Below are 244,804 nucleotides of genomic sequence, written 5' to 3'. Positions count from 1 at the left end.
GACGCGATGGATGATGGAGAAGTAAGGGTGAAGAAATAACGAAAGAGATGTCGTTGTCGCGAGTCCTTAATGCCCGAGTAAACTCGATAAATTAATTGTGTGCGAGGGATAAAGAAAGAGAGAAAAAAACAGCCTGTTGACTACGTCCGTGCCGACTACGGAGCCTAGCTGGTTGATTGACGCGTTATGGCTCTCTGTTGATTTCCTTTCGAAGCAAATATTTGATCCATAACGTAAATACCTCGTTCACCTTGTAAACGCACAAAAAAAAGGGAGGGAAAAAATAAAAGTAGAGTTCTCGATCCGTCCGTCTGTCGCGATGAATGCAAATGAAATCTGGGCTCGAGGTAAAGGTTAAAAACACGAAAGGGAGTAAGAAGGGTGGTGGAATTTGGGTCGAGTGTCGCGTTGGAAGATGCACGATCTCAATTTGCACGAAAAGGGTAGTATCCATTTCCATGATGTAGGGAGGTCGAAATTCGTCCGGTAAAATTAAGAACAGCGGGGCCAAGAGCGAGGGAGAGGGAGAGAGAGAGAGAGAGAAAGGTCGGCTGACGGAGGGTTGGAACGATTAGTCGCGTTCAACCCCGTTCGCGTCCTCTTTACGCTAATACCCTCAAGTGGCAACGTCATATACATATACGGTGGGCGTTGACGAGCATTGAGATTAATCACTCTCGCTTATATTCTCATGGTCGTTGGAACCTCTTGAGAATTCGTGCGTGCGACTAGCAGGTACGTATCCGTTTGAATTTTTCCATTGATTTTATCACGGATAGGCACGAGATAGACAAGCCCATTGTTAATGAAAATGTGTTAGGTACGATACAATGGAGAACATTTTGTTTATCTTTTTCCTTTTTCATTGTTTTTTTTTTTTCCTTTTTTTCGACCTCGATCGATCGCAAAAAAGAGATGGCGATTCGAGACCAACGATAGGAACGAGGCGTTTGGAATCGATCGTTTATGCGCGAAACTTCGTTAGGATCTTCGCGTAAATTTTCTACGAACGTTGGAACCTCGCCAAAATCAGGATTTTCCTGCTTTCGAAGCTCGCGAAGAGGAAATAAGACGATCGGCGGTGCGTGCTACCAGATGGTAGTGATTTCGAAATTACTAAAATTATCTTCGCTCGAAGGATGCGTCGGTGATTGTGCTCGGATTGTTTTTATCTCTCCCTTTTCTCCTTTAAATTCGATATAGAAACCCGGGATGTCTCTAGTTTTCGAGGGTTGACGATGAATATTTATGAGACCGTTGTATCAGCCGATGAATAGCAAACGTTCGAAACGTTTAAGGAATTTACGGAAGAGGATTCATTTCGTCGTTTGGTACTCTTGCTTTTCAAAGAAACCTCTCAAAGGGTCCTACCGTTTCTTCGGCGTACAACGCCTCGCTTCTTTATTTATTTCTCCATTTCTATTATTCCGTTTGATTATTTAAAGGATCCGTTAAGTATTCGAGAGAGTTCTCAGATAGTAGCAGGCTGGAGGAGAAGGAGGAGAGCAGTCGGAAATGCTAAATATCCTCTCGGGTTCTCCTCTCTGCTTTAAACAAAACCAAGTAGAACGTTAGGGGAAAGGAAGGAAGGAAGGAAGGAAGGATAAGGAGGAAGAAGAAGGTTGGCCGCTTCTTCTTTGGGCTTGTCAACTTGAAGTCTCATTTCATGGCTAGCAAAAGAGACGAGGACGAGAGCAGGAGAACGACGGAGACAATGATGAGAAAAAAGCGAGATTCTCGTAGGCGAGGAGTTGCCAACTTATTAATCAACCTTCAGGAATCGTAAAATTATGGAAGTGGGAAAGGACAAGGAAGAGAAATGCATTGGCGTAGTCCCGTTTTATTTCTACAAAGGCGAACAAGTACGAAGAAGAAGAAGAAGAAGAGAATTTCTATCCTTACGTACAAGTATTTCCGGTTGGAAGGACAATTTCGGAAGACGTTTCCCACAAAAGTGTAGTCGCGGAATTCTCTTAACTTCTTAACTCGAAAAACCCTTCGACTCGCTTTCTCTCTCTCTCTCTCTCTCTCTTTCTTAGATCGTTACTTTCCATTCTACGTGGCGCTTCGCCCTGAGATTCGCGAGCAGAATGGGCAAAGTCGGCGATGCGCGAAGGGCACATAATGGCGAACGAGGATAGGGCCGTCTAGAGGGCAAATCCGTGCCACGCTGCATTTTCGTTGTTCAGCGATACGTTCGAGCTTTCCACTCTCCTTCTTCTCTTTCTTCTTCCCTTCTCTTGCATCGCTTCGCATGCAAGCTGAAACATTTTTTTCAACGAGCTTTTCTTGAGCATCGCTTGCTCCGACTCTTTTTCTTTTTTCTTTTTGCCCCGCGAACGCGTCCTCTTTATTCGCATTCGTATAAATCCTATTCGTAGCGCGATCCTCCTTTTCTTCATCCTTCCTTCTTCTTTAAGAGAGCTCGTTTCTTCCTGTTTTAAACGGTAGCCCGAATGCAAGAGAGCGTACTTCACTGTCTCTATCGTTAGCTAGTTTTTCTTTTATTTTACATAAATGTTTTTGCGTCCGACGGAAAAAGTTTTTTCATTTCCTCCTAATAAAAATACTTTCCAATTTGACGCGCCATTGTTCACGCGGGTGTCGTATCCCGCGCAATCCGTTCGAGTAGCTACTTTTTATGAAATTAATCAAGCAGTTTTGTTTGGTCAAAATCGGTCCTTCCTTGGGAATACGTATTTGCACCGAGATGAAATATTATGCTCTTGGCGGGATCTTTCATTCTTGTAGGTCGCCGGAGAATAGCGCCCCGGAATCGTCGTCGTCGTCGTCGTCGCCGTTCCTGTAATTTCGTTTAATCGTCTCGTTTGTTTGCCCAACGACATTTTCAATGGAACTCGCGGGAAACGTTACCATGATGCGAGTTGGATCTAACGACAGAGTTTAAACGAAAGTATTACGAGAAAGAATTGCCGAGATAAGAACTGTTCTTTATTTAAAAGAAATTTGCAAGTTAAGCGATCGAGAGTAAAGGGACACGACCTCCTCCTCCTCCTCCTAGCTGGACTAAGACGTGGGAGATATGGAAGAAGGAGGGACAAAAATTTCCCAAAATTTTCCACTCGGAGGTTATCGCGTCGGAAAGTATTGAAATCGGTGACAACGTAAAACGATTTATAATTCGTTTCTAACGTATATATCTACGCGTATACGGGTCTAGCCAGCATCGGGAGGTAAGCGAGCTAGGCCTCGACAGTACTCTGTAGCGATATAAGCGAGGAAGGTTTATTGCTTCCCGAAGAGTTCTTCAACTCGATAAATTTCTTCGGCCATCTTCTTGCCTTTTCGAAGTCGAGAGGATCTATCAAAGTCGTTAATTACTATTAGATTATCGATCGAGCTTTCGAATACAAGGACGAAAGGCAGCGACCTACCTCGCTTAGCTCGTTACGGACTAACCAAACCGCGCTATCTTCATCTTCCGTTACCGATTTTTACCCTTGGCCAACTTTACGGAGCATGAACTACATTTGTTTAGGCGATATAGGTACGGTGTCGAAGCTTCGACGAATCGAATCGTTCGTCTCGATCGTTCGTTTGTTTCTTGCGTTTTATTAGGAAATCGTAAAAGCTATTTCTCATTGTGCCGATGCGCCAAGAAATTTACGAGTACGTGCGTGCTTCGCGTGTTTCCGAGAGCGCGCAAACCCACCCACTTACCGTCTTGATTTAATTATTTTACTTGGAGAGAAGAAAGGTATACATTAAGCGAGTACGCGTATACCCGGTCTGGATAGTCCTCGAGCATGCATCGCTCCGCACGGAATAAGAATACACGCCTTAACGCATTAGGGATTTCCAGGCGTCGCGAAAAATAGACATATGTAGATATCCGTGTATTTTAACCGCACCCATCCCTTTTTCTATTTACGCTTTCTGTATTTCTCCATTTTTTCATTTATCGTCTCCTCGTTCACCTGTTATCTCTATGGAGTGGAGCGTACGATCGTTTCTCGTTAGTAAAACGAGAAACTCTACGTGTTTTTACAGAGTTTATGACTCAAACATCCAGGGAGTCTCTCATAAATCGATATTTTTACTCGTTACGAAAGATCTTTGAAACATATCATTTTACGTAACGTTTAGAGAATTTAATCAATGAACCGATGACATCAGAGCAGTTGTTCTCATTCGATCTCATTACTTTCGATCTTTTCCATCTTCTTTTATTCCGCTTGCTGATCGAGCAACGTTCGTGAAAATTCGATAGAATCGTGGAAATTCGAAAGAAGCTGGAGCTTCGATGTTTTCCAAAGTCCCATCGAGAGATCCGTACTGTCAAAGACGAATATAAAAGAAAGGAAGAACAAAAGGCCGGAGGATAATGACTCGTAAGAGAGCACGTGGAGATGAGAATGCTGGAAGAAATAAGGAAGGGAAAAAAAACGAAAGGAAGAAAATATTCCCCCTATGGGGAAGAAACGAGGTAGAGACGCGGGAGGAGATAAAGAAAAGGAGGTTAAGGGAGTAGAAAGAGATAGTTTGGAGATGAGGAAAGCTCGGAAGGAAGCGATCGAACTCGTCGTTGTTTCCTTTTCATTTTATTGGAGAATATCTCGATGCAACTAGGCGAAGAAAAAATAATAGGAAACGAAAGAGGTTTGCTCCTCGAATGTGGATAATGTGTGATCGATGATAAATGTGTAAAAAAGAGAGAGAGAGAGAGAGAGAGAGACAGAATACGTCGTTAAGGTAATTGGCTGAGCCATAAAGTCCAATTGGTCATGCAGATTTTCCTGCCTCAATGGACATAATTCCTGTTAATTGCATTAATGAGCGCGCGACAACAATTAATAGCAGTTGAATGTTGCGAACGCTCTTGCGTTCCTACCACCATCACAAACTTACCTCTGTATTTGCCCGATGCGTATGCGACGCAGAGAGAATGCGAAACGCTGATATAAACGTCGAGACGACGATTCGTACCGTCGAACTACCGGATACTGGTCTACTGATTACACGAAAATAACGATAACGCTTGTAATATGCACGATAGGACGGAAGAGTTCTCGCGACATTTCAATCGTACCTGCAGTGTTTCAAAGTATATATATATACAACGCGACGGAAAAATATTCAAAGGCTTTTTTTAATCTGGATAAAAAAAGTACTCCGAATTTTCGACTACGTATTGAGAATTTAAAAAAAAATAAAAAAAAGCAGGCAATAGATTTTTTTTATAAAAACTTGATGCAAACTTTTCAAAAAGTTCTTTATGCATTTTTTATCGCTGCCACAACGAAAATAGATTTTTTGTTATATTCTTCGCGTACTTTATATGCCATAAAATATGTCCGTATCGTAAAAAATGTCGGAATATTTTTACATCCTATTGGACATATGTAATCGCTGTACGATACCGATCAGCTGTGATATTTCCTCGATTACGCGATAACAGATAAGAGGAAAACGAAGAGGTAAACGAGTAGAAAGTAATAATCGATAAATGTCGAGACCGAAGTATTCTTCTTAATCGCTTTCCTCTATCTTGACATTTCTTTCCTTAAAATATAGTTGAAATATCAAACGTCCACCCGTATAACGAGCCTCGCCACAAAAAAAAAATCATGGCAAGTTGTTGAGCTAAAAACCGGCTTACCTCCTGCAAAGGCTATAAATACTAAAGGACTCGTGGAGAAAAAAGAGGGGAGGGATAAAGCAGGTAGGGTGGAAATGACCAAGCTTTATTGGAGAAAGGAAGAGACGCGTTCTCCCTATCCTATTTCGTTCGTTCGACAAGTTGAATTTCTGTACGTTCTTGCTAAGCGAGCGAACCAACGAGCGAACAGTCGCGTTCGTGCGTTCGCATTAACCGCATCGAGCGGTCGACTCTTCGTGTCGCTTTGGTCAAACGTGGAAAGAAAGAGATCGAGAGAGAGAGAGAGAGATATCACTACTTACGATTGATCGGACAATTGTCGATAGTTCGAAAACAGAGTCAAAAACTCGACGAAAAGACGATTTCAGATCGTCGAAGCAATATTTTTCGAGTTAAAGAGAGAGAGAGAGAGAAGAAGAAAAGCAAATGTCGGTTAGCTACTAGACGCCTCCTCGTTCTCGGTGAATATGAATGGAAACGAAGGAATAGCAATTTGAGGAACGAGCGAAGCTCGGTCTGATTTGGATCTAGCTTTTAGTGGGTGGAAAGAGAGAGACAGAGAGAGAGAGAGAGAAAGGGACAGAGAGAGAAGAAACGGAGTAATAACAAGGATAATACTAATAACGATTGGGACGGGCCTAGGAACTCGGCGAACGACGAAAATTGCAAGATTTGTCTGAAAGGCGAACACGATCGTGAGGGAATAATAAATCAGGAAAAGGAAGGGATAAACCGAGAGAGAAAGGGAAAGAAAGAAGTCTTGCTCGGTTCTCGGCAGAGTTATCGGCGAGAAATAGCAGAGAGAAGCAGCGGATGAATAATAATACGAGAAAAAAAGAGGAGAAAGAAATAGAGACTAGGAAATAGAACGACGTGAAAGAAAGAGAGGAGATTCCTCGTGATAGGATAATTCGAAAGGACGAAGCGTAACTCACGAGATCGTGCACGAAGATTAGAATTTAAGGCACGCTGAAGAATTCTTACAAAGAATTATCTCCGAAAAAAATAAAATAAAAAAAAAAGATACTTTGCTCTAAGCAAAAAGAACAGAGTTCCGAATTATTTCTCGAGAGTACCAGAGAAAAAAATAATGTTTTTTACGAGCGTCTAATTGATTTCGCGGGGAAAGAAGGGAAAGCGGAAGTAGAACTTAATACTCGTTAGCCGTTCGACCGTCGTTAGATCGTCGTTGGATCGTCGTTGGATCGTCGTTGGATCGTCGTTGGATCGTCGTTGATGCTTTAAGATTTTCAAAGGTACACCGGAGAGAGTTCAACGTCACGTTTTCAGCACGAGGATCGGTCTCGTGCCAGCCTTATCTACCGGCTAATTTATCGAACTTACCCTATTAAAGATAATTACGTGACTGCTCGATAGCAGTACTTCCAATCTAGCTTCGTAGGTATCGCGGAATAATTTATTTTATTTCCTTCCTTCTCGAGAACGCAGAGAGGAAGCTTACGAATGTAATTCGTTCGGAGTTTGTTGGTTCGTTTTATCGCGATTAACGGAAAAATCTTGGTTCCTCGTGGAACGGACCGGGATCGAATTTTTACTTGTAACGATAAAGCTCGTAAGTGTTGTTCCGATTCCCTAATGCTATCGATACTTAACGACTTTACTAATGACCCGAGGAAATGTCAGGTAGTAAAAAACAAATCGACCAACTTTGTCCTATCGGTTGTTCGCGGTTAATCTCCTCTTTTAGTTTCTCCTACCTTTAGTTTTCTCACTCGACCAGAGATTCGACTTTCGAAAGAGAGATCACTCACTGTTCTCATATACGTTGTCGTCGTCGGGTGCGCGTGTGTCTCTACCTGCGTGTGCGAGCGCAACACGCGCGTGAAAACGATGCTCAGGAGAAAAGAAAAAAAGATAATGAAGAAACGCAAAGAACAACGAAAGTGATTTTATCTAATTACTCGCGTCGGTCCAACGTCGTACGATCGTCAGGGAGAACTTTTCCTTGGAAGAATAATAAAAGAAGAAAAGAGAAGAAACAGATCGTTGAGAAATGAAGGGAAACTTGGAAGGACATCCGTTCGCTTTGTCGTCGTCGAGAGGTTATCTGGTTCTCCTTCTGATCTGTCTATCCGCGAAGGTATCGAGGAGCAACGAGTACCGAATGAGAAAATGTTGTCCACCACAGGAAGTTTTTTCCGGCCGATCGAAGGTGGACTGCGTTCCGGCGCCGAGCCAAACGATGGAGTTGCATCCTTTGTCGAAGGGCGCCAACTTACAAATTCACGGTATTCCTAAGTGCGAAAAACCGGATGACATCGCAACGATTTTTCTCAATGAGATCAAACCGGACGATTTCCTCAGAAGTCCAGCCTGTTTGGAGGTTCTCCGAAAGGAGTCCTCCGACGAGGAGCTCCCAATCGTCGTTCATTGTCGCTCGAACAAGGACGACACGAGGAAGGAAGCAACCGGATTGTCCTTTCCAAAAATCACAACGATTCGAAGGTGTTGCCCGAAGGATACCATCTTCGATCCTCGCTCGAGATTCTGCGTGCCATTGATATCCCATATCAACGATACCTCCTACTTTTCTTCGGAGGATCTCTTTTTCTCTTTCTTACCGATAATCGACTCGATCGATTTTCTAGCGGTGACGAGAGGTCCACCCGAATGTCTGCGAGCCATATTCGATTTTCCTATAAACTCGAGCGATTTGATCTTCGAGGATCGAACTTTCAAAGTGAGTATTCCCTCTTGTTTCTCTTCGAATTTCCTGAAATCAGGATCTTTCGGATTAATGCCGAATTCGCATCGTTCACGATGCTTCGCGTGCATACGTACGTTCTACCGCTACTAGTGTTTGTTTGCATCGTGTACACTCTGCCGTATTTGAACGATTTATTTACAAGTTTGCACGATATAAACAGATCTACACGTGCATCTCGGGTATTAACTTTCGTGTAATTAAAAAAACCCGATTTTAAGCTGCCACTGCTGATGATATCCATATACTGCGTCGAAAAAAGCGCGCACCGATGTTGCCTGTGAAAATTATTTCGTAATGGGTAATATCGAAAGGTACGATCTTCGATAAGCTTTTAAATCGCTAATTTATTCGGTGCGATCGTAAAGGTACGTGTCGGTCGTAAATCGAAGATAGGTACTTTTGATGATGCTGCAGAGAGCCGTAAAAAAAATGGAGAATCGCGCCTCGTTAAAATTTTCGATCGTCTCGATTTGAATATTTCCCTTGGTTCTCCCGATAGAGAAAAATCCAATCGATTAAAATTTCATGATCCGCGCGGGAGATATGATCCTTAGATTTTTTTCTTTCGAATATTGTAATCCATTGTGAAAATGAATAGAGAATGGTACATTGAAATACGATAACCCTATAGAATACAAAGTGTACCGATGTTACACGATGTAACACGACGGAAATATTCTTTGCTGTCACGTTGAATCTTTTCGAAGATACGCATCTCGTTTGGGATTGATTTACGTAGCGGGGAGAGGAACCATTTTTCACGATGATAGCGTTTCTTGTTCTCTCTCTCTCTCTCTCTCTCGGTGACGATTCCCTGTAGCGGTCGTTGATCCTTGGCAGGATGCCGCATCTCAAAGTGTCAAGGTGCGTCAACGTAGACGCGGCCGCTCGCATCGTTTCCACCTAGCTACCTTCCTACATAGGATTCGCTCGATCCTTTATATACTCTGTCACATTGCTACGTCATTTCTTGCGGTTGAGCTTATATAACGGCGCCACACGTGCGACGCGTGTCATGTGTGGATTTTGGATGACAGTTTTGCGGATATGTCAGCCGAACGAGCGCTCTCCGCTATTTACATACTCGTCTGTGCATGTACGTTTCTATGTACCATTTACCTACGTACATATTTTCTCCTCGCAACTTTTTCTCGAATAAACTCGCGTGCTACTTTGCATCATTAAAGTATCGAGTAAATAATTGAGACGATAGTTATGAATGTATTTCGAGTCGGATATTTTTTTTTCCTGATCTTTTTCTCTTTTTACTTTTTCTTTTTTCTCTTTTTAATCTTTTATCTACGTCGATGTAAAAATAAATGATACGTTCAATTTTTTTACTTTATGGACTCTGAGAATTATTGGCACATTGTCGAGAATATCATTAAGAGAATTGTTATAAATAAAACCATTCATGGAAGATAAAATCGCTCGAGTATTCGTTTGAGGCACTTTTCGAGCGAAAAGTCAAGGTAAACGATCGTATCGCGAAGGAAGTGGTAACGTGCACGCGTCGTGCTACGAAACGGTGCGAGCAATTTCTGACATATCGCCTATGTTTATTTTATACACATAAAATATTCTCTGCAAGCAGATAGAGAGTTACATCAAAGTAACGAGAAACGATTCCAACGTGGAATGAGATTTATCGTCGATACGATGCAAAACGGACAGAATAGCTCGATGGAATGGGAATAAATATTTACGTCCATCGTATGGACAACATAATGCACCGGTATATGCGTCGAATATATATATATATATATACACATGTATTGTTTCGTTATTCGTTCTGTCGAAAGTATTAAATATCGAGATCCTGATTCTTCGATCGAGCTCAAAAGAATTGAAATATCGTTCGGAAGTTCTCGATTACGTAGGCACATACATCTTGTTACTTTACGGAGAATACTCTCGTAACTTCGATGGCCGAGGATCACTCATGGAGTAATTCTGAGATTAAAAATAATCGGTGCGATCGGATACGTAGGCGTATTCTGAGAGGAGAAGAAAAACTGGTTTCGCGAACGTCGTTGTCGGAATGAGATACGTCGAGTAGATAATCTTTCAATCGTGTGCCATTCTTTAGTCGCGAGGAACGTAACACCTGTTAAAAGTTAAATCGCCGAATTATCCGATCTACACGGATTGGCACCGTATCAACACGGCATCCTTTTGAAATTCTTATCTACCTTACGGATAGGAAGACTAGACGCTGCTTCCGACCAACGTGTTCTCAATTTTAAACTACAAGATAGAGGAGAGAAGGATCTCCGATATCGGGAGTACGTGTTAAGCGATAGTTCGATGCTCGGGAAATTTAAGCGATAATTCGGCTTAGATTCTCGCTTAACTATCCTCGTAAATTCATTTCTTTTACTCTCTTTCGCAGGCTGAATAAATCGAGCACTAGTATTTTTTTTACCGAAGATATATACGTACGTGCGTATTCGTAGAGGATTTTCGCCTCTTCGATTTTCACGAAGACGACGTACGTCGTAGCGGAAGAAAAGCACTCGAGATGAGCAAAGATCGTATTGGAGGCGAGCTGATCCCTCGTTAACATGCAGGGCTCCCTATTCACCTTTCTTATTGACACGTCGTGAGATCCAGGAAAGCGAAACTTGACGACGACGACGACGACGACGACGACGACATCATCATCGTTTGCCGGAGAATTTGGTTAACCAATCGCGATGACGTCATCCTCGTATCGTCGTAGAGTTCCTCATACGGTTCCTTCATTACAAACAAAGTTGCGACAGGCACATTAATCTCTCTTGAAGCGAATCTCTCGCAACAGCCAGTCAACCAGTAAGCCGACTTGCTTCGCGACCTCACGCCTCACGAGTTTATCTTTGCCGGCTCTTTTTCTTCCAAAGATGATATTCGAGGAACGGCAGCTTCTTATCCCCCACTGGATGACGAAGGAAGATTCGTCTCTCGAAACTGACTCTGACTTTTACGCGAAGAGAATGTCATCCTCGCTTTCGTTATCATCGAGTCGGCCGAGGAGGAAAAAAAACTTTGAACGACTAATGATTCTATTGACATTTAAATCCACCAACTCTTGGATAAAGTAATGGACGCGCGACGATTACGAAACGAGATGCAAATAGTAAAAAAAGCAGGCTCGATGATACATCGAAGTCGCTACCACTTGAAACATTTTACGCGTTTCTTTGCATTTTCTTGCTAATCGAAAAGAGTCGGGCGCGTAGACGATTTCCTTCTCGTTGTCTCAATCGTTCCCATCGGAAATATCGATTCGAAAATACTTTACGCGTGGAAATAAGAAAAAAGATACTCTTAAAATAATCCGTTCTCTCGCGCGTGATTCTTATGCGAGAGATCCCAGGGAATTCCTTATTCCCCGCTGTCTTTCTTTCTCTTTTTCTTTCCGACGAGTCGGAGCTAATCGAACGTGCCTCGTAGCACGAGAGTAGAATCGACTCGATCGCTTGCTCCCTCACGAGGATCTTTTGTCGGAGCTTCGAGGAGTTCCAAAAACTTCCTACGTTCGGTGAAAAGAAAAAGGAAAAGAGACGAGGAAGAGAGGAAAGAAAGGACAGCCGCCGTTGTTACCGCTGCTGCGGAAACGAACGCTCACGGTAAATAAATCCGACTCGTCGTTGGAGAATCTGCGGGGCGTGGTGGATGCTTTGAACGGAGCCGTAGTAACGGCGCGGCTCTTCCGCAAGGATGAAGGACCACCGCATTGCGGAAAGTACCTTCGATGTAGGACCAGACAAAGGGGTTTCTGTTTCTTCTGTCCTATCGTTACAAAGCTCCGCACGATATTTCTCTTACCGATATTTCAACCTCCGCACAAACGTTTTCCTTTGAAAAATGGTTAGAAGCATTCGCGTGTCAACCGTGCGATAATAAAATAATTGTTTCAACCGAAGGTTCCAAAGGATTCGTTGGACGTTGAAACCTTGTCTGTCGTCACGTGTAACGCAAAGCCCTGTGTGTCGCGTGTCACCGAGTGATTAATTAATTCAAATATTATGAGCCATTATTAACGATATATTATGTAGCTATGTTAATCGGTAATCAATCGTATGCGCTGTGATAGCGTTTATTCGCGCGTTATTATGTCGCGCGTTGGAACTCGATCGCTATCGCCTTGGAATTCTCACGAAGGAGAGAAAACTCCGTCGTTAGTGGCTACGAATTTCAAGGCGAACGTTCGGTCGAGCGTTACGTAACGAGACGGTCAGCGTCTATACTTTCGAAATTTCTAGGTTCTTTGTGTTGTCGACGATTCTTTCCGTTCGCTTCTTACCTGTCTGCGATGAAGTCCCAAGAACCTTGTTTTTCCTCGAAACGATAATATCGAAGAAGAATCGCGATTAGACGAATGATAATCTCGAGGTATCGCGACAAGACGCTCTTGTTCTTTACATGTACGTAATCAAAGAACGATTTGGTCCGTCGATTTCGCGAGACTCGAAAGAATCCTTTGCTATTTTCTAGTTTAAATGATAAAAGAAGAGATCTCGGGACTTCCGTGTTCGACGTGGTTATATATCGTATGAGATTTCTTTTTTTTTTTTTTCTTGTAGAAAAATAGAAGAGTTATGATCGAGTCGTATCGTTGTTCGCATTCGTCTTCCTCGCGGCATAATTCTGATGCATGACTCACAAATTTCAAGGAAGTTTTATTAAATATTCATCCGATATATCGAGCATACGGGCTCCTCCCTCCTCCCTCTCTCTCTCTCTCGCTCTCGCTCTCGCTCTCGCTCTCTCTTCCTCTCTATACGCTCGGCAAACATACTTGGAGCACGATCGATCCTCCGATGTATTGGCAATATAATTTCTAGGTGACACCGTCGTTGAGCCAGAACGGACGTAGGAAAGAAGAGATCAAGTTGACGGAAGAGAACGCTTGCGTCGAGCTAACTCCGGAATCCACGATCTCGAACGCCAAGCTGATCCTACGGCTCTGCCGAGATGAACAAATTTGTTCGGAGAAGCCGTGCATCAGGAAGTGCTGTCCGGAGGACCGATTTTTGGTATCGGGAAGAAGAGAATGTCAAAAATTGTACGACGACTCGATCACACCGATCGAGTTTCACAAGGAAATTTTGAATTCGTCGATTCACGAAGATTTCTTCAGAGAAGGTTGGTCTTTTGGTTGTTACTAAAAGTCGATGACGCTTTCTTCTTATTTTTTTCTTTTTCCATAAAGATTATGGTCTGCTCATTGGTAAACTGTGCAAGGACAGAGGAATGTATCCCGTGGGTCCGGAAGAAAATTGGAGCATTACCCCTGAAGGACACATCGACGTGCCCGATTACAAGGTCTACGGTCACCACGAGTACTGCATGGACATCTTTTACAACAGCTCCCTCTACAAGGAAACCCTTTATCCTTTCGTGTGTTTCGACACGGCGGAGTCCGTGGAACCGTGCCGACTACGGTACGACTATCGACGTTCTCTCTCTCTTCTTATTTTCTCCCACTCGAGCACGACTTCTCAATTTGTCCTCCAAAGTTGGGGATGGGTCGACTCGACGATCGTCTCCGTTTATTTATTTCTTTTTTCTTCCAATCCTGTTTATATATACGTATGCGTACGATGCACGAAATATAATAGTACGCAAGAAGAACTTATTTATCAACGAGGTGAAAACTAACGAAACGTAGGAATTAACGAGGACGATTGCCGAATGTATTATCGCATAACGCGGAGAACGAGCTATTATTTATGATCGTCGTGGTAGGGATTATGGCCGCGCGTTCCAATCATCATTGTTGAGTAATTAATGCGAATATTTGATAACGATAGTACGCGCTTGCATTATCTCGTTTCCATCGGTATTTATTATTTTCAGATTCCTGCGTTGTGACGGTATCACGCTGCTTCGAACGCAACTGCACGCACGCACACGTATACATATATTTAATATTATTAATAATATTATTACCTCTCGCTTTACCACTCGCGTACCTATCATCTCGTTCCTTCCCCTTTATCTCCATATTATTCGTTGTTACGGGTTAATGAGTTTCGTCTTGCGATATCTTATAATCCTCGCGATCGATTTTACAAAGGCCGAGATCTTAAGCCGTTTCTGTATCAACAGGGATGTACTGTTCTCCTTTGAGAATAATTATTATCCCGTTTTAGCTTCTTCTCGATCTAAGCTCGTGAAAACGGTTTCTCCTCGCTTTACCATTTCTTCTATATATCTCTCTTTCTCTATCCGTCCCCTTCTTTCGCGCGAACGCGCGCTTCGAGACAATGGATGGGCGTCGTTTATTGCGTGGAAGGTTTGTTTAACTTTGCCGAGTTTAAACAACTAAAGCAGGCAGTTCAGTTTCGCGAAATCCAATAGAAGGAGAGGAGATGGAGGCGATCGTAGAACATCCCCCGTTCGTCGCTCTACGTTTCGTGCTTTATGCGGATCGTCTCTCTCTCTCTCTCTCTCTCTCTATCTATCTATTTCTCTTTCTTCGTCTGACGAGTGCATGCGCGTGGGCGTGTAACGTGGATGGACACGGTCGTAGAGAAGAGAATTCTCGCGGAAATTCCGCCATAGAATGGACGCTCGAGTTTTGATTCTCTACGCTGCTGACTCGTTTCGCGTCCCTTTTGCAACCCCTCGCACTTGCAACGATAGCAGACGTTTACGACGAACGAGTCGTATATCTTCCAAGAGAAGAATAAATAACGATAGACGTATGGCAGACGAAAAGAACATGTTGTAAGAGCAACTGGAAGTGAGAGAAAGAGAGCACGTTTACCTCGAAGTGTCTATGTCGAAAGTATCAAACTATAATTTTTCGAACGTTCTTGCGTTCGATGCGTGATCTTATTCTTGTTATTTTTATCTTTGTCCGAGTAGTAACGTCGTTATTCGATAAAAGCAAAAAAAAATGGAAGACCTTTTCGATCGCAAGTTGCTTTCCGTTTTGTCGTAGCACGTCGGGTGAGATTTAGTTAAAGATTTACATGTTCCGAGGAAAGGTTCGAATGGACCAAGTCCGATTCAAAGGGAGTCGTTTAAAGAAGATCGTTCCTTTTATACGGCACGTCGACTTTGATGCTTTCAGGTGCACCATTAATAGCGTACTTCAGTTGACCAGCTGCGCATTTTTGCTGACAACGTTGGTGGTCTACGCATGCCTACCCGTTCTCCAGAATCTCCATGGCAAGACTCTCATGTGCCATGTCGGCAGCCTCCTTTTGGCTTTGGTTTGTCTGGTTGTGATCTCCTGGGTGACTCCGGACACTACCATCGAGGAATCGATGGCCTCGGTATCATGCAAATTCTTAGGTGAGCGTGGTGTGCGCGCGTTAAACGCAAAGCCCGTTCGTGTATAGCGCTTTGAGAAAGCAAACAGTCTCGTTACTTTCTTTCGCTTAAAGCTAAAATTACAGCTGTAATTCGCGAACGTCCAAGATCGATCTTTTTATTCGATCAAACTTTTTCTTCCTATTCATCTCGAACACATAGAATTTAAAGATCTCTCCTTTCGTCGAGATAGGCGTTCAAACTAATACCCGTACTTCCGTTTTTGCAGGCTACGCGATGCTGTTCTCCTTCCTCTCGGCTTTCTCCTGGCTCAACGTCATGTGCTTCGACATATGGTGGACTTTCGGGTAAGAAATTGCTTTCGATAAGTCACTCTTCCTTCGTGATGTCTTCGATCGATAAGGATTATATTAGATGCCCGTGGCTCGTGAATCTTGTGTTCTTTTTCCTTCCTTTTATCTTCCTTTTTTTCTTCCTTCCTTGCTTTCTTCCTCCGTTCCTTGCTCATCCGCAGTTACTTTAGATGTTTTAATTAAATATTAAGTCGATATCGAGTTTCGTTTTGTAAGATGGTCTAGGAAATGTTTCAATTCTACGGAACGAGGGTATAGAATTACTCGCTATGAGGATTATCCTCCAACGTACATTTTCCTAGCAAAACTTTGCGAAACTTTCTCTTCGTGTTAATTGAAATAATGATCTCGACTTTATAATATTACCGCGATTAGACGACTAGCTGGGAGAATATTATATACGTATATATTTTTTTAATTTTTACATCTCAACGTCGTCTCGACATCTCGACGTATCGCGGTCGTACCACTCGCGTTAATTTTCTGATACGCGCCTAGGCTCTCCCTAATTTCTGCGCTAATGAACGCTACTCTGACAACGCGTTCGTTGCGAGTACATGGATCCTACGATGCGGTCCGGTTTCATTCCAAGGCATTTACTTTACGATTACACCTTTACGAAGGAATGCGAGACGACGTTTACATAAATATTTGTAATATTAAGGTACGTTATGATTTACCGTGCGACGCGTTCTAAACGTAGATTACGTCGCTACGAATACGTTTGTAATTTGGTATATTACGCGGTCAGTTCCTAGCGATTTCAACTAATTATCTCTTTCTATCTCTTTCTCTCTTCCTCCCTCCATCCTCTCGTTTAAAGTGCGTAACCAAATTACTCTACGAGTTTATGGAAATTCGTGAAATTAACGCATAATTATCGTGCACTGTGCGTTCATCGCGATCTATTATGAAAGTTCAATTACAAAAGAACACCATTAAAATGAAGCGCGGATGAATTTTAGTTCTTCGATCGTCGCATTCATGGAATTTACGATAAAAGTTATAAATATCGATACGAATCGAAACAATGTTATTGCCGGATTTGAATATTATCGATGACTCGAGGGATTAACCTTCGTTTCGCGAATTTGACAGGTTGACTCTTTTCTCTTATCGGCAAATATACTTTTGTTCTTCCAAGTGTCAGCGAACGAATTGTAAAAAAGCGCGTCGAAGGAAAGCTTTAAAACGGATCGCCACTCTCTGCGGCGTTCGACGCGTTAACGATCGTCGTAATATGCTGTTAAACTCGTTCGGAATAGGGCGATTCGAAAGACTCGTGAATCTCTTTTAGCGGCACTTTTGGAATCGACGAATCGAATGGCGGAGGACGTGCGTTGTCTCTCGTCGCTCCACGGCCGTAACTGTTTGTGTTTTCAAGAGGCTATTCTAGACGGAAGATTCGTAAATGCGCGAAGAAAATAGATCCACGCTGACGATCGTCCCACGTAGCTTTTCCATGTTCGAAGCCTAAGCTCGATCGAGCTATCGAAATTCTAGGAGAAATCTACGAGGAATCTACGAGATGTCGTGTTTCTTTACTTATCGTCGTCTGCCGAGAATCGAAAATAATCTTCTGTCTGACGATACGTCGAATTCCTTTATGTAACTTTTTCTCAAGGACGTCGTCCGACGGAGACGAAGTAAACTCAACTGACAAAAATATTTCTATTCTTCGTCGCGAGTAACGCGAAGATTCCCCTTCGAGGATAGAGAAAGAGAAGAGAGGCACGGCTCTTCGAAAGAGTCACACTCGCGTGTAACGTCGCTGTCGTCTCTTCGTACGTCATTATCCCTTTTCTTTTCTCTTTTTTTCCCTCCTTCAGTGGTTCACGTGGAAACACATCGACGAGAGGAAGAGGACATAGAAAAAGATTTCTCTTGTACTGCACGTACGCGTGGGGCCTCGCCTGCTTGATTACCGTCCTGGGAATCGTGGTCGATCACACCGACTTTTTTCCAAAGCATTTGCGGCCTACCATCGGACGAGCAAGCTGTTGGTTTACACGTAAGATTATTTTTGTTCTAACCGTACCGGGAGATTTATTCGAAACATCTTTCTCGACGTTGCTTCGTAGCGGGAAGTAATCTTCACGGCGAGCTCTTGTTCTTCATCGCACCGGTGACGCTTCAACTTTTGATCAACATCGTCTTCTTCGTTATCACGTCGATAAATTGCAACAAGGTGAAGGCTGAAATAAACAGAGTGATCAGAGATCCTTCGGACGCTAGAAACAAACGATTCCAGGCCGATCGAACCAAGTAAGTGCGATCCTGTCGTCGTAAACTTATCTTATCCTATCCGTAAGACTTTCTTCGTTTTCCCGATTTCAGATTGATCATGAACGTGAAGCTGTTCGTGGTTATGGGTATATCCTGGATATTAGAGATCATCTCTTACTTTCTTAACAATTACGCCAAGGATTTGCAATGGCGCGAAGAATTCTTTTACGCGTCGGACACCTTCAATTGCCTTCAGGGACTATTGATCTTCATTCTCTTCGTTCTAAAGAGCCGCGTGTACTATGCGCTACGAAGAAGATTGGGGTTTGAAGACAAGAAACGGATGTCGAGCAACGCGACGACCGCCATACACGACACTTCCAGGGTGAAAAACAGCGTTAGCAACAGCACGCTTATGTCTACGTTTCAAGTGAGCTTGACGCCGTGATAGGAACCGGACGAACGTTCCACATGGGATCGAAGCCGTTCCGCTTAATCAGGAATTTCTTAAAGGCGCGTGTTGTTCTAGCGCCTCGGTTGCGACACTCCGAGCTTTCAACGCTTCCGCTTTAATATCCCATTACTTTGTACGCGTTCCGCGAAGAGCAAAAGAGTAACGAATTCGACCACAAAGATCTTTGTATATAGTTAAGAAAATGACGCCATCGACCTTGCCTTTCTCTCTCTTTTCTTTTTCTTTTTTCATTTTTTTTTCTTGCTCTCCAAGCGAGACCATCTCGCACGAAGATTCGGCTGGGCCGGAACTGTCCGGTTAAAGTTTTTAAGATATTTACGACTTTCTTATGGCACAGATATTTACGCTCGAAAGTTCGAGTTTAACGAGCGATGTTTCTGCAATCTTTAAATCCGTACGTACAGGCAGTAACGTTCTAGCCGAGCTTCGAGCGATTATTTTTGTTACCTCGTAAATGAGTAACGATGTCGGATACGCGATTCTCTAGGAAGAAAAAAAGCTGTCTCTCGCGAGAAATAGCAAAGTTATGAGGAAACGCGATTCTCCAAGATGTTTCAAAGTCGAGAAACGACAAGTGAGAAGCTTCCTTGAAATATTAACCATCGTCTGGTTATTGAAAGCGAACGAAGTGACACGCCTATTTGTATATTCTTCCAATCGGACATTGTTATGAATCACTTTCGAGAAACTAGTCGTCTTCTGCGCCATAGCGACAAGGAAAAGCTTTTAACGCATTTGCAATTTGCTTCATACATTTTCCACGCTTGTAACTTAGTTCGAACACGTAGCTCGTAGACCATATAGAATCAAACGAAGACGAAATCGAGATCGAGTTCTCTCGTAAGATACCAAAGAGGCTTTCTCGTTCGCAACGTAAGCTGATGTTCCCAAGGAGTAATCCTATTACGTCATTAAATTTACCAAAGAGAGGGAGAGAACGAAGGGAAAGGACGGAGGAGGAGGAAGGGAACGAACCTTTGCAATTCGTTACGAAGCAACGCGCTCGGTCGGAGAGACACGCGTCCTAAACGACGGCGTATAGTTTTATGTGCGATTCGTATTTTCGCTTTTTCTTCCACCGTACGGCTAAGCGTAGTTGTTCGACCACCCTCTGTCGAACGTTGTCGCACGAGTGGTACAAGAGCGCGATGCGGATAAAGTATCGAAGGATTTTGATTAAAAAGTCATTTTTCTAGAAAAATATTTCTCTTTTCTCCGCTATCGTTTCACTTTCATTCGACTGCGAACTCACGTTCGTAGGTTTACGAGGACACTTGTAGTTTTTGGATTTCCGAAGAGAAAAAAGAGGAACCTTCGGCAGCACAATTTGATCAGCTTCGTTCCTTCGCTCATCTTCGAACTTCCGAAGTAGTTACCGGCCAAAGAATGGCGAGGTTTCGGAAAGTTGTGCCAGCCGCACTAATTTTCCTGTTTCTCCATGCATTTTCCTCCTTTTAGTTCTTTTCTTCGTCGACTATCGTTACTTCTTGGAACAGGACGAGTGATAAGGAGAAAGAAGATATCGCTCGAAGACTGATCCTTATCGCAGAAATACTTTTATTATACTTATATATATATATATTCGAAAATCTTATCTCGCGAAGAAACGTCTTATATCGCCTTAGTCGTATCGTTACTTGACTTCGAGAGCGTCGAATGGTTGCTTACGTTTATAAAATACCCTCCTCGATGGATCGCGGATCGATCATCGTTACGTTACGTTCAACTCTCATCTTCGTCATCGCGCTCTCGCATAATCGGTGATAAGGCACGTAAGCGACAAATATATACAGATATCTACGCGCGATCGCGAATCTATGTAATCGTAGCGCGTCGAAGAAGATCTATCCAATCGTACTGTACGAATCGAAAATGTACAGAATCTTTAAATATAGGCAAATACGTATGATCCTTGTTTCGTCCTCTTATTTCCTTAAGCTTATAAAATCTTCTTTTTCGCTAGCGTTCGACCAGCCAAAATAACTATTTTCTTTTCGTTCTTAATCCGATCGTCGTCGTAACCCTCGCCTTGTCCTTTTCCTCGAAGAGAAAATAACTTGTTTCGACCGGACAGGAAGTAAATGGAAAGAAACGTCGATGGTACAAGAGCTTGTATATCTTATATACGGTTTATCCTTTGACCACTCGAAAATTCGAGGAAAAATTGCAACTTTTTATCCGCGATATCGGACGACCGAGCGAGGAGAACGGTATCGGACGACTGTTGTCAAGGATTACGATCTCCTTCATCGAGGAGAAGGACGCACGTAAGAGACTAAGTTGTTTCTTTCTTCTTCCCTTCTTCCATCATCCTTCCGCGTTGACCTTGCGAAATGGAGTTGTTCCGGGAAGGTCGAACTCGCGTACATACGCGTAGAGATACTTGCGCTCGGTCTCTCGCACGCACGCACGCACGCACGATGTACACAAATATATATATGTGTGTATGTATGTCGTACGTGGTACGTACTTCCCTTTTACGCGGCGAGACGATAAACCTAACGGCTAAACAAAAAATGACGACGCGCGAATGAACGAAGGACGAGGCAAGGACACGTATTTCCCTCTCGAGGCATTCGTCCGACAAAGAGACCGAGTAAACGTAAGAAGAAGAATATACAGTAGAAGAAAAAAAAAGGCAAAGGTCGAAAGAAAATCAAGGTTTCCTTTCGCTCGCAGTTTCTTCGAGATCGGGATCCTCGTTGATGATCGAAATATCTCGTATCGAGGGTCTTCTCGTTTTCCAAGCGTCCGGCGGTGCACTAGGGGTCGTCGTCTTCGTCAATAATTTCGGGCCGGACAACGATATGATGATCGCGCCGGTCGGTGCCGTTAATAAGATGGAAAGAACGCAAAGAGTCAAGACCGTGTTCGCGTATTCGACCTGCTCGACGTTATCGCGGTTAACCTCGTCGAGAGTGACCGGTCCTAACGCCGCCTGCACCGTGGCTTTCGCCATCCACGAGAGAGAGATAAACACTTTTTCCTTCGTATTGAGCTTGCTACCGATTCCTACGAATATCGTGACGATTATCCGAATAACGATGCCGGCTATGAGACAACTTATCCCGAGGTACACGGTTTTTCCCTTCAACTCGGCGATCGTTATCTGCGTCCCGGTGATTCCGAAGAGAATCGGCTCGAATATCATCCAGAAGATCTCGAAGGACGTTGCCACGGGATTCTGAAACAGAAAGGAGAATTCTTGATGTTTTCTTAACACGCTTTATATGAAAAAATGTGAGTCATTGTTTTATGGACACCCTGTACGAGCCGATCGAGGAAGGCTCGACCAATCACGGAACAGGAGAGATACGGCGTTGTTGCTCGCGTAGGACTTTTCTCGTGCGACTTTTTATTCGTTGGATATCTTTTTTTCTCGAACGATCATTCGTCGAAGACTCGAAAGAGTTACGAATTAACGTTACGCTCGTGACACGTCGTCGAGTATACGCCGAAACGATCGAAGAGATACAACGAGAGAGTCCATTTTTTTCGTGGGTTTTTCCGTGGTAAGAGACGTCGACCAATCGCAAAGCGCGACGCGCAATCGCGCAGAACTTTCGACCAATCGCGTGCGTCCGTTCGCGCGACCGTTACGATTCTTCGTCAGTCGATCGTCTCGTTCGTTAAGATTCGCTTCTTCGATCGGGTTCCTCTATCGATCGCTCCAATTACGCAGAAAAAGTGAGCGATACCGGCGATAAACAAGAGCCACGGCTTCTTCTACGGCGGAGCGTCGTCGACGACGAGTCATTTTCGCATTTCGATGGAATCCTTTCGAAGGAGGAAGACCAACGCGTTCGTCGAAACTTCGAAAAGCTTTCCGAGACTGCTTACCGATATATTCGTCCGTAGAATCGGTACCGTAGCGATCGATCGTCATCCGCGTACTAAACGTATCTACGCATTTATCGCGGAAGAGAAAACAACAGCTACGTCTTCTTCCACGATCGATCAAAGGTAAGAACGTCCTCCGATGTTTACGTACGAACGGATCCGTTGTTGCGTTCGTACGGTTAACGTATACGCATAGAAAAGAAGAGAACAAAGAGACGGAACGAAGGTTATCGAGTCGAATAAAGTACGAATACGTTTCTTGCGTCGTATCAGTCAGCGGAGTGCGGCTCGATGGATCGCAAGGATTCCTCGTGAACGTATCGCTTTTGCTTCTTTAACGAGCGTGCGTCCACTCGGTAGGATGCTATTTTTTCCTCCCTTACGTATTCGCACTCACGTTGGAGTCTCGCGCGCGCTCATGCATAAGAGGGTAAAGTAAATTTGCGAGCTGAGGGATATTATCGTTCGTGGGGTGCTAATTTGAGAAGACGCACGATACGTCGCGTTGTTGCGACGCTACGCGTAGGTACGTATCTCGAAGCGAAGAGGAGGGATACGTTAGCGGAGTCTGACGAGCATCGTCGACGCTTCGAGAGCATCAAGGTCGTCTCTATTGTTCTCCCCTCGAGTCACCCGGACCGTGGCGAGTATCCTGCTAATTTTTTATTCGTTCCATTAGCGAATCCATGCCCGAAAATCTGCGACGAGGTTCCATCGAGGAGTTAACCTTGTAATACTCGACTGGACGCACGCACGTACGCGTGTACGGATGCAACTGATAAGACAACGTTTAGAACCGCCAGCGGCTGGATTTATCCGAGAGATTCGTTGTAGACCGTTGTTGCTCCAGGAACGCGCTATGGCGCTTATAATTACGTCGGCCGCTGCTCGTAACGCCGTCATTTATTCTCTTTCCAGCGCTTCCGACGAACGGACGCGCGCGTTCGAGAGGATCGCCGATATTATTAATATTTCACCTTGCGTATCGCGTTGCTTAACGAACGCTGCGCTAATCGTTCCTTACTCGTCGTATTTGTTAATAACTCGACCGCGTAACGTTATACATATTTCATCGAAATATCATCCCACGTATTCGGCGTATAAATTTTCGCAAGCGGGCTTAAATTTTAAAACGTTTCTGATCTTCCTTCCTATCACGGGTATAACTGTTTCCGTTAATTAATCCGTTAATATCGTGTAATTCGTTACAAATCGCAAAGGTTTAAGGTGTCGCTACCGAAAGATTTCCAAAGCGAAATTGATTCGGATTAATGCGTTCGAAAGTGGTCGGTAGCTTTGCTCGAATTAGGTATCTACGTATGCGTATCCACGGTTGGAAAAGTTTACAGGTGCTTTGATAGCTTTACGCTTTTGAGACGCGAAGAGACCGACCGTACGCGCTGCGATCTAGTCGAATTAGCGTAGAATCGAGTTAAGTTCAAAGTTACGATAATTGCCATTGTCTGTGTATCCGTGTAGCACGGTGGCGTAAAGTATTACAGCGAGCTATTGTTTAGAACGAAGCCCATTTTCCGACTTTGCTCGAACGAGTTGCGTGCTGCGAACGATTTTCGAGCAGGACGAATCGCCGAACCGAAAATAATTATTTTACGATCCGTCGACTCTCGTTTCGTTTCGTTTCGTCTCGTCTCGTCTCGTCCCCGTTAGTTAGTTTCCCGAGCGACACTTTGTCGACCGAGTGCGTTGACTTTTAGCAAAAATTCCCCTGGCAAAGCGCACGGAGCACGGTTTATATAGAAATGCAAATACACGAGCACTGCACCGTTATTCTTCCGACGCGTATTCTTTCACCGTCGAGCTTTCTTTCTTCTCTCTAGGAGAAAGACAAAAACAATAAGAAGAGGAGGAAGAAGAAGAAGAAAAAGAGGAGAAAGGATAACAAACGCGTTTCCGAGCAAAAAACGGCTAGCAGGGTACCATTCGCGGTTGCGATTATCATCCGAATTAGTCCGTCCGTAAGGGTACGTTTAAATTAATGGCGCATACTTATGGGAATAATTTGACGAGAGAGAAAGAGCTGGTCGAATTCTTCAAACGACGAGGTTCGACTCGGAGTTAATCGAGAAATAGGAGATCGCGGGCGAAGAGGAACGCAACGTCGATTCGGACGCTGCCCGATTTTACGTAATTGAATAGTACCGCTTACGCGAAAGGTATGCATTAATTAAGGCGGACCGAGGGAATAAGTTAATTAGAGGTTGCCACAGTTCTTTCATATTCCAAGTCTCGTTCGACTTTTTTCTTTCTTTCTTTTCCTTTTTCTCTCCTTTTATCTTCCCATTCGAGAATACCTTCGATGCAGCCATCGACGGCTATAATTCAGAGTCGGTCGGTCGATCCGTCACACGCTCGATATTTCGCATAATCGACGTAACCGATCTCCGTTCGGGAGTGGCAAATCCGATGGAAGCTTCGTACTGCACCTAATTGCGGTCGAATTTCCGTTTCTTTTTGATAGATCGATGGCTCCACTCATCCTTTCTTTCCTTCCTTCCTTTGTTTGCTTCGGTTCACTGCTCGACTATCCGAATCACCCATATTCGAGTCGAAAACCCTTTTCGTTACTCTCCTTGAAACGCGAATTTATCCTTTGATCTGGAGAAAGAGCGATTCGCCTTCGAAATCGATAGCACCGATTCGCGGATAGCATCGATCGTAAGTCCTCGTACCGATTTTGATTCGTGCGTTGAGGCGGCTCGTCGCGCGATCCCTCGATAGGGAATAATCGGGAAAATGCCAACCTCGGGATAACAATGGGAGTTTAAGGAAATGCCAATGACGTTGATCGTCAACGTTGAAGGGATAATTTACAACGCCGGGCCGAATCGATCCTACGGATGGATATTCCAATGACGATACGAGCGCACTCGTTCGCTCGTAATCCCATATTGCTATTAATCTGTCCGCATTATGCAAGAAACACGTTGTACCGAATTTCAACGGTACGGATAATCGAGATCGGCCCAATAACAGGGAATTCGAAGCTATGCACGATGATTCGCGCGCGATCTCTTAGAATCGAAGCGTACCTTCTTCCATCGACGCCGGATCGATCGAAGATCGTTCGACCTTTTTTCCATTCGATCATAAGTGCATAGACGTGTATCGCGTATAGGAATGTATACTAGTGGCTATTAAAATTTATGGAGATTTGTAACTTTGAAATGCACTCGCCATCCGGCATGGATTTATTACTTTTTATTATGTTACTACGCGCACCCGGCGCGCACGACGACCGAGTATAGACAGATTTTTCGCGCGTCGTACGTTAGCCCGTTGCGATAAATTATCCGCGAGTCTCCTCTGCGATCTTAAAAAACAAAATCATTTCATTTATATGCAAAACGAACTCTCACTGATATCCACGAAAATTCATTACTTTCTCGGATCGTTCACTCGTGATAATAATTTCCTTTCCCTCTTTAACTTTCATGGATTTATTACACCGACCAATCTACGAAGTAGAGTTATTAAACTCCTCACCTGGTTTTACTCCGTTACCAACGGCCCGGCAATAACGATTTTCAACGAGCGAATTTTTCAAATCAAGAAACATTGATATATATATATATATATGTGTGTGTATACACCCGTTTGTGTCTGCATGTATTTACACATATATTTTATATGTACATACATATATATATCTCGCGTCCCCGATGAATATAAATGATAGAATCGCTATTTTTTTCTTCCTAGATAGACGTAATCAAATTCTGAATGCGATATGAACTTTATACGGTTACGATTTCCGTAGCGCGAACACTATCTATAGTTTCGATGAAAATTGTACGAGCTTCCTCTTCCTCTCCCGCAGGAGAAACGTCCCGAAGAGACGTAAAAGAATTTCCGATATTTTTACGCGAGTCCGAAAGATGTCTGCTTCTAAATCTCATTAAAGATCGTGCGAAATAAATGGAAGAAAATTGCGCGCGAGGCGAGAGAGTGTACGTGTTGTACGTAGATTCGGTAGATACCTAATAAATTGAAGTAGGTACCGGTAGTATGCAGGGAGAGCGTGTTCGCGTCTTTTCGTTGGCAAGAAAATGTAATTAAAGTAGTTTGAATTAAGAATTATTTCCGTTCGATAGAAAGTACTAGCTCGTCTATGTAGTTGGGGTTGCCAGTGCCGCTGCTGTTGGTTGGAAGGGCCAAAACGAGTGGAAACTCCGTCGAAATGAGGGAAACGGACTAATACCGTCGCGTCCTCCATTCGCACGATATTACTCTCAATACGGAAACTAACGTCATAGGGAAGGGAGATCGTAGCAGAGCCCAGCGAAATCAGCTTGTACACGAATCGACGAGCAACGACCGAGCCCCCTTTCTAGCCGCTTTTGGCGAGCAAGTAAATGCTAGTAAACTTAGTTGGCCGTACTCGGTGGTACATCGTTGAGTTTAAGAGCCGTTGGAGGGGATAGAGATGGGACCGTGGAAACGGGGCTACTAGTCTCTACTCGGTGTGTGTCCCGGTTGTAAGTTGCAGCATATCGGTAACTGCTACGACTACCGTCCTTCCTTCTCTGTTTCCTGTCACTGCGATGGCTCCTCTCTCTCTCTCTCTCTCTCTCTCTCGCGCGCGCGCGCCCTATCTACGTATTCTCTTTCGTGCCCGCCTTTATCAAATCTCGCGGCTGAGACAACTTTCCCTCTACATTTCATCCTTATATTATTATTGTTATTAGTCTCATTATTATTACCATTCGTACCATCTCTTTTTATTAGTCCCTTTCTGCTGGATCAGAGAAAGTCGTTTGCACGAGTTTTCTCTCTTTTCTTTTTTTCTTCTTCCTCCAGCCTTCCGATAATTTTTTCTCTTTCTCTTGAAACTTTCGGACCTCCTTGTCGGATATTCTTTTACCGTCGGGAAACTGCTTCTTTCGAGAGTTTGCCGAGTCTTCTTATTACCTTTAAAGCTAACAAGGATAATATCGTAACTCGCGCAACAGTACTTATTACAAATTATCCTAGGCAAGTTGAATATAGCGGAACTTGGCGTTATTCGTTCGTGCGGTCGCATTACGTAAATTTTACTGGCACGTTACGTTATATAGCTATAACACGGGATATTTCAAAAGGACTATAATATTATTAATCGCGCGAGTAGGTAGAAGGAAGAATTACGTAGATCGAAACGGAAAATAAAAATCGAAGTCGTCTCTAGGAAAGAGTTTTGGAGTAAAATCAGCTCGCATATTTCGTGACGATTGAAAACTTACTTTTAACGCCGCGTTCCGCTATTATTCGAGGAAGAACGCGAAAGATTTTCCGTTCTCGCTTCTCTCTCGAGGAGGGTGAATCCTGCTCGAGAAAATTATCATAAAGTTTCCATCTCGCCTTCTTGGGGAAAGATTTAAGGTATTCTCTTTTATTCCTCTTATCGATTCGAGACAACTCCGATGTACCGGATTTCCGCACTTCTTTTCCGCGAGTAAGATACGTGCCGATAATTAGATACGTGTATGGCTCTCGTGAAAAGTCTGCAAGAATTTCATTCGTCGTTTATTCTTTATTACGTCGCGAAACCTATGGGCAATATACCCGTAACCTGAGCCAGTCTCATAATCGTCGACTATATATATTATCAGTCGTCGAGTCATTCATTATTCTCTCTCCATTGAACTAGAACTTGGATCGAGCATATTAACCTTACATTACCTAGATACATCAAAGTACGAAAAGGTGAATCGAGAATAGCTCGAAGCACGCAACAGTCAAATACTCGATGCTTATCGGACAAACCACGTTTTACTTAGCGTCGTTCATTACCGACCGTATTTCAAGAGAGCTATTCGTTCCGCTCTGCGTAGTGATTTAATATCGGGCCACTCGATTTTCTGTTAGTCGAAATACGTTTATCGATCGGTGTCGCGTTCGTTCGTACCCTCGAAAAAACACGAATATCCGAATAGAATTTGTATAGGAATTGTTAGAATCATCGATTACCAGAAGGACCACGTTTCGTCGCGTCCTGTCGTCTCACTCGCACGACGAAGCTAGTGAAACGTATACGATCGAACTTGTAGCGTGTGCTAAACTCTAATTAAATCCGTCGGTCGGTGTGACTAGAGGGTACATCATTGAGTTTTCCGGGAAATTTAGCCGGATTATGTCTGCCATTCCTGTTCGAGAAACCCTTCCTCGACCACTTCGATAACTGCTTTTTCATGTAAAAATGTTGAAAGGAGAAGCTCGAGAATCGATATCGCGTTCGGATAATTTTCGTTCGAACATTGTCTTCCGTTCGTGCTATGTTCTACTAGCGGGAGAGCGAGAGAGAGAGAGAGAGAGAGAGAGAGAGAGAGAGAGAGAGCAGGTAAGAACGTTCTCGGATTCGTTCGTACCTACGTAAGCAGGATAAAATTGAGTGCGTTGGAAACGAAGTCTACTCAAAGGAAGTAAAAAGGAAAATGTATCCTCTCTCTTTCTCTCTCTCTTTTCCTTTGCCCGTCTCTCTCGGTATCGATTCAATCGGAACGAATTTAACGAGAAGCTCGTTAAGAAAACGAGCACGTTTTTAGTTCAATGGAAAATTCGTTGGTCAGCTCGTGGGCAGCACGCGCTCTCGTCGTACCAGCGAAAAATCTTGGATGCGTTTGTGGATCTTTTTGCTGGTCGAGCTCGATGCGATTTTCTCATGAAATATTTGGATTCGCGGTTAATTCTTCGAGTAGCTCTCCCGTTTTATAGGATCGTGGTTGGTACAACGGCGCATACAACGGCATATACTCTAACGAAACTTATTTAAACGTATCTACATGCTCCTACGTATCTTAATCCATAGACACGCATGCATTCCAGTTTAATCGCGATTTCATCTCGGAGCAAAGACTCGGAGTATGCGAATGTAGCCGGTGGAAAGGGTACCGGCAAATACAGGCTACGTCCCGTACACGTGAACCGTATTCCGTATTTCCATATTTCCATATTCCAATATTGGGAAGCGTTGATAACGCATAACTGCTGTCGCGGTTACATCAAAATGCAGTAGCGCGACGAGATTTGTGTGTATAACCGGTGCTAAGTCAAGAACGAAATATTTACGAGCGATAAAACGGGACTCGATCGATTTTAATCCGTTGATTAGTCCGTCTTGTCTCGTTTTGCCTTGCGATCGATTACTTTGCGATAAGCGCGTCGCGTCTATTTAATCTTCCAACCAAGAGAAATTCCTCGAGAGAGGCTAAACTTCTTCTTCGAGAATATCAAGGCGTTCCCTTCAACGCGAACGAGTTTGCGCGAACTTTCGTAACTTCATTTTTCTTGGAAAATGCTTGCGTCCAAACTCGATCGCATAAGCTCGAAACATCGCTTCCGACGTTCGGACATTGAAACGCAGCGTGCGCGCCTAGAAACTAAAATCATATTCCAATATCGAAATACATTGATTGCACTCGCGTCACGCGATACGACGTGCTGCCTTCGAATTTCGAAGGATTTATAGACAAAGAACGATATAGATGGAAAACGATGGAACGATAGCTGGCCGACTGCAACTTTTCCTTCTTCGACGAGTTTAGCAAAATGTTCTTCTTTGACGCGGCGAACCAACGTCCAATCGTTTATCGATAAGCTCATTTAACGCTCAAAGTATCCGACCAACTAAAAGTTCCTCGTTAAAACGTGCTTTTCGCGTTGGAGAGGAAAGACGTTTCCACGAGGATAATTAATGAAGCAGGCACGAACTAGAAGCTAATATCTGGCCGTTGTAGCGATGGAATATATAACGTGGTCGAACGGGCTCGACTTGGATGTCGCACCTAAGTAGGCGAAGTTCTGCCGATCGTTCTTATTTCTTTTCGTCAGGGACGCGAATACGAAAGGAAGCACGATACGGCCTTTTACTCGGCTTCCTTGTCTTTGGAGTATTTATCGATACGGATTACGACTCGCGGCTCGCAAGAAGAAGGATATTTACACATTTATTAATAGGAAACACCGTGCGTGCTCGCAATCGCGTCGCCCGTACGTACGTACGAATACGTGCGAACATAACTAGAGTCGTAAGACACGCGATTCTTCGAATATCGAAAGAAATAAAACAATCGGAAAACTAATCTCCGCTTTCGAAAGACGTTTTCGTGGCGAATTAAAGGGGATAACCAGTCGGATCGTCTAATCAGCTTCGTTGCGGCCAAAGTCGAATTAGAATCGAACGCACAAAGCTAAATTTCGATTCGATAAAATTCGTATTCCGTACGGCGAATAAGCGACGGAACACCGATCGATGCGAAAGGACACGTAAATTAATTTTCCACGAACGCGGAGAAAAAATGTGAAACGCGCGTCGTTAAAGGAGGACCGGGGATAACGAACTATACCAGAATATACATACATGAATGCAGCGAATAGGGTCGTGCTCCCATCCTTCTTGATAATAGTGGAAAGAAGAGGAAAGAGAATAATTTATCGAGCATTTTATGTGGTAATGAACGGAAATGAAAAGCGCGCGTTTCGTTGCAGCGCGCGATATTTCATTTCGTAACGAAGCAGAAAAATGATCGTTTACCATTCCACTTGGCGTCGATTAGGAGAAAAAAAGGCATGGCAGTTACGGGTGCGCGGCTTCCGCTCGGTCCAGCGTTTTAGCTATTTTTTAGTTTTCATAGTTTTAGAGCCGTGCCATCCGTCGAACCTTTTTCCATTCGGTCAAATCGTTAGGCTCGTACGCGTTATGCGAACGGAATATGAGATGGACTGCGAGCCACGCAGTAGTCGATCTCTCTCGATTCGAGTGTTTCCTCTTCAACGGTGTTACCTCTCCCCTTCCGTTCCCAGAGAGGAACGTCGTTACAATCGTAAGACCTGCGATACTTACGTCGTCCACCTCCCAACCGTCCTTTTGCCAAAAGTAACAGCTGACGAAGGCTGCGGCAACTACGGCAAGAGGTCCAGCACCTCCGAGCTCGATCGCTTCGCTTCCAAAGACCGCGACCATTCCACCTCCTAATAGCATCAATACCCTTAGGGGCACCATGAAGGGCTGCAACGAGCGAAAACGAAGAATCGATTAGTATGAAAGGTCGGTTAATACGTTTAGACGGTAGGAAAGATTAATGAAAGATGGTCGGGCTATCCGAAAGTCAACGTTCTCCTGCTTGGCACGTAATAACGACAACCGTAGTAGAACAAACCGCATCGACGTATCGCGGCGGACGATGGACGCCGTTAATAGGTACTTACAGGGCGTCGCTTCTCACGAGCTCGTTGTCGCACAGGAGGAAATGGATAGCGAGCGGCGCACGTATACGATGTATAACGTCGAAAAGGGAAGGAAGGAGGAGGCGGTGGCCAGGGGATGAAGTTGACGAGAGGTAGCGAGGGCTGGGTACTGGCTTTGCATATACGGTCCGCACGTACGGGAAGCTGCGGATCGATGACGAGCTCGAGAAACTTTGAAGCACGTGTGTGCAGAGGGAGAGACGAGCAAACACTGTTCCACCGTCCTAGCCTACCGTGAAATATGAATGAAGAGAAATTTTCTTTCCTGTCTCTTTGTATAACCACCGCGTTTCTTAGCTATTTCATTCTTCCTTGCTCGATCTTGCTCGCTGTCTTTCTTCTTCCCTTTACCGTTACACTTTCATACGTTCCCCTCTATATATATATGTTCGACCGTAGTACTTCGTTCCGAAAGAGTACCGAAAGAATACGATCTCGGTAACTTTGAATTCTAGAGCTCGTTTTAACCGAGCTCTCTCGTTCGATCTCCTCTCTCTCGACAAGAAACAAAGGGAAGGATTTTAAAGGTTGCGCTTTCTCAAAGGAATCGGACCGATCTTTAGTTCCTTTTTATTACATCAAAGATTTCGTCTCGGTAAAACGATCGTCAAAGACGCGCGAGAACACGATCGAGACTCTCTCTCTCGAGGCTTCATCTTTCGATTTCGTCGACTCTTTAATTTCGTTCGATTACATATTTACCTTGACCTTTGACGAATCGATATCCTCTTTTCTCTCTCTCTCTCTCTCTCTCTATCTCGTTTCTTCGCCTCCCCAGCCGTTTGAAATCCTACCTCATTTCCGTGGGCGATCGTTCCGGCGACTCGGGCTCCCTTTACGCCAAGTCCAGTTTTCTTTAACGAGCGAGTCGTCGGAAACGTGTCGTGCTCCGTACGGGCAAAGTATCGAATCGATGTAATCCATCTTTTTCGAGAAACACGACCCGCGCGAGAAATCGGGTATATCCGTACGTACCGTTTTTACAGACAAAAGTATAAATTCCAGCGTACAGTTCTGTCCGTTTTATGTGAAACATTTTTCTTTAGGTATTTAAAAATAATTGTACGCTAAGCAGGCAGAGAACTTTTCGGTAGACTTAACATTTAAATGAACAAGATTACTCGAGAGGTACAGTGCGGAAATATTTGTAAAACTGCGTTTAGAATGGTCGTATACCATCGTAGTATAATGGAGTCGGATTTACGTGTACCCGCTGACACTTTTTTTCCCTCGAAGAATTCGAAAAAGAGAAGAGAAAATAAAAAAAGGTACGGAGAAAGAAATTCTCGTCGGAGTTATTTTTCGCCTCGTGCATTCAACTCGCGCTCGGTGTTATGAAATTTTGGCGGCGCGGAGAGCGAGCGAGCGCGAGAGAAACTAAAGATTCCATCGATGAAAGAAGTACGCGGTATCCCGCTAGACTCTCGTGAATGCGTCGGGATATTGCCGTAAGTCGAGGAATATTGCGTTTCCGCGACAACCGTCTTCTTCGCCGTTCGTTTCCCTCTCTCTCCCTCGCTTTATCGATCATTTCCAACACGAACGCGAACACCAACACGGGGTAGGCGTTCACGCAAATGCGTACGTGTGCGAGAGACCGATAGACTTCCGGGAAAGGAAAGGAGGAGAGAAAAAAAGAAACGTTTTCCCGTTTGTGCCATCGCACAAAGGGCCTGTAACCAGCTCGAGTTCCTTTTTAAGGAACGAGACCAAGTTCTCCGTTAAAAAGAGTGCTTCACTCGCGTTAAATATCCCGTGAACTTTTTCGATTCGGCGACGTCGCTTCGAATCGAGCCGTCGATCGAGCGTATCTTATTTACTCCTCGACTACGAAGATAACGACATTAATCCTCCAGTTTCGTAAAGGAAGGGCTTTGCTTCTCGAGAATGGATAATTTATGTCTCATGGCTATCGAAAATATTTGCGATATGCATGAAACATGAGCGGCCAAGGTACAAAGACGTCTCGTATACGTACGTACATTCGATACGTATCGTAGGAGACGCTGCCGAGAGGAATATGATTTAAGATATACTTTTTTATTAGCTAGGAGACGAGCTCTTTGCTTTATGATAAATAGAGGTGTCGGAGACGCGATCTTTCATCGGATAGGACGAAGAACGTTCGCTCGTTGTCATTCGAGAAAGCTCTCGGTTTTCAACGCGGGTCGTAACTTTCGCTTTGATTCGAAGAAACCTCGAAATCCCTCTGTAATACTCTTGAATGTTTGTTTTTCTTATCTCTCGAAACGGAAGTGTCTTCTTGCCGATTCCAGGAGGATTCAATTTCGCATGTATCACGGAATTCGCGAATACGATATTTCTTTGGTCTCGGAAGGGGGAAGAGAGAGAAAGAGATACATGTATTCCCACTAGGTATCCAATTTTCCATCGTACCAACGAACGTACCAATCGACGTTTTATTGTCGTCACAAAAAACTCGTGGCTGGAAAAACGCAAAGTGGAAACACGAAAGAAAATCGTTATAGGATGTGCGCTCTGGATGCGCCAAAGTGTTGTACCACCGTGCTACCGCGTATATCATCGTTCTCTTCCTTTTGTCTCTTTGTTATTCGTATTTTTTCATAAAAGGTTAACCACATTAGCTTTCCGCATGGAGGATTTATCTCGGACGGTCTTTTCCAGAAAACCAAACGAGCTACCATCTCGAATTCACCGCGTTAGCGAGTATTTAGCGTTATCTTGAAAATCGTAGACTTTGAAGCACTCGCGCAAATTTTAAATCTCGTTCGGCCAAGTTTCCGGGATAGGTCAGTTTCCCAAAGTCGCGTCCTCGGATAAAAATTAACGTTTTACTTTTCTCCAAGGGTTTCTCCTAAAAGCAATATTATCATAAAATAATACGACAGTAAATTTGCAAACAATTCCGCCCGCAAACTTTCAACATAAGCCACTTGTCCTCGTTCCCCGTCCAACGAAACTTTCTAAGAGCGTCCTTCAATAAACTCGAAACAGGTGGTATTAAAGGGTAGCGGAACACAAAGCCTGCGTATAATCCTCGTATTTTCGAGGGAAGTCAAACACGCGGTATTTCGACTATTTCTCCGAGTCGTCCTCGGCGAACGATTAAAAATCGTCGCGAGTTAAAGAGAGAAAGAATTCCAAACTCTTGGCTAGGATTTAGAGGATAGCAATATAGGGCGGAGCGTACGATAATTGGCATAATCGTGAGAAATTCCAGACGGTCTCTTGGTAGCCCCGTAACGAATGTAGGTAACAACGCTCGTTGCGCGGCTAAGTATCTTGCGTTGTAATTCGTAAAGTCGTAGAAAGGTAATTGAAACTGGCAAAGTCTAGTGTACGCGAGAGAACAGAGAGAGAGAGAGAGAGAGAGAGAGAGGAAAGGAAAAGGAGCAGGAGATTTGTTGTGTGCGGGGACGTTAGGGAGGCAATGCAGGTGCCAATGCGGCAACCAAGTTCCGACCGAATCCGTACACAAACATTTAATTCGCCCAAATCGATAAGCGTCGTCGGCGCCTTTGCCATCGCCGCGACGACGAAACTTTGCAACTTTCGAAGCAGGAATTGAATTTCAAATTCCTTGCAATCGATATTTCGAAAACGGATGAACGTCCTACGTTCGTCGTACGTGTCTTCGTGTACTTACTTTCGTCCATCCTTTTCTTCTCCGTCTACCGCGTCTACGTTTCGTCTATGTACGCGCGACGTGATCGCAATAAGAAATAAAAAAGAAAAGATTCGTCCTTTAAGCAGGTGTTGCCCCGACTTTCCAACTCGATTCGTAACTCTTGTTCCCTGGCTTTACTCGGGATTCGATCTCTTCTCGGAGCTTTTCAAAGACGAGGTCGCCCGCGAATCGCAATGATTTAGATTTTTCCTAAAGTCGACGCTCCTCGTCGAGGCTCCCCTCTCCTTCGACCCTGAACACGATCTTTTACGTTTTTTCAGCAGCGCGCGACTTCGAGCATCCCTCTTTGGAGATTTATCGGAGATTAAAATATAGTCGATAGTCGCTTTTTCTCGGATGACTTTATTCAACGTGTCGTCGTAACGATCGCGTTTCCGTAACGCGCCACGGATTATTACGGCCAGATGTCACGCGAAAAAGTAAATATGTAAATGTTTGCTTTTTCACGTAACATCCGAGCACAGAGCGAGAGAGAAGAGTTCGGTTCGAGCATCGTAGAGCAAATATATTCTTCGTTGGCTTCTTCATTATCGTAGCAGGCTGCAACTCTCGCAAAATGAACTGCTTCATAGACCGGCGTTGCTGCATTCGCAGTTAGCTCCGCTCTTATGAAAGCACGACGGATTGTTGGATGGCTATCGACGTAATTCGTCTCTCGCTTCTTTACGAGCCATCCTCTCTTTCTCCCTCCCTCCCTCTCCCTCTCTCGATCTCATTTTTGTAATTTGCAATTCATGAGAGTGGAACGACACTTTTCTTTACGCTATTTTTCGTCTCGTTTACCCGGGAAAGAAACCAAATTCGCATTCTCCGTCCTTTGCCTCTCGTTTGAAAAGATCTATGAGAAGAGAAACCTAATTTTCGGAGTTCTCCCTTTTATAACGTCCGATACTAGACGTTCCTTTGGAAGTATTTAAAAGTCGCGTGCGCGGAGCTCGGAGAAAACGAGTCGCAGAAATATTCGGACACTTAGCGAGTCCGTAAATACGCGGATACGCGCGTACGTATCGGCGCGATCGATATTCGTTCGTCCGGATGTCGAGAGATAATACCATTCGTGACGTATAGCGTATTTACATTAATATGGAAATTGGCTAAACATTATGCTATATCGTGCATTCTCCCGTACGTACCCAGGCGTGCACGTTTGACAGGACGTACGATGGATACAACTTATTTTTACATACGCCATTGATCGTTTCATCGAGCGTTTTAATGTACGGCAAATATTGAAAAGGTTCGTCGATTTGGAATGAATGGGACGCATCGAGAAGAAAAGAGAAAAAGAAGGAGATTGAAAATAAATAAACATATCTATGGTAAAAACGTTGCCGTCTAACTAACGGGCGGTCGACCGATCGAATTGCATGTAAACACTCGCATTGATAGCCATTCGTCACATTTTTTTCTTCCCACTATGCCACGTACATAAAATTTCGCCTGTTCTCTCTCTTTCTCTCTTCGTCTCCCTCCGTTTCCCCCCTTTACTCTTTCTCTCGCATTCGTGGTGTGCACACCTGCTCGACGCGAGACAGTGGATGGTTGATAAACGATCCGGGTCGCGTCCACCGCATTCGGAATTTACGGAAACACTGAATTCGATAGGCTCTCGAAAACCTTTTTGAGTTGAACGTAATAAAAATCGAGCATTTATTCCATATATACCAACTGGTAGCAGTCAAATTCGTACAAAGGCGACAGCGATACAAGATGACCCCTTCGATACTATTAAAAACAACGATTCGAATTTTTACGTAAAATTTTACGCAAATTAATTCGAACGAAATATCGAGCTTATCCAGTTTTTGTTTCGAAAAGAAAAAAAAGTCAACGTTATAAAATTCCTCTTACGGGCATATTCGTTTGTACACAACGACGAGTCACGTCCCGTTCTTGTTTTCTTTCGTTTCGTTTCGTTTTGTTTTCGTTTTTTTTCCCCCCTCTACGTTATGCTAGCTTACGCGTTCGAACACGCACACAAGTGCGTCATCGAAGGGAGGGCCGCTGATAAATAATAATATTCCTTTCTCGTAACGCGACTCGACTTTGTGCCGTCAGTATCTATTCGGCGGTGCTACGAGTTGGAATCGAAACTTTTCTCAGGTAAGCCGCTTTATTTGTTCTCGATTTTATTAGCGCATTATTTTATGGTAATTGCGATCTCTCAACGTCAAGCGTATCACATCGTACATAGGAGAGCGATATTTCGTTTTTATAGTATCGTTGTATTTAATATCGTTCTTTACCGCGTTAATGAAAGCTCTTTCAAAGAAATCAAGGAAAATTGATCTCAACTGCGAGTAGAATATTAAAATTGTATCTCGAACGGCGTCTTTCGTTAGCTCGCAATATAATTTCGAAGAATACCAAATACCCCTTGATGCCTGTGTCTCTCTGTGTATACGTCAGAGGAAGACCGATGGAGAAGAGAAGAAGAATTTGAACAATCGGTCTCTGGAAATTGCGTTTCTTCTCCTTTTTTTTTGCTATGGCAAACAAGCGCGTTAAAACGTTCGTTTTGGCGAGTGAAATCTTATATCGTAGAAGCCGAGATAGGCGTTCTTGTTCTCGTAGAAACGCGCATTTCGCGGGCCGATGCACTTTGCACATAGCGCGTCGCTATTGCATCTGGGATTCGTGCAAAGAAGAATCCTGGCTCGCGAGGATGCACTGGGACGAGTAACTGTGTAGGTACTGTATATCTACTCTATAGGAGCAACCTCTCTCTCTCTCTCCTCGATCGACCCACTATCCTGCTTTTCTCTTTTTTTCTATTTTTGTTCGCATCTTTTCGTTTCCTCGCTCATTCGTGCCCTTCCTCGCGTTTCGTTGTTATCCGAATGGGCCACGAATTAGCTATCGGTAAAAAATAAATCATACTCGGAATAAACGGATATTTCGTTAGCGAAACGATATAGCCGGGTAAACGTATCTATGGCTAACCTCCAACGCGAAATTCATATCGTAAATTCGATGGCGCGCGCATAGATTAAATCGTATGTTAAGCCGAATAAATCGTTATGCGATTTACGGTGAGCCCGCAGTATATTTAGATTTCAAGAATATAAACTCACCGGCACCGTCACCTTCCCTTCGCTCCTCCCGCTTCTGGGGAGCAACCGAAGTAGATTTATCCGACGAAAGTGGATTTATCCGATTCCGTGCAAGAGATCCAGATTTGTAAGCAGCTGCGAGGGTGCATATAGGAGGAGGACAGGCCAGAGGGGTGGACGACCCTATGTATCTCGTTCGACCCACTGCCCTGCTTTGCGTATTTTCTCTTTCGACTCGTACGTTTGCGTCCGTGCACGTGCACGGACGCAAACGTGTATGGTATATATTATAGACAGCGTACACGTATACCGGGTGGCTCGCTCAACGCTCATACCCGAATTACCCAAGGTGTTCCGGTCGTTAAAGATAAGGAGAACTCTCGAGAACCCGCCACGATGTACGATATAAGTTATAATTTATGTAATCGCTATGCATGCACGACTCTTTTTCAAAGTCCTTCTCTCTATATTTCGTAACAAGTGGGACGTTTTGGATAAAAACTATAGACACGATTCACCCTTTATATCGTACCACGCGACTGGATCCAGGCTCGCCCTCGAAAGCTTCTCGCGCGAGTAGAATTTGCGTACCGTTTTGCGAGATCGTTGAGAATCCGTACGAAATCGGCCATTCTCGTCGTTAGTTTATCGGTTTGGTTAAAGGCGAAATTTGTATAAACTTGAATCCACTGTGTGTGTGTGTGTGTGTGCGCGCGTGCACGTGTATGCGGGAAGCGTACTCGAGGAACGCAATTGGTTGAATATCCCTTGGCAACTCGACCTACAAGCCCTCTCTCTCCTCTCCTACAAAGTAAAAGCTCGTTCCGTTTTCAAAATCGCCCGGTTTATTCTCCGTGTTCTCCTTTTCGCTTTTTTAACCTTAAAGTTTTTAATCGCACGCCGTGCTACTTTAGTCGTCGTCTCGCGCGAACGCAACGACCTCGAAAATGTGCCTCGTCTTTCATCCTTTCTCGCATCTCGCGAGTATCGCTTATGTCAATGAAATCAAAGTAACTCGCTCTATAAGACCAATTCGACGCTTTATTTACCGAAAAAGCGACGTTTTCTCGATCGAGAGATTTTCTTTGTAAAACGAAAATATCGATTCTATCGGGACACGACGTCGAAGGCGATACTTTCGTACGAAGCAAATTCCAATCAGTTTCTCGGCAAATCGATTTCCATTTTCGCCATGACGACGATTTATTTCCCCCGCGTTCGACTACGGAAAACTACGAGGAGAAACTCAACGATTCGAAACTCTATAATTCGTTCGCTCGTACGTTTTCTTTCTTTCTCGAACGACCGAGAATTCGTTTCGCCAGAAACTACATTTTCGAATCGGTCGATGTTTGCAACTCGATCGATACAAAACCGAGTCGCCTATAGATCACGAAGAAAGAACGCGAATGATAAATTCTTCGCCGGAAGGAGGATGTCTCAAGGTGAAAAAAAAGCAACGATCGAATAATTAAAAGAACTTTAAAGTCGAGAAATCGACTTTGGGAAAAAAATTGTTCCGAATTGGAATTTGCTTCTTCGCGAGCATTGATCAACGGCCGCGTGCAATGTCGTCGCGCGAGCGACGATACTTTTTTTCCTACGTTTTTCCGTAACCTGATCGTAGAAACGGAGGAACAGCAAGAGTCGCACGAAAAGCATAACTCGGTAAATCGAAAGAAAGGACCCTCTCGGTCCGTCATTAATGCACTTTATCGTATCTCACGAGCAGAGTGCTCTTTGGCTTTTCTCGATCGATGGGAGGGAGACGAAAGTAGGGAAGAAGACTTCCAAGCGGGGGACGGAGAAAGAGAGAGATCTTCCTCTTACTTCCAACTCGATCGAGGACGATCGATCTTCCTAGCGGGATAATGCGCGTCTCCAAACTTGTCCGTTTTCTCTTTACTTTCGAGAAGGAAAAGAAGAAAAGAGAAGGAGACGGAAGCAACCGTTTGCTTCGGTAGTTTACACGAGATTGCGATACTCCCTTTGGAAGTGTATAACTCTTGCCGAAGATGTCTCGTACAACGTGACCGCGCGACGTGGGAAGAATTAATTTTTAAAATCGATATAAGAAGCTTGGAAAACGTAGACGACAGCAACAAGATTCTTTTGCTGTCGCACAACGACGCGTCGACCCTCATCTTCGTGTACTCGCGTATTCGTTGGATGGTCGAATCTCATTTTTTCGCCGTAGGAGTACGTAGTTAATACGACGTACGTACGTACGTACGTCTGACGTCGACCAACAGGTGGGATCGGTCGTTAGCGGGTGGTACAGCGTCTCGATCTCGATGATACTTTGTTCGAGGATTTTATAGTCGGTTCGTCTTTCGAGAAGAGGGCCCGAAAGCTGATATAAAGCCACGAACTCGTAAGCGCTAAGCTTATATCGACGTTTCGCTTATCGAAGGACGCGATTATTCCCTGCTAATGTCGGTAGAAGCTACGATTCGTTGCTCGGATCGATCGATCGATTTCTCGCGCGTTTCCTCGATCCTCTCCTCTTAACAAAGAGAAATGAGAGAGAGAGAGAGTAAGACAAAAGGGAATTCGAGTAGAGATACGCCTGAAGATATTAAGTAGGCAGACGCGCGAGAAACATATCCGTAACGATCGGAACGATAGTAGTAGCGACGGTAATAAGACGGAGAAGAAGAAAACGAATCGTCGTCTCGTAGATATTCCAGTTGGCAAGCCGCGCTAACGAGGCTGCGTCCTTAATCGCGCGCTCTCGCGCTCTCTCGTATTCGCCGCGAGACCGCTCGAGGGCGTCGATAAATCAGTAACGACGGGAATCACACGGTTCGTCGAACAAACGTCGCGCCGCGTCGAGGGCATTAAGACCTATTATTCGAGTGACGGACGACGCTCTCAAGAGAGAGAGAGAGAGAGAGAGAACGGCTGACCGTCCCCGTCCCCGTTCATGTCCTCGCGAACGAGCCTCTTTACGCGATCGACGAATTTTCGAATCGATGCGTTGCGTTCGCTTACGTCGAAGGACGATTCCCTCGAAACGAACGCTACTCCAATTCCTTATCTAGAAAAAACTCGTGAAATTTTTTTCACGATTTCACATTTTTTCCGTCAATTAGTTTCTAAGAAAATTACACGATCAACGCGTTAATAACAACGGCGTTATCTCGATAGCGTTGACTTCTTCATTTATCTAACGATCGTTGAAAAGATCTTCTTTTTTTCTGTTCGTTGAGGAGTTTTTAAACGTCGACGAGTACTCTTTGACATTTATCGCAAACATTTATTTCCTTTATCTCCGTACCTCTTAAATATTTCGCAAACATAATTTTTCCGTGATGCAATTGGACCAAATTCGATTTGCCTTCGTTGGTTCTTAGTTTACTTTAGACGGATATCGTTAAACTTTTCCATTAAATATGAGAATGCTATTGGGAGAAGGGAAAACCCGAAAGAAAGAGAATACTCACGTCACCCTTTTCCGGAACGTATTTCGCCAAACAGCCCCAGAGTATACCGAAGCCGAGACCACCGACTATAGCGATGGGTCCTTGAAGAATCTGATACCAAAGAGCGTCGTGAGAGAACATGACGCTCTTTACGATGCCGTATATTGCGACCGACGCAGCATCGTCGATTCCGGCTACAGCTATGATCAGCGTCGGAATACCCTGAAAAAAAAAAAAAAGAAACAGCAACTTTAGTCGTGAATATCGTCTACGAGTAGAGAATAGGTCGAACGATCTCGTTGGACGAATTTATCTTCGAGTTTCATCTTTTTAAAAATCGTCGGACGCGTTTAAAACTTTGTCGATGGATAAGAAGATATGTCATAAAGCACGCGCGCGCCTGAAAGACGCATTCTCTTCCACAGGGTAATTTAACCAACCCGATCGTATCAAGCATTCTTCGTTGCTTCTCGTCGATGACGTTGACCCGAATATCGAGGGAAGAAATTGTCCGATCCAAAGTTCCGAATATTATCTCGTTAGAACGAGATCTTTGGGATACGATTTTTTTTCCTTCTCTAACGAAAGCAACGCTCGACTTGGGGCGAAACGCTCTGTATATATATATATATATATATATATATATATATATATATATATATATGTTCATCTATATCTCTCTCGAAGAATAAACTTGGAAAATCGAGTAAACTTCATTATCGAGCGTAATTTCATTTCTTGTCCGCGTTGCGATCGTCGGTGTCTCGGAAGAACGGAGTCGAAAGTTGGAGAGGAGATCATCGCGGAAAGTTTTGTCAGCGTTCGGTGTCGCTACCGAAAAGAATCCGTCGGGTTTTCGTCGATGGGAGTTAAGAACGAAGGAAGGAAAAGGAGGAACGACGCTCGAGGATTCGCTTGTAATCTCCTCCGGGCTAGCACCGGCGACGGCAACGGCGACGTCGACGGCGACGACGACGACGACGACGATAGCTCGTTCGGGATTTGAGATCGTCGATTTTCCTGATGCGTTCTTCCGAGACGACGATTCGTGACTAGCGTTTGTCCGACCGCTCTTTCCAACTTTCCGTGCCGGTTTTATGGAACGCCATTCTCGACTATGCGCCTTTACTTAATATTTATTCTCTTTTAATTAGTTCTTCGAAACAAACTACGTCTTCCAACAGAATTTGATATTGTATTCGACGAATATAATCGGACGCGACCGTAAGACGTTTGTACTCGTTCGCGAATCTCTCTTTAAACGCGTTAAATATTGATCGCGATTCTTACGCGAGGACGCATAAATTTCGAGGAAAGAGATCGTTCTGAACGACTAGACGAAACGTCTCTCGCAGGAACGCATGAAATCTTTGAATTTCTTTTCTTCTTCTTTCTCTCTTTCTCTCTACCCCTCTCTCTCTCTCTCTCTCTCTTCGAACTCTCATCATTTTTATCGGTACGCTTATAGGGCGGTTTTATTCGCGGTTTCGCGATAAAAGCGGCTCTCCGTGCGGTTAGAGTTATAACGAAATATAGAGAAAATCGTATGAGTATTTTGATGAATGTTTAAGCAGCGACGCGGCAAACACGAGTAAATCTAAAATTTCACTCGCCTGGAATATCGTTATTATTTGTAGTGCTACGAGCTAGACCGTGCTTTCAAACGTTTTGTGGCTCGATGCGATGGGAGGATTGGCGGTTTCGTGGTGGTATTATTTATATCGGAAATATTTCTACTCCGAAAACATCAAAAGCGGCCCATCCGTAGCTACGCCTACGTACTTTCGTTCGTTGCTTGCTTTTCATCCAAATGAAAGGCGTACTACCGTTCTTTAGCGACGGCTAAAAAATTGAATTCCACCTCGTGGAATTCGTTTCGTTGAGAGATTAGGCTCGAAAATCGCGCTCTCTTTCTCCTGTTCCTCGTCTTACGTAGGTAAATACACGTGCGAGCGCTCAGAAGAAAGTACACGTTGGAACGCTACGCGAAACGTCGTACGGACGACGTCGTTCGTTTCCGTTCGATACGCGATCGAATTCTGATTCTCAAACGTAGATTTGCAAACGAGCAAAAACTCCTTGGATCGTTTCTTCTCATGAATATCCCATCCGGAAGGATAGTCGATCTACCTATCAATCTGCGAACAGCTTCCGCTCCATTTTCTAACTTGAATTATACAAAATGCCTTTCTTTTATTCCCTCTCTATATCGTATAAACTGCAAAACGTGTCGCGATGTCACCGAACCGACGACACTTCCGCGTCCGTCGTAGCTCGTCGACGTCGTGTAAGCGGAATCGTCGTCGATCTTGCTCGCGTTATTAATGGAATTCCATGGACGAAAAAGAAGCAAAAACGAGAGAGATTATCCCGTAGCATGTACCGTTTAGAGGACGCGTTCCGATCGCGCGTCGCGCTCGGTCCGATTAAACGCGTTCCGCGACTACTCTCGTGGTTCGTGCTTTGAAAATCAATGCCCATTGGCGCGTCGGGTTGTAAAGTAGACGACAGCGATCGCGCGGCACGAGCGAGTACCGGACTTTGTCATTGTAATTTTCTCTCCCTCTCTCCAATTTCTAACGACTCGTCATTTTCCGTAAGAATGTATCATCGAGACGGCTTAACGAGTAATTACGCTCCGTAATATCATACATCCTCGTTCTATCGAAGACGCATCAAAGAACCATTCGGCCTTCTCTTTCTCGATGGAAAAACGAACCCGACGAAGAGAAGAATCGAGAAATTTACCGCGCGCGTCGGCGTTATCACGGATGCAGCTCGTAAAATCTTTCGATCCGCTTCGTACCGCTTAACGCGAAACGTTTGTGCCTTTCGAGAGGATCGAGGAGGACCGTGCGGTACGGTAAATCGTAAAAAAAAGCTACGCGTTATTCCGTAAAAGGTTTTAAAGAAGGCAAAGTGGACGGGACGTTGATCTACGGGAACTTGGCGGGCCGAGTTAAGTCGATTTAACTTAGAAATTTATGTAGCGGCCCTTTTATTTCTTTCTCGTACCAACGCCCCATCTTGCAAAAGTAGATACAACGTAAGAGTTGGAGCGTAAAGCTTTTAAAATCGTTCGACCGAGGGTTGGGAGCGCTCGGGGGATTATTAACGACGAGTTACGGACACCTTGATCGCGGATTAGATTCGTATAAAATTATTACGAAAAATGTCTCGTGCGAGACGAGCCGTTGTGCGTGTTGTGCTTGACAGGGTATGTCCAGTCCGTTTTACTTGCCGCGTATTCGAGAAAACTCAAACTTCTCTCAACGTAATGGAGCAACTTTGCGGAAAACCTGTGGCACATGTGCACCGGAGGCAAATGAAAGTTCTAAGGGAGAAACTTACTCCCTAATTATCTATCTGCTCTATGCTCGCATATATACGTCTTCTCATATTTCTCACTATCGCTTACCATATTCTGTCTGGATATGAATAGAAAAAAGAAGAAAAGAAAGAGACAAAAAAGTTTCATTCTCCGTTCCATTCCACTCCATTCTATTCCATTCTATTCTATTCTATTTTACTCTATTGTGTTATAGCGGAAATATTCGAACACGGAGGGCGCGCATTTCATCGAGACGAAATAAAGCGTATCTCTGCTTGTACTCTTTCTTTTCTCCTCTTCTTTCCTTTCCTCGTTTCGCGCATCGAGTCGTAAACCCAGACACCGTTGCTTCAAAGCTACGCGAATTCGTGGATCGACCGTATTAAAATTCATTCGAATGCATTTTTCGCATTGACAATGGAAAATATAGGTACGCTGTACGTTCTTCTTTATCAAAGGCCGATTAAATCTCGGTACTTTATTCTTTGTTTGCGGTTTGAAAAACGTTTGAACGGTAAAGCGGATAGAGAGAAAGAACACAGGCGGGTAGCCGCAAAGCGCACACGTTACAAAAAAGGATTTAATTATGGCTGCTTTGCTTTCTCTCCCCTGAGCAACGGTATGTTCGCTTGAAAATTGTCTACCCGCTGCCAGCTAGCTGGCTAGCCAGCCACTTTATGGCGTTACGAGATACAACACCGGAGGTTACACGCGTCACGCGCGTGCGAATTTTCCTTCGACGCATTCCCGGCATTACTTTCGTTCCGAGGTACGGACTAATGCTTTAATTATTCGATTCGAAGTACCCTACGATGGCATCGATGACAGTAGTAGTAACGACAGTAAAAAGACGGGGATAGGGAGAAATTTACCTTCGCGACGCCGTAGCCCCTCTCGCGTAATCTGAAGAGACAAGGTACCACGACGGCTGGAGATACGGCCGCTATTATACTTCCGAGTAGTAAACCCCAGATCCATGGTAATCCTATGAGATATCTCGTCAAAACTGCGATCATTCCAGCCTCGACGAACCACGGTATCAGGCCCAACTTTGGAACGGTGATCTTCAGCCTCTTCAATGCTACTGGATCGAGATCCAATCCTGCCCTGGTTAGGATGATCACCAGTGCGATTTTTCTGCGATCAAAAACAACCAAAATCTTTTTTTTTTTTTTTCTCGTATTTCAACGACGAATCTTTAATCTCTCGAATACCCTCGAACCTTGTCGCAAATATTGATTTCGCGCGAAGTCTAGACGATAAAATACATAGAAATGTAGAAAAATAACGTCTCGTAGCTATCGTTCGGTTCGTCGTTCGATCGTTTGGTTCGAGATTAAGGATCGGCACGATTTTTAATATCGGAGTTACGTGGCTTAACGATAGTCGAAGCGCGAACATTTCCAGCGTTATCTCCTCGCGAAAGCTACTACCTATCGCCCATCGTTCGGATCAGTAGGTCAACAAATTCTTGTTTTCGTTGTTCGATTTTGATTTTTGCGAACATCTCCAGATAAGATATTCTCCTGTTGTACGTACGATGTATCGAGAGAGAGAACTCGTGTTTTCGTCAGTCGGTTCTCGTTATATGGCATTAGTATTTGATTTCGCTGTAAATTCGACTTTCAGCTTCTAAGATTGCCGGTGTCTAGAGTTGGTCGTCGGTCGGCACTCTCTCCTAGTCGCAGCGAGAACGTGTTCTTGCCCTTCCCTCCTCTTTGAAGGGGAAACTCCTAATAGGATAAGTTTTCGAAGGTGCACCTCCCCAAACCGGTTTTACAAAGTTCGACTCCTTCGATCGATTTTAACGAGCTTCGAGCTCGAATTTTCCAAAGTCCGAAGAGCGAGCGTCGAAGCAACGATTTCGGAGACCAGATCCTTACCTGCGACTTTTAACTTATTTTTCTTTTATTTCTTTCATTTCCTTTTATTCCCTTTTCCTCGCGAGCGCGAACGTCGAAAGGTCAGACAAATTTTCAAGTACCTTCCGATCGAATCTTAATCGTCGAATCTTTCCGACTCCTGTCTTTCGAACGATCCTCGGATAATCTTGTTAGCCAGGTGTCACGCGATCGATACCTTCTTATCGATATCGAGAAATTGAATTGGAATCGAGAACGTCTCGATATCTTATCGATAGTTGTTGCGTCGATAGAAAAAAGAATCGATCGTTGACTCTCTCGGAGAATTAATTTCCATTTCTACGCGATCGATGCGGTCGTATTTTTTGCGGCCAGACGCGAACCCACGCGACGTGGACGAAAGATGCGTTTTCATTAGCACCGAGCGTCATCCGTCGTTTCTCGTTTCTCATGGCTTAATCAAGTCGACGCGAGGCGCGATGTTTTTTTTAATTGGGATTAACGCCTCTCTCGGAAAAGAAAATATGGTGGAGCTTCTCTCGCGACTATTTCCAACTTTCTGTTGCGGTTTTTCCCTTTCCCTTCTTTTTTTCTCCTTCTTCGAATCGAGCACGACGTCTACGAACGCGCTCGAAAATCGCCCTTCGAAATCTCCCTCGAGAAACGAGGGATTCGCGAGCGAGCTTCATCGTTTTCGCTCTCGATCCGTCTGTCCTATCGTAAAATCTATCTATCGAGCGCGTCGATAACCGCACTCGACCAACTTACGTGTAACGCAGCCGCGTCCCGCTTAAAAAGGTCGTTTTCGACCGAAAACTCTAACGACCCTTATCGAAACGATCTCTCCCGCCACGAGATCCTTTGAATTTTCGACGAGGACCGACCGACCGACCGACCGATCGATCGATCGCTTCGGCCAACGTAGCGCGCGCGCCGAATCTCACGAACGTTTTTGTCCTCTCTTCTCTCTCATCGATCGAAACAACGTAAGCGAGTGCTTATTTACGCGCTCGTACGAATGAAAACAAAGCTACGTAACGTGATTTCTAAGAAAACTAACAACGAAGACTAACGACTAAAATCAGTCTCAAGGTGATCTCCGAGTCGAAACGTCGCGGAATCTCCATTAGCGAATTCGGTATCGCTCGTACCCTCTATCACGCGTCAGCAGTTTCGTTCGGAGATATAGGAGGGATACGTAGGGAGCGAAAATCGGAGCAACCGGGGAGAGAATTTTCGGCGAGTGCTATCCTTTCTCCGTCCGCAGGTGTACATTATCGAAACGCGAGTTAACGCGATGAAAAAACTTGAATTACGTAACCTCGTTTCAACTCGATCCAGCAGCGTTTCTCTCGACTCCTATCAAAGAGGATTGTCGAGGACGTGGCGGGTACGGTTGCCGATCTTGCGATTTTCATGCGGAATCGTTCTCAAACGTCGAGAGAGATGGAAAGAGGGAACAGCAGACGCTCGTCGTCGTCCTAAAAGCCTACTTGGCTGTACGCCCCTGCTTTCGAATCTTTTATTATACCCGCAGTTCTTTCCACGAATCGCAAGAGTACGCGACCCTGTCCGATCGGAAGCAGAAGAAGAGTAATTTAGCCTCTTACTCGTCGAAGAATATAAAGACGGATGAAGAATCGTCGAGAGAGATCGTCGAGCGCGGTCGAACGACTCTCTACCGGCGGTCGCTGCGAGAGCGTATTAGATTCGCCTCCGTAAGAATCGGCCTTAACGCTCCTAACCCAGAAACGACGAAATTCCTGGCATGCCTTTGCGTTCCCCGATAACGTCGATTCGCGCAAGATGCTCGACCGCCTCCGTCTCGATGCGACACGTCGCTCGCGTCGTCGATATAAAGCGCAACCTCCTCTCTCTCTCTCTCTCTTATTACCAAGATGCACACATACGTTCCCACTGTTCTCTCAAGAACACGCACTCGTAAAGTCGAGGTATAATTTGTTACGTAAGTCTTTTTCGCGAGAAAAGAGAGTGCGCGATATTTCCTGCAGAAGACAGCCGACTCTCTAACGCCATCGTTCTCCCTCGAAGAGAAATCGGGAGTTTTATCGAAGAAAAGCTCGATACCTGTGCGGCATCTCTGATTTACGATCGCCGTCCGCGAACGCTCACCTAGCTGTCGATCGACGAAACGAAAGAAAAAGTAGCGGGGAGACCCTTGACGAGCGTCTCGTCGTCGCGTTGGCGATCTCCGTTCTCGCTTTTCGAAGGGATTAATTTTTTTCTTTCTTCTTTTTTTTCTCACTTTTTCTCTTTCCAAGCAACATCGCGGAAAATGAATTTTCTATCGCGTTCGAAGTTTTGCTGAAATAACGACGTCTTTGTCCGAATCAAACAGAAATAGGAGTCACGAGGAACGTTTCGCAATCGTACACGCGTCCTTATTCTTCTCTTTCTCGACGTCTACGCGTATGCACGTAACTCTCCCAAGGATGTAAGAATTTATTGACCGCTTACGCTTTCATGAATTTTCAATGACTTTTCTTACCTCCTTTTGATTCTCCGCAAAGAAAAAAGAGAAGAGGGAGACGAATGAAAAAAAAAAAAAAAAACAGAAGAAAATAAAGAGTAATAAAATACCGTCTCACGTGGAAAATCTCTGCCATTATAGAGGACGGTAGGACTTAAAGAGGGAAAAGCTTCCCGGACAATTATACGAGTTATCTTACGACATTGTGGAAACTACGAGAAAAGGACAAAGAACGAAGGGGAAATATTGTTCTTTCGCAAAAGTAGCTGGTACTAATGGGACAGATTCGTTCGGCTAAACGAACGGAATTAAGAGTCAAAGGTCGTCTCTACCGGCAAAAGAAATTCTGCTCTCGAGAAACGATCGTTCTCTCCTCCTGCATCTTTTACGTTTACGCTTAACCGAACGTATCTATATTTTGTATAATTTATGACGAAAAATATAGGCACAGAAACGCGCGAGATTCGAGCGAAGCACGAAGAATGCGCGTGTGGCGCGTTAAATAGCAAGGTCTGTCTTGCTTCGAGCCCGGAGCAAACATTCTTCTTAATCGCCATCATCGGGAGGATCGTTCAGAGTACCGCTCGAGGTCTTTGCGAAGTGCGCGCGCACGCGTGTGTTTGCGAGAGAACGTCCGAGCATAGAAGAAAATATCGTACGTAGGTTAGGTATGTGTGTGCGTCCGTCCAGTAGGATGCCCTGGAATGCCACGCGGCCCACACTAATTTTCTCAAGTTCATCGTTGTCGTCTCTCTTCACGTTCGTTAGAGAAATTCGGTAAATCCTTGCTTTCATCGAGGAACGATTACTCCGAAGAACAACAATCGTCGTCGACGAGAAAAGCTTCGATTCGTTTCTCGCGCCGTCGGGCGCCCACTCGAAATCTCGAGTCTCGATTCGAATCTCGATCTCGAACAAAGTTGGACCGTTTGCGTAGACGCAATAGATTTCGCGATAGGCGGATCGAATAGAGAGAACGGTCGGGCCCTTTCACGAGAACGACCAGCTCGTCTCGCGCACAAAGCAGGCGCGCACCGTTCGTCGTGCCGCGAGACGTACGCCTGCTCTCATATCCGATTTCTCCGTGGAAACGCACCGAATTTCGGACGTTGATCTTCGATCGTAAATAGTCTATTTGCTTAACGCTTTCCCGTACAGATAGATGGGTAGCAGCCTTCTAGTAGTTAGCCAACGTCGAGGAAAACGTGACTGGTCGAGTTGTCGCCGAGTAAACGTTTACGGATAAATATTTTCCAATCGATTTACTCCGCTTCCCCCTAGCTTTCTATCGTACGAGTATAACTCGGAGATAATCGTATTTTCTCGATCGATTTAACGTACCTACTGTTATATCTACGATATTATCTTCTTATTAATAACAAGATAAAAGACGATGACGAGCATTCGACAGGTAGACACACAAGGGTGTTTAAATTGGAAGAGAGAGGGGGAGAGAGGAGAGAGCTTTGCTCGATGTTTACGTAGGGTAGAAAGCATCCACTCCGCGTTTCGACACGGTCATAGCTCGGCAAACGCAGAGAGACCGGAATAGGTGCGTTCCGCTGTTAAACGATCGAGATGCACGCTCGTTTAGGTAGGTCAAGCCGTCGCGCGCACCCATAGTACGAAGGGCCGACCGAATCGAGCGTTTCATCGCGATGCGATCTAACGGAGTGCTTCGTACCTCGACCTCGAAAAGCTTATCGAGGCATCGAGGGCTCCGTCTGCGTCCACCCGCCGAGAGCCCAACGATCGAATCGTTACTTTTCCCTTCGATATGCCCTCTTCGCGACTTTGCTTCGCGAGTCGACGTTTGCCAAACCGTAATCCCTTGGACAAGAACGAAGACTCGAAGAAAATGTCGATGCGAAAAGCTCGTTCGAAAGAAACATCGTGAATTCCTAGCTCTATAGATCGAGGGTAAATCGACGGATAGCGAGTTTGTTTGCGTTCGGAGTAGCCACTGCGATAGCCGGCGATTCGCGTATGTACACGCTTGCATGCAGATTCGCACGCGCGATGGCTAGATAAATACATATACCTATGGACAGTCCCTTAACATCGTGTTTCTACGATCTATGCAAATATCGCGCGACGTTTACTCCCTTTTAAAGGACGAAACGAGGAACGCCGAAACGTTTTCGCTCGATAAACTTTTTTTGCCCGACGACGTGCTCGTCTCTAGCGCCGTCAGTCCACCTAGGCAAAGAAATTTCTTTGTAACTCGCGATAAAACGATGTTCGAGGCAGGGCGAGTTTCGTGCAAAGGATTCTACTCGACCGACCGAGAAAAAGTGGCAGTGAGAGAGAGAGAGAAAGAGAGATGGTTGTTTCGTCTCCTATCGCCCGCGCATCACGAGCTCGTATTTTCCTATGAGATGTCCATGGTATCGCTTCGCCCTTTCAATAATGCACGCTTCACCGGGATCTCTCTTTCTCTTTCCTTCCGAAAGCGATGTAAACCTGCTACGAAAGAATAAAATCTAGAAGAAAGAGAAAATCTAGAGGAAGAGCGACAGCGTCTCTCCGTTACGTCTCCTCTTCTCGTGTAAAGTCACAGGATGGAATAGCGCGGATGGGCGTCTCCCGGGTACGCTCCTACAGGCATTTTATAGACTGCTCCCGAATGCCACATTTAGTCTCCGTCCTTTCCATCTTCTTTCTTTCCCTCTTTCTTTCTTTCTTCCTTCCTTCCATTCTTTTCGTCTCTCTTTAATTCTCTCTCATTTTCTTTTCTTCTCGACCAAGAGAAAAAGCAGCAAAACCACGGTTACGCGCGAAACTACGTCGCGCGAAAACTACCAGAATGCGAGATTCTCACGAGGGAATTTCTTTATAACTCGCGATAAAAATACGTTTGATGCGACGGGAATTTCAAATAGAGTATTCGCACCAGATTATACATCGGTAGCTGCTACAATTTCCTTCCTTCGGCCTCGAATTTTTTCCTTCGCAGAGATAGGATCCTCTTATTATTCTTCGAAAAGTCGCGTCGGCATCGAGAAACTATAGAAAACTTTACTTATCTCCTTCGCGATATTTTTCGATATTTTATACGCTCCTCGTAATCCTACAAGATAACGTTATATTTTTATTATAACGCTTAGATAAAGCTACCGAGCTAAGCGAGTGGTAGTCGATTAAAAATTTCTTTTCCTCTTCATCTTCTTCTTCTTCTTCTTCTTCTTCTTTTTTTGAATACCATTCGACGAGTCGAACGAATCGATGGTAAAAATGCGAATTTATTCATCGATTTCTGAATTCGTATTTGCGATTTCGAGTCGACGAGAAACGCCGCGAGCTCTTTCTCTCGAGTAAAAGGCGCATAATATGGAAATTTACGCGCCAAACTAAAAGGGTGTACACCAACGGAGTTTACCTTTTCGTAAACAAAACAACTTGACGAAGGCAAGAGGGCACTCTTGGAAAGTTCAGGCCACCGTGGAAAACAGATATATACCGTCTCTCCTCTCGGGGGAATTTTCTATAGCGTCGTTATTTTTAATTTAACCGTGTGCCCCCTAGGAGTCGACCAAAAAGGTTGCCTCTTCCTTCGTACTCGTTGTCAAAATTCCCCGATTTCTAATACCGTACGGTGTTGTCGAGACGTCTTTGAGGTAACAAAAAGAGAGAGAGAGAGAGAGAGAGAGAAAAGACGTATCGTCCTAATTACTTTAACGGCACGAGGAGCACGCGAACGTTTCTTCTCCATTGTCGATTCCGCTTGCGTATCGAAACGATCGCGAGTATTAGTAGGCGAGACGAGCCGCGTGAAAGAAATTTCAACGGTTGCAAATTAGGTGGGTATTAGTCGAGGAAAGTTTAGATTGCATTCTTATTTAGCATTCTATCTATGAAATTATCGAGATATTATGCAAATGTCTCTCGAAACGTTACTGCCCGTGTCGTCCGCGTCGAGTTCTCGTCCTTTACACGAGCGTTTTACTCTCGAACGTAATCGAGATCGAAGCTCGCATTATCGTTCGTTCGTTATCGATAGCCGAGGAAAAAGACATTTCCATTTTATACGAAAAGTATCGGGACGTTACTTGAAATCGAATAATTTTTTCGGCATTACCCACTCTATAAAGTATGTCAAAAAATGAAAAAAGATCGCGTAGCGAAACAAACTTTACGCGGCTTTTTCTTTTTTATCGAGTGCTTTTGTAAAACACAAACGCGCGTATAAATTTCGTTGTAAAATCGTAAAATCGATCGGTCCTAGTGCTGTACGTACATATAACATATTCGTTCTCGACGAACTCGACTTTACTACGAAACCGTGGCTTTTCTCTCCGAAGCGAATACTTTCGTACGTCCTTCGAATCCTTTTATTCGTTCGTATTCGCGCGATCTCCCTCGGTTAATCCATCGAAATCCGATGCAAGCCGTATCTTATCCCTGCATTTGCGTATCAGCCGTAACAGCGTCTTGTTCGATATTAGCTATTCTCGTTTTATCGAAAGACAATCGCATATTCTACATCTTGGCATGGCAAAACGTCGATCGATCTCATCGAAGGAGATTACGGAGGCAGAGATCGTTCTCGTTATCCAATCTCGTAAAAGAGAGAGAGAGAGAGAGAGAGAGAGAGATGACAGAAGCGTATTAACGCGAGACGGCTGCGGTCAGGACGCAAGCGTTTCGAACGGTAACCCGAGTTCCATCGTAATTATGCAGTTTGATGTAGCCGAGCACTCGAGTATAAGGTTCTAACCAGGCGAGTGTACGATAGAGAGAGAGGCCTCTGTGTCGCTAGTGCCGAGCTGCCTGCCTGCCTGCCTGCTGCTGCTGCTGCTGCTGCTGCTGCCTACTCTCTCCGAGTATCGTGCGTTATTAGACTAGCTTTAATGCCGGCGCATTACGACGCGGTGCTATTACGCGAAGGCTAATACGCGCGTATTTCGAGGGACCTCGCGAGCCTAGCCGAATAATCTCGTAGCTTCCTAAACACACGTCGGGATTATCGAGTCTCTCTCGCTCTCCGTCTCTCGTTCGCTCGCTCGCTCTTTCGATAAATATCCGCGATAAACATCTACGTCTTTAGATACTACTAAACGGCCGATCGATCGATACTAGAGCCGTATCGAGTATCGATCGATTATTTCGCAACACGTGGGATATCGGTCGCAAACTCGATTTATTCGAGAAAAATCGAAAGAGGAGCATAGTTTATCGATCGCGAACGTTGCGTCGATCGATGCATATCGAATACGCGATATATATCGCGATTCGCTCCGCGAGAATACCACTTGATATTCAACGCGAGCCACGAAGAAGAATCACCGTCTACGTCGACGTTGGACCTCCGAGTGAAAAAGGGGGGCACCTTAGGACTCTCGACTCGATTGAGGCCCGACGAGCGACGACGAGGTCTCTCTCTCTCTCTCTCTCTCTCTCTCGCAACGTCTACGCGTGAGCTGAAACGACAATCGAGACCCGCCTCGTTTCTTTTCCATTTCTTTTTCTTTTTCTTTAACGAAGCGAGCGACTCGACGAAACATCGCGATCCACGAAGTTTTGGCAAGGGAGTAAACTCACCGCAAGTTGGAGACGACGACGGCGTAACGGTCGTCGATGCTGATGAGGTCGGCGTTTTTCAGTATCATTCCCGTGATCAGCATCCCGATCAAAGCCGGAAGGGTCGTCAAGGAAAAGAGCCATCCTCCGAAGTGCGCGGCTATGCAGAGAGTGGCAAGGCCGAAGAGAGGACCTCCGGGCGCTGCGTCCTTCCCGGCTATCGAGTAGACGACGCCCCAAACTAGCAGACCGAGTAGAAAGAGGCAGAGGATTCTGGCAAACTTTCGATAGCTCGGACAGAACGGCTGGGGACAGGCTCTTTTCCATCCAGGTGGCTCCCACGACGGCGTGTCGTCGCGTCCATGACAACGGGCGCAAAATAGGTACAACCACGACCTGACACAAACAAATATCGTTCCTTTAGTTTTATCAAAGAAGCAAGTTTTTAGCAGATATCGACCTTCTCGCTCTCTTCGTATCTCGTACGAAAAGTTGAAACTTTTCTAGATTTTCTTCCCTCACCTCTCGAGTTCTTCCGAGTACTCGATCTTATCCCTGATGGAACTGGTCAGACTGAAAGCCGACTTTTTCCTATTACCGTTCGCCCTCCCATTCTCCGCGAGATCGAACTTGTTGTGCTGCGGTATATTCTCGACGCTGTCGTAATTACTGCCGGTATGATGAAGTATCGACTTCCTTCTACCTTGATCCGAATTGTGCTCGGAACTGGAGCTTATACGACGATGATGCTCGAACGCGGGATTATCCACGCCAAAGACTTGCTCGCTTATGGAGACGCGTCTTTTCGTTAATTCCTCGCACGGTCTCGTCGTCGTACCTTTACCCTCCATCTCCATTTTTTCGTTAAAACTCTCTCTCTCTCTCTCCCTCTTCCTTTTTCTCTCTTTCGATCCCTTTCGATCTCGGAGCTTCGTAAACGATCGTAAGTGGTAGGGAGCGACCGTCGCGATCGGTTCGACTCGACTCGAAGAAGAGGAAGAAATGTGAGAGACTCGAGGAAGGTGTCACGCTCTCGACCACGATCGCGTCGCTAATGTTTTCCGACGATACGCGCTCGTACTACGATTCGCGTCTTTCACACCTTGGCCCGCTTTTGCCATCGGTTTGTCCAACGCTCGGACGATACTCCGTAAACCTTGTTTACGACGAACGCGAGACTCGGACGACGACGTATTATCTCTCACTTTGTTCACCTGGTTAGCGTGCTTTTCGAACTTTTCTCGATTCTTGTTTGTTTTCTATTTTCTCGCTCTCTCGCTCTCTCTCTCTCTCTCGCGCGCGACTATTTCTAAGCTGTCGCACGAAATGGTCAAAGTTCGTTCGAGGCTTCGACGAAAGGATAACGCGCGCGTCTCATTTTTTGCGAATTGAGACGGGGCGAGGCGGGGCGAGGCGAGGCGAGTTATCGTCGAGCGCGGTTAACTAGCGACTAAACGTCGCGAAATGTCCGTCGCGGACACTGCCCGTCCGTACGTACGTACGTACGGACGTGCCTGCTTGTGCGCCTCCACGTATGTAATACGTACGAGAATGGTGGGGCTACGTAAAAAGTATCTACTTCACGTACGCGTATGGTGTGCGTCGTCGACGGTGCGCTAATCATTCTTACTACCACGTTGTTCGACGTAGCACAGGATGGGCGCAGCTGGAAGCTTCATTGACAGTCCGTTCGATGGATGGGCGAGAGCGTCTAACTCGTCACGGTTACGAGCTCTGACGAAACGTTTCGTGTTTTTTGACGGACAAATTTCGCGCGGTCTCCTTTCGATATCGTCAATGCCCTTCACCGATACTACAATTTTTCCTCGTCTTTATTTCGTCTTTATTTAGTCGTCGAATAGAAAACTTTGGCAGTCTACGGCGTTTCAACGACTTTGCGAAAAACGTACGCTCGATCGCACGCGCGTATTTACTTGTTATATCTTGGCCGGCATCGAGGAGAGAGAGAGAGAGAGAGAGAAATAGCATTTCGAACGTAGCACGCAAGCGAGAAAATTGGAGTTATCGTCGTATCGACGCAGCGATTGCTTTTTCGATTAAGTAATACTTTTCGTTTGATAACCTAGATCCCCCTCCACTTTATCTCTCCCTCTCTCTCTCTCTCTCTCGCTCCAAGGAACAAGTGTAATCTATCGATCGGACGATCGTCGTTGTCGTCCCTTCGATCTTTCGTTTAATTTTTGCCAATCACGCGTCAAGCTTTCTTCGGTGTAAACGTTTCTCGAGAGATCTTTCCTAATCGATTAAAAACGTTCGTCCTTCCACCGATCGAATTCTCCGTTTATTACGTCGTATTGTTTCTTTTTATCGCGAGCCAGCAATCAAGTGGAAGCACACGATTAACGTTAATCCGAATCTCGTGAGTGCGATCACGAGGTATTTTGTTCCGATACGAATAAGTACTAGAATTGCATCATTGATAATAATCGAATCACAAAGTTCGACGATAGGACGATACGTCGTCGGTTATCTACGACGATCGTACGACGGGCGGCGATCGAGCGGAAGAAAATAAACGCGTATCGCTTCGAGGAGACGACGACATCTTTTGGCATTGTTATCGCGATACCTACGTTTCGTGACTAATCATTTCTCGTTGACGATATTCGGATCGAGAAGGGACGATAGCGAGAGCGGGGAGAAGGCGACCGTTGAAAGCGGTCGAGAGCGGTCGTTGTCTCTAATCCGCTGACGCGATTCATCTTCCTGCCACGTTGGAACGCGATGCATGTTCGCGAGTCGATTGTACTCCTGTATTACGGTCAGTGTTGGGAATTAATTACGTGACGTGCCGCGCGTTTCGAAAGCGTTGATTGAAAATTTCAAGGGACGAGCTTTCTCAGGGTCGGTCTTCGGCGACCTTACCGACGGCTAATTCCTTCGCGAGCGAGTTCACGGCTTACTTCGGGCCCTTTCTCTCTCGGCGCCTTGCCAAATATCGCAATCTCGACGACGTCGAACGGACGCGCGTTATCGAAAAGAGTGTGCTCTTATCTAATCGATCTACGTATAAAAAATCGTGCGACGATACGCTTAGAACAATGAAAATTCTCTGTTTCGATCAATTCCCGTTCGAACTTTTAATCGATCGTATACGCTCGACGGTAGTCTCGGCCGAAAGAATAAATAACTCAAAAGAAAGAAAAAAAAAAAAGTAGAGAAGACACGATGGATCGTCGAGACTGTAAAGAATCACGCGCGAAACTTTTCCTTACTCCTCGAACAGAAATCAAATCGATCTCGAACGTCGAAAACTCGCGCTCTATTTCCGACGTGTATTGTGCGGATCTCGCGCGTTACGCGCACACGTGCACTCTGCGGCAATCGTGTTCGCCAAAAAGTCGTCCATTTTTCTTCCGTCGAACAACAAAGCGGGCCGCGTGCTAAAAGAAACAAAAGAAAACGCTGAAAATCCTCCGAGCGATTCCTCTTGGTTCGACTCGAATCGCATGTATACGTGTACACGCACGCGCACACACACACACACACATATATATATACATGTAGCTTACGACTCGCGATAGGTTGCGATTTTTCGTCCTTCATCGGACATTCCGCGGACGTTGCAGTCACGCGAGAATCGTCTGCTTCGTCCCTCGGAAACGAGCATTACAGAGAGAGAGGAGAGAGAGAGAGAGAGAGAGAGAGAGACGACGACGACGACTACGACGACGACGAGGTCGAAGATAGGATTGGAATTGCAAATATCCCTCTCCTTTGCTCTCTTTCCCCTTCTCATCTAGCGTTAACCCCTGTGCTCGTGCACACGCACGCGAATAGATGAACTCGTGCGCTGGTAGAAGCCTCCTACGTTCGAGACACTTGCTATAGTTATTACTACGGAGAGAGAGAGAGAGAGAGAGAGAGAGAGGAAGGGAGATGGATAAAATTTATTATACCCATGGCAATGATATTACGATAGTGGATATGTAAGAGAAAAGAAATATTTCAAATAGATTATACTTATTAAAAAGATTCTAAAGAGGATAAAAGATAATGATTCTAGATAAAAGTTTATTTCAAATACAATAAATCAGGACGTTGTTTTTTAATGGAACGAGACACGGTAACTCCGAAGAAGAAAAGACTAGATGAAATGAATAGATGGCTAGATATTTAGTTTCATTCTATCCAAAATCTCGAGACATTTATAAAAATTTTATAGAAAAGGAATAGCAGTAATAATGGAAATAAAAGAAAAATGGAGCGAGCGAACAAAGAGAAACACGATGACAGAATCCAAAACGTAAAAAAATAGTTTCGGATCGCTACATAGGAGGAGAGAAAGAAGAAGAAGAAGAAAGCATTCTTTCGGACTTTCTTTCCGAGGTTTAGAAATCCGAAGCTATCTCGGCAGTGTCTTCGATTCGAAGACGAGGAAGGGGGTGGAAAAGAGGAAGGGGAGGAGAGAGAGAGAGAGAGAGAGAGAGGATCTCGACGTGGACGAGAACGTGAACGAGAACGTGAACGAGGACGTGTAGTTTCGTGGAAAACGCCGCTGGCAAGAGCGATACTTCGAATTAGCTTAAAAGCCTCGGGGGCAAGTCCGCTAGCAACATGTCGGTGGTGCTCACCAGAGTGAAAGAGAGAGGGAGAGAGAGAGGCAGGTCGCGCATTCCCTCGTATATCACCCGGAGATAAAGGACTGCCAGAGCACGACGGAAAGTATAGTGGTTTCGGCGACAACCCCCGGATGGGTAGTCCAGCTGCCACATTTTCTCTCTCTTTCTCTCTCCCTCGTCCGCCCGCTTTCTTCTTCCCTCAACTGGTAATCATTCCGAAGGTGAGAAACAGACGGAGAGCACGGACAGAGAAAAATCGCGCCCTTCGAAGCTTCTTTTTGTCCTTCTTTCTTCTTTCCTCTCGATTCTCCTTGAGGCGAAAGCTTTCCAATTGTTTAGCTCTCGTCGCCAAGCTCTTCCTCTTTCTCCTATTCAAAAACATGCGCATATCAAAACGGAACGTCGATCGATGTTGTACCATCTTAGGATCGTACCTGTACCACGGTCCATTCGTTTTTACCTTTTCTTTCTAACAGGATTACCTTATGGAGATAAATCGATTTGATCGTCTTACGAACTAGATATCACCGATTGCACCGAGTATCGTCCTCTCTTTCTCTCGATACGAAAGGATAACGGAAAAGATGACCATTGATCGCGGACGAGACTTTCCTTCCTGACGCGTGCGGATAAGTGTTCCGCATTTGCATAATAGATGTAATAGGGTTCATGCGTCCTTCTGACCGAATCGTCGGACACGGAGAATAATAAAATTTCATAGAGATGGAAGGGAAGGACAGGCGTAGATAACTCGTTTTAATCTCGATGCATCGCTAAGAACGGAATAGATACGTTCGTTCGCTCGTCTACTCGTCCTTGAACTTGGAATTTTCCAAAGAGCATCGAAGCGAGTATTTTTCCCCTTTTCTTTCTCATATATTTTCGGAAACTCTTTGGCCCCTTCGCGAGTTTGCTCTAACGAAAGGAATTATTATCGTTATCTGTCGTTAACGGTACTTCGATAATCATCTCACGTGAAACTGTTTTTCGTCGGATACTCATGTGACCGGAGCGCAACGGGTATACGAGGCCACCAAAGGTGGAAGCTATATTCGAGTTTTAGAAGTTTCTACGCGAACTAGGTCGCCTTGGGAAACATGCGGGACTTTGATTTCGCGTCAACGCCGATGAGAGCGAAACAGAAGGATCTTTGTAAAAAAAATAACAGCGTAAAGGTAGAGACGGAAAGGGAGAGAGAGAGAGAGAGAGACAGGTGGGATAAAAATAAGAAAAAGGGAGAAAAGAAGAATGAGACGAGTGTGGGATAGGCATTCCTAGGATAGGCATTACGAGCGTAGTCGCGTCAACGAGAGAACGATAATTGTAAAACAATCGAAGAAACGATAGCGAAGCTACTCGTTGAGAAGGAAATAGAATTCACGGATGGATAGTTGGTACATACGTTGGCGAGCGAAGCGAGCCGAGCTAAAGGAGGAACGGCAGAAGCTCGGTCGATGCCAATTAGCCCTCATTATCGCGCGAGATGACGAGGAAGGGGGACAGAGAGAGAGAGAGAGAGAGAGACCCGACGGTGTCACGAGAACGCAGAGGGAAGAGGAAGGAAGAGGAAGAAGAGCTCGAGGAGGAGTAGAAGACGAGCGAACGAGCGTAGAGTAGAAGCGTGAACGAGATTCTCTTGGACGCGTGCATCGTTCGCTCTATATCTCCGTGAAACGATGTGTCGTCCGGAATAATTTATCGAGAGCTCCCCGTTATCCGCATTCGTGTTCACCCCATGGCGTTCGACATCGACGTATAGTCGACTGAACTCTGCCGAACACGACCCCGTCGGAGATCGTGTCGTCTTTGATACGAAAAGCATTGTCCCACGATCTACCTATCGAGAGGAGACTTGCCAAAATCGTACCACTTAACGTATCTTACGTTATATTTTTCTTTTCCGTCCTCGGCCACGAGCGGCAACGATTTAACGTTCCTTCGTGATTTCTTACGTGATCGGTCGATAGTGACGAAGTAATTAAGGCCGTTCGTCGACCCCCCCCCCCCCTTCGCCTTTCCAACGATTTGCAAAAACGACGAATCTAGATTTAATTCTTGACGAACGAGATCTCGCTTCAAAGACGATGACTCAACGACAGGCTTTTTCTAATTTTTTGGAAAAAGCTTGTATCATATTCGTCCTCGAAATCGATCGGTCGTCGCAAGTTTCTCCTTTCCGTTGGTTCGATTTTTGTTGTAGAACGTTCCTCGATAAGCGTGCCAAGCACATCGAAAATCTTTAGCCCGAGCGAAGAAGAAACGTCGAAGAACGAGAAGGGGGAAAATAATTCGTGTGCCATTTCGCACGTGCCACTACACTCTCGGAATTACTTTCCCTCTACCCGGAAGGCGAGGGCGATGACGAATCGTTAAATTATACCGTGAAACGCTGAGAAGAGAAAATCCCTACGACCGAATTGTCCGCGGGCCGATTTGTGCAGCGAGCGCATCGAGCTTGCGATTCGTTTTTTCTCTTTTTCGTCTTTTCGTTCGACCTACGTATACAGAGATGTAGTACTTTACCTAGGGGTTAAACGTGTACGTACGCGCGCGAACGTACACCTACCTGTTCGATACAGTTTTCCCAGAATGAAAAATAAAAAAGAGTAAAGGAAAACATTTAACCGAACGAATCGTCGATATATATTCCACAGGTGTCGAGGCGAATAATCTAACGAACGGATCGTTAGATTAATCGAAATAAATTTGTTCATATTTTTCGACATTTTCAGTGCTCGACGGGGCGCATTCGATAATTCGATTAATTAGAAAACTTTGAAACGATAACGAGAACGCATCGATTCGTTTAACAAACGATATTAATCTAATAGGCTTTTCATTCTTTTTCTCTTTATTCTCTTATTTCTTGCTTTTTAAACAACGCTCCCGATTCTACCTCTCAATAAGTATTTGTATGGTTCTCTGGAAAAAAAAAACAAAAAAAAAAAAAGCAAAAAAGATAAAAAAGAAACGTACGATACGTTTTTCAAAAGCGTACTTACGTATTCCATCCACGCGTCTTCGCGATCTTTGAGAATAGTATTCCGAGCAGGCACGGGCGAATTTCACCTGTGCAAATACGCCGCCCGTTAAGAGTTCCATCGAACAAAGGAGTTTTATTTTCGAGTCGATAGTGTTTCCCGTTGCGGAAGCAAATGATTATAAAAACACGAGTGGTTTAAACGAAGCTCTATTAAATCCAAATGCATTCCGTATACGATACGAATGTCGTATACGAGCGTCGTCACCGATACGGCGACGATACCCACCAAAGTTTTTTTCTTATTTGTACAACGAGACGCCGTTGTTTCATCTTATCGATTCGTCCATCGATATTTACGTAGTAGACTCGTTACAAACGTAGAGGAGAGTTGCCAAATACGCGAATCGTTCAGACGCGAATATCTAAAGACCGATATCGGGATTACCCGTCTCTCTCTCTCTCTCTCTCTCGATAACCCCGGCCCCGTTCTTTCGTCTTCCTCGTAGACGCAACGTGGGGCGTCGAGGGAGCGTTAAGAGGATGACGAACGACGAGCTAACCCTCGTGTCCGGCACCTTTCGCTCGTCTTTTTTCGCGATTTTCGATTTCGTCGCGACCCTTTTCCTCTTTCTCCCTCTCCTTCCTCGCCGCTCGCAAAATTAGCCTGGTTCGTGAAATCGATGAATCTTTCGTGCTCGTAAAATAAAAGAAAATAATCAAATATGACAAATATCTCTGTGTCGTTGTCTGTTTAATTGGTTCGTATCCCGTTCAATTTTCTCTTTGTTCTTTCTCATTTTCTCTGCATTAATATGTCCTCGATCATTCATAAAATTCCATTCCGCGATAAAGTTTGCTCCGTCGTCATCGTCGTCTCGAAATATAATAACGCATTCATAGGTTTGGTTTAGCGATACGTAATTTTCCGAGTGGATCGCTCAAAGGTAGCGAAAGACAAAGCTAATGAAACCCTTAGTAGCCCGCTCCTATACCATCGTCTCGTTCCTCGCGATACACTTTCGATCGATCGTTTGGTTAAACCGCTCTTCCGATTGGCTCTCAACGGACTTGGGAGCCTCTTGCAACGTTGTTCCGAGAGTCGATTCTCGGTTCTCGGTATTGTACGAGTACCGTTCCGCTTCGTCTACGAGAAAATTGCTTCTTGTGCTTGCGGAGAACGCCGCGAACGAATCTTGCTTTCTTCCTCTTTTTCTTACGGTAAGAGCTCTTATTATTTCTGCATCTTTCTCTCTCTCTCTCCGATACAGTAAACGAAAAGCACGACTCGGTTTTCCTTTTCTATTGTACCAACGTTGAGTCATAAATTACGATCGAAGGAGGTAGGAGCGAGCGAGAGAGAGAGAGAGAGAGACTGTCGACAAAGTTAATTAGCGAAACCGTCGAAATTCCGGCGAAAGGATACACTCTGAAATTTGCAGGCGCACTCATCGGCACTCGCGCGCATTTCCGTCGCTCCATCGAACGGCCTTCGAAAGCTCTTTTCATCTTTCCATGGGAACGTCCTATTCGAGGTCGATCGCTGAACTTGTTACGTGTGACTATACGAGGTGGAACGAGCGACGAGGAAAAACCGACGAAACGATTCCTCGTTTGAAAGCGTTTCGAAGAAACCGAACGAGCTCCGATTCCTCCGATTCCTTTGATTCTTACCTTATGACCATTGTCTTCGAAACGTGTCTATCCGTACCCGTCTATATTTCCGATATAAAATAGAGCATCGAGCAAGACGAGAGTAAAATCTTACTTACTTTTCGGACCAGACCGAGATGATCATACCAGGACGTGTGCTCCCCACTTTGATTTTTAACACTGCACGGTCATTCGAAGGTCAAAACTTTTCTTTTCTCCTTCGTTTCTCTTCACTCATCACGATGTCTCAAAGGGTCCGTCGAATCGGTTAGACCGATCTTTGTCGCATGCACCTCTAACGAAGTTTCCCATTGAACTGCCTTTCGAAAGCTCCGAGTAGTAGTAGACCGGACGTGTACGGCTGAATCGCTAAGCCCGACTAAACTTAGAACTTTGCATGCTTATACCTCGTATCGATTTGGTAAACTTGACAACTCGTCGATACGACGACAAACGTTGATCATCGTATCCACCGACGACGTTAAAAATTCACGACACGCGAGGTGTAATGTGTCTATTGTACTTTACCTTTTCACGTTCGATGTTTTCAACGTCCACCGACGCGAATGTCGTTTCTTTTTTCTTTTTTACTTCGAAACTGAAAGTTGTCCCTCGAAGGTATATAGGTGTACGTTACGTCGAGTCGATAGTTCTCCTTTAATACGCATATAAAAGACGTAGGAATTACCTGCCCTCGCTTTACGACTTTTTTCCCAACTTTTTTGCAACTTTCTTGCGACTCGTCTTGGAGATTCACTCGATAAATATCTATGCGTGTACAAATAAGAGAAACTTGGCTCGATTTTTTTTGTTTTCTTTTCGAAGAATCCGGTCGACGTAAAAAGAATTTATATAGGTCGGACACTGTCCGAGCAGTTTTTTCTTTTTCTTCTTCTTTTCTTTTCTTTCTTTCTTTTTTTTTCGAAACGACCGCGTCGTCGACGATCGACGATAGATCGGCGTACGTCCATGTGCCCATGCCACGTACAGAGAGGTTGTCCGAAAAGATTTTCTTTCCAACGCCGACGCGAGGCAGCGTATTCGCGCATAGATATTAACTGCTTATGAACTTAGAATATCGGATTAGTGGATCGTGTAAACGAAGAAAATCTTATCGACCGACCGATCGATCGATCGACCGATGAAAATTTCTCTGCATGAAAAGCTTCGGAGGCTGTGGAGCTACGATCGATGCCCCGATTACCGCTTTCGAACTAAATACACAAAGCGAGAGGCCGAGAGAGAGAGAGGGAGGGAGAGAAAACGTGCAATTTGCTTTTTCTAGAATCGTACGGTTCTCCTCCGTCGACGAGAGAAAGGAAGAGAAAAGAGATAAGCGAATCCACGAGACGAGACGATAGTCTGAGAACGTTCGTATCGATCGCGGTTGTTCGATACGAAGAGAAAGAGATACAAGATAGTAATGTGAATACGCGATGGTCGAAAAAGATACGATGGTTAGATACGCGTATAGGTACTCGCGGTAGAAGGAGAAACGGTCTTCGGATAAGTTGGAAGTTTTATCGGCACGATGAAATGACGGTATATCGTATGGTAGGCCGAAGAACCGAGAATCGAATCGTTCGAATACCGATGGGAATTGAAAAATCCAAGACCGGAAATAGCCCTTTTTTTCTCTCTTTGAGAAGAGATTTCGTAATCGAAAAGTTAACGAACGAGAACGTAATTTTTCACCAAGATTGAACATTTGTTTATGATTCGATTAGGAAGTCCCAGTTACGTCGATTATCTCGACAAATTCGATTTAAAGCTACGACGGGAGATTTACATATGTAGCACGTCGAACGTAATTAATGGAAACGTAACGAGCTCGAACTGACGTCGTTGTTTTTCGAGGTACAAATTACGCATAAGAGACAACCTGCACTATTTTCCCTCTCTCTCTCTCTCTCTGTCTCCGTCTCACCATTAAACTCGCTTTTTGCGAGCGTATAAAATTTCACGCGTTATACGACTAATCCGTCCAACGTAGGTATATTAAAAGCTACAATTCGTTTCAGATACGTATTTGACAAACGTTCGTAATTTCTCCAAAGCTTCTTCGTCCCGTTCCAACGTTGTCTTATTTTCCTTTTTTGTTTTTTACAGCAGGATTAACGATCAACGTTGTTCGTTGATATCTCAAAATAATTTAGATTCATATTTCGTGCAGCTCGTAATGTAGTTGGCAAAGGAAGTAGTCTATCCCTTTCTCTCCTTCCCTCCCTTCCTCCCTCCCTCTCTCTCTCTCTCTCTTTCTGTCTCTTTCTCGATGCGTCTCTCGGAGACGATGCGTGCGCAAGCTGGAAACTCCTTTGTCGTTTTCCTTCTTTTCTTTTCTTTTCCGAAAGTTATTGTTACGAGCATTGTTGTAAGGTAGGAAGGATTGTGGGGGAGCAAAGCAAGAGGTAGGTGAACCAAGCGGATCCTCTTTCGTTTTAAAGGAAGATAAAGCAGCTCGGGTAGGAGGTAACTCCGGTGAGAGGTAGCTCTCATTCCCAGCTTCATCCAGCCCATCTCACCCCTTACCACCAGCCACGCCACGGTATTCGCTAATCCACTTTGTTAGCTTTAACGACGACGCTCCGGCGGTTTATATGCGCCGCTTTTATCGAGTTCCACGAATGTAGGAGCAACGAGTCTCGTTGACGTTCGAAGAAAACCCGTCTCGTCAAACGAATCACCGTTATCTCATTATCCTCGCGATTCACCGTCTCCTTCTCCTCCTCTTTTCGTTCTCTACTTTGTCGTTCGTCGATGTCGGTTCAATCGACGAATCGATATGTATATATATATATTCATCTGAGCCGACGATTGCGAAAGTAGCTCCAGTTGTAGGCCAGTTAGCGACTTTACAGCGAAATAGTTGTTTTTTCTCGTGTTTTTTACTTTGCATGGACAGCAATTTCCAATATAGATCCTACTTGTATTTTTAATGACGCACACATACGTGATGTAAATTGGTTTTTTTTTTCAGATTCTTGGTCTATCTCGTCGAAATTTATTCCAACGATACTGCGAATATGCGAGGAAAGGTAAACTCACGCTTAGTCTTTGTTCGTGTTCTTCCAAAGAAGAAACGGTAGAGAAGGAGAGGAATGCGGAGCTGACCGAAGCGTTATAATTCAAAGGAAATGCGCTAGTTTCTTCGCACAGACGACGACGACGACGACGACGACGTTCTCCTCCTCCATTCTGTACACATCTACGAACAGACGAATGGTGAGTTCATTACGTACATACACACGTAGAAAGAGCACTTCATTTACATCCAAGTACAACGTGCTAGGTAGAAGGTATGGGTGCTCGTGTGTGCGCACGAGCGCACGTCCTCGGAAGGCTAGCCGCGAAGGAAACCTAACGTATAGCGGTTGGTACTCGGTCTATGCCACGAACCTGTATGGCATGACTAATTATACTTCAGCCCGCGGCAGATCTCGTTCGCTCCGACCCTCGAGAGGCGGAAAGCACCCCATTAAAGCACGAGCTTCGGCCACCGACGTCGTCGCTGCCATCTCTTCCGAAAGACGTCGATACGATCCTACGACTCTCGGTAGGGAGAAAAAGAAAGGGAGAGATAGAGAAAGAGAGAGAACTTTGAAAAAGCAAAATCATAAGGGAGGCTTTTGGTGATTCCTTTTCGTGACTTTTAACATCGCGTCTCTTACCTTTTTCTTATTTCTTTTCTTTTTTCGCGGCGAACCTTTGATCTCTCTGTCTCTCTTGCTCTTTCGACCACTTATCTATTTATCTTTGTCTTTCTATTTATTCTCATTCTCTCTCTCTCTCTCTCTCTGTCTCTCTCTCTCTCCGCGTTGCACGTGTCACTTTAGCGGTATACCTTGCCTAGAAACGATTCTTGAGATTGCTCTTCTCGCTCCTCCTCCTTCTCGCTTCCGCCCCCAGCAACGACGAGGGAAACTTTCCATTACCCTAAAACATTGAGCCTGTCGGTAGTCTCCCCTAAGGCCAGCGCCCCGCCACAGTCCTTGTCTCGAGGCTCGTTCGTTCTCCTCATCCTCCTACTTGGTCGCAAAGACCTTGGAGAAGGAAAGGAGGCCGAGGAAACCGGAATAAAGACGTTTTCGACGACGAAAAACTACTCTCCCTTTCTCCCTTCTTCCACTAGGTTTTCGGTACGGCAAAACCCTTCGACGAGAAGGAAGGAGAGCCCACTTACGTTTGTACCGACTTCCTTGACATTATTCGCCGATCTTTCGTATATTTCTTTTTCCGACTCTCCTTTTCTCTTCTATTCTCTTTTTATACGAATATTTTTCGCCGAGTTAGCGCGGCAGTCGTTTTAAAGTAAGAAGCAACGTCCGTACGAGCGTATGTACGTACATAGGCGTTACGATACGGGTTCCTCTTTTATAATGACCGTCTCGCAAAAAACGTCGCTGTACCTTCCATTAAGGTTCCTGTGCGCGCGAGTTTTAACGTATGTACGTACGTACGTACGTTATACGTTACTTACTTTTTATTACGACACTCTTCTATGCTTTACGATTTGCCGGCTTTTTCAAGAAAAATATAACGCTTGTAACCACCTCGTGTTCTTCGTGCGATAACATTTTACGTACCGTAGGTACGTATACGTACGTACGTGCGCCTCTTCCGCAATCGTCGAATTTTTTCCTTAAACAAATTCGCTTTCCTTTCCCGTCGTTCTTATATATATATCGTTGTTCGCATTGTTGCGTCGCCTTTCCTGCGAAATTCCAAGATTTATCGAAAAGAATGATTAAAGATGTCGGGTGATCGTGACGGGAATGATCCCGAAAGCGGCTCGAAGATCTGAAAAAAAATTGGATACTCGTCGGTACAATCGAGTGCGGTTTATACGCAAATCGGGATGAAAAAAATTGCAAGATCGATCACGTTTTAAATGCTTCAAGTATTTATTTAAACAAATCCCAACATTCCAAACATTGATAGATGTATATGAGAGTGTATGTGTGTGTTTGTGTGTGCGCGCGGTGTGTGTGTGTGTGTATGTGTGTGTACCTCCCGTTTCTTTTTATTTTTGAATCCTGTACGCGTACAAAATCGAATATTTGCACGTCCATTCTTCGTTAGTTTCTTTTCGATCGGATCGAAACGAATGCGCCGACTCGAATTTAATTCAAATTATTTATTATCCTTTACGCGAGGAAAAAATGAGCGCGCCGCTGTCGATCGATCGTCATTCCTTGCAACGTTTTAATTTAGTTTTAATTTAGGTTTCCCCTTACCTCGTTTCATTCGTTTTAGGCTTGCAAGGCGATCGACATTCGGATTACAAAGAACTTTTTCTTTTGTTATCTTTTTTTTCTTTTTCTTTTTTTTTCTTTTTTTCTTCTTTTTCCTTTCATCCTATCTCTTATTTACGACGGTCGAGTGTCCCTTGGACTATAAGCTAAGTTAATAATCGATTAGCTCACGTCGCTTAACGTATGGCCCCACGCACGGGTTTTCACGACTTCTCCAATTTTTATCAAGTTTCTCATAAACGTCCGAAGAAAGGGGTGCTTACAACGATCTTTCATTTGTATCGTTTTCTCGTTTTTCTCTTTTAAACTCTACTAAACTCTTATTATAGGCTTATATGTCATTGTTACGGCAGTCGCTCGAGAGACGAGAAGATTTCTCGTCCGATTTTTGGTACTTCTTGGTGCATTGTGCGTCCTTTCGCGTATTCGTTCTCTCGTTGTCGTATTTTGACTTTTCCATTCCTTTCGCTCGTCCAGTCCCACGTTCGTTTACGCATCGTCGCGGATCGTAAGCGACGCGTTGTAACTCGCGTTATGAAAACGTATCGATCGAAGAAAATTTGACAATATTTATTCGATGCACTCGATCGCTATATAAAATCATTCTCAAAGGATTCGTAAAACGCGAAGCATCCATTAAATATCGGAAACGGAGCGTGGAATAAATTCGGAGTAAGCACCCCTCCCTCTGCTCCCCCAGTAAAAAAGAAAAAAAAAGAAAGAGAAAAAAGTATACTAGGATGGACCCGGACACTCTCTTTGCTTTTTCAAGCGTCGTCGTCGTCGTCGTCGTCGTCGCCATCGAGATCGAGATCGACGTCGTATTTTTAATAGTGCGTACAATTTATACAATTTTATATCGTTAACTTTTTTTTCCTTACACGATTATTGTTTTGCCTTCCACCCTTCTCGTATCTTCTTACTTTCTATCGTTTTCTTCGTAGCTTCTCTCGCAATCACACTCGTAAACTACATCGCAATTCGCTGACACGATACATACGTCGAGAATTGGAGAATTGAGGAATTTAAAGGATTTTGCGATATCGCGATATCGGATTCGTACAAATTCACGTTCGCGCCCAGGTAAACGATCCCGTACGATTTCCTCTCGTTATCTTCGATACATGTATATATCGCGCGCGCGCGCGCGCGAGATTGCGTGTAAGTACGTGTATGCGTGTGTGTGCGCGTGTGTACGTGTGTGCGTGTACGCGCGCGCGCATGTGTGTGTATATATATATATATATCGTATCACCGTACAAACCTAAAGTCGAGGCTCGTAGCTTCCAATTCCTCGAATAATTCCACTTAGTGCTATGACAAATCCGGATGAGCGAACACCGAGGAGACGTGTCCGCGTAGTCTCTCTGTCTTCCTGAGACCGTATCAATCCCTAACGCGTCGCAGCATTGGCTGCCGCGATAACGCGACCCGAGAGAGAGAGAGAGAGAGAGAGAGAGAGAAAGGGGAGAAAAAACTCGTCGGGAGACGAGAAAGTTTCCGGGTGCTAATAGCTATCTTTAAAATCCTTGAGAACGATCGACGTCTACTTAATCTCTCTCGGCAAACGTTATCTTTGGCCAGACGATAAAATTCTTTCTCTTCGGCTAGAAGAAATTCGTCGAATTCTCTCGAGTCGATCGCGACGAGCATCTTCGAGGGCATGGCCCGCGATCACCCCTCCCTTTTCTCGTAAATACTTATCGTTGGCGCAAACTCTCTTTCGCTCTCGGAACGTCGTAATTAACTACTGAACACTTTCGTAGCGCACTATATCGAAGAAAGATATTCTTTAAAAAGCCCCGCGTCAAGTAGATCGAACTTTTCGATTGTTTCTGGTATCGCCCGAGCGGAGCGCGTCAAACCGATATCTCTTGAATCTGCACGCGTTTCTTAGCGCTACCGGGTGTTCCAGGTTGACGAAGAATCCCAGGACAGGCGAGACCGACGTTGGGAGCTGGAACCTTGGGCGGTGGCGGTGGTTCCGGGAGTTCCTCGTTGTCGTCCTCGTCCTCGTCCTCGTCGTCGTCGTCGTCGTCGCTGTCGAGGACACCGTCTATCATGTTGTCGTCGTCCTGCATCCTGGCGATGGTAGCGTCGATGCACGGCGAGGGCGTCCGCGTTCTCTGGACGCACGGATTTCTACTGTAGGACGGTGGCTCGAGGACTCTCTTCCCACCGCCCGGTGGCGGAGAACATTGAAACTCTTGAAGCTGAAGCTCCAACTCTTGTACGAGCTTAGCCTTGTGTCCTTGAGGACTCGTTCCCGGAGAATCTATCAGATTCATCGAGGACAATCTTTGTTTTCCAGCCGGACCGCCTATCTCGATACCGGAACAGCCAGCCTCCAATAGTTCCTCCTTCTTCTTGTCGCCGAAAGCCGAGAGACCGGAAGTACCGGACGCGTTCCTGTCGCGCTGATGATATATGCCCGCGAAGATGATGATGTTTAGGAGCAAGAGGAATATTCCAACGGCGATGGTCACGGTGAGGGCGGTCGTGTAGCTCTGATAATAACTCGACGTTAACTTTCGAAGGAGATTGTTCGGTCCCGGGCCAAGGTTCGACTGCTGCGACGTTTTCGAAGTGCTCGCTATCGTGGTGGCGGTCGCGTTTGGCGCGCATTCCGTCGTCGACGTCGTATGCGTGACCGAGGAAGGCTCGGTAGGCGAGGGCATAGGCAACGGTGGCGCTGGCAAAGGCAGGGCCGTACTCTGCGGACGTATCGCACCCTCGTACAAACTCGTACTTTCCGACAGATGATGGTGACGCATGCTGATCTCGTAACCCGGCCGATGCAGCTGCGGCAACAGATTCAACCAAAGTGACATCTTGTGACCTCTGTAGTGCGAGCGCAGCTTCGTCACGTGGCCTGCCTCCAAATAAAGTTGATTTATCGAATCGTACGATTCCCAAAAGGGTGGACTCGTCAGGCCGCTCTCCGTACCAGACGTCAAAGAACTCGCTCGGTTCGGATCTCTGAAAGCAAACGATTCGTCCGCCTTCTCCCTTACGACTAATTCTCGACGGTCCTCCATCCGCGATCGTTAACGAACCAACGTGCCAAGACCGACCAACTCGTAATCTCATCGAACGCCTCGTAACGCCAACAGACGACGGAGGAAGAAGAAAAGAAAAAGGTCCAAAGTAAAAGCACGCGTCGCAAAGCCACGAACCGCGTCTCCTTCTTCAGAGACAGGGAGAGAGAGAGAGAGAGACAGACTGAGGAAGGGAATCCAGCGGCTCCCCCTTTCGCTTCTATCGACGAATACGACGTCGAAGCCGAGATCTAATTTCGTGGGAAGCCTGGAGGTTGCTCGCCAATTACGGTGTGAAACCACGGCTAGAGGTAGGAGACGGTACGATCGCAACTTTGGAATTGCGAGCTCCGTATAGCAGCTGCTTCTCGGCGTCGTACCTCTTAGAGAAGGATCCAACCTCTTCCACGGAGTACCGCAGTACTTGGAGCAACTTTATATCCCAGCGACTACCCTTTCGCAGATTCTCTTCCTCTCTCTCTCTCTCTCTCTCCCCCTCTCCCCCCACTTGCTCGGCTAAGAGCGCATTAGCTATCGACTATCATCGGCTGCCTATGAAAGGCAATTCGGACGTGATACTCGAGTTCTTCAAATATACATAGGTTGGAACTAAGGGAATTAACTCTCGAGTCAGAGTAAATCGGTTTCCGGGGCGTGTGAGACTACTCGAAGCGACTACCGAACGCGAATCAAGTAAGCTGTGCAAAGTTGTTGGTTCCATATTGAATTCGAATACATACCTAACTAGCTCGGTAGCTACCGCGACTGCTAATTGAGACGACGAATTACAGGGCACGCGCGATATCGAACTAATTTCCTTTGATCGTTCTGCAAACGCCATTAATTGCAAATACTGCTTCTCGACGAAACTCGAAACAGCTGCTTTGCCACGAAACACCCTGTTATTCGTTGCAACGTCGAAGAAATTGGGCCAAGTAGCGAATCGAAGGAACAGGACGCGTCGAATTTTCGTCGTAAAAAAGTAAATTTTAGCTCGACCGAAACGAGCGCGACGCGACGTTTTGATCGAACGATAACAAGAGCGTTCGCACGAAAAACCGACCGACTCGATCGTTCTTTTTCGATTCCACGATTCGCGTAACGCGATACGTCTTCTCGTCGCAACGAGCTCGCAATCGTAAGACGAGATCTACCGTTTTCGTATTATATTTCGAAAACGAGCGACTATAGACGATAACCGTGCTCGTATCGCTTCCTAACAGCTTCCACGATTAAACGTATAGGTATACACTTTTAACTCCGCGGATAAATCGACCCTATGGACTCGAAATACTCGAGGACGCTAATATCGAAATATCATTAACTACGGCGGTAGGTATATCTCTCGAGGCATTTTAGCACGAGCGAGATCGCGATAAAGTCGAAGACAAATTATCTATGTATAGCCACGAGGCTGTAAAGTTTGAGAAAAATAAAAAGAAGAACAAGAAGGAAGAAAAAAGAAAGAAGAGGAGAAAGAGAGAGGGAGAGAGAGCGTGATGGAGAGAGAGAATATCATAAAATAATAATAGAGAAAACTTACCCGCGTCTTACAAAGTTGGCCAAGTAGTGTACGAGTAGTCTGGATAGGTTTTCGTCGGCGAGAGTATAGTTGGCGAAGGAGTACAAGCTGAAATCTCCTCGAAGGAGAGGTATACCCATGAGATAAGGGAGTTCCTCGCCTTTTTGACTAGGTCGATCGCCCGGTTGAAAGTGTAGAAAGTATCCGCGTCCACCGGAAGTAGAATGAAGAAGGGCCAATCTGAGGAGAGGCGCTGCGACTTGGCCGTCCCCGAGAAGCGACAGAAGGCCCTCGCAAATAGCCGAGGCGTTTTGCTCTCCTCTCTCCCAATCGGTGTACTCGTTACGTAGGGTCGAATAAATCTCGTGCAGGTGATAACGATAAGTGTTTCGCACGTAGGTGCGAAGAATGCGATCCCTCCTGGTCTCGTTTAGCCCGTTCTACGGCACGAAAAAAGGTCTCCTTTCTATTTCCGTGTCTTCTAGTCGCGTCTGCCGTCTCGCCGACTCCACCCGGTTCGCTTCGAAAAGTTTAATAACTTGGACGAGAATGAGAGAGGGAGCTCTCTTTCTGTCTCTCTCTCTCTCTCTCTCTCTCTCTCTCTCTCTCTCTCTCCTCGTCTCTCCTCTCCCGCTCTCGCTCTCTTTCGTTATATATCGAAGCTTCTATTCTCTCGTAAAAGTGCCCTTTGTTTTACGATCCCCAAGTGCGCTAGAAATCTCGATAAAAGTCGAAAGGCAAATCGCCGTTCGGCATTGTTACCAAATCCGAAAGCTTTTCCTCTCTTTCTATCGTTCCATCTCGCCCGAACGAAACCCCGTTGACGCTCGTTCGAATCACGGAAAATACTCTTTACCCCGCACCTAACGTCACGCCTATTCTCTTTCGTTCGAAAAATTTTGTACTACCGTTTATCAGCGCGCCGCTAATCAAGCCCTTCCGATTGAAAGTTACTTTTTCCTTTTTGCGAGTGGAAAATCCCAAAGTGTCGTACGGGCGTACGTGAGATTTCATATTCCCTCGAATTCGCGTACGATTAAGCGTAGTTCGATGAAAACTCGAGCGGAACGTTCTCGCGAATGTGACGCGTAGCAAGAATCGATTTCTGTCGGCGACTCCAATCGAAATTTATTTGTTCTATAATTAGTCGTAACCAATTACAATTAAATTCATAAACGTGAGCGCGCGTATAGGTAACGAAGTTCGCGTATCCTTTCAAATCTACGAACTCGATCGGATTACGGACTCGATTTCCATTCGCGTCCCGCTAACGTAAACGCGATGTATTTCGCACAATTAATTGAGTATTCCATGGAAACGAGATGTATATACACACAATTTATATATATATATATATATATATATATATATATATATATATGTACGTATATATGCATGCGCATCTACGATCGTAAGAGCGAAATTGCAGCGTAATCGAGACAAGGAAGGAAGGATTCTTTACCTGTAGATCCTCGTCGGTAAGATTAACCCAAGCTTCGTCGGACGTTAGACCGAGTAAGAGATCCCGATTGCCGAAATTGGCAAATTCCGCGCCGGGTCCTGGCACGAGGGGCATCAATCCCGCGGAAGAGGCAGTGGGCTGAAAATTCTAGGAAAATGTTCAATTTTTTTTTGCGTCTAAACCTTTGCTCGATCATCGTGACGCGGAAAGCGTTTGAAAATTATCGAAGAAGATGCGAACCTGGTTTATCGGTTGCGGCAGGACGGCTCCGTCGACGAAAGGCGCGAAACCGGAAGTAAATCTTGGCGGATCGAACTTGACGTTGAGAAGATCGTCGAGGCTCCGCAAACGAAGGCACGGTGCGATGTCGTCGGCTTCGTCGTCGGCGGGACAGCCGGTTTGCTCGGCGACTAGATGTTTCACCGTAAGCGGATCGCGTTGAATCGCCCACGGTGAAAGGGCCGAACCACCGAGCAGTATCACTCTCTCGACCAACTCTAACAATTCGTTTAGTTCTTCGTCTTAAGTCACGGCCAAATTTCGAAGAAATATTTCATTAAACGACGGTGGATATGAAACGATCGACTCTCTTTCGTCTTCCCAGAACAATCGCGCAAAACGCGCGCGCCTGCGACGAAGGGAAAGAAAGAAGAAGAAGAAGAAGAAGAAGAAGAAGAAAAGAGGAGGGAATATATTTAGAAGCTAGCACGCCTTGACATCGCTCGTTCATCGTGGCACCCTTTTAAAGGGTGACTCGACATTGCGGAACGAAGGAAGAGGATATTAGAGAAGGCACAGGGGTTGGTTCGTTAGTGGAATTGGGCTGCAATCTAGGAACGGTACGGACACGGTAGGGAACGGACACGACTCTCTTTCTCCCCACCTATTCATCCCTCTTTCGCCTCTTTCGCTACTATGTCACCCTTCCCCTTCTCTCTACTCCCGTCTTTTCGGCTTTCAGAGTCGCAGAGTCACGGAAGACTACACTCTAGGAAGCTTGTTAAGGTCTCTAGTATCCGACGACTACGACGACGACGACGAAGAAGAGGAGAAGAAGAGAAGATGACGACACCATCGTCCTCGACAGCTACTCGCCTCTCGTGGTATAGTCGTACCGACGTCTATATTCCTTATCTATACGTGTACTATACTTTTCTTCGTTCCTTTCTGTCTTTTCTTTTTTTTTTTCTTTTTTACTCACAAACACGCAAACACACGATAACTACGTGTATCGCGGAGAAAGCTTTTCTCCTCCTTCGCGACCTCTTTTCCGATACTCTATTGTAAATCGTACTCTTTTTACCTTTGCTTTTCTCGTTTGCTCGAATTCCCCTTCGACCAAATCTCGACTCTAGCTCGGTTAAGTAAGAGATAACTCTTGCGAGTCTCTCGAACACGTGGCCGCATCGACCAACTTTTCAGTAATCTCGATCGATCATTCCGACTCGAAGAGACTAATAATACCTCTATCTACAGCTAATCATGTTTCTCGTATCATCGAGAGTATCGTTTACCACTCGTTTCATTGTCTCGATCGGTTGGCACGAAATCATCGATGCGGAAGAAAGTCGGTGAAACGGAAGAGAGAGAAAGAGAGAAATAGGGAGAGGGGAAGAGTGAGCGAGAGAGAGAGAGAGAGAGAGACGAGGGAAGGCTAGGAACGTATTGATTTTTCGACACACTCGCCCACGTATCGTGGAATTTTCTTCGGATTATGCTGCGATCTCTTTCTCTCCCTCTCTGGAACGTCTTCCAGCTTCTTCTCTATCCTTTGGCAGATTGCGCGAAAAGCGACGACGTGTGAAGCGCGATAAGAGAAACTACCGCTATCGTTCTATATATCGTTCGTTCCATATACGATACGATGCGATAGGGAAGACGAAAGCGTTCCTTTTTCGTAGCGTAATGAACTTTCATATCGTATATTAAAGAAAGGCTCTTTCGTCACCGGCCATAAAGGCGGCTGTATTTCCACCTTCCAAGGGGTTAATTAAACTTTTTCTTTTATCCGCTCGAGTTTTCTTTCTTTTTTTTTTTTCTTTTTTCCTTTTTCCGTTCCTCGCGGCAGAGATTTCCAACGTGCCGTCACAATTAAGTGCTTCGTTAAAACTTGGAATCCACGTAATTAGTTTCCGTTTGGTGGATACGTCCTTTCGGGACTTTTTTCCTTTTCCACGTCATCCTAGCGCGTCGTACACGCAAATACGTGCGTGGATTTGATTTCGATCTATTCGAATAAAATGCAAATACCTAGTGGGATAATGCGCATTAGTTCGAGCTCGTTAAGTCATCGATTCGATTCGGTACGCACGACTGCAAGATAATCATTTATTTATTCGTTCGTTAAACGCACGATATAATAAGTTGTGAAAAAGGATTAACGAATCAAAGGATAAATCTTTGCCGCGAATCGGCTCGTACGATGCCGACGAACGAATCGAAAATAATACCTTTGGCCATCGGGGAGACGGCTAAAAAATTGGCCAGTGCTGCTCCGGTGCCGTGACCAAGTAGTGCCAGCCTTCTCGAATCGCCGCCGAAAGCTTCGATGTTCTCGCGCAACCAATGAAGTCCCGCCACTAAATCCATCAGTCCGTAATTTCCTTGAGCGTTTCCTTTCGATCCGGTCTTTAGGAATCCTGTCGACAATTCGTACCAATTAGAATGTATCGCCGGGAGCGAGCGCGAATTATGCGCTCGTGGCGGATCCCGAATTTCGTTCCGAAATTCGAATGAAATTCGATTCGGAACGATTGAGCGATCCCTCGAGCGACCGACGAAAACTTTATTATTTGGATTTTATCGTTCGTATCTCCACACCGTACAAATGTTTTTCTCCTAACGCGTTCGAAGTCGAAACGTTTGGACCGATATCGTCGCGGATTAATGATCGAAACTTCGAGTACGCCCGCGTACGTCTACGTACTACCCGAGGAAATGGGTCAAAAAAATAATGTGCTCTCGAGTACACGGAGCGTCTGAAATTTACATCGTCGATTTGAGAACCTATTCGACGGTAACCTACGGTACCTACGATAAAAAAAGAAAAAAGGGGGCAATAAAAATTACGTCGGCCGGAGCTCGTCGTACGAGGAAAGACACGTTCTCTCCGGCTTTAAAGCGCGGTACGAATTTAGATCACCAATATCGAAGAGTTGAACGCTCTAATTAAGAACTCGGGCAGAGGAGCGTGCATGCGCTTACGAACCGTACCCTCCCTTGCGTCTGCCTTGCGCGTCGCAACGACGAGAACAAGTAGATGGTCGTCCCTCGTAAGCTCGTCGAGCTCATTAGACCCTCTTGCTCGTGTTTTCTTTTTCTTTTTTTATTTTTTCTCTTTTTTTCTTTCCTTTTTTTTTCTTCCTCCGTCCACGAGGTCACGGCTTTAGAAGGTAGGAGGCTTCGGCTTAACTTCGTAAACTTTCCTAATCGACGTAATCGTTCCGTCGAGCCCTGGTCTTTGCCGACTTTTACAAAGAATCTATTCTAACCCGATTGCGTCTTCTTATCTACTTTGACACCGTCACCTTTCTCACCGTCCTCTTCCTTACCTTATCGTTCGTATTAGATCGTAGTAACGCACATCTTTCATGGAAATTGGAACGTATCGCCCGAGCGTGTCTCGCGTTTCGAATTCCATTTCCTACCTATCGTTCGCCCATCTTTCTTGTCTTTTCGTTTAAACGTTGCACTAATTGCGATTAAATCGCAACGGATCCTTCCTTTCCCCGAACTCTCGTCGAAAGATAAATTACGATCCGTCGGTTTCTAACGATTCTTCTATCATATCTGTAATACGTTCGACGACAACATTTTGTTCGAAAAGGTCGATCGAGACGAACGATTCGTAGAGTCTCGTTGCCTCGAGTATAAAGCAAAAAACGAGACGAGAGAGAGAGAGAGAGAGAGAGAGAGAGGGAAAGAAAGAACGTCTATAGAAGAAGGCAAAATGAAAAAAAAAAAAGCGAAATAAACGGATCAGATTCGCCGAGTAGAGTTTCGGGCTTGGCCGAGTCTCTCTCGAGAAAGGAACGAAGCCGGATGTAAGCCGCTGCGCGCAAAGTCGCCTATAGGGTCTAACGTAAGTACACGTCGTAATCGCGCAGTACGTATACGCAGGTCTACCTAGTTTCTAAGCGAAAGAAAGGAAATAGTACGCTCGCGTAGAGCGAGCCAAAGGCGCTGAAGAAGAAATCGGAGGAGGAGCTGGAAAAGAGGCGCTCGCGAAAAAGAGAAGAAAAAGAAATCGAATTAGACGAGGTTGGCGAGCATGCTCGCGCTCACGCGGCTATTACGTGCCATTGAATAAAGCCGCGGGCCGCGGGGTATGTTTCGTTCGTTGGCTGAACAAAACGCACGCGAGACAGTTCCATTATAACAAAGAAAGAACGAAGAAGGAAAAGGAGCTATCTCGTCTTTCGCCCTCTCTCACTCTCCCTCCCGGTTTCGCTGATTTGGCCGGAAATAGTCGTGCGTAGCCGCTTTCCGATCACGACCAAGAATTCTTTGCTTTCGGCTCGTTTCTTTGCCACGAAATATATACGCGAGCGAAGCAATGTTTAAAATTCATCGCCGATCGCCGCCGGCCAACTACCTACCGGCCGAAAGCTCTTTCGAAAAAAGAAACGAAGGCAAGCCGAGCGTAATCGACTTATAAAAAAGGTATAGCAGACTTGGCAACGGTTGATTTCGTAGGAAGAACCAACGTAGAGAGTACACGCATACGAGAAGTAGCAACGTGTTCTCGAGGCAATTAATTGATTCAGTGCAGCGTGCGCTTGGAACGCGACCGATCGAACGAAAGAACGAGCGAACGAACGAACGAACGAACGAACTCAACGACGGATGTACGAAAGTTGAAACAAACTAAATTTGCAGCTCACGAGCTTCGAATGAAATCGAGCGTGCTTGGGAAATGGCGCACGCGAGACGTTTTCGACGACAGCGAACGCCCTATCTTCGTTCGAGTTCCAAAACATTTTAGTTTCGTCTATCTGTAGTTTTCTCTCTCTCTCGCTCTCTCCCTCCCTCTCTCTCGTACTAATTTCAATATTCGAGTATCTATTCGCGCCAGTACGGATTCCCATAAAAACCTATACCTCTCGCTTTGTCTTTTATCGCTATCACTTTGAAATCGCGAAACACCAATTTTTCCCCTCCTCCTCTTTCTTTTTTCCACTTGCAGTTCCCCGAGATTCGTCCCTTCTTCCAACACTTTTCTCGTTCTTCTCGAAGCACATGGATAATAAAAAAGGAAAGTATCGGTATCTCGCACGGCGTACTTCTTTTTTTCGAAACTCGTGGTCGAGTTTGTCGTACGTAGTAGTAGGTACTTTCCTCTTTGCAAACATTGCTTCTTTCCTTCCTTCGTTCGGTTATTATGGAACGTGAAAAAGTCGAGGTCCGTCGGTACATTCAAGCTCAAAATGAGAAAGAGAAAGAGAGAGAGGAAGAGAGAGAGAGATTCAAAGACTTGAACATAAAAAAGAGAAAAAACAATCTCACGTTGAAAGTGCGCCGAAGCGGAGCTTGACCAAAGGCCATCTTTTTTGTTTTTCATTCAGCAGGAAAATTAGCTCGTGAAATATTCAAAAGACGATTAACCATCGTCGCCACCGACGTCGTTTAAGTCATCGCTCCCCTCCTCCTTCTCGTCTTTATTCACGGACTCGGAGAATCACGTTCCTCGGAGATCTCCTCGCGATTCGAGCAGAAGGAACGATTATTCTCTAAACGCCAGAGGGTTTATCGAGGTAAAAGCCGGAAGAGCTTTCCGATTTTATTTGCTCGGACTCGAAAGTGCCGGAGTCTTTCGACGAGTTTTTTTCTCTCTTTTCGCGGAGATTCGAGCAAAGAGATTCGAGCCAATGGCGATGAGAATTAGCGTGCGACTCGGCCAATCGTCGTTGCTTCGAAGGAGAAGAAGAAAAGAAAAGAGAAAAAAAGACGGAAGGAAATTCGAGAGGAATACTCACCGAGCACGCCGATGCGAAAATTGATGGAAACGACGATCAGACGTCCGTGAGCGGCCAGAGAGGTTCCATCGAACGAATTTCCGGCACCCCACGAATAGGAATCACCGTGAATGAGGAGAAGCGCTGGCAGCAAATCCGTAGTACTACCTGAAACGTTAAAAAATGCTGGCTCTCCGTCAAAATGTACCTTGTTCTCGTACGTGAAAGAGCAGGCATCTTTTCGCTCTACGTGTGCTTTTCGCTCGTACACACGCGCGCGCGCGCGCGCCCGCGGCCGTATGAAACCGTGGAAGAACCTAGAAAGCTACACGTATATAGACGTATCGAAACACGGCATTGACCATACGTCGGCCATAAAAACGGACCCGCTGGGTCGCCATTGTTTTCGCTATCTACTATCTAGAATATATATATATATATATATATATATATATATATATATATATATTGCAAGGGAATATCATGACGGAAAAACAAACAAAAAAAAGGAAGGAAGGAAGGAAGGAAGGAAGGAAGGAAGGAAAGGAAAGAGAAGGAAAAAGAACGAGATAGTATCGTCGAAACCACCAAGGACGGTGCTTTGTTCCCTCGAACGTGCTCGTTAATGTTTCCTCGTCGACGATGAGCTACGAGTTACTTTCCTCTCTTTCTTTCGCGATCTTGGCATCGTTTTCGACATATTTTCCTTTTTCACGGAATAAGCATTCGCGGAAAGCGACATTGATCGAAAGATTCGATGCCGGTCTCGAAACTATTCTCTCTGAATTCCGATAAACGTAGAATCTAATCGTACTACCTAGCTCCCTTCACCCTTTCAGTTTCTGCCTTTGGTATATAATCTTAATTAAAGATCTCTCGAGCACTCTCGGCTTCCTTCCTAAATATTTCAATGGAAGAGGTAGGTAGAGAGATCTAATCGAATAGAATAGAATCGAATCGAATCGAATCGCGAACCCGTTCTCGTGATCGACGGCGTGTCGCGGCTATGTTTATTGGACTTGTGACACGTCGCCCGTAAAATGAACAACGCTAGTAACGATGGCTCGATATCGTCGTCCGAGTCGGGGAAAGTGCCAAACCTGAGCTTTTCACGGACGAATAGAGATAGAGGACAATGACTTTTTTCTGGGGAATCATCGTCACGGAAAAAACTTTGTCAGACGTTTCGTATTTTTTCCATTTTTTTTTCTTTTTTTTTCAGCAATAAAAAGTATCTTGTTCGATTTGATATCTTTGTTCGATCTCTCTCACGCGCACTCTCGCAGGCTTGTCCAATTCTATTCGATGCGAGAGAAGGAGAGAGAGTTCGTAGCTCGAAGAGAAAAAATTGCTATTCGAAGTATCGAGATAGAGAGTGTCGAGCAGAGTGAACGCAGCGTTTTCCGTCGAAACAAATGGATTCACACGTATACGCCAGTCTTTTTAATATCACGCGGAACGAGAATGATCCGACGCTTTTTTATTTTCGTGTCACGCGTAACTAAAAAAATAGAAATAAAAAATGGAGAAAACGTTTGTCGATTGATTTCATTCTAATATATGTATCTATGGATACGCGTGCATAGGAATACATATGTACGTCGTGTTTGTATACATACACACACATATATGTATACACATACACCGGGGGATAACGGAGCGAAAAGTCCGATCGTCCGAGCATACACGGATCCGTTCTACTTTAGCCCAGGAAAAGCCCTCGCGATGAACCCACGATAAAAGCGGTTGCCTTCCGTCTTTTTTCTTTTCCTTCTCTCTCCCTTTCCGAACGATCAAAAGATTCCAATCGTATCGTCGACGATAGTCGCGTAAATCCAAGCGTAAAATTCCTTTCGGAAAGCGAGAGAAAAAAATGTCACTCGAACTCGCGAACGAGACGACGAAAAAAAAACGGGACAAAGCATTTTCTTGTTGTTGCGTGTATATCTGAACGTAGAAACCTCTCTCCCTCTCTCTTTCTCCCTCATAATTGTACTTTTGTTCGTAACTTTTCTCTCTCTATCTCTAACGATTATCAGTTTTAATTTTGAAAGTGCATCGTCGCAATTAAGTTGAGAGCTAACGCAGATTGGTCTCGGTGAGTTACGAACTATCTCATCGCTAAACGACGGAATTTCGTCGGTACGTTCTTGAACGACGTAACGAATGTGTGCATTTGCTAAATGCACGTGCGCAATCACGCCCGTAAACGAACGATGCTCTCTAACAATAACTTTAACAATTTTCGAGTCTCGCACGAGCACGGCTACATAAATTCTTTCCTCCAAATTTTCCGCTACGACGTTCCTTTCTTATTTCTTTTTTCTTCCACGATCTTTCGCCGACCGTTTCTCGACAGCTTTTTACGTACATGTACTTTTTACGCATACGCGCGTATCATATATACCAACGTGTAGGCATACATATCTATAGTTGATGTTTTATTTATAAACTCGGACGCGGTTCGAGAAATATATTTATATCTTCCGCGTTCCTCCATTATCGAGCAACAAAGGAGCCTCGCGCTTCCTGAAAAGGATCGACCTGTTTTCGTAGCACTTATAAAAGCACGGTGCGCAAGGTCGTCGGAATCCAGTTCACCGTAATGCTCGAGACAGTTCGGTCCGAGCGAACTATGCAAACAAAAAATCCTCGACAAAGACGGAGACGAGCTTTTTCTCTGGCCAATTGGATCAATTTTATTTTTGACGAACTTTCTCGAGCGATTTCCTCGGCGATCGATACTTTTGGTAGGCCTTTTCGCAAGGGTACCGTCGTGTGGACGCTGCCTGCCGCGTAATTCGCGGGAGACGTTATAATAATTCATGAAATCGCATAATCGTTTGCGAACGAGCCGCGATGTTGGAGATTGTAAGCGATGGTAGACGAGACGCGACGAGACGAGACGTCGTCCACCTGTTGCGGATTCTGATACCTCTCACACTAGTTTCTCTCTCTCTCTCTCTCTCTCTCTGTCTCGCGCGCGCACACACATACACTCGGAGGCGAAGCTCGAGGTGCACGGGATAGGTATAGGACGCCGAGCGAGGGGGCGACTGGAACGGTGGCGTCTCGATAGCTCTACCTTCGTTTCATGATTCTACCTCGTCCTCCCTTCTTTTCCACCCTTACGCTCGCTCGAAACAAGTTAGGGCACGGTACTCTCCTAGTCCTTTCTCTTCTATCGCGCGTTTACGAGTGACCTCAAACTTTTTATTGTCGACTATTTTGTCCCGACCACCTCCGATCTCGAAGGCATTTACCTACGGTCTCGTATCGACGATTAAAACGAGCGGAAAGCTTCTCGAAACGAGATCGAGGCTAATTTCATTTTTATTTTTTCAGAAACGTAGAAGGAAGCAGGAAAGGCAGACGCGTACATCCACGAGGCGTTCGCTCGAGTAATCGTCGAAGGCGCGATCGAACGAAGAGGAAAGATGGGTAATCATTTTTACGAGGAAACGCGTACGCGCAAATTTGAATACATTCGTAATAATTACGAAATGAATTTACTCAAACGTAATTAACGATAAGGTAGCACGCTTATTAGCTCTTGTTTGAAATTCTAAAACTATCGAGAGAACTCGTAGAACCAGCCGGCGAACTTTATTATCTCCAGCTACCGAACCTAAGATGCGAAAGTCATTATTGCGAGCGGGATGAGAGAGAGAGAGAGAGAAGGAGAGGGGGCAGGAAGGAAGGAGATAAACGGAGTGCGGCCTCAATTGAAAAATATTACTTTTCCGGACGCGAAACGACGGGGGAAAAATTAAATCGCATCGACCTTTCTTAATTACCTTTTGCGGCATTATGCGAAAAAAAGGAGGAGAGGGGAAAAGAAAGGGGAAAAAGAAGGAAAGGGAATTAATCTCACCTTCCCTTCTTTTTCTCTTTCTTGCAAACGCGGAAAGATATATCTCGGTCGTTTCATCGAACCGCCGCGGCGCATCGTTCCGCCGATCCTCCTCTCCTTCGTCTTTATTATAATAATAGTCCGAATGGTCCGAATAGTAGTAGCGAGTCGAACGTTTCTGTCTTTAGAATCGTTTCGCGTAAAACGTTTAACGTCTTCGCGTAATGTCTACCATTTATATCTCTGAATATCATTCCACCGTCGAGAACAATGGACGCAGCGGCCAACGCTGCGGCCATCTTATTTAAGCTCGAACGAGCGACCTTTTCAACGAATAGTAAATCGAGCCGCTGACGGGAAAAGTACTCGCTCGTTCCTACGTTCGGCCGTTCGACGCGCGGAACACGCGAAAACGCGAAACGGAGAGGACGTCGCAGAAAAAGATCCGAGGATGCGGGCGCGTCTTCTTCGGAAGGATCGAAGAGAGGGAGGGTGGATCGCATCCGAGCGCACTCTCCAGATCCAGAGCGCGATGCTCGAGGTTTCCGAGGTGACGACTCTTTACTTTTCTTTTTCTCCGTGCACAAGGAGCTACGTCCGCACGTATCCGTTTTCTCTTTTTCTCTTCGCAAGTTCAACGCGAAACTCGAGAAACGATCGAGAGCGAAAGGAACGTCGAGCTTGTGTTCGAGAAAAGCGATACTAGAAACGTTACTCCGTGAAATTTGTTAGCTCGGTACGATAAGAAAGTGCGAGTCGACGAAAGTTGGAATAACTTTTATCAGAAAAAGAAAAAGACCGACTATGCTCTCCCTCTCCCTACGAAAAGCTTTTAATAGTTGCCTTCCGACTTTTTCACTCGACTCGTTTCCCACCTACTACAAGCACGCTTTCGCAATTACTTTTTAATTCTAACGAACGTTAGTCGAACTCGTTTCTTCGTTGCCTCTTCTTTCATCGTTCGTAGGAAATCGTCGATTGGTCGCGAGGTCGCCTCACTCCCGCGGTGCTTGCAGATTCTCTCTCGTGAATCGAATAATCGACTGCAATGCACAACGGAATTGAGAAGACAACGCGTTCTTTAAAAGTCCATCTCGAGTCTCCGATGTCGATTTATTGATATTTTTTTCTTTTTCATCCTCTCTTTCTTCCTTTCATTTCCCGAAGGAGAGTCTTCTTGCGTCCTTCGCACGGTGTTTCTTCTTTTTTGCTCGTCTTCCTCTCTCTCTCTCTCTCTCTCTCTCTCCACGTCTTTCGTCACGCAAGAGGTAAACATCCGACTTTGCGACCGTCTCGTTAAAGGACGCTCTTCTCGTCATTGTTTTCTTACTACGTAGATGTGTACGTACGCTTGGAACTTCTTGGAATTTAAAGTACATTAGGTTACCTCAGTCCGTCGTCGTCCGCTGGATCGATCGCACGGAAATAAGATAAGAGCGAGCTAGTATAGATTTCGAAGGTTCCGAGGCTTCTTCCAGCGGATCGATGGTTGTTACTCGACGCGATCGGTGAGTACCTACGTACGTTTAAGCGCGCTGTTGAGAAAAAACTTGCTGTTAACTCTTCGATCGAATTAGTTATTAGTCTCTCTCGTTGAGTAGACGCGAGATCGAACGTTTTCGAAAGTCGCGTCGTTGCGCGAAATCGTCCGCGAAACCGATCGTCGTAGAAACGTTGCGTTTATTCGTGAAATCGACTATAAATCGCGTCGAATATTTCCGCCGAGCGAAACGCGATCTAACCGACGCATTGTTTTACGGTGAACCGGACCGACGTATCGCGGACAAATTACATCTGCCTCTGCCGTTGTCGTTTTGGCTGCGATGACAGCCTTCTACGAGCCTTTACATATCGATTTACGTTGAAAATTCTTCGATAAAATATATTCTTCGCTACGTACGTACGTCGCAAAGAAATCATTCTCGCGTACATGCGTTACTTAAATAACGCGATCGAGTCGATAGATAAGATATATCTTTTACAAAGATTATTTACGTCTCGATAAAATCGACATCGGACGGAACGAACTCCGAGACATAGATCATTTCGAAACGACCATTACACCGCGTTTACGTCGGACTTGCAGTCGGAGAAACGTTTAGCGTATCGATCGATCGACGAGTTACTCTCCGATTTATCTAGGAATGCACTCTAGTAATATCGTAACGATACGTACACTTACTCGAGAATAGTAATAAGAGCAGCCGAGCGTCGCGTAATCTTTGAAAAGAAGTTTAATAATCGCAATGAAAAAAACACCGAATGCTTTTACCTTGGCCATTTTGGTGCGAGAGGAGAGGAGAGAAGCATGAAAAAATCCTTATGAAAATTGTTTCTTTTTCCAAGAAATATCATCTTTCCCCCTTTCTCCCTCTCTCTCTCCCTCTAAAGCAAGAGAGCAGCGTGCTTTTGCTAATCTTTCGCGTGGAGAAACTTTGTTTTAATATCGTTCTCGGACTTGCTCCATTTCTCTCTCTCTCTCTCTCTCTCGCCATTTTTATGGGTTCGTGGAAAACACGAAGGAGAAGAAAAAAAGGAAAATTTCGTTAGACAGTACGTACACTATATATCGGAGGAATAAGGAACCGTGAAAAGGGACAAACTTGTTACGCATGGCCGAAACGAAGAGGTAAACGTCGTCGCCGAGTTTTGATGCTCGCCCAGTTGCATTCGCTAAAAACTCGAGCAGCCGACCATCGAGCGAAAGAAACACCCCGGAAAAAAGTGCTTCCTTTGGCTCGTTCGTCGCTCGTCGAAGAAAAACAGTTGGCGGATCAAGAGACGAACTAGGCGAGATGAAGTTACGCTCGACGATTCGTACGTTCTCTCTTTTTCTTTATATCTTATCTCCCTCTAGGATATAAAATAATACCTTCGGTCAGATTCTATGGAATTACGTTCTTCGTATCGCGTACGAAATTTATCGGCGTTGTTTCGATGCTGCTTCTTTCATTCGTTTTCTTATTAACGAATCCTCTTAAAAGCAAGCACGCAAAGGTTTTTTTCCATCTACCGAACAACGAAAGACATCGATCATTTGGAATATATTCGGTCGAGCGATTTCCTCCTTCGTAACGACGCCGCGCGTTCGTCATTAAAAATGTAGCCGTGTAAACGTGGAAAGTTCGAGATCAAGAATAGCGAGGGATGAAACGTAATCGATTTTAAATTCACGGAAAAATGATGGGTCCGTGCGAGAACGTAAGATGGAACCGACGACGAGGACGACAAGCGGAAGAAACGAATCGTTCTCTTTAATCGACCTATCATCGCCGTCCTCGTCATTGCTCTTTCTATTTGCGTTGGTGATATCGAGGGTGCAAAAAATGTGCTCGCGTGAAAAAGTCGTTATCCAAGGAGACTTTTGTTCCGGCATCGACGCTCGTCGTCGACCCTCGAAATTTGTCATATCCGCGAAACGTGTACAAACCCCAACGTCGTTTCTCTTCCACTCGTTCGTCCGTGGTTTCGAAGAATCTATCGCGAAATATCCTTGTCAAGAGGTATCTGGCGTCGAAACGTCCCCGTCGTTTTCGACGTTCGCGTAAAAACGCGAAAACTTTCTCCCGAGGCCGCTTTTCCCCCGAGATCTCGAGGGAGACGTTACTTTCCTCTTATTTTCAAGCACGGTCAACGTGCTTTTCGACGATTTCGAAAACTGACCAAAGCGGACAAAAAACGTGCTCTCTACTCTCGGCCAGCCATTATTTTATTCTCTCTTGACCTAGAGCCAGCAGCGCTGTTTCTCGCCGTTTACCTCCGCGAGCACGCTCTACTGGACGTTGGCCAATTTCTGTCGCTATCGGGGATGCGTCCCTTCCTCCCTTTTCGTTTTTTTAGCTATAAATTACCGATATCAATAAAGTACATACGCGCGAGTAAGCGACGAGTCGAAAATATCGCGAAATTTTTGATGAGAGAGAAAAGGCGAACGCGGAGGGGGCGAGGGACGTTGCGTCGTCGTCGTCTTCGTCGCCGTCGCCGTCGCTGCCGCCGTCGTCGTCGCGATGGTCGTTTAGAATCTCGCGTCTCGACGTCTCACTCGGTTCACAATCGGAGAAGCGTCGCAGCGCACGGCGACCGATCGATGCGTTCTTTTGTCGCAAGCACTCGTCTCTTTCTCTCACTCGCTCGTCCGCTGTCTCGGCGCTTCAAAAGCTACGTGTAGCGAGAGGAAACGTGTGCGCGCGAGCAAGCAAGCAAGCAAATAAACGAGGAAATATGAAAGAGAAGGAGATGAGAGAGAGAGAGAGGAGAAATTTCGTGCGAAGAAAAGCTGCAGCGTGCGAGAGTTCGGCAATTGCCAAGAGTCTGTCGTCGCAAAGCGTCGTTCCTTTCTCTCTCCCTCCCTCTTTCTCCCGGAGAGGCAGCCAAGAAGAGAGTTTCGTCGAGTATGCAAATTTTGCCTTCGCCGTCTTTCGATATGTGACGTCACAAAGGGAAGAGCCGGCCGTCGTCTTTTTTCACTCGTTTCCCTTTGAAGAAGCTGTAAGAAAAAGAAGAGAGGTTCGAAGGAGAAGAAGGGCGACTCGACTCACCGTGCTGGGGTTTGGGAACATAGAGGTTGAGATAGAGGCAGTCTTCGCTCCGATTGGCCAAGAGAGGCGCTATCCTACGAAGATAGGCACGCCTGGTTCTCGGTAGGCTCTCGTCCGGTACCGGGGGATTCTGAGGGCAAGCCGGTGGTAGGGTGTCGGCGAACTTGGTGCCACGCCAGGGCGTCGGAGTGACGGGTGGCATGTATCGTAGGGCACCGAGCGGCGGCGTCGCGTAAGGCACGCCGTAATAGGTCTCGACGTTCGGCGACGACCTCGCGACGACTCCTCGAAGGGTCCCGTATCTCGTCGTGACCGTACGAGTACTGTACTTTTGATTGGCCGCCAAAGCGTCCGCGAGACTTTCTCGGCATTGACCGGCAAGGAGGAACCAACCGACGACCGCCAACAGCAACGCCGTCGGCAACCTGCTACGACGACCAGCCGCCGCGACGTTCCTCTTCCCTCGGGAGATTTGCCGAAGAGCTTCCTTGTCCTCGAACTCGAGGAGTTCCTCCTCGACTCGCGGCTCGAGCGATTCGCGAAACGACGACTCTCTCGCGTTACCCAACTCGGGCTCCTCTCTCGTCTTCCTCTTCCTCGGAAACGAGGAGGAGGACGTCCGCATCGCGTCACGCCGCCGCGGACTCGCCGCCACGCCGGGCCCCGCATCTGTGGGGCCCTTCCCACCCTCTTCCTCCTCCTCCTCGCGCCTCGCTGACCTCCTCCTCCTCCTCCCCCTCCTCCTCCGCTTCCTCCAGTCTTTTCCTCTCCTCCACAATTCGAGCGCTCTCCTCGTACTCGCAAGATCCGCCGCTCGGTTCTGCTACCACGCTGATCCTATCCGCGCGAATCCTCACTTCCATTCTCAAGGGCGAACCTGCTCCTACGTCTAGGACGATCCTCCGAGCTCCCCGCCCGCTCGGAAGTCGTCCTCCTCCGCTTCCTCTCTTGCTACTCCTCCTCCGAACCTCTCCGTTCGCTTCTCTTCTTTTTCTTTTCCTCCGTCCTTCCGCGAACGGTGCCGAACGGGAGAATCATCGAGAGGCTAAGACAGACCTACGAATTCCTCCTCCTTCCATCTTCTTCCGTCGAAGACACCGCCGCGAATCAGGATCGTCTGCAACAAGGACGAACAGACTCGTCACGTTACGCCGATGCCTCGTCCCCGGAGTGATAACTTCGAATTAAGGTCGAGCGAGATGACAGGAACGAAATATCGGGCGGAATTAATGAGAGAAAGAGGCAAAAAAAATCAGAGAGTGCTTCGTCTCCGATGATACGAGAGACAGCGAGGAGATACGTAAAAAATAGGTCGGCTGCCGTTGACACGATACGTACGTGTGTGTGTGTGTGTGTGTGTGTGTGGGTGTCTTTACACGTACATACCTACGTACGTACATATATATGTATAAAGAAAGGGAGAGAGAGGGAGAGGCAAGTCTGTTTTTAATGCAAGGGCTTTCAATTTTTCTAATCGAAACGCGAGTCCTGAGAAAAAATATAACAACATACGTTCCAACGGATTTACCAAGAGCCCTCGATCCAAGCGAAATTTTTCACGAAATAGCGAACCTAATGACGAGATTATTCAAAATGAAACGAAAAGAGAGTATTATGCTCGAGTAGTTCGACAAACCTGCCATTCCATTGGAAAATCATTGCGAGATATCGGAAAGCAGCGGCACGGCGAATGCATTTAAATTTAGCCGAAGAGATTCGATAAACAGGTCGTACGATTTTATGCGCGGTTCTTCCGCACGCGGTAGTATACGCGATATTATTACGTCGTTATATCGTCCAAGAAGAAATCTCAAACTCGGTGATTCGAGTATTTCGAATCGACTTTATGGACCGACTCGCTCTCTCTCTCTCTCTCTCTCTCTCTCTCTCTCTCTCTCTCTCTCTCTGTGTCTCTCGCGTAATCAAATTTAATAAGGCGTCGAAGAAAAGAAAATCAACGCTTTTGCTTACGAGGAAAGTTTACCCCGTCGGGCTCGTACAGTAAATTAATAAAAATGGATAAACGCGTGGGCCAAACGATCTTAGAAAACTTATCGCCCGTCAGAGGCTTCCTTCCAAGTCGCTCGGTCTCTCTATTCGAGAGGCTTTGCAACTTGGAAAAGAGGATCGATCTGTCCTCGGATTATATTACGGGCTAGCGGCGAGACGTTCGTTCCAGGGAATTTAAGTAAATATCGAAGAAATATCGAGGAAGAGGAGATCTTGGAAAAATAAGATGAAAGAGAATTCGAAGAAAACGCAAAGATCCTTGGGAGGAAATTAAATAGGTCGAGAAAAATCGCTCGTAACGATTCATCCCTTCGCGTTCGATAATCGTTCGATGTCTCTTGATTATTCGATCGTCTCCTTCGGTTCCATCTCGTATTCGAGCTCACGGTACGCGTTAGCTCCAAAGTTCTTAACGGGTTTCTCTATCGATTCTGCGGCAACGTCGTCTTATTATTCGGAAATTCGTCGGATAGACGAATCTCCTTCGAGTTGATTTTATGTTCTCGTAGAACCTAATACGTAGATCGAATCGAACCAAGGTTGATAAAGCGGTTACAACGTTCCGTCGGCGAACGCCGATAAATCTTTTCCAAGAGATTCCACGTGATAAATTTCTCCTGATCTTTGCGCGAACTCCGGTGTCTCGGTAATTATTAACGCGACGGAAGAAAAATCTTTCGTAAAATCTTTTCGTTTCGTAAGCGGTTGACGTAAGAAACGAAAAAGAGTAATAAAGAGAACGGGGAGTAATCCTAGATTTACACGGCTCGTTTAACTTTAATCTAATCCAAAGTTAAACCGACGGCAGTGGCGGCGCTTCGACTCGGCGGAAACCAAACTCCGTGGCGCGCGGCGAATCCATTTTATTCGGTAACTCTCGCGCGTAACTCGGATAGTAAATAGGTAGCGAGTAATAGAAGAGCGAATAGAACGTGTTTACGTCGCTCGTCTTAAGACTTTAAACACCTTTCGGTATTGGAGGTTTTCCCGTTTTCCGATTACCGCGATCCTTCTTTCGGCGTCGAGCCGCGGGACGAGAGATCCTCGAGCGTTACGACATGATTTGGGATCTCGCTGTGCAATAGGGATGCCTATCCCTCTCGCGATCTTCGAGGACACGACGAAAAAGTCCTCGCGCTCGATCACGTTCTACTCCAGTTTCACATCTCACTCGTGCGCGTCGAAAAGCTTTTTTTTCTCTTCGAGACGAGTCTTTGCGGACACTCCACCATCGAGTACACCTGCCAGCACCATCGGCACCGCTACGATCATCCTATAATCGATGATCGATGCTAACGCGGCATCTCACTTTCGCGGGAGAAAGCTGCGATGGACGTGCGATAGAAAACAACCCCCTCGAGCAGGGAGACGAGCCGCAGCGAGGGTGCGCGCGATTGGCTGTCTGTCCCGGGCTCTACTGCCGCGCGAGGAGACGTCGTACGACCCCCGTGAAGGTGGCGGTGGTGGTGCTGCTGCCGCCGCCGCCGCCGCCGCCGCCGCCGCCGCCGCCGCCGTCGCCGCCGCCGTTGCTGCTGCTGCTGCTGCTGCTGATGCCGATGCTGATGCCGATGGTGATGCTGGTGGTGGAAGTGGCAGTGGTAGTGGTGGTGGCGATGGAGGAGGATGGTCCGGCACTCGAGGAAGCCGGGGCATCTACAGCGCCGACGCCTGCTTTCGTACCGACCACCAGTCCGGTCGATAACGCCACGGCAACCCCCGGCTGCTTCCGACTCTCCTCTTCCACCCCCACTTACGCCTACACTTACTCGTCTCTCTTCTCTTCTCTTCTCTTCGCTTCTCTTCTCTTCTCTTCTCGTTTCGTCTCGTCTCGTCTCGTCTCCTCCTCGCGTGCTCTACTTCGTCTTCTACCACCGATGCTGATGCTGCTGGCGCGCACCTCTCGCCTTCTGGGTCCTATCTGGAAGCAGCTCGAAAAGAGCGAGCGAGACGACACGAAGGCTTTCCTTTCGTTCCTCTTTGAGCTATTCGACGCGATCCAAAGACCATGACGAAAGTCAGCCTGGATGGATAACCACGACTACTACCACTTAGCTACCCTACTCTCCTCCGATCCATCCATACACCGTGTCGTTCGTTTCAACGTTCGAACCTTTCCCTTCGTCGAGGTTCGAGCGATCAAACCATTTGTCCGTCTATACTTGCTCTCTTTCAATCTTTCCTCTCTCTCTCTCTCTCGCGCGCTCTATCTCCTTAGGACGGCCTGATAACTTTTTCTTACCTTATATCGATCGAAAGAGTCAAAGAAGGAATTAATTAACGACTTCTCGCGGCATCGCTGGAATTTCACTGCCTCCGGCGAGCAGACCGTTCGGAACGGCCAAGTAATTCAGCTCACCGCTTGAAACGACCAGCAGTCGGTGGAACCGAAACGAAGCGGAAAATTTGATTAACTTCGGATAGAGTTCTTCCTTTGGATAGGACCGAGAATCGAAGGGATCGAATTAACGACGAAAGACTTCTCCGTCGGATTTTCTCGACGACTCTTTCTCTTTCTCTCTCTCTCTCTCTCTGATCCTTTGATTGACTTTAAAGAGAAAGCCTCGTCAAAGACTCGACAGACCGAAACCCCTGACAAGGCTCGACGTTTAACGAAGTATAACACGACGGTAGCAGTAATACGGGAATCGCTCCTATATGACTCGTTGAAAGTGTTTTATTTGATTTTTAAGAAAACAATACGTCTGTCTACGACGAACTCTTTAACGTCGGATGGGAATCGTGAACGCCGGAGGATAATAAAAAGAGTTCGGAGAGAGAGAGAGAAGGAGAATCGAAATAACAATTTCGTCCGGTGCGATGCCCGAAGCGCGAACGTGCGCGAGAACGTGGCTCGACGGAAATTGCCTCGTTATCGTCGACGTCTCCGTTATTTACGACCCTTAACGAGCGAAAGCTTACGCTCGCTTCTCTTCTACTCGTCAGAGAGCCAACGCCGAGACACGGCTACCCTCTTTTCTTTCGTCCGCCTCCTCCTCCTCCTCCTTCTTCTTCTTCCTCTTCTCCTTTTTTCTCTTCGACCCTTTCCTATTTTCTTTCCTTCCCCTTCCGCCAAAACTCCCTCCTCGACCGCTCCGCTCCTCGCGAGATTACCGCGAGATTAATTATGGTCAGTTTCGTTCTCGTCGCATACCATTCTCAACGACGAGATCCTACTTCCCTTTTTCGAGGAGTACGACGAGGCAACTTTTTCCTTGGTCCAACCTCAACCCCGTTTCTATCCTCGTCGATCAAACCGTGATTATAAATTGAAAAGGACCGAGGAAAAAAAAAGAAAAAAGAGGGTCGTTTAGTCCGCGTCGAGCACGCGATACGATCTCGCTTGTTTCAAGAGGTTTGTGGGAGAGAGAGAGAGAGAGAGAGAGACGGGGGGAGGGAGGGAGGAAGAAAGAAAAAGGACGAGTGGCGAAAGTAAACGATCGAGAAATCGGATACGAGCAATTTACGCTGTAAAGAAGCACCGTTAATTAACGTGTAACTCGAGAGTAGTTAATTTGTAAACATCCTACCGCCAAGGACCGAAGAGGAAAAGAGAGAGAACGATGAAACTAGGAAGGAAAATCCGCTCGATTTACGTTGCCGCGCGTCGTCCTGACGCTTTTATGGCGTTCGAGCATGAAAGTGCGTCGACGCTTCGAGGTGAGATTAATAAGAAGAAGGCGGAGCGTTTCGTAACGTTAAAACTCTTATACCGCTCGGCTTCGAGCCCTTTCATTATTTAATCCTCGTCCCTCTTTGGTTTTACTCGGCATGGCTCGTTTTAAACGTGCAATAGCTTTGAACTCGCAAATCGTTTTAACGGCAAAAGCTGCGACAAGGAGAGTAGCCGAGAAAAAGCTGATTTATGACTCGTCCTTTCCTTCTCCCTTCTCGCGTAGCGAAAAAATCATACTCTTGTTTCTTCGAACGGTTCACGCTCGGGTCTTGCCTCGGCGAAAAGCAATGGCTGAATGCGCTGCGCCAGAAATCTCTCTGACGGAAAGAAATTCGATAACCGGCCGCAGTCCGTTCGCCGATCGAGAGCCCGTACGTTTCTCTATCCGAAATAACTAGGCCGCAAACAAACGCGTGCGACGCGCTAACAACGCGATTTATGCGGGCGCGAATCAAACGCTATCGAGCGCGTACCGACGCGTACGAACGAGCGCGGATTCGTGTGGCTCGGCATCTCCTGGTCGGGAATTTTCCTTGCTTATTATCGAACGATCGCTCTCGTTCGATAATTCGGTTAGGCGTTCCATCGCTTTTATTTACTAGATTTTCGCGAGATGCTTTAACAAGGGCGACGCTCAAAGAAAATTCTTCGATAACGTAAAAATAACTGAATAACCGTCGAAAGTAAAAAGTGCGTTATCGAGGAAAAAAAAAGCGGAGCGGGAGAGGCGAGAGACGGAAAGGAAAAATAATAATCGTTTTCCTAGGGACGTGAAAGCTTCGCATCGATGGTTTCTTCGTGTCGGTCTACGTTAGAGCAACCAACGTAAAAGCTTTCCGGGGGTGCCGATATAAATCGGCCCGCGAAAAGAGTAAATCGCGCGCGCGAGTTGCCTCTCTCTCTCTCCTTCTCGGGGACAAAAGTTTTATAGCTCGATGGCCGCGGTGCGGCCACGGTTCAGTGATTCTTGCCCTCCGCGAGAAATCTCCGCTGCTATCAAAATAAACGCTTTACCATCGATTAGGACAAACTTTTACCGTTTTCGAGATATCGAGTCTGTTTTATTCGTAAGACAGAGAGAGAGAGAGAGAGAGAGAGAGAGAGAGAGAGTAAAGAGGAGAAATAAATTTTTGATTTATTAACGCGTCGTTGATCGCTCTTTGAACAACGAAGGGAAACAAAGACGTACGACCCTGTTAGAAATTGGAACTTTCAAAGTTGAGCGTAGATTTTAGACCGGCTACAAAAGGACAAAGGTCGTAAAGTATGAAATTTAAATAAGGCCAGACAACAATAGGTGCACTCAAGCAACCACCGAGCTCCCGGATTCTATCTCGTGAAGCCAGTTGGATGGCGACTGCGCGTTAGATAATTTATCTATACATAAGATATATTTCTATCCGTCAGAGCATTTCACGCACGAAACTATCCACCTATCGCTCCTCCAATTTGCAAAATCTCCTTCTTCCCGCGATCGAGGGAAGGAAGAGAGAGGGAGAGCGACGACGAACGGGAAATAAAATCAAACTCGCGTATATTTTACCCTCGTCGTTATTTCTACCGCAGAGAGATATAGGAGACTATAAAATTATTTCATTTCCTAGGAATCGGAAGTGGATACTTTCGGGACGAAAAGCAAAAGCGTAGGAACGAGTCGTAAAAATTCGCAGGACTCGAAATACGAGTATCTTTTTCTAAACATCCTTTCGAGCAATGGAGATAACGCGATAATGAATGGCCGTGTACGAAGGTACGTACGTACGTACGAAATAAAAGGGAACAAAAATGGATGACGGAAAAGAAGGTGAATAGAGGGAACGTTCGCGGAGCGGTCGGGAAATATAAATCGATGCCACGTCCGAGGGAAAGCATGGCCTCGCAGACACGATCGTCTTGACGACTCCGCTGCAATAATATACGAGCGTCGTAAATTTTACCAAGAGGTTACTTTACCGAATAGTAACTTTCTCCTTGCTACCAGCTCCTATCGGCGTTGCGTTCTTCGCCGTCCTTTCTACCTTTTTACCTCGATTCTCGCAAAATGTTCGCGAAGAGTCGTTGAAGATCTCGGGGGAAAAAAAAGGGAGAGCAAAATTAGGAAAAAAATCGCTCGACGATCGATCGCTCCGACAAAAGGTTTCTTTGCGATCTTCGATCCTTCGGTCCGTAGAGAAAATCGTATACGCTGTATGTAGGAGCGTGCATGGCATTACGACGGTTAATCCCTTAAATATAAATCGAGAGGAAAGGAGGAAACGCGTTCGTCGTTCGCTTCGAACGCGTCTACCGGGTAACTGCTTGGCCGTTCGATAAGATCGTTGCTAGGATCGAGCTCGTTACATAGACGATAAGGCAGACATCGTTACTCGGTTGGCAGTACTTCCGGAAATATATCAACGACAGGTGGTACGACAAGCGGAAACGTAAACTGATCGTGACATACGACACGTGGCTTAATCGCGTCGGACTATGACGTTCCACGAACGAACGTGCGCGATTCCGCCGTTTCTACCCGATAGTCACCGATTTAACTAAGATTTCCGATCTTAATTGCGACCTTACGCTCGTTTTCGAACCGAAAATAAATGTGTCCTGGATAAATCGCGTGGAAACGTGGACGAAGCATCGAACGAGTTTTACTCGAGTCGACGATTCGAGCAGCGAGCGTATCGTCCTCGCCTTAACGACCCGACGTTTCGATTACGACGATAATATCGATAACGAGCGTCGAAGGAAAGATACGAATGACGTCGAAAATATTCTCGATAGGTGGTAACCTCGACTCGACGTAGGTAAACATTCGTTCGAGTTTGCAAACTTATTTATGCGTTCGAATCGGTCGATGAAACTCCAAAGTGTTGTTCTTAAAATCGATAAAATATTTCTCCGAAGCAATTCCAATGGCACGGGAGAAAACGTACCGTTAAGCTACACCGTTGGATTTCCTTCTCTCTTTCGGAGTTTCTCGTAGACTCGAGCTGGGACGAGAAAGGAGAGATAAAGAGTAGGTAAAGGAAAAAGATAAAGGAATGGGAAAAGAAAAGGAAAAGGAGAAAGAAAAAGAAAAAAAGTCGATGAAAAAGGTGGCGGAAAAAGGGCGAATGGCAGCCTCGGAGATACAGTCCACGGTGTAGCAGGGAAGGGAAGATTTTCGGACCGGAGATTGGCCCTCGTAAAGTTCGCTTGGGAAGAACGCCAGACTTTGGCGAGAGCGAAGCACGTGGAACGACGAATCGCAGCCTCGAGTCCGGTTTCGAATTTAAGCCTTCCTTCCAATCGTCCGCACGTTCCTTTTCCTTCTATCGAAAATAGTCTCGGTCTCGTTCTTATTTCCACTTAATTATTTCCCCTTGTCTTCGTCCACGTAGTTGGGAATCGCGAAACGGAGTTGAAACCGTGCGAACGGAATCGCGTCCGTTTCGCTATCGAAATGAAATGGGATTCGGTTGCTATATATAGGTGTGCTGTGTACACTTACGTACGTATATATATATATATATATATATATATATATAATCTACGAACATACATAGCGCGCGGCTTTCCCGCAAATTACAAACGATTAATCCGCGCTAACGAAGCGGAACGTCGAGAGGTAAATAAGTAGCTCTCGCGTAAGATGTTTCTAATTCGAAACTTGCTAAAACTTGCCGTTAATGATGCGTGCTTAAATCATACCTTCGCGTAGCATCGATTCGGAAACGTTCTACCTCATAATATATTTCGAAATATTCGGCACGTAGGAACGCGAGAGCTACGATTCGAGGAAAGCGAAAGCTTTTTTCACCAATCGCCGAAGCAATTTTTCCCGTCGAGTCGACTACCTGCCATGTCCATTTAAAGTTTGAAAAGCGTATACCGTAAAAGCCGAAGGCGGGGAGTCCGTCGGGTAAGGATCCTATCGGACAGGATTATACACTTTGTACACTTTTGCCACGATGACTAATCGACGCAACGTACCTAGGTATACCGAGGAAATATATCGAGGATCCCTCGCAAAGGCCTAGTCAGTCTGTCGTGCGGTTCTACCACGAGAAAATCCATTTCGAACGCGTCGCTTTGCGGTCCTGGAAATCCAATTCCATCCATTCGACGTCTTTATATTCCTCTCTCTCTCTCCCTCCCACTCTCCCTCATCCCTGTCGACACGAATCGCGGTGCACCACCGTTCTCACGCTTGTTAATCGTTATCGTTGCGATCGATCGGACGAGAATTATCAAGAGTGAAAGTATTTAAACGAAATTTATCCTTAAAATATCGTACTTTGGAAGGAATCATCGGTTTGATTTTCTTTCTCTCGCGTGACGTAAACGAGTTTGATGGATCAAGGAAAAGATGACGCGAGGCGAGAAAAGAGGACAAAGCGAAAATGTGCTTATGCACCGTGCTTGAAAATACGAAACGCGAGGATGAGGAGCTTTGTACGGGAATTACCGTCGTCGTCGTCGGTCTTGCTGCGACTCCTCCTTATACTCCTCTTGATCGCGCACCACGGACGAGCCGAGACGGAAGAGAGTAACGACGATCCTATCGCTTCGTTGCACAAGACCTTGAAATACTGGCGTTGGATCTACGAGACTTACCGCGAGGAAATAAAGTTGGGTTATTGCTGGGCCGATTATCTTCTCGGATCGAGCGACATCGAGACTGATTTCATCTCGCGTATCATTGAGAACGAGTTAACGAACTTGAAGGAAACGTCGATTCGAAGAAAATGCGAAAACGATTCGAGATACTGCGAAGACGATTTTTCTTATGGAAATCCTTCCCAGTACGGTGTTAACGCTAAATCATCGTTTCGTCGGAATTACGTAGAAGAAGAAAGCTCGAAAAAGGATTTCGAGGAAATTTCTCGAGCGAATATCGAGGAAAGATATCCTTCCGAGCGAACGACGATCGATCAGAAAGATAATTCGGAAAATGGTTTAAACCATTGGCCGACGCTCCCGAATTATCCTTCTCAATTTACTTGGAGATCGAGCGATAAACGTTCGCGTCGTCGAAGCGACCACGAAGATGCTGCTGTTCCCGAATCCGTCAAAGTGGCTTATCAAGGATATTCCGTAAAACCGAAAGTTTTCTCCTCGTTAAGTAAAAAGTTAACCGTGGATCGTGAATCTTCCTCGAGCGAAACATCATCCTCGACGGATACGGACGCAGCCGGGCGTTTGAGATTTTTACCCTCTCGAAAAGTTTCCGATCGAGATAAAGGGATGGCTCGTGAATCCTCGTATATAAGCGATCGCGAAGGAACAACGGCAACGGAGACGACTAGGTCGTTATCCGTAGAGAAATATGGACGCAAACTGGACACTTTGAACGGTATCGTCGACCAAGGTCAAGATCGACGATCTTTGAGAGAGAATTCGAAAGCTCCAAGAGATCGATCGACGACGATCGAGCATCCAATTTTTATCGAGATTTTCAGGACTTTAACCGTATTAGTCCGCGTGGGTCAACTGATAATAGAGATCGTAGACTCGAGCGAGGTTCTCAGATGTACCAGAAACTATATCTTGAAGAAGACGATCGAGTGGATAGACGCATAGAGATGGACGCGATCGAGAGAAAGAGATCGTGTTTTTGTAAGTTCCAAAATAATACGTAGTAACAGTATTAAGGCGAAAAACGATTAAACGCGTTTCTATATCGATTTTCATAAAAACCTGTACCCGATGAAAGGATTCGAGCTTTTACGTTCTTATCGAGATAATTCGAACGAGTCGTATTAATCGGAAATTATATCGAATAGAGAAACCGGTACGTCTCCTTACTAATTTAACAACGATCTACGGTGTATTCGAGGCTGATCCGATTTACATAACGAATAATCCATATCCTCGTAGCCCGTTGTTAGCGGATGACGTATCACGGGGACTCGGCACGTTTACCATTGTATCTCGTGGGATACGAGAGGGTTAGCGATCGTTTAGACCGATATACTCGAATTCACGAGGAAGGGACGCGAGCGAGCTACCTCGACGGAATTGGTTCGCCTTCGAGATGCACAATTAAGAGGCACACGATCGTGCTCAAAGAGAACGGATCGAACCTTCGAGAGAGAGCGAGAGAGGGTGAGACGAGGAATGTAAGAGGGATGAACGGGGAAAGAGGCGTCGATGGGTCTACGCTAGTAGTCGATAGTCGGAACGCAAGGAATGAATTTTTGAAACCACCTGTTGCTATAACCGCTGCCTTTCCGCTTAGACTTCCTCTTTCTCTTTCTCTTTCTCTTTCTCTTCCTCTTCCTCTTCCTCTTCCCCTTCCTCTTCCCCTTCCTCTTCCCCTTCCTCTTCCTCCTCCTCGGCAGCATTCCCCGTCATCGGTGTCGTCCCCGCGAAACTCGCCCCTCGGACTCGGATCGATTTCGAATATGAAACAACGAGCTAGCTTGCGAATCGAACTTCTCCTAGAGAGTTTCGGAGTCACGAAACATCTCTTCGTTCTTCGTCGAGAAGAAGACGAGCACTGACCGTTCCAGCACCGGCTAGAGAATGGTTGAGTGAAACGAGCTCGTAGTCTTTGGGGTTTGCGCAAACATCGCTAGCTGCATAGAGGACAGCTTTCAAAGGGTCCGAGCGTTCTAAGAAAATGAAAAACGAGGCCTCGGTTATAGAGAGAAGAATAGAAGGACGGATCGCAAAGAGCCCTGCCGATGCTACTGCTTTTCTACGACCCAGGGTGCGCGGAGAGAGAGAAAAGGTTCGCGCGGAAGCGGTTGCGAAACGGAAAGAGAAAAGAACGAAACGGAGGGAAATAGAAGCGATCAATTATGTAGGTGGTCGGTATTCGCGCGAAACGGAGCCCTTTTCCCTCGCGGTTTGTTGACATTACGAAGCCGCTCTCGTACACGTTCTCTCGACGACGACGACGACGAAGAAGAGGAAGAAGAAGAAAGTAGCTGGAAAGAGGAGGATCGTTGGGAGGATCTCGTAGGTACTCGCACGCGACTTTCTAAAAACATCGCGCTCGGCTCCATTCAAAGAGATATTCATTATTAAGAATCTCTTAAGCAGAGAGAAAGGAAACTCGCGACGCTCGAAATAAGAACGGCGATAGGGAAAAGGGAAGGCGCATGAAAGCTCCCTCGTACGTTCTTTCGCGTCTTTCGCGAGAAAGGCAGTCCGCTTCCCCTATCTATTTCCTATTTTCCTGGCTTTTCATCGGGCCTTTCAATCTTGATATACCTACCGGCTACTCGTACGACGACCGCGTATCGAAGAAGCGACACGTATCGCGTATCTTTGGAGTACAAACATCCGCGCGGAGGACCTTACTCTTCGATATTTCATTCTTAATTAGAAGGAACGAGCGAAGAACGTCGAGAGGAAGATCCGGTCGGTTTTTTAATAGCTACTCTCCTCTCTGTCCTTCGTATCTCGAATCGTTTAAAAGATATTCCACTGCTTGAGACGTATGCATTTCCCTTGATATATTTGGGTACGTCCCTTTTCAACGCTCCTAGGTACCTTCTCTCGTTTCCTCCCTAATAGGTATAACGTTCTCCAGGTCGCGAGGATCGGATTAATCAACGAAATCTATTAGAAAAGACGTCAGCTACTTTTCTCGCGAGTCTCTTCCCATTCGATTTTCAAGGACGACGTCTCTCTCTCTCTCTCTCTCTCTCTCTCTCTCGAGGCAGTCTCTCGTATTCGAAAGACTTTGATATCGTCCCGGACAAATCTCCTTACGAGTTTTCCTCTATCTCGAGGCTCGTATAATACCTTCTTCCTCCTCTTCGCCTACCTCTCCGCGATAACATTAATGAAATTCTATCGCGCGTTAAGAGACTCATTGTCAGTCTCGTCTTCTCAGCTTTCCATCGATCGCTTGCGTCGGCGTTGCCCTAATAAGATTCTTGAAATTTTGTTTCCTTCCCTTTCTTTTTTTTTCGTTTCTCTCGTTCCACGTAGAAAACCGCTAAACCGAGCAAGGTGAACGTGCGTTTTCTCCATTTTCGAGCACCGCTTTTCCTTGATGGAAAAAGGGTCGTGCCAAGCGAAGGTATATCTCCGTTTAACGAGAAGAAGGAAAAGTTTCGAACGAGCTCTCCACGCGCGCGTCCTTTAGCGTAAATGAAAAATCCCAAAGAGCTTGTGAGGCTCGTTAGCGATCCTTCGCAAGTTCGATTCATAGACGCTCGGACGCGATAAACGTTTAATCGAATCCCTTTCGGCTTAAGAGAAAGAGAGAAGAAATCCTTTGTTCTCGTCGCGCGCGAGAAAAAGGAGGAGAGTTTAGCCTACGCTCGATATCCATTAATTAATGAAAGGGAACCGCGGAATTTAATTCCGTTGCGTCTCGTGGAAGAGGCTAAAGAAGGAGATCGAAGAAACAAAAGTCCAAGAAGAAAGACTAAATGGACGAGAAAGAAGATCGGGAAGAAGGAAATAACGAGGCTGGAAAAGATTCCGTGAAAAGGGAAATGTCGGCGGGGCTCGTCGATTCGTCCGCTCGAACGAAGAACGATCGGAGAAGGTAACGTGCGAAGCGAGCGAAGACGAGGAAGCTTAAGGCCGATTTTCTAACGGTTTACGCCAGCAACGAGTACAGCCGTGACTCTTGACCGATTTTCGCGAACAAGATCCCATTTCGAGGACGAATGGATCGAAGCGAGAAGGATCGGGACTCCGTTGAATTTTTCAGAGCTTCGTTTTCTTCGAAAAGAGGAACGAAAAAGGAAGGAGAAGAAAGAACAGATCGCGTCTATATGCAATAATGTTCGTTCGAAGACAACTCGAGCATCGGAACGAAGCTTTTTTTACAGGCGCTATCGGTTTTCGTATAAAACGCTTAACGCGAAACGATCGTTCGCACGCGTAAACCGATGCTCCTCCGATTCATTAAAAACGCGGTCGTACTTTGCCCATACACTCCTGTCGCCTAGAGTCACACGCTCTCTAAGAACGAGAGACACGACACGGTTAACGTCATCCTTCTCCGATGCGACGGACAGGAATGCGATTTTCCTCGGTTCGAGGAAGAGTCCTAGAAACAGCCATCTTCCTTAGCAGAGAAACTAAGGCGCTCGATAATTCGATATAAAGGACGCGAGAATGCCTGCGCGAGCCCTCTTTACGACTAACTCCACGACGATTAGATCCGATATTAGATTTTCAGCTTCGACGATTCGACGAAGACCGAAGAGAAAGAGAGACTCGAGAAGAGGAATGTCGGAAGGGCACGCAAAATATGTCTTCGTTCTCTCCAGCCTTTCCTTTTACCTTTTTCCATCAGTCCTATAATAAAGGAGGAATTTACTATATACGAGTATCTACGTACGTACCTTTAGGCTCTTCCCTCGAAAGGACAATGACTACCGAAGAAACGCTTTTTTCATCGACGTCCTTCTGAAAGAGTAAAAGAGGAGAAAAAGGAAGGAGAGAGAAAAGAAAAGAGAAAGAAGAAAAAAGAGAAAGGAGCAGAGAGACGGAAAGAAGCGAAGAGAAAAAAAAAGGGAGATAAAAATAAACGAACGGTCGAGGTCATTGTATCCACCACGGAGGAAGAGAATTTTCAGCTCGAATTTCTCCGCGTCGGCCGTCGCGGGCAAGAGCCCGAGATTAACGCGAAGCGCGTTCCATTTTACGCGCTTGACCATAAAAACGACTTTTTACAGCGAGACCCTTAATGAATTCGATCAAGTACCGCGGCCGACTGAATAAAAAGGAAAAGGAGAGCAACGTCTGTCACCCGGCCAATGTGGTTTCATAGTTTAACGCGTAATAATGCCACGGTGTACCATGCGACGAGCGATCTGTGAAATCGAACGAACACTCTTCTACTCTTTTTCCGTCGAATTCAATATTCGTCCATTCGATATTTTTCGAACGGACCTTGCCGCCGCTCTCGAAAAATATCGACCGTTGACCATCTGTCGTCCGATATCGTAGCAATTACGAAAACTTTTGATTTTTCGAAATTGCTTTCGGATATTTTCGACCCTCGTTTTCGATACTCGCTCGACGATCGATGTTAGTTATAGAAAATTGGAAACGATTCTATTTCCAGGCCACCTGTTGGCAGAGAAGACGTAAACTCGCCCGCAAACAATGACGGGGAGGACCGAGGAGGAACAGGACGAGAAGCGGAAAGAGAAGTAAGAAGAAGGAGGTGGAGGAGGAGCAGGAGGAGCAGGAGGAGCAGGAGGACAATTCCAAAGCTTCGACCGTCAAACAAATCGTTGGGCTCTCCGTTGATTAAACGTTTTATTAGTTAAACGAACTATTAGTCTCTCTCTCTCCCTCCCCTTATCTTCGATAATCCGTAAATTGTATCAACGTCGAAACAGCAGATCCTCTTTGCAAAGATTTTTCTGTAAAGCCCTCGAACGTCCGAACACAACGTCCCTTCTTTTTTCCTTTTCAGCTCGATCGGCTTGAAAGCACGATTTGCAATTCCGATGGCGAGACACACGGGACAGGTCGTTCGCTCTTCGAAAAATCACGAGTAAACGAGTTCATCGGAGAGACAGAGCGACGATGGGACCTTACGATGGAGCTTAGATTAAAGACGAGTACGATAAAAGGAATGTGAGAGACAGTAAAAAGTTAACTTGGACGTAACTTTTATTCGATACGTGGAACGGTAATTTTTATTGTTGGCTGTATCGAAAAGAGTCATTGGGAATTAAGACGCGAGAATCGATCATTCGTGTTTGACCGAAACGGCTCCTTTCTCCGACAGCCAGGAATTTTCGATGACGGACAAATCACGGAGGTAACACTTGCCGGTGGCAACGATTTCCGTGAACAATATCAGAGATGGTTTCGTACCGTGTAACGTCGAGGATGGATGTATGGCCACCGGCTGTTTCGAGCTCACCTACGCGCATGAACGGAACATTCGATTAGTGGTTCGCGATCTCTAGGTCGTTTCGGACCTCGATCGAACGATTCCTTCTCCATCTATTTACGTCGAATGGAAGAAAAGTTTTAGCAAAGTACCGTGACGTAGCTATGATCCCTTTGCAGTTCCGCGAGGTTCTCGTAGAGCCCTTCCAGAAGGGCCTTCCTAAGCTGCTCGGTATTCGTTCCGCAGCTGGCTTTCTCCAAATTCGCACGTTCCGCCAAAGTGGCGAGCTGTTGTCGTACCTCCGAGGCATATTCCAAATTCCGATGGTGTAGAAAATTCTCGTGGCACCAAACCTTTTTCTGGCTGCTGGTGCTCGTATAACCGCGAAAAACGTTGAGTAAGGTTACGTGGTCCCCCTCGGGAGAAGCGAATCTGAAACGTTACGACGATCTACGTAGTAGGCTGCTCGAACCGAGGAAAGTTTACTCGACGATTACCGAGACTTGGCGGCGTACGCTTGCTGCCTCTTGGCCGGTGGATCGGTAAATATCGATTCTCCGGACAGAAGGGCGACCACCGTGAGAGCTTCCTCGAGACACCGATGTTCCACCGAGGCTAAAATCACTTTGGTAAATCGAGGATCCAAGGGGAACAAAGACATCGTTCTTCCTAGAGTAGTCAACTGCGGCGGAGAACCTGAAAGGCGCGTCGTCGAATAGGAGGGTCTATCGATTTTACAACTCGAATCGAGATACCTTTAACGGCAGCGAGCTTTTCCAAACACGTCACCGCTACGTCGACGGCTTCCTTCGGTGGTCTGTCCATAAAATCGAAGCTAGTAATATCGACGCCAATGGCGAGAAGCTGAAGAGCGACTCCCGCCAGGGAACACCTTTGTATCTCCGGTACCGGCATCTCCCTCATCCTCTCGAACTCGTCCTTTGTGTAAGTCCTGTAACATTTTCCCGGTGCCTCGCGAGCGGCTCTTCCCGTCCTTTGCCAAGCTTGCGCCTTTGAGATCTGCTCCACCTTCAGGACGTCCAGACCGGTCGTTGGATGATGCGTTCTTGCTTTGACCACGCCGGTATCGATCACGTGTCGAATACCTGTAGGAAAGCCCGTCCTCGACAAAGCCGTTTATGCCACTCATCGTCCATCCATCCGTCTATCCATCCATCTACCTATCCCGCCTACCCATCCGTCTACACTCGATCGTCCGCTATCCAATAATATCGGAGGACTCACCACCTATCGTAACGGACGTCTCGGCAACGTTCGTCGAGAAAATAAGCTTTCGCATTCCCGCGGGAGCCGGCTTGAAGGCTTCCAATTGCTGATGAGTCGGTAGGGCCGAGTAGAGAGGAAATACCTTCAGCGGTGGATATCCTTTGCCGTCCAACTGTTTGGCAACCTGTTTCGCATTAGCCACGGCACTTTCTATCTCCTCCTGTCCGGTCAAGAACACGAGGATGTCCTCGCTGGAACATGACAAAACTTTTGGTGATCGAGCATGTACGTATAGGAGGACTCGTCGTCGAAAGAAACGGAGAAAGTCTTACTTGGCCGGTGTCTCCCGGTGGATTTGAAATGCCGTGACCATGCTAGAAAAAGCATAATCCTCTTGACTCTTCACGGCATGATAGATCTTCACTGGATGCTGCCGACCCTCGAGATATAGGACGGGCGCGTGGAAATACTTGGCGAACTTGTCGGCGTCCATCGTCGCCGACATGACCAGCAATTTCAGTGGCGGCAAGTTCTTCAGCTTCCTCAAATTCTGTGCTCGTTTGGTGACGCCGAGAAGGACGTCCGTCTGAACGGATCTCTCGTGAGCCTCGTCCAATATCACCACCGAGTAATCCGAGAGTATCTCGTCGGTCATCGCTTCCCGTACCATCATACCGTCGGTGAGGTACTTGATCCTGGTTTGAGGCGACGTCACGTCCTCGAATCGTACGCAGTAACCCACCAGCTTACCGGTTTCCACCCCCTGCTCCTGTGCTACTCTGCGAGCTATGCTCACTGCGGCGACCCTTCGTGGTTGCGTTACACCCACGCGACCGCTAACACCGGCTATTCCGGAGGAGAGCAACAGTTGTGGAATCTGCGTCGTCTTACCGCTACCGGTCTCTCCGATAACGATCAACGTACTGTATCTTCGTATCTCCTCCAAAAGCCTGTAAACATCGCATTTCTATCAACTTTGTATTCCTCCTATCAGGTGGAACGATTTTCGAAACCACCTGTTACCGACGTTCGAATGAACGCGCCTTTGGAGTAACGCTATCTACCGGCAAGGGTAAAAACCAACGATGGCCATGGTCCGTCGACTCGCCGCACGGAGGCGCTGTTCAAGTTCTTGGGAAAAAAAATACAATGAAGTTCCCTCCATAATTGATGGAGTCGACTCGAACGCCACGGGGAAAGAAACGCGGACGAGAGAGAGAGAGAGAGAGAGAGAATAGAAAGGTTAGGAAAGAACGATACGAACGAACGTCTCACCGTTTACGAAGTCGATAAACTGGCAGTGATTTTCTTTGTTGATGCACGCTAGCGTTTCCTGCTTCTGTATTCTCGACGTTCGAAAAACTCGAGCTACTCTCCTCGTGTTTCTGCACTTTGGCGGGACTCTCCCCAAAAACGACAGTGTTCGGTCGTTTCGGTGCTAATTTGGAGAAACTCGACGTACCCATAACATTGTACTTGGAATCCGCGTTGTCGTGGACACCCATCTCGAAAACGAGATAAAACGATATCGTTAAACGAAAAAGAGGAAATCGAGGAAAGTCACGCTGCTCCTACGTACCTCGAACCGGTGTACACGTGCGACACTCCACACCGACTGTGGAGGAGCCGAGTACGATCGTCTACTCGGCAACTCTTCCAACGCGAAAGGAGGGGGAGAGAGAATACAACACATCCTTTCTTTTTTCCGATTAGTCGATTATCGTGGTGTCGGGCAAATAAAGAGATTTTTCTTTTCCTTGCTCTTCTTTCTTATTGTTTTTTTTTTTTTTTCGTCATACATTTATTTTTCGCACATCAACATATATTACACGTTTACAGCATCTTACGTATATACGTATATATTCGTGTATATGCGTGTATATATATATACATATTTGTGGTTACGCGTAGGTGTGTATAATATATACGTACATATACACACATATATACGTATACGTATATATATATATATATATAATTTAACGAATAATCTCATATCTATTTGTAACAACGATTTGCGAACGAAACCAGAGGTAGAGATTAATCCACGTAGTAGCTGTCCCGCAAACGAGCGATCGTAAAAATTCATAATTAGTCATTGTCAAAACTTAATACAGTATTGCATGTCCCACGGTTCGCGGAGTCGATCGACTTTCCATATTTGGCAATATAAAATCTTGATTAGTCGACTTAGTCACAAATGAAATAACGTTCGACGTCGAACGTGAAAACACTCCAGTCCGTTCGACGCCGAAGAAAAAATATTGAAGAAATTATCACAGATTAGCGCTATTTAGAAGGAAGACAGCGAATGTTTTAGCGAGATTTCAAAGGAATACATCTATGTTCAACTAAACGCAGAGTATCATCGTAGCGGCCGATGAATGGGTGCTTTCGCGTGCGGCGGTACCTGCAACGAGAATCGGTCCTTGATTCGTCGAAAAGTCGAGGCGGAAAAATAGGTGGTGAGAGAAAAGAAAAACAGTTTCGTTACCATCGCACCAACGCGAGACAAATAGCGATTTCTGATACTGATGTCGGATTGCGGCTGCAAGAGATCGTCGACCGACAGATCCGAGGTAGACTCGGGCGACAACAACTTCTTCCTTTCCAAGCTTTCCGGGGTATGCCGAATTTCTTCGTACTTCTCTCGTTGTCCCGGTGTCATGTTGAGATAGCCACCGCTCGTTGCCATGTCGGACACCCAAATCGCAGCAGCGGTTATCAAAGAGACTGCAATCAAATTCGATCGAGCGATTACGAATCTCCGATCGACGCAAAACACGTTTGACAACGTAAACTCACTCCAAAGCCATCCAAGGAAGAATATCTCGAGCATCATGTAACCGCCTCTGTCGACGATGAGTCCAGCCAGTATGGAGACGACGGCCAGGCCCAAGTTTTGTACGGACTGGGCGCTGTAAAAAGGGTACAAAGGTTAAGGAGTGGTTAAGAACGACGACGACGACGACGACGACGGCGACTTTCGTCACTCACATGCCGTAAGCGGTCCCTAGTTGATACTCTGGCGTAACGAGTGCGATCAAAGGCCATAAGCTGCTAGCAAGCATCGAATACGCGAATCCCATGAGTATCATACACGCGTACGGATTGACGTATGTAAAGGCTAAAAGCACGTGAGCCACCATGGTCGCGCATATGCTGAGAAAGACCCAAAAAACGTTCTTCCCAATTCTGTCTACGAGATAGCCCAAGACGGGAGAAGCGATCGCCGATATGGAATAAATCAAGGAATTAACGGTATTGGCGCTCGAAGGATCGTACTGGTACTTCCTTTCGAAAAATACTCTGGAAACAAACGAAACCACAATCTCGTAAGATCCGTGTCGTCGTTCGAATCTCGCACGACGGGTACTTACTTTCCGAGGGCGATGAAGGGAAATATGGCTACGTAGTAAGCGATGCAGATGATCGCGATCAGCCAAAATATGGGCTTGAAGTCTTTAACGTCTTTCAGGCTAACTACTTCCGGTTCCTGCCCTTCTCCTCGCCTTAGCAATCTTTCGGCACGTTTGTCCATTAGACCCAAGATGCAAGCGCATATCATAGAGCCCACGCAAGTGACAGCGGCAAGAAATAGAACTACGCCGATACATTCCGGGCCCGCGTAGGACTTGGACACGTAATTGTAAATCGGTTCCATTACCAAGAAGTTGACGGTGGATCCTACACGAGCGAAGCTCAATTGCAATCCAAATACCATGTTCAATTCCTTTCCCTTGAACCAAAGTACGGCGTAGCTGTTTTGGGCGACCGCCAACGATTCTGCGCCTATTCTGTCGAACAAAAGACACGGCGTATCGTATACCTTCGGTCGTTACCTCTGGCGTTTCGGCAGTCGAATCCGTAAGGTCGTGAACGTACCCGAAAACGAATCTTCCGATCATCATCAACCAAAACGCGTTGACCATGGCTCCGGTGGCAAAGATGAGCTGTCCGATCAGAGTGAGTCCCATGTATATGATGGTACCCAAACGAACGCCAAAGACGCTGTCCAACAAGAATCCTCCGATGAAGCAAAGGATTACGTTGGGCCAGGAATAGATGCTGTACAGCAGAACGAATTTGCTGGTGGACATTTGCAGGTCGGTCTTGAAATTGTCCTGCAGAGCACCGGGATTGTCGAAACAGAAATACGAGCCTGAAACAGAAAGAAGCGGCGTAAGGAAACGGTCCTCGAGGAAGGGAAAGAGACGAGGGATAGAGAAGACTTCGCCAAGGGGGAGCGACGAGAGAAACCGCGTTTCTCGAGGTTCTCTGCGAGATTGGAACGTTCCTCCGAAGTAGGTCACACTGGAATTCCTTTCGTTCTAATCGTCCGCGAGTTCCCTCTTATCACATTTTTCTGAGAAACGCCTTCCTCGTGGAATCAAAGTTTCCGCGCGCGATCGCTCCGAGAGCTTTGTTCTCCGACGAAACGTATGGACACGCTCTCGCGTGGAAAGAGAAGAAAGAAGAAAGGGAAGAGAACCGACCAACGCGTGTCAGCGACCGAACGTCGACGTCGAAAAGTCGCGAAAGAGAAAGGAACGAGAACGAAGGGGAAACGAGAAGAGACGAGAAAGATATCGACGTTTTCGACGCCACGTTGTAAACGCGGAAACGTTTACCTCCTTCCTTCCTACTCCTTCTTTCATTCCTTTGTTCCGACAAAGCAAACGTAAACAATGGCTAGCAAGCGCTTCGCGCGTGAGAAAAACTCGGCGAATGCGTTCGAGAGGTCGTACCGAAACCGAGCAGGCACATCAATGCCAGTCCGAGAAATCTGTAGGGTAGTTTCTTCGGGCTACAAAATCCTTGCAGGGCGATCTCGTCTTCCGATCGGTCCAGAGACGGGTCCAGAGTCGGTTCCAGGCTCGTCTCCGCGATCTGGTTCAGAGCCGCCCGAGGGCTCCCTACGATTTCACCCTCCATCTCGAATTCCTCGATTTCCTCAATTTCGTTGATATCGTCGACGTCCGTCGAGTCGGTCCGACAACGAGACGATCCTTCGACGAGAGTTCCTAGCCTTCGTTCTATTTGGAAAAGGTCGAGGCTCCACAGGTGCTGCCGCTGGCTCGATCGCGAGTTTGCGCTCCGTATCGGCCTAACTCGTCATCGTCGCGGATCCACGGTACGAACTTTGAACGCGCTCGGCTCGACGACTCTACTTTCCCAGAAACACGAACTGCGCGAGGAAGGCGCTTCTCCTCGTTCAATCGGCCACTCGAACGAGAGAAACTGGTCACAAAAATTGCATCGTGCCGCGATCGTTATCTGTCAAACGCTCGTGCGTCACACACGAGTGACCCGTCCGTTTGCCCGACGACGGCGGCAGAGTATCGACGACGACGACGACGAGTCTCCCAACCGACGCCCGCGAAAGTCTCTAGATCGAACGGGAAGGGTTGCCAACTCGAGACGGAGCGATCCAGGCGAGAGGATTTCGATTGGTCGCCGTCTCCGTCCGTTTTTTCTTTTTTTTTTTTTTTCTTTGGTCAAGGATCGTTCAAAGAAACACGCGTTCTCAAATGTTTTTTTTTTTTTTTCGATAAAGTTTATTTGAAAAAGATCTTTTTATCGTATTCGCTTCGGACTCGGCCCAATCGAGCGTACAAGATCGATCGCAGCTTCGCTTCCGACTCGTAGGTTAAAATAATGAGCGTGGATAATACGTCGTGGAAAGTTAGGAAGCTACCTCTTCCGTGGCACCTTCGAATTCGAGCTTCACTTGACAATCCTCGGGCAGTCCTTCGACGTCCACCTCCGATTCGGGTGCATTTAACATATTCAATGTAACTTCCGCGGACTTTCCGATCAGACCTTGATTACCGCCGCTCTGCTGTTGTTTGGATCCCTGCTGTTGCACCACCGTAGACTGTTGAGTTTGCTGTCTTATCGGCACACCCGCTTCCTCGAACGCTTTCTTCTTCAACGTTGTCCGAATCTGCGAGCTGAAAAGATAGGTAGAACGAATTGGTCAACGTCTCGTCGAGGCTGACTTAGAAATTGAGAGACCGTTGCGACGTCTCGACGCGGTCTCGCTCGTCCCAACTTACACCGTTCGTCCCTTGATGTGTTCGCTTATTTTGTTCAAGTCTTCGCTGAAGGTCTTTACCGAGTGACGGAGCATCTCAATTTCCTCGTCAGTCCATTTACTATCGACAGGACGTACGCATATACATACATACATCGTACACACGTACATACGCTTACGTGCACGCGTACGTAACACGCGCGCACATACATACGTATATCCGCACACGGTTTACACGCACGCACGTAGTATATACGAGCAAACTGCAAAGAAAAGATCGCTCTCGGAGAAATATCCGTCAGTCGCGATTCGAAAAGCGCGCGTCTCGCTGCGACTTTGCGCGTTCCCGATTGGTCCGCTTCGCGTGACGCCATCCGTCATGGCGACCACGAAACGCCGAACGTATGCGCGCACGATCGAGAGACGCAAAGAGAAAAAGAAAAAAACTACGTGAGAACTACCGTCCTACGGATTAATGGGCGATATACGTATGTATGCACGTTTCGATTTGAAATTACCCTGCCGGTGAGTCCGTCGTTGGATGCAGTTGCATCGTCAGCTCGCCGAGCTTGTTGAAGGCAGCTCCGGCCGCGGTGAAAATCTCACCGACCTGCAAGTACAACGAAAAGAAGAGAGATGTCGATGAGACGGAAGGAACTCGATCTTTCGTTCTTATCTCGGACGAGACGCGAAAGTAAGAAAAGATCAAATATTCTCCTTTCTTCGCGATCAAGCAAAAGTAAACATAACCTTTTGTCCACTCGCAGGCTCCATTGCTGTTGTTAGACGGACGGGCAGAGAGGAAGAGAGAGAGAGAGAGAGAAAGAGCGAGAGCGAGCGTGCAGCGAGAGAGAGAGAGAGAGAGAGGGAAAGAGAAAAGGAGAGAGCGCGGAATGCACGTGACTCGAGAGCGGTAGAAAAAGGAAGACGGAGAACGGTGGGGAGAGAACGACCGTTAAGCACTATGTGGCGGGAAAGTGCCTAAAATCATCGACTATGAGCGCCTTTTTTTCGCTTACCTTGCTCGCAGAGTTCATCTCACGATCGGTTTGTTGTTGCGCGCATACGCGTCACGCTTGGTGGAAAGGAAAAAGCTCGTACGGTATTGCCATCTTGCGTCGCTCTCGCGATCCTTTCCGTTAAACAATTGTAACTTTAATGCTCTTTTTGCCGGCCTTAGACCGACCGGACCGTAACGCGCGCACGCTCGCGTGCAGCGTTCGCCTTCCTTCTCCACGGGCTCTCTCTCCCTCGAAACGCTCGTTTCACGCGCGATATCGATCGTTTCTTCCTCGATACGGATCGCGTCTTCCTTGGGACGATTAAAGAATAATTCGTTTCGTTTTATTTATAAATGGGTTTACATCGTCGTTACAGAGGATCGATCTCGGTTTCTCGCGAAAATCATGATCTTTCTTTCCCAATCGTTCCCGTTGGTCACGACGACCTTTCGAAAGTCGCACAGATCCGTCAAGATCCGTTCTATTTGGTCCGACGTGTCGCCCCTGCGTTCCAACTTCTTTGTCAGAGGGAAGTCTTCCAAGTTGGCCAATCGCAATCTCCTCGAAGCGTTTCTGTAACACTTCCAAGGTTGCGGCTCGACGACGATCGTGTCGCAGATGGAACAAGCCTTGCGAAAGAACTCGACCAAACCGTCGTCCCCGTGATTCAGGTGGATCCACATGGAGACGGAGAAACAAAAGACCGCGTCGAAACGGCACCTTCCCAGTTCCTCGAGATATCTCGAGATGGTCGGGTCGCGCTCGGACGAGAGAAACTCCAAGTGCTCGAAGGTGACTCGATCCGGACGAGGATTGCCCTCGCGCGATCTCTCGACGAGGATCGGATCGAGATCTATGCCGAGCACGTAGACGTCGGGTTTATCGCCGTCGGCGCTCCTCGAATTGACGCTGAGAAAATCGTACAGCTCGTACGTAAGTTCCTGCGTGTGACACGAGAAAGAATTGTTTTTTTTCTCTTAGCACTCCGACGGAGAGAATCGAGAAGGAGGAAGGAAAAGTGAGAGCGAGAAGAAGGGGATGGAACGAGCTCGCGTGCCGGCTTCCGACAGCTGCTGTGTCTGGCCTTACCCCCGCATTACAGCCGATGTCTAGTCCCACGTATTTCCGGTCGGAACGAACGGACCGCCAGACGTCGTCGCGCGGAAGTTGCCGCACGCGCTCTTCCGCGCTACGAAATTGGTAGTAATTCATGAAGTTCCCGTATCTGCTCGCGCCCGGATCCGCCTTCGTTCTCGTCCTCTCCTTCCCTTCCGGATCTTTCGACATCGTCGTCCGTCGAGCTGCCGCCACCTTCGAAGGCGTCTCCCCTTGCCGCGCGAGCCAACCGTCCACGAGGGAAATACTCTCTTTTCTAGGTTTCTTTCTTCGATCGTCGAAGTCGGAGGTTGCGGCGGATCGATCGATCGATCGATCGATCGATCGGTATGCGATCTCCAACGCAATTACGGAGGATCGCGAAAATTTATATGTCAACCCTCGACGATTCGTCACGACTCGTGACGCGCACGGACCACGTGCGACGGAGATGCAACGACTTGGACTTGCTGCCACGGCTGGCTCGATTCTTTCCTTGGAACGATGGAAGACGGTGCTGCCAAACGGAGGGAGCGCTGCGAGCATCGTTCCGTCCTCGGAATTACGCGTGGCCGAAAGAATCGATCCACGATATCTCCGATATCTCGCCGCGATCTCTCGACCTTGTACCGATCTTGGTCCAGGGAACGTCCGATTCTCTCGTCCGTTAAATTTCATTCGCCGGTGATCGAAGGTAAAACGTGTGCTCTCGCGTGCCAGTAAGAACCGAGAGAAACGGACGGTGCTGTCATCTGATGGAAACGACGACGAGTTCTCACGATCGTCGAAGCGAAACGTTCGATAACACCGGATACTCGTTATCGAACTCTGCCGTCGGGCTACGCGTGCATTCGTTCGAATCGATTTTTCGAACGTTTTTTTGTTTCTTCTTCCAGTATTCACGCACGCAACGCGTTACGTAACGCGTCGTTTGCTTCGACGAGGGAAGAGAGGGCTAATAAAAGAACGCTGATAGAACGACGCCGTTGTCGTCTCGGCCGAGACGACAGGTCGAAGGGTGGTAGCTCGAGCACGAGCGAGTCCGAGGAGATTTGCGAGATGCGTTTGCGTCGGAAACGCGACAAAAAGTTTTCTCTCTCTCTCTCTCTCTCTCTCTGGTCGCTTCTCCGCCTTGGATCCAACGATCGATCCGTCCCGAGTAGCACCGACCCCGACAGCTAGGAGAAAAAAAAGAGAAAAAAGGAAGGGAGAAGAAAGAAAAAATTGTCGAGAAAAGTGGACTCGCGAAGGTCTCTCGATGACACACCTACGATTATGTAAAGCCCCCCTACGCAGCGCGTGTCGCAATAATTCGCAAACAATACGACGATAGATTCGAGTACGTTCCTCCGGTTTGCGAAACTCGACGCGGTGTCGGTGGGATTCTCGCCGAGAGAAGATTGCACGAGCGCGATAAAACTCGATTCGAAAAGGATCGAGATTCTTCGAGACTCGTGCATATCTTTGCATCGATGTTATTCGTATCGATGACCGTAGAAACGAACGGAGGGAAGAAGAGACGTTTGTCCCTGAAAATAGCAGAAGAAAATAGAGAGCGTCCAGGTTTGGAAAGGTCGGGTAAAAGAGAGTAGAAGATAGGCATTGTTCCGGTAGGCAGGCCTTTCGGGTACGGTCCGTGCCACGAGGTAATCGGACGAAAAGCGGAACGGCTGAGGCAGGAGGCCAAGAAAGGTAGGCACAAGCGCAGGCGCAGGCACAGGCACAGGCACAGGCACAGGCACAGGGGCAGGTGCAGCGTTCGGGTATCTCGCGTCCGGAGAGCACAACGCGCGCATTCTCTTGGGCTGCTTCGCGCGGCAATTTCCTCTCCTTTTCGTTCTTGCCCGAGCAGATGCGTCCGTGAGCGTAGAAGGCATCTGCGCGAAGGCACGTACCTCGGAGATAACGAGAGAAGGATCGACGGTGAAAAAGATTCCTCGATCCTGCGGCGAGCCGGGACGAGCCCGAGCGAACCGCACGCGGACAAATATCGAATTTCGTTCGGCTTCTCTCCTTCTTTTTTTCAAGGAATCTCTTGCCAAATAGCTTTTAAAGCACGCGAGCTCGCGTATTGCCAAACGCGCGAACGAACCGGTTCCCCGTTGCTCTTTTGAAATATCTCGGAGGGAAAAAGGATAAAGCGATCGCGAGATTTCTTCCTGACGCATCGATCGGATTAACCGCGTCCGACCGTCCACGCGCAAAATGGATCCGTACCAAGGGTCGTTCGCTCGATCACTCTCGTTAAAACCGAGAGATATCGCCGATCGTCGACTCGCGATTAGCCGGGAAACGTGCGACAGAAGACGAGGAAAGTCTAACCCGTTGACCCCAATTTTCGCTGTACTCGATGTCGGATGAAAGAGACGATAATGCTACGCGCGCGCGAGTTTACGATAATTCTGCTAAAAAAGAAAAACGTCGAGCCCGTAATTGCGCCGTATGGAGCAACGCGTTGCAAAGTAGCGTTCTCGATCGACGTTGCCGCGACTCTCCGCGACTTTTCGCTCTAGACTCGTCGTTTCCTTCTCGTCCAACGTTAGGAACGACGAACGAACAAAGGGTAACGTACCACGAATCTCGAGGCCTCCATGATGCATAGGTTCGCGAGTGGACGATTAGTCAGCGCGGGTTGACATCATCCTCGACGCTTGCACGCGTATCTCCCTATATATGTAGAATCCGAATGTAGAAATCGGAAAAGGTAGCGGATGCCTTTACGCGTGACTCCGATCGTCGGATCGTTCTTAACGTTGCCGAATTCTCGAGTTGTCCGATTTCCCGAGAAACTTCTTGCCCGGAGGACGTTTAAATTCGAGAGCAAATTCACCGAACTTAATAACGAGATAAGATAACGCGGGGGATGTCAGAAGGCGGACGGGTAAATATTTGTACGGCGCCGAGTCGGTCAATGGCACGAGGACAGCTGGGAGGATGATCCTTTCTTCCCTTCTTTCCCTTCCCTTTCCTTTCCTTTCCTTTCCTTTCTTTTCCTTTCTTTTCCATTTTCCTCTTTCTTCGACGGCCAAGATCGAAGACGACGATGCGCTCCATGGTTACCATAATAGGTTAGCCTCGAACGCGGTCGATACACAACTCCGGAAGTTGGCCGTAAAGCCGATCGGTACATCCGGTGCATTGAATTCCCAACGTTTTCCAGAGCCATGGAAAATCCGCTTTTTCCGGGCTCGAGACGTCGTCGCGTCAACGTCGTCGCGTCGAGACGAGCATCTCCCTTCGCCGACAAACGGATATATCGAACACGATCTCACGAGCGAGGGATACACACAAAGGAAACTTGCGACGAGCAGAATGCGACAAAAGAACTCTCCGGCGTGTACCGCTCACGCTATCCGGACGCGCGAGCACGCGTCGTACTCGTCCAGCCTTCGGGGATCCGCGACCCTCTTCCTCGAACTTCAACCGTTAGCTCCCTTCGCGGGTACATCCGTTCGACGTACACGGACGTGGCGTACGGTGCTAATCGAAAGATTCGGACAATAACGAAGGAATCCTTTTTGGAAATAGCCGAGTATAGAGAGATACGTCGGTTGCGTCGTAAATCTTGCCACGGGGAAAAGGGAACGACGTTTTCGTCCTTTCGTTCTTCCGCCACCTTTTGGTACGCGTACGCTCCGCGTTTCTCTGCGGAGTCCCAAGAGAGACGAGAGAGCAGCGAACTCTAGAGACGGCTTAATCCTCGGGCAAATCCGCTTCTCCACGCTCAACCGCGTTTTCGGTCGTCCTCGTAAATGGACCGCCTTGTGTACACGGGATGTTCACTCTCCAAGGGTTCCTCCTTCTTACGAAATAAGCCGAGGATCAAAGTCAATTCGCTGTCGAATCGCCTCGACATGCTCGGGGAATCGGCCGAGAGTCGCGACGAATCCCTAAGAAACGGCGACGTTTATTTAAGATCGTCGTTTATTTATACATTCATTCTCGTTCTACAGGCTCGTAGGATTATTACGTTCGAATACGCGACATGACCGGAGACGGATAGAGAGGGAGGAGAAACCGATCGTTACGAGGCGTAACGAACGCTTAGAGATATTTCCGAAGGCACGCGAGCGACGTTTCATCTCGCTTCGTCTCTTCTCTTGTTTGACGAGGCATAAATTATCTTCTCCTTGTTTTTTCTTCTTTTTTCTTTTCTTCGTTTCACAAATCTTGCACAACGTCCGCCGACTTTTGACTACGTTCGAGAGAATTCGTCTTGCGAAAATACCAAAGAGTTGGTAAAGAGAGAGAAGAAAAAAGGCGATCGTCGACGAAGAGATCGAGTCGGTCGAGTCCTCGAGGAGAATTCGATTCCGAAAATCATCGGATCTTACGAATTCGTTGGACGAACCTCGTCGCGCCTAGTCGATCCTAACGGAAGCCGATCTTGTAGCGGACGACGCGACTTCCGGGACGTGACCTTAGGAATTCCAATTTGCTCGTCGCTAGGCCGCTGCTTCTCTCTCGTCCTCTCCTCTCATCTCATCTCCTTCCTCCTATCGTCGAAATCTCTGTTTGCTCAGCCGGCCGGCCATCCACTATTTTCGTGCTCGCGTCATTGCCGCTCACCGATTCGCGGCCTTCGTCGCGCGACGAACGTTCGAGAACGATCTTATCGTTCGCACGAATAGCTTGAGAAGAAGAAAAGGTCCTTCGTCTCGATTCGACGTTCGATCTCCTCGAAAAAGCGCAATATCGATAAGCGTAGATCGAACGCGATCGTTCCTTCGATTAAAAGTACCTCGCGATGCGCGACCGCCTCTCCTTGGGCGGGTTCGTCCCAATGGTAAAACCTACCTTACCGCGTCGTATTTCTCTGTTCGGACCCGATTGATTCTCTATCGTTATCGAGGTAACTTGGCCGTTAAACAAATAAAGAATAACAACGATGCGATAAGAAAACGTGAACGTTTTCGTAGACGCACGACGAGACCGTCCATACGCGATAGGAATATATACCTGAATAACTACTTTGCATTATAATCGAACGATCAAGACGTACTTGACGTACGACGGAGACTCGTCATTGCGACGACGTCGAGAATAAAAGGAAAGAGAATCGTCGTTTCTAAACCCGATTACGCTTAACCGAGGATATCCGTTCGAGAAGTCCTTCGTCGTTTTTCTTCCGGACGAACGAGTCGACGCGGATTCGAGTTCTTCGATATCTCGATGCGCGCACGATCGATCGTCAGAAACGACATAATCGACGCGACTGTTCGAAGAGGACGTAATCTCGTTTACGTCGGGTCATTTTCTAGCGAGCTTGCACGAACCGTACCGTGCAAGCGTATGTGAGCAAGCGTGCGGTAGATATACGGTACATCCGGCTGGTCGTCTCTAATTCGCCGCTAAAAAAGTCCCACGGTGGAGCAGGAAGAACCGCGCAAAACTGGATCGTCGGGAGACGACGGAGGAGGAAGACGTATTAACGCTCTCGACGAGGGGAAAGAATACGTTCTTGTCGGATGTCATTATCCTTTAAGAGTATTTGTCTCGTTTCGGACAGATCGCGGACGTTACGGTAGAAACGGACGGATGCCAGCGAGTCCGCGCGAACCTTATTTACGGAGCGAAGATCGTTGTCGCCGTTCTCGATCGGCCTCCTCGTGGGAACGACTTTGAAACTTTGTCCTTCCGACGAGGCTCCGATACGCCTATCCACCTACATCGACCAAATCGCGAAAGGATCAACGAACCGCTGTTACCTCGCTCGCTCGCTCGAGAGAGAGGGAGGAAGGCGATGCTCTCGCATCGAAGAGTAGAGTATCTCTCGGCGACCTTCGAAAAGCGTCGCGACGAATTTACGCATGAATTTGTGTAGCTGCGACCACGTTCCGAGGGGTCGCCGAGTTTGATCGCGTAACTGGGTCATCGAAGCGAGGATACGTCTCGCGAGGCGAAACGGCGCATCGCGCGACGCGTCGAGCCTCGGTCGAGGAGGAATCCTTTTCTCGTCGTCCCTTGCACCTATCGTTTTGATCGAGAAACGTTCGCGCGATACATCTGAGCACGTAGCTGCTTTCTTCGCGATATCGCCTCGATACCTCGGTGGTCCTTGGAAACCGCGGAACGCACCGATTCACGGTACGTTGGAAAAGCTCGAAGCGGCTCGACCTTGAAATCAATGCCGGCAAGCCTATCTCGTGATCTCTCAGCCGGGCCAGCTCGACGCGTCTCGAGGCTCGAAGAGGAAGGCGAAGGTCGAAGGAGGGGAGGATGGATGACGACTCGTAGTATCGTGCCCGATCGCTCGAGTGTGTAAACATACGCGTACGATACGTACACGTACACCTATCGTACTTCGTCCATTGCGAAAGGACGTAACGCGCGAGTACGATCTTTCGGCTTACTCGTCGAGTCAACGCGTGAGAATCGTTTTCGTCGTCGTCGTCGTCGCCGCCGCGGTCCTCGCTCGAATCATTTGGGAAGGTCTTAGCTCGTGCTCCATTTGGAAAATATTACTTTTTGATAATTACAAAAGAGATATCGGATTGACGAATACACGACACACGTATTATCGAGTTATTCGATAACTTTTCGCACAACGATCATCGTTATTCCTTTTACGATTAACGTATCTACCCGTGAACTTTGCTTCTATCGTTATTAGCATCATGCAGAAATCAATGTCACGGGATATTCGTTATTACAGAAGTGCGTCCATCCGATCGGAATTGGCCAATAACTTTGCCAAAGAACTTGCTCCGATTTCGTAACGATCGTTACGAACAGGTGCGATACCTTGCGTGGAGTTAGCGATCGAACGTTTCGGAACCGAGAGAATCGTCGGCGCGTGTACCAATCGCGCGATACACGCTCGTCTCTGTCTTTCTAGAAAACTAAACGTAGTAGATACTTCCTAAGCGTCGATTACGTCAATAGAGAGAGAGAGAGAGAAGGCAACGCTACCGCCTCTTTTTTTCGTACACGTGCGCGCGTTGCAACGAGTTTCGAGTCACGCCAGTTGCGTGTTCACGTTATTGCGTTAATGAGAACGCGACTATACGGCTCCACGTTCCCTCCACGTACCGGGAGACGATGCAAATTCGAACGTCGTCGTACGAAAGGAAGTATATACCTTCACGAAGTAATCTTATCGTTCGTTCTTTTGATATACGACGCGATTAGAACAGAGACAAGTTGTTACTTTTCGAAGAAGAAGGACGTGGTGCCTCCGAGTAAGAAAACATACGAATATTTACGAAAGGTTTCCTACGCGAATAAGGCGTAATATCATCGTTGCATGTGATTTTCCGAACCAACCTCGTTGCGTTTGTTCGACGGCGTTTTCATCGAATCCGGACGTTCGTCTATGCGCGCAAGTATACCTATCACGCACGCGTGATCGCTACACCTCCGCTGAACGGAGTCGTTCCACCGCAGGCTATTTTGCGATCGTATCGATTGCTTTTTGCCATTTTTTCCGACGAGAGTCTGACGCAATCGTAGTAGTCGTTAACGATATCTCCGGGGTGAGCGGGCGAGCGTGCTCTCTCTCTCTCTCTCTCCCTCTCTCTGCGCAAGAAAAACATTTCTTACGATTCATGAATCACACAGACACATCCACGTAAAATCCGATTCTTCGTGCACACACGGATGTTTCGACGATGTTTTTCGAAGCGTCATTCATGTTTTTTCGAACGGACTTTAAGCGAGAAAGAACGACAAGTTTGGAAATTTTACTTTTTATTAAGCTTCTTCGAAGACGTATGAGAACGAACGAGGAACGTCCCGCATTAATTGGTATATTTGTCGAGTACGTACGTGCTCGAACAATCGATCGGTTCGACAAAAAACGTGACTCAAACGTCACGCTCGTTTCGTTACGTATCGATCGTGACGTTTGAGTCGTCAAGTACGTCGATCGACGAGAAGAAAGACTACGCGAACGAGCTTTTCGTCAACGTCCTAGCGTTTATTTCGAAAAGGATGCTCGCATCCTGCCCAATTGTACTCCGTGTATTTCCGTGTATATACGCGTACGTGTGCTGCCTCGGCAGCTGGCAGCATTAACGTCGAGAGAGAGAGAGAGAGAGAGGGAGAGAGAAACCGGACGAGGAAGAGGATGCTCGGAAGGAAGAGGGCAGGGGCGGGAGGGAGGGGGATAGGAGCAAAGCAGCCTCGACTTAAATTAACCGCAACCCCTCGGAAACGCGTGCGAGCTGCCCGCTATACAGGATGCGCGCGTGGCACATTATTTTGAAATTTCGACCAACCCAAGAATTCCGATCGATTTATCTGTTCGAAGAATATCGTTCGTTTGTTTGAATTTATTTTTAACAAAGCTCCAAGAAAAAGTGAAAAACGTCGATTCGTCTACTCCGAACGATCCTGCCAAACGTTGCTTTACGCCTGTTACTTTGCTCGCTTGGACAGCGAGTTACACCTTTTTTACGTTCGCAGAACCGACTTCGATCCCTTTGGTAACAACGAGTTATCCTCCATCGTTCTATCTTTCCCTTCCCCGACGTTGTATCCCCGCGTTCGTAAGACGAAGGTTGCAGAGGAAGACAGGCCGCGGACGTCGGAGGTGGAGCTCTCGTTTCTTTTTCTTCTCAAGCTTTACCTTCGTAGCTTTTCTTGTCCCTTTTTTAGTATTTTTTTTTCTTCCACCGCCTCCGTCCGCACGTTTTACAGGCGCAAACGAAACGAGCTTGAACCGGTTCGAGGCATTTTTCGTCGGTTCCTCGTCCCGGACTTTAGACCGGTATTCCTCCACGTGCAAGATGTGTAGGTAGTTTTGCGAGGTCTGCGCATTTCGCAAATTGCAGCCTAAGAACGCGACGCGAACGATTTCCCGATACGATTCTCTAAAGCGAGCCATATCCGTGACTGGCTAAACTTTCCTCGAGAAAATTATTTTCAAGACCCACCGAAAAAATAATTACGATTATTTCCATTGTCGTTCAACGTCGTTCCAATCGGTCTTCCTCACAAAAGTAGGATATATCTACGTTTCTCTATTCCACACTCGGTTGCTATCGTACCGAGTGTATTTTCAAAGAGTAGAATCATATTTGTCCTTTATATTATTTATGCTCGACTGCTTATCGACGAGATAACCATTGTGACACGTGAACAAACATCGAGAGCGAAAACTTTGCAAAAGCGAGTTCGAAAATTGCGTGATATCGAGCTTATGCGTGAAACTTTGTCTATTCTCGCGTTGCAGGGTCACCGAGAGCTCTATTGGCGATAATAAATCTTTTTGCGCTTGCCGGACGTATATGTACAAACCGTATTATAAAAGCTGATGCAACCTGCTGGGAGTCGTATGTTCGTTAGCTCGAGACGTACGGGTAGTAAATATCTTAAAAGTCCATTAACAAGCGTAATGTTCGCTTTCGTTTGCCGGTAGCAACAGCGTCGCCGCCGTTTATTCCAAAATATCTTTTCGAATCGACGATATATCGCCGCATCGGAAACGAATCCGCGATCGTATCTATCTACGGATTAGAGAAAGAGAATTAAATCGGAAAAGAGAGGGATCTGCGGATCGATGCGATGCTTGCAACGTTCTCGTATCGGAGGGATCGGAAAGAAGATGAAGAAGAGAAGGATAGAGGGAAAGAGAGAGAGCGAAGAATGAAAAAAAAACGAGAGAGGTAGAAATACTTTGGCCGCAAAAGTGTTATCGATAAAAGTCCGGTGGCGTCGTTGACGAGTACGCTTTGACGAACCTACACTTTTCGAGTGGTTTCCTCTTTTTCGATTTTACGAACAAATTTTACGAGAACCGATGCACGTAACAATGCACTCCAAGTCCAATCGTATCTGGAGGCTTCTCTTCGATTTTCACGCCTATCGAATTTCCAAGACCTTTTTTCGATACAGATGGATTCCTACGTATGTCGGCCGTGCATATATATATATACACACATATATATACATACATGACGCGTGAGACGAAAATTCGAGCGGACAAAGCAAGTCGCGCGCTTCCTTTCCTCGACGTTCTTCGCTTTTCTTTTATAGAGATTTTCATTCAACGGGAAGACGTTTTCTCTAGCTTTACCTTTCTCCTTGGACGATTATCTTTTTGCTTAGATGCGCTAATTCGAAATAGTATAAACCGATCGATCTTGAGAGTTCGATTCGAAGGTGGAAACGAGGTCGGCTTATCACCGATCGCTCAAATATTTTTTCAAATCGTATCACCGCGCGTGTAGCGTACGACGAGAGACGATTAAATAACCAAATAGGTAACTACGACGATTATTTTAACCGGTCGATCGAGGGAAGAGGAACGTTTGAAGAATCTCGATCTTCTCTATCGGAAGAAGCGACGAAGGGTACGTAGATACGCGTTGCCGAAGAACCTTTGTTTTCGAGTTCCTTCGCTTCTACTCGAACACGGATAGTCTCTATCGAGGACAGATAACAGTTTCTACTCGTGTTTCCTCGGTTCCGTTTCCCAACGAACGCTCTTGTCACCTATTATAGAGTTAACGCTTCGCTCTTGTTCGAAGGTAAACGGAAGCAGGAAGTCGTTCCTGACGATTTGACGATCTCTGGAGGTCGTCCGACATATTTTTGTTAGCGGTGCTTGGCCATGAAATGGCTAGCCATAAACCGAGAAAGATCGAGGAAACGTGACCGATTCATCGACCGTTTTAAAGACGACGCTCGACGCTCGTTTCTCGAGGTCGTTGAAACGGAGCGTCGTTGCTCGCCTTCCTACGCCTTGCTCTTTGCGGCTAACTTTTTCCTCGAACGATATCGTTTCAATTTCCTTCCTAGCGAATTCCTCCTAGACTGCTAGTCTCCTGGTGCCGACAACACGTTCTCGATATGATTTTAACGGTTGTTGCATCGAGACGATTGGCTCCTAGAAAGTTACGTAGAGTCGTGCAACGTGGTATGTAAAAAGCGTAACGCTATTCGCATAAGGTACTTGGTAGGTTCGAGCGCGATCGATTCCAAACGAAACTAGGTCTATCTTAAATACGTATTCATTTTGAAATAAGATTTATTATTATCATAGAAAGAGCACGAATTTTTGGACGATAAACGATCGAAAATGCAAGACCGTCGAAACGGTCCTCGTGTCATCGTAGATACTTTTCGCGATTAAAAGCATAGCCATGCCTGCACGTACGAAGAAATTTACGAGCTAAAAAACGAATTCGATTCGTCTTCGTTCCTCTCTCTCTCCTAGTGTAACTTTATCTTCAGGGTATTACATCATGCAGTTTCGTGAGTTGTCAATGATTACAATAATATATGCTCGTCGCCGTCCAAAGACGCTCAGTCTCGAATTATCGTCGATGGTGTAACGTTCTCGTAGAGATAATACTCGCGAGAGAAATTTTCGTAAGCAGGCTACTCGACGCACATACGTACAGATCGTTTGGCGAAAGAGACAGATCGATAGACGCTCCGCGTTATGGAAAATATCTTCCAAGCTGCGTCAAAACGTAGCGAGTCAAAGTGAGTAGTACACATACTCCTCGAAAGTTACGACTTCTCGCTACCCAGCGAGTCAATGAACGAGCCATTCACAAAGCCGATCGAACGATACGAAGAGAGCGAGAGAGAGAGAGAGAGAGAGGGAGAGAGAGGGCTAGTGCGAGTGAAAGAGGAAAGAGGAGGAGATCCTTGGAACGCGTGCCAAAGCGTTCGGAGGAGTTCTCGTTCTTTTTCCATCGTCTATCGATGAGTAATTTCAGTGATCGCGTCAATTCGATCGGAAGGTTCACACCCACGTAGGTACGCGCATGTATATACGTTCGAGATAAGAGAAATTTCGACTTGTTTTCTCGCTTTTACAAATCTACAGCGGTAGGCATGACCTGCGTCACGTACGCTTCGATTTCTGAGCGAGTAAATACACGCGCGACGAATCGATAGTAACGTATCGATTAAAGGTTGTCCATGCAGCAATTAGTTTCGTCCTATCGCTCCGTTCGATCTAACTAAGCTTCGTAACGCGTTTATATCTCCTCCCTCATTTTTCCAATCTTTCCATCCTCCTAGCGGCCCTCCTCCTTCGAATACACGATCTAGTTCGTCGTTGAGACTCTCGTCGGTGCGTTTGCGAAAGAAACCAAAGAAATGATGTAATCGCTTCGAATCTCGCTTCGCTCTCGAAAGCGCTTGCCGGAAGAAATTTCCACCTCGGTGCGCGAAACTCCTCGATAGCGTTTTATCGCGACTCATAAGTTTTCTTTTTTCCTTTTTATTTCTTAGAAAGACCAAGACGAGTCTTGTGCCGGGTGACGTACTATCGTATATACGCGTGTCTTACGTTGCAACGGAAGGAGAAACGATGAGACGTTATCCGTTATCCGTCGAAGAGATCGACGAATTTTTCGAATTTACAAAGACGAAAGTAAGCAGAGGTAGAAAAATTTCCTTTGCCCGCTTCGACGACGACAAAGACGACGACGATACTGGACGAGAGAAAAGGCATCGCGTTTCTCGTCGCGCGAGATAAATACAATATTTTTGGTCGCGTTCCGGACACGTTCGGCGATAACCTGCGCGACATATCGTCTCGTATGTAGCAACAGTGCCGACTCGTTGCACCAAGAGCAAGTCGTAGACGAACTCGTACGTACGAGCTTCGATATCAATCGTCACGATCGTCTTTCGCGAGCGCCGAGATACATTTTCGTGCGCGTCGACGTTATAACTTTCCGTCTCTCTTTCCTAGTTCTTCGACGGAGTTCGACGGTCATAGCCCCACCCCCAAGTACGTTGTATATCGTACGATGAAAAGGCTTTTAACGGAGACTCCTCGAATGATTCTTCAACTACTGGTTGCGTTGTCGGAAAAGCAGAAAAATTTCTAGGTAAATAACGACGGAATCGCGCGCGCGCGCGCGCGAAAGAATGGTTAAGAGTTATTCGCATTAAGAAGGAGGCGCTCTTAAATGTAGAACGGATACGGTCTTTATGTCGCAAACGTTAATGCCGTAATCTCCGCATCCTTGAATACTTTTATCCTCGCGAGAAATAAAGTTTCCTCTTTAATATTTATCGGACAAGGTCGAGCACGGAACGGGCTCTTTTTATCGAGTCTCGTGGTTCCTCGAGTAAGAAAAGTCGGGTTATTATATGGTTTCTCGAATGTGTCTGGGTTGCGTCTACTCGTCCGTGTACACCCACGCATACGTAGGAGCGCGCACGCGGCGGAGCAGGGGGCAGGCTGAAAAAGAAAAAAGCGAAAAGAAAGAAAGAAAAAAAAGCAACAGAAAGTTGACCAATATCCGGCAAGAGCGACGACGAACGCGTTTGGAAATTCGAAGGCCTGCCTCTCCTCTCTCGGCTTGGCACGATCCGGTGCTCGAACGCCACGCAATCGACCGTATCTCTTTGGACACGCGTCGTCGTGCGTGCGTGCGCGCACACTCTCGTGTATCGCGCCTTCCATTGGCGTAGGCTCTCTGATCTTTCCTCTCGAGATCGAAGCGAAAGCAAGCTATCTTTCGCGGATCGCGATGACACCGAAAGAAGATAACGAGGGTTTCTCGTCGGTGTAATAGCTCTTGCGAAGCGTCGAATTATTTACGAGGGCAGTTCTGCCTTCTCGCCATTGCGATTCCAGCCGCAAGCGACCGACGTTGCTCGGCTCACCGTCGATTCTTCCAACGAATCTCTCTCCCCTCACCCTCTCTCTCTCCCGCCCCGTGCATCGTCGCGCATAACCGTTCGACAAGAAATAAGAACGTGAAATTCTTCTAATCGTAAGTCTTGCATTTCGTTCACGTAATTGCCAAGCGTCCGCATGCTTTCGCACGATAGCGCATGCCTCCCGCGCTCTTTAAGAAACGTTAAGGTAGGCCAAGGGCGCTCGTCGATTCTCTTCTTTTTCTTTCTTTCCTCTCCGACGAATTTAACCAGGGAGGGCTTATAAATAAATCGAACGAGTAAAGCGACGCTTTATTCCGAGAAAAAAAAAAAACCCGCGAGTCCTGCTGCAACGATTACTCGTTGTCATTCCGATAACAAAGGAACGAACGAATCGATATTTTCTATCGGTAATGGCGCGTCTCCGTAAATTCCCTCTTAAACCGTTTCAATTTCCTCGCATCCGCGACGTGCCGCGTGTCAACCGATCCACGTACGCGTTATCGCGAACAGGGACGACTCTCGAATCTTTCAGACCCTTCCTGTATACGAAAAGCAAAAATTTGCCCGAGCAATCGCGAGAATTATTCGATTCGATACGTATCAAAAATCTGGAAAAATTGAATTCGTCGGGCGTTTCGTTGGGTTACGTCAAAACGAGCCGAAATTTCGAGACGAAGCGTCGCTCCGCTCGTTTTTTTTTGTACGATCACCTGTTTAAATAATATTTTAAACGGACGCAGATCGGAAACGATTCATTTTTTCTTCGTTTCTTCTTTCCTTTTTTTTTTCTTCGTCGAACTTGAGCATCGAGCGATAAGCGAGCATGACAAAGACGTCCGAGACGTCGTAAGCGACGAGTCTCGCAATTTCGAGTAATTACGAGCAATGCTTTCGATTTCTTTTGTAATACGTACTCGCTCTCGTTGGTCGTCGTTAGTCATTTTAATCGTCGACGACCACTCGATCGCCACGGTACCGTCGGACTATTTGGCAACTTCTCGACAAATTTCTCGACATAAACGCTAAAATAAAGGTAGTGCCTTTCGACACGTACCTATGCTAGTATCAATTACATACGATAAAATCGATCGAAAAGTCAATCGGACGATCTCTGCGTTATTCGCGCCGCGTTGTTTCCTTACTACTTCCTACAGTGCGACGAGCGAAGAAAGCGTTATTCAATGGCCAGCAACGTAAGGGATAAGAACAGGATCTGGAAGAGTAGAAAGCGTCCGGACAGCGAAGTCGAAGGTAGCGATATTTTTAGGAGAAAGGAAAGGTCCTTTTTTTCGTCGTACGAGTAAGGGGTAAAGGAGTCGCGACGAGTGGTTGGTTTTCGAAGGACGATATCGGCCAAAAATTTGATCAATTCCCTCGATCCGACGTGGCTCGAAGAGAGTCCGTGAGAAAGGAACGATGTAACGAAATAGCTTCGATCGGCGGAGGGAGAAAAAGAACGAGGTGCCGGTACTGTGCAACCGAGAGCGCGCGCCTGCGCGTTCCGTCTCCTCCTCGGCGAGGCGGAGGAGGAAGGGAAGGGAAGGGCGCGCCGAAGGTGGTTCGAACGAGGAGCCGAGCGCAGTCGTTGGGTGCACGATGGCGCGGTCGGTCGGTCTTCGTTCTTCGTATTCCTCTTGTCGCCGTCGTTTCTGAGCGGTGAGTCGGCCCAAAGCGTTGGACCGTCTCCGTGGTACGCGACGTTTTCACGCCGACCACGGCCCTAACACCTCTCCATCTTTCTCCCTTCGTCCTCCGGGTATCGCGGAAAAGCCGGCATCTTTTGACACACCGATCGGAAAGAGTCGTTTGTTCGACGGCACGATCGACCTCGTTGTCGTCGTCGTCGTCGTCGTCGTCGTCGTCGAAAGCAGCTCGACAAGGAGAACGAGAATAAGAGGAAGAGGAATTTGCGCTAGCATCGAGGAGAAACGAGTTTCGCCATTTCTCTCTCTCTCTCTCTCTCTCCCCCTCTCTCCCTACCTCTCTCTCTCTCCGTAGTGTTTCTCTTTTACCGATCGATCCACCACCACACCAGCAGGCGGTTTCGTACATCGACAACGTCTTTTGGGAGGAAATTATAATCCGAGGGCATTCCGCATTCTCCGTTCAGGAACGTACGGCGACGAAACGAAAACAACTTCGAAGGTAAATCTTGAAATCGATCCTTTGTATCGTCCTTCGGATCGTCCGTTGTTACTTTTATTAATAATTTGTTCCATAAACGCGTTTCTCCTCGACGAGGAGGAAAAGGGAGCGAGGAATTAGCGTGTTCGAGTGCGAGTTCGGTGCAAAGTGCAGTGATTACCGGATCGATGCCCGACCTTCGCGTTCTTCCATCTATTTACGTTTACGAGCTCTTCCTTCTCTCTCTCTCTTTCCCTTCCCCTTCTGTCTTTCCTTCGCCGATTAGATTTCGTTCGTTCGGATCATGCGCGAGATGCGTTTCTCGAAAATATCTCAATTAATCGGAGTGAAAACGCGCGGGCGATACAGAGGACGCTCTTTGTTGTGTTTCGTCGAGCTTTAATGGCCGCCGATGGTCGTGACGGTTTCTCGCTAGCAGAAATTCAGCAGTACGTTTGGAAAATGAAATTACGATTCTTGCCGATATCATCGACGAGCGTTCCCAACGCGTCGTTCTCGCGTTCTCGTTTTCGCCAAAGAAAGAAAAGAAGGAAGGAAGGAAGGAAGGAAGGAAGGAAGGAAGGAAGGAAGGAAGGAAGGATGGATGGATGGATGGATGGAAGAAAGGAAGGAAGGAAGGAAGGAAGGAAGGAAGGAAGGAAGGGAAGAAGGAAGGGAAGAGGAAACGATTCGGTATTTCCTTTCTCGATCGATCAACACGCCGGGATTCACTGGTGTCGTACAGCTTACTCGTTTACAGTTTCTTCGTGACGTAACGAATGCCAACGCTTACGTAGTAAAACTCTTCTCGTTCCTACGGACGCATTATCTATACGCCGATCAACGTAATCGACCGAGTAATTTTGTAGAGTGACTCGAACGAGCTTGAAATCGAAATACCATTTCTTTATCTTTCCACGAAGAGACATCGATCGAAAAAGAAGACGAGCCCCGTCGGATATCTCGATCTCTTTCGACCCCGTTTGCGACGCACACGCGTGTACTCGTATCGAGATAAATACGAGACGATAGGAGTATTATTCGCGACGATCGAAAGGAGCAAAAGTGCTTCGAGTTGGCAGCCGTTGACGTAAACTCGGTCGCGTCTTCGTTCTTTCGAGCGGAAAGAGACGATATAGTTGGATGCAGTCGGTTCTTTGGTCGGTCGTTCGAAAAAGTACACGCATGCGCCACGCGCGTTCGAATCGGAGAGCGCGAGAGAGAATCACGCTCGAGGCGTGATTCATCGGGTGGGTATTCGTGGTCGTCGTTATGCGTTAAAAAGAAGGAGGCGATAACGAAGCCCTGGAATAGGAACGCCTAGTCGATTTTTCGTTTGGTCGTTCGAGTTTCCATTTCCGAGGGAATCGCCTCTCCTCTTCGAGGGGTCGACGATCTCTCTCGCCTTATCCCGGCGGATCTTTTTCTCCCTTTTTCCGACGTGGCGACGAAAGGGAATCCGGCGAATTCACTTTCATCGTTCCTTCGAACAACGGGAGAACAACGCCGTTGGCAAATTTAAAGTTCGACCTCCCGAGATCGAGAGCCGAACTGTATTAGGCAATTTCTTTCGCGAGATTGCGTCATGCGTTCGCGCGCTATTAATGCGAGTGCCAGGCTGGCGATATCGGGCCGACGGCGACGGCGACGGCGACGATATTTCCCTCTCTTTCATCGTCAGTCGCCATTACGACCTTACCGAAGGATATCTGCCGATATCCGCTCCCAAAAAGATCCCACGAATAAGAGGAAGAAGGAAGAAGCCGTCGATATCTCCTTCGTCTCGCTCCGATACGCGCTCGTTCGCCTCTATATTTATCGATTCCTTAGGAACGATCTACTTTCCATAAATAGACGAATTATCGCGTCGCTGTCGAGAAAGATCGACGCGTTTTCTTTTCGAATGCTTACCTAACGCGGAGCGATCGTGGACGCGTTAAACCGAGCAACTAACACGTCTCCAAGTTTTTCCGGTTCGAAGATCTCGAGAAGAGAATTCGTTGTCAAGAATCGTTTGGGTTTACGTCGGACTTTACTCTCGGCAAAAAGTATCCAGCGAGTTACGGTTTACGAATTGCGCAAAGAAGAAAGATCTCGTGTCCCGTAGGAGAGCAGGAAATTCGAGACGAAGTAGCGATCGTTGCCCCGATAGAACGCATGGAACAGTCTTAGATTCCTCGACGTTCTCAAAGTTCTCGACGTTCTTATTCTTGCGTCATCGTTGGACGATACGACTACTACGCGATCGACTTTCCGCGATGTTTGCCAGGTGGAATGCGTTACGGGTAGGTTTTACGCGTATGCACGTATACGCGCCACGCCTCGTTCTTGCAACTTCTTTCATCGCGATTATTTTCCTATCGTTCGTTCCTATCGCTAATTCGAAAGAACTAAAACGAGAAGGATAGACCGTAAATCATTGATAAAACCGATTCTCGTGGATGTTTTTCCACGTAATCGCTCGTAGCTCTCTCTCTCTCTCTCTCTCTCCCTCTCTCTCCCCCTCTCCTTCTTCGAGGATAACGAAACGCATGCGCGAAGCAGAAGAAAATTAAAAGACTATCGAGAGGAGGGAACATCGATGATTTGCATGCGACGTAAATACTTTTCTTCCTCGATAAGCCCGCGCGCGGGTGAGAAAATAATTGAGCGGATCTGAGATTTTAATTGGAGATGGAATTTGGATCTGTACGTAGGACGATCGCGCGTACGTCCATTTACTCGTCGTGCTCGTTTCAAACGTTTCTTCGATCGGGTTTCATAAAAACCGCATTCGTTATTTCCCAATTGTTTATATATCTCCGAATCGTTTGCTCTTACTCTTCGCGTTGCAACATATCCATGTAAAAGTAACAAGAAGAAAGGTCAGAAAACGTAATCGTCTCGAAGAAAGAAAGAGAAGTATTTCGTAAAAGCTCGCTCGCGAGTTTCATAAGATCTCGAGAGAGGAGGATGTTGACGCGAGTCGCGTTATCGCGAAAAGGGGCGAAGACGATTCGTTTGCACGGCCCTGATCTCTGGAGCGACTCTGCTTTTGCGCAAGTGTACGCGCGACTATCGCAACTTTCGTCGTCGTCGTCGTCGTCGTCGACGTCGTCTCTCTTTTTCGTAACTTTCGAAGAAAACACCTTTCCGCGAAATCGACGAAAGATCGATAGAAAAGTAAGAGAGATAATCGGATCGGAATCCTTGCTTCGAATTCCGCGGCACGGACGGAAGCGAATAGCGCGCTCGACCTTCGGAAGAATCGAATGGCGTCGTTCGAGCGAGGAAGGAGAACCGAGTCTCGTTTTCCTTTTCGCGCGCGTAATCGAAGAAACCGAATCGCGAGCGTCGTCGTCGCACGGCACGAGCCTCGGTACCGGAAGTCGAAATCGATCGCGACATTCTTCTGTATCCTTTTCTCGAAATCCGACCGAATCCGGCCTACGTGCTTCGTTAGAAACGTGTACCGACGATAAAGCGAACGAACGTGCGATCTATCCGTTCGAAAAGAACTCTTTGCATGGCCTACGTACGACGCGTCGTACGTTCGATGCAACAACTCCCTAAAAAAATCATCCTGCGAAAGAATCTGCGAGGAAAACGAGGAAGGTAATGATCGTTCGAGTTTGTCAGGGAAGAGGGGGGAGGATCGAGAACGGCGCAACGACCGCGTAGAACCGATATCCCTGACCTTAACGAGACCCCCTTCTCTCGGTAGGAATTGCGCACAAGGCAGGACGAGTGTCGAAACCGTCGTCGCTTTTGAAACTGTCCGTGAATCACTCGAGTAGGACGCTACTCGCTTTCGAGTTCTCCGACGACGACGTCTCTTCTCGATGGACGCTGGATTCTTCCGAAAGTCGAATACGCCTGATCGTTTTCGTCCGCTCGATGCGCAAGAAGAAAATATCGATTCGCGCTCTTCCTCTACCTCTCTTTCTACGTGAAAACTCTTCAAAATTTATTATCGCTCGATGACCAATCGTTCTCTTCTCATCCGTCCCTTCCGTTGGAAACCTTTGACGAATTGGTTCTCACAATTCATACGTATTTCTCGCGTAGCATATAACGTAATCGCCGAGCGAGAACGCGCTTTGCCGTTGAACGTAAAAGCGAGCAAACGCGTCCTCGGTGGCGAGGATCGTCGAACGTGCGACTGATCGAAGGATGCCCTTTTTGTTCCACAGGCCTTACCTTCGAGAAAGCGACCGACTACGGACGAGATAACCAAGTAACTCGTTCTCTCCACGAAGATCTCACTCCGTCCAAGGACCCAACCGGGATACACGCAAGGCACCGTAACGACGACCGCGTGGGTCCGAGCACAACCGACGTACACGCATACGTGTATTCCTACCTTCTTTTACACTTACACGCGTACGCGTTGACGCATGTACGCGCGCACACGCACTTGTGTCTTGTGCGTACGTATACGCGCATGAAAGTGGACGCGTGCATACGTAGATCGCGTACCTACACGAATGTATAAATGTACATACATTATCTACGCGACGTACCTCGAAGAAACTAGAGCTTAACGGTATTAACATTAGTCGTCGTTTAACAAACGCGTACGTTCGATAAAGACTCTCCTATACCGTACAACAATAACGGTCGCGCACCGTGCCAACTCGGAAAAGTTTCGTCGCTTCCGCGTTCGGTGTTCGACGAGTTAAAAGTGTGTTCAAGAGGATTAATCCGACAAACGATACGCTTTTCTTTCCCTTCGACGACAATACCCGGGCCAAGCTCGAAGAAGAAAACTCGCGGATCTCTCACCGAGCGAGCGGAGAAAGAAGGAAACGAAAAGGAAGGAAATTTTGGGGGGGGGGGGGTGGCTGTACGCGCGAGTAGCGGAGAGAAATCGTTAAATACGGATAGCCAACAATATGAGAGTAGCGGCCACGAGGCAGCATCCTCTACAGACGACACGTATTTCCAACAATGGAAAGTTCCTGGTCAATACGAATAATCAAGAGGTGCAACCTCCGCAGCATCGGCAGCAGCAGCAGCAGCAGCAGCAGCAGCTGTTGCTCCAGCAACAATCGCAAATATCTCAGCACCACCATCGCCATCATCATCATCATCGTTATAGGCAGCATCCGTATCAGCAACATCATCAACGACAACAAGCGGCAGCGGCTGCGTTGGCTGCGGCGGCGGCGGCGGCGACGGCGGCGGCGGCGGCGGCAGCGGCAAACGGCGACGAGAATACGACCGCGGTCGTTCCGCTCGTCGGATTCTCGAGCTGCGAGCCAACGGCACGGAACGTCGAGCATCACGGACCAACCATTCTCGGGGATAGATTCGTTCTTCTTGGTCCGGCGGAAGGCAGTGCCCTTTACAGATGCGTCGACGTACAAACCGGTCAACAGCTTGTCGCCAAGGTCGGTCATCTTGCGATGATTTCAAGTATTTTACTCGCGTTCCGCCAAACGACGATCCTTTTCAACGAGCTTCGCTCTACGTTGTTATTTTCTTTATTTCCTTTTGCTAAAAAAGCCTAGACCAAAGTACCACGGAGAACGCGATACGAGAGCGGAGATTAACGAGGTTCTCACGGTTAGAAAGTAACGCGCCTGGCCTACGGTAGAAACGCTTGGCGACTCTCTCAAGAGAGATAGATGGATAGATGGATAGATAGATCGAGAGAGAGAGAGAGAGAGCCATTGACCGGGTCTTTGCGTTCCAGGAAAGCGGACCTCGAACGTTCCTACATAAAGTTTCTATCTTTAGTTACTCTTTTTTCGATTTCTTTCTTTTATTGTCGATGACGTTAATCGATAGCTTGCACGCGATAGACGTCGCGTAAGAGCATTTCCTGTTGTCGAATCTCGAGTTTCTCACCTTAGTAATCGATTTTTACCATCTTACTTCGGTATCGATTTTACGAATATTTTTGTCTTATATTTATATTTTTCTTGATAACGCTACTCCGTATAATATAATCTCCGTAGAATAATTTAACGCCGCTTATCTTTTCGCAATAACAACGTAATCTTTCATCTACCGTAAAAATAGACCTTTGTGATAACGAGAGAAAAAGAAACGACGCTTCGCTCGTTTCGCGAAAACAGCAAGGGCCACTGTTCTCGTTTCCGCCTCGTTTACGATTTTCCGAGCTCGCGGAGAACTCGTCGAGCGCGATGTAGAGAGACCGAGCTAAGAAGACGTCGTTTCGAAATCTCTTCTCGTTGAATCGACCGGAACGCGTTTCGAGGGATATTAAAATTAATCGTATTGAAATCAATAGTTTCCCATTGAGATCGGTGAAACGCGTGAAAGAAAAGTTCGGACGTAACGTTTAAAAGTTGAACGAACTCGAGGGTGTGTTACGCGTATAGGTACACGTATCTACTTATAAAAGACGGCAAAGTTGCATTCTAGCGCGAGTGCGAGTTATATGCGAGAGAGGAGAACGGTAACGTGCGGCGGTCTAAAGGCTCTCGAGAAGGCTTCGCACTTACTTACGTAGCCTCGCGGTCTCTCGGCGGTTGCTCCGCGTTTCCATTAACATTTTACAATCGCCGAGCGTTATACAATGAGTCGCTTACATCATCATCGATCCGCGAACAAATACAAGGCTGCACCTTGCCTCGTCGACGTCGACGTCGGACCCTAACCCGTTGCTCGTAATCGCTACTAAAGCCAGGGCCGTTTGATTTAATTGACGATTACGTCGTCTCGAAAGACAACGCGACATGATTTCGCAAGCGAGCGTGTCGCCCGCTTCCTTTTTTCTTCTCTCTCTCTCTCTCTCTCTCTCTCTCTCTTCCCCATCTCTCGAGTACACAATTGGAAATTTGTTTTGGATCCTCCCTCTCCCTCCCTCTCTCGACAAAATCGTCCATTTTTCAGCAGCGTCCGATCGGGCCAGCGACGATTTCGCAAAGAACGCACCGCGCCCTTATTAAACTAATGGTAGCCGTTTGTTTCGAAAGCACGTCGGGTTGCTTGGATTTCGACACGACTGAGATGAACGGCCAAAGAAAGGCGTCGAAAAGTCATAGATAAAGCTACGTGCGTAAAACGAAATGGGTTTCGATGAAATTTCAGGCGCTGAGTCAAGGCGATAAAGGATGCGAAGCCTTGCTGCAAGCACATCTTCGATTGGAAGGAACGGACGCGGCTAGTGGACTCGCTGGAATCGTCGAAGGCAGCGGTGGTCGCCGTTATCTCCTTTTGGAGGGCCATCACGGAGATTTGCACGCTTACGTTAGAGCACGCAGGAGATTGCGCGAGCCCGAAGCGAGACGACTCTTCCGGCAAGCGGCCAAGGCCGTTGCCACGTGTCACGAGTACGGCGTCGTCCTCAGGGACCTCAAACTTAGGAAGTTTGTCTTTGCCGACGAAGCCAAGTAAGCAAAATTATACCCTTCTTTCCTACCTTCTCCTATCGCGACGGATAGACTTTTTCTTCCCTTCGAACGATAACAGCAGCCACGAATTCGAATATCGACGATAAAATGCCCGTTAAAGTAAATCATATACCGTTTCTGAGAGAGAGAGAGAGAGAGAGATCGAAGCGGAGCATAAATCGATCGAGAACGGGCGTGCGTGGTTGGCCAATCGCCCCTTGCACGCTCGCATTCCTCTCCTTCGCCGAGTCTATACCGGAGAGACCGAGAATGTTGCAAGGCAGAAAAGCATATTGGTTCATCGACTGGAAGAGTTTTGAAACTGGCCGGTATAATTAAGAAACGCGTTATCCGAGTCGTCCGACTGTACGCATCGCGCTACGTCCCTTCTTCTTATTTTACTTTTCCCACTAGCAGTAGCAGAGGACGCCGCGAGGATGATCCAGGGAATGTGATAAATCTTTTAATTAAATGGAGCAGACGGTGGAGTACTACGCGCAACCGAGTACGTGTCACGCGCCGAGGAAGGAGATAATTTCGTCGTACGAAATTACGTACGACCGCCGACGATAAAACCCGAGCGCGAGCCCGATTCCGTTTTACGTTTCGATTGAGAAACGCGACGAGTTCGCAAACTCGTTGCAAAGCTTATTCCCCGGCTCGCTCTTTCTCGACTTCGCGAAAAACGAAAAAGTAAAAAAAAAGTCACGCACGGCGTAGGATCGACCGTCCACGCGGGGTTCTTGAACTCTCTCGCCCGGTGAAAGTTTCGCGAAGAAAGCCATTCGAGTATTCGTCTCTCTCTCCTTCTCTTCTTCTCGTACGCCTCCGACTCGGTGACGGGAGTCGAGGCCGTTGAGCTCTTTTCAAGATCGCCTCCTCTCTTTTTTCTTATCGCGATCGGCGAAGAGTCCCTTCTTCTCTCTTCTTGAGAAAGTCGCAGGAAGGAGAGAGATTCGACGAGAACAATTCGACGAGTCGCTTAGAAAGAGGAGAGACGGTTGGCGTAACGCCGTTCGCGCTTGATATTTTCTCTTTTCTCTTGACGCGTACTCTTTTACGTACCGCGCGTACGCGTCAGCGATGTCCGACGAGGATGCACGAGATGGACGCTGCTGCTGCTGCTCGTGGTTGGTCGGTCGGTCGGCTGGCTGGCTGGCTGGCTGGCTGGCTGGCTGGCTGGCTGGCTGGCTGGCTGGCTGGCCGGCCGGCCGGCTGGCTGGCTGGCGAGAAATCAAGGGCGACGCTCGACTAGATTCGTGTTTACCGATGACAAATGGCGTACTCGACGAAGTTATTGCGATCATAGCGCGTTTACTCGGACGCCTATGGCACGAAGACGAAGACGCTTTTCCTTCGAGTATCCGTAACGTGCAAAAATATAGCAATAACGCACGTAGTTGCGTCGTGTTAGCTAAGAGAAAGAGGGATAGAGAGAGAATATTACGTAGGCGCGTCGTTGCACCTCGAGACTTCCGCGTTGCGCGACGTCGACGAAAGCGCTCTCCTTTCCAATTCCTTTCCTTTATTTCGCTACTTTTTACACATGGATATATAACGTTATGAAAGTTCCGAGTCGTAACGATAAATCTTTCTCCATTGATTTTCAGAACGCAGCTACGATTGGAGAGCCTGGAAGATGCGGTGATCGTGGATAAGGAGGACGACAAGTTGACCGATCGTCGAGGTTGTCCAGCTTACGTCGCGCCGGAAGTTCTCCGATCGGGAAGAGCTTATTCCGGAAAGGCAGCGGACATTTGGTCGCTCGGCGTTCTCCTCTATACGATGCTGGTCGGCCGTTATCCGTTCAACGACGCGGAACACGCTTCGCTCTTTGCGAAAATTTCGCGAGGGCAATTTGCCGTACCGGAGTGTCTCAGTCCGCGCGCAAGGTGTCTCATTCGATCCTTGTTAAGAAAGGAACCGTCGGAGAGACCGGACGCCGAGGACGTACCGCTTCATCCTTGGCTCTCGAAACCTCTCCGTCTTTCTTCGCCCTCGCCCTCGCCCTCGCCCTCGCCCTCGTCCTCCTCGTCGTCCGCGACCTCGTCCTCGTCGTCGTCCTTTTTATCGTCCTCGTCCACCTTGTCCTACTCTTCCTCCTCTTTCCCTTCGGGGAGATCCGCTTCTCAGGACCAGATCGTACCGGAGCTCGTTAACGATCCTCGACAAGACTGACTCTTCGAAGAAGAGACGATTATTATCCTTTATTCCGCGCGTTAATAGCGCCAGCTCTACGTCTTATTTTTAAAAAGAACAATCTTTGAACTAAGGAAAGAAAGACATGCATATTATTTTGAAAAAAAAAGAAAAAAGAAAAAAAAGAATATATATACGTATGTATATACATATGTACGTACGTACGTATGTATATAACAAAAAAGATCGCGCGAAGATCCGAGGATCGATCGTCGTCGTCGTCGTCGTCGTCGTCGTCGTCGTCTCTTTACACACAGAGGCTACCGATCCGTTCTTTACGTTGTATAATATATGTATATTTCGTGTCATCCGCGTCTTGTATTCGTCCTCGTGTACCATCTCCTTTCGCTCGTCCATCCTTTCTACGACAAGAAGCTTTCGCGTGCGACCTCTCGAATGTTAAGAACGGGAAGGAACGACGGACGCGTTTCTCCTACGCCCGCGATACGATCGAAGTGGAAATCGACACGTATTTTCGAAGAAAGAAAAGCGCGTTCGACGTCGTCGGTAACGAAACATCCTAGCGAAATATTTTTTACGAAAGGATCTCTACGTCTTTCGAATCCTTTCGATCGTATCTCGTATGGCTTCTCTGCTCGTAAGAGAGATGGACGAGGACGCAAAAGTCGATTAAAACCTTAGATATTAGAGATACGTTGTCGTCGTTGCGTATCGGCTTTGCGATCTAAAAGCGCAATTCGTTAGTACGAGTTATTTCGATCATAGTATATCGATCATAGTTCAGGGTATTCGAACGGTTTCGACGGTTCGATAAAGTTACGAGGCTTGTGCGAAAGCGACACTAATTTATTAGGAGATGAACCGAGAATCGGCTTTTTGAAAAAAGAAAAGAAAAGAAGCAAAGTTCCCAAAGGATCGGAGAGCGTGACGCGTGAGAGATGTTCGGAGACCGATTCGACGTTTGGAAAGTACCAAGTGTTCTTCTATTTGATACCTTAAAAAAAAAAGAATCAATCATTTTGTATAACGTCTCTAGGAGAGTAAGGCTAAAACTAAAAAGAAAAAAAGAAAAAAGCAGAAAAAAAAACAAAAAACAAACTCGCTAGATCGATGAAGGCTGTCTCCCTCTCCTTTTCTCATTGATTTTCTCCAACGATATCTCGTCGATCCACTCCTCGTCTTTTAAGCGCGCATTCGTACACGTCAAAAAGAAAATTCCTCGTTTGTCATTTTAGTCAGGGTACAACGATGCGAGACCGTAGGCACACCTTCGTGAACGGTCTATATTGTATATAATTTCGATCGACGAAATCCTACCGAGTTAAAGGAAGACAAACGAATAACTTTAATTAGGAAGAATAACGACGTTTCTGTACATAGGCGAAATAAAGTGATGTTTACGACACGATCGTACCTACCTAAGTCACATACCTCTTTTCGTCTTTCTTCTTATTCTTCGTTCTTCGTTCTTCGACGGGACAATCGGAAAGGTCGACGATGAAATATTTACGATACGGTCGGCTCCCGTCGTCTCGCATCGAGTTTGCGTCTCGCATCGTCGGAGATGCCGTTCGATAGCTTCGACTCAAATTCGAATAACGGCGCGCGTTCTGTGGTTTCAGCGAATAGACGTGTACGGTAATCCGATTGGCCGTGCACTAGGGAATTGCCAAAGGAAGCAACGACCAATGCCCGACCGATGGGCGAAACAAAGGAGCAAGAGGTATCGCCGATGCCAATTTGTCTCGCGTCGTAACGATTCGAAAGTCTCGAAGCAATTTCTCGTTAGTGAGACGCGATCCGTACCGTGCGCGCGTAGAAATGACTCGGATCGGGTTAGATTCGTGAAAATTACGTCCTCGTTATGTGGAATAATGCCAAGCGCATTCGAACGCGCGTGCCTGTCCAAAGCGGCGTTTGATACGTTTTCGAAAGGTAGAGGTTTGCGGATAACCGTGCGTTCGAAAAACGTTTCATTTCGATTCTTTCGTTCGTTCGAATTTACCGTCGAGCAGCCACGTTGTAAATGACGATTCGTAAGATTTTGGATACTCGGGCTAAATCGAGAGAAACGGAAAAGAGAAAGGAGGTGACGAAGTTCGAGTCGAAATCGATCGTTCGGTCCCGCCACGAGCTCGAGAAACCGTCGTCAGCGCGTCGAGCGAAAAATGGCCGCGAACGTGAGAACAGGTGAGTCGTGATTCCGTCCTCGCTGCGTCGTTTTTTCAACCTCTTTAGGACTCTTTTTCCTATCGTTCGACGAGTGCTCCGTTAAAAGAGGCGTACACGGATAAGGTGAGCGATAAGAAGTTTGTCGCAATCAAGTTCGATAAGACGTCGATCGATCTCGTTCGTGCTTCCAGTTGCCGTTTGGTCGCGTGCGCACACGCGTGCGCTTGTATACGTCAAAAGCATCGTTTGCGAGCGATACGTCGAATCGGACCGCGACGCACGACGTCGTCTCTCGTCTCCCGTGAGATATGTGCGTACGCGTACGCAATCGACTCTTGTGCGAACAGTGGGCGTACGTACGGTCGTCCGTATAAATCGCCGCGAGCACGTTCCCTTTTTCGATCGCTACCTCGTCGACTGCGCACGGTTTTCTTTTTCGACGACGTTGCGGCCCGTCAGACGTTGGAGACGAAGGCTTGCGTGTCGCGTCCGTCGTCGACCGTCGACGAGGTTTTATCTCGTTTCTCGTTGGTGTCACCTCCTTCTGCGTTTGTTTACAGAGATGCGGATTCCTACGCGTACCGCCCCTCGTCCACCCGTCAACTCTCTCGCACAAAGAAGCAACGTCTGGGGTAGCACGTAAGTTCGATGCGTCAGCCTTTTCCTTACTCCCCTTTAACATTTTCATAGAGACGCGACGCGTAGACGCTCTGCGCGTTTACGCAAAGGCGTTCGGTCGAGCGCACAGGCATGTTGCAATCGCGAGGCATGAGGAATCTTTGCTGCCGCGTTGCGATTGCATTGCCAAATATAAATCGTTGCCGATTATGGCGTGCTCTCGCCGCGATATCGTTCTATAACTTTCTCCTGTCTTACCGTTCTCTTCGATTCGATTCTCTTTTCCTTGCGGCAGCGCGTAGGTGTCACATAGGATAGTCCTAACAACAGCGTTCATCTCTTATGTTACGTTTTTACCAGAAACGACATCTTTGCTACGAGCCTGACCAGCCAACCCGTGCAGAAGAAGAAACCGCCGCCTCGTCCGCCTCCTCCCAAGTTCAATCAGTGCCATACGCAGAGGGATCAGAGGGATCCGAAATCCAAGAAACCTGTAAGCCGTTGACTCTCTTACCTGCCTTCGAGCCCGTAACGTCGTTCGTTTCTTCCTCTCATTGTGTGTTTTTCTCGCAGACCCGACCCACCGAGCTTCTGACGAATTTCTTTGCGTGGAAAGCGGCCAAGCAAGAGCACTCCAATACGTCTCGTTCCACGTTCAATTTATCCCACATCCCGCTGCAGTCTTCCAACGCGAATGGAGCTCTGTCTTTGATCGATCTCAGTCCGCCTGGCTCTCCGACGTTCACCACTCGTTCTAGCAGCGACGGCGTTAGCATAGATAGTTTCGGTAGCGATGGCAACTCCAATCCCTCCGTCTTTACAAGCAGCGGGAATACGTCCCAAACGGAAAGTGCCTTCGAAGACGATTTTGACTTTTTTGGCATGTCCAACAAGAAATTTCCAAGCAACGATCCGTGGCAAATGAAGCCGATGTCGGATCCGTTCGGACCGATAGAGGAAAGAAATGCCGGTGCGCTCGAGGACGTTAGGCAAATCGGAGATACCTCCTTTTTCGCCTTCAACGATAATCCTACGGGGAAGCAAGTGCCTTTTGGACGAACGAGTTCTAAAGCGATTCATTCCGTACCGACGATAATACGTCCGAAACCGCCTAAACCACCGGCGCCGAAGATATTGAAAAAACAGTTGGAGCAAAAGATAAGTCCGTCGACCAGCGTACAAAGACCCGTAAGACCTCTCAGCGAACCGATATCCGTCGACTCCTCCTATTCCGTGAACGACGCATGGGGCGACGATCTTAAGGACGAGCCTTCGCCTCCGATGCCAACGATCCCACCGCCGGCACCACCCTCGGAATACTTTCTACGATCGAAAAACGAATTTGAGGTATGGAACGATGCGGTCTACCCATGCAATCGTATTGTCCTTGTCTCTTGGACGGCTCAGAGAAACATGATTCGTTTTCAGGAAAGTTCTGGTGCACCCTACGGTATCGCGCTTTATGATTTTCCGGTGACGCATTCGGACGATTTGCCCTTGAAGGAAGGCGACGTTGTCACCCTGATAAGAGTTGTCAACGACGATTGGATGGAAGGGAGGATTGGAAATCGACAAGGAATATTTCCCATTAATTTTCTCGACATAAAAGTACCATTGCCTGGATTACAGGACAACGTCGTCGTTGCCTTGTATCCTTTCAAAGGAGAGGCCATGGAAGATTTAACGTTCGAGGTGAGTTACCAGATATAACATCACCCATTTCTTTTTCTTGTATGCGTGTCTCTCTCTCTCTCTCTCTCTCTCTCTCTCTATGACATAAATATTGATTATGATCGTACTCGAAGGAAGGAGCCAAAATTAAAGTTTTATCAAGACTATCGGACGACTGGTTGTACGGCGAATACAAAGGTAGAAAAGGTCAGTTTCCAACTAATTATGTGAATAGAATTCCATACAGTATTTCACGTTCAACATAATCATCGTTTTACGAGAGATTTTGGGCCTTAGGATATAATAAATACTTTGATATTGCAAACATTTTCTATTTTTCGCTTGATATTTCGAAACGGATAGCGATTTAGGCGTGTCGATGAATAAATCATTTTAATACGAAATTTCGAATAAATCTATGCGGCAAAAGGATGTAAATTTTTATAAGATTTTACTCGAGTAAAAGAAGACTGAATCGTACGCACCCATAAAAACGATCGTGAGAAAATATTTCAAACGAGTGTTGCCTCGAATCAAAACCATATTCCAAGTAAATTTACTTCTTTGGAAGGTCGTTTTTATTGTTATAATGAAAAATATCTTTCTGCCTTGTAATATATCGATCGAAAGCGTATCGCAAAATATTTTTAATAACGTCTTTACATTCGCGCGAATGTTTGCAATATATATCGAATTGTAATTTTTCTCTTCTTCTCTTTCTCTTTTCTCCTCGTTTTTATCACGATTCGTATTTGTACGATCGAACGAAAAGAGATACATTCTATTATTTATATACTTTGCGATTGAAAGTTAAAAACTGTCAACTGCGTAGCGTTGTAACATATCTTGTTATAAATTATTTTCCATAAAGTATAGAAAAGTATAACGTTATAATTACTTCTTGTATTTAGCGAAACTCATTATTAGTCTTAAGGCGATCTAATATAAGTTTCCACGTGAATATTGTTGTAATATCGCTTAACAATTTCTACGTTATGCTTATCGAGTATTTTTATCAGTACCATACGAGTCGTTGCATCCAGCGGATCTTTAATCCCGATATTGTATACCCCTCTGTGTACGAATACTATATATGAAATAATATTTACGTTTTATTTGATCAATCAAATTACTGCTTTGATAATTGATTCAACCAAGTAGGATATATACATACATACATATATATATATTTCTTGTACGGTACGTTTGGCATATAAATTAGCGTAGTTTAATGTACTTTTACATCTTTGCGAGTGTGCGTGCGTGTGCGTGTGCGTGCGTGGAGAGTGTCAAAATTGTTATTATTTATACGTGGTTAAAAAGCTTCTTGAGTTTACAAGTTTTTTGTTATATGGTTTTCACGAGTTCTGGGTATTCTCGTAAGAGTAAATGAAATGCTATTGAAATATTACATACGTGTATTTTGTTGGTAATGAGATATGTTGTTGTTTCCTACTGTACGATATAATTGAATTTATGAAATTTGTTTTACTTCAGTTACCAGACAAAGAGTGATATCGGTTAGGCATATACGAGTAGAATAAGCTTAGTCTATGCATTTCATGTTTTATTTATTTCAGTATATAAAACAGGAAGAATAATATTCTGAAAATAATCAATTGTAATCGACTACTAATTTGAACAACAACGGTATACAATGTTCGTATTACCGAACGATATGAAAATACCAATTAAAATCACCAGCCATTAAATCATATGATATAACGGATGCGAAATTGCCGTTTTCTTTCTTTCTTTCTTTCTTAATTCTTTTCTTAGCTCTAATATAAAAAAATGACGAACGTATCCAGGTTAGAAATCCATATCGGGACCAGAAATTTTCTTTACGTAATTATTTACGACGAAGAGTTTAGAAATAGCTTTTACGGTGTGATGTAAAATTAACGTATCTTCGACGTAATCCATAATTCGATGTTAAATCGATTAAATGACGACGACTTATATTGTGATATTTTACTGCATTCGTATAGAAATTTCTCATGTAAAAATATGATTATTATGATGGAAATAAATTATCCATGTCGTGAAATAATCGCTCGTATGTTGTATCACGTATAACTATTATCCGAATAGGACAGATTGGATCGCAGCTGAGCGTAAAGCTATCGTTTTCTCTCGTCGTGGCAGTCTTCGATCGTCGAATCTTTCGATTTTTCGATAGAGAGATCGATCAAGTGATCGAGGCGACGTCGTTATGTTGCGTGGTAATATTATCATTGACGGAGGATTCGTCGAACGTGACAACTTTGATGAGTAGTATACTCGGAGTTCGTATCGATTTTAATCGATCGTCGCACTTGCACCACGGAAGACACTTGGCTGATTTTTTCGAAGTTAGTATAATTTTACAATTCTTTAATTTTCTTATCAAAACCCTCCGAAATTTTTCTCCCGTGAGACAGTACAAAAAGAAATTACACGCGAAATTCCAATGATACACGTGAAAGAATAATCCACGACACCACTTCAACAACATTTTCTCTTCTAACCTAAAACGTTAGAAATACATAGATTCGTACGTAGGTACACAATATGAAATTGTCGAGCACACGCTAATTTAATTATTTTTAATTAATAATAAACACGTTCTCTTACCAATTTATATACTCTTTATTCTCTTTCATACTCTTTTCTGGATATTTGATTAGTATCACGTCCCAGTAGAGCTCTAAAGTCTCAACTATTCCAAGTGGCAGTAGCAAAATTAAATATACCATCGACACCGCTAGTAAAGTTCTGCTCGTTTTATTCGTTTTATTGATCTTTTGACGGAAGCTGCCTAAGGAAAAGCGTAGACGTATGTATTTCCTCGAAAGAGGATTCCTTCGCGTTAGAAAAAATCTCTTACTTACGAGTTAATTGTCTGCGAAGTGCATCCAATTTTTTCATATGTATAACCAGCAGAACGTTGCCGATAAATATAAAAATTAATGGTAGCCACGTCGACAGAGCGATATAGAAATACATGGCGCTACCCCAGGGTTTGATTTTCTTTTGACAAGGTATAAATTCGAAAACGCTGTCCGTTTCATATCCTAGAATCATTCGTCGTTGCAACAATTCAATTTTCAATTGGAACAGAAATTTCGCCGATCCGTTAAAAGATCTTGACAAATTTATTACCTCCGGAATATAACTTTGTCAACGATATTACAAAGCTGACGCATGTCAAAGTAGTAATACTTATAATCGCAAAACGTTCAGGATTGCTGTTATGAGCTCCAAATGGGAAAATAATTGCGATAACGCGAGCCCATGTGAGCGATACGACCAACCAAGTGGACGTAAATTGAAAAAGTTCCATAATTATGGAATTTGTGTCGCATAGAAATTGACTGTTCTGCGGATATAAGATGTACGTAGAGAAAATAATATTGACTCTCTTTGAGCGAATATACAGATACGTACGTGCGGTCACTTACCATGAAAAGATCGTTGACAAATGTAAAATGTGATTTCGCTATACCTACTGCATAATTAAATATTAATGCACCATTGTCGGATATAGCAAGTACCTTCAGATATAACGATAAGCTCGAGTCGCACGATACAGGTGTATTCAATATTGCAAAGGATACGGTATTTAATATTACGCCTATACGTACACGTATGCAGAATGTAGAATGAAACGATGTAATCGCTTTTACAGAGAATAGTTTATCCCGCTACACGAATATGAATTAGCAGCTCTTACCAATAATTATAATGAGCGGAGTCCCGTAGCTGAGCAAAAATCTTACGAATTTAACGAATGGTTGTAACGACAACCAGTAAAAGCGTGCTTCGCATGGCCATGTCATTTCCAAATCGGGCACCGTGAAATTGTACAAAAAGTCCAAAACGGTTATGTGCAAGGGACATTCGTCGTCGCTCCTAAAACAATATCGTCTTTTCTACACAGGACGTTTATCACAGAGTGTCTATCTTTCTTCCTGTAAAGAGATCGAAGTAGCTTTATGGAAATTTTATTGATTCTTACCTGAAAGAATATTTGTCGGAAGAATCATGAGATTGCGCCGATTCCAATGGCACTAGCATCGTTAAAAACAATATTTTAATGCGCTTGAAGTTCAAAGCGAACATTTACGATCGAAAACTTGGGTGAATTACTTAAAACCAAGGCAAACGTATTTACAACGAACTTTTATTAAGAACGGCTAATTCACACTTTCGGGTCGAGTGAAAGAATAATAATAAAACATTTTAAATGCAAAGATCGTTACAATGCTCAAAGAAGGAATAAAAAATATCAGGTTTTCGTGCGTGCACGATCGATCGATCACACATCCTCCATCGGACACTTTGTCGCTACAACGAACGGCGATGATCTCCTGTTATTAGAAGCTGCAAAGGCACCTGTCGTCAATTATCATAACATCGAATTATTCTTGGTAAATATCATTTCAATGCAGATACCAGCGTGTACGATATATATGGTCGCGACGCAGAGACGGGTGTATCGCACACGCGTATAGTTGTATCGCAAGAAAAGTTTCACCGCGAGGAGACGGATGGGATCATTAGAGGAGCGGAAGAGTACGCCGTTTTCAATCGACCAGCATATAGGATACCTCGCATACGCACCGACGAAGACGACAACCGATCCATCCATAAGACTCGCCAAATGTCGGACTCTTATCGAACCTTTATTGTATCACGATATTAAATACAAATTTCAAAAAAATAGATCCGATGCAGAAAATTGTGACTAGCATTTGACAAATAGCATTGTTCGTTTCATACAAGTGTGATGAAATTGTTGGTAAATGCGTATATTTAAAACGTACGTTACAATTGGAAAAATATTCTTCTTTTCTTTTCATTCACAGCCACTGAATTAGCAACAAAGGTATCGTCTATGTATGCTGTATGGATTACAAGTTTCACTTTGTATTCTACCATTGTATCTCTATAGCATAATTTTTTATCGAATCGTCCTTAACAAGTCGAAACGCGTAACAGTCGCGAACCAACGACGAGTCGTCGCTCGATGAAGGAAACGAAAACAAAACGAGACAAAACGAAAGGAAGAAAAAAGAGATAAAACCTGAGAGAGAGAGAGAGAGAGAGAGAGACACACTGGGGCACATCGCTGTCCGGAGAAGAAAGGTCTCCATCGGTATTGTTCCCGACCGACAACATTGCCCGCAAAATATACGATCGCGAGCGATACGAAGAAATGACGATCGATATTTGTTCTTCCATCAGCTTCGTGCAAACGACTGTTCTTATCGTAAATGGTCGTGTTGTTAAACAACATTTTCCACCGATGGTCAGCGATACCAAGTTAAGCGCACAAGCATATTAATTTTCTATACAACGAGAGAATTCGTTTCGTAATGGTTGGTTAAAATTGTATTTGAAATTAATTTGTAAGCTGTACACAGATAGCGTAATTTCTAATATCACCGCGGTAAGAAATTAACCCATACGTAAAATAAATCTATACGTATACACAGTTATATACACAATTTACGCCCAACGCGTAATCCGATACATTTTGACAATTATACAAAACTGTCTATAGAGTCATCTTCACTTTTTACATCATATCCTAAAATTGAATACGTTCGTTGTACCGATCGAGATTAATTTCTTACCTGAGAATTGAAATACTAATTAGCCAATATAGATCGTACCGCTAGATATATTAGTAGGTAAAAGTAGATTGGAAATTGGAAATAATAGCGCTTAGACGCTATACCGCGATAGCGCTCGTTCGAAAGATAAGTGTATCGCGAGCATATTTTTCCACAAATAAAAAAAATACCTTCCTATTAACTCTCGACTTTTCAACGACAGACAACAAAACTTTCGCTCTTTGTTACGAAAGATGGTGGGAGTGTAAATGGCTCGTATTTCGATCGTACTAAGATATATCTCGAGTAAATGGTAATAACGCACGCAGACGGACCCCGATTTACGACGTATCGTCGAGTCGCATCAACGAGTTGGAATGCGTTCGACCGATGCGTCATCCACGTCGCATCATCGATAACGCAATCGAGAACTAACTGCTGTTGCCCGTATACCTATTTTATTATTGTACCGTGTATTCCTACGCATAATATTTACAAAAATATGCATTCCATCGAACGTCTATGGCATTACGGCGATACCTACTGCCTTTCTCCGCTCTATACCAATTGGCGTATACGACGAACCTGGCTGTCCTATATCCTACTCCTGGTCGATCGTACAGGTCATAAACGGAAACTCGTACGAATCTTTAATCCGGTCTATAGATTGGTATTTTTGGAATAAATTCGATCAAAAGTACCTGCAAAGGAAATCACAAAGTCATTTAAATTGATCCGCACGCCATCCGTTCGTTGACTTTTACGTACGTATTCCATCATAGAGGAGCTGTCGCATCTCTGTTTGGTCAGTCGCCAATGTAATCCGAGTTTGTGATACAGTCTACCGTTCTCCCATTCCAACAATTTATTGAGCAAATGTTGCGTCTGTCGAAAAGTAAGAAGAAGATTATTTCACAACGCGTCAATAGAATACGACAGCAAGTAGGGACAGCTTCGAGATGTGCGACGAAAGAAAGATTTACCCTTTTGCTAAGACAAATAACCGGCCACAAGGAACATCCCAAGGTACAGCAGCAGCATACGCAACCGCAGAACAACCATTTGACGTTAACTGGTAAAGTCTTTTTCAACACGCTATTTATTCTCATTACGGTGGCCTTGAATTCCTCGGGCGCTACTCTCGATACCAGGCCACTGGGAAACTCGGACTCGAAACGATTGCTGAGCCCAAACCTGCGCAACAAAGTAGCAGAATTTCGATCGTTAATCGTGCGTGACGACGTTTAAACGAACAAACGTCTACACGTGCGTCTTTGTTCGAAAGAAAGCGCGCACGGACGCGCTTAGCTCGTGTTCTACCTACACCGTCATATTTCCAGCGCCACGAATAATTATAGGATCGGGCACCGTCGTCACGTAATGCTCTTCCAAATTTTGTTCGTTCTCCTCTTCCTCCTCGTAAATCGCATCGAAGTCCGCCATCCCAATTGAAGAGTTCGATTTTTCCCGCTCGAAAAGTCTCGACGTACACGAATATACGATATCACGTAGCAACGAAACGTCGAGTATTCTTCGAAAGGCAGCGAGGCGAGTCAGGACGATCGTCCCTTCTCGTTCTCTCTTCACGTTCGACTCGGAACTGTCTGTCTCGCGCGTTTCTCCTCCGTTGCTCGTGAAATCATCGTCGTCGAAGAGACGACGAAACGACGAAGAGTCGGAGAAACAAAGCCCTCGGCCGTGCTCTCCTCGTCGATGGATTCGCTAGGCCGAACTTTGGATGAAACGCACAAGACGCTAACATCGCGTAGCGTTCGATGGAAAAACTACAACGACGTACGTCGTCGTACGAATATGTACGCGTCCGTACGCGCGTACGCGTGCCAACGACGAATATTTTATTCCTTCTCGAGTCGGATCGATCGAAAATCTGCGCGATTGTAACGGAACATCGAAGGAACTAGTTTTCTCGTTATATACACGCGCATAAATACGAGGGATTGAATAAACACGGGGGGGGGGGGGGGGGGAGAGAACGTAAACAACCTAGACTCGACTCGATCGCTCCGCTCGCTCGCGTCCAAGTCGTTCTCCTTCTTTAACGTTTAACGAATTATCTTCGTTCGACAGGAGCAACGACTTCCTACTTGCCGCGAGACCCAGCCAATCGGACGGACGTTTCCCTTCTATCTCGTCTCGTGTACGGTACGACCGTACACGTTCTATGTAATACGCGTAAATACGTCAGCGTTTTCAACGAAATCGTTACCATTTTCGATCATGAGAACGTTCGATCGTCGATGGATTCCGCGAATCTCGGTCCTTTCGTTGCCAGTATGGCGATTATTGGAGGAGACCACGGAGCCGAACAAACGAGCTCTTTCGCCTTTCGAGACGACGAGAAATGGCGTACGAGACGTTCATAGAAATCGTCACTATCGCTCTCTCATTGGCCAGTCGTCGTTTCGTTGCGCTACACTGTGCGCGCGCGCGCGGTCTATTCAGTCGACGGCTTGCACGTTTGTTTACGTTCGCAATGACACGGATATAGGTATCTTTCGCGATAACTATCGCAAGGACGAAAGCACGCCTCGTCTCGAGGATATCTTCGCAGATGCAAGAGGATCAATTGCCAGCGTAAATTAAAGTCAGAAGCGTAATATAGAAGATCGAGGTAAGATACTTGTCGAGTTCCCTCTTTTGGAGGTTATGCTCGGCTTTGGCACATTTCTCTCTTCCGACGAGCTATCGTCGCGCCTTTGGAATCGAACTCCTTCTATGAAATTCTTCGAAAGCGATTATAAGCGATTATAATCGGTCGTCTCGTTCCATTCTCGATAGCTCTCTGCGATGTCGGACGACGAAGATTTGGTGTACGTGAAGAAACAAAAGATCGTACATTATGGATCTCTCGAGGAAGCAGAACGTACGCGTCTTGCCGCAGCGGCGGACTGTTCGGAGGAAGAAAAGGAAGCTGCTAATTCCAATGACGCGCTCAACGTATCCTCCTTGGTCGGTAACATACACATTTCCAACGAATACATGGAATTGGAAGATGAAATGTCTAAAGACAGGCAAGCCTTGTTGGAAGAGTTCGAGCGTAGAAAGAAAGCCAGACAGATCAACGTGTCCACGGACGATTCAGAGGTAAAAAAGAATTTGAGACAGTTGGGCGAGCCTATATGTTTGTTCGGCGAAGGTCCGGCCGACAGACGAACCAGATTAAGAGAGTTACTGGCCAGTCTTGGGGAAGACGCGATAAAGAAGAAACACGAGGAGGAGGAAAAGCCCGCTCACGCGGTCGAAAGAGACACGGAGTCTACCTGGTATCACGAAGGACCGGAATCTCTTCAAATAGCTCGTTATTGGATAGCAAGTAATCTATACTTTTCCACTTTTTTTTCTTTCCTTTCTTTCGTTCGTTCGTTTAATCGTTCCTTCCTTCCTTCCTTCCTTCCTTCCTTCCTTCCTTCTTTCTTTCTTTCTCTATCCAAGAGAACATACCCTGGTATGCAAGCTGATCGATTATTCTTTATTCTCTCGCAGCGTTTTCCTTAGCCAGGGCAAAAATTAGGTTAGAAAAAGCGAGACAGGATTTCGAATTGCCAGGTGCTACGCGTACGGCGCGTAGACAAGAACTTTTGAAGAAGCTACAAGCTTTATCTATATATTGTTCGCAAATCGGTGACACGAGACCGATATCGTTCTGTCAGTTTAGTCCAAATTCAAAAATTCTTGCCACAGCCTCGTGGTCTGGCTTATGCAAATTATGGTCCGTACCGGACTGTACTCTCTTACGAACGCTTCAGGGACACACCTGCAACGTTAGCTGCATCGTTTTTCATCCAAATGTTTCGCTTTCCGAGGACGTCCTAGGGGATGGCGCAGGACAGACGTGCGTATTGGCGTCTTGCGCTTCGGACGGTACGTTCGACTCGAATGGAGGGTTTGCTATCTACGAGCGTTTCACGAGTCGTCGTTCTACAGGTACGGTTAAATTATGGTCTGGCGGTAAAGGCGAAGAACCCTTGGCAGAAGTCGAAGGGCACGAACCTCATAGAGTTTCGAGGATAGCCTTCCATCCGTCCGGGAGATTTCTCGGGACTTGTTGTTACGATGCCTCCTGGCGTTTATGGGACTTGGAACAACAGGCAGAGGTTTTGCATCAGGAGGGTCATGCCAGAGCCGTACACTGCATGAGGTAACGAATCTTTTTCTCTTTCCTTCTCCTTTCTCTTTCCTTCCATTTCTCTTTCAAGCGATCTAATCGATCCAACTCGATCGCACTCGTATTCGCGAGTACGTTATTTGCAGTATAACGGAGCGTACAGTAACGAATCTTATTCCGATACAGCTTTCAGTGGGACGGCAGCGTAAATGCTACCGGGGGTCATGATTCTTTCGGTAGAGTTTGGGATTTACGAACGGGTAGATGCATTATGTTCATGGAAGGTCATTTAAAATCTATCTTTGGGATCGATTTTTCACCGAATGGTTATCACATAGCAACGGCGAGCGAGGATAACACTTGCAAGATCTGGGATCTGCGGAAAAGATCTTGCATATACACGATACCTGCTCATACTAATTTGTTATCCGACGTGAAATATCAGAGAGGAGAAGGACAGTATTTGGTTACATCCTCGTACGATAACACGGCCAAGATTTGGTCGAACAAGACCTGGCAACCGTTAAAGACCTTGCCAGGGCACGACGGTAAGGTGATGTGCGTCGACGTATCTCCCGATCACAAATTCATAGCGACTAGCTCGTACGACAGAACATTTAAGTTATGGGCACCCGAGAATATCTGAGATATCTGAGATAGAGAGTACGCTTACTGGACGAGGGAAACGAACAATAAAAAAGCAACCAAAAGAAGGAAAGCAAAAGAAATCATTATTTGTATTGTGTCGATATATGTAAGTAATAAAAACGTCTTTACGCGCGTAACAGCTTTTGTTAATTCGTCGCGTGTATCGCGTCGCGTGTCCCTCTTTAAAGGAAACTCTTAAATCTTGACCAGTCGACGCCGGACGCAACGTTCTGCTCGCATCGGATAAGACTTTGATAAAACGCTTCCGATCTCGTATATCGTTCGACGTAGAAAATGTATTCTGCCTTGTTGCGTTATCTAGGAGGAGGAGGAGGAACCTATTGGACCTTGCACCGTCGTTACGGTGCCTCTTCGAACGGCCGTCGTATCTAACTTAACGTCGATCCCCGATAAAAGGCAATTTATGCAAATATTTGCTTATGCGCGTTAAAGCCGTTCGAGATATTCAAGGCGAATCATCTATTTACGTAATATCGCAATTGCATTATCAGTCGATGCTTTTAACGAGTAACGAATGGTTCTCGTCAAACGTTTTCTTTCTTTCTTTCTTTTTTTTTTTTTTTTTTTTTTTTTAACGCGACATACGACGTCCGTTCTACGTCGATCGACCTAATCGTTCACGCGCATCCACATATCTCGCGGCTAACAACGGTAATTTTCAAAAGTTTCGGAAAAGAATACTAATAAGAGCGAGCAGAGTTAGCGTCGGAGGTCGTCGACGTAATAATCCCGAAGAAAAGTGTAAAACGAATAAGAATAGAAAAGAAGTTGGTGGGAGCAACTTTCTCTCTGCTCGAGCCAGCGGTAGAGTTCCTCGAAAGTCGCTGAAAATTTGTAATCCTCGATACCGTTGCGTTATTAACGAACTTTTTTGCGATCAAACTTTTTCATTGCAACGGGGAATAACCGCCCGAACCGTGGAGTCAAGTTTAGCCAACGACCACGGTTCGGACTCTACGCGATCGCTCATTTTATTTGTAATAATTAGCTTAATTAGCTATAATTTTATTTACATTATATACAAGAGAGAGAGAGAGAGAGAGAGGGGGGCGGGGGGAGAGAAAGAAGGAGATTATAGTTTTCCTCGTCGCATCGTAACTTGCGGTCGACTCGTGAGATCGGTCTCGAGAAATCCTTATCTCAGCCTTTCCCTGATATGAATTCTTCTTTCAGCTTTTTCTCTTGCTTCGCAGCCGCCGAGGAACGAAGTACGAAAATCGAACGGACGATAGAAAGTGATCTTTTCTATCGATCGCGTTGCGAAGGATCGTTCGAAAAAAGTCGACGACGTTTCCGCTCGAGCCTCGTACTTCGTCGTCCTCGATTCATTGACACTCGTTCAAAGGCAAGGGTTGATGCAACCAACTCTTGTTACCGCCTTCGGCGAAGTCTGCCGCGGCGTGTCCGTCTCCGTGCAAAATCCACTTCGTTGTCAAGAGACCGTCTACTCCTACCGGGCCGCGTGCGTGAATTCGAGCCGTGGAAATGCCGACCTTGAAAAGAAAGATATCGTCGGAGTAAAATTTCTTTCCTTCGAGATCAGCTCGCGAATTTCGTCTTACCTCCGCACCAAGGCCAAATCTATAACCATCGGAGAATCTGGTGCTCGCGTTGTGGAAAACGCAAGCGCTGTCGACCTCCCTTTGAAAGTGCACCGCTTTCTCGTTGTCCTCCGTAACGATCACGTCCGTATGCGCGCTCCCGTACTTGTAGATGTGAGTTATAGCGTCTTCGACGTCGGAGACTACCTCGATCGTACACTCGAGAGAACCGTACTCGGTTCTCATACTCTTCGCGGCAGGCGGCCCGAACGTCAATAACTGTCTCAACTTTGGCCCCGAGTAGATCTTCACCTGGACGTTCAGATGGATTCCTCATTAGCGAAAGTATGATCAAAGCGGCCTACGTACTCGACGGAATTATTACTCACGCCCTCCTTTTGCAACATGTTACACACGTCCGTAAAGAAGGATCCGTTCATGTGGCTCTCGTGGATCAGCAAAGTTTCCATGGCGTTGCAAGCTGCCGGATAATCGCACTTGGAGTCTCTCACGATTTTGAGCGCCTTACCTAGATCGGCCTGTTTATCGACGTAAACGTGACAGATACCCTCGGCGTGACCGAGCACCGGTATATGCTTCGACTGTTCTTGGATGGTACGTACGAGATCGGAGCTACCGCGTGGTATGATCAGATCGATGTGTTTTTCCATCGACAACAGGTCGCTTACGTCCTCTCTCGTCGATACGAGAGATATCGCGTTGGAGGCGCCCACCGTGCCGAGCGCTTCCTTCACCAGTTCCATCAGGTACTTGTTACTGTTGGTAGCTTCCTTTCCACCCTTCAGGAGGAGTCCGTTCGCGCTGGATATTGCCAGGGCCGCTACCTGCGGCAAACTGTCGGGCCTCGATTCGAATATAACGAGAAGGACGCCGATCGGCACGGTTATCTGTTTGAGTTCCAATCCTTCTGCCAACTTGGTTCTCCTCAAAACACGACCAACGTTCTCCAAAGAGTCCTCCGCTATTTGTCGTAGACCCGCGCTCAAAGACTTCAGTTTGGCCGACGTAAGGGATAGTCGCGAGAGCAACGCTTTCGCAAGACCGGTCTTGCTCGCGGCCTCGAGATCCTTAGCGTTCGCCTCTAGGATTTCTTTCTGCCGAGACTCCAGTAAGTCCGCCAGAACGTTGATGCAGCTAGCGCGTTCGGCCGGTCGAAGGGCTTGCAACGTTCTACTGGCAACGCGCGCTGTGCGAGCGGATTCGACACGTGTAGCGATACGGATCAATTCGGATATCGTGCGAATTCGGGTACGCTATTAAAGAATAATCTCGAGATGCTTACCATTTTCAGCGACGACCTCGACGGGCGTCGAGGCGCCTGTCGTCTCCGTGAAGAACGTGCCGATCTTCCTACCCGACATGATGCTCTTGATCGCCTTCTCCTGGGTGCCGTTGCAGATAACCACCGAGACCGCACGGTCCAGAGCCCAAAGGGCAGCATTTACTTTCGAATCCATACCACCTGTACCGACTTTAGACTTTTGTCCGAACTTTATCGTGCCTCTCAGGTCCGAACTGAAGGTGTGCAACATCTTAGCGCCGTCCTGCCACGGGGGAAGATTGTAAATACCGTCGACGTCGCTCATCAAAATGAGCAGATCGGCCTGAACCTCTGCCGCCAACATCGCCGCCAAAGAGTCGTTGTCCTTGATGGATATTCCTCTTCTTCCGCCTCCGCCGGCGACTTCCTCGTCTACGTGAGGCGGTGGCGAGACCGCGTCGTTCGTATTGATGATCGGCACTATGTTTAGACTGATCAATTCGCTCAACGTGCTGAACAGATTCTTTCTGGTCTCCTCGTTGTAAAAGTCTGGCTTCGTCACCAACACCTGAGCCAGCTTCACGCCGTATTGAGCAAACATGGCGTCGTAGAGAGACATGAGCCCGGACTGACCCACGGCCGCTGCCGCTCTAGGTTCCAAAAGCGTTCCTAGATCGGAATAGAACGTTGAGCGGCAATGCTTGATCGGTACGCGGGACAGATATCGATCGATCGAAACGTTGTATTTTCTTCCCCAATGGCGCAACAACAGCAACGCCAACAAGAGGAAGGATCGAGAACGATCGTTCGTCATTGTCGGCCCGATAGCTCCTCCCTCTCCCTCTCCCCTTCGCGTATAATAGGGAAAATCTAGCCAGGCCTTCCTTACGATCTTTATTTACGATCGGAGTTAGCAATTAAGCACGTTCCTACGTTCCCCGAGGGACGGAGAGAGTCCGAGCGGGCGAGTAGGAAAAAAACAAAGTGGAAAGTTCCTTCGCTAAACTCTCATTGGATTCGATCGAAAAGTTTGTTTCCTCAACGAAGAAAGAGAGAAAAGAATCCTTTTCCTGGCTTTGATGCTTCGATTAATCTCATCCCTCCTCTTAATTCCATCAGGGAATTCGTGGAAAATTCTTATCGAAGCACCGACTTTGCGAGATTTACTTTGGAAAATATCGAGACGAGGGTACATCGATTTACGATTCGAAGCTTTTTTTAGGGAGAGGAAAGCGTCTTCGTTTCTCTTTCACGCGATATAAGAAAATTTAACTCTTACCGTATCCTTCGTCTCACTTATTTAACTCTTAACTCGGTTGAATTATCGCGATAAGGAGTTGTCTCGAGTTGAAATTGGTAATTGGAAACGGATATAACAGGGTATTTCTTCGCTATTAACGGTAGTTCTCAGGTGCGAACATAACTCTCCGCGGACTCTGAGTTTGTCGGGCAGCTAATTTAATCTCTAGGAAAGGAATAACACCGTAACCGCCGACGATAAGAAAGTTTGACGACGCGTGGCTGGTTATAACTAGGAAGAGAAATTCGTACCGTTCACTCGGCGATAACCGGTACGATTCGATGAGGACTTTGCGATCGCTTGCTCTCGAACGTTCCTTTCGATCTCGAACGAAGGGTGAAGGATGGATCAACGAGGATCCTTGCATCCGTTTTATCCTTTGATCCGGCGCACCGATCTTTTCATATCCGACATATATATAGAAATCGTTCGCTCTAGAAAGATCTGATTCGAGTTTAACTTTTATCGTGGACGTACCTGCGGACACGAAAGTGCGACGCGTCAAATTTTCTTTGGCTCGCGTAGTTCGCGCGTGCCGTGCGTACTTTGCATTCTCTCTCCCAGTGGGAAATAATTTTCCCGCGTTTGTCCCTTCCCTCCCGTGGGAGCACCCATCGCCGATAAAGTTTTATCAACGACGTTCCTCTCTGTTCGTTGGTCAAAATTTATGCGGCTCGACTGTAACGGCAATTTTTATTTTAGCCATCTATCCCCACGATTCTATCCTACGAGATACCGTATCTCTCTCTCAATATCTCGAGCAGCGCGTCAGCGGCTCCGGCCATTTGCTTTTTTACATTTTCTTACGACGCGCTCTTGGAGAGTATTTTGAGTCGGTTGCGAGGGTATCGATCCGATGCACTTTTCATCTAGCGAATATCGTGGCTGGTAATTCTTTTGAAAAATTTACGTTCTTTATCGCGCCTTGGACGAGTTCAGCAACGGAAATATTCGCGGTAGGATTACGAGAAAGCTTGGAAGAGTAACGCGTAAATGCGTAGAGAAGCGTCGTGGGAGTTTCTCTCTCTCTCTCTCTCTCTCTCTCTCTCTTCAATACTCTTTAGTCAGTTCGTTCTACGAAGGAAGGATACGTGGAAGAGGCGGAAAATAGAAATTCGTATGAAATAGCGCCGTGGCCGTATACCACCTGTTTCAATTTTCAATTAGCTAATAACGGGAAAAATGATGTTCGCGCTTCGCCGGTTTGTATGTTCGCGATTTTTGGTCCGATCTGTAATTCCGTTCCACTTGTAGGTTCCTCCGTTGAAAGGAGATAGAGAGAAATGCCAAGTCGCGGTCCGCGAACGATAAATTAATCTCTTCGGACGTTTTATCTCCTTATCGACACGACGAAAGAGCTCGCGCAAAAGTTTCGAGGCGAGAGAATTACCTCTTCGCTTCAGGCTGCCCCCTTCGTAAAACCAACGAAAGATTGATTTTTCATGCGAATCCTAAATCGATTCGTTTCCTTTACGTTTGCGCTCCTAACGGTTTCTCGTCGATCTTCGATTACCTGTTATGTAATTATCTAGGTGTACCTGTGCATGCCAGGGTACGCTGTTCCGTGCGCGCACACACGACCACCTACTTACCGGCGTGTTCGCGCGTATGGTCCGCCGGGCTAAGTGTCTCTCGCATCGACAGAGACATGAGCAACTCTTGCGTGAGTTTCTGCTTGCCGAAGGCAACGGCTCCGCTAGTCACCATGATGCATTCTCGACCTTCGTTCTGGCACTCGGCCACTTGCTCGACGATGGAGGCCAAACGACCAAGGGCCAGACCGTGCTCGTCCTCTCTCGTGATCACCGCGCTTCCGAGTTTGACGACCAATCGACGAGCATACTTCAGCTGGCTGCGATCGTTGAAGGTCGTCGCTCGTCGCGGTCTCTCGGAGGTTTGCAGCTCCCTTCGCAGCTCCACTCGATTGCCCTTTGAAAAGCGTCAAATGAAGTCAAACGAAACACAAGCGAAATCTTCTTTATCGTTTTCCGTCGGAAGAACATATCCGACGAAGCGTCTCTCTTTCTTCAGAAGGGAGCTTGAAAAGCTCCCTCTTGAAAGTTCGCGTCGTCCGATTAGAGATGTTTTAGGCTTTAGGGGACGTTACTCGTGCCCGACCCCTCGAACTTGGAAGTCTTATCTCTTTATCTTATCTCGTACGATTTATCAGCCGAGAAGATGATTATTCTATTGCTAGTAGAATCATACTTTTATCCTCGATATCGCACTACGCGCGTAGGAATTTTTTTACGTTTGACTCTTCAACGTTATCTTACGTTAACTCGGAATTGTTAAAGATAAAGATCGACGGGAGCACCGACGGACGAGTAATTTAGATAACAGCTCCCTCCCCGTCTGTTTTCAACGTGATCTCTTTAAATATTCGTTTTCTTTCTTTCTTTCTTTCTTTCTTTCTTTCTTTCTTCTTTATCGCTGGTACGGAGGCGTAATCGCGTTAGGAACACGCGCGAGGTTGCGTCTTGTTATCTTATTATTACTTTTATTTTCGATCGTCGATCGGAACGACGTAAATCTCGAGGAATTTCGCAATTTCAATGTAATCGTCTAGCTGCAAGGACGCGCTTTAGAAAACGATCTCGCGCGTCGTTCTTATCGTCGAATACGTTCGAGATGCGTGATCTATTTTTACGAAAATACTTTACGTCCAATCGTTAGCTTTTCGCGTAACAAAGACGAGAACGGGAGTAGGAGAGAAATGAGATCGGATCCTATGATATTATCTTTTTTGTTTGTTTCGCAAAAACTTTCCCTATCGTGTTTATTATCGCAACGACTTTCCTTCGATATCACAAATCACGTACCGGATACTTCGGTCGAGTCGAAGATACAAAGGCGCAATAAGAACGTTGGCGCATATACTTATTTGCACGTACGTAAGTTAAATGATATATAGAAACGATGGCGGTAGAAGAGCGAGGGCAACGTGGAAAGGACGATTCGAAGAACAATAGGGTAAATTGCGCCGAAGGCTTTCACTCGAAAATCACTCGAAGTCTCCTAGAGAGAAGGCGTACGCGCGAGAGAGATCTCATTCGTAGCATAGAATACGTAATTAACTACACGTTACGTAGATTTATCGTTTCCGTACAGCCGATCCGATTTAATTACCGAGATCCGACGATATATTATCATCGCATTTCTCGATTTGACACACGGTTGGATACCTTACAAGGGCTACGGTCTTATTCGTTGTTTTCGATCGACACGACGGCTCGGGGAAGAAATAAATGTCGTTACAGAATACGAGAAATAAATTTCGATACGGTAAACCTAGAACGATGATATGGCGTATGTTTCGCGAAGAGATAGCTATTACGATTACGGTATACACCGTATTCATCGACGATTCCATAAGTATCGTACGCGTACGCGCTACCTCCGTTTAATCGACTCTGCTGAGATCGCAAACTAACGACGACGATTACGACGGATGTTTCCGTTCGTCGAATTTCAATGAGCCGATAATTCCTGAATTCGCATGTCGGACGCGTCCATCGAAAACTACGTTAACCTTCGTTAGGCTAATCGACTCGGATCAACGATTCTAGAAGTTATTGCGTCGTACGCGTTTCGATTTTTTCGAGAGAGAAAGAGAGACCTTTGAAAACGAATTAGCATGTTTGAACGTACGGTTTGATCCGGTAATCTCAGTCCCGTCGACGACGAGGCAAATCTCCTTCCGCATTGTCCGAGCCTGCCGGATCTCACCAGCAACATCGATAAACACATGACGACTTTCTTCTGCTCCTTTCGACAATTCGATCGATCACCAAGATTCTCCGAGTCGCAATGGCACTAGAGAGTCATGAGTTTCGATAGCAAACGTGAAATTGGAGAAACAAGATATCGACGAGGAAAAACGCACGAGAGAGAGAGAGAGAGAGAGAGAGAGAGAGAGAGAGAGGGAGGGAGGGAGAAATATAGAGAAGAGATAGAGAAAAAGAAAAGGAAAAGAGAAGAAAACCTCGCAAACGGAGGCAGCAAAGAGCGGCCGCTACGATGGTCAACGACACACTACTAGATAGCAAGCTTCCGAAGAAATCAACGGCGATGACGAAGAACAGAAGAGACCACGCGACGTTATCGAAGTTGTCTTCGAGATTAAAGAGAGAGAGAGAGAGAGAGAGAGATCTAGTTGCTTCGAGGAACAACGTGATCTTATATTTACCGTAGCGAGCTTGTTTAAAGAAGCAAAACAAAAATATGATCCAATATCTTAGATTTTAAATCGTCAAAGATCCGAACGATTCCGAAGGATTCCGAACGATTCGAACGATCGAACGATTTTGAACGAATGGACCCTCTCTTGATCTATTCTTTCCTTCCCTCTTCCTCCTCTAGTCCCCAACTACGCGGATCGCTCAAAGATCGCTCAAAGATCGCTCGAACTTTGACCCTACGATGACGATAACTTCATCGTATACGTATGCACTCACTTACGAGTTTGCGCGAACGATCAAGAGCGAGCGAGTATCGATGCTCTAGAGCTCGACTACATCGCATTTCTTACATTTACCGAGTTCTCCGAATAACCAGTTTTCTTTCACGTATAAACGAATCATCTATTTAACTTTTGCATCGATGAAATTCCTTCTTGACAGTTTCTACGATCGAAAGGTTGGGTTATTAGTCGAAATTCGATTACAAGCGAATAGCGCCATATGACGTCGATTCCTGGCCGATCGATTCGTATTTCCAAAGAATCCTTTCGCTGATCTTTAACGAGAGTCGAGAGTCTGTTTTTTGCCGGATAATTTCATCGAGAAGATTTCGCGGGAAATTGGATATACAATTAAAAGAACGTAGATGGAAAAGTGAGAGACTACGTAAAAGGCGAGTCTACGAAGAAACCAGTCGGAAAGAGTAACGATCGATACAATAATTACAAGGCCCGAGGTCATTATTGCGCCCCGTTACGTGCCCGACGTTAGAAAACGCGAATCGATAATAAATAATAAAGAAGAATTTTAGGAATGGCCAGATCGATTCTAAAAAGTAACAGGTTGTATGTCCTCTGATATACTTTTCACTCAACCTTTCACACAACAGGATCGAAATTTTTGCTTTGGACGCTTAACGACGATAATAATCGCTCTTAATGCGATATCATTCTAGAGACATTCTAGTGATGCATTCTGGCGTGCATTCGCGCAAGATCGTAGAAGACGTTCGACGCGATCAACATGTCGGAGAGAATAAAAGAAGGAGGAAAACGGGAAAGGTGCGTGGGTGGATAGTTCGCAGTTCGCAGTTCAGAGGAGAGATCGTAGTTCTCCGGGGTGAATCGTCGATGCCGTCGAGGTTTACCCTTCCGTAACGAGGGTAGTAACGTCGTGGGATGCCAGTTGCGATACGATGCTATGCGACGCGACACGGTACGGTACGATGCGGTCTACCGCGAGCGAATCGACCGCTTGAGAGTCCCTTTGCGGACGAAAAATCGCTCACTTTCGTGTCTCGAGTCTCGTTATCATATCTCTCGTGTCGAGTCGTGCCTGGAAAACGAATCGAAAACTTGCACTTCTTTTTACCTTTTCTTGGCTCTGTTTTGTCTTTCCTCTTTTTTTCTTTTCCTCCCTTTTCTCTGCTCTCAACGGTAAAGGAAACAGGTGTAACGGTAAATTCCAACAGGCGATTATTTTTTCGATATTATTATTAGGAGATATTCAGGTGCGAAACTTTAAGATCGTATCGCGGCTGGTCTTCTTCGAGTTCGTTAGAACGCTAGCTAAAAGTTGTGGAAATCAAATTGATGCTCGCTCGATCGACTGAATCTTCGTAAAAGCAACCATAAAATAAGGGGCGAGTGTTTTTCGCGTTTTGCCGTGTAATAATATTAAATTCTTTTTACGGCTTAAAGCACGACTCGAGTACTAACGCGGCAACATTTTCATTCGAGTAATTTATTTATTTAGCCAGAGATGGACCGACGTAGCTTACCGTTTTCTCGTGTGCACGCGCTTTATCCGTTCTCGGTTCAAAAGCCAAGGTAAACGTTTTAACGTGTTCGCGGTAAAAAGAATTTCTTCTACAAACACCTCGAATATCCTTTGGCTTTCATTTTAATAAATCGCCCTTCAAAGAAGCACCCCTTTCTCGCGCGTAAACATTGTTATTAAATGCCCGAGTCGGAGTCCTTTCTTCTTCAATTTTAATCCTATCTTCTTATTAACTTATTAGACAAACGCGATATATCTCTCCTTCACCCTTTTGTGCTCGCTTATTCCAGAGTTTATTCGACGTGGATACGGTACATCGAGTCTAGGCTTTCCCTTTTCCGCGAAAACGAATCGCACGAACGTACGTACCGCGTACGTTAAAGGGATATTCTTCGACGCGACCATTGGTCAACACGCTTGTCAATCCTCGATCAAAATCCCTCCTATCAAAATAGGAACGATATAATGATACGAATATCGATAATAATAATCTGACGGAGTGAGAGAGAGAGAGAGAGAGAGAGAGGATGAGGGAGACTCATTCAATTAGAGCATACTGGATTTCGGAAAGAAAGATCTAATACCAACAAAAAGTTATTAGTACAAATAATTATAATAGAATGATTAAAATATGATTAACGAGCGCATAAAATCATTTCACCGTTCGAATGGTATTTCTGTAAATTTTCCTGTAGAAATTCAAACAATTATCGTATCGAAGGAAACACGGATGTTTGTAAATCATTCCATTGAACGATATTACGGGTTTAGAGTTATTCCGATATGTCAATGGTACGTCGTTCATTGGCAAAAGCATTGTTCGTCCTACACGCGTTATTCTCCTCATTGGTCTATGTAACTCGATACATTGCAAAGTACTTTGGCATATCGCACGGTCGTAATATCCATTCGTTCGCAGATTCATCGGTGAAAGTGCATACAATAGGTATGCGTGTAAGTATATTCACCCGTTCATACGTATAATAATCGGATTTGCATTTTCGATTTATCATTTATCTACTGCGAGCGAGAAGATGCGAGTACGACGATTAAAGAACGGAAAGTTCCTAGCAACGATTTTAACAACGCGTTTGAAAGAAATTGGGATTCGTTTTGATACAGAAAATACTTGCTGACGATGCACGATTAAAACTCACGAATATTCTTTCTCTCTCTCTCTCTCTCCCTCTCTAGGACTCCGTTGGATTTATCCTTCAATTCGCTCCATGGCGTTTAACCGAGCGACGCTCTCCGAAACGAAAGAAACTGCTCGTTACGCGTCGACGTGATTACGATTTGCCGGCTTTGTTATTTCAATGACGGATAAAAAAGGACGCGTACGATATATAAACTCGCTATAATTTTTACCTTAAATTTTTTGTCGATTATACCTTTGCTTTCTATAAAATTTTATTTCTCTGTAAAGCTGCAATCAATTCTTGTATCCTTTCACAGTTGAACACTGTCGAATGAATCTTGCAACTAAGATATCGCGCGTTGGCTTTCTGTGAAAATGGCACGATACGTAATGTTCTACGATGCGGTGTTATTTACGATTTAGTCAGAGTTATGAACGAATAATGATCGATCCTGTTCGCGTCGCTCGATGCGACGAGTTAATCAACCGCACGGAATATGAAGTTTCTACATCGGGAGGTCACACCTACGCGTTCTAATCACTCCATAATTGTAACTAGCGAAATGCTCGTCGTGCTGGACACTCGCAATGGACTACCGCAATGGAATTTCCAATCTACTGTTGCCGTATTTGCACATTATCGTGACCGTTTACATGAATTTTCCTCGAAACATTCCTCAAATCCATAGATACAGCTACGGATTTCGGCGTATACGCCGAGCGATCGTCTTGCTATTTTGACCGTTTTCATCGTTTCTCTTTCTTCTCCTTTCCATCGATTTTATTCATAACGTAGTCAGATACGAGAGCATTTATATTCCAAACGTGATAAAAGAGAAACAAAGTTATCTGATAAGAAACAAGATATTGTTAATACTTTTGAGATCATATTTTAATTGGTGACCGAGTAATCGGCCTCTCTTATCTACATCATATTTTGCTATTTTAATCTAGGTTACGAAACAACGGTCGTAAAAATATTGAAATTTAAAGTGGCAACCATCTTGAAAATAATTTATTATTTATCTTTTTTTCGTTTACCAAGACTTTGCAAGAAGAGGATCTTATATCTGTACGTGTGGTAATATCAAATAAAATTCAATAGTACCCATTGAAAGTAATTTAAAAGAATAATTCGGACGAACAAATTCGAAAATTCATTGATATGGCATATAAAACATCTCGTCTAATTGAAATAGCTTTTTTCTAACTTTAATATCATTTGTTGGAGGAAACGAGAAGAGATGTTGTTAAATAATAATACTTTCCTCGAGGAGAACAATCGGAAGAATAAGAAGAAGCAGAGATAAAAGTAGGGAACAATGTCGAAGGGAGAAGAAAATCGTCGAAAAGGTTTCCTCCTATTTCTTTTCACTTTGTTATTTTTGCCGTTGTCAAGCTCCATCATCGTCTCCTCCTTTATTTGGTTCTCCGAACGAGCAGGCGCGTAGACGCGTTCACGAGAATGAACGGGGAACATCGATACCGCGTTGACTGGCTAGGCTAGATGTACGTTCGTACGTATATGCATAGATGTGTGTGTGCGCGCGCGCGTACACACACACACACACACACACTTATAAAAGAATAGAACCGAACGCACGAAGCGATAAAAGTAAAATCCGCGTAATGACGTCCGGCCAGAGATAGAGAGCGAGAGGGAGAGGGACCTGTCCGCTTCTTCTGCTCTCGTAATGACGAGGCCACCCTCGAAGCTTCCGAAAATAAAGAAGAGGTAGGGGATTCATAAATTACGTCAACTTTTTTTACCGTTAGGGTGATCATAAAGATTTATCGTAAAAATTGATTTAATGAGAGAAGCCGTCGTTACAAAATCGGATGGTAAGAATATTCCAATCGTTGGATTTCACGTTCCATAATAAATATCGAGTCGCGTCAATTTTCAATATTTCACATCTGTTATGATAAACGACGTTACGTCGAAGAGAAAACTCGTCGGAAAACTATCGGATAATACCTTTCGCCCTCGGTTATCCACTTGTTCTCTTCGTAAACCAGCAATCAGTCTCCTCCCTTCTTCGTTCATTTACCTACTTATTCGTTTATTCGTTCGTTCGTACGCGCGACGCAACAGGCTGTGCTCTCCTCTCTCATTTATTTTTGCCGCTGGAATCGGATATCTCCCTCGAAGTCAAAATTGTACCGGTCTCTTGGCACTCGTCGAAAGAAGAGAAACGAAATTCGCTTGCGACTTTGCGAGAAAGAACGCGGCTTTGTGAATCAATTCATTCGGATTTCTCTCCTCTGTAAATTGATAACTCGCATGTTCCCGTAGACCCCGTGTTTCTCGCGCGATTCATTATTTTTTTCATTGAAAATCTTCACAATGTTAAATAATGAATGGATCTTTTTCATATCGTTATATCGTTCGAGTAACAAAATTCTCTTAAAAATGAGAGTTTCTAAATAGGGAATTGGCGAAGAGGTAACTAGCTGGTACCTAGTAACAATGAACTTTTTATTAAGCTTTTCCTTTTTGGCATTTTCGAAATTACTATTGGTTACACATTATAAAAACGATTCTCGAGATTATTCGAGGTTTACGTTTCCTTCTTATTTCCGATAATTTTTATCTTTTTCAATCATCGATAACGCGTTATCTTTTATCTTTTATCTCTAACCTTTCAATTATATCCGCGCATCGTTTCGCAGAGCAAACGTAATAAAAGTAATTTTTCACTTAACACAAGAGTACGTTTTTAAATTGGGAAATACGAATAGTAGAAATAAGAAAAGAAAGGGAAACAAAGGAACGAGGAACTTGTTCGGGGAGAGAACGAGCAGGATCGAAGGAAGATAGGAAAAGGAGAAAAGTAGGAATGAAAAGGAAAGAAAAGAAAAGAAAAGAGAAGAGGAGAGGATAAAAAAGAAGAAAGAATGGACGCGATAGAGAATTTTTCAAAAGTATACCACTTTCCCCCAGCCTCCTTTCTTCCCAGCATCTGGCTTTTACCAATTCCGTCGGTTCTTCGCAGATAGAAAGACGGATGGACCGGGAGGGATGCTCGCAGTGCGCTTAAGAAAAAGAGAGAGGAGAAGATGGAGGAACGGGAGCAAGAGAGAAGCCGATCTCGCGTGAAAGAGTTTGCGCAGAGTCGACGACGAAACGACAACGTCGAGGACGCGCTGCTGCCGGAGCGAAAAAGGCCGTGTGCGCAAGAGAGGAAGAGAGAGGGAGCGTGAGAGAGGGCGCAGGGCTGACCGTTCACGTCTTTTCGACGTCGACGCAACCCCGTTGGCGCAGAATAGCTGCTCAGTGCTCGTCGAACGGCGCTGTGCTGCGACGGGACCATGCCGCCGCGCCCTGCACCACCGATCAACCGATCTCAGGTACGCGAGACCAACCACGAGATTAAACTAGATGATCGCAATCCCCACCTCTTTTGCCTTCCTACGCTTTATCGAACTTGCCATCTTTCCTTCGATTCTTCCTTTCTCGCTTCTTTCTTCTTCCACCCTTTCGTATTCCGCACCCCCTGTTCCCTCCCACCTCCTCCCTCCATCTCTCTCTCTCTCTCTCTCGCTTTTTTTTTGTTAAATATATATATCCTTATCGCGCGATCGCAACGAGAGAGTCAGACTTTTTGTCTTTGGTGCGAGCTCGGATCTTTGTGAGTGCGACGACTCAAACGACGATCCCCACGAAGACCTGTGGCATCTTTCTAAGAGAGTCCTTTACTTTTATCACTTATGTAACTTTGTGTGGTGTGCCTAACTTGCCGCTTGCAATAAGATCGGCAAGGATCAAGGTGGATCGATTTCGTTATAGGGTGATCAAGTGTGTAAGCTTTCGAGTGCTCTTTTTACAGGATAGAGAGAGCGGGGGGAGGGAGCGAGAGAGAGAGAGAGAGAGAGAGAGAGAGAGAAATGTGTGTGTGTGCGTCTTCTGTTGTAACGAGAAACGGGATGTTAGACGTATGTTTAATATATAACACTTGCGGACGCGCACGGGTGCGTTCGTCGTTTCGAACTCTTTTCTCTTTGCTTTTCGAGGGCTCGAAATTTGGCGTGTCAAGGCTCGAGCGAATGTAAAATTTTTAATGTTAACTGAACATTGAGAAAGGATATTCTCATAAAAAGATCCAAGGATCATTTTATCATTTTACCGAGATATCGTTTATTTCGTTGAAAAAATCTAATCATTTAATTTGAATGATTTTTTTAGATCGATGCTTCTTCGATGGATGTAAGTAAAAGTATCGTACCGAAGACTCTAGATCGTACGCTAAGAACGGTAAGAGAGGGGGGGGGGGGGGAAGGGGAACTCGTCTCCGGAGGATTTTCGCGCCTAACGCGTTTTCCGATACGTTTTCCGGGCATCCCGACCTCGATCGATGCTTTATACGATCCTTCTCGTGTCTCTAAACGTTTGCTAGAACAGAGAAAGAGGAGAGGAGGAAAAAATACAGACAAGGAACAGGGTGCAGTTTCTTGTAAGCTTATGTATCCATACGTGATGGGTACGTCATTGCTCGATCGTTGAATATTCTTTCTTGGTAATAATTTCTTTCTTTTTTAAACTTTCGAAATCGTATATCTCCCTTACTTACAACCAAGTTCGTTGTTTTTTTTCTTTTATAATCTAGATCAATCCGCGTAACGTTTTTCCCATAACCTGTCACGCATTTTCAATTCGTCTTGCTGAAGACGGAAAAAAAGTGAAAAAAAAAAAGAAAAAATAGACAAGATCGAGCATGGACGCTTCTAAGTTCGGTACGATATTAAAAAACAGTTCTTTCGCTCGCAACCAATTTATGGAATTCGCGAGTCTCGTTAATGAAAAATAAGAAAGCCTCGATTAAACGAAAAACGTAGAGAAATATTCTTACGTCGTATACGCCGGAAATGGAAGGCTCTTTTTGTCTGAACAGAAAGTTCAAAGTAGTTAAGACAGCGACGTTCTACCTCCGTGAAAGAGAAAATTCGCTAGATCCTTTTGGATTTGAATCTCGTCGCGCTTTATCGTTCTCACCAATAAATTTGCATAAACTTTAAGCTTATGTCAGCTTCTTTCTCCAACTTTCTTACCGAATTTGGTCCTTTAACGAATCTTTCTTAAAGATCATTATTATCTTTTCTTTTCTTTTCTTTTTCATTTTCGTTATATTCATTTGCATTTTTTATTTCTTTATCCTACGAACAAAACCGCGAGAACCGAGCGCACAATTATTGTCCATGAAAAGTCGGGGACCGGTTCTAGCTAGGGAAAAAGCTTTCTCACTTATAAAGTAATCCATGGAATTTGGGTGGCACTACCTAGCCTCCAACCAAAATACTAGTAACGAACTCTCCACAATTCCATCTACGTTACCACCGAGGCAATTCAATTTTTTATAAAATTTCAAATATTCTCCGAATCCGTGCAGACAGAAATTAAATTTTCATCCTTTTCTTCTTCGTAATTTTGATAGAGCAAAGATCTACGATCGATCGTTTCTTTTATCGATCCTTTAGCTCGTTTTACGTTTCTTGTCGAATTCTGTCGATTTCGTTCGAAATCATCGAAGAAACGACGATCTCTAGGATATCTGTTACAAATTGAATATTTTTCCGTTAAATCCAATTTATCGTCGAAGATATGGATCGAACAAGACTTTCGATTGAACGCCGCTACGGGGAATAAAACCGATACTTTCCGCATATCCGAATGAGAATACTTTTCCTTCGTGCGACGGGAAGCTCAAAAGGTAGAGTTGTAAAGAGAGAAAAAGACAAAGTTTATTGTATTAGGATTTGAAGATAATACCGATAGTAGTATGTCGAGCCAGAATTTTTTTTTATTATTATTGGTGTTTAGGAAGAAAAAACAGAAAAGGATTTATTCTACTTTCAAAAATATAACGCCTTCGTTTTGGTTCTCAATCATTTTTCGTTTACGAGCACGATTGTATCGCGCTTTTCGAAGTGTAATCAAAATTTATTGCATCGGTTTTATATCATTCTTTCATTTACAAAATTTTCTTCCGTAGTTGGCTCGAGAGCTTTTGGTCTCTCGTTTCTTCCCTCCCCCCAAATACGAGTATTTCTTAGCAATCAAAGAAGACAAGCGATTTTTTTTTCTAATTACGAGGCGTCGCCCATCGTGGATATCGTTTTATACAAGTATTTGGTGTGTTTCTTTTTGGAAATGGCTAAGATTTATAAACTATTAGAAATTCGTATAGATTATCCTTGTCATTGGTACGATAATCGTCGAGGGTGAGGGTTTTCTAAGAAGCGGCAATAGAAGTATACGTGTATATGGGTCGAATGTATATAATAGTTGATTCGTCCACCGTCGTCTTTCTTTCTCTCCGTCGATCTCTATCTTCGTTCTTCGTTAAAGGGAGAAAGCTCGGAGGGTCCATTCGTGTGTCGAGCGTGTTTGTGAATTTTCGCTGTGTAACGGTGAGCTCGAGGGAGAGAGAGGAGGTACATAGGCATAGGTTATTGATTATCGTGAATGGCTTTATAAATAACCGATCGTGTAGGAGCACCCACAGGAGACGCATAAATATCGTTGGATGAGTTGCCTTCTTTAAAGAAGGCATACGCTCTCTTTCCTCTGCTATCGTCGTTGCGCGCGCGCTTGGCGAAGGACTGTTGCACGTGCACGCGAGAGATAAATAGATAGATAAGGTTCTTCGAGCCGATACGAAAAAATCACGACGAACGATGTTCGTTGTTCCTGCGAGTGAATACGAGAAGGATGCAATGGGACTTTGAAAATCCGTTGCTCGCTTCTTTCCTGCCTTTAAACTCGAAAGGAAAGGAGAACGGCGCGGCGTCGCGCGATATACCTTTACGTCGAGTCTGAAAGAAAACAAGCAAGAATGTTTGGAAGGAATTTAAAAGGGAAGAAAAAGAGGGGAAGGCGCGATGCCGAGGATAATGCAAAAGTACGTCCGTCTGTCTCGATTCGACGCGCTACGGTCGAACGTTAAATCTTCCACATTTTTCTTTCTTTCGAAAGATAAGTCCTGTAACTGAACGACTCGCTGTAACTCTCTTTTCTACAACTGAAAATACGAAGGAAACCGCGTATTTGCGTCGTTTAACGAAAATCTATTTTTTCTTTCTTTCTTTTTCCTCCCTTTTTTGTTTTTTCGTAGAAAAAATGACTGGTTTCCGACGAGTGCGTCTTTTTTAATTTTTATCGGATTTTCATGATGGGAAAGAAGTCACGGCGAGGTGTCGCATGCTGACACACAGACACACGAAAACACGGACACACCTGTTGTTGCGTCGAAGATTATTCACGGTTAGCAGTCACTTTGTAAAGACTGCTCGAAAGTGAAAATCTTCGAGTAGCAACTGGCTATGTCCGTAGCACCGAGGTACAGATTAGAATATTTATCGAAAGAGACTCGCTCGAGTATCGTAATCATCGAGGATACGAGACGCTTCTCTTTTCATCCGCTAAGAAGATAAATTACGATTAGCCACGTTTCGGGTAAGTCGATCATTTTCGAGTACCTAGGAATTATATAGCTTTGCGTTAAAACGAGAAAAGTTTAACCAGCGGATCGATCGTGGAAAGGGTAGTTATTCGATGTTGCTCACGATCACGTATACGTATACGTATACGTATACGTATATTCACGTCATCGCTCACCCAGATATAGTTTCCAGTTTGTCAATGTGCACGTGCGCATGTAGGTATAATATATATGACGAAACGCGCGATATAACGTTTTAACTACGATATACGTATACGATATACGATACACGAAAGGGTTCTACGAAATATCAACGGCTCGTTCGAATCCAAAAAACGAATTTGCGTTATCCATTTCGCGTAACTCAAATTATCCCGTCGATTCTATTCATTTCGGTGTTTCGTTGGCTCGAATAAAAAGGGAAGAGTCTCTCGAAGTGATTTCGTTGCAAATTCAACGACAAAGAATAGCTTTCGATAGGAACGGAACGAACGAAATCGAGCTCGAGTTGGTCATTGTCCTAGTAATAGTTACCATCGATCATTGAACATCGTGCGAAACCTCTAGGCGGTTTAAAGTCTTTCAATTAAGCTTCGACGTTACGTTATGTTTTACAGTTTACGATCCATTCAAAGCGTCGGAGTTTCGATCGTAGAACGAAGGTAGAGCGGAACGAAACAAAGTCGATTCAAAATATAAGGACAGTTAGGTAGCGTCTTGCTACTTCGTTTCTATAACGCTCAAAGTCTTTTCTCGTTAAACGTTAAACTGTAACGCGTTTCCGTTACATTTACATTCAAATTAAAACTGTACCTCGCGAATAGAGTCGAGTTTCGAAGTATCGCTTTCTAAATACTTCGTTAATCCGAGTACTCTCTTATGTCAGTCGATTAATTGAAAGCGAAGTTTATTGTTGGTTGGGGTCTTTCATCTTGTCCATCTTTCAAAGAGCGTTATATAAGAGTACTCATACGTTATATATGCGTACTTATTATATTTGAAGGATCATTATCGAGAGAATGCGTGATTAACGAAGATCGTAATTTTTGAAAAGTATCTGCGCTTTACAATCTTTTCCAACTTTTTCTTTCTTTTTTTTTCTCCAAGTTCTCTTTCGCGAGAACTCGTAGAGAAAAAAGGAATTAGCTATGCTATCTGCATCTACTTATTTTTCCAATGGCTCGACTTTGACTCCAAGATTCCGGTAGATACTATTTCTATCAAGTTGGAATATTCTTTTCTCCCCCCCTTTTTTTTTTTGTTTTTTTCACGAGAGACGAGAGTCAGAAAGAGAGCTTGTCGGTGTACGACTGTACGACGGGAGGAATAGGTATGGCAAAATATATATGTTTTCCTTATTAACGATCCATTTTCAATTTCGAATCGCGTTCGTGAAAGGTTTTTCTTTTTATATGCGAGTGGATCCACGAGTACACATGTATGTACGTAGTCGCATCTACGAACGATCTATTTTACGTTTTACGAGACAATAAACGATTTACATTACGAGGAATTATCTATTTTTTTTTTTTCGAAAAGAAAGAAGCTCGAAGCGTTCGTTACGATTTGCCTTCGAATCATACGGTTCGATAAACATCTATAAATCGGTCTTACTCATTAATGTCCTTTCCCTTTTCCATGTAGACGTTACAATGCACGAACGCCGAAAATGTTTCTATTAAAAGCTTACGCTTTCGAGGAGATTCGTTCCCTTTTATTTTCATGCGAGACCATCGATATTGTTGACAAGTTATGCGCATAAATCGTTGACTATTTCGAGCAGAAAACGATAAATATTGCCCGTTCCCTTTCCTCCGATTATCCGAAATTCGAATAGTTATCGATCGATTTATTCATGCCTAATTGCGATAAGGAAAATAATAAGAATTTTAAGAGCTTAAAGTCCAAGTGTCGTTAATTCATCGATGTTAGTTTATCGCGCGTTAATCGTTTAACGAACGCGACCGGTGTGTATATGCATGTTTAACGGAAAGCGAGTTTCGGCATTTAATTCGATAGATTAATACGGACCGCTTCCATCTTATTATCGAGGAATATTAACGGCTCGTTATACGAGTATCTACCCATTTCCTATAACTTCGGCTTAATGCGAAAGGTTCGGTGCTTATTCGAGGATAATGGAGTCATCGAATACGAGGGTGGTTCTAACGAATATCCCTTCAATTTTGAAAAGATCGAGTCGGTAGATTTACTTTTCTATCGATCTCTTTTGTCGATGGAAATAAGGCTTGTGGATGTATTATCTTAAAAAGAAGACGATTGTAAATTCTTTACTTCTTTCTTTTCCTTTTTTTTTCTTCTTTTAAACCAAGCAAATGGTCCTATCAAATATTCAAACTCGTTTCTTTCGTTAGAATTTTTCTCGTTCCTTTAGATTTGTAGGAGAAGCATTTCGTCATCAGTTTTTCTTTTCTTCTCTTTTGCTCTCTTTCTCTTGGTTCGGGCTGAAGAAAAGACGAAAATTTTTCTCTCGGTTACAGGTGTCGCCTTCGAAAATCAGAGTAATATGAAACAAACACGTTGTTAAATTCGCGTTGTTGATATTCACATTTTAGAAGCGAGCGAGAAACGCCTAAAGAAGAAAATACTGTTCTTTAAAATGGTCGACGTAGAGGTGCCGAGAACCTCTACGTCCGGAAAGAATATAATTTGTACGAAGAAAGCCGTGAAAAAAATAATCGATCGTACATACAAGTTTCATAGGTTCGTTCGTTGGTCCGTTCCTTCTTTCGTTCGTTCGTTCGTTCGTTCGTTCGTTCGTTCGTTCGTTCGTTCGTTCGTTCATTTGCTCGCTCGTTCGTCTTAATAAAAACGCGAGAGGCAGTGGGTAAAACCGCTCGCAGCATTTTTAGGATGAAATTTATCGAGCGAGCGTCGCTCTTTCTAAAATTACATTCAACTCGTTTATTTGTGTATAATTTTCAAATACTAGTCAGTGTTACGATATAGAAATTTTTTTAATTGCAACGAAGTAGAGATGGAACTTTATATTTTATAATGCTCGGCGTATCGCGTTTAATAAAATAAGAAGGAAAAGAAAAAGAAACTAAAGAAAACAAAAAAGAATAATGTTTATGCTCAACAGGTATAAAGTAATTCACTAAAAACCAATAGGAATATTGTTAAAACGTATCTAAGCCAAAGAATGCCTCTTTCGTTTTTATTACCATTTTTACAATAATTCGTTGAGAAGGAATGATATATTATTAAATCCATGAAAGGAACAATCCAAGTAATAAATGTGCAAGAAGAAAGAAGAAAATAGTCCAAATCGAAGTAGATAATTTGTAGAAAGAATCAAAGCGTAGGAAAGACTCGTTACATTTATTAGTGTAGCGGTACGTGTTGAAGGTATCTTCAAGTTGATTAAAAAATTTAGAATATGGACGTACTAATAAAAGATTGAAAGGATCACGAAGAGTAGTGGATCTGCGTCGCGTTAAAATTCAAAGCGTCGAGTCGACGCGACGATCGTGCGGTTTTAAGAAAGTTCAGAGAGAAGAGAAGGAAATCCTCCGAGGCAAGGAAAGTTCAGGAAACACGATATTTTCATCGATTTTTCTTTACGTTCCTTGTATAGTACATTATCTGGTACAAGTAGATCTATCTTCAAGCATGCATACGTGCCTACGTACGTTGACGTTTGACGTATCTTTCGACGATTGACCGTGTCGTGGATAAGACAAAGTAGAGAGAGAGAGAGAGAGAGAGAGAGAAAGCGAGAGGCTCTCGTTTGTATTAGAAAATTATTCTCATTAACACGATTTTTTCTCTTTGCGTTCGTAATCTTTAATAGCTATGCCCGCGATTCACTCGCTCGAGAATGGACAATTCGTCGGGCGTGATATAAATCGGTCGCGCGTGCCGTTACATAAAAGTAAGTACCTGCCAAGTTACCTACCTACCAAATTCGTCGAATTTCTAACATATTCTTTACGCGTGTTTCTCGTGCAAACATCTCGACGTGATTCCATGATAATACAGACTGACTAAGCGCGTTATCGGATCGAGATAGCGTTTCTATTTCCTAAATCGTTCGGCTTTTCACACGTTTCAATGCTAAGTAAATAATTTTATCGTCAGATATTATTATATAACGGTATAGAGAAAAAACACTCTCCCGATCTCATATCCATTTTGAATCGTAACGTTGAGAATTTATCGTTCGTTCGGTAAGAATTTCTCTGAATAAATAGGTGTGCTCTTCTAAAACGATTTCATCCCCTTGCTCCCGTACGGGAGCTATACGTCCGTCCGTGGGTTTAACGTTGAAAAACGTTGGTCTGGTACCTACGAGATACCGTACCGCACCACTGGGACTCGTTGCAACGCGAGATAGCATAAAGCGAAGTACTCGTGGATACACGTATCTTTGGAACTATAATTTTCTCTTACGAGTAGAGTAACAATGACATTGTTAACGGTCGAATTTTTACGAAGCTTTCGCCATATAAGATAGATGATTACTCCAAAAAAAAAAAGAGGACGAATAAAGATAGATGAAAAAGTAAAATCCATCTAAACTTTGACATAGATGATGATCGATGGCGTACCATCGAAATAGCATTCGAGTATATTTAGGTGACGCTACATCGTAGAAATAAATAAACGTATACCAAAATGCACCGACGGCTTACCTATAGAAGCAAGGTTGAATGTTTCTTGCAATTCCATTCCAAGGTTATTCCAGAGATGTGTAACAAACGAAGCAGAGTCGAGCCGTTTGAAACGTCGAGTGCCATTGTATCCTTTCGAGTACACGCGGAGAGGGTGGCCCGAGAGGGTTGAGAAGCGAAGTGGGTGGGAGGGAGAGAGCCCGGAACACACGCTCGGTCCGGGATTCTTCCTTTTCTGTTGGCGAATTTAACGGGGCCGAGGAGAGGACGGAGCGCGGGGATGACGTTGAAACGATAATCGTTCGTGAATGCTCTGTTGCTTTTATCGCGACACACCGATTTCAGGATCAGTGATTTATAATCCACGCCTATGCCCTTTTTCTTTTTCGTCTCGTTACGTATGCGCGATCAAGAGAGAAAAACAGTAATTTCTTCTTTTATCTATTTTATTAGAAATCTTTTATTTGATTAAGAATTGTTGGTCCAAAGAAAGATGAGTTGTATGCAGTGTCACGTTTCAAAATGCATCAGCTAGCGAATGGAAACGTTTTTAAAATAAACGTCGTTGCTTACCTAAAGAGGAAGAAGAAGAATAAGGGGAGACAGAGGGGGGGGGGGGAGTCGAACGAAAGCCGGACAAACATAATTTCCTTTTCCCGATCGAAATCAAAACTTTCCCAAGAGTCTTTGCGACGATTCGAATTAAGAAAATTTACTTTCGTTAATCGACTTTACATACCATTCGCATCGTCCGCTTACGAATTTCATTCGGGTAACCTTTATAATTGAATTATTATAAAACGAAAAATACTCGTGCTTTTTAAAGGATTTTTTCCCAATCGTAAGTTTTTTCTTTTTTTTTTTTTGTTACGAGCAATGCTTTCGTTCGAACGAAAGCAAAAGCACTACCAAGAAAGAATAGAAGGGAGACGGTAGAGAAAAATGAATCATCCGATAATCGTATTAGCTTTCGTTGAAATTCTAATCGAAGGTTGCACTGGGACGGAGGTTCTTCGTAAACGCGATTTAAACCGGCTTTGTAACCAGAATTTCGAGCGATCATAATCGCTTTTCTCTCCTTTTTGTCTTCTCTTTTTTTCGTTCTTTCGTTTTACCGGTTTTTCCGTTTTTAGTTTTCTCGTTTTTCGTTCGACAATGAAAAATGAGACTTTGCGGCGAGTCCCGAGTTATCGTTTGAATAGCAAGTGGAGAATAAATTGAAAGAGCGTAGCGACCGGGTATATTCTTCCGACGGAAATGGTCGCCTTTTCTGAAGTTAACTTCAAAGGAATAAGAAGGAAGCATCCTCTTTCGCATCGTTTTTGCCGCAAGTGCGCACACACGTATACCGTAGGCTACGGCTTAAGGGCGAAATAAACGTTCGTATTTACGTAGCAAGGTTCGATGATGCTCGCACGCGATACGTGCACGCACGTACACCTTGATGTATCTATGATACATACCGATGTAAGCTCGCGAGCGAGAGGGCATTTCGCGGGGTCATGTCGCGGGGCCATTTCGTGGGGCCATTTCCTCTGTGAATTCGCATTCGTGCGTATCGATCTGGGTCAAGCGCGGCGCGACGGCTCGATCGAACAATAAAATATTTTCTCGTAGTTTCTCCGACCTCTGTGCTTCCATGGTGCTACAAATAATTTCATCGATAATGTCGATAAATGTCGGTCAATTAATCGATATAACGCGGTCTTCGTCATCGAATTACTCGTATCGCTTTAACGTACGCGAACCAGCAACGTCGCGTCGATCTTTGGGAACGGAAAGAAAAGGAAAGCGGATAAAGCTATTTCGATCGGTATCACTTCTTTTATTATTTGATTCAAGGCCGAATAATTAATTTTTCATCTTGCCATCTCTACGGGTACATTCTCGTACGCGTGAATTACGAGTATCCGAGAAATTTCATCGTTCCTTCTTACTAGCTCGTGAATGCTCGTCGACGGACTTGATTACGAACCTCTTCCCGCGCCCGTACATTGTTTCAAGTTTATTACGTTTAGAGAGAAACGATGTTTGAGTTTGTCTCGCGCGGAGTAGAACTTTCGATCTTACGTAGATAACGCGAATTCTCGAATAACTCCTCCGGGGAACGATCCACTCTTTTTTTATTTTCGTTGTACCTAATATTAAAGTTCAAGATTACGAATTCTCTCGTTTCTAATTCTAATCTCGTACCATCGAAAAGTTAAAAGTATCGAGTTAAACAGATTTCGGTGTATCCCAATCCTTTGGAAAGAATCATGTAGCGAGATAAGAGACGAGAGAGAACATACGCCATATCTCTATCTTCTTTTCGGAAGAATCGTCGTCTCTTCCCCGCTACCCTTTTCCCGTTAAGAGATTCGATAAAAGATTCGTCGAGCATGCGCCACAAGAGGACCGCCAATTTTTTTCCCGTAATTATTCATGGACCCAATCAAAGCTGGCGGTTGGGTAAAAAATCACCATTCTATTTCTATCAGTTTTTTTTTTTTTTTTTTTATCGAAGTCCATGTACGTGTAATGGATTTCTACGCGTGCTAGAATCATATGCATTTTTGCGAACGCATACGTATGGCAGTTACGTACTCGTACGACTGCTGCTTTATTTTTCATACGTCGAACGACGTCGACTGTGAAACAGAGATAGAAAAAATAATTCCATTATTCAACGTATATTTATAGTTTTATTTTCACATTATTTTATTCGCTTTTATAGCTTCGATTAAACGTCGTAGCGACGTATCGATATGGTCGATGAAAGATACGTTGAAAGTACTTTGAAACGCGTAGGACGATTAAAAGAGACTTCGTTCTTATCCCAGTCAAAGAGATTAATAAACGTAGAGTAGCTACGCGGTTAGTTACAAACTATATCGCGATATAATTAGGGAACTACTCTTTTTATTAGTTCCGTAAACGATCACGAGACGTTAGTTAAGAGACATCAATGAAATGAGCATAATTAAAAATTAAAAGCAGCGCGGGGGGATAAAGAGGGAGCGTAAACTTTCTTATTTTTTCCTTTTACGAACGTCGATACGACGCGAGGGATCCTCATCTACCGTTAGATATTTATTCGTTTATCTTATACAACGATAAAGTGTCCAAGGCCGTGCCCGGATTTTCTCCTAGACGTTTTTCTAATAACGACGTATCGCGGAAAGACTCATCCGTAGATATCGATAGACCTTTTAGATCTTTCAGCTTCGTGAGTTTATATCTTAGCTTCGTGGATGAAAAACACGGTGGAGCAACGTTTGCCCCTTTGAAAATCGTATCAATTCCTAATTTGTAAAAAGTCTGCTTCGATCGAATGAAAATATGAAAAAGGAACAAAAGGGTTTCGTAGCGGAGCAATAACGGAAATCGTTGAGCAACCAATTTTCAATTGATCATACGGTTCACCCTGTATATCGAAGAAACTCTGGAGAAATCTATCGGTCGTCATCGAAAGCACTTTTCTTTGTCCGCCGATCTCCATTTCCTCGCATTGTTCCAATTGCCGTCCCTTTTCAACGACAGTCGAGAACTGAAACGAAGGAAGTAGGTATCGTGTCAGAGATATTACTGCAGGATGTGAGAGAGAGAGAGAGAGAGAGAGAGAGAGAGAGAGAGAGAGAGAAGGGGGAGAGTCAGACGTAAGCTCGACGATTACCTCTTACAACAAAGACGAGAAGGAAAACGAAGGACGTCGTATGTCTCATTATTTTCATATAGAAGAAATGGCAGTCGCTGCATGTCTCGTCAAAACGCATCTCTGTGAATCGTAAAAAAGAAACGACATTGGCGAAGCAAGAGAATAGTGAGCTTAATAAAGAATCGAAACGAATACTGATTTCCCATTGCTCTTGTGACAAACGTAACAAGGCTTTACCTATTTTTCACTTTCTTACAAGTCGGGAAATAATCATTGCTTCGGGAAATGATTCGATTCGAATGTTTCGACGGTGGATACCATTTGAAAGCGACGGATGAAAATTTACACGCATGCACGCACGCACGTACACACAAACTTGAAAAACGAATTGAAAAATTTCATTCTTATAAAGTGTTATAGCGAGGGTGATTGCATAAGACACTCTCGGCGGTCGTACTTTAAAACGAATCGGTAGATATCTTGGAGCTTTCACGTACGAAATAAAAAGTAATGTGTTCGCGTGATTTTCGCACGATTTCGAAATACATTTAGCACCGTACTATCATTACGCTCGCTCGGTCTTTCCAGTAATCTGTGTCATCCTCGTATTTCGGTCACAGATGCAAACCGTATCGACAAGTTGTTCGGTCTTTCTCGATATAAGCACATTCTTCTTGAAATGGGTTAAGACTGGAATTAAATTTTTTCCCGGTCGAGACTTTGGGAAAGATATCGATCGGTCTTCTTTTCTAAATGGTAACCAAGTCGGATTGATTATATAATTTTAATATCCGATCGGGCGTACCTAATAGCTACGATAATTGTACCCATTGATGTGTCATTTTTGCTTCTTGATATTTCGAAACTCTCGATTCGAGGATCGTAACGTTCGCAAAGGGAGCCTAATTAGAGTCAATTAGAGATTTCTAATTGGGAACAATGACGTATGTACGCGCGCGTATAATTGCCACGATTCGTCTCTCTCTCTCTCTCCCTCCCCCTCTGATGCATGCAAGCTCGTTCCTTCCTAATTAAAAGGTGTTTTTAAACTTTGAAAACGTACATGTATAGTCATTTCGCTAGTCACGTTACTCGACCATTGGCCATCGACTGGCGTGTTCCGTTTGAAAAAATGGAACGCGAAAGGAACGATAAATTGAATCCGAATAGATTCGTCGCACAAAAAGAGTTTATGAACGCTCGTCGATGCAATTTTACGCATCGAATTAGGTTGACGCATATTGCGTGACTTTACTCGTTGATCTCGTAAGAGATGCATTGCGGATGTAATGAATTTACATATAGATGTCGTTTAACGCGCGACTTCTCTCTGTGCGGTCATACCACGTCGAATTAAAGGACAAAATCGAATTTTATCGACGAAACGAGTTTTTTCGTGACGTATATTGTGACAATATTGATAAATGTAATCATCGATTTGCATTAATGAAACGTTTGCGTGGTCTGCTATGGTCTATGGAGGAAAGAAAAAATAATTAATTTTGTTTTCTCCTAGATTTTATAACCGGTCGCGCCACGCTGATAGGAATTGATGGCCGGGTTGCGTTCGTTGCGTCGAGGATCGACGCTAGCCCGTCGGCATCCACGCGTCGATGATCTACGTCCGATCGACGCGTACGATCGATCCTTCTTGAACGAGGTTTTACAACAACTTCGAATCTCATCGAGATGTTGCCAAAGTCGTAACATTGGAACTACCGTAAGTATCGGATAATTATCTCTAATAAAACAAAAAAAGAAATGTCTAAAGAAAGAAATTACTTTGAGATTAAATCGAAGGATTTAGATTACTGCTGAAAGACTAGTAGATTACTGCTAACGTACCATTGTCTGATACCAAATTATAGTACGAAGGGCCGATCGAGATCGCGGAGTAGGAGAAAGAGCCGCGTGATTCCGACTTTAAGTTTTTCACGCCGAGCACGATTAATCGAAATCGTCACGAAATCGAGACTCACCTTTCTTTCCTTTTCTAACGAAAGATAGATCGGTGTAGACAACGACAGAATGGTCTTTTAAATCGTCGGGACGAACTTTGTCCGGGTTGCGTTGGGTAATAAGAAAATTCAAGAAAAAGTTTGAGCAATTTTGCTACAAGATCCAAAATGTACAGAAAATGTAAGAAAGGATTGATTCAGAAATTCGTTGAAGCACGTTTTCGATTAATTGGATTTGGTTGGGGAGGAGGAGCAGAATGATCGATCTAAGTTTGACGATGGGAAATATTAAAGGGATTGCGTCTGGGCTATCCATTAAGCGATTTCATCCTCGATTGGCAGGTCTCTGTACTATACGCATCGATACATCGATATCTGTGCACGATACACGCGCGCGCGCGTGCATATACATTTATGTATTTATGTGCGTATACTTGCACACGCGCGTGCATCCGAAGTACCGAGTTTACGCGTACGCATTCGTCTACATACGTAGATCACTCCTCGTATCTCGACAATCAATCGCAAAGCGTAACTCGAACAGTTTGATTTAAGTCGGCTCCAGCTTGGATCGCATTTATCTGCTTGTAAATCTTGAGGTAACTACTCGTACCCATCTCCGTATACGTATGGAACGTTAGACTCGTTGCTCGCAAACATTCATTTCAACAAAAAAACGACATCGATGAAGAGCTCGGAGTTTAGTTTCTCGTTAAAATATCACCGAAAGTCCGAGATATATTTGACCAAGTTATGAGCGATTCGATATTTCCATCTTCCTCCTTCTCCCATCATTAATCCTCTTATCAAAACTAGATTGAGGATTCGAAGAATATTCAAAGTTTTTTGATAGGGCGAATTCATGGATTCAGGACGTATATCTAGGTATATAAACCTCCTGGATACTTTATCATATTTGCTTTCCATATCCGTCAAAAGTAATTTTCGATCGTTCAATATTCATTCATTTATTTATTTTAAAGCTGTACGCCCGAATAGTTGAACCGACATTTTTTATTCGTCAATGACTTTTGACCGATCGCTCGTGTCTAAACTTTTTTTCTTCCAAAGGGAATGACAAATTCGAAAGACGTATTTTTCTTTCCACAAACATAAGTACCCAAGTCTGATGCAAATAATGTAGATTTAATTTTCTTATCCTTCGTTATCAAAGGTGGTTAAAGTTTTTCAATCTTGAGGTAAATGCAACCTCGGATATTTCCTAATGAGTCGCGCAGGAAACTGGAAAGTTAGCCGTCGAGCAAACAAAGTTTCATTTCATTTGGTCCGCAGTGTTGAACACGGATTATGCTCCGAGCGAGGAACACGACGTTTCATTAGGGTCAAATCGAAGGACGATATAAGAAACTCGCTTTCTCCGAGATCATTCGGTTTTTGGATTATTTTCGTGCACTTTCATGGTTGTATTTTTTCTTCGTTTTCTCTTTCTCTCCCCTTTCTTTTGAAGCGAAGCGAGTCCTTGGAAACGTATCGCGAATTTCTCGTAGTTTTGGCCGAGCTCTCGACTCGTACGAACGACGTGTTGAAAAGTGCATGAACGTGGAAATGTAGTAATCATTGTCACGGCATATCACGTGCCATATCACGGTAGCCCGTGCGAGATAAGAAGAGAGGGCGAGAGAGAGAGAGAGAGAGAGAGAGAGAGAGCGTGGAAGAAAGACGCGAATACGTTACTTATCCAGCGCATTTCGCGGCTCGTAATACATTTACGTAGACAAATTTGTCTGCGCGTAATGGAATCGATATCGTTCCTTCGAATTCATTTTAATTCATATTTTATGCTCGATTAACGTTTGTTCGATTTGTTCTCGCAAAGATCGACTTTGCTCCGATCGAATGATCGAAATTTCTCCAAGCGAGAACGCGATGTCGTGCGAAGCTCTTATCCGCGTATAGGTAGATGCGTTTACTCGCGCATACGCGCGTATTAAAGCAACGTATCGATCAGCCGGCTTCTACTGTCGTTACTATTGGTGCTACTGCTGCTATTGAGGCTGCTGATGATGTTATTGCCCCTGCCGTCCGCGATGCATAAGGTGTAAAGCGAAATACGTATATGTCACGAATAACGGGAGGATGTACGCTTCGGATACGTTATTCATCAGATGTGTTCGGATACGTTAGTGAAAGTTTCATGACCTATGATTATTCGCGCGTTTGCTCGAATCGTCCCTTTCCTTCTGCATCATCGATTCGATCAATTTCGCCTCCATAGATTTGTTTCTTTTTCTTCTTTTTTTTCTTTTCCTGCAAAGATCAAAGATTGATATGTCATATCTGACAAAGCAGATAATAACAGGTAGACATAATTTCGATGGCTCTAAGAGATAACGCTAAATGATCGCAATCATATTTACGACGTATTCTTCCATCTTCTTTTCTCGGATATTATAAGAAAAGAAAAACATACGAGATAGAACGCAATCGAGTCTGACGATCGACTATTTCCGATCGAGATGGATGTAAAAATTTGGAAGAGATATATAAACGTATCGTGCATTTATTTCACCGTGAAAACGCCGAGTGATTGGTACGATTAAAGTACGCTTTCCCTTTCTTATTTCGAACAAAATTATAGTAAAACTCCATTAGAATTCTCTATTAAGATAAATCTCAATGAAGCGTTATACGTAATGCGGTCCATCGTATTATAGGATCGCTTTTATCTAATCGACGTTACGGATGCGAATATATTGTCTTTCGATCGCTTACTGCGAGCTCGATTACCGCAAAGATAGTAAAATAAAGAGAGAGAGAGAGAGAGAGAGAGAGAGAATGAGAAAAAGGAAAGCTGATCGCAAATAATCGATAATACCACCTACATATAGGTATATACACAGCGCAAAGTTGCTCGCATAAATCGAGCGAGAATCGACTCGGCACGGTGGGACTCTTAACGATGAAAGTGGAAATTGGATGAACGCAAGAGGGAATGGCAAAGCAACTGGTAGGATGCATGTACGTATGCTAGCGAATGGAATTACCGTACGACGGAATTTTCATGAGCGAAATTTTATTCGAGCCCTTTCTCTCCCCCTCTTTTCTTAACAACGTTAAAATTCTCCGAATAAAAGAAGAAGAACGAAATAAGAAAAAGAAGTAAAGGGCTTTATTTCAACTTTATAGTCTTCCATTCTCAGGGTACTTGTTCTAATAGTCCTTGCGGTCTTTTCTATGACTTTAAGTTTCTCCGAGGAAAAAGAAACCGAGAGTTTCTCGGAAAAAATGAATAATAATTGGAGCTCTCATAAAAGTTTCCGACGGATTACGCTCGCGAGGAACGAAAACACGACTTTTAGAAAAATAGACAAGTTCATTGTGCGTCGTTGATAGAAAATGAATAATAATTTATTGTTATCGTTGCTCCTCCTGATTACTTCTGTTTAATTTAACTTTCCGTAATGATGTTACGCCTACAAATGGACGTCCACGTCGTACTTTGTGCACAATTACTGTTACGAGTACCATCTATCGGTAAAAAATCTTTTCAAGTCCCTATAATTAGATGAAAAAATCTTGCTGTTACATCCATATATAAATTTGCCTATTCGTAGGGGCTTAAAAATGTATCGTAGGGGCTTACCACAGAGAATGATTTTAACCGCAATTATCTACGACGGAATATTCCTAGAAAGATCTTGAAAGAGTTTGCGATCGACGAAGCAACGACATCGTTAAATCGAAAAGCGATTATTTTTCGATCGGGATAGATCGCTCGTCTCACAGATAGATGATTCCTAATTAAGAAAGGAGAGAAATGACGAGGCGGAAAACAATTTTACGAGAGCGAGCGACCGCGTTTAATCTTTGCTAGAGAAATACTAAAACTCTTTCGGATCTATGCGTAGGCGTACCTAGTGAAAAACGGAGGAAGGAAGGAAGGAAGGAAGGAAGGAAGGAAGGAAGGAAGGAAGGAAAAGGATTTGACACGTTGCTCGGACTCTGACGAGACTCGATCGGTCGATCGTCATCGAGAAAATGAGAGAAAAGAGAGTGGGGAACGGGGAGAGAAGGAGAGAGATTCTTTATGCTCGGGAAAGGGAGGGTGCTCTTTAATTGGTCCGGCAAGCACTGCTGCCTTCCGCCGAGCGACGTTCATCCGTAATTAGTTCTTTCCCTTTTGACGAGAAACGAGGGGGATGCATATAGCCCCTGTTGGTTACATTCTAGCCCGCGTATTTACGCCTTCCAAATCGATTTCGATAGATATCTCGATGGATATTTCGATGGGTAGATCCGTCCTATAGAGAAAGTTCTGAGGTGCATCAAAGTGGCAATCCGAAGTAGAATTTATCTTAAGCTGATATATACCTTAATGATATGTATTTAGAAATCTCGGTATAAAATAAATTAGATTCGCGCGAAAGATAGGTTTGAAGATGATCTCGATAATTCGTGGTAATACCAGGCGTCGTTACCTCTTTAATTAATCTTTCCCAGCAAATTCGTGACAAGTTCGGATACCGAAAGGAGGAGAGAACGTTACCTTCGAAGCGTAAGAAGCAAAGTCGTGTTTTACGCTCGAGGATACGCTTTACGTACGTTTTCGCTCTTGCTCTAAAGAAGAACTTACGTACTTGGGTACGTACCTACCTCTACCTAGACGTCGGCCGGAGTGAACTTGGAAAAAGTCGTACCGAACGAGTCGTAGAAAAGTCGTAGAAATTCGTACGATCGAGAACGTCTTCGTAGCCGAGCAGAAAAGAATTGGTACTAGTTACTTAGCGAATGAGGATAACTTAAGTGGATGAGAATTCTTTCTAAATAAATAATCCCAATCGTTTCGTTCCGTCTTTCTCTCTTCTCCAAACTTTAAATGAGATATACGTCGTTTAATATCACGTAGTATTACGTATTAATTGGAAAAGTTGGCGTATATGCTATAGCGAACGAGGAGTTCCTTCGTAAAATCTTCTAACCGAAGTTTTCTGTGACGCGATGCCACTCCTTCCTTTCTCTTTCTCTCTCGCGCGCTCACGCACGCTCAGGCTTTTCTCTCGAGTTGAAAGTTTTTAACGACAAGCGCGATTGCACGTTTCAACCGGATCCCTCGAGCCACGCGGAAACTCGCGAATGGTACCAGGGATGGTGCGCGTCGAATTTTAACGAGCGCATCGTATCGAATCGAGAAGACGCGAGAGAACTCGTGCGCGTCTAGAACAAATTCTACGACCTTCGATCTTTAACGAACGAGCATTGAAAAGTGCGCGTTCGTGCTTGCCTTCGTTTGGATAAATAAAACGACCGGTGGTTTAGTTTTTGTTCGACTCGAAGAGTCAACGCGATACTTGCTTCCTTTTAACGTCGTTAACAGATGGTACGAAGAGAACGACGATCGAGTGACTTTTCTATCTACGAACGTACATCTCACTCGATCCTTAGCTCGTCAAGAAGTCACGAGTCGAAACTCTTGCGACAAGTATTAGTTGGAGCGTTACACCGTATCGTTTGATATTGAATTGAAACGCGTTCACGAGCCGTGCGCAAGCTTTCAAAGCGGTTTACCTTCCGCCTCCTGAATTATTGATTTTCGGTTTTGACCTCGTGTAGTTATCAAGGCCTTGAATTATTTCTCTTTCGGAATAATCGTGGGAACACGAGAGTGGCCTTCCAATGTATCTTCACATTTTTCGACTCTCTGGTGTGTCGATCGATCGATCGACTTTCGTTCGACTTGCAAATTCGTCGTTCCAACCGTTATACGTAGGATTCCCAAAGGATTTGAGGAAGAAACATCGTTAGCTCGTTCAAAGGCTCGCATCGATGCGAAAATATGACATGAAAGTCATAAATATTTACTTTCGTAATGATATAAATTGATAAGGTTGCAACAATATAGAGGAACGAAGGAGATTAATATCGGATTCGTCGAGATTCGCTCTCCGCTCTTCTCTTTCGTCTGGTATTCGATATTCCGTTTCGTTTTCCTCCCATCGATCGCTGTCGAAAAAAGAATTTCTTCGTGTACCCTTGACGATCAAACGGCTAAACGACGCGACGATCGAGAGTCGGATGAGAAGCTCGAATCTCGTTCGTTCAGTTCGTTCGTTCTCTCGACTCGGCTTTGAGATTTTCCGAGAAGCTCGCTTCTCCCCCCTTTCTCTCTCTCTCTCTCTCTCTCTCTCTCTCTCTCAACTGGAAGAGGTTTCCGGTGACGACTCGAAAAAGATCTACTCGGGGGAGTTGATATTTTCATTGATTCCGAGACACTGATCTCGGAGAAAGCGAAAGAGAACGAACCTGCATTCTGAGCGGCCTGGTTTCCCGAATCCCACGAGGGAGAGAGGTAGATCGCATCGAGCGCACTCGTGCGAGTCGTTGCTTTTGTCGTCGCGAGCTCGCTCATCGAAGCGGCTCTTCATTCGTTGACGCGCGCGCGCCTATAGAGTGATATTTTCGTCGAGGACCGATTTCGATCGATTCGTTTTATTCTCCGCTCTTTCCCGCGAGAATTTGGACAAAGTTTCCGCGGAGAAAGAGAAAGCGCAATGAGATAGGAGGGGCTGGATAGACTAACCAAGGATCGATCTTGTTGCAGGATCGCGAGATCGTCGGAGACTCGTGGGAATAAAGAAACTAGGAAGGGGGAGAAGATGACCGAGACAATGTCCGAAGATTACGAGGTAGTCTCGAGCAGCGACGGCTCGTGCGAGGACGCGGAAACGCAAGCGGACTTTGGCATGCCGGGTTGGGAAGCGGCGGTGGCCTCGCTCACGCTCGGATTCATCGTTTTAGCCACGGTTCTGGGCAATTCCTTGGTAATCCTGAGCGTCTTCACCTATAGGCCCCTGAGAATAGTCCAAAACTTTTTCATCGTTTCGCTGGCGGTAGCCGATTTGGCCTTGGCGATCCTCGTGATGCCGTTCAATCTGGCATACCTCCTTCTCGGTAAATGGATCTTCGGTATACACTTTTGCAAGCTCTGGCTGACATGCGACGTTCTCTGCTGCACCGCGAGCATTCTCAATCTCTGCGCGATAGCTCTCGACCGCTATTGGGCCATCACCGATCCGATTAATTACGCGCAGAAGCGTACGCTCAAGAGAGTACTTGGAACGATAGCCGGCGTTTGGCTGCTGTCCGGTGCCATAAGCTCCCCGCCTCTGGCAGGATGGAACGATTGGCCGGAAGAACTCGAGGACGATACGCCGTGTCAGCTCACCAGGAGACAGGGCTACGTGATTTACTCGGCCCTCGGCTCCTTCTTCATACCCCTCTTTCTGATGAGCCTCGTCTACCTCGAGATATTTCTCGCGACGAGAAGGAGATTGCGCGAACGCGCTCGACAGAGCAGACTCGGGGCCGTTCAATCGACGAGGCACCGGGAGACCGACGACGCCGAGTCCGTAAGTTCCGAGACGAATCACAACGAGAGATCGACGCCGCGGACGCACGCGAAGCCCTCGCTGATCGACGACGAGCCGACCGAGGTGACGATCGGTGGTGGCGGTGGCGGTGGCGGTGGCGGTGGCGGTGGCGGTGGCGGTGGCGGTGGTGGTGCCACCGGCAGCGTCACCGGCAATTCTCGACGAGTCGCATCTGCCAGCGGTGCTGGCCAAACCCCACCTACCACCGCCACGGTCTACCAATTCATCGAGGAACGACAGAGGATCTCTCTCTCGAAGGAGAGACGCGCCGCGAGAACGCTCGGCGTCATCATGGGCGTCTTCGTGGTTTGCTGGCTACCCTTCTTCCTCATGTACGTCATTGTCCCATTCTGCCCGGCTTGCTGTCCCTCCATCAGGCTCGTTTACATCATCACGTGGCTGGGTTATCTCAACAGCGCTCTCAATCCTCTCATCTATACCATATTCAATCTCGACTACAGGCGAGCTTTTCGAAGGCTATTGCGCATTCGCTGATTGCGAGATCGAACTTTGATTCCCCTCTCCTCCCATCTCCTCTTTCCATCGTTGATTCTTCTTCCCGAACAATCGCAACCGACCAAACGAGAGGACGCATCGACGGCGAATTACCCTAGCGGAAGAAGCGCGCCTAGCGAAAAAAGAAATTTCCTATATACGCCTTTGAAACGGTTGCTCCTCCCTTGAAATACACCTGAGTACGTACACGGTGGATTATTCGGATACGTTCGAGCTCTCCGGTGCCCGCAGCGAATAACTGTGCGATCTCACTACTCGTCCCACCACCGGACGATGCTCCCATTGATATGCTCCGTTCGTTCGAAAAAATGACGCGGTATTAGTCAAATTCCTGGCGGAGAAATTTTAGAGAAAAGCGTTTGGGAATTGGGAAGATGAATAGATGGATAGGTAGATGGGTAGACAGATGGATAGGTAGATGGATGAATGGATGGATGGATAGGTAGGCGGATAGAGAGAGAGAGAGAGAGAGAAGCGTAAAATAGTCGACGACTTTGATCGGACCGAAGAAAAACTCGTCGTGAAATAAGTATCGACGGGTAAGATATATTTATCGACTTCGTTAGCTACTCCCTTCACGTTTCTCCTCGTATACGTTCGTTAGTTCGAAATAAATCATTTTTTTTTCCTGGTATTAAAGCAATCCATTTTCTATCGATTAACGCGACATCTTTCGCGTTAAATCGTTAATCCGTTTTTGAAGCAAACTACGAAACTAGTTGTTTTATCTCTTCGCAACGTTCCAAATCAATCGAATAATCGGATCACGTCCGTCCCGATAATTTCTTTTTACTTTCCTATGAAAACTTAACATCGAAAGTCCATCGACCATGATATCGGTCTAATGAAAGCATGTTGGGGAGGGGGAGGAACAGCCGTGCTTAAAATCATACTCTTGTCCATTTGTATTGCACGTACCGTCGCATATTTACACATATCTTTAATGATTTTCGATAATCTCGAATTATACCAAAGTACATTATTCTTGTTGAGAGAGAGAGAGAGTAACACGAATGAATTCGAACACGAGTGTTTAATATTTAACGCGTAATCGACGCGTCGTACCGAGCAAATTCGAAATTTGTTTCAGAATATAAGATTACGATTTATATTTACGCAGAGGACCAACGTTATTTTTGTCGATTCCCCGATAAGACGAAAACCGGAAGGCTGTAGCCAGATCGAAAAAACGAAAAATCGACCTTGCGTTTGTAACGTCGGCTGTCTTTTAGATTGAAAAGCCAAAAAATAATAGTGAAAATTTAATTAGTTAAAAACTCTCTCTCTCTCTCTCTCTCTCTCTCTCTCTCTCCTCTTCTCTCATCGCAGGAACGAGCCAATTATCAAATTCGTCAAAACTGAAATTGGGACACGAAACAATTTTCGCAGAAACGAGTAAACGAACATCGTCGAGGAGGTGAGGTATTTACCGCTAAACACTCGCTAGTTCGTAACAGTTTCTCGTTGGAAATGCAAACAACTGTATATACGTACGCACACGTACGTACGTACGTGCATATTATGTGGTGGAGACAAAGTTGGAGATAGCAGTAATCGCGAAAAAAAATCGTGTGGTCCGCTCGAGGAACGGAACGACGGAGCGAACTTCGGCCAAAGGATGTCTAAAAGAAGGTATGGAAAAACATATGGTTGCCGATTATATCGATTAAAGCAAAATTCGTTCGGCAATCAAGGTGCATAACGTTTATCTTAATACACAAGTGTGCATTGATATACTTTATCTGAAATAAACATGTGTACACTGGCTGTACACTGGCTATACACTGGATTTTGCGTAAAACGAAGATTACTCGTGTGTGTCTTATATGGCACGTTTACTTACGTTCGAGAAAAGTCATATAGGTATAATCCGCGTATAATCGACGTACGTAAAGTCGCACACTTCCTAGTACGGATACGAGTACGTTCGGATAAAGGTAGAGTTCGCGATCGCTGAAAACTCGCCTTTTAGATGGTACCAGGAAATGGAAAAGAGATTTTTATCCTAGATGGTAGGAACGCGTAGAATCGTTCTCTTGGGGAATCTGAAGAAAATGGCTAGAAAGGATTCTTAAGGAAATCGATTCCGAGCAGAGATTTTCCAGTATTACGATATCTCGTTGACTCTCGGTACCTTCCTTCTCGGACGAAGTATTATCGAATGAAGAGGAAGAACCTTTCCTTCGGATACGTCTATGATTCTTTTTTTCTTTTCCTATGATAAGAAAAAAAGAGAGAAAGAGAAAGTGAAACAATTTGAACTAGCGGTTTACTAGTTAAATGGAACGTTAATTCCCTATTGGTGCTTAACTATTCGCTTTAAGCCGGTCGATCGATCATAATGAAGTATTAATGACTAAGTGTGGGAGACATTTGGGACGATCGGTCCAATTATTCAACGAATGGGATTCGGTGACACGGCCGAATTTCCAGAGACTAGTCGAGTCGAGTAGAATCGAATTGAGAGCAAGGGGAGCGAGCGAGTGAGAAGGGGGGAGACGGGAGGACAGGAACTTTCGCAGTGGTTAATTAAAAATTTCATTGTCCCCGGTATCGCTCGTCTCGCTTGAAACTTTTCTTCTACGGTAGAATCGTCTTTCGGAATTCTCTCGGAAAGAGGAACTCGTCGGGAAAATGTACATATGAATCCGTCTACGATAAGCTCGGCGACGAGATACGATGTGAGACAATAGACAGATCTTTACTTTTTTTATTTATAATTTTCATGTGCATCTATCTATACTCGAAGGACGACAACTCGACGTAGGCGAGACGAAGAATCAATGCCTTTCTAACAAAACGAGAAGAAATAAAAGAAAATGGATCGAATTTTTATAATTCGTCCTTAGCAAATTCTCCTGTCCGATTGAGAAACGATTACTTGACTCTAACGGGCCGTATTTACTTCGTTCTATAGGTACTAAGATGAGAGCTCGTGTTGGAAATTATTAGAAAAATTTTCAAACGTGTCGGCGCGTACAACGTACGTAAGTACGTGTATCTCGAGGCCAAGAGCAATTTCGATTTCGAGAATCCGCGGTACGAGTCGATTCGGGAATCCTCGTGAACTCCCCCCCTCGTAATTTCACCGCCCTACCGCGCTTCTTCGTTTTTCATTTCGACCCATTACGTCCCCGCCGTTTTCACACGAATCGACCCTTTCAAATTCGTTTCTAATACGTTACGAGCGAGTTTCCTAGCACCGTTTTGATGCGTCGCATTTAGACGAAGTTCGAATTTAAGAGAAAGAACGTTTTCGACTATACGGACACGCGCACGCGCACATCTCTTCTCTCGTCTACGTAGACAATGAAACATTATTTCTCTTTCTTACTTGTACTCTACTTTCTCAAAAGCTTTTTTTACTCACAATCAATGTAGGAGAGTAAAAAATACCCTTATATTTATTCGAATTAAATTACTTTCTCTCTCTCTTTCTCTTTTTAACTTTGTTTTTTCCTGCCGTTATTGAAAGTTGAGAATTATTAATTCACGCGTTGCGTTCGCTCGACAGCGGTACTTACGACAGAATTCAGTCCAATTAAAGTCGGAATCGATTTCGACAAACATCCTTTCTCCCCAGGGAAAAGATCATCCTTTTATCGTCGAAAGGAAAGGAGAGTCGATGGAGTACATCTCGCAAATAATTAGCCACGATAGGAAGATTTCCGCGTATTTTAGATAAAACCGATAGAAGGTATATACATATACTTATCGTTCGTAAAATACGATTATGGTTGTGAGTATCGATAACGAACACTTACGTAAAAGTACCTAAGCGAAATAAAAGAAAAAACGAAGAAAAAGAAACGTCATAGGGAATGACCAATGCTTAAACGCTAAGAAATAAAAAAGAGAAAAAAAAGAAAAAACACACATACAGTATATACAAAGTACGCGAAAGAGGTTGTGCTACGTAACACGTAATACGTAATATATAAAGATTATTTATAAAAATTGTTTCTGGGCTCGTATACACACATAAATAGGTAAATACGCAGCGTGATACGCAAATATACGTGTATAAATGCACGTAACGTGCGTTAATAACGTAAAAATTCGTTCTCGTCGTGTCTCGCGAGAAAAGAACTCGTCGTAATCGTAAGTACATCTGAAAACAGAAATGATGCATGCTGAAATTTTCGATTGCGAGAAACAACATCTGTATTCCGGTCATTTTAAAACGCATCGAAGATTCGACAAATCAACTATAATAGTTTCTAGTCTTCTTCGATACATGTAATAATCGTTCGCACCGCTATGCACTGTCAGCTATAGAATACAAAAGGAGGGGATAAAACGAGACACTTGGAAAGTGAAACACTTTCGAACGGAGAAGGAACCCTCGCTATAAGTCATCCCTGTCTTCGGGTGTACGTGCGTGTAACTTTTCCAAAGAGAAAGAGGAACGACGAGAGTATTTCTCTCTCGAAGACTCGAGGACTCGTCGAGAATTTTACTCGACGGGAAAGCGGGAAATACGTAGAAAACTTACATAGGAACGTATGTTGTACCGTATTACTATAAAAGGGTCGAATTATGAGCAAAACGAACGAGGATATTTGTAGGGACGAAAGAAATGAAACACGAAAAAAACAAGAGAGAGGGCTCGACGGCGCTGGCCCTCCCTCACCGCTCCTTTTCCCTTCCAACTTGAACTTTCCCTCTCGAGTGCGGCTCCAACAAATTAAGCCACGACTTCGTCGCAAGGGCACTCTATAATAAGGTTGTGATAAGGTTGTGAGATATGTACGCTTCGTAGCCGCGCTACGGACGTCACAAGATTTTAAATTTAAGCTTACTTTAGGGAAGAAAACAGAAAAAAAAATTGAGAAAATAAGAAGAAGGAGGAATAAGTGAAAAACACAGGGATAGAGAGAGAGAAGAAGAGAGAGAGAGAGAGAGAGAGAGAGAGAGAGAGAGAGAGAGAGATTGAACGGACTCGGCAAATGCTGAACTTGACCACTGACGATGCAACGAGAATCCCTCCGGGAACGAAATATTTGTAATGTTATTCGTTAAAATCACAATTACTTATGGTCCAAAATAAAAATTCCTTCTCGGAGAGAGTCTCCCTTACATTCCTAAAACTGGATCCTAATATCTCAACGAAACGTTCATGGAAATATTGTCGTTTTTCTATTATCACAGATTTCCTTAGAATTTTCAGATCGTCTTTACGATTCGATTTAATTTCGAATTTACCTTTCTTTCAAATTACTTTATCTACTTCAAATGGCATAAATTCTAACGTGAAATTTCAAAGAGGTAAATACCTAACTGTATGTAATTTTGTTTTCCTTTTTTTTTTCTTTTTTTTTCATTTTGAAATCAAATCACTTTCACTTCACAATCTCTTTCTTTTTTTTAGTTGAGAAAGAGGATTCTTGCAACATTCCGTTAATGAAATCAATTAGCATTATCAACTTACAGAGAGAACCTTTTGCTAATTAAATCTGGTATCAACTATTGAACTTTGAACGAAAGAAGAAGAGCACGCAACTTCGACGTTAATCACGTTTGTCATCGGGAAATTAGCAACTGTCGTCTAACTTAGTTTCTCTCGTGACTGAATAGTAGCTACTCTCTCTCTCTCTCTCTCTCTCTCTCTCTCTCTCTGAGAAGATGTTTAAAATAGTGACCATTAACGTTGCACATTCGATCAACACATATAAATTGAGTTTCTAATAATATAGATCTCCACTAATTAAAAGAATAGACGTATTTTTCTTGTTGCATAATAATGTTTTATTCGTAAAAAAGTGACAAAAACTGACGATTGTAACATTTGAACAAGGTAACAAAGGTAAAATTGAATCTAGAGTAAGGTCCTTTTTTCGTCGGTGGTCCTATTGAATGACGTATTATTTCGTTCACGTGCTCGTTAGCGGTTTCTCTGACGCATTCATATGATCCATATTCTTCTTTTATTTTCATCCTGCATCCGATAACGAGAAAAAAATGTTGCATGAACGATACATGTTTCATGAACTGGGAAATTCTCTCTCTCTCTCTCTCTCTCTCTCTCTCTCTCTCTTTCTCTCTCTCTCTCTGGGATGAGATTTTCGAAATGCATAAATGTATTATTTTACGCTATATAAATATACATATGTATATACGTGAGCATACGTGAAACATATTATATTTATATAGCATACAATACGTATATTATATTATATCGTACCACGTATTATAAACCATTCGGTCGATATTCGTATTTATATCCATCGGGCGATTCGCAAATCGAGACGTTCTTACGGATTACAAACAACGATTCGATCTTATAATTACAAAAAAAAATCTACTTGACGCGTTTAAAAAAGGAATTTTCTTCGAACTCAATAGCAAAATGAAGATCCTAACGTTACGATTGGCGGATCAAGCTATCACTCTCTACGTTGCGATTGGACGTCCGATTTTAAACTAAAAAATATATGTGTATATATATATATATATATATATATATATATATATATATATATATTTAATAAACTAATACTCCGTTGGTTGTGATTTACAAGTATAGCAATACAGGAGCTCGAGTATGTATGTGTAATGTGTAAACACGAATGGAGCTTCTCTTCCTCGTTTGTACATATTCATATATATATATATATATATATATATATATATATATATATATATATAATTACATATAGATATAATTCTTCGTACAGAGCCCGTTCCTCCTTGATTCTCTTCGAGCTATTGAAATTAATCGAGCGAATATTATAATAAAACGAGAAAAAAGACGAACGAGGTTCCAAGATCGAGTGACCATTTTGATCGTCGAGGAACTATGCTTGTTAGATTTATATTGTTATACGTGTACATATACATATATAGATATATCGTATCGATCGATAAAAAAAATCCAAGAAAAAGAAAGATTAACGAGACTCATCGTTTTAGCGGAAAGATTAATCGAACGTTTCTGAACAGATGACACGAGACGGTGACACGACGTTTCTTCGTTTTCACGCGCTCTATTAAACTTGGATTCTACGAAAAGAAAGTTAAACGAGAAAGAAGGACCGTGAGAAAAATATATGAGCAGATTTCTAAGTAACTACATCTGAATACGTACGTATAATATCTATGTACAATGTAGTAAAATATTTCCAATATCGATGAAAAGGTGAAAATCAACGAGCGAAGAAAGAAAAAGAAAAAATAAATATACCGAACGTTTAACGCGCGAACCTGCCGCTTGAATATGTAAATACATACACAATGTCCGATTAATATTATACGTTATCGAAGGGAATTTCTTCGATAGTATCTGAACGTACAAGGAATATCTATATACTTTATTCCTTTATCGAAATACTCGTGGAGGTAACAATGAAAAATACTTAACAATACAAAATCCCGTACGAGTCCCATAGGAACACGTTGAACAAGTGAACCAGATAACGTGAACTCAATCACAAGCGAAAAACAAATTCGACGGACATATAGAGCATATACGACACGACAGTCGTATCAGATGCGAGCCATTGATTAATTATTACAACAATTTTTATTTTTATTTTTCGCTCCGTTACCTTCTCTTTCGATTACATTCCGAGAAAAGATCGATCGTATCCTTTAGATGGTCGAATTTTGTTGTTATTATTATTATTATTATTATTATTATTATTGTTGTTGTTGTTGTTGTTATTTTTATTTTTATTATTATTATCAGTATTATTACTATTATCAGTATTATTACTGTTACTGTTACTATTATTATATATATTGTTTAAAATAAATGTGAACGAGAAGAGATGATCTTTAATTAAAATATCCAGAATTCGGCGAAAATGCAGTCTTATCGATAGATTTTTTATTATTCATCGTCCTTTCCCTCCATTCGATCACGATGACCTATCAATTCCTCGATCGTATCCACGAGATAGTTTTAGAATTCGAGAAACTTTTCTAATAATGCGAACTTATCTTCAACGAGGGAAACTGTGAAATATTCACAACGCACGCGGCCGAGCGAAATTCTCGACGAAAATGCGTCGAGTTCGGAAACAAGATCTTTGAGATTTATTCCTCGAGGAAATCAAGGAATTTGAGGAATCGATCGTTCGTGTATTCGAGGAACCCTTTTATGTGAGCCCTTTTTCTCGAGCGAAACTGTGGAAAAAATGGCTTCAGGCCACGACTTACCTACATATCGAAAGATGGAAATAATGAAAATCGTTGTATTCGCTCTTCCGAGTCGATTCGAACGTGCGATCGAAAACGTGTTTGAAATAATAATATATAATAGATCTTACGTTAGAGACTTTTGTCAAGTAGATACTTCAAGATGGAATTTTGTAGAAAATGAATTCGTGCGTATTCGAACGACGTTAGATTTACGTCTCTATCGTTCACTCGTTATCATCTCTTTGATAACGATGAGTCTTCAAATAGGTATATCAAATATATCTTCGATTCTGTTGTAGATTTCTTCTTAAAAGTAATCCATGAGTCAGAATTGTGCCACTCACGTTTGCAATGCGTACTTTGGTCCTTTCCTCCGGCCCGACGTAGCTACATATCTTTTTATTATATTAAAGCCATCCAAATGGACGATTATTATCGTAGACTTTTCTACTTTCTCTCTCTCTCTCTCTCTCTCATTTCTTCGTTTTTTCATCGTCGTTATTTCAGCACCGAAAGAAAATACGGTAACGGAATATAAAAGAACCTTTGTCCGTTCCGACGCATTACTCTTCCCGAGTATGTACCAAAACGGAACGCTAGAGAATATAGAAAGAAGCAGTACACTTTCCATTCTTTTCGCGATCGCAATGTTTGAAGGTTTTGAGATTTGAAAAAGAATTACGAAAAGCAAAGTCGTACGTTCGATTCAACTCATTTCTATCGTGAATTCGTGCGTAAATCATGCTCATTTTCTCTGACATACGTGTAACTTCGTTATCTAGAATTGCTTGAACTAGCTTAAATGAAGATTGAAAAAATAAAAGTTTGGAGATGGAGGAAGTAGGAGGTAGCAGTAATAGTAGTGGTGGTACTACTAAAAACATACTCGACCGTTTTTCGCTCACAAAAGACCAACATCCTCGTACAGCAGCGTCGCATATAAGAGGGCAAACTTTGCATAACGACGAGAAAACGTGTAATTAAAAATTTTACTTGTTCGTTCACTTTCTAGAAAAAACAAGTAGAAATCTGATAAAAAGCGAGACGATGATTACGAACATTATACCACATATAGTACGTATATTACTTATCGCTCGAACATCTTGTTCGAATAGCTTCGATCGATCTGTTTCCAAAGTTACGTATCAAACGAAATGGATTAATCGAGCTGTTGATTAATGGCGATCGAAGAGAAATAGGTATTTAATTAAAATCGAGCGGAACCGCGAGCTTCCATCGAGAAGAATTACTATGCGTCAAAAGCTTGAAGCACGCCACTTGTCACGCGATCCCTTCGCCATACCTACGTACCGGTATATCAGTATTTCGTGATATATAGAAACGAATTTCTAATCGTAAAGAATAATATTCATTGATCAAAGTAATTACACAAAGTTATCGCGAAATATTCCAACTTTCAATTTTAATACGGTATACGATATATCGTATCTATATACATATATCTATTGTTAGATTCATATGTACTTAAGAGAGTCCACATATAACGTGCGAATCGCGATTCGATCTCGACTGCTTTCTGTCACTCGCGTACACCTTCGCGTGTCGTTGCTTTTCTTCGATTAGTTAATGTTCGAGCGATAAGTGGATGAATTTTAAAAGTAATTCTAAGATCGTTCAATATTTTTTTCTTTCTTTCCTTTCTTTTCCTTTTCTTTTTTTTCAACGATTATTAATGATTCGTGTTAGTTATTTGTGATACAGTCGATAGGCAGTTTCATTTTTAACTCGACTAATTTCGACGAACGAACGTTCTCCTTTCTTTTCGATATAGACGAAGAGCTACAGAGAGAGAGAGAGAGAGAGAGAGAGAGAGAGAGAGAGAGAGATCGATAAAAAATATTTACAGATTACTTCGATTAATCTTCAAAGTGATGTAGCCGTGCATACTTATATAGATCTTTTACACGCTGCTCCCGCACTATAGATAAAGTGAAAATAATATTTATTGTTTTTTTTTTTTGTTCCTTCTTTGAACGACAAGCAAGCTTCATTTAGTTGACCTACTCGCGAAAGTAAATCGCAAAAAGTAAATTCGAATAAATTGGAAAGAATCGTGGATGAGCACAAACACAGGAGTAAAAAGTAAGTAAATTGACGTTATTTGTTAAACGAACGTTTGCTGCGCGCCCGTTCCCATGGAAATGATTCCCCGAGGAAGATAAAAAAAAGAAACAAGTTGAAAAATAAGGATCTCCGAGATTCGTTCTGCATTCGTTCATCCATCATCGAGCAACGACTCTTCAACGTAAAACCTAAGTGGACGTAAGAAATGTTCCTATAACATCTGTCGCAGCTGTTGGATCGAACAAATTAGGTATTGACTAAAGAGACAAAAGATATGTTGTCGGACACCGATTAAAATAGACGTTTTCTTCGTATCGTAGCAAACGAAAAGTAGCCAAAGGAAAAGCAGCGTTGAAATTGTGACAAAAGAGTCCAATGCCTGAATGATTATTGACTGTCGTTACTGTAACGGGTTACGAGATGATATCCTTTTGATTAACATTTCTTTTTGATTTCCTTCGTGCATCGAATTGCGAAAAAGGGAAAAAGAAAAAGAAAGAAAGAAAAAAGAAGAAATGAAACGATACTTGCTTCTTTCGCGTAACAAAGAAACATGAAATAATGAGATTAACCTTTTCGTCTGGTTTCCGCATAATCGTAGGAACAAATCTGACCTCGATTTCAAATGCTTTTTTCTTAGTTGCAGTGACAAAAACTTTTCTTCGACGTGAACCGCGTTTCAGTTCGTAAACGTCTGTAATCCGTCACGTTGAAGGATTTAATAATTTGAACGTTAATTAATTTTCCCAAAAGTCCATTTTGTCGGCATAGCGCATGCCAAATCATTGATTGAGTCGAGCATACCGAATGTCCCGTTTATTTGTTTTTTCTTCTTTCATGGCTCTCTCAGCAATATACGAGTATATCGCGAGGCCGGTTGCATAAATTAACTCGCATGGTTTCGTGGATCTCGCACCTAGATAAGTAGTTTCCAAGCAAGAGAATGCACTTTAATACCTATGCCAATGGTCGGTTCTACAAGCTCAAAGCAGTCCCTATCGCAAGGCTCGATAACTTTAAGAAGAAAGATAATGAAGATAATAATATATCCGATCTCAAGCGATTAAATCGTATGATACGATTTTGCGAAATTTGTCTCGTTTGTCTCGCTTTTTTTATTTTTACAAGTCACGTAGATTTCTTATTTCTAGCTCATTCCTAAGGAGAATCAGGCAGAACTGCGCGTTATCTAAGTAAGTAAGGTTTCGGGGGAAGAAAGATGGCGCAAAGATTTTATCTCACATCGTAGCCGTAGCTCCAAAAACCTTTCACCATGTGCGACAAGTATAGTGGATCGTGGTCCGGTTACTGCATCGATCTTTTCAAAGAACCGCAGCGCATTCCGAACTTCGCCTATGAGATGAGAAAACCTTACGATATCATGTACCAAAGTTACCAAATAAAGTCTTTAGAATAAAGAAATACTGGTGGGAACGAGTTGGAAGATTGGACCAATAAGAGATGCCAATGTCAGATCGAATATTCGACTATTTGTGGATCACCGACTTCTTTTTTTTTTTTTCTTTGTACGATCGAAGTTAACAACATTTTGTACGACTAAGTACAAACGAGTAAGACACTCGGAATATCCTGATTTAAAAAGAATCGAGTATCATAATCCTAGGGATAAATAAAGGACAAGTTCTTTCTACCTCGCGTTTTTCCAAGTTAGTCTTAGCTCCAAGAGTAATTCAACCCTTTGTCTCGTACTTCTTTTCATCTCATCTTAACGCGCGGGATACGAAAGAGATTTAATGTCGAGAGAAAAATAATCAATGAGAAAACGATGGAAAGAGAATCCTGAAAAAGTCGATTGCGGACCTGTAACAGGAATAAACGGTTACCATCGTATCGAATTAGATACATGAATTACCTGAATCGCATGGCGTATCCCATTAATACTCGTAGTGATAGAAATCGTGATTCTTTGTTTTGAATATTGACAGTACTATTACGTATTAGGAGTAGCGGTCTTGAAAGGTAACATACGTCGTAGGTAGAGAGATCGATTCTGCCAACGTGATCGTCGAGTGCTCGCTTTCAAATATTCATGCGAATTTCTTCGCAAGAAATAACTCGACGTATGGAAACTAATATTTACATTACGTACATTTTGAGTCTATTTCGGTGATCTTCCAGCAAAGATCCTTGAAAATGGAAAGTACAATATTTCGTCTATCCATGTATGTATACGTAGGTCTAAAGGAGAACCTTAACATCTATTACCCTCGTCGCCGTTGACGAAAAAACATGTAGGGTTTTAAAAATGATGAGTTTAAGGCTATCCATCGCCTTCTTCACATGGCGTATGTGACTTGAGCGACTGGTATGGACAAAGTATGAACTAGAAGTGCCTATCGCATCGGTGTATAAGCCGCGTGATGGTTATTTAGAATTTAAATTAATTAGAATTTTTCGGTGGGTTTCTCTAAGAAACTATTTTATACAATCAATTGATTTATTAACCAAAGTATGATTGGCGTATGATGAAAGGTGTAGTCCAAGGTGATGTCCAGTTAAAAATAGAAAGAAAAGGAAACGCACTGAAACATATTACGGGCCATTATCGCCCGGTGGTACTTGCGTTATATAATCCATATATGGATTTCGATAGATCGCAAATAATGCCGACCCAGGTCTCGCCACGTGGAGGTTGCTGCTTTTGGAGGTTTGCGAGCTAACGGCGAGTTTGCTTTCAAATCCGCGGTACTGCCTTGCGATTACTCGCAAGAAGAAGGTGAAATTCTATTATCGGATTTGGATCAAAAAGAGAAAACACAAAACAAAATAAGAATCTGCAAGCGTACTTATCTAATCGGTATCGGGGTTAAGTCCTTAACGTCGTCACAGCGACCTATTCGATTACAGCTTACCGTTAACCGGGGGATCCTACTTACGTATTCCCTGGCTCTTCCAATTAACGAAGAGTAAATGGTCGTCGTTCTAACCTTCAGCTATTGTGATTCGAAGTTGGGATCCATTAGCAGCGCGATGCACTTAGCAATATAAACGTACATATATAGGATACGTAGGTATATACGGACCGACCTTCCTTCCTTTTCCTGAAAACTTTGTTTTCTCGTCTTTATGTCGGCCAATACGAATACAATGTACCTACATGGACTAAAGTTGCTTTATCACAGCTAAAATATCATGAATTAATGTCGTTAATTGTAAGCAGAGAATTTTGAAAAAGTTTCAAGATCATTATCTCGATCCTTTTCAGCGTGTATTGTACGATTAGAACGTTCTCCGTAAGTTTAATGAATGCTCGTGACTGTAAGTAATTCATTAATAATGCGCTTTGCCTTCTAAAAGAATATACATATATAATGTTACATTGTACATATATAGGTATATATGACCTTTTCGAGCGGATACATAAATCAACCTTCAACGATTTGTTACTTTTTCATCGTAAAGGAAAGGAGAAGTTAAAGGAATGATAAACCGATAAAAAGTATCGTTTAAAAAAGTGCCGCGATAAAGAGAAAAGTAAAGACGCCCGATGAAAGATGTAATTGATTTTTTTCGGCAATTATTCTTTTTACTTATGTTGTTCAATTCGTTTAGTTCGAAGGATTATCAACAATCGTAAAATGGATCGCCATGAGCACGAGATCGAGTCGAGCCTTGTTGATGGAATGTATGAAAAAATCAATATGACACCAATTCTATTAGCGAATAATTGTGACGTAGATATAATTATTATATGAATATAATTGTTATATATATATATGTATTATCGTATGCACACTTTTGGCCTGCGTACCTAATTGTCATCGATAGCGCGTATCGTAAATTAACGTTACGCTTTTAAGGAAAGTTTAACGGAAATGCGCGAGAGATAATTATTCATTTAAAGTCCATTCCGATAAATGGAAGATAATTGTTCGAATGATATCTATATCTAAGGAAGATCTGCCAAATACGAATCAAATACGGAACCAAATGCGGTCCATCGTTTACGCTGAATACAAACGATATTAAATACTAAATATGTTAGATGCCTATATAGTAAATGAAGATTTTTCGAATGAGTGTGAAAATAGAAATCGGAACTTTCGGACATCGGAATAAACGAAGGGAAATATAAGAAGGAAGAGAACGTTATTAACGATTAGATAATAATCAGGATGGCAATAATGTATAGATCCTTTGTAAAAATAAAGGCGAGAAAGTCCAAAGGATTGATTGGGTCATCCCCGAGGCAACCGATGGGCAAACAAAAATAAGCGAAGCATCGAGCAAAGTTCCAGTTCGACGACTAGCCTTGTCCAGAGAACAAGCCGATATTCCTCGTATAGTCAAAAATTGAGCCGTCATCGTGTGTCCATCATTTCAGTAGGACGCTGTCATTCCCCAACGAATCGCGACGCGATAGAAAATCTAGAAAGGGGAAGGAGTACAGGGAAGAGTTTAACGGAGTGATTCTCGACCATGAACTTTGCTTTCCCTACATTAATCGCCTCCATCATTTACGTTCTTTCGCCTAAATCCGCTCAAACTCTGGTCGATGGTCAGACAATAGAAAATAAGCCGACGAGAAAAGGGACCGTAACCAATCCCAGGCCGGTTAATATTTGTAGGTGTTACTTTTTAACAATCTCTTTTATAAAAATGAGAATAACAGACGACTGATCCAAAATCAAATGCTATTTTCAGTCGTGATCAACGACGAGGCCAACGGGATAGCTAACGCGAGCATAGAGGCGGCCCTGAAAACGCTTCGTGATAAATACCAAGGTCACTTAGGCCAAGTTTACTCGGTGCAAGCGAACGGATCCGATCCCCAGGATTCTCTGCATCGAATATGCGATGCTTGGGAAAAAGCAATCGGCAGAGGTACGGATACCGCGCCGGATTTCGTTCTATCAACGGCAATCGCCGGTTGGAGCGTCGAAGCGTCGAACTCGTTTTCGAGCGCACTCGGTTTGCCAACGTTGTCCGCTCAATTTGGACAAGAAGAGGACCTACGATATTGGAGTAACTTGGACTACGAGAAGAGATCCTATCTCGTGCAGGTAATGCCGCCGGCTGATCTGGTGCCCGGGATTATTCGAAAATTGGCCATTTACCTTAAAATCACAAACGCTGCGATACTCTTCGATCGTAACTTCGACATGAGCTACAAGTACGACAGTCTTCTGCTGAACGTACCGACGAGACACGTGATAAACATCATTGCACAAACTGTCGACGACATGAAGGAACAACTTTCGCGTATGCGAGATTTGGACGTTGTGAATTATTTTATTCTGGGTGAGGGAAAGACCATCGATATGGTCCTTAAAACCGCGGAAGCTTTAAATTTTACCGGCCACAAGTACGGTTGGTTCGCCCTGACTATGGAGAAAGATATTTGGCCAAATTGCAATTGCAAAAATATCAGTCTACTTTTCATAAAACCGGAATTGAGAGATACGGAGGATACGACGAGCGTCGACGATTCTCTCGAAGCTGTTCTACCTAGTCCCTTCTTATCGTCCGCCTTTTATTACGACTTGACCTTGCTCGGCGTCGAAAGCATGAAATCCGCGATAGAACGCGAGGAGTGGCCGCTACTACCTTCTCACATCGGTTGCGACGATTACAATGGCAACAACACACCTAGCAGAAATTTTGATTTTTTCGAGAAGCTTCGGGCTACCTCGAAGAATATGACGCCAACCTACGCCGCTTTCAAATGGGGTAAAAAGAACGGAGAGCACGGGGCCGATTTCCGAATGTCCATCAATTTGGTCTACATCGAGAAAGAGATTCTGACTTCCGCCGAAAATATCGGAAGTTGGTCGGCTGGAGTAGACTCGCCGTTGGAGGCAAGTTCTCAAATATTGCCTCGGATATAAGCCTCGCTTGATCCTTTGGCTTGTCTCGCAAGCGCTAGCGCATCTTCGAAATCGAGAACGATCGAACGTTCGTAATCCGTTCGTCGCGTCCGATGCAAGATCGACACCTTTCGAAGATCTTTCTAGCTACGTATAAGTATACTTTTACGCACGCACGCACGCACGCTTCCAAATACTTTATAGACAAATTTCGTTCGCTGTTATATTTTCTCCAATTTCCCCGTTCCCCATTAATTCGTCCATTCGTTGAGGAAAACCTCTCGAAATGTATATACGTCTTGTTCGAAGGTCATCAACGATATTATCGCAAACACCACAGCGGTGACGAGCTACAGAGTCGTGACGGTGATCCATCCGCCGTTCGTCATGTACAAGGAAGAGACAGGCGAGTGGTATGGCTTCTGCATCGATCTGCTCAACGAGATACGCCAGACTGTCGAGTTCGAATACGACATACGAGCGATAGATAATTACGGTGAGATGAGCGAGAATGGCAGTTGGAACGGCATGATAAAAGAGCTAATGGAGAAACGAGCTGATATCGCACTCGGTACTCTTTGGGTGATGGCGGAGAGAGAAAAGGTCGTTGATTTTACCGTCCCTTATTACGACCTCGTTGGTTTAACGATAATGATGTTGAAACCAAAAACTCAAACGTCCCTCTTCAAGTTCCTCACCGTTTTGGAAAACGAGGTTTGGTTTTGCATACTCGCCGCTTACTTCTTCACGAGCTTCCTCATGTGGGTCTTCGATCGTTGGTCACCCTACAGCTATCAAAATAATCGTGAAAAGTACAAGGACGACGAGGAGAAGAGAGAGTTCAATCTGAAGGAGTGTCTTTGGTTCTGCATGACCTCGCTGACACCTCAGGGCGGTGGCGAGGCACCAAAAAATCTCTCGGGACGGCTCGTCGCTGCTACTTGGTGGCTCTTTGGTTTCATCATAATCGCCTCTTACACGGCGAATCTCGCCGCGTTTCTTACGGTTTCTAGGCTCGACACGCCGATCGAATCTTTGGACGATCTTAGCAAACAGTATAAGATTCAGTACGCGCCAGTTAAAAATTCTGCGGCGTATATTTACTTCGAGAGGATGGCTCACATCGAGGCTCGATTTTACGAGTAAGTCCAAACGAGCATGGCGATAATTACGATCGATCTCGTAACGATCGGTTCTAGCCTTCTATTTTTTTCTTTCCTTTTCTCTTTCTCCCATCCCTTATCTCGAAATTGACCGGCATATTTCTTGCGGGATATTTACTCTTTAATTACGTTTGCAGAATATGGAAGGACATGAGCTTGAACGATAGCTTGTCGGAAGTGGAAAGGGCAAAATTGGCCGTCTGGGAATATCCTGTCAGCGATAAGTACACGAAGATGTTTCAGGCTATGAAAGAGGCTAACTTCCCTGCCAACGTGGAGGAGGCAATTAGACGGGTTCTTCGTCTTGATTCGAACAATGAATTTGCCTACATCGAAGATGCATCGACGATCAAGTATCTCGCTATGACGAATTGCGATGTTATGCAAGTAGGAGAGGAATTCTCGAGGAAGCCTTATGCCATCGCTGTGCAACAAGGCTCACCGTTGAAAGAACAATTTAACAATGCGTACGTAAATAGAGACGTTTCTCTCTATACATCTACATAAATAGTTACGATTAATCTGTTTTCTTTTTCTCCTTTTTTCTTTTTAACGCGTAGCATTCTAATATTGTTGAATAAGAGGAAATTGGAGAAGTTAAAGGACAAATGGTGGAAACGTAATCCCGAAAGGAAGGACTGCGGAAAGGAGGACGAGCAGAGCGACGGTATCAGCATTCACAACATCGGTGGTGTCTTCGTAGTGATTTTCGTAGGCATTGCTTTCGCTTGTTTAACATTAGCTTTCGAATATTGGTGGTATCGTTATCGACCAAAGATCGTTAAAGCCTCGAGGCAAATCGCCTCGACTCCAAACGGCAAAGCTGGGAAAGCCGTAAGACCAATAAGATTTAATTTACAACCGGCGCCCACTCATGGATTTCAAGCCACTCGATTTAAATCGAGGTTTTGAATTTCTTCTGCTTTTTCGATAGAATTACTCGCGCGTTTGAGTTTTTGCGTCAGGATTGCGCACATGGCTGCTGTGTGTATCTTATCATATATCGATATATTCATGTTTATATATAAAATATTGTGTGTCATACATCAATACCTTCAAAAGATTTTTTAATTGAAAAGGATATTGTTTTCTATCGATCAACCGTGTTCTTTCCTCTCTCTCTCTCTCTCTCTCTCTCTCTGTGTTTCCTCTCCTTTACGCTCCTCTTTGTCTACACGTCTTACGCCATGTAAGCATTTATTTTTACTGTTGCCATGTATGGACCGCGCGTTTAATATCTTTCCTTTGATCTTTATCGTTACGAGTATAAACAGACAATAAGCAACGACGAAGCATTAGTTGCCGCCACACGGAGCTCTTCGAGATACATGAGACACCGGCGAAAAGTTCTAAACATTTTTCTAAAAAGAAAAAATCTTTCCGATCGATGCATTCGTTCTTTGGGATCGATACTTCTTTAGCAACTTTTAGAAAATTTCCTGTTACAAAATTTGCGCCATAATGCAATAGGCTGCATACTCAATTAGTCTCATGCACATTGGCTTTTATACCTCCGTTCGAATCAACCAATCGGATTTCATTTCTACGAGATGCGTTGCCCGGAGCGCATTGAGATAATTTAAAATTGCGAGAAACATTTGATTAGAAGTACTTAAGTATGTGATATTAAATCTTGTTTTTATTATAAATATTCCAATAACTAATATTTTAATAATTAACGCATTTATTTTTCAACGTGATGTATAACCAAGCATTATTAATAAATGCTTCGATAAATATTTTTAAGGTTAGAAGTTGTTAAATAGAAACATTCAAGTCTTATTAAAGTTGACGTAGCAACAATTTTATCGGGATTTTATAGTGATTCTATTATCGATATAGTAGGGACAGCAAATATTAATATGCCGAGTGTCATATTAAAATCTCGTTTTGCGAGACCATTATATACTTGCATGGTAGACAGACAATGTCGGAAATTTCTTAATAGATATTTAACTGACGACGTAAAGCATACCTTGCAAAAAGAGAAAATCATTCATCCCTATAGCAAATTGCATCCATGGAAATCTCGTGAAAGCTTTTCTCGATACTTGTTAAATAATGTTATATACAACGAAGGTTAGAAAGTTGTTACCGTAGGGTTTATATAGTTCAGATCGAACAAGAATATTACTCTTTCTTGTGCGTTACTTTTCTTTCTTTACAGATGGATTGGTTGCAATAAATAAACCGTACGGCATATCCGCTAGAAAGCTATTGATTGCAAATAAAACCTATTCCAATACTTATTCTATGGTACCAAATGGCGTAGATTATACCTTAGACGATAGTTTACAATTTCTCGCGGAGAAATTAGGATACACCAAATTGATTATAGTTAAAACACCAGAAAAGTAAGTTTTCTATAAGAAAAATATTTTTATGCGTTTATAATGTCATTTCTTACCCATTAATTACAGATTTATGAGCGGTGTAACGCTATTAGCAGCAAATGAAAAGTTACAAGATGCCATTCGTACTTCCTATCAAAGAGCAATAGGAATGCAACTTCTTAATAAAACATATTGGATTGTTACTTTAAGAGTACCAAATCAAATAAAAGGACGGGAACACTTGTGTATGTCGAAAGAGTTAAATCGATCTGAAACCAGGAACACGGTAATTTTGTTTCTACCGTGCTTATATCGCTCTCGTATACCATTCGGTGTAACGATACAAGGAAATTCATTTGCCTTATTTTATATTATAAATTTATAGATAACAATTGGAGAAAAATGGAGTAGGAATGCGGAAAAACGGAGAGAAATAAAAGTGTTAAATATCGAATTTGAAATCATCTCAAATTCAACGAATAACTTAAGTTCCTTTATAGAGATAAAATCGTCGACCACAAAATGGCATGCTCTACGATTGTTTGCTTCAACCAGATTATATACTCCAATTCTGGGAGATAATCTTTATGGGTCAAGAATACAGAATATCGCGGGCAGATGGGTATTATCATTTCCAGAAGCAAATAATGACGCACCACAAATGAATTCTGAGCTGTTAAAAATATTACATTTGACTAAAGCTAAACAAGAACTAATACCTTGCCATGTTCATGCCCGAAGTGTAATTTTACCAAAATTCAAGGGTACGTATTTGAAATTAGAAGCACCCTTAACATCGCCGTTCGACTGGACTTGCAAACAATTGAAATTTAAAAATATACCACTGTAAGAAGCAGAGTCTCGTTGTACATAGCACGTTATGTACATACCCATGTATCGTGAGATATTTGTATTGCATTTAAATCGTACATTAGACATATTTGTGAATCAGAAGCAATAAGAAATAAAAGTACTACGTAGACATTTAACATCTCAATTGATATTTTACCAACAACCACAGAAATATTGCATAGAATAATTAATGACTTAAGACATGTTTGCCTTTTAATATTCTTCTCATAAGAATTCGTCTACCCGCAGGCGTAGACATTCTTGCATACCATCCCAATCTTGTAACGCGTTTGTACTCTGAAGGTTTTGCAAAGTTATACCTCGGCTTCGTTATATAGAAGAATTTTGTTCTGACGGATGTGAAATTCCATTGACACTGATTCGGTCCAAGTGGTACGTTCAACGGTCGAACGAGCCCATTGCTTGCTGCGTTATGTCTGTGAAGATTAGGAAGAAAAGAAATTTTTAAAAATGATACCATTACGATGATGCAGCAACGTGAAAGAGATACGAAACGGAAGATACTACATACGGAAATGCAGTTAAAAAATTAGAAATCAATCGGCCAAACATCGTTTAATACGATTGTTTGTTCGTTCAAATGTATATAGAATATAAGAAAAGATATGAGATGCGGAGCAGCGTGGAACGTAAGCGTTGGAATTATGGCCGGAGGTTAGAACGGAATGGATTTGATACAGTTTCTTGCTAAAGAGATGGCGCTCGCGAAAAGAACACTACCGGCGAAACGCATGAATTATTGCCTTCTTGCAGGCGTAATTCATTATTAACATCGATATAATTTGTAATTTCATATATATATGCACGAAGGTAAATACAATAATTTTTAATGCTTCTAATGTTTCGATTAATGATATAAGAGATTAGATGGATTTAATAAGTCGATTGACTAGAACGTTGAAAGTCTAAGTTAAACGAAGTTCAAAGTTTCAGCTGCAGTAGATAGATATTTATCAAACTGATAACTGCGATCGTTAGTTTATCACGCCCGATAATGATTCATAATGCACACGTACATATGTACACATACGTAAATAATATCGAGATTAATAATATAATGATTTGCAGATACGTATTTAGGTAGAGATTATTCAAAAACCCGTAATGCTCTTTAGCTCTTTGTAATTATCAAACATAGGTCGTGATAATTGTCATCATTAATGATAGAAACGTGCTTCCTTGACTTTCATGTGATCAACTAAAAGAGTACGCGTCGATGCTTCTCCAAGATCATGGCTTTGATAGATTCAATGGAATGTCGTTATAGTATACAACACTCGATTCCGATTAGTCGTGTTGTACTTTTCTCGAATTACATGAACGTAAGAACGAGATGTAAATATGTCTCTAAGTACCATCCTCGTGCACGGTGTTCGTCACGTGCTTACGTACCTGCCATTTAACGTGCATCACGCTCTCGATACGATCTTTTATATACTCTTGTTTTGACAAAGCTTCCTCGGGCGACTTTGAAGACGGTATCAAGTTAGCTTTCCTCAATCTCGTTTCATAACTCCTCCCGAGATAGGAATTATTATAGATACGCGAACTAACTTATTCATGCCCGTATGGGTGTATTCCTTTTTCTTACATTTATGATATTTCTTTAAAAAGAGGAAAGGCGTTTCTTCTAAGAACTTGAAAGATATTAAAAAACACGTTATTTCTTTTTCAAGCTTGCGTACATTCAAATATATATATATATGTGTGTGTATATATATATATATATATACACACGTATTTTTATATAAAACATCCTTTACAATTTAAGGTATTTACATGTCAGCCGTTAGATATCGGCCGCTTTGCGATTTGAACGCGTATGTACATCGTTTACCCGAATACGTTTCCTCTCTTCTCTCTTTTCTTTCTTTTTTGTTTTACGCAACATTTTTCGTTTCGTAGACATTGGATCTTATACTCGTTGGATCGCATAGAAACCGTTCTCTCACTTTTATATCAGGGCGCGAATCAGGTCTGCTCCTGATACGTGTACTCCGATCCTTTGATTCTAGCCCGATGAAAAAAGATCGGAGTTGAGAAACTGAAAAGTGTTACATCCCTCTCCGGAAGGTGTAAATAGATGTGCTCGTTAAGGACTCGTAATAAAAGCAAGTAATACTAATCGAAATTGATCATCGAGCATATTAATTGGCTTTATCGTTGCCCATATGACGAGAAAACGAACGAGAAAGTAATTCGAACGATCATTTTCTTTTTCTTTCTCAAAGATGAAATAAAATACTCTATAGACGTCAATGCCGTAATAATGACACGATGACGATTAATAATAAATTATGACAAACACTAAGCTTTACCTCGAACGTAAATACGTATGCCTATCTCGTAATGTATCTCGAGGAAAAAAATGATCTTACATGGTCGTAGAAAACGTCTTTTGAGCAAGAAACGAAAACGAGCAAGTACCATTCGTCGGTATGATCAGCCGTGAAAAGCTTGTTCAGCATCTAAACACAAGTTAAACGTGTAATAAATATTTCCGAAATTGTCGGTTCTTCGGGTAACAATAATTTGATAAGAAAAATGTATGTACGTCAAGAAAAAAAGATTGAAAATGATCTCAAACGTTATTAATAAGATGCAACTCGTCCTAATACGTGTAATTAATTCAATGTGCTCAACGAACGCAAGAAAAAAGGTCTGTTGTAATTTCATCAACGAGTAAGAACAAAGATATGTCGCAATATCGTTCGTCAAAAATTAATTCGAAGTATGCGTATATCACGAAGATCGCTCTATGAAATGATAAGAGCTATCTTCGAAGATTCGTAGGATAGATTAAATCTGTATATTGAACATTAATATGCATATGTTCTATTTCCGAGTGCACATGGATTTATACATCTTTCTTTTTGACTGTATTATTCCTTATTTATTCTTCGTCGAAAAGAAACGAGCAGGAAAAGAATAAAAAAGAAAAAAAACCCAATACAAAAAAAAAGAGAAAAAGAAAACGTGCCGATGGAAAATCTACGAAAGAAGCTTCTGAAACCTTGAAAGAAATAAGAAAAGAGAATAATCGTCCGTGCGTAGAAACAATAACGACTTTGGTCGAAGTCATTCAAGTCCATGTCCTTACGTACAATTTAAAACACTCTCGTAAAAATGTAAAGAAACTCCTTCCATATTATAACAGTGATTACTGTAATAACATTGTATCCATAGTCATAATAACATTGCATCCATAGATGTTTTTCTTTATAAAAAAATATATATAATCATTCCTTTATTAAATGATGTAGCGCTTTGAACTCTCATATACATATGTTTGTACTTTTTCAGTCTTATTTTATTTTTTTTTGCTTCACGATATTAATTTCCCATATCCGAAGGTTAATGTTCGTTAAACAGAAGTTTTATTTATTGTTAATATGGTATAATTCTATTGGCATAGGTCGTACTATCATTTTGACGTCATTTTTTCTAAGAGTTTTTCTAATCTCCAATTGAAAAACTAGAAAGAGCAAGAGAAAAAAATTTGGCGAGTAGATGAATATCTATTTGGTTGGTGGGTCGCGCTCACGAATTAATCTATCCTGGACATAAGACATAATGACATTGAGTTCTCTTCAATTACGGTCGGATTAGCAGCGCACGAGGGGTCCCCCCCTTCCGTACAGAATCCGTACCCAGTGTCCCTTGCACGCTCTCTCCACCTCGTGCACAATCTGCCACGGCCTTTGAAACGCTATATAAAGTGACAAACTTCCTCGGTGGCTCGGTATTAGCGTTAACACGGTATCACGATACGATCGGCTGTGTTTCGTCGGTCCTTGGACTCGGTCGGCGAGGAGTCACGACAGAAAAAACGAACAATATAACGATAACAATACAACGATATCTATCATCTCGAGGTTTTTATTTTTTTCGATTGTTTCGAGTGTTCTGTGTTTTCTCTCTCTCTCCCCCCCCCCCCCCTCTCTGTGTCTTTTGATTCCTACCGTCAAAGCAAAATTCTTTCAATTACAAGAGTTTCAATGGTTTCTCGAAGAAGACGATGAATATTTTCTTATTGATAAAAAAGAAGAAGAGGAATACGAAAAAGCACGTGTTCGTGATATATTGGAAATTCGTTAGAAAGTCCCGTTCGAGATCGATTCTCTGATATTACGCACTGAGAAGATACATCTTACTTAGCCTTGTTTATCAACGATCGCGATTTGGAAGATATTTCGATAATCGATACGATAACCCTTTGGACTTTGGCTTTCTTTACGTAAGGACAAATATAGGTTACTCGTCTATTACCACCACGCGAGCATTACCGTTGATGGTACGACACCGTGTACACTGTACATGCTAATCGATCGGGCATCCTATACATATGTACGTACATACATATATGAAACTTTATATTCTACTGTATTCTCTCTTTCTTTTTATTTTTAATTTTTATTTTAACATATGAGAAATATTTCATCGAAACGATAACTTAATTATTTTTTGTTTGGAAAATATCAGCGTTTCATGAACAATCGTTAAATTTGTGTTCTTACATTTTGTAACATCCGTTTATCGAATTTTGTATAGGAAACGACGTAATACGAGATATATTTGGAATTATCGATTCTCTCTTTTCCTTTAACCCTTTTGTGATCCGCATTGTATTGAGAATCGGAATACTATCGCCCTTGTGTGTGTGTGTGTGTGTACATGCGCATGTCCCGCGCACGTAAAACATATTTCGTTAAACATGTAAGGTATAGCAGCTTCGTTAGAATTTTGTTCTCTTTTCCGTGAGATTAGAATATGATAAATAAAATTAGAATATAAATTTTGATCATCTTAGGATTTACTACTCGTAGAAATTGCAGCAAGAAACGATGATCTCCCAATCATATTATATCACACGATCTAATCTCCTGCAAAAGAACTTTAACAATTATTCTCAACATTCGATTTAAATTGATTTTATACGCTTGTCACGCAAATATTATATAATTATAAACGCATTATCGACGGTTAGCAAATAGTTCTTTTTCTAAGAAGGAAAAAAAAAACAACAAAAATATTTTCAATTGTTTTCCAACTATGTAAAAAATGTCAGTATTCGTGAGAATGTAAAGAAGATAACTTGTTAAATATGTTTGTGCATTTATTTGTTAACTTAAATTGGACTTGCAATTAAGAACAGTCCAATTTAGTTACGAAACGATAGACAAAGTTGAAGGGATATCGTGTTGTTAAACGCATGTTTATCTTAAAAATTGTCGTAAAAAAAGAACAAATTCGCAATCACGTTTACGGAACTAAATTCTAACGACCATTATATTTACTTTACAGATTGAAAAACCATAAATATGAAACGTCTCGTCGCGCTAGTTTGCATAATACTAAGTCTTCAGGATTCCACGGCTTTGCGAATGGGATCCACGGATTACGAAGGTTTGTTACAATTATAATGTTCGCGAAAGCTTCCTAGTCTTTTACCTTAACTATTTCGTTTCTTCGATTTTTTATACTTCAAATTTATATTCGATATCTTTGATTTAACCGATTAATAAGGCAGTTTTTTCAAATTTCATTCAATAAGGTCGACAAGAGTAGAAAATATAAATAAACCGTTATTACTGAAATTGAAATGATAATATGAAAATAGATCGATTTATAATTAAAATAATTTCGACTTTATTGAAATTAAATAATAAAAATTTTTATTGATTCGCACCACATTCAAGAATAATAGCTCGAATATGATGGAAATATAATGAATTCAAATGAAATGTAAATTCATTAATCATCGAAATATACACCGAACGTACGTACGCGTTGTTGTTCCGTAGCATATCTACAAAGCATAAATCGCGAGTTTTTGTCTTTTTTTTTTTTTTCGTGTATAAAAGAGAATAAAATGCGGATCATTAACGTTCCTGCTTATGTTGTATTAACACTATATATATATATATATATATATATATATATATATATATATATATAATATGTAAGTGGATGTTTACATTTCGTTCGAATATCTTATGACATGGAAATAAACAGATAGAAATAAAGAAGAAAAAAACTCGCCATAAAAAGAAACAGAAAAACTACGATTGTTATCGCGAAAGAAAAGAATTATTCCATTGGCAACGAAGCGAAACTCTGATCTCTTATCAGACATGTCCTTCTGGATGAAGTCCGGACAAGAAAATCTTCAAAGGATCTTGGCTCATCGGGACATCGAGAATCGTGCGAAAAATGTGATCGTATTCATCGGCGATGGAATGGGCTCTAGTACGATAACAGCTGGCAGAATTTTGACGGGACAGTCGAAGGGTCTCTCCGGCGAAGAGTATAAACTCGTTTTCGAGGATTTCCCCAGTACTGGCTTTTCCAAGGTATTTTAATACTTCATAATGATACCCTAATTTGCAAAGGACGTAGTATTATTTTTATGTACATGCATACTTATGCGTAAGAGAAGAATGAATTTGTTATACGTAAGAAAGCTAAATTGCCTTTCTTTCTTTTTACATACGTAGATACATTTCAAGGAGAATTTCATTCGTTATGTTCTTTATTTTTGCAATCACAGCGACAACGTTTTTCTTCGCTTTATCTTTTTGATGGACGTCCGACAGTCGTTAAGAGACAGATATCACGCGTAATTATCGAATACGCCGGGCAACGTTCCGCATACGCGAGATAATCTCTTTGTCCAAGTACTTGCTTATAAAAATGTCAGAAGCGCGAGTTGTTTTACATAAGCTCGAGAAAAGATAGCGGCACTAAATCACAATGTCATTGGCGAATATATCTCGTATCAATCTTGTTATATTTTCCTTTTCAGTCAGGATAAAACGTGACTAATTGAAAATTCTTTCGTTTGAATTTACTTATTCGTATCGTATTCGTTCGTTCTTGTCCCGATAAAGTGGACATCACTTTATTGTTTCTCATACGTCGCCTTTCAAATCGATGGTTAAATGAATACATATAGTACGTAATATATGTAGATTTTATAATATATAAAATATACAAGATGGTCCATAAAAACTCATACATACGAAATTAGATTTAGTAATGTATGCATGCAGATAAACGATTTATATTTAACGCGTTTTATCTCGATTAACTATTGTTTGGTAATAGCCGATTCGCGCAAGATTTACGATTTTACTGCCTATCTACTATTTCAGACATACAATGTTGATAAGCAAGTACCAGATTCAGCAGGCACGGCTACAGCGATGTTTTCCGGCGTAAAGTGTCGATACCGTGTTATCGGATACGATGCTAAGGCACGTTACAATCATTGCGATAAAGCGATCAATCAATTGAGTAAATTAACCACGATCGCTGATTGGGCCCAAGAGAGTGGTATGGACACAGGTGAGTGTGTCTTGTATTTTTATTGGCTTCCCGCTCTCTCGTGTGAAGAAATTTCATAAATAGAAATAAAATAGCCCTTCTGTACAGCTTTGCTTTTTCGCAATAAGCACGACCGACGTGGTTCGCTTTACACACAAATGACTGGTAAAAATGTAAAGCGAAATGTAGTGGTGTAACCATTCAAAGCTCGATAATAAAACGAAGATCGTAAAGTTTTTTCGGTGCGTCTTGATAACGACAAAAAAAAAGAGAGAAAGAAAAAAGTAAAAGAAAAGAAACGAATTTTACATCTAGCGAGTATCTTAGAAGATTTTTAGGAAGTCAACGAGTGATAACGTAATTCGAATGTAATTAAACGTAATAAAATGTAGATTCACGTAGTGACGAGAAATTTAGTTTCTACACACAAGCACGTATGTATACATTCTACACATGTATATTCGAAGGTTAAAAGTAACGTGAACTCGAACGCGATCGTCTTCGGTGCGCTAATCTATTAATTCGGTCTACATAAAGCATCATGGACATTCGAGTACGTAATTAAGTATCTGTGTTGAGTCGACCTTGTTAAGAGTTGCGTCTACACAGTGAAAGTACTTACGTTCAATAAGCCGGGGAGGTCGTGAGCCGACCTTCTCTCTTATCGAGGACGATTTTACCACGACCATGACTGATTTCTCCTTTCGGGAAATGAAAGCAAATTTTATGCGAGCGTCGTCGTGCATCCTCGTCTTGCCTTGCGTTCGATATATCGCTATGTATCTCGAATTCTAATCTATCTACTTTTCTATTGTTGACATTCAAAAGCTGTCAAAAAAAAAAAAAAAACTAACGCATAGATTTTTGTATGTAATAAAAAATACGAGTATGTTGAAAAACAGTACTGGCTTACTGTTCGTTATTATTAATTCTGAAATTTAATCTCGTAACGATTCACAGATTCTCATGACTCAATTTCTAAAATCAAAGATCGAGAGAACAGATTCACGTGCAGTCGTTTATTATACATTGCATATCAGTTCAACGATATTTCTTATAAACAGCGATCTATTTCATTGGAAATTGTAAAATATATTTTCGCCTTGTCCAACTTGATTCATTGTCTAGTTCATTATCTAGAATGTATGAAAATAATTCGAGAATCTCGAATTTTTTATTAAAATTCTCTGATATACTGCGATATAATAATAATGATGATAACGATGACGATGCTGCTGCTGCTGCTGCTGCTTCTGCTGCTGCTGCTGCTGCTGCTGATGATGATGATGATGATGATGATGATAATTCATAGTGATAATACAATTATTTTCTACTATTCATTAATTTTTATCTATCATATTTTGTATTATGACCTTTTGCGTGGAAGGAAAAATCACAAGAATCAAAAATAAGTTCATGATATAGATAAATAAGCAAAAAAAAATGTTTCGATCGTTACGATTCGAAAGGTTAAGCGTGGCGATGATAAAAATACAAAATCAATCCAGATTATAAAGTCATTTTGTAGGTTTCGTCACTACGACCCGCGTGACCCACGCGACTCCGGCAGGGCTCTATGCTCACGTGAATAATCGTGATTGGGAGTGCGATTCGGAAATTCCAAAGGAGTACCGAGAATGTACAAAAGACATAGCTAGGCAGCTCGTCGAGGATGCACCAGGAAACGGTTTCAAGGTACATATATTTCCAAATTGATTCTATTCGTTTGTTGATTTGCCAGACCAAAGCGATATAAAAGTCTAATCGAGAGTTGGCAGCCTTTTATAGAAGATATCCTGCTCTTTCACTCGATTCTAAGTGTTATGATCGTCCTATTCGAAAGAAAAAAGATGAAGAACGTGTAACAAGAATTAAAAAATTTTGAGATTCGTGTGATTAGATCGATTAAAGCAACACTTTTATTGTTCGTGTATCGATTCGCGTAAAAGATCAAGCGATTAGAGAGAAGGCTTTTGATCGAGTTTAATCCAATTGAAATGATCATCAGGTGATAATGGGCGGTGGAGCCCAACATATGGGTATGACTATGGAAAAGATCGACAAAGGCACCTGTATCAGAAACGATGGTAGGAATTTGGCCGAGACGTGGATAAAAAATAATCCCGATGGGAAGCTGGTAACCGACGTCGAGGAACTAATGTCCGTTGACATTGGTAGTACCAGCAAGATCATGGGCATCTTTGCACCTAGTCATTTGCCTTATCGCGCTGAGAAGAATAACAATGTTCCGTCCTTGGCGAATATGACGATGCAAGCTATCAGATTGCTCAGAAAAAATAAAAATGGATTCCTCCTGATGGTAAGCTATTTTGTTTCGTCTTGATAATAATAAAAAAAAAAAGGAAACGAGAAAGAAAAAAAAATGGGAAAAAAATTAAATGAGAAAAATCAGATGGAAAGTAACATGACAAGGCAATAATTTGTTGATGTCGCCTAATTTTTTACTAGAATTAGAATTTCCCGGATGCTTTTCAAGGCAGTAGTACTTATCCAGATAATTCTATGCGTAACTTTAGAAGTTGATGCAGCGGTACAGTGACTGTACTTTAACGACTTCTTAATCATAAAGTGCGTGTTACGGTAGAACACTCAAGAACGATCTATTGTTTGCACCGACTTGATAGCGTTATGATGATACTCCCAGTATCATCGGATTAAATTGGTAGCATGGATTTGCTTTAGTAAGTAGACGAGACAATATACGTAGAGTTATTAGCTCCTGGAAGTGTTGGTATGATATTTTTAATGAAATTTAATAATCTATTTGTTAAATGATTCAACTTTTTTCAAAATGAAGAGAGATTATTTAGAAAATGAAGAGAATGAAGAATTTTCAAGCGGTTAATTTTAATATTTCCGAACAGGAGTAACTAAAGCCAACGATACTTTCAATTCTATTACATAATCTCTTTAGCGAAGAACTTGAATGTGAATAGAGGGTTAAAAAAGTTACAAAATTATGCATGGGGATAGCATGATTCACTTACAGTTCTAGCGCTGCGGTTTGATCGTCAATTCAATTTTATTCCCCCCCCCCCCCCTCCGAATGAATCGTAAGCAAGATTTCATCGAACTTGTTTAAACTTCATCAAGATCAATGTCAGTCACCTTGTACACATTGATATATTATAGTTACACTTTAAACGTACTTACATACATGTATTCGTTGCAACGACTTAAATTAATGCCGTACTCGTTTGCTAGGTCGAAGGTGGAAAGATAGATATAGCACATCACCAAAACTATGCAGAGTTGGCACTTCGCGAATTATCCGAATTCGAAGAAGCTGTGAACGTTGCCTTAAAACAGGTGAAATTGGACGAGACTTTGATAATCGTCACAGCCGATCATTCTCATTCTTTCACGATGAATGGCTATCCTGCTAGAGGCAACGACATACTTGGTTTAGCAAGTAACATAGCCAATAAGGATGATCAAAGATACGAGACACTTACCTATGCTAATGGCCCAGGATTTTTTTATCATCGTCGAAACGACAGTAAAAATGTCAACGAGACCTGGATAAACTTGGAAGAGGACAAAAATCGTAGCAATATATTTTATATGCACATGGCTGCTCAATATCTAAAGGACGATACTCATGGTGGTGAAGACGTTGGAGTTTACGCTATTGGTAATCACATTATAATAATCACATAAAAAAAGAAAAACAAAAGAATATTTCTAACAAAAATACATTAAATTTCTTTTGATTTTGTGTGTTAACTCTTAAACTCATATAATTGAAATGAAAAGTACTAAATTTTTGAAATGGATCTATCGCATTATCTTGTTTTTGCAATATTACTTATCCAATTTTTACTTCATTCAGACGAATTAATATTAAAAGTTCTATACGTTTGCATTTGTTAGTTTTTTCCTAAATATTTAAAACGAAAAAAGAGAAAAACATGCATCAAAAAGTTAATCTATTATTTTTATACATTTTTTTTCATTGATCCATTTCATCCATCCTATATATTAAATATTCAATCTATTATTTTTAGGTCCCTACTCCCATCTCTTCCGTAGTACATTTGAACAAAATTACATAGCTCATGTGATAGCCTACGCGGCTTGTTTCAAAGACTGGCCATCGCACTGTGACAGTGCGTACAGTCGGTACTTTTACGAGTTGTCGAATACGAGGGGACGTTCTACGGCGGCGTCGAGTTTCGCTTCTACGTATACGATATTCACGATACTCATCTTGATGTCAACTTTGATGAGGCCTTGATGAAAGATCATCCTCGTTCGTAGCAGTCAGCACAGTATATTACATTTTTCTTTATCTAAATCGTATCAATGAATTATCATAATCAAAATTTTAAAAAATACTACCACGATTTTCTCTCTCTTTTTCTCTTTCTATCTTGAAATACGTACACGCACGTACGCCGCACGTATGCCGTACGACACACACACACACACACAATTTATTTCGCGATAAAAATATTAAGTAAAAGTTTTATAATTTGTCGAATATATATATTTTAAATTTACATTCAAGCTTTCATTGCAAGCTTTTAATAAACTTTCCAAATGAACAATACACGATCTCTTGATATTACATAGTTATAAAAGAATAAAGAAACCAATTGTGTGTTAGTAATAAGAAATAATTCTTTCTTTTGTATTTTTGGCATAGATTCTTTCTCTTTCATGAGAAAAGAATGTCAGATGATCATTAATCATATACTCGAATACTGTTATACTGCTAGTATACTCTAATTAACATAAAATATCCACATTGTGATGTTACATTGTTATTTTATGTAATATTTATCGAATGGTACAGATCGTTTTTAACTTGGATGTATTTTACAATAGTTTTATAGTATAGGTAACAAGTGAGGGTTTTGTGTCACACATATGTGTGTGTATATAAATAATTACTCTGATGTTGCGATGTTCTTTGTTTAATATACTGATGGCCCTCAGTTGGTTAAAATACTTTAGATTATATCAGAAAATGCTTCTTTAAAATCTGTTGTAATATGTTGAGTCAATTGAATATGTATTATATTTGCCAAATCTGTATTGAAAAAAGAAATTTAAAATACTTTTGGGGAAATGTTTTATATATATATGTGTTTATAATATTGTAACATTTCTCACCTTATTCGACAAATGTTTTAATCTCTTTCATATCCAAGTAATCATTGAAATGTTGTGTGGCTTCCATTACTGCTTGTCATGATAAAATGATTTCTTCATATTGTTTCTTTTATATCAATGTTCGAAAAGCGCACATTATGTAATGTAATATAATATTTTAGTTGAAAATATTAAAATACAAATTAATGTTCTTTTATCGAAGCTTTCTTTGGTCCTTTTCTTTCAGTTATGTATTTTTTATTGAATATGTCGTACATGTATCGAATAGCTGAGGATTCTGAATTCATTCTACTTGTATAACATTCTTGTAACTTTATTTCTTTAATTTTGCAGTAATGAATTTAATGTGGATTCTTTCAACATTTATTGTTGACGTGTAATTAGTAATCGACATCATCGGAATAAGGAATATTGATGCATAAGACTTTTATTTCATTCAATGATAAATATTTACTGAAAATCGAAGATGTTAAGTTTTACATAATAATCGTATAAATTGCATCCTAGAACTACGAATTCTTCTATTGTCAACTGGACATAGTTGGAAATTTATTTGCACGGTAAATGATCACGAATATCATTCATAAACAAATTATATTTTATTCTTTACTTTTTACCGAATACACAATTACAATTAAGTGTATAAACTATTTATTTTTTTATGAAATTTAAATATATTACACAGAGCACATTTAGTATTTTTTAAATTAATCCTCATTATAAAAGCTTTTTATTTTTATTTATAACCTATATATTAAAAATCGATAAGAAATTTAACAATTATAATATCATAGAGTGTTTCCATCTCTCTCTTTGAATTGCACAGATGATGTACGCGCATATGCGACAGTCCAAGTTACGAATGTCTTGCAACTTGAATTTCATTACTAGCATAATCTTTATCATTCCGAGTGAAGCTATATCCAGTGCCAACTGGATTATCAATGTAAATTAAATTACGAGAAATACTTAAGAAATATAATACTTACACGATGCAAGCGTTGTTAGACTCGTTCGTCGTCCAGATAAAACACGTCCAGAGAGATGCTTAGAGGAACGAATACTGCGTACTAACCACGCCTTAGTAAGGACGACGAATGTGGGAAAATCGTGCCACGGTTGATCTCTCCGATCGTCCCTTGTTTATTTACAAATACTTTTCACTACAAGACTTCCCCAATTCTCCGAATTGTATACACGTACGACGTATATATACACACGTAGTAACAACAATTTATCACGCTCGACCGGTTTTTCTTTCGTTGTTTGCCGGAAACAATAGGTAAAGGAATCTTTAAGCTATTATCTATATACTAATGTTATCTTTCTTTTTCTACGAAGAGCCTCTTTGTATGTATTCAAAAACAGACAAACTTACGTGCGCGCAACGAGACTTTGCTATAACGAAGATTTAAACTATCTAATTTTAAAATTAACCTTATCCTTTACTTTTATGCGTGAATTATCGTCGAGAAAACATCATTTTTTGACACGATTTTTTCAAACAAAACGAAGCGTGTATTCGAAAGTTCGGAAGAATCGTATTCTCACTAGAATATTCATCTTTGAAGCGATCTCGTTCGTCAAAATCGTTAAAAAATTATATCTGTATTTATCGTTGGCGTAAACCAACATAAAACAACGAGCGATGGACTGTCAACAAAAACGGACCTTTCAACGAATCGGATGGTTACTCTCTCTCTTTCTAAAAGCAGAAACTTCAAAATCAATACTTTCCTCGTACTAACATCGAAAATAATACACATTTATATGAAAAATAATCGTACGCGGGCGCACGAACATTTTCCTTACAAATATATTTTCACGTTTACGAGCTTTATTTCTACAGATATCAAATCGAAATGATTAATTTTCACAGTTTGATGCAGCAAGATATTCGTTTAGATAGTTTTTAATTTCGTATATCATATTTTTAACGTTTCCATATTATTATACAAACAGATCGAAACAACAAACACGTGGGGAAGCCATTGTAAAGATGACGTAACGCGTACGCGGGACGGTCCATAGCTTCCTTCCTGCCGCTTAATCCGCCATTCCGAATTAGTTCGTGGCACGCGTCGCAACCGAGCTTCGTCCTCTCGTTAATTGCAGTTAATCAGAATATTTTATCCAACGTACGCTCTAATTTTGTATATCGATCGAACGTCGAAAACGCTATTTCCACGGGTGAATTTATTAACATCGATCACGCTCAACTACGAAATATATTCTGCTGCGTTCCTTAACCTAACAACCATACAAGCCATCGTTATTTTCGATTATACAATGGAAGAACTACGACGTTCGCATTTTCGTCATCAATTTTACTTATTTACAATGAGAAATGATGTTGGACACACGACAACGACGACTGGTAAGCATTAGTTGAAAAACATTGTTATTTATTATCGTTGCAATCTTTACGTGAACGTTTAGTTATACAGGCGTCAAATCGAAATGATTAATTCTCACAGTTCGGTATAGCAAGATATCCGTTTAGATAGTTTTTAACTTCGTATATCATATTTTTAACGTTCCGATATTTTCATACAAATAGATCGAAACTTTACAAGCACGTGGGGAAGCCATTGGAAAGATGACGTAATATGTACGTACGACGGTCCACATCTTTCTTGCTGCCGCTTACTCCGCCATTCTGAATTATTTCGTGGCGTTTGTCGCAAGCCAGCTTCGTCCTCTCGTTGACTGCAGGTAATTAGAATATTTTATTTAACGTGCGTCATTATTTTATATAGCGATTGAATGCAGAAAACACGATTTGAGCGGATAAAATTTGTTAACACCGATCGCGCTCAACTGCGAATTGTAAATTATCGTCCTACCTTCCTTAACCTAACATAAACGTGTAAACAATCGTTCTTTGCGGTTATACAATAGAAGAGCTACGACTTTCGGATTTTCGTCATCAATTTTACTTATTTACAATAATAAATGGTGTTCGACATATAACGACGACTGGTAAGCGTTAGTTGAAAAAGATTATCATTTCTCGTCGCAATAGTCGCTACATGAACGTTTAGTTATACAGGCGTCAAATTGAAACGAATAATTTTTACAGTTTGGTGTAACAAGATATCCGTTTAGATAGTTTTTAACGTCGTATATCATATTTTTAACGTTTCGATATTCTCATACAAATAGATCGAAACAACGAACACGCAGGGAAGCCATTGGAAAGATGACGTAACGCGTACGCGCGACGGTCCATAGCTTCCTTCCTGCCGCCTAATCCGCCATTCCAAATCGTTTCGTGGCACGCGTCGCAACAGAGCTTCGTCCGTTCGTTAATTGCAGTTAATTAGAATAGTTTATTCAACGTGTACCATTATTTTACGTACCGATCGAACGTCGAAAAAGCGATATCCGCGGGTAAATTTATTAACATCGATCACGCTCGACTACGAAATATAACTTATTCTACCGCGTTCCTTAACCTAACAACCGTACAAGCCATCGTTACTTTCGATTATAGAATGGGAGAGGTACGACGTCTGGATTTTCGTCTTCAATTTTACTTATTTACAATGAGAAATGGTGTTGGACACATGACGACGAGTGGTAAGCATTAGTCGAAAAAGGTTCTTATTTATTATCGCTGTAATCCGTACTCGAACATTTTATCAAATCGTAACGATTAATTTTCATTATTTTATGTAGCAAGATATCCGTTTCGATAGTTTTTAGCTTCGTATATCATATTTTTAACGTTTTGATATTTCTATACAAATAGATCGAAACAACAAGCACGTGGGGAAGCCATTGCAAAGCTGACGTAACGCGCATGCGCGACGATACAGCTTCCTTGTTGCCGCTTAATCCGCCATTCTGAATCAGTTCGTGGCACGTGTCCCAACCAAGCTTCGTCCTCTCGTTAATTGCAGGTAATTAAAATATTTTATTTAACGTGCACCATTATTTTATATACCGATCGAATGCCGAAAACGCGATTTTTCCGATAAAATTTGTTAACATCGGTCGCGCCCAACTGCGAATCGTAAATTGTACCGCGTTCCTTAACCTAACATAACCATATAAGCAATCATTATTTACGATCGTACAACGGAAGAGCTACGACGTTCGCATTTTCCTCATCAATTTTACTTATTTACAATAATAAATGGTGTACGACACACAACGACGACTGGTAAGCGTTAGTTGAAAAAGATTATTTTTTATCGTCGCAATAGTCTACATGAACGTTTAGTTATACAGGCGTCAAATTGAAACGAATAATTTTTACAGTTTGGTATAACAAGATATCCGTTTAGATAGTTTTTAATTTCGTATATCATATTTTTAACGCTTCGATATTCTCATACAAATAGATCGAAACAACAAACACGCGGGGAAGCCATTGGAATGATGACGTAACGCGTACGCGAGACGGTCCATAGCTTCCTTCCTGCCGCTTAATCCGCCATTCTAAATTGTCTCGTGCCAAGCGTTGCACTCGAGCTTCGTCCTCTCGTTAATTAGAATTATTAGTTAATTAGAATATTTTATCTAACGTTCACTCAGATTTTATATAGCGACGAATACCAAAAATGCGATTTCCGCGAGTGAATTTATTAATAACGATCACGCTCAATTGCGAAATATAACTTATTCTACTGCGTTCCTTAACCTAACATAATCATCTAAGCCATCGTTCTTTCGATTATAGGATGGAAGAGGTACGATGTTCGGATTATCAATTTTACTTACGTACGATAAGAAGTGATATTCGATACAGGACGACGAGTGGTGCGCAGTAGTTAAAAAATATTGCTATTGTCACTGTAATCTTTTTGGGAACGTTTAGTTAATTCTATATTTACCTTTTCAGGGCGTAGATTCTGTAAATTTGTTCGTCAGCGTTAACAACACAGTGTGGCCCATGTTCCTAGAAAGAAGCAAGATTGATTTGGCTAGAGTTCAACAAAGTAGACGTCTTCCGTTTAAGTTTATATATTCATTCTTCGATTAAGCAGTGTTCTTTCAGCGAAACTTCTTTTAGTAATTTGCCGTCAGAGTATATTTTTTGTTCGATTGTACATTTTTTGGGAAGTGCGTTTTATATACGTGGAATAGTTGATAATTCGGAATTCATTCAAATTGATTAACGTTGATGTAACATTATTTCTTTAATTTTACATTAGTGGATTTTACATGGATTCTTTCAACCTTCATCGTCGTCATGTGATTAATAATCGACATCATCAGGATAGGGAGGAGTTGTGCACGGTCGTCACCGCGCAGTTGAATCTTTCTAGACGCAACCCACTTTTTATCGAGCACTTGTTTATGGTCGAGATTTGTCTCGTACCATTTTCTGTGCATTTACGCTGGTTGCTCTGCCTTCGTCCAGCATTATAAAATAACCGAGGACATTCTACTCTCCTCCTTATTTTTTAGACCTGCTTCAGATGTCGTTAATTGATCTCACGTCGAGGACGATCGATGGGAAAATCTATGTACGCGAACGCGCTTAATCTACATTATTTTAACGAGTCGTCGTCCGTCTTGGAATATCACTGCGAAATAAAAATTGTAGACTTTTCGTTGATAGTACATGAGAGAACGAATACTGCTTAAATCACGGAGTGGATGTATCATTCGACGGGTCGTTTCCTGATTGCTGTAATGCGGTTGACAGTTCTTTAGCCGTAAGATATTTTTGAATTATTCATACTTTTACTGCAGCTGTATTTCGTTTTGTATTCTACAGTTTATTTTATTGTGGGTTTTTCAGAAAACCGATCTCTTAATTTCATTTTTTTTTCTTTTTTTCAACCATTAATAGTGCACACCTGCACTCTACTTAGATATGATCTTAGAAGAAATTCTACAAGATATTGTATAGAAATGATCTAGGAGAAATATGTAATTGCATGCAGGCTTATGTACATTTTCCTTAAAAATATAGTTTTCACGCTTAGGAGCTTTATTTTGAGAGATATTAAATTGAAACGATTAATTTTCATAGTATGGAGTAGTCGGATATCAATTTAGATAGTTTTTAAATTCGTATATCATATTTTTAATGTTCCGATATTTTCGTACAAATAGATCGAAATGTTACAAGCACGTGGGGAAGCCATTGCAAAGGTGACGTAATGCGCAAGCGCAGCGGTCCACAGCCTCCTTGCTGCCTCAGAATCCACCATTTTGAATAATGATTGGCACGTGTTATGACCAAGCTTTTTTCTTGCAGGTAATTAGAATATTTTATCTAACGTACGCTCTAATTTTATGTACCGATCAAATGTCGAAAACGCGATTTCCACAAGTGAATTTATTAACATCGATCACGTTCAATTGCGAAATATAACTTATTCTACTGCGTTCCTTAACCTAACATAATTATCTAAGCCATCGTTCTTTCGATTATAGGATGGAAGAGGTACGATGTTCGGATTATCAATCTTACTTACGTACGATAAGAAGTGATATTCGATACAGGACGACGAGTGGTGCGCAGTAGTTAAAAAATATTGCTATTGTCACTGTAATCTTTTTGGGAACGTTTAGTTAATTCTATATTTACCTTTTCAGGGCGTAGATTCTGTAAATTTGTTCGTCAGCGTTAACAACACAGTGTGGCCCATGTTCCTAGAAAGAAGCAAGATTGATTTGGCTAGAGTTCAACAAAGTAGACGTCTTCCGTTTAAGTTTATACATTCATTCTTCGATTAAGCAGTGTTCTTTCAGCGAAACTTCTTTTAGTAATTTGCCGTCAGAGTATATTTTTTGTTCGATTGTACATTTTTTGGGAAGTGCGTTTTATATACGTGGAATAGTTGATAATTCGGAATTCATTCAAATTGATTAACGTTGATGTAACATTATTTCTTTAATTTTACATTAGTGAATTTTATATGGATTCTTTCAACCTTCATCGTCGTCATGTGATTAATAATCGACATCATCAGGATAGGGAGGAGTTGTGCACGGTCGTCACCGCGCAGTTGAATCTTTCTAGACGCAACCCACTTTTTATCGAGCACTTGTTTATGGTCGAGATTTGTCTCGTACCATTTTCTGTGCATTTACGCTGGTTGCTCTGCCTTCGTCCAGCATTATAAAATAACCGAGGACATTCTACTCTCCTCCTTATTTTTTAGACCTGCTTCAGATGTCGTTAATTGATCTCACGTCGAGGACGATCGATGGGAAAATCTATGTACGCGAACGCGCTTAATCTACATTATTTTAACGAGTCGTCGTCCGTCTTGGAATATCACTGCGAAATAAAAATTGTAGACTTTTCATTGATAGTACATGACAGAACGAATACTGCTTAAATCACGGAGTGGATGTATCATTCGACGGATCGTTTCCTGATTGCTGTAATGCGGTTGACAGTTCTTTAGCCGTAAGATATTTTTGAATTATTCATACTTTTACTGCAGCTGTATTTCGTTTTGTATTCTACAGTTTATTTTATTGTGGGTTTCTCAGAAAACCGATCTTGATTTCATTCTTTTTTTTTTTCTTTTTTTCTTTTTTTCTTTTTTTCGACCATTAATAGTGCAGACCTGCGTTCTACTTAGATATGATCTTAGAAGAAATTCTACAAGATATTATATAGAAATGATCTAGGAGAAATATGTAATTGCATGCAGGCTTATGTACATTTTCCTTAAAATTATAGTTTTCACGTTTAGGAGCTTTATTTTGAGAGATATTAAATTGAAAAATTTATATCATATTTTTAATATTCCGATATTTTCGTACAAATGGATCGAAATGTTACAAGCACGTGGGGAAGCCATTGCAAAGGTGACGTAATGCGCAAGCGCGGCGGTCCACAGCTCCCTTGCTGCCTTAGAATCCACCATTTTGAATAATTATTGGCACGTGTTACGACCAAGCTTTTTTCTCACGTTGATTGCAGGTAATTGGAATATTTTATTTAACGTACACTCCTATGTTATATACCGCTAGAATATCGAAAACAATTTTCGCTGGTAAATTTATTAACATCGATCACGCTCAATTACGAAATATAACATATTTTACTACGTTCCTTAACGTAACATAACCATCTAAGTCATCGTTACTTTCAATTATAGAATGGAAGAGGTATGACGTCCAGATTTTCGTCATCAATTTTACTTATTTACAATAATAAATGGTGTTCGACACACAACGACTGGTAAGCGTTAGTTGAAAAAAATAGTTATTTATTGTCACTATAATATTTAGTATAATATTTATTAGAACGTTTACTTAATTCTATATCTACTTTTTCAGGATGTAGACGTGATTTCTTTCGTTATTGTTGACATTACATCGTGGCTAGTTTTCTTAAAAATAAGCAAGATGAATTTAGTTACATTCGAACAGAATTGACATCTTGACAGTACGAACGCTACTTAAATCGTGGAAGGAAGCGTTCCTTGATCTAACAACCAGCTAAGGAATCATTATTTTCGATGATAGAAAGAAAGAAGTATGAAGTTCAAAATTTTCGTCATCAGTTTTACTTATCTATGATAAGCAATGGTATTGGACACAGGACGACAACTGATAAGCAATAGTTGACATATATTATTATTTATTTTCACGTTACCCTTTACGATAACGTTTAGCTAATTCTACATTTATTTTTTCAGGGTATAGGCATTGCGATTTCGTCCGTTATTGTTAACAATGCATCGTGGCCCGTGTTCCTTGAAATAAGCATGGTGAATTTAGTTACAGTCGAACAGAATTGACATCTGTTTACACATTCATTCTTCGATTAAACAGTGTTCTATTAACGATACTTTTACATCGGAGTATATTTTTCTTCCGATTACATTTTTCATTTAATATACATCGAGTAGCTGATAATTCAAAGTTTATTCAAGTTGGATAACGTTATCGTAACTTCATTTCTTTAATCGATGAAAAAATCTATGTAAGCGAACGCGTCTTAAATAACACTATTTCAACGAATCATATGGTCTCTCTTGAAATATCGCTGCGAAATAGAAACGATAGGCTTTTCGTCGATAGTATACGACAGAACGAACACTGCTTAAATCGAAATATATGTGTTAATTGGGTCGTGGATTCCCGGATAGCAGTTCCTAAGTATCACGCTCGTTAGAGCAAGATGGTTCTTTATTCTCTTGTCTGATGAGGAATACTTAACATTTTGATATTTTTATTATAACACTATTTTTATTAACTTTGTTAATTTTTTTTTTTTCTTTTAGGAAGCCTATGTTGTAATTTCGTTCTACTGTTTGGATACGGATAAAAGAACAATTCAACGCTCTAGTTGGAAATGGTCTTTGTAAAATTGCGACTCACGGTTAGCATTGTTTAATGATATTTTAGTATTTTTTATCGCCATGTACTTTATTATAGGTTTCAATACTGCATTTTTATTATTTTCCTAAAATAGGAAAGCCTCCTTCCTCTAGGATCTATCATGAATATGAAGATGAGAGAGGAAAGGAAAGGAGCCAGGAAGATGCGATGGAAGCAATAACGAAGGATGGAATCTTGAAGAATCTTCCATTGGGTTAAAATCAGCACGAAAACAACGCTTCCTTCATTTTACCGAACCGAAAGAAGACTCGCCTCTCCTTCGTGCGTATTGCTTCTTTAAATCTGCTTAAGCTCCAACGTTCTACGTAATTCTCGGCGATTTTGCGCACCCCTAAGCGTTTCTGCGTGACACCCTGAGCATTTCTGCGACACCTGGAGCGTTTCTGCGACACCCTGAGCGTTTCTGCGACACCCTGAGCGTTTCTGCGACACCCCGAGCGTTTCTGCGACACCCCGAGCGTTTCTGCGACACCCCGAGCGTTTCTGCGACACCCCGAGCGTTTCTGCGACACCCCGAGCGTTTCTGCGACACCCCGAGCGTTTCTGCGACACCCCGAGCGTTTCTGCGACACCCCGAGCGTTTCTGCGACACCCCGAGCGTTTCTGCGACACCCCGAGCGTTTCTGCGACACCCCGAGCGTTTCTGCGACACCCCGAGCGTTTCTGCGACACCCCGAGCGTTTCTGCGACACCCCGAGCGTTTCTGGGACACTACCTTGAGCGTACCTTGGATACCCTAAGCGATCTTGCATGATACCCTGAGCGTTTCTGCGACACCCTCAGCGTACCTGCGCAATCCCTAACGTCGTATTCTGTTCAATTCTCAGCGTTTTGCGTAACCACCAGCATTTCAAACGATTCCCCTGCTTTAGTCTTGCGCATAATTACGATGTTTTACGAAAAATTACAAGATAGAAACAAATTTGTTAGAATCATTGTTATAATATTGTTGGAGTTTATAGAGCGTTGAAAAAATGAAACTTCAATTGGAAGGTAGTACATCAGTTGATTTTTTCTTTCCGGAATGTTAACATAAAATTGTTTTATACTTCACAAGATATTACGTGCGGTGCAACGTTTAAGCGGTTGTATTATTGTTTAAATCTTATTTTATATCGACCAATCGTATATTATAGATTCTTTAAATAATTGTAAAGTGATAGAAAGCATACATAAACTTGGGTGCGTTAAGAAAACTATTATTTAAGTATAATTTTATATCGAACAAACTTATATTGTAAACCGTTTAAATAATTGTATAGTGATAAGAAGCGTATATAAACAATGGTGCGTTGAGAAAAATATTTAAATATAATTTTAACTCGAGTAAACGTATAGTATAGAATGTTCAAATAATTAGTTAAACTAATAGAAAGTATACATAAATTCTGATGCGTTGAGAGAATTATCGTTTAATTATAATTTTATACCGAACAAACGTATATTGTAAAATTGTTTAAATAATTGTAAAGTGATAGAAAGCATACATAAATTTGATGCGTTAAGAGAATTTTAGACCACCGTTGGGCGTATCGAAAACCGTCGTCCAGTATTTATCCGTAACAAGAAACATCTTTTTAGACAATTCTTAGGATATCGCGTGACCCCAGCTTCGCGAATAATTGAAATGCTCATATACTAAAAAAGAAAAAATATTATTTTTATCATTGTAATAAGAAAGCGTCGAAAAAAAAGGAAGGCAGTATGTAAGCAGATTTCTGTTCTGCGAAACGTTCGATTAAAATTATTTTCTACGTACTACGAGCGGTATAAAGCTTGAGCGGCGGGGTTGTATTCTGTAAATATTAGTTTGATACTACCGAGCGTACATATGTAGCGTACATTGCTTAAATGATTGTAAAACGACAAAAAATAAAAATGATCTAGGTTTAGCGCGGTTCAACGCGGTCCAACGCGTGTACCGGAAATTTTAGGGCATGGTAGAGCGTTTCAACTACCGTGAATCCATTCGTGCGTAATTAAGCGTATTGCGTAATTCCGAACAGATTGGCGTAACCCTTAGAAATATTGCGTAAACCCCTAACCCTTATTTAGGTAAATTCTCTGGCTCTGCCAGACGCAACCCAGCGATTTCGCCGACTACGTGGTTTGGCGTAAGTATCCATTTGGCAAGGTATGGTTTTTTTACACGTAAGTCCTATCGATTTTTCGCAACGTCCAACGTGGACACCCAGAGTTTTGTCTTTTTCAGGTTATCTGCAACCTCGGAGTTGTTTATTTACCTACATACTATCGAGATTACTGAAGCGATGGTATTTTTTTTTGCATAATGTTAAGGGCATTGCGTCGTTTTAAACGAATGCGCGTAATCAGTAGTTTTTCTTTATTTTTTGTATGAAGCCCAGCGTATCTATATAATCCTTACAAATTTTGTGTAAACCTTTGCGTGTATTCAGCCGAACTTCTGTGGTCTAACTTCGGTGTAATCCAGACGCGACCCAACGATTTGCAGTAAGTATTTTTCTCACTTAATGCCTTTATGTTCGTTCCGTAATTTTACGCGTGTTGCGTAAATTGCATAGTATCTGCAACCCGCAGCTTATTTTCCTAGGTACCAGCGAAGTTATTTAAACTGCGGCATTTTTTTTTTCATAGTTCGGGATATTTTCGTTTTATCCGAAGAATCCGCGTTTTTATATAGCCTAACGTCTCTGTTTAAACCGTGGCGTGTATTTAGCTTCATTTTAGCGTGTCTACTTAACTCTAACGTTTCCACATTATCACTTAGTTATCGACCGTATTTTTTTTTTTAACGTGATCTCTATTCGTCGCGTAATTCTTCGCGTATATAGTAATTTGGAGGGTATTTAGAGCCCTAGCTTATTTTCCATGATACTGGATGGGTTACTTACCCGACAGAATATTTGCATAGTCCCAGGGGCACTTCCGATGAATCGTTGCAATGTCCAACTTCTTTACAACGCCAAGCGATTTTGCGAAACCTTTGCACGATTTGAAAGCCCTAGTGTAACGTAGCGTATTTTTACATAACGATCCCGAGATTTGTCGAAAGTACTTTTTTCTTTTTTCATAATGCTTGTCGGAGGTTTTTCTTTTTGACATTCTTAACAGCTGCGTTATTCGTAGAATACTCTAAGCAGCTTATTTTCGTAGATACTAGCTAGGTTATTGAAACGACAGCATTTTTTCTTTTTTCTTTTTTATAATTCGTAGGGCACTCGTTAGATCCGACGAATCTGCGTAAATACTAGGATTTTACTCTTAGATGACCGTGTACTTTCATGTGTATCTGCAACTATCAGCTTATTAATCGAAGATATTACCGAGGTTATATGATCGACTGCATTTTTTTTTTGCATAATCTGTGGGGCACTCGCGTTATTTCCGAAGAATCTGCGTAAATACTAGGGTTTTCAGGAAATGCAGCGTTTCTGTGTAATCCTTGTAGATTTGGCGTCGGTAATAGGGCGTATTTAGGTAGCCTCCGAGAATGCGGCGTAATCCGATTGTTTCCGCGTTACCACCCTGTGATTTCGCGTAAGTACTTGCATTTATACGTAATACTTGTGTAAATTCCTGTCGGTTTTCGATAACTCGTGGATGACCGTGTAGTTCCCGTGTACTTACAACTGTCGGCTTATTAATCGAAGATATTACCGAGGTTATATGATCGACTGCATTTTTTTTTTTGCATAATCTGTGGGGCACTCGCGTTATTTCCGACGAATCTGCGTAAATACTAGGGTTTTCAGGAAATGCAGCGTTTCTGTGTAATCCTTGTAGATTTGGCGTCGGTAATAGGGCGTATTTAGGTAGCCTCCGAGAATGCGGCGTAATCCGATTGTTTCCGCGTTACCACCCTGTGATTTCGCGTAAGTACTTGCATTTATACGTAATACTTGTGTAAATTCCTGTCGGTTTTCGATAACTCGTGGATGACCGTGTAGTTCCCGTGTATTTACAACTGTCGGCTTATTAATCGAAGATATTACCGAGGTTATATGATCGACTGCATTTTTTTTTTGCATAATCTGTGGGGCACTCGCGTTATTTCCGACGAATCTGCGTAAATACTAGGGTTTTCAGGAAATGCAGCGTTTCTGTGTAATCCTTGTAGATTTGGCGTCGGTAATAGGGCGTATTAGGTAGCCTCCGAGAATGCGGCGTAATCCGATTGTTTCCGCGTTACCACCCTGTGATTTCGCGTAAGTACTTGCATTTATACGTAATACTTGTGTAAATTCCTGTCGGTTTTCGATAACTCGTGGATGACCGTGTAGTTCCCGTGTATTTACAACTGTCGGCTTATTAATCGAAGATATTACCGAGGTTATATGATCGACTGCATTTTTTTTGCATAATCTGTGGGGCACTCGCGTTATTTCCGAAGAATCTGCGTAAATACTAGGGTTTTCAGGAAATGCAGCGTTTCTGTGTAATCCTTGTAGATTTGGCGTCGGTAATAGGGCGTATTTAGGTAGCCTCCGAGAATGCGGCGTAATCCGATTGTTTCCGCATTACCACCCTGTGATTTCGCGTAAGTACTTGCCTTTGTACGTAATACTTGTGTAAATTCCTGTCGGTTTTCGATAACTCGTAGATGACCGTGTAGTTCCCGTGTATTTACAACTGTCGGCTTATTAATCGAAGATATTACCGAGGTTATATGATCGACTGCATTTTTTTTTTTGCATAATCTGAGGGGCACTCGCGTTATTTCCGACGAATCTGCGTAAATACTAGGGTTTTCAGGAAATGCAGCGTTTCTGTGTAATCCTTGTAGATTTGGCGTCGGTAATAGGGCGTATTTAGGTGGCCTCCGAGAATGCGGCGTAATCTGATTCTTTCCGCATTACCACCCTGTGATTTCGCGTAAGTACTTGCCTTTGTACGTAATACTTGTGTAAATTCCTGTCGGTTTTCGATAACTCGTAGATGACCGTGTAGTTCCCGTGTATTTACAACTGTCGGCTTATTAATCGAAGATATTACCGAGGTTATTTTATCGACTGCATTTTTTTTTTTGCATAATCCGCGGGGCACTCGTTATATCCGACGAATTTGCGTAACTACTAGCATTTTCATAAAGTCCGGCATTTCTGCGTAACCTACAGATTTTACAAAAATCTAAGTACGCAATCTACAGCGTGGGACATAACCCCACTGTCTTCGCTTTACCATCCGGTGATTAGAAGTATTTGTCCGTTTTCTTTTTAGGTAATCCCTCGGTTTTTCAATAATTCCTAACGTACCGACGTAGTTCCTAGGTTTATCAGCAATACCCAGGTTATTTTCTTAGATACTAGCGAGGTTACTTAAACGATATTTTTGTCCTCCGAGCTTTCTCCGTAATCTCATTTTTTTCCGCATTACCATCTCGTGATTTCGCTCAAGTATATTGTTTTTCCGTAATGGATGTCGATTTTTCCTAACTCCTAGATGACCGTGTTATTTCCAGGATATCTGTAACGATCAGCTTATTAATTCTAGATATTAACGAGGTTATTTAGTCGATAGCATTTTTGAATAGTCCCTGAGGCGGTTGCATTATTTACGTAGACTATACGAACTACCAGCATCTTTATAAAGCTCATCGTTTCTGGGTAACCCTTACAGATTTTGGCTTATCCGACTGGCGATTTGAAGTAAGTATTTGTGCTTTATTTTTTATTCTTATGTAATATCTGTCTTCAATAATTACTAATATACCGACGTAATTTCTAGGTTACCCATCTTATTTCCCTAGATTCTAGAGAGGTTACTTAAACGACAACATGGTTGCATAATCCCAGGGGCATATTCGTTATTTCCTACGAATCAAGTAACGACCAGCGTCTTCATAAAGTGCAGCATTTCTGTATATCCTCATAGATTTGTCGTCAATCCTAGAACGTATTTAGGTGGCCTCCGAGCGTCAGGCGTAACGTCATAGTGTCCGCATAAGCGAATAAATTTGTTTCTACCTAATACTTGTCAAAATGCTTGTCGATTTTGCATAATTCCTAGATGTCCGTGTAATTTCCACGGTATCTTCATCCACCAACTTACTAATCCTAGATATTAACGTAGTTATTTAATAAACAGCAATTAGCATAGTCCGTGGGGCGTTTGCGTTATTATCGAAAAATCGGCGTAACCACCAGCATTTCCATAAAGCTCGTTTCTATGTAACCCTTACAAATTTTGCAAAAATTCTAGTACGTATTATGGTGGTTTAGAGTGGTTCGACGTAATTCCACAGTAATCGCATAAAAACCATCCAGTGATATGAAGTAATTATTTTTCTTATGCTCCTCTCTCTTAGGTAATCGATTGGTTTTTCCTGTTTATCTGTAATGCCCAGCTTATTTTTCTAAATATTACGTAGAATCGATAAATGACAACATATTTGCATAATCCCAGGGGCACCGCCATATGGGTGTGAACGTAAGTGTGTACGTACGAATGAGAGCGTAGAGTGCCTCTACCGGCCATTTTCTAAAACAGGTAGCAGGCCTCCGTAATTTCCGTGTAATCACTCTCAGACTGATTTTAGTGTCTAATATTTGTTTCATTTTATTGTATACTATTTGCCTGATTTTATTGTATAATATTTGTCTCATTTTAATATATACTATTTGTTTAATTTTATTGCATGATATTTGTGTGATTTTATTATATAATATTAAACAGAGGAGAAACTATAAGTAGACATCAGAATTTGAATGTTTGTGATTGATCATTTATACGACGCCTTTGAATAATCGTCTAAAAAGAAAACGGTTACATCAAGCTTGCGTCTTTATTGAATAAGAGACACGACTGAGCTTCGATGACATTCCGCCTGCAGTACGTCTGATTTGCGTTCAGTATTCTATCAGACTTCCTTCTGTTTCATGTTAAATTATGCGGCATAAGCTGTGGAAAGATTGTAAAAGAGACGTATAAGAACTGTATGAGAGTTGTGCAAAAGTTGTGTGAGATGTGCAAAATGTGTGTAAAAGTTGTGTGAGACTTACGTAAAAGGTGCGTAAAACTTGTGAGAAAATTCTGTAAAAGTTGTAGAAAAAGTATTGTCTGAAGGTTGGGTCTGAGGTTGGGTCTGAAGGTTGTGTCCGAAGGTTGCGTCCGAAGGTTGGGTCTGAGGTTGTGTCTGCAGGTTGTGTCTGAAGGTAGTGTCTGAAGGTTGGGTCTGAGGTTGCGTCTGAAGGTTGTGTCCGAAGGTTGCGTCCGAAGGTTGTGTCCGAGGTTGCGTCTGAAGGTTGTGTCTGCAGGTTGTGTCTGAAGGTTGTGTCCGAGGTTGCGTCTGAAGGTTGTGTCTGCAGGTTGTGTCTGAAGGTTGTGTCCGAGGTTGCGTCTGAAGGTTGTGTCTGAAGGTTGTGTCTAAAGGTTGTGTCCGAGGTTGTGTCTGAAGGTTGTGTCTGAAGGTTGTGTCCGAGGTTGTATCTGAAGGTTGTGTCCGGGGTTGTGTCTGAAGGTTGTGTGTGAAGGTTGTGTCCGAGGTTGTGTCTGAAGGTTGTGTCCGGGGTTGTGTCCGAGGTTGTGTCCGGGGTTGTGACTGAAGGTTTTTTCTGCAGAGTAGGTTGCGTCTGGGTTGCGTCTGGGTTGCGTCTGGGTTGCGTCTGGGTTGCGTCTGGGTTGCGTCTGGGTTGCGTCTGGGTTGCGTCTGGGTTGCGTCTGGGTTGCGTCTGGGTTGCGTCTGGGTTGCGTCTGGGTTGCGTCTGGGTTGCGTCTGGGTTGCGTCTGGGTTGCGTCTGGGTTGCGTCTGGGTTGCGTCTGGGTTGCGTCTGGGTTGCGTCTGGGTTGCGTCTGGGTTGCGTCTGGGTTGCGTCTGGGTTGCGTCTGGGTTGCGTCTGGGTTGCGTCTGGGTTGCGTCTGGGTTGCGTCTGGGTTGCGTCTGGGTTGCGTCTGGGTTGCGTCTGGGTTGCGTCTGGGTTGCGTCTGGGTTGCGTCTGGGTTGCGTCTGGGTTGCGTCTGGGTTGCGTCTGGGTTGCGTCTGGGTTGCGTCTGGGTTGCGTCTGGGTTGCGTCTGGGTTGCGTCTGGGTTGCGTCTGGGTTGCGTCTGGGTTGCGTCTGGGTTGCGTCTGGGTTGCGTCTGGGTTGCGTCTGGGTTGCGTCTGGGTTGCGTCTGGGTTGCGTCTGGGTTGCGTCTGGGTTGCGTCTGGGTTGCGTCTGGGTTGCGTCTGGGTTGCGTCTGGGTTGCGTCTGGGTTGCGTCTGGGTTGCGTCTGGGTTGCGTCTGGGTTGCGTCTGGGTTGCGTCTGGGTTGCGTCTGGGTTGCGTCTGGGTTGCGTCTGGGTTGCGTCTGGGTTGCGTCTGGGTTGCGTCTGGGTTGCGTCTGGGTTGCGTCTGGGTTGCGTCTGGGTTGCGTCTGGGTTGCGTCTGGGTTGCGTCTGGGTTGCGTCTGGGTTGCGTCTGGGTTGCGTCTGGGTTGCGTCTGGGTTGCGTCTGGGTTGCGTCTGGGTTGCGTCTGGGTTGCGTCTGGGTTGCGTCTGGGTTGCGTCTGGGTTGCGTCTGGGTTGCGTCTGGGTTGCGTCTGGGTTGCGTCTGGGTTGCGTCTGGGTTGCGTCTGGGTTGCGTCTGGGTTGCGTCTGGGTTGCGTCTGGGTTGCGTCTGGGTTGCGTCTGGGTTGCGTCTGGGTTGCGTCTGGGTTGCGTCTGGGTTGCGTCTGGGTTGCGTCTGGGTTGCGTCTGGGTTGCGTCTGGGTTGCGTCTGGGTTGCGTCTGGGTTGCGTCTGGGTTGCGTCTGGGTTGCGTCTGGGTTGCGTCTGGGTTGCGTCTGGGTTGCGTCTGGGTTGCGTCTGGGTTGCGTCTGGGTTGCGTCTGGGTTGCGTCTGGGTTGCGTCTGGGTTGCGTCTGGGTTGCGTCTGGGTTGCGTCTGGGTTGCGTCTGGGTTGCGTCTGGGTTGCGTCTGGGTTGCGTCTGGGTTGCGTCTGGGTTGCGTCTGGGTTGCGTCTGGGTTGCGTCTGGGTTGCGTCTGGGTTGCGTCTGGGTTGCGTCTGGGTTGCGTCTGGGTTGCGTCTGGGTTGCGTCTGGGTTGCGTCTGGGTTGCGTCTGGGTTGCGTCTGGGTTGCGTCTGGGTTGCGTCTGGGTTGCGTCTGGGTTGCGTCTGGGTTGCGTCTGGGTTGCGTCTGGGTTGCGTCTGGGTTGCGTCTGGGTTGCGTCTGGGTTGCGTCTGGGTTGCGTCTGGGTTGCGTCTGGGTTGCGTCTGGGTTGCGTCTGGGTTGCGTCTGGGTTGCGTCTGGGTTGCGTCTGGGTTGCGTCTGGGTTGCGTCTGGGTTGCGTCTGGGTTGCGTCTGGGTTGCGTCTGGGTTGCGTCTGGGTTGCGTCTGGGTTGCGTCTGGGTTGCGTCTGGGTTGCGTCTGGGTTGCGTCTGGGTTGCGTCTGGGTTGCGTCTGGGTTGCGTCTGGGTTGCGTCTGGGTTGCGTCTGGGTTGCGTCTGGGTTGCGTCTGGGTTGCGTCTGGGTTGCGTCTGGGTTGCGTCTGGGTTGCGTCTGGGTTGCGTCTGGGTTGCGTCTGGGTTGCGTCTGGGTTGCGTCTGGGTTGCGTCTGGGTTGCGTCTGGGTTGCGTCTGGGTTGCGTCTGGGTTGCGTCTGGGTTGCGTCTGGGTTGCGTCTGGGTTGCGTCTGGGTTGCGTCTGGGTTGCGTCTGGGTTGCGTCTGGGTTGCGTCTGGGTTGCGTCTGGGTTGCGTCTGGGTTGCGTCTGGGTTGCGTCTGGGTTGCGTCTGGGTTGCGTCTGGGTTGCGTCTGGGTTGCGTCTGGGTTGCGTCTGGGTTGCGTCTGGGTTGCGTCTGGGTTGCGTCTGGGTTGCGTCTGGGTTGCGTCTGGGTTGCGTCTGGGTTGCGTCTGGGTTGCGTCTGGGTTGCGTCTGGGTTGCGTCTGGGTTGCGTCTGGGTTGCGTCTGGGTTGCGTCTGGGTTGCGTCTGGGTTGCGTCTGGGTTGCGTCTGGGTTGCGTCTGGGTTGCGTCTGGGTTGCGTCTGGGTTGCGTCTGG

General features: G+C 44.0%; 19 protein-coding genes and 2 long non-coding RNA genes across 73 annotated transcripts; 10 read left to right on the top strand and 11 right to left on the bottom strand.

Moving 5' to 3' along the window:
- Nucleotides 1-5,681: 5,681 nt before the first annotated feature.
- LOC127070300 (G-protein coupled receptor Mth2) lies at nt 5,682-20,580 on the top strand. Its single transcript, XM_051008053.1, has 8 exons — nt 5,682-8,321; nt 13,178-13,478; nt 13,546-13,777; nt 15,415-15,638; nt 15,886-15,964; nt 17,800-17,981; nt 18,052-18,235; nt 18,308-20,580. The coding sequence occupies exons 1-8, from the start codon at nt 7,635-7,637 to the stop codon at nt 18,642-18,644; spliced, it is 2,226 nt and encodes a 741-aa protein (XP_050864010.1). The 5' UTR covers nt 5,682-7,634; the 3' UTR covers nt 18,645-20,580.
- LOC127070303 (sodium/hydrogen exchanger 9B2) lies at nt 20,241-56,543 on the bottom strand. Its single transcript, XM_051008057.1, has 6 exons — nt 55,629-56,543; nt 55,128-55,502; nt 46,106-46,370; nt 41,924-42,124; nt 31,351-31,515; nt 20,241-21,855 (listed from the first exon to the last, which is right to left on the bottom strand). The coding sequence occupies exons 1-6, from the start codon at nt 55,961-55,963 to the stop codon at nt 21,328-21,330; spliced, it is 1,869 nt and encodes a 622-aa protein (XP_050864014.1). The 5' UTR covers nt 55,964-56,543; the 3' UTR covers nt 20,241-21,327.
- On the top strand, nt 21,854-77,605 carry LOC127070328 (uncharacterized). Of its 3 annotated transcripts, none has more exons than XR_007784464.1 (3): nt 21,854-22,634; nt 67,300-67,544; nt 76,558-77,605. It is a non-coding gene; the product is annotated as an uncharacterized LOC127070328 (long non-coding RNA). The 3 variants fall into 3 exon arrangements; XR_007784465.1 differs by lacking the exon at nt 21,854-22,634 and adding an exon at nt 31,509-37,527; XR_007784466.1 differs by lacking the exon at nt 21,854-22,634 and adding an exon at nt 59,782-59,910.
- LOC127070293 (neuroligin-1-like) lies at nt 69,200-93,370 on the bottom strand. The gene is made up of 8 exons (XM_051008041.1): nt 92,918-93,370; nt 89,942-91,058; nt 81,572-81,718; nt 78,047-78,235; nt 75,837-76,093; nt 75,597-75,743; nt 74,156-74,574; nt 69,200-72,553 (listed from the first exon to the last, which is right to left on the bottom strand). Exons 2-8 carry the CDS (start codon nt 90,564-90,566, stop codon nt 71,434-71,436), a joined length of 2,904 nt encoding a protein of 967 aa, XP_050863998.1. The 5' UTR covers nt 90,567-91,058; nt 92,918-93,370; the 3' UTR covers nt 69,200-71,433.
- Nucleotides 93,371-93,572: 202 nt separating this feature from the next.
- LOC127070319 (uncharacterized) lies at nt 93,573-106,043 on the top strand. Of its 2 annotated transcripts, XM_051008120.1 has the most exons (3): nt 93,573-95,608; nt 97,229-101,210; nt 105,637-106,043. In XM_051008120.1, exon 2 carries the CDS (start codon nt 99,945-99,947, stop codon nt 101,172-101,174), a length of 1,230 nt encoding a protein of 409 aa, XP_050864077.1. In that variant the 5' UTR covers nt 93,573-95,608; nt 97,229-99,944; the 3' UTR covers nt 101,175-101,210; nt 105,637-106,043. The 2 variants fall into 2 exon arrangements, 1 of the variants encoding a protein (XP_050864077.1); XR_007784463.1 differs by lacking the exon at nt 97,229-101,210.
- Nucleotides 106,044-106,175: 132 nt separating this feature from the next.
- On the bottom strand, nt 106,176-109,355 carry LOC127070301 (ATP-dependent RNA helicase DHX33). Of its 2 annotated transcripts, XM_051008054.1 has the most exons (8): nt 109,226-109,355; nt 108,922-109,151; nt 107,979-108,596; nt 107,665-107,897; nt 107,175-107,525; nt 106,917-107,115; nt 106,572-106,851; nt 106,176-106,449 (listed from the first exon to the last, which is right to left on the bottom strand). In XM_051008054.1, exons 1-8 carry the CDS (start codon nt 109,337-109,339, stop codon nt 106,273-106,275), a joined length of 2,202 nt encoding a protein of 733 aa, XP_050864011.1. In that variant the 5' UTR covers nt 109,340-109,355; the 3' UTR covers nt 106,176-106,272. The 2 variants fall into 2 exon arrangements, with proteins under 2 accessions (XP_050864011.1, XP_050864012.1); XM_051008055.1 differs by having other exon boundaries at nt 108,922-109,304.
- Nucleotides 109,356-109,419: 64 nt separating this feature from the next.
- Nucleotides 109,420-113,011, bottom strand: LOC127070311 (major facilitator superfamily domain-containing protein 1-like). Of its 3 annotated transcripts, none has more exons than XM_051008103.1 (7): nt 112,395-113,008; nt 111,532-111,808; nt 111,027-111,443; nt 110,644-110,955; nt 110,452-110,564; nt 110,141-110,379; nt 109,420-110,056 (listed from the first exon to the last, which is right to left on the bottom strand). In XM_051008103.1, exons 1-7 carry the CDS (start codon nt 112,579-112,581, stop codon nt 110,012-110,014), a joined length of 1,590 nt encoding a protein of 529 aa, XP_050864060.1. In that variant the 5' UTR covers nt 112,582-113,008; the 3' UTR covers nt 109,420-110,011. The 3 variants fall into 3 exon arrangements, with proteins under 3 accessions (XP_050864060.1, XP_050864061.1, XP_050864062.1); XM_051008104.1 differs by lacking the exon at nt 112,395-113,008 and adding an exon at nt 112,278-112,393; XM_051008105.1 differs by lacking the exon at nt 110,644-110,955 and having other exon boundaries at nt 112,395-113,011.
- A 169-nt stretch (nt 113,012-113,180) lies between these two features.
- On the bottom strand, nt 113,181-114,875 carry LOC127070325 (chromatin complexes subunit BAP18). 2 transcript variants are annotated; one of them, XM_051008133.1, is made up of 4 exons: nt 114,703-114,875; nt 114,202-114,293; nt 113,706-113,804; nt 113,181-113,600 (listed from the first exon to the last, which is right to left on the bottom strand). In XM_051008133.1, exons 1-4 carry the CDS (start codon nt 114,718-114,720, stop codon nt 113,333-113,335), a joined length of 477 nt encoding a protein of 158 aa, XP_050864090.1. In that variant the 5' UTR covers nt 114,721-114,875; the 3' UTR covers nt 113,181-113,332. The 2 variants fall into 2 exon arrangements, with proteins under 2 accessions (XP_050864090.1, XP_050864089.1); XM_051008132.1 differs by lacking the exon at nt 114,703-114,875 and adding an exon at nt 114,434-114,644.
- A 130-nt stretch (nt 114,876-115,005) lies between these two features.
- On the bottom strand, nt 115,006-122,944 carry LOC127070318 (probable RNA methyltransferase CG11342). Its single transcript, XM_051008119.1, has 2 exons — nt 115,774-122,944; nt 115,006-115,625 (listed from the first exon to the last, which is right to left on the bottom strand). Exons 1-2 carry the CDS (start codon nt 116,455-116,457, stop codon nt 115,044-115,046), a joined length of 1,266 nt encoding a protein of 421 aa, XP_050864076.1. The 5' UTR covers nt 116,458-122,944; the 3' UTR covers nt 115,006-115,043.
- A 2,743-nt stretch (nt 122,945-125,687) lies between these two features.
- On the top strand, nt 125,688-142,410 carry LOC127070315 (tribbles homolog 2). Of its 4 annotated transcripts, XM_051008111.1 has the most exons (5): nt 130,651-131,502; nt 131,921-132,174; nt 135,654-136,853; nt 138,523-138,824; nt 140,435-142,410. In XM_051008111.1, exons 3-5 carry the CDS (start codon nt 136,356-136,358, stop codon nt 141,000-141,002), a joined length of 1,368 nt encoding a protein of 455 aa, XP_050864068.1. In that variant the 5' UTR covers nt 130,651-131,502; nt 131,921-132,174; nt 135,654-136,355; the 3' UTR covers nt 141,003-142,410. The 4 variants fall into 4 exon arrangements, with proteins under 4 accessions (XP_050864071.1, XP_050864068.1, XP_050864067.1 ...); XM_051008114.1 differs by lacking the exons at nt 130,651-131,502; nt 131,921-132,174 and adding an exon at nt 125,688-127,212; XM_051008110.1 differs by lacking the exon at nt 131,921-132,174.
- Nucleotides 142,411-142,553: 143 nt separating this feature from the next.
- Nucleotides 142,554-147,498, top strand: LOC127070313 (SH3 domain-containing protein 19-like). 3 transcript variants are annotated; one of them, XM_051008109.1, is made up of 6 exons: nt 142,554-143,174; nt 143,717-143,795; nt 144,135-144,267; nt 144,348-145,121; nt 145,203-145,466; nt 145,584-147,498. In XM_051008109.1, exons 1-6 carry the CDS (start codon nt 143,153-143,155, stop codon nt 145,674-145,676), a joined length of 1,365 nt encoding a protein of 454 aa, XP_050864066.1. In that variant the 5' UTR covers nt 142,554-143,152; the 3' UTR covers nt 145,677-147,498. The 3 variants fall into 3 exon arrangements, with proteins under 3 accessions (XP_050864066.1, XP_050864064.1, XP_050864065.1); XM_051008107.1 differs by having other exon boundaries at nt 145,580-147,498; XM_051008108.1 differs by having other exon boundaries at nt 143,133-143,279; nt 145,580-147,498.
- Nucleotides 146,996-149,563, bottom strand: LOC127070316 (uncharacterized). The gene is made up of 7 exons (XM_051008115.1): nt 149,446-149,563; nt 149,161-149,339; nt 148,889-149,061; nt 148,590-148,806; nt 148,319-148,501; nt 148,062-148,245; nt 146,996-147,955 (listed from the first exon to the last, which is right to left on the bottom strand). The coding sequence occupies exons 1-7, from the start codon at nt 149,547-149,549 to the stop codon at nt 147,637-147,639; spliced, it is 1,359 nt and encodes a 452-aa protein (XP_050864072.1). The 5' UTR covers nt 149,550-149,563; the 3' UTR covers nt 146,996-147,636.
- A 31-nt stretch (nt 149,564-149,594) lies between these two features.
- Nucleotides 149,595-153,020, bottom strand: LOC127070324 (cysteine-rich hydrophobic domain-containing protein 2). The gene is made up of 4 exons (XM_051008131.1): nt 152,370-153,020; nt 152,029-152,239; nt 151,814-151,930; nt 149,595-151,746 (listed from the first exon to the last, which is right to left on the bottom strand). The coding sequence occupies exons 1-4, from the start codon at nt 152,486-152,488 to the stop codon at nt 151,696-151,698; spliced, it is 498 nt and encodes a 165-aa protein (XP_050864088.1). The 5' UTR covers nt 152,489-153,020; the 3' UTR covers nt 149,595-151,695.
- Nucleotides 153,021-153,068: 48 nt separating this feature from the next.
- Nucleotides 153,069-155,956, top strand: LOC127070306 (U4/U6 small nuclear ribonucleoprotein Prp4). 2 transcript variants are annotated; one of them, XM_051008061.1, is made up of 5 exons: nt 153,077-153,677; nt 153,845-154,379; nt 154,550-154,927; nt 154,991-155,204; nt 155,358-155,956. In XM_051008061.1, the coding sequence occupies exons 2-5, from the start codon at nt 153,854-153,856 to the stop codon at nt 155,815-155,817; spliced, it is 1,578 nt and encodes a 525-aa protein (XP_050864018.1). In that variant the 5' UTR covers nt 153,077-153,677; nt 153,845-153,853; the 3' UTR covers nt 155,818-155,956. The 2 variants fall into 2 exon arrangements, with proteins under 2 accessions (XP_050864017.1, XP_050864018.1); XM_051008060.1 differs by having other exon boundaries at nt 153,069-153,677; nt 154,550-155,204.
- Nucleotides 155,957-156,809: 853 nt separating this feature from the next.
- Nucleotides 156,810-164,065, bottom strand: LOC127070299 (delta-1-pyrroline-5-carboxylate synthase). Its single transcript, XM_051008051.1, has 6 exons — nt 163,615-164,065; nt 161,556-161,892; nt 158,685-159,332; nt 157,771-158,588; nt 157,403-157,693; nt 156,810-157,333 (listed from the first exon to the last, which is right to left on the bottom strand). The coding sequence occupies exons 1-6, from the start codon at nt 163,711-163,713 to the stop codon at nt 157,166-157,168; spliced, it is 2,361 nt and encodes a 786-aa protein (XP_050864008.1). The 5' UTR covers nt 163,714-164,065; the 3' UTR covers nt 156,810-157,165.
- A 5,437-nt stretch (nt 164,066-169,502) lies between these two features.
- Nucleotides 169,503-200,404, top strand: LOC127070317 (tyramine receptor 1). Of its 3 annotated transcripts, none has more exons than XM_051008118.1 (3): nt 169,503-169,986; nt 170,058-170,412; nt 191,292-200,404. In XM_051008118.1, exon 3 carries the CDS (start codon nt 191,347-191,349, stop codon nt 192,613-192,615), a length of 1,269 nt encoding a protein of 422 aa, XP_050864075.1. In that variant the 5' UTR covers nt 169,503-169,986; nt 170,058-170,412; nt 191,292-191,346; the 3' UTR covers nt 192,616-200,404. The 3 variants fall into 3 exon arrangements, with proteins under 3 accessions (XP_050864075.1, XP_050864074.1, XP_050864073.1); XM_051008116.1 differs by lacking the exons at nt 169,503-169,986; nt 170,058-170,412 and adding exons at nt 184,349-184,494; nt 187,582-187,711; XM_051008117.1 differs by lacking the exons at nt 169,503-169,986; nt 170,058-170,412 and adding an exon at nt 184,346-184,494.
- A 165-nt stretch (nt 200,405-200,569) lies between these two features.
- On the top strand, nt 200,570-211,272 carry LOC127070294 (ionotropic receptor 25a). The gene is made up of 5 exons (XM_051008042.1): nt 200,570-207,448; nt 207,529-208,682; nt 209,001-209,833; nt 209,992-210,321; nt 210,415-211,272. The coding sequence occupies exons 1-5, from the start codon at nt 207,304-207,306 to the stop codon at nt 210,764-210,766; spliced, it is 2,814 nt and encodes a 937-aa protein (XP_050863999.1). The 5' UTR covers nt 200,570-207,303; the 3' UTR covers nt 210,767-211,272.
- A 151-nt stretch (nt 211,273-211,423) lies between these two features.
- On the top strand, nt 211,424-213,176 carry LOC127070320 (pseudouridylate synthase RPUSD4, mitochondrial-like). Its single transcript, XM_051008121.1, has 4 exons — nt 211,424-211,933; nt 212,022-212,208; nt 212,275-212,473; nt 212,573-213,176. The coding sequence occupies exons 1-4, from the start codon at nt 211,717-211,719 to the stop codon at nt 213,035-213,037; spliced, it is 1,068 nt and encodes a 355-aa protein (XP_050864078.1). The 5' UTR covers nt 211,424-211,716; the 3' UTR covers nt 213,038-213,176.
- LOC127070326 (uncharacterized) lies at nt 213,168-213,748 on the bottom strand. The gene is made up of 2 exons (XM_051008134.1): nt 213,572-213,748; nt 213,168-213,476 (listed from the first exon to the last, which is right to left on the bottom strand). Exons 1-2 carry the CDS (start codon nt 213,610-213,612, stop codon nt 213,227-213,229), a joined length of 291 nt encoding a protein of 96 aa, XP_050864091.1. The 5' UTR covers nt 213,613-213,748; the 3' UTR covers nt 213,168-213,226.
- Nucleotides 213,749-216,767: 3,019 nt separating this feature from the next.
- Nucleotides 216,768-240,801, top strand: LOC127070307 (alkaline phosphatase 4). Of its 38 annotated transcripts, XM_051008084.1 has the most exons (21): nt 216,768-216,935; nt 218,365-218,466; nt 219,193-219,413; nt 220,215-220,407; nt 221,915-222,081; nt 222,395-222,706; nt 223,612-224,041; nt 224,415-227,902; nt 228,086-228,240; nt 229,022-229,107; nt 229,280-229,430; nt 230,213-230,292; nt 230,375-231,194; nt 231,598-231,742; nt 232,084-232,903; nt 233,288-233,425; nt 233,604-233,686; nt 233,785-234,832; nt 234,926-239,706; nt 240,451-240,479; nt 240,559-240,801. In XM_051008084.1, the coding sequence occupies exons 2-8, from the start codon at nt 218,382-218,384 to the stop codon at nt 224,642-224,644; spliced, it is 1,638 nt and encodes a 545-aa protein (XP_050864041.1). In that variant the 5' UTR covers nt 216,768-216,935; nt 218,365-218,381; the 3' UTR covers nt 224,645-227,902; nt 228,086-228,240; nt 229,022-229,107; nt 229,280-229,430; nt 230,213-230,292; nt 230,375-231,194; nt 231,598-231,742; nt 232,084-232,903; nt 233,288-233,425; nt 233,604-233,686; nt 233,785-234,832; nt 234,926-239,706; nt 240,451-240,479; nt 240,559-240,801. The 38 variants fall into 38 exon arrangements, 36 of the variants coding, with proteins under 36 accessions (XP_050864041.1, XP_050864024.1, XP_050864048.1 ...); XM_051008067.1 differs by having other exon boundaries at nt 224,415-226,807; nt 227,488-227,902; nt 234,926-240,801; XM_051008091.1 differs by having other exon boundaries at nt 233,785-234,036; nt 234,147-234,832; nt 234,926-240,801.
- Nucleotides 240,802-241,363: 562 nt separating this feature from the next.
- On the bottom strand, nt 241,364-241,900 carry LOC127070329 (uncharacterized). Its single transcript, XR_007784467.1, has 2 exons — nt 241,833-241,900; nt 241,364-241,731 (listed from the first exon to the last, which is right to left on the bottom strand). It is a non-coding gene; the product is annotated as an uncharacterized LOC127070329 (long non-coding RNA).
- Nucleotides 241,901-244,804: the final 2,904 nt, after the last annotated feature.

The sequence above is a fragment of the Vespula vulgaris genome, chromosome 18, assembly GCF_905475345.1.
Source record: "Vespula vulgaris chromosome 18, iyVesVulg1.1, whole genome shotgun sequence".
NCBI classification, from domain to species: Eukaryota; Metazoa; Arthropoda; class Insecta; order Hymenoptera; family Vespidae; genus Vespula; species Vespula vulgaris.
The sequence above is the reverse complement of the archived record's forward strand: the minus strand, read 5'-3'. Positions and strand labels throughout refer to the sequence as shown.

What these genes read in the sequence shown, in the direction of transcription:
- LOC127070293 (XM_051008041.1), bottom strand. Translation starts at nt 90,566, where the DNA reads ATGCGGACGTCCTCCTCCTCGTTTCCGAGGAAGAGGAAGACGAGAGAG. An exon ending in TGTTCCCAAACCCCAGCACG is followed by an intron (nt 81,719 to 89,941) that starts GTGAGTCGAGTC and finishes TTAACGTTTCAG; the next exon opens with GTAGTACTACGGATTTGCTG. An exon ending in TGCCGCAACCGATAAACCAG is followed by an intron (nt 75,744 to 75,836) that starts GTTCGCATCTTC and finishes ACATTTTCCTAG; the next exon opens with AATTTTCAGCCCACTGCCTC.
- LOC127070313 (XM_051008107.1), top strand. Translation starts at nt 143,153, where the DNA reads ATGGCCGCGAACGTGAGAACAG. An exon ending in AGCAACGTCTGGGGTAGCAC is followed by an intron (nt 143,796 to 144,134) that starts GTAAGTTCGATG and finishes CGTTTTTACCAG; the next exon opens with AAACGACATCTTTGCTACGA. An exon ending in GATCGAAAAACGAATTTGAG is followed by an intron (nt 145,122 to 145,202) that starts GTATGGAACGAT and finishes ATTCGTTTTCAG; the next exon opens with GAAAGTTCTGGTGCACCCTA.
- LOC127070311 (XM_051008103.1), bottom strand. Translation starts at nt 112,581, where the DNA reads ATGGAGGGTGAAATCGTAGGGAGCCCTCGGGCGGCTCTGAACCAGATC. An exon ending in GATGTGCCTGCTCGGTTTCG is followed by an intron (nt 111,809 to 112,394) that starts GTACGACCTCTC and finishes TTTCTGTTTCAG; the next exon opens with GCTCGTATTTCTGTTTCGAC. An exon ending in CTTCCTTGGATGGCTTTGGA is followed by an intron (nt 110,380 to 110,451) that starts GTGAGTTTACGT and finishes ATTTGATTGCAG; the next exon opens with TCTCTTTGATAACCGCTGCT.
- LOC127070324 (XM_051008131.1), bottom strand. Translation starts at nt 152,488, where the DNA reads ATGGCGGACTTCGATGCGATTTACGAGGAGGAAGAGGAGAACGAACAA. An exon ending in GGCGCTGGAAATATGACGGT is followed by an intron (nt 152,240 to 152,369) that starts GTAGGTAGAACA and finishes TTTGTTGCGCAG; the next exon opens with GTTTGGGCTCAGCAATCGTT. An exon ending in GCTCCTCTATGATGGAATAC is followed by an intron (nt 151,747 to 151,813) that starts GTACGTAAAAGT and finishes TTTCCTTTGCAG; the next exon opens with GTACTTTTGATCGAATTTAT.
- LOC127070299 (XM_051008051.1), bottom strand. Translation starts at nt 163,713, where the DNA reads ATGTGTTTATCGATGTTGCTGGTGAGATCCGGCAGGCTCGGACAATGC. An exon ending in CCATACGCGCGAACACGCCG is followed by an intron (nt 159,333 to 161,555) that starts GTAAGTAGGTGG and finishes ATTCCGATCTAG; the next exon opens with GAACGCTTTTGGAACCTAGA. An exon ending in ACATGTTGCAAAAGGAGGGC is followed by an intron (nt 157,694 to 157,770) that starts GTGAGTAATAAT and finishes CTGAACGTCCAG; the next exon opens with GTGAAGATCTACTCGGGGCC.
- LOC127070301 (XM_051008054.1), bottom strand. Translation starts at nt 109,339, where the DNA reads ATGTGTTGTATTCTCTCTCCCCCTCCTTTCGCGTTGGAAGAGTTGCCG. An exon ending in CACGTGTACACCGGTTCGAG is followed by an intron (nt 109,152 to 109,225) that starts GTACGTAGGAGC and finishes CTCGTTTTCGAG; the next exon opens with ATGGGTGTCCACGACAACGC. An exon ending in GCGTACGCCGCCAAGTCTCG is followed by an intron (nt 106,852 to 106,916) that starts GTAATCGTCGAG and finishes GTAACGTTTCAG; the next exon opens with ATTCGCTTCTCCCGAGGGGG.
- LOC127070300 (XM_051008053.1), top strand. Translation starts at nt 7,635, where the DNA reads ATGAAGGGAAACTTGGAAGGACATCCGTTCGCTTTGTCGTCGTCGAGA. An exon ending in CGAAGATTTCTTCAGAGAAG is followed by an intron (nt 13,479 to 13,545) that starts GTTGGTCTTTTG and finishes TTTTCCATAAAG; the next exon opens with ATTATGGTCTGCTCATTGGT. An exon ending in TTCCAGGCCGATCGAACCAA is followed by an intron (nt 18,236 to 18,307) that starts GTAAGTGCGATC and finishes TCCCGATTTCAG; the next exon opens with ATTGATCATGAACGTGAAGC.
- LOC127070294 (XM_051008042.1), top strand. Translation starts at nt 207,304, where the DNA reads ATGAACTTTGCTTTCCCTACATTAATCGCCTCCATCATTTACGTTCTT. An exon ending in ATCGAGGCTCGATTTTACGA is followed by an intron (nt 209,834 to 209,991) that starts GTAAGTCCAAAC and finishes TTACGTTTGCAG; the next exon opens with AATATGGAAGGACATGAGCT. An exon ending in AAAGAACAATTTAACAATGC is followed by an intron (nt 210,322 to 210,414) that starts GTACGTAAATAG and finishes TTTAACGCGTAG; the next exon opens with CATTCTAATATTGTTGAATA.
- LOC127070326 (XM_051008134.1), bottom strand. Translation starts at nt 213,612, where the DNA reads ATGTTTGGCCGATTGATTTCTAATTTTTTAACTGCATTTCC. An exon ending in AATTTTTTAACTGCATTTCC is followed by an intron (nt 213,477 to 213,571) that starts GTATGTAGTATC and finishes TAATCTTCACAG; the next exon opens with ACATAACGCAGCAAGCAATG.
- LOC127070306 (XM_051008060.1), top strand. Translation starts at nt 153,854, where the DNA reads ATGTCGGACGACGAAGATTTGGTGTACGTGAAGAAACAAAAGATCGTA. An exon ending in AGCTCGTTATTGGATAGCAA is followed by an intron (nt 154,380 to 154,549) that starts GTAATCTATACT and finishes ATTCTCTCGCAG; the next exon opens with CGTTTTCCTTAGCCAGGGCA. An exon ending in AGAGCCGTACACTGCATGAG is followed by an intron (nt 155,205 to 155,357) that starts GTAACGAATCTT and finishes ATTCCGATACAG; the next exon opens with CTTTCAGTGGGACGGCAGCG.
- LOC127070325 (XM_051008132.1), bottom strand. Translation starts at nt 114,457, where the DNA reads ATGGAGCCTGCGAGTGGACAAAAG. An exon ending in AGCCTGCGAGTGGACAAAAG is followed by an intron (nt 114,294 to 114,433) that starts GTTATGTTTACT and finishes TTGTACTTGCAG; the next exon opens with GTCGGTGAGATTTTCACCGC. An exon ending in ACGACGGACTCACCGGCAGG is followed by an intron (nt 113,805 to 114,201) that starts GTAATTTCAAAT and finishes TCCTGTCGATAG; the next exon opens with TAAATGGACTGACGAGGAAA.
- LOC127070316 (XM_051008115.1), bottom strand. Translation starts at nt 149,549, where the DNA reads ATGTTCGCTTTGAACTTCAAGCGCATTAAAATATTGTTTTTAACGATG. An exon ending in GACAAAGTTATATTCCGGAG is followed by an intron (nt 148,502 to 148,589) that starts GTAATAAATTTG and finishes GAATGATTCTAG; the next exon opens with GATATGAAACGGACAGCGTT. An exon ending in ACTTCGCAGACAATTAACTC is followed by an intron (nt 148,246 to 148,318) that starts GTAAGTAAGAGA and finishes GCTTTTCCTTAG; the next exon opens with GCAGCTTCCGTCAAAAGATC.
- LOC127070307 (XM_051008067.1), top strand. Translation starts at nt 218,382, where the DNA reads ATGAAACGTCTCGTCGCGCTAGTTTGCATAATACTAAGTCTTCAGGAT. An exon ending in CCAGTACTGGCTTTTCCAAG is followed by an intron (nt 219,414 to 220,214) that starts GTATTTTAATAC and finishes CTACTATTTCAG; the next exon opens with ACATACAATGTTGATAAGCA. An exon ending in CGTTGGAGTTTACGCTATTG is followed by an intron (nt 224,042 to 224,414) that starts GTAATCACATTA and finishes TATTATTTTTAG; the next exon opens with GTCCCTACTCCCATCTCTTC.
- LOC127070315 (XM_051008114.1), top strand. Translation starts at nt 136,356, where the DNA reads ATGAGAGTAGCGGCCACGAGGCAGCATCCTCTACAGACGACACGTATT. An exon ending in GTCAACAGCTTGTCGCCAAG is followed by an intron (nt 136,854 to 138,522) that starts GTCGGTCATCTT and finishes ATGAAATTTCAG; the next exon opens with GCGCTGAGTCAAGGCGATAA. An exon ending in GTCTTTGCCGACGAAGCCAA is followed by an intron (nt 138,825 to 140,434) that starts GTAAGCAAAATT and finishes ATTGATTTTCAG; the next exon opens with AACGCAGCTACGATTGGAGA.
- LOC127070320 (XM_051008121.1), top strand. Translation starts at nt 211,717, where the DNA reads ATGCCGAGTGTCATATTAAAATCTCGTTTTGCGAGACCATTATATACT. An exon ending in TAATGTTATATACAACGAAG is followed by an intron (nt 211,934 to 212,021) that starts GTTAGAAAGTTG and finishes CTTTCTTTACAG; the next exon opens with ATGGATTGGTTGCAATAAAT. An exon ending in GATCTGAAACCAGGAACACG is followed by an intron (nt 212,474 to 212,572) that starts GTAATTTTGTTT and finishes ATAAATTTATAG; the next exon opens with ATAACAATTGGAGAAAAATG.
- LOC127070318 (XM_051008119.1), bottom strand. Translation starts at nt 116,457, where the DNA reads ATGAAATTTAACGGACGAGAGAATCGGACGTTCCCTGGACCAAGATCG. An exon ending in ACATCGGCTGTAATGCGGGG is followed by an intron (nt 115,626 to 115,773) that starts GTAAGGCCAGAC and finishes TGTCACACGCAG; the next exon opens with GAACTTACGTACGAGCTGTA.
- LOC127070317 (XM_051008116.1), top strand. Translation starts at nt 187,686, where the DNA reads ATGGCAAAGCAACTGGTAGGATGCAT. An exon ending in AAGCAACTGGTAGGATGCAT is followed by an intron (nt 187,712 to 191,291) that starts GTACGTATGCTA and finishes ATCTTGTTGCAG; the next exon opens with GATCGCGAGATCGTCGGAGA.
- LOC127070319 (XM_051008120.1), top strand. Translation starts at nt 99,945, where the DNA reads ATGGATCAAGGAAAAGATGACGCGAGGCGAGAAAAGAGGACAAAGCGA.
- LOC127070303 (XM_051008057.1), bottom strand. Translation starts at nt 55,963, where the DNA reads ATGGAGATGGAGGGTAAAGGTACGACGACGAGACCGTGCGAGGAATTA. An exon ending in GTCGTCGTCTCCAACTTGCG is followed by an intron (nt 46,371 to 55,127) that starts GTGAGTTTACTC and finishes TTTTGATCGCAG; the next exon opens with AAAAATCGCACTGGTGATCA. An exon ending in ACGGTTGGGAGGTGGACGAC is followed by an intron (nt 21,856 to 31,350) that starts GTAAGTATCGCA and finishes TTTCTGTTTCAG; the next exon opens with AATCCCGTGGCAACGTCCTT.